The following is a 243,793-nucleotide window of genomic DNA, read 5'->3' on the forward strand; positions in this document are numbered from 1 at the left end:
GTTGGTTCTGTCTCACCCAGGCAATAAAAACCTTCGTGTTGAGGCTGGATCCTCTAAGGCTTCTGGCAGCTCCCTCCACCCCAAGCTGCAGAAATAAACCTGACTGCAAAAGCCCCCTTGTGGTTTTTGCTCCTCATGATTCCAGTCTGGGGGAGCTGGAAAAGAGAGGAAGCTTTTTTCATTTTTTTTAAGTATATGATTTTGCTTTAGGACCAGATAGATGTTTGTCCGAAGGCTCTGACGTAGCCTCCATACTAAAGCAGGGCATTCTTTCTTTTCAAGGCCTTACATTTACCCTGCATGAAGGAAAATCTCGAGGAGAGTCAATTTGCGTTGGGAGGTTGGGCTGGGGAAGGTTATGTGGGGGGCTGGGGCACAGCAAGGAGCACCTCTCCCAGGTCCCCAGCTAACACTGGCTGTATCAATTTTCCTCATCATGTGCAACCTGCGGAGGCTTCTTATAAGCAGTACAGCATAACAGGAGATGATGTTATTGTTTCCTTCTCTTTCTTTTTCTTCCCATTCCCCTCCCCAAATCAGGGAATTGTTCACGTCTGTCTCCCTGGGATTTCTGCGGATCTCTAAAGTAGTGAATTAGGTCTTGATGGAAATTAGAGACAGAAACAACATGTATTTATAGATCGTATAACCTATTTTCTAGAAAACAGAAAGTAATTTACATTTAAGTGATTTTTTCCAGTTCTTGGATGTAAAAGAAATACTGTAACCCTGGTAGGTATTAAGATGACCATTCTCAGATCAAAATGACTGATGTTGCAACACTTTCACAACTGTTATGTGTTTGCTGATGAATGAATGTGAACAGACAGGAAAATTAGAAATTTGACAATCTAACACCAGCACTGTTAATTTTCTACAGTTTTGTCATTTACTTGCAAGAAACTTAATATATTTCTTCTATAGCTTTATAACCCCTCTTCTATCAAAGCTCTATAGACTCTAATATTCTGCTCAGTGAACCGAAATATCTGTCGTTATAAAAGCATCTTCTCATAAAAGCATCGGGAACCATTATGGTATATTGTCGTGCACACCAATATTAGCTAAGGAAACATTTAAAGGTTTGAAGAATAGACATTTTTTATAAAGTGTGGAAAACAAAACGTCTAAATTAAAAATACACTTTTTCTTGATTTAAGTAAATAAGATATTTCATCCTCTAACAAAATGCATATGCATAAAGGGAAGAAATAATCCTCTAAGGAGAAACCAAGAGAATGCTTAGGTGCCTGGCCCCACCCGCTCTGAGCTGCCTCCCTCTCTGCAAGGCTGAAGCCCCCCTCCCTCCCTTTCCATGCTGCTTCCACTCCCTGGGCACCGCCCAGGGACCCCGCACCTCCCGGCCAGCCCCGCAGCCTCCCAGGGCACCGCCATACTGCTTCCCCCCCCCCCCGAAAAACAGGCTCGGGGGCTTGTTGCAGCAAACAAGGTCCTTCTTGTGCTCTTTGGAAACCTTCTCCTTTCATTACTTTGTGAAAATAAACATTATGTATTGGGAAAACGATTCCTGGGCTCCTGTCCCCAGGTCAAAGGGGAAGCAAGCTGGCCAACGTGCGGCAAAAGTATCGTCTTCCCAGCCCTAACCCTCACCCCAAACGTGGGGTGGGAGGAAAAGAAATTCAGGTTAAATGGAAAAACACAAGGAGTTGTCCTGTCATTTTTTTCCCAAGATCACGGTTTCTTGCTTGACCACTGGCGCCAAGCGTAACCCCCTCCCCCGTGCCACTTGCGCCGTAGGGGCTGTCTGTTTCTTACAAAGCGCGACCCAGAGACAGCTTCATCGCCGGGAAAGCTGTCAGGCAAAGAGCAGGCAGCGCCAGGAGACCCGCTCTGTGCGCGGCAAGCCTTACGAGCAGCTGTGCTGTGGCTGCCTTCGCTGCAACCTCACGGAAGGGGAAGCTTTGGGAAAAAGTTATGAATGATGTGGATAGAAAATGGAGTATGTTGGGGACAGGTTTGGTGGGAATCAGGGGCACGTTAACATTCCTTTCACTAGACAGCAGGTTACTGCTTGTGTTTAGATTCTCTTGCTTGTGATAACATAGTACACGCTGTTTCCATCCTCTCTTTGTTCCAGTTCACACATTTCCCAGTTTTTTGGGTCATTGAGTTCATTCATGAATTTAACAACAGACAGTACCGTGTGCACTGTAAATATTAGAACTTTACCGAGCAGATAGCTACGGCGTGAGGCTGCTGATATAATGCAAATATGCTTATTACTGTTAGAATTTCAGCCAGGGAAAAGTCCAGACATTATTATTTTGAGAAATGGGTTGGGTTGGTTTTTTCTTTTTCCATCTTATTTACAGTGCACGGTTCACTGGTAAAGATTGTTAGGGCTGCAATCGCTATAGGAACTCAACTTCAAATATGTTTGAAGGCGTTCTCTGAATGAGGCAGAGCACGCTCATGATAACGGCAATGATAAGTTCATTGCAAGGCATCTTCTGGAAAACTTGACAGTACTGCGGAAATGATGCGCAGAAGATGTCGGCGCTCACGCTCGCATCTGATTTAATGTCGGCAGTTTGCACTTTGGGTCTTATTTACACAAAGGACCGTAAATACAGGCATGTGTCTGTCTGTCCAGCTGGTTTTTCAGCAAGGGATCAGGGGAGAGCTGCTGGGGGAACCCACGGGTGTTGCACGGGGGGGCTCTGCCTTTGAGCGGGCAGGGGGTCCTGTGCCTGAGCCGGCTTCTGCACCTTGAGAATGTCAAAGCCAGGCGCTGCCGCTCTGGTCCTGGTCGCAGCCATCGCCATGCAATTGAACTGACCGTGCCTCAGTTTCTCCCTTCTGATAAACATAAAGAATTATATATTATATGTGCATGTTACAGCGACTCAGGTCAGTTACAGCTGCGCATTGAGAACCAAACTGTCTGGAAAGAGTTTTGATTGGGAAGCTCTGAACATGACGTCTTGTTTGTATGTGGAGTGACAACTATTATAAATGTATGATCGTTTTAAGGTAAACTTGAAAAAAAAAAACAAACCTTAATCCACGGGGAATTAATTTTATTTTATTACATATAATGCTGTAGATGTACTCGCAGCAACGCATTAACAGACCATTAAAGCACTTTAAGTGGACACAACTCTAAACGCTCAGGTTGATGGCCTGAAGTGCTTTCGTTTTTAACATGGTTTAAACCACTGAAGTATGCTTGAAACGAGGACATTTATTAGTCCTTTGCTTTCACAATAAGTTACTTAACATCAGCCATCTAATCATGGAAAGAGACAGAAATAGTCAATTAGAAACCAAAGGCAGCTGAAATAGGGTTTACAGACAAGCTATAGGCTACAAAACCACACGCAGAACCTAATGCAGCCCAGCGTCATTTTCTCCTGGTGGACTCCGAGCTCCTGGAAGGCCACTTACCTGATGCCAGGCATAGCTGGGGATTTAAATTCCTCACCTGCCGTCAGCACAGCCAGTGGGACGGAGCCTTCGGCCGCGCCGTTTGCGCGGCACAGCTGCCCTCGGCACCCGGAGCAGAAGCTCCAGCAGAAGCTGCCACATGCGGAGCGCCCGGGCGGGAGGTGGAGCGTTTTGCAGCGATGCTGGGTTTTGCAGATACCCGACACGTAAGAGCAAAGCTGGCCTAATAACTCACCATGTTTGCTCTTTCCAGCTTCCCCAGGGGCCCTGATAAATCCTTGCGCTGAGGATTAACTCTAATACGTAGAGGACGTGGAAGAGGAGGTAAGCAAGGCTGATGATTACTCACTTTTTTGCCAGGATTGCCACAGTCACACCTAATTCAACCTGTGTTTATTTCCCTGATATGACTGGCCTTCGGGAAAAAAAGGTAGGAAAATGCCAGGGAGATGAAGAGCTGCTACATATAAAAAGCTGTCTGAGTCGTCGGTGCATAGGAGGAAGCAGCAGTCCTTACAAAAACCTGTTGGTTTTTATTTTTTTGGACAGTGCTATCAGCTACCCTCTTCTTCACTTGAAATAAAGGCAATGACATAATCCAAAATGCAAGAAACTAAACACTCGGGTCTCATTTGCTCACACGCACCCATATGAAAAATGAGCCGATAGAGGACACCTGTCTCCAGGCGCGTTCTCCAGACCTTTGCTGGGCTCCCGTGCGCTTTGTGTGGGACTGCCTCGATACATGAAATTACGCTTATCATTCCCCAACTCTGAGCTGCAAACGTTAAACCCGCTGTCCCAGTACAGCACTTGCACCGGTGACAGAAGCGGACTGGCTCCTCCCTTTGTGGGAGAGGGTACCCCTGCCCAAAGCCCCCGGATTCTCCCAGCAAGGGCTGTGGCCCGACGATGTTCGCGAGCCCAGCCCGTGCCTCAGCACGACTGTGTATAGACTGCCTCGTGTGAAGTGATGTGCTTGCAAGAGTTTTTGCTGTTATCTCTCTGTTTCTATTGAATGCGTATTACTGAGGTTAATCAATGAAATGAATTTGCTAATGAACTTGTTAATACGCTTGTCATAGCTGGTGTTGGGGTGGTTTTCTGTTCCTTTTTTTTTTTGTTATTGTTGTCTCTATATATATAAATAAAAGCTGCTGCAGCTGTTTGGCAGCTTGTTTTTTTTGCTTTAGGCAAATGATGAGAATAAGTTCAATTACAATTGCTTTGAAGTAAAGAAAAGTTAATAGAAATTTTGGTAGCAATATCAGCTTAACGGCATTCGAGCTCATGACCTGTGCATTGTAATGAAACCACTTTATCTGCCAGGCTGGCAGTCTTTTGTTCCCAAATGGGGGGATATTCAGTTACTGGCACCGGGAGAACAGTTTTGCAAGAATTCAGAGAGGTTTGTTCCATCGTGTTTGCATGCAGTGCTGTGTGTCCATTAGGTATATAGAGAGAGCGTTAGGTAGTGCATGTCCTGAGCATTAGCCACAGTATCAAGGTGTGTACGTAGAAAGACGCAGGCTTAATACATGTAATTAATTATGAAATATTTGGGAAACAGACCTGGTTTAGGGCGGTCCCCTGTGTTTTGAAGTGAGCCCTATGCTTGGCAGCACCGGGGAGAGCTGGGCATCGCGGCAGAGTTTCCCTCCCCAGGATACTTCGGGCCAGCGCCATCGTTCGCTGCTCCTACCAAGCAGTAAGCCAAGACCACGGGCTGGTCCTTCCACAGCACGGGTGCGAGGTCCCGGTGTTAACATTCACACCTGGGTTTGCACGGTGCTTACCTTGCATGTGTGTGGCAAATATCAGCCAAAATGCCTGTAGTCGCTTGTGCGTGTTCACAGCCCCTCCCTGGGTGTGCTGTGGGTTGCTGAGCTTTCACGTGGAGCTTCCAACCGACCTGCTCCTCGAGCACCAGCCCTTGCTCAGGCCTGTCCCGCCTGTGGTTCAGCAGCACATTTCTGGTGCCACCAGTTAATTCCAGAGCACAAAAACCTTGCCTGAGGAACGCTGCTGCAGTCTGCTGGTGTGGTTTTGTTCCCCCCCCTCCAGGACTTCCCTGCCAAATAACAATGCAGTAGTGTGATGAGATTTCTTTGCAGCCTGTGTCACGGTGACAGTGGCAGCACTTCGCGGCCTTGACACCCTATCAATTTTTTATCGAAGCACTGGAAAACAGGAAGCTGGCTGCAAACCTACCGTGGTTTTAGTACAGCATCGCCAGCAACTCGCAGACGGAGGCAAGGCTGTCAAACACCTCTGTGTGCTAAAGCCCTGCTATCAGGGTGCTGCACAGGACAACATACTTTCCCTCGTTCTCAGTAAATATTATGAATCACCTTTTGCTTGGCAGAAACATGAAATTCCCTCATGAGAAGGAGAATTACTATACAGGATGTAGTAAATAGAGTTTTATACTCTCTTTATGTTCCAGGAGTACACACAAAGATTTCATTAGTGTTTTAACAATGAAGAAGGAGTTTTGGGCATGCTAGTAAAAATGGAAATGGACCGAGTATAGCTTACAAAACAGGTTGGGTGCCTGGAAGCAAAGGCTCTATGGAGGAAGCACATGTAGGGGCTGGGAAGGTGTGCTGGGCAGGGCTGAGGCTGGTGTGGAACTGCTGTCGACGGGTTTTTAACAAGGGGTTGGCACACCTCTGCCAGGAGCGGCACAGGAGGTGTTTGGTCCTGCTTTGGGGTGGAGTAGAGAATCCAAGGCGATCGGTCCCTGCCTTGCTCCCCCTCTCTGCGATCGGGCATTTAGCACCTGCAGACAGAACACTTTAGGTACGGTTGTAACGCAGCCGTGAGACGAACAAATTATTTGCTCTGATATTCATTTCATCGTTTGAGGTGAAAATGACCCGTTTAGGCCAGACACTCATCCCTGCCCTGCGCACCTCCTGGCCTGGTCAGGCGCCTCGCCCCGTCCCGGGGTCCCAGGGCTCCCTCACTTTCTGATGACACTTGCATTAACCTGAGGGTTAGATGTCCTGACAGTCGCCAGCACTGGTCTGCTCCTTTTCAGGAGGTTTCAGCTTCTCATCCCTTTCTAGAAGCGTATTATAACAGAGTCAGTGCAGGACAGGGCACAGCCCTCACATGAAGTGCTACGGGATCGCCTCGTGCCGTGGGCCGGCTGGGCACGGGAGCACAGGCTGCTGCAGAGACCTTTCCTCCTCCATTGCTGGAGCAAGGGCGAGAGCACGCTCCTGCCCGACCCACAAAAGCGCAGGTTGAAATTGTCTCCCCCTGAGATCAGAGCCGTGCACTAAACTGATTTTCACTTTTCCATGGGAAAAGCAACTTACGCTGTACCTTATCCTCACTGTGCTACGGGTGTTAAGTACTTCCTACTCCGTTATCGTTGTAATCAATACGTTTCACAAGAAAGGCTCGCTCTTTGGGATGAATATGGGTTTTCTTTGGAACCCTGCAAATCTGTTAAAGTATTTTATAATAAACTCATGGTTTATGGGTGAACTGAGCTGATTTCATTCCCATTCTGCCAGTGGATCAGTAATAGGCAATTTCTCGCCAACCCAAGCCAGCAATTTCCATTTACATGCTGACCCATAGGCTAGGGTTGGGTTTGGCTGAAAGCAGTGCCAAAGGTTGTAGAAAACAGCTTTTGGGGCCAAATCAGCCACGACAATTCCAGACAAACCACCGTGGTCGAAACACTTCCACCACCCCTGTTTCCAGGTCTGCACCATCTTCAGCGACGAGCTGGTTCCTGGCCACCAGCATGAGTATGTCTGGGTTAGGGCTCAAACGCAATATCAGTGGTTGCTTTGGAAATGCAGTGGGAGAGCCTGACACACTTCATGTTGTGTTTGTTCACCTTCAGCTGTCCCAAGAGGATTGCACGAATTGCTATGGCCTTTTCCATACGCACCAGACAGCTGTCCTTATTTATGACACCCTTTTTTTTTGACATTATGAGGCTTCAACCTCACACATCATAAAGCTCAAATTAAAACGTGTCCCTCCGAGCTTTCACGTGGTGTGTGCAAACGCCGTAAAGTGAAGTAGGAGATGAGCAATGGCAACACACTGCGTTCTGCATCACAGTTAATGGTAACCCAGAGTGTATCCTGACAGGTTTTATCTCCCACTGTACGTATAACATTTTGAAGAGCATCCTTTAATGTTCCTTTACGTGAGGTTAGTTTAGATTAGGATCTACAGAAGTGTTAAAAATGGTTGTTGTCTATAAGGTGTTGATGTCCCTGACACAACAGGAAAATACTTCCAACTCACGGTGGTAAAATCTGAGATAACTCACCTTCAATGAGACAGGCGGCTCCACATCTCAAACCCACGGCTCCCCTTCTCTCTCTTTCTCCTGCTTTCACTGCTGAGAAAGGCGCACAGACACAAAGGTGCTGAAGGTTTCTCTGGTTTGGGCTAATTTTGGGGTGAAGGAATACGTGCTGCGGGTTGTCGGATTGAAAACTGCAACGTCTTCATGGAGAAACTCTTGCTCAGCACCTCATTCGAGTTGGGTGGTCTTCACCGTGAGCGGCGGTGTTGGAGGTGGTAAAACAGGCGTCCCTGAAGAGAGGCAGTTTCTGATGCATGCAGAATATAAAGGTGAGAAAAGAATCCCGCCAGCATTCCCATGGGCAGGTGTTAGGTGGCCCTCCTAGAGGTGAAAAACCCTCAGCTTCCGAGCACAGCCCTGCAGGTGAGCACCGTGCACTCGGCTCTGCCTCTGCTCCGTGGTGCCATGCCAGTCGCGGTGAGCTGAGGAGGGCGAGGAAGAGGATGCCCCTGTGCATGCATTTTCCCACTGCGTTGAAAACCTCCCACGGAGCAGCTGCCGTTCCACGATGAATGTCCTGGGAGCGTGGTTTCTGGGGCCGTAGCCACGGCTGACCTCTGCCATGCAGCGAGGCTTTGGTGCTGATACCAGGCGGCAGTGCTGGGACACGAATAGCCATCTCGCGGGCAGCGCTCATACGTGTTACACTGCTCTGTTACTTTAAGTGAACATCTTTAGTTTATAAATACAGGAAAAATTGAGAGGTTTATGAAAGAAAGAAAAAAAAAACGGGAGCTGGGGGACAAAAGACTTTTCACCTTGCAAGAAAGGGATGAATATTGAAGGAGAAGAGGAGATGGATTGGGAGCTCATTTTTGAAGGTTAGGCTGGTTTTCCCTTTCCTTTTGTTTCTCCCCCATTCATTTCAATGAGAATTGCGCAGAATAATAATCGACTTGTTTTGTCTGTGTAATAATTGCATTGATAATTTAGTATGATTTAAATAATCAAATTCAGAGTGTTTTGTATGTCAGAGCCTGAGAAAGGGTTTTCTTTAATCTCCAAAGATGCATATTCATGATGCCATTATATATATAGCTAAAGAAATTACAGTACCATTGTCTGCTTCAAACCAGTCATCCATTGCCTGCTTTTTTTTTAAAAAAAGATGAAACGGTCAAAACACAAGATGATTGATTTGTACTTTGAAAGTTCACCTCCTCTCGCTTTGGCAACGGATTTCTTTATCTATCCACAGCCACCCTTGTCACTTCACGGCCGTCCAGCGCAACCTATACTCAGGTTTAAGTGCGGCGTCAGGCACGTTCATGCCTTGACGTTCTTCTGCCGCCTCCAACCCGTGCGTTGCGCTTGCCGCCGCGGCCGAAGAGGCTCTCGGTGTGCTAACCGCCTGTCTCGTGCCTTGCTGGTTGTGCTGCGAGCTGGCCTGGATCCTGGGCTCGGGATGCAGCCGGGGGCTGCTTCTGCCCCCGGGATGTGAGCCATGGGGCGGCCCAGCAGCCCCGCGCACGCCTTCGTTCCCCCTCCGTTTCTCATCACTGCTGGGCTTCAGCTGGCAAATGCAGGCGCTCCGCTTTGTGTGCCACTACTCATTTTCTAAGCATGGTATATCCCGATTTCCTAGATTATTGTATCTGTGGTTGGAGCTACGGACGTTATTAGAAGGGGAAGAATAATGGTTGTAAAAAAGAACTCAAGGACGTCCCCGCTGGAGGCTGTGGGAGTGTTGGTCAGGGTATGGGTACATGAACAGGTCGCGAGAGACCTCGTTGCAGTGCACAAGATAATGAACCAGCAATAAGAAGCGTCTCAGGTTTTTATGACAGTCTATTTTTGTATTGCATTAGAACATTTAGTGGATTGAGATTTGGCTAATTTATTGTACAAGATAACCAAAATACCCTAAGAAGCACCTTGATGGAAGAGTGTTTGCCTTTGAAGGATAAAAATAAAAAGCTATTCTAGAAATATGAATATTAATGTACCGCAGGTCAAATACCTGTAATTTTGTTGAGTTTAATATTTCATCTGTTATATATTACTATGCATTTATTCTAAAATGCATTTGTTAGGAGAGGTAGCCACAGGATAGCAATGGACATACATGGGTGAGAAAGCATTTAATAGCAGTAAAGCCTGACTTTTCCTGTGCTTTGTGACAGGAAAGTGGTATTGCCATTTTGAAACCCACAACATAAGGTGGGAAAAAATCAAGATACGTAGAAAAATAAAGTTATTTTCTATGAAAATTGGCTGATATATGAGTATGAAAATATTATATTGAAATGGGTTGAACAAGCCACAGGCTAAGGTGTTGTGTTTAAGAAGAGACAGAAGAATCCAGGTGAGAAAACCAGGTGTAAGAGACGGGTGACTCATCAAATCTCTTAGTTAGCTATTTTTTATTCTTTTGTTCACAAATGGTCTTAAAATAGCAGCTCATGCATTTTCTTAATGACATGTGCTTTAGTCACTGCGCCAGTTTTGTAGACAGCGTCTAGTATGGGCTCCGGGAGATGTTTGCTGTCTCGTGGATCCGGCATGCCGTTTAGTGGCTATTTTTCTTTCCATCCATTGGAAGGATGCAAAATCTAAGCTTTCTGCATGAACAGTTTTGCATACACTTTCAAAAATTATTCACCGTTACTGTTATTTTATGTTTGCATATAGCACTGCTCATAGGAACTGAATCAGAATTCAAATAAAAGAAACAGAATTAAAACATGTCTTCACAAGGATGGATAATTTATGCCTTGATGGAAATCTGTGCAGTGTAAGCGGCGAAACAGCAGGAAGGTGGTGGATAAATTATTTATTCTCCACATACATATCGATATTTTTTTATATCTGCTCTTGAGCTGAGCACGGCGAAGCTTTTGCCAGCCTCTTGCCTTTGTACGTAATTCCTTTTCAAATGAGAACCAGGGTTTTTCCAGTTTGGTTCGTTCGTAAGGGCAGGGACTGCTGAAACACGGGCAACCTCACTCGTGCCTTTCTTCCTGTCTGTTTTCCTTTCCTTCCTTTCTTTCTGGCAGGGTGTCAGTAGAAAAGGAGAACACAAAACTTATTGTGTGGAGCAAAGCCTCCCTTGCACCGCCGGCCAAGCAGCCTGTTGTCATTGTACTAGATTTATAGTTAAACTGATGTTTAATCCCTGGAGAATTTAGTCTGTTTGCTGCGAAGCCTGAGCTCATGCAGAGCAATCCCTAACCGTGCGATTTAGGGAGGGGCCTTTAACTTTGTTATTCTTTATGGAGAAATGGTTCTAAAAAATGTTGGTGGTTGAAATTAAGAGGATTAGATTTTTTTACTTCCAGTTTATCTGAGGCAATTAGTTACTTAATTACTGAACACAGCTTTCACCAGTGGCTGTGAGGAGGTGCAGTGTTTCCTCTTTTTCAGACTCAGCCATGAAAGACTTTTAGTTCGTGGTTTTAATGGGGAAATTACTCCAATGGGTAAATACCTTGAAGCGGTCAGATTAAATTATGGTGTCTATTTAAAAGTATTGACGGTATATTTAAATTAAAAAAAAAACCCCAAAATGAAAAACAAAATGTTTAAATGCACATTTAGTCAAGCTATGGCATGGACTAATATAATTAAAACAGTTTTTAAAAAATCACCCCAGTTTATTGTAACATGCCTTTGAAATAATATTGTATATTGGCTCCTGAGATCTGTCCTTTTGTCCACCAGCTCTGTCCTATGAGCTAAATTTTGCCTGGTTCAGGAGAAGCACAGGAGCAAATTAGGATTAATCCATTAATTTTTAACACATTACCTGTGTTTAAGAGCGTGAGACTACTGAGTGTGTGAGGGCAGCAAATCACCTGGATGGGAGGAGAAGCCTGCGTTTAATCCCTGCTTTGCAACAGGGCGAATAGTAGAAGCCGAGCTGGGGGAGCTGTGGGAGCGAGAAGCTTCTTGGGGAGACACAAAACCCCCTGGGACGATGCACCCAGGGCAGTCAGCGCCTTTGGAGGCACCTTGGAACAGCAGAAGTGCTTGTCTATGGGCTGGGAGGTTTTCTTCTTTGAATTGTAAATGCAAAGCTTGGTGGATAAAAGTCTGACTGCCCTAAGGAGGTACTGACTTCATCCTGGATGCGGAGCTGACCTCTAACTAGGAAGAATGCCTGAACCCTACAAAACACTAGAAATAACAGCAATAACAATTCATGAGCAATCTGTAGCTCATACATTGACGTTTAGTCTTAGAATTAAGCTGTTACTATTTCTTGCTTATATCCCCCAGGTTAATTTTTGGTACTTCCAGGGACATTTATAGAAAAGGAAAGAGGCATTTGCAGTTCAGGAACCCTCCACACAAGTACCAGCCCACGTGCGTTCAGGTTAGTGCGATGGTCCCAGTATTTACTGCCTACACCCTCCTCCTGACAACCCTTTCTGCACACTCTTCAGTTTGGTGCTTATTGCCCCTAAAGGTCCTGCACAACGTCCTCCTGAACTTCATCAAGATCTCTATTCCCATTTTTTTTTCCTTGTCATTTATCATGAAGTCTTTTAAATTTCATTTTAGATGCAAAAAAAAATACACACTGTCCCATGGGTCGTTGAGTACTGCCCTTGCCCTGGGGATTGGCTGCCTTTCGCTGCTGGCCAGGCTTCTGCTGGCTTGTGGTTTCCCAAGCACTGTAGCTTGGTTGGGAGCAACTCGTAATTCATCATTTTTTACATGTAAAAGTCAATAGCCCTCTTATCACAGCGGGGAGAGGAGAGCACAGGGGGGACTTGGCAACGAACTGGCTGATGCACGGAAAGACAGGGAAAATTCCTCCCCCAAGGCAGGCAGTGCCCCAAGAAAGGGAAATGGGAGTTTTTAGAGAAGGAAGCACCAGCATTAGCTTTGCCTGTGTATTTTATAGCCAGTCCTCATCATATACTATTATGCAAGCAGTAGTGCTTATGATCGAAAAGAGAAATATTCAATGAAAGCGGTGAACGCTTTTACTGCATTTTTAAATGTGTGGCATTGACAAGACTAGGATGCGAGTAACCAGCTCTAGTTTTATGAAACATTGAGGCTGCTCCGTTCCCACCTATTTTAAGTGTTTATCCCCGACACCCCAAAGCCACGGGAGCGGCACCGCTGTCTGCCTCGTGCCAGTCCCCATTTTCCCTCCACGCCAACGTGCGCGGTGCTGATGTGGGTCAGCACGAGCTCTGCTTTTCATGCATTGCTCCGAGCATGAACTGCTTCTCCACGAAGCTCTGCTTCCACACAGAATGATCCCTTGGGATAGGACTTCCAGGTTTAACAGAAACTCCCCACAACCCCAGCTAAAGGGACTGGATTCATTACTTGTTTATATTAACTCGTGAGGAGGCTGAAAAGCTTCACCTTGTGAAGCCTCTAACAATTTTTTCCCTGCACAGAAAAAGAGTAAAAAATCTAGTAAAACAAACTGGGAACAAACTGGGGCACATATTACTTGAGAAGCCCGCGGCCCCTTCCAGTGGGGAATGAGAAGCTGCAGAAAGTTTAGACACGGAGAGAGCATCACACCATACGTGGGGAGTAAAGTGAAAAGCTTTCTTCTAAGTAGAATTCCTTATCTAAAGAGCAAAATAAATAAATAAGAGCGTGCTGAATTGGCATTTTCATAGAACTGTTACTCTTCCGCAGGCTAACAGCTACCTACTGCTTGAGATACGGCGTTAGGGGGACGTTCCCAGCACGCACACATGCAACAGAGACAGGGATATGAACCGGAAGGTTTTATTTGGAAAAACACGTATTTTGAAGTTGTGCTCTAAGGCAGAAATCTGGGTCACGCCTGCCCAGCCCGCACAGGAGGGCACTCTGCCTCCGCCGTGCCGGGAGGGGTGGGAACAGGCTTTTGGGAGCGTTCCCCAGGGCACTCCAGCTCCTCGACCCTGCCGGGGCTGCTTTGGGGAAAACCCTGCTCGGTAAGGGCCGAACGCGGGCCAGACCTGTGCTAACGGCCTGTCAGGGCACTTGGCAGGTTTTTGGGGGTGTTTGTGGGCACATCCGAGGTGTGAAATTGCAGGAAAAGCCTCCCCAAATCCACTCGTTCCACTACAGACATAAACAAAAGAAAAGCTGGGCTGATCCTTGTCACTTTAGGGGAAAAGCAATTAATTTCCAGAAATTTCTTTTCGTATCATAGCCACTGAATCTTATTCTCTAACCGTGCTCAGTGAAGCTCAAACAGGCTGAGCTTCACTTTTTTCTTAAAAATGCTCAGGTAAAATAGGAGATTGTAAAGAAAAATCCTCATGGTGCCAGCAACTGGTGTAAATGGTTGATGTGCTGAAATCTGTCAATAACACCATAGATTTCTGCTTTTTTTCCCCTGCTGTCTTGATGTGAAAGTAAATATTAATTACCTTAATTAATTATGGATTCAGGGCTGAATGCTTTCGTACAAGAAATTAACATCGAGTTAGGATATTTTCTGGCATGGCACTGCTTTCTGAAGCTCCAAAGGCAGCTGCACAGCTGAGGGCACTGCGAGAGGGTGTCATTTCTCATCAGTTATATTTGCATCACCGAAGCCTCATTTACCTGCGCTCCTCCGGTGATTGATTGTGGTGGTGGCTGTCGATGAAGGAAATGGCTATAGCTGACACTGTCCATCATCAGATATTAAACTGCGCTGCCTGGAAATGTTGTGAGTCAGGACTTCAGTTCCTTAAGTACCAAAATTAATGATTCTTTTTCTTGGTTGATGAAAGCTCTGAGTCTAATTAATTTCCTGTCACAGCGAGCAGCACTTGCAGAGGAGGAAATAGTGGGGAAAAACAGAGGAAGCTCAGGTAAAAGATGCATTAATTAAAAGCTCAATTTGCTCTGGCCGTATTTCTCTCTTCTCTTCAGATTTAACGTTTACCCCATTTATAGCAGGTAAAGCCCAAGTCTGCCACGGTACTAACTTAGAATAGAAAACTGTGTAAAACCAGATTGCTATGAGAAAATACCTGTTTTCAGGGTAACACCAGGACAGTACACATCTTTAACCGATCATAATCGCAAACTGAACAGCTGAGACCAGTGCATTAGGCAACCAATTACCTGAAAGAGTCTTCAGAGTGATTACTGTTTTCCTGATAGTGCTGCAAGACTCTTCTATTTTTAAGACAGCGAGTGTGCTGGGCAGATATTGGAAATGAAAACACTTGATTAGGCATTGAAGCTTTCCCGCCCTTGCTCCAGCCCGGTTAGCTGTGCCGCAGCCCTCTTCCCCTGGGTGCGGGACGTGGGCTCTACCAGGCGCCGGGTCCTTCTGAAAGCATCTGGCCATCGCCTTGCGCAGGGCATTTGGCCTCGTGGCGTGCACGGCACGGAGCCGCACCACTGCCTTTCGTGGGAGCCGTGCGATTAGGGCTGACTCTCTGTTTCAAGCCCCGCTTCGTGGCTCCTGCCGCCCCCCAGTAACTCAGACAGAAATACTTGGGCGGTTGAGACAGCTGACACGCGTGGGTCACCCGGTGTGCATGTCTGAAAAGGGGGAAGGGAACAAGATTCATATTTTAGGAGGCACTTAGTGCATTCATACATTGTGAAAATGTCAAATGGTGGGTAAATTCCTCATTTTTGAGATGTTTGCTATTCCCTAGCAAAGCACCTTGCCCCAAATACCCTGGAAGGTTTAAAGCATGATACATCTTCTCAACATATTGCAGGAGAAAGTCTCTCCCTGGGAATATTAGTGACATTACAACTGGAGAAAATAAATTCTGCTTTCCCTAAGTAATGCCGCTTATAGTGTGAATCTAATTTTAGATTCCCTCTGTTGCCTCTAAATCTTTGCTCCATGTCTTTCCCAACTTGATAGAAGGGCATATTTAATTATCTAGAGTCACATTTGTATGGACAGATCTTTCATCAACAAAGCATATGTCTTTCGGTTTTGTAATTGTTGAAATCCCATTATTTCTCAGCTTTGAGTAACCGGACACATAAACTACACCTGCAGTACGCAGCTGAAGCTGGTGATCTAAAGCAGGCACAGGGATAGCTGCCTTTGCGAGGAGGAGGTGTGTATGGAGAGATATTCCCTCCAACTTCCATTTCCAGCTCCTCAAGTGTCAGGCAGGTTTGCCAAAACCTTGTTCTCATATGGCCTGGGAGTTACGAATCTCAGTGATATTTGTATGTTTTCCCCGAGGAAGCTGGTGGATCTGCTGCCCTGTCTGTCTCGGAGTGCTCGCTGGCGCGTGCGCCTCACCGGCTCGGTGCAAGGCCATGCTCTCTCTTCCAGAGGACACCCCTATTTTTGCATTTTAGAGGGCCTGAAGCACCGATACCGCTGTGCTCAAACTCTCGTCATCTTCACCAGGGCCGACACACGCCACGGACGTGGGGCGAAGCGGTCCCTGGTTGTGCAGCGCGTGCCTAGCCCACGCGCCGGCGCCGCGACTGCGCCCCTCGTGAGCACACATTGATGCAGTTTTCTGTTGGTTTCTTCTCTGAACTAAATCTGAATCAGTCTGTGCAAGAAAAATGAGATGCGAGTGAGAGCCTGTGCTTTGTCGGGTTTCTTCGGCGATCAGACTTCAGACGTGAGCCGCTCCCATTTTTTCCGTTTGTGATTTGTAGTAGAGGAAACGCTTTGGGAACCCACTTGTTCTTTTCAAGTACTAAAGATGAGAGACTTTCCAAAGAGCACAGCACAGCTTTTGCAGCAGCAGATTACACCTGCCTGATCTAGTGACCATTTCACACTGTGTAAAGAAATAGTGCATAAACAAGGCGCAAAGCGCTTGATGTAGCTATTTAGGGAGCCAAAAGCCTCCCACAAAACGTTGCTGGTAAGGAATTACACGGCACCGGGGCAAGAGTACTTTGATGCTCACCAAGGCAGAAAGCTGAGGGAGGAGCAAACGGCCGCCTGCCAGCACGGCGGGAGCTCGGCAGAGGGTGCCGGGATGTGAACCAGGCTCAGTTATTCAATGTGTCCTCAATTTTTTGGGGGAGGCATAAAAAGGAAGGTGGCCGAGCGTGCCTGTGGCAAGCTATTTCGGTTAGGTCGAGTGGGAAGCCTGAGGGAAGCTTCCAAAGGATCTAATAAAGGTAGGAGGGAGGGCAGCAGCGTGGCAGATGAGATGCTATGCTGACAAATGCAAAACAATGCACATTAGGAGGAAACTATGAACTACTGCTCACTGGTGAGTTCTAAATTAGCTTTAAAAGTCATGAAAAAGACTTGGGCATCATTGCGGAGAGTTAATAAAAATATCTGCTGAGTAGGCAGCAGCTTGCGAAAAAACACAAGCAAAATGTTGGGATGTTTAAAGACTTGGAACAGAAGATGCAAATGAAATGTGATGATGCCACCGTACACATCAGCGGTATCGCCTTGGTTCAAACACGGTGGTCCTGCCTTTGGGTATAAAGCAGTGGGAAGGGAAAAGCCTGTTAGAGCGGCCGAAGGCACAGAAAGAGCTGCTTGAACCTACACTGTGAAAAGCCTGAAGCCTCCCAGCGCGGCAGCCCCCGTGGTGAGCTCAGTCTTCAGTGCCCTCGCTTCTCCCTGCCCTGTGTCATCTCCAGAGCGGGAACGTCCTTGCCGTGGCAGAGGCCACGTTAAATTTGAAGTCGTTGCTACTGGCACAAAATCATCCAGTCATCATCTTTCTAGTGTTTACATGGAAAGTTTTTGCCCTTCAATTCTTATATGTTTCTACAGCGCAAGCTCATTTTGATAATTACTCAGATGACACGATGAAAATCAATAAAAAAGAGCCATAAAGTCACGGGTTGAATGGCACCGCTGGATATTGAGTCCACAGTCCTGCTCAGTGGAAGGCCCGTGTTAAGTCATGCTGCTCAGTGCCTTGTTCAGTCAAGTTTTGATTATCCTGCAAATGTTATGCGCCAAGAATTTCCACCTCAGATTCATTATCGTTCCATTAAAAAGCTGGTCTCCAGTCCATAAATTTATTTTATTCTGACTGGTACATGAAAAGTCATAAACCAATTTATGAGCTGAAAAATGCTCATCTTACTGCCACAGTAATTTGACATATGCCAACTTTAATTCTGGCTTTCCTAAAGCCTCTGTGCAGCTTTTTTGGGGAAGGCGAGCGGCGCTACAGCCTCAGCAGCTGTTCTGAGGAGCGAATCTTCACCGCAAATAACAGAGGATGTCTGATATATTCATTGAATTATAATATTACAGCCAAGTACTTAAAAGGCTCTTCTGTTCTCAGCACACATACTTAAGTAGTACCTGCTCAGAGAGAGGGCGAGAAGCTGGTGTGGGTGGTACAAAGGAGCTTTTAAGCACGCGTCCTTTCATCGCACCCGTAGCGGGGGGCTGTGCCTGCCGTGCAAAGCGACCCCTCAGCTTTGCATCCCCTCAGATTAGAGGAGCCGCAAAGCGTTTGATCTGCCGATGATCTTAGGGGAAATTATCAGAAGATCAAGAAGTAGCTGCCATCTGCTCACTGGGCCAGCTCGAAGTCGGCGTTTGGGTGATCTCCCTGTAGCAGTTCTGGCTTTCCTCCGAATGACGGCCACCTCGTTAGGACCCTGACGGCTCAGCGGTGCAGGCTCTGCTGGGCTGCCTCACACACCAGTTTAACATCTTCTTCAGCATCTAATCAAGCACCATGTGCTTCAGGAGGAGCAAAGAGCAAAGGAAGGGTTTGGATGTGAGGTCACCTGCTCTCAATTACGGTCTCCTTTTAATCTCTCTTACCTACTGAATGATTCGTGCTTGGAGTCAGGAGGGGCTTTACACCTTCTGCAAGGGCTTTGGCTGCTGTGCTGCTGAACCACTGATTTGCCTTCAACGCGGTCCGGTTCTGCTCCAATCTCAGCCTCTGCTGGGTTCAGTTCCTTCTCCCTGAAAACCTTTAGCGTTTTCCAGCTCCACGACTGAAACCTCCTTTGCCCCAGAGATCCCCTCCCAGACCCCCAGCCACCATGCCGTGCTGCTGTCTCTGTGCCGGCAGGATCTCCATCCCGTGCTGCTTCTCTTGATGCTTCACAGCCCTGCCAGCCAGCCTCATCTCTTTTCTTCCTTAAACAGCCTGCACCTAGCACTCAGCCTAATTTTACCCTTGTCCATTCCAGGGCTTTGCCCTCAGGTCGTTAAGATTTTATTCTGTTTCCGCTATTTCGGTCCTTCCCAGTCTCTCCGTGCATGAATTTTAAGAAAGCTCAGGCAGGGTCATCACCTTTGAGCGCTGTATGGTAATGCCGATAACCTGCTCGGCATTAACACAGAGGTCTGCACAGCCTGCAGCACTTCCCAGCACACCTGAAGTCCTCTTCTGCATAGCTCTGCTTCATTTCCATCGCGGTGCTAAATAAAATACAAAATGATAAACAAGGAAAAGAGAAGAAAACACACTTTGGGAGACCATTTATTGAAGGAAGAAGAAGCAGAGCTTCAAAAGCTGCCTGGCAAGTTGAAAAACCCCGTGGGTGCAGCTTAAGCATTTTGGTGGGAACTGCGTCTGTCCAGGGGCTGCTGCAGCGCCCTGCTCCTGGCCGCTGGTTTCTGGTCTCATGGGCTGAAAATCTGCAGAATTGTTTAAAAGGTCTTGATCTGTAGTCAAAGTTCGGTTAATCAGTACTCTCCATACCAGGCTGCATGTGGCTGCCACAACCCAAAGGGACTATTTTTACTTACTGCATCATCTCCTGTGAGAAATCTCAATACAGGGCTGAAGCAACTCCCTTCACTTTGATCTGAGCAAAGCAAGGTTCTGCGCTACTGGGATATAATTTTCATGTCATCGTTGCTGTAAAAAAAATGGGTAAAAACCAGGGGGAACCACCATACCGCATACTATAATTTTCTATCTGTGGTGTTCTATCATTTCTGTAGATGCTCATGGCATGTTCCTAATTTGTCTTTATTACCACCAGCAAAGCAAGGCTAATATTTAGACTTCTAGCAATGCATGCAAGCGATAAAAAATAAATGCATTTTTGTGACTCATAAATAAGCCTTTTTTGTAGACAGTGGAACAAAGGCGTCAGCGCGTTGGTAACACGCGTGTTGTAGACAGTTAATATTGCCAATCAATAACAGCGCTAGAGCATCGTGTCTTGAAAAACATGCTGAAAAAAAATTAAACAAACTAAATTACTTAATAGCCACGGTTAATGCTGCAGGGCACATGAGTATTCTTCTTTGTTTATGTCACATCCTACCTTAGGGAATAAATATGGGTTTTTTTAAGGTACTTCAGCACTTATTTCATTTGGAGTCGGGAGCCTTAATTCCTTAAGGGCTTAAGCCTTTAAGGAATTCTTATTATCTTTCTTATTATCTTATTCCTAAGAAAGGAATTCTTTCTTATTATCAAACATAATTGACTAATCTGTGAAAAGATTATAAAATTCTCACAATAAATGTTGAGATGTTTGGGGGGGGGCTTTCTTCTTCAGGGCAGAGCTGTGTTTTGCTGCATTTCGCTGTACAGTTTAGGCAGTGTGGGGAGCGCTTTGCAGCGTGCAATCGCGAGTCACGTATTTTACGCTGATCTTTCAACAAATTTCACTCTAAGAGCCCAAATTACCGCCAGGTTGTTTTGCTAGGTGGGTGGTTACAAACGCTTGGGCAACAGAACGTGGCCTCAGTCCCGGAGACGGTTCCTGCCTCGGTTCCCAGTTTACGGTGTACGGGAAGGAGAGGCATGGGCTTATAGGTTATCGCCTCAAATCAATAAACGTGTTTACGGTCATCGTGTCAGCGTGCGGGAGGAGCGCACACAATTTCTATGTCCCTTCTTGCGTAATTTGGGAAGCAACGCCAGAAGATGGGCGGCTTTGCCAGCCAAGGCGGGGGTGAGCGGTGCTTTGGCTTGTGGTGGGTCACCGCCCCGTGTCCCGGCGCGGCTGACGGCACCGCTCTCCCTGCCAGTCTCTCGGGCTGCACGTGCCCTCCTATCCACAGCCCTCCTTGCATTTTTAAGCCTGGGACCTGTGTAGAAGAAAGAGAAGCACGGCATACCATGCAGTTGCGTTACGTGATGGAAAAGACATGCCAACCACATGAACAGGTTGGAAGAAGGTCCTGAGGATGATGCCCCCGGGACACCTGCCAGCAGAAGGTTTGCAGCCCAGCACTGGAGATGGCAAAGTGACAGACAATATGGGCAATAAGCTGAGCTGAGGTATAGTCTCAAGCTGGGATTTGTCTCAGTTTCGTGAGAGAGTAGCGAACATCGTATGGGACATTTGATGGCGAACAGGTCATGTCTCTGAGAAGCTGCTGACCGAACGGATGGCGTTCCTCCCTCTGACCGCACCGAAGCGTGCCGCGCAGGCATGGGCGGTACGGGGTGAGGGAGCTCTTGGCTATCTCTTGCCACCGCATAACCTCATTATTTCTTTCCTTTTTAAAGCAACGAGGTCATTAGCTGATTTAAGCAACGCTGTAATGCTCAGAGAAGTGGTTTCTGGGTGCAGCTCTTGCTCCTGCCCCCTTTGAAATCAACGGACCGTCTTTGGATCTAGAATAAAAGCCTGTCCAGGGTGAGGATTATCGCAGACCTCAAATGTAGGCTTCCAGTTGTGTTTCATAAAACACGCGAGGATGGGACAGCCGCTGTCCCGCCTGCCCTTTTCTTACAGCGACAACCAGGAGAGCTGTCTGAATGTCCCATTTCAGCTGAAACGCACTTTTCTTGCCCATTGCACCAAATGCTTTTGTACTGGTGAGGCGTCTAAAAGGGAAATTGTCAATTTGCGCTATATTTAAAAATCTCTGAAATATACATTTTATGATTTTTGCCTTTTCTCTCTTTTTATCGTACCAGAAAGAAAGGAGATATCTGCTATACAGTTTCTTTATTTTCCTCACCTAAATAAACTTCAGTTAATACACAACTAATAAGACTTGGCAGTTTTACTAATATTAGAAGATGGGATCGAAGCAATGTAAAGCAGGAACAATTCGCGGAGATATTCTGTAGGTCTTGGAAATACATACTTGAAATACGTTCTGGGAAACACGACCGCAGTTTTAAAACTATGCCCATCATTTTCTTGATAATAGACATGAAGTTACCGCTTTCTTGTCAGCAATTAGTCAGCCACCTCAAATAACGCGCTATAAGAGGTACTGGAGAAGTGAATTCAGAGCATGCAGGTGACGCACAGAAGCTACAAAACATATGCAGTTCTGTAAAGTTCAGGAGTGAAACATTTATTATTGAAAAAGTGGTAACTGTGCCACTGGCAGGTGAAGCGCGGAAGATCGCGTAGCGATTCTGCAGGTCTGACACAGCACATCACCTGAGTTTGCCATTATTTAGACAGTCGCTGCTAGCAAGAGGCGCTGGGCTGTTCATCTACAGCAAAGAATCGGGGTTATTAAAAGCCAACGTGAAAATTCAGAAATGTACTTTCTTCATTATTTTGGCAATACAGTTTAAAGCGCTTCCTAACAAAGTCATAAATGTGCGGTGCTGTATTATATACAAATGGTGTTTTAGCACTCTGAAGTGTCTCGGCACTGCGTTCCCGAGAAGTTTTTTCCGGCAGGCGGGAAGACTGCCAACTCCTTCGCAGAGAGGCAAAGTGTGGGTTAGCGAAGTTGTGTTAGGCTCCATTTGCCGTAATTGCAGGGGTAATTGAGAATAAAGACTAAACAGATAGGTCAAATCTCCTTTTTCAAGTAATTATGCGTAATTCATATGGAGGATGTAACAGTACAGAGATATACGCGTATGTAAATTTTGGAAGTGATTTCCTAGAGAAAATTATTATAAGGTTAACAATAGCTTAGCATCCTAAAATTAGAAATTATTTTAAACTCAACTTATTTGGGGAATAATCTACCACATCGGAAAATATATCCGTCTCGTTAGCAGCAATTAGGAACCAGAAAGCCTTTCTGATTACTGTAAATGGCTCTAAAAGAAAAACATCTTATAGCTGATGTACGTGACAGCCGTGCACACATGGCTTAATGCGCAGCCCGGCTTGGCGGAGCAGCAGGACGGAGTCAGCACTTCCCACCGCTCACAGGAGGGGCCAGGCGCCGCTCCTGAATTAAAATATTTTTAACGAGCCAGCAAGTCGGGGGACCTTCAGGCCGTCCACCCACACTTCACCGTCTCAGCACCGAAGTCCCCTTTGCAAAGTGAGACTCCTGCCGCATGCTAAATGAGGAGTTTTTACCCTTAAGCCATCACAACTCTCCTGCTCATTGATATGCTCCTTGCGCGCCGCTGGACTAAAGAAAACCTTTGCCAGAATCACCCAGGACTATGTAGAAAATATTACCGGAGCACCTGATAGCTGTTGGTCGGTGTGTGAGACGGCCAAGGAAGCAGCTGCAGGGATTTTGAGCCACCTCCCTTTTCCACAGGGTGTAGCCAGACACCTCAGGGTAGCTGGTGCCCCCCCGGCTGCACCCCTCCCGGTTGCTCCCCAGGACTCACAGCCACGCAAACCGGGCAAATGGCAACCGCAGGCAGAGGTGGGCGAGAGCACGCGGCCCCGCGCCGTGTCCCGGCACGGAGGGCGGACAGGGTCGGGAGTACACCTAGAAGTACGGTCTAAAAGCGGACTCTGTGCCGTACAGCATGAGCTTTTCATAGCTGTAGCTGTAGGTGAAAATTGAGAAAGTTCAAGAAGACTTACAGAAGCTTTTAATTCCTCTAAAGCTGGCTGGATCAAGGGATGTTACTGAGATACTGCGTCTAGGTCTGTGAGTTGGAACGGCTAGAGAGAGTGAAAAAATGTTGACCATGAATCGTAAGGTTCATTTTGCCTTAAAGAAAGATCAACAAGAATGAAATAAAGCCCTCAAAGTATATTCCTTTGCTCCCATGAGCAGGTATATGTCTTGTTTCAAACCACAGTATCCTTTGAGCAATGTGTGCACTCAGACGCTGAGATTTGCCGTGAGCCGGAGAAGTGAGGAGTACAAAAGCTCCTCTCGGATTTCCAGTGTGCTTCCCCCCAGTCTCTGCAAGAAATTCTTCAGTGCTTTGTTAAGTCTGCTTCAAGGTGCTGCATCATCCCATCTGGTGGGGAGGCCACCGTCTATAGGGGAGCCCCTTACTTATGGGTGGCTGGCAGTAAGTTATGGTGTTGCGGGTGGTTTTGCAGAGGAAAGACAAGCAAAGTGACCATGAAGAAGGAGGCTCTGGTGCTCTTGGGTCGCAGGACATGGGTATGGAAAGCTCTGGCTGGAAAAGGAGAAGGAACAGCTCTTGTAGAGATCTCTATCTGATACCTGTGAGCTGCGCTCACTGTAGGACGGAATATAGAAACTGCCAGGCTTTTAAAAATAAATTCCAATTCTTTGGTCGTTTGAGGGAAGGCTCTGATGTTCGCTGTCGATATCAGATCAAATAAAACCTCTGCTCGGGCTTTGCCCATCAAGAGGCTCCTCGCTGCCAGCCCCACCTTCGAGGCCCCCGGGCCCTTCCGCGGATCTCACGATCCCAAGGGGGCGCGGGAGCGTGGGGAGAGGGTCTGAGGGAGGGCCGAGTGGGCCGAGATGAGAGGTCGTGCTGGTGCATGGGAGGCTAATACCTCACATGCCAAACCAGCCCCCGTCGGTCCTGCTGGTCAGACCTGACATCAACAGCCCGCGGGCAGCAGCGATGCAGGAAATGCAGAAACTCTCTGGGCTTTTTTTCTTTTATAAGCATGTCATTACGGGGTGGTTAGATTTCTTTTGACAGTAAGAAGAGTATTGTGCTCTGTACTCTGAAGAGAATTCCATTCTGTGCAATAACTCTGATTTATCATTCAGTTCTCTGACTGAACTTGAGTTTTAAAATCCAGTTTCTATTTCAAATACAGTTCATCGATCAAGGCACCACACAGGTCTTCCCTGGGCTTTATGTGGATGCAGCTTGATCGAAGGTCCTCCAGCATCTGCCCCACATGACAGCCATGTGGCCCTCCATACCTCCTGCTCAGTGATGGAGCATCTGGGGGCGGTTCAGGAAGAACATTTGGGAAGAGAAAGAGCCAGAAGTGCCTATTTCCCTTCCTCAAAAAATAAAAAGTTAATCTCTTTGTCTAGTAATCCTGGTCTGGGTGAGAGCGTTGAACCTGCCTGTAGTTGCAACTGCCTCTGCACTCCCACGGCCCTGGCTGGGTTTGCAGCACGCAGGCGATGCCGTCTTGGCTCCCTTCAAGCAAGGCATTCTTCTCAGTGTTTCGCCTTAACATCAGTGGGATTATTAATGTGATTCGTGTCAGTGTAATTCCAGTGCCCTGGGACCTCTGCTTACAGAAAACCCCAGTGCAAGCGCAAATTTTTAACTCCAAAAGGCTCTCAGTGTAATCTGGCCGAGTCAGGAGGGAACGGAAGAGCTCGCTGCCGGCAAGGGCGGACGCCACACATCCCGGCTGCTCCCCCAGCTCGCTCACCGTGGTTTGGCTGTCAGGGTCTTCACCACGTGCATGCTCCCGTTAGACCCCCCAAGGAAAGACAGGTGGGATCATAAAAACAACAGCCAGCGAAGCGTGAGCAGCGGCCGCACAGCCATGTCATTATCCTTCACTTTTCTGGCTTAAATAAAGTACACAGATGTTCTGCAGGCAGTGGCTTTGTTGCCTTTCTGTATTTTTCTAGGAGAGACGTTGTCCAAAATCTCCCTATCAGCGCGGCGGTAAGAACAAAAATTCTGTCTGAAATGGTGCAGCAAACGCGCTTTCTCAGGAAAGCAAAGCCTGGCCGTAACCCTCGGGCAGTTTTCAAGGGATTTGCTTTCCTTCGAGTCCCACCGCATCCACAGCAGCACCGGGCAGGCACAGAGCAAAGGTCAGGTTATATCTGCCCAGCCTAGATTTGGCTCGATCTGGTGCTAAAGAAACTTCCTAAACTCTTTAGATTTACTCACACTCTAGCAAGTAATGCCGTTGTGTTATTTCAATATTGATCAGATATGTTTTTGAATTTATAACACGTGAAAGAAAAATCATATTTCCATAAAATCACGCACACACAAAATTTCAGTCCGAGTGTGCTGTTAACGGTGTCCTGCCACAGGTGACTTCACCCTCTCCCATACAATCTGTCTCGGGCTACAAAATAAAAATATTCAAGAGATGCATTCGTGCTCCCTGGCTGAACCAGGATGAAGGGATGCTCGGAACAGGAGGAACGAGGCAGCAGTGGGGGAACGGTGCGGTGCATAGGGAAAGATGTACATTGCTCCGGATGGACTTCTCGTATCAAGTGATTATGTCAGACCTGCCAGAAGTGCCCCCAAGAGACTGAGGGTAGTACATTTTAGTGAGTAGCTTAAAACAGGCTGACAAAACATTTGCCTTTTGCAGATATTTAAGTATATATGTATAAAGAAGACAGCAAGGGGAGAGCTTTAGGACTAGCGTACAAAATGGGAGGGCTAATTACAAGCACCTTCCTCCCAATGAGAACCATCCTCAGCTTGAAATAGGAAAGAAAACCCACAAAATGAGATTTAAACCTCAGACCCTCACAAACCTGTGCTATCATTTTTGGAATAAACAAAGATTAATTCTACTACGTATTCCAAGCTGCGTGCGCTGTTATATGACATTTGAGCTGAAATTGGCTTTTCCTTCTTCCCCTGCTTCCGTTTTCTTCTTCCCTAACTGCAGAGACATTCAGACCCGTGCACGCCCAGCTGATGTGTGCACCTCTCCGGGGTGCCTGCCAGGGCATCAAACGTCAGCACGAGACCTTGCATGGTGCCCCTGCTGCGACGGCCATCTCACAGGCGCAGAACCAGGTCCAGTCATCAGGCTCCTTATTCTTTTCATATTATTTTAACCAGCCTATTTTTATCTCCATTTAAGGCATAAGTTGGTGGATTTTGGTGGAATAAAAATACTTCTGCTATGCTGAATGGGTTCGTCTATTAGAGTCAGATAAAATATTATTTATAGTTCAGATTTAAAACTCTAATCTCTCAGCGCCAGTGCTAAGAAAGCTCTTTGTGAGTTTTCTTCTGGAAGTTAATTTTTCCACCTGTATGTCTCAACAGTATTTGTAGAAGTTGTGGCCTGATCCTCACACCATGTGTCTGTGTGACGGGTATCACTCGATGAACACAGTTTTGCCTCTGAAACATCAAATATGTGCTTCCCTGTTCCCTAGGATGGTTTCAAATATATATTCAATCTTGGAGTCAAACCAGCAGGGACCAGCAGCTCGTGCTCGCCGAGGGTCCTGGGCTCCGTCTCGCCCAGAGACGGGGTGGGCTCAGGCTTTCCCCTCCCTCCTGACTCCTCACGGAGGTGTGAGGGGGTGTTGGCCCACCATCAGGTGCAGAAGAGGGTCCTCCAGGTGCTCTGTAAGGAACAGTAAGTAAATTTTAAAAGATAACCGACAGCTAAATTGGCCAATTCACTTTGCTCCTGTGTATTTTAGTAGCCTCATTTGTAAAATGGGAATAATGTGTGTGTCATCATTTCACATCAGTGGATTGAAATGGGTTTATGAGAGCTAAATATGAGGATGCTTACTCTCTCTTTAGAAAGAATGCTTTGGTTTGGGGTAGGTTAAATTTTTATTATTATTGAATTCTCCTGTTTCAGAACACTCAGCTTGGAGATTTTTTTTATTAAACTCATCTGTCAGAATAGAAATACTTTCTGGAGAAGACTGGATTGTAAAGGACATACTCGATGAATGTGTGCGTATTATGTCCATAAGTGTTTGTTAGAAAAATTATTCTGAACTGATATGACAAAGATATGAAAAATTAGATCACAAATCTCATCAACGATACAGACACTGAAAGAGAAATGAAGCCAATTAATGTTGATAGCACTTGTCAGAAGAATATCATGGGTCTCTTCTTAATGCCAGTCACATACCCTGAGCCAAACGACTCCACGACCGATGACTTTCCTCTCATCAGGAGCAAGCCTGGGTGGATAACGAAGGAAATTTCCAGTTTCCTTTGCATACCGAATTGCCTCAGTTTACCTGATAGATGTTATGAAAGGGAGGGGCGGCAGCAGGGACAGGGCTCACCGACCTCGCAGAGCCCCTCCGCTCTTATCTTCTGCGGGTACTTAAGTGGAATTAAGTATCAGGCTGCTCTGTTACCATGGCAACTTTGCTTTTCATGAAAAAAGTAGTATATGGTTTGTGATTTGAGCACTCTGTAAATGTGGCTATTAAGCATGATGCACTTTGTCACTGGGAAAAGCGAAAAAGCTAAACACGTACTTTTAAGCTTGGCTATAATAGGAACTTTTCCACCTGAGACCCAAAATAGAAGACAGGTGGAAATGGTTAAAATTATCAGACTTGAAATGTTATTTACATATGCAGCCACGTATGCGCCTGTATAAATGCCCACACACGCGATACATACACCAGCATACGGGTTCATAACTCAGTAGGATTACTCTCTAAGTTACGAGCACAACCCTTTGCCAGGTGAATTAAAGCTTGAACGGGACGTTCAAACCAGAGATATGAAAGGCGTTAGCTCATCTTTTAATTTTGACAAAAATCCTACCTCACACACGCATATATGCAAAATTACCCTGCTCGTAATGCTCCTGTATAAAGCAGCACTAAGGCAGCCTTGCGGCGAGAGGGGCTGGTGTCGGCGCGGCGATAAAACCGCCCGTGTCCGCGCTGACCCGACCCTTGCCTGCCCCACCACCCTGCGCCGCGGTGGGCGCCCGCAGCCGACCTGGGGCCAGCGCCTCTTTTAAACCACCTTTGGCACCGACTAGAAGACATGTCATTTTCCAGCACGACGAACCGCAGGGACTAATTATGCAGAGCTGAGGACACACGGGTGTCTCGGCTAAGCCCCTGCAGCTGTGGTTGCGGCGGACCCATCTCCCACGGCAGGCCCACCGACGGTGGCTGAAGGTGCCGTCCATCACGCGGCGGTGACGTCTGGGCCTTCCTCCCACGCCGAGAGGGGAACCGCGTGGGAAGAACGAGCAGCCTGACCTCAGCTGCGTCACCATGGGGTGAATTTTGTACTTCCAGAAGAAGAAAAAGCTGGGTTATTGTACAGCAAGGGCTTTCTGAAGAGGGCACGGCAGCTCCAGCTGGAGGGCGAGCACCTCAGGCACACGGCCAGCCGAGCTCTGCTGAGCAAACCTGGGGACATCTCGTGGACACCCAGTGAATGTAGGCAGCATCTGGAAGACTTGAGGGTTTTTTTCCCCCTCTCTGTATCTCAGTTTTGCTTTGGCTGCCTGAGCCTGTGCGGCTGCAGCGTTAGGAGCTGCAGTTTGCTGCCCGAAGCAGTGGGGACCTGGGCGGACCATGGGATGCTGGAGGCCAGGAGGTCTTGAGGAAAGGACCATGAGTGAAGCAGGTTCACAGCAGCACGTGGAGAAGAGCGTAAAGACCTCTGGGAAAGGGGACGTGAGCATTTCAGCCATTGCTGAGTTGCTGTCTGCTCACGGATGTTAAAAGCAAAGCAAGGGGCAGGGAGAATTTCCGATTCCGTGGTTTTGCCGTTAGCTATGCCAGGGAAAGGCACCATCAGGGCACCAAAATCAGTTTTGAAAGGGAATGTCAAAATCGTATGGTGAAATAAAGGTATTTAATGTTGCTATTTCAGACTCCTAGTCCCAAGGTAATTCTTGTTTAATGAAGTGAATTTTTGAACAACAAAACCAAGAAAGTTTTAAAAAGGGGGTGGGAGGCAAAGTGCAAGAGCAGGATGCGCCAGAAATGCTTCAGTGAGAGCGGGCAGGAGTCGACACCGACCACTCACGAGAGCGAGGGACGTGTACAAGAGCCAGGGAAGGGCCGAAAGGAGCACTTTTCCCTGGTATGTCATTAAATTGTTGACTTCTGTCTACAGGAAGCCAATGTACGCTAAAGCTTCATTTGTTTATAACACTGAAGTTATAACTTGGATCTTATCAACTGTAAGGTTGAAATCATGCTCGGTGATTTATTCACGTAATTTTAGAAGCTGTCTACAAAGAGGTCATTATTTTCTGAAGTTTCTTTATTATCCAATTTAACTTATCTCAGGCAGTCACATTGCAAGTGAGAACTGCACTGTTTTCGTTACTCGATACCAAGGGTAAATAAAGGGTTTTTTTTAATACTTGCTGCTCCTACATTCAATACCTGCTGAAACGGCCAAGTTAAACATTTCATTTCAGTAAATACTATCTCATATTATTCCAGTTTTCATCAAATTTCCTTTCCAGTAGCCTGATTTACTGGGACAGCTGAAAAGCTAACGTTTATACAAGCATATGAAGCCCAAGACATTGACGGATGTTGCCTACCAAGCCCGCGTGTGGCAGCGGCACTGAAGAAAGCCCCAACCCACTGAGGTTCTTTATTTGCTATGACACAGGGGTGACATGGAAATGCTAATGCACATATTTGTTATTTAATACAGATGCAGCATAACTGATTATTTTAAACAATAAAATCAAGCCTTCAATGCCTGCAAAAATTAATCTGGTCCTAGATAAGGTATTTTTCAAAAGTAGGATAAAATTTAGCATTTTTATATATATGTTAAAATAGAGGGGATTCTACAAACAGCTCTAAATATAATTCAAAATATGTGAGAATTAAGAAAGTTATATAAAGACTACAGTATGAATTTAATTATTTAAGACTGTGTCGTGGTGTTTCAAGCACCGGAACCAGAAGTCCCAAGGCCTGGGGGTGCCGCCGTGCGTGCCCGGCCTCGCCAGCGCTGGGCACTGCTTTGCCCTCTCTCGCCGTGGGAATTAAGTGACCTCCTGACGGTCCGAGAGCGCCGGCCCGTGCCGTACAGGATGAAGCTGCTGGCCTTCCTGTCCCGTGCCACGCCACCAGCGATGCACCACCGGCGTGGTGGGGAGAGGCTCCCCTGTGCTGGGGTGGCCCAGGGACGTCCAGCACCAGGAGTTCATCTTCAAAATACTGTTTTATGTGTGATTTTTGATTCTCTGCAGATGCATTTAAGCATTTATTTGCATGCATATATTTACAGTCGCTTCCAAGCTTGCATTTTTTTTTTTTAATAACATTGATTTGTTAAAAGCGTTTTTAAATTTTTGTCTCTTTACCATCATGAGAACTTACAACAAATTTCCAACAAACTGTTGACATACGATTAACCCATGCCTGCTGTACCAACTTACCTCCGCTCGGTTCCTGCATTCCCCAGGAAAGAAACAGGACATCTCACAGGATCTCTGGGCATTGAAACAGAAATAACGTCCAACTTAGTACCAAAATAGAGGTTAATGCAGGTGCTGTAGTTCAAATATTTTTATAATGTCTTTAAGCTGGTTGTTTTCCCTACTCATTTTACAAAAGCCTAGATGAAAATAGGGAAGGAAATGGCTGATAACCTCGTAGAGCAGCTGTGCAGCGGTGGGTTACCAGCTCAGGGACACCATTTGGTTTAGGTCCTTCATGTGGAATTAGGGTCGTTACTGTGATTTAGTAAGAAACATATGTGCAAGTGTACGCAGAAACTGCAGAAAATATAATTTTCAGAGCTTATTCAGCAGTGGGTTGCAGAATACAGATGTTGGATATAATATAGTTGCACTACATTGGATTGGGGTGAATAAAGGAGTTGATGTGAGATTCAGCAGTGGAGTCCTGCTCTGTGTTCAGTCGGAAATACACAGTCTTTTTGTTTCGCTTTTGCAACTTACCCAGTAAATATTTTGGCATGCCTGTCTGTTACGCTGCCTTAATCTTCTCTTCTACCAAACAGAAATTTGCATTTGTAATTTATTCACCAGGGGAAACAAAAAAGGCTCTGCACTGTTTGGAAATTTAATGCCTAGCAGATAACCGGCATGCTGAGTCAGCACAAAGCACATTTGAGAAATAAATTCTTTGCCTGCATATAATTTAATAGAAGATATGGCAAAGAGTAGGGGGGGGGAAGGTGCTTTTATCTGCATGGCATTTAAAAAAGAGTAAGACTTTAATGGACTTTCAGATACTCATTTCTACCCTAAACCCCAGGATTTTCTGAAGGCAGCAGCAGAAACGCGGGTATAAGTGGGAAATACTGTGGGTACCCGCTGGCTGCTGAGGGGTTTCCTGCTTACTGTTGTCTTAACTGAGGCAGGGTAGGGCTTGTTATGTGCTAGAATAATATTCAGACTGACAAAATTTGCTTTGCCACAGTTGCCTCTCTCGGTATCAATTCCCCCGGCTCTCGTGCAAATTTAGCCCTGGATTTCGTCCGGTTTTGCTCTCATTTTCTAACTGACCACATTACGAATATGTCCGTAGTGACTCAGGTGCCGCCCAGGCTGGTCTCAGGAGGTCTTCTGCTTCCCCTGACCCCCTTCGTCTGCATTCAAAGTTGGGATTTTAATTTAACCATCAAGACGGGTGCCTTGTGCCCCAAGCACAGCCAGCACCCACTGACCCTCCGGGCGTTAGCTGGGGGCTGAGCACAGGCGCCTTTCACGGGGTCAGACAAGCAGGAAAACTTTGGGTATTTTTTTTTTTTTACTCTTCCTGCGATAACTAAAGCATATTAGATAAAGAGATGATGTGCTTCTGACATTGCCAGTGCTCATCTGGACTGGAGCAACCCTCAGTGAGACGGCTGCAGAGCATCAGCGGCCCGCGAGCGACTCAACACCGACCCGTTTGCGATCGAAGCAGACGGGACACAATGCGAGCGGCAGGTCGCCACCGGGGTAAAAGCAAGCTTAGCTCTGGCACAGTGAGCGTGGTGGTAAATGGGCTGCAATTTCCCCAATCCTGTATGAGTTTTAACTATTTCATTCTGTTGTGTGAGCATCTCTACTAGGGCTGTTGCTTTGGAGGGGGAAGCTCATGCCCTGGCTGATACGGCTGTGCCACTGAATTCAACCCCCTTTTTTTTCATTAGAAAAAATAATAATAAGATGCCTATTCTGTTTTCTAAATGGCAGATAAATAAGTTTTTCAAACATTTATAATACTGAGAAACATAATGACGGTCTCTAATTAAATTAATTTTTCCCTAATCCAACCCCATGCAGGTTTTAACACATTACCGCTTAAAAAAAAAATCCCCAATCAAAATACCCACGCAACAGCTTTCGATGATTAAACAGCAGTTTCACTCGCTTGCTTCTTCATTTTTCACTCTTGGGAAGAGTTATACATCTTTTTATTAGCTTGAGACCTAAAGCTGCTTTACTGCTTCTTAAGCTTAAGCCTAAATTGCCCAAGACCGTCGATAAAGAGCGCGGGTTTGCGACACGACGTGCTGGGGTGCCCGGCCAGCACGGCCAGCAGTGACGGGCCAGACCCCGGGAGACCCCAGGGCGCCAGCTCCCCCCCGGCCGAGGGCTCCGGGCTCGGCGCCGCCTCTGACCGGCGAATACGATACAGCACTAGGGGAGAGCACCCGTCGTGCCTGGCATGGATTTTTATTTTCAAGGAAAGGTTGTGCCCGTTGGCCCCTGGGGAGCCTGGCCACTTTTGGGAATTGAGAATATTCATCATAAAAAAAAAAATCTCACTTTCTAAAAGATGAATTTTTGAAAATGGGTTGCTGTTTTGGGGATATTCGCACCCATTTCTGCTTTTTAGTCTCAATCATATTATTTTTCCTTATTGTGATGCAGCCCATAAGACGGCCTCAGCATGACAATTAAGGCCGTTCTGAGAAGCAGGCGCAACGACTGTGGTTTAGGAGTGGTTCGTGTGATCGATTTTTTTACTTTTAAACTGAGATAATGGGCACTTTGCATAGAGAATTTATAACCAGAAACGTCCTTCCATATTGGCACATGAAATGGGCATGACTTTTATTGCGGCAATATTTTATTGATTTTGCAATACAGAGTTCAGTCCTAGGAGCAGCAGGTCTAATTTTACCTTACCTGGAAGAAGTTTTCCCATGACTATATATTCATGATTTAACTTCCCAGAACCATTTTGCGGGCTTGATTGCGTGTGAGCAGTTTTATGCCCATCCGACTTTGTTAATGCAGCACAAAAAAATTACAAAATAAGTGCAGAACATGACAGTAAGGGCTTTAAATGTATATTTATCTGCATGCGGGGGGAAGGAAGCAGGAAGGATGCTCGGGGTTTGAAGCTATTCAGTGTTTCTTTTCAAAGGAAACGTGCAAGAAGGATTTGCTCGCTGCTGAGGAGGGTGCCACCGCTGCACTCCGGAGAGCTCCACCAGACTCCACTCTTGCAAGTGGAGAACTCAGAGTTGTGATCAACGGGGCAGAGTCTGGATGGAGACTGTCACTAGCGGTGTTCCCAGGGGGGGGCAGAGTCTGGATGGAGGCCCGTCACTAGCGGTGTTCCCAGGGGTCTGTGCTGGCTCCAGTCCTGTTCTACATATTCATCAGTGACCTGGATGACGGGCTAGAGCGCACCCTCAGCAAGTTCGCTGGTGACACCAAGCTGGGAGGAGCAGCTGATGCACCAGAGGCTGTGCTGCCACCCAGCAAGGGCTGGGCGGGCTGGAGAGCTGGGCCCAGGGGAACCTCAGGGGATTCAGCCAGAGCCAGTGCCAGGTCCTGCCCTTGGGGAGGAACAACCCCCCACACCAGCACAGGCTGGGGGGGACCTGCTGGAGAGCGGCTCTGCTGAGAGGCCCTGGGGGTGCTGGGGGGCAGCGAGGTGACCCTGAGCCAGCACCGGGCCCTTGGGGCCAAGGGGGCCAGCGGTGCCCTGGGGGGCATGGAAAGGAGTGGGGCCAGCAGGGCGAGGGAGGTTCTCCTCCCCCTCTGCTCTGCCCCAGTGAGGCCACATCTGGGGGGCTGCGTCCAGTTCTGGGCCCCCCAGTTCAAGAAGGGCAGGGAACTGCTGGAGCAAGGCCAGCGCAGAGCTGCCAAGGGGATCAGGGGCTGGAGCATCTCCCTGGTGAGGAAAGGCTGAGAGACCTGGGCTTGTTCAGCCTGGAGAAGAGAAGGGTGAGGGGGGATCTCATCAGTGCCTATAAATACCTGAAGGGCGGGTGTCAGGGGGATGGGGCCGGGCTCTTTTCAGCGGTGCCCAACGCCAGGCCAAGGGGCCACGGGCACAAGCTGGAACACGGGAAGTTCCCCCTGAACATGAGGACAAACCCCTTCCCTGTGCGGGTGCCAGAGCAGGGGCACAGGCTGCCCAGAGAGGCTGTGGGGTCCCTTCCCTGGAGACATTCACCCCCCGCCTGGACGCGGCCCTGTGCCCCTGCTCTGGGGGTGCCTGCTCACGCAGGGGTGGGACGGGGTGAGCTCCAGAGGTCCTTTCCAGCCCCCACCAGTCTGCGAGTCTGTGAAGTGCTCCTTTCCCCAACCCGCAGAGCTCCTGTGCAAATGTGATGTGACGTCTGGGCTGCAAAGCCGGAGCTGAGGCAGGGCAGGGCGTCAGCTGGCGTCCTGCACCAGGAAGGGTGCACATGTGGTCATGGTTACATGCTCTCTGCATCACCACTAATGTGGTACCTCTTGAGTTTTAGCTGTCAAGTCAGTAAAGAATAAACTGGTCTTTATTTAACAGGGATCAGCATATCCCTGCATTTGCAGCATGGGCACATACAAGCAAATATTTGGGCAAAAAGTGGGAAAAAAGTTCCAAAATATGCGACTATATTTCTGCATAAGAAAATTAAGGAAGGAAAAGCTACCATAGATGAACTGTCTGCTGGGGGCAGAGGAGTAGTTACTCTCTCCAGCATGAATTACTTCTTTTTTTCTTCCTTTTCAGTTGTTATAAACATAGCTTTATTTAAATGTACTTTTTCTTTCCAGTGTGACTGTAATAATTTCTTAGAGAACATATTTTAATAGCCTGACTATATGCTCAGGATTTCTGTTTGCTTCTATAATTGCTTCTTAATTATTTTCCAATTGCTGAAACAACAGTTTTCACAGTTTATTAAAACGGATTTTTGAAAGCATTACCCTAAGGCATTGTCAACATTTTATTACTATCACTAACAGCCAGCACAAATGAATAATCATCAGCGCCGGTAGCTTGTGTCAGACAGATGAAAACGGTTTGAGGCTTATGTAGACATTACGATAAGTTTAATGTCAGACTGGAGCTATTTTCACGCAGGAACGCACGCAACCAAATGTCTGGACCAGCTCCACCCCCCACAGCGCCGACCGGGATGCCTCGGAGAGGAAACCTGGGGGCTCCTGGGTCTGCGGTCAACCAAGAACCTCATGCGGGCAGTGGCCAGGCTGCCCGCAAAGGCTTCTCCTCTTTTGGTGTTAGCATGGATTTAAAGTCTCTGGCTCTAAAATCATCAGTTTTGCCCAGATCCTGCTCTTGCTGGGCTGCCCGGCTCCTTGCCATCGTCCAGCTACTACGGCAGCATTAAAAATCCCGTACGTGAAAACCCATGGTGTTGGGATGCTCAGCAATATATTCTGTAATTCCCCGCCCAACCAGAAGCCCATTGCCAAGGGCACAGGGACATGACCCATCCCACCAGAGCTGCCAGCCTACTGGTTAACACAGCAAAGCGCGAGCTTATCACAAGCAAACACTGCAACTTTATCACTTTTCGCATGTCCATCACCTTTCCTTCCCCTCCTCGTGCCAGGCAGCGATGTCAGCCCTGCTGATTTTCCTTTGCTGCTGCAGCACAGCTGAAAGGGCAGATACGAAGCAGATGATGCTCCTTGGTGAGGCGCGTTTCTGAGCGAAGGTGTTATGTCCATTCCCGAAGGGCTGTTTTGTGTCAGGCGGGAGCGTGGTGACTGACCTCCCATTCGTTCTGTTATTAAGGATTGTGTGTTAATGACACCTCAGAAAGGCTGTGAACATAGAATCGTAGAATCATTAGGGTTGAAAGACACCTCTTGGATCATCAAGTCCAACCATCAACCCAACACTACCATGTCTCCTAAACCATGCCCTGAAGTGCCACGTCTGCACGGTGTTTGAACCCCCCCAGGGACGGTGACTCCCCCACCTCTCTGGGCAGCCTGTGCCAGGGCCTGACCCCTCTGGCAGGGAAGGCATTTTCCCTCATCTCCAACCTAAACCTGCCCTGACGCAGCTTGAGGCCGTTCCCTCTCGTCCTGTCACTGGTGACTTGGGAGCAGAGACCGACCCCCTCCTCACTCCAGCCCCTCTCAGGCAGCTGCAGAGAGCGAGAAGGGCTCCCCTCAGCCCCCCCTTCTCCAGGCTAAACCCCCCCAGCTCCCCCAGCCGCCCCCCAGCACACTTGTGCTCCAGACCCTGCCCCAGCCCCGCTGCCCTTCTCTGGACACGCTCCAGCCCCTCCAGGCCCTCCTTGTCCCGAGGGGCCCAAACCTGAGCCCAGCACTCGAGGTGGGGCCTCCCCAGTGCCGAGCACAGGGGCCCCATCCCTGCCCGGCTCCTGCTGGCCACCCCAGTGCTGACACAAGCCCGGGGGCTGGTGGCCTCCTTGGCCACCCGGGCACTGCTGGCTCATGCCCAGCCGGCTGTCAGCCAGCACCCCCAGGGCCTTCTCCGCCGGGCACTTCCCAGCCCCTCTGCCCCGGGCCTGGGGCGCTGCCTGGGGTTGGTGTGACCCAAGGGCAGGACCCGGCACTGGGCCTTGTTAAACCTCACACAGTTGGCCTCGGCCCATCGATCCAGCCTGTGCAGGTCCCCCTGCAGAGCCTCCCTGCCCTCCAGCAGATCAGCGTTTCAGCAGAGAAAGCCATCGCCACCCATGAACGGTCCCAGCGCCGGAGGGGCCGCGCAGTGGGGCAGGGCATGGCGCTGCGCATGCCCACCCCTGCTGGGACAGCGTGGCACGCTCAGAGGGAGCGCTGCCTGCCCCATACGGCTGTAATCAGCCTGCGTGTGTGCACCCCAGGTGCTGCTTTTGCAAAATTATACTGCTCAGAAATGCTCTTTCGAACACCGCTTGTTTTCAAAGTAATTGTATTGTTGTGCACATTTGAAAAGGCAAAGTAATAATGCCTTACACTTGTTCTGCCCTTTCACCTGCACATCTTCCCACAGGAAAGATCAACACTGCATCGCTAATTTACAAACAAAAATGCCTGAGACCCAGGGAAGCATGCAGGATCTCCGGTACGTTCAGGGAGAGGGTGCCTAAGCGCCCACCCCGTCACCCAGCCACAAGTGCCTCCTAATACCCCCTCCCTTGGGCCACAAGGTAGCTTGATACACACCAAATTCCACTGCAGGGGAAAAAAATAAAAAGAATAGAGTACTGTCTCCTGGATATTATGCTTAGGATCTATTTTTTTAGTGGGGGAAGTGAGTTATGGTTTTTGCATAGAATTACCCTTAAACGAGTTAGTATTTCTATTCCCCATATAACATTACTAATGGAGATGACATCATTGTACTGGAAAGCAAAATTATATTTTCAAAACTAAAAATATTTAAGGCAACTATTTTAGCCATATTTTTTCCCCCTCTTATTTACTTACGGAAAAATCTGGCCTCATCCACTTAGCTATAACAAGCTGGAACACGCTTAAGCCTGTATCATTAAAACCCAAGAATATTTAGTGTATGGAAGGTATCAATTTAAACTATTTCTATACATAGTCTTAATTATACATCCCTTTAAAGTGGTACTTTAAAAGACATTAGCAGAGCTTGCATGACCTTATTCTTACCTGTATAACATTTCAAATCAAGCCCTGTATAATTAAGACTTCATAATGAGCACTTCAACAGCAGCCTTGTCGCCAAGCTATTTGCAGATGCATTTCCAGTAGGTGATGTTTGCAAAATATCGTGCCTATAGAAGTTGCTAAAAATGCTGAAGTACTGCTGGCCACATTTTCTGTCCTGTTGGTGCTTCATCCCCCTGGATCCCCTACGTGCAGCTGCTGGGGAGAGGCAATGGGGCAGGTCCTTCAGCCCCTGGGCTCACCGGCTCTGACCCATCACCTACGGCATCGTCTTTGCCCACGTTAGCCAACATGCAGCTGCCATCCCCTGAACCGACAGACACTTCCCCACATCTCCCAGGAAATTCCTGAGAGTGGAGTTCCCTGGGAATTAGAAAAAAAAGTCTCATTTCTCCCTGGTTTTGCTGCTGCTTCACAGGTACTTCACACCAGGCACTGGTCAGGGATTCGTGCCACGCTGAGCCACAGCTGCTGCACGTCAAGGTCGCTCCTTTGCCCATTGCAATATAGATCCTTCGGAAGGCAATAAATAAAGACGACGCCTCACGACTGCTCTTGGTTATGGTTAAACCTCCATGTGCAATTCCAGCAATGATTGATGCTAAACACTTGCTTTTTTAGCAGAAAGCAAACCGGCGCAGCGGTTCTCCCCAGCACTGCCCATGCCAGTGGCGTGCAGCAAGTTCCCCACACTCAAGTATGATAAACATTTAAATAGCTCCATCCTTGCCAGCAGGTCATTCGAACCAGCAAGAGTGACCTTCTGCAAAGCCCAGGAGAAAGGATTTCACCGGTTCTTCAGGAGTCTCCAAGGGATCAAGTCCCTTTTTTTACTGGTTACACCCTGCATGCAAGTGGAGCCCGTTATCTCTTCAAGTAAGCCATCACGCTGAGTGATGTTCTGATTTGCAGCTATGCAAACCAATACCATTCCCCATGCTACATATGGATTTCCAAACTACAGCTCACTTTAAACAATTTTAAAGAGAACAAAAATATTGTTTTTGTCCAGGCATCCCTGAACTTCCAGCCTACAAATAATTAATATGCTTTTTTCCATGTATTTCCTTGGAGGTTAAAAATCTAGACAACACTTTGGTTTTGACTTCTTCTAAAACCTCAATATTAAAAATTATTATCTACAAATTAGTTGGGAAGTTTGTGACAAATTATTCATGCTATACATGAGACCTGAAACTACAGGAAAAGGTCAGTTTTTCCAAACCTCCCAATGTAAAAAAAGAAAAAGTTGAAAATTTCAAAATCTGTTTCTAGCATATTTTTTTTTCAAAAAGGGTAAGGAAAATAAAGATCAAAATGAACAAAAAGGTTATGGTTTATCGATTTGTTAGTCTTTTCAAGGACATAATTTCTCACCCACTACTTAATACAGGTAATAGCCTACTTTTGAAAATGCTCACCACCCCCCAGCCACCCCCCAGGATGTTGCTGGGGAACATGCCCGGCCTTTACGAGACCTTTGTGCCACCCCGCGGCTCTCGCTGCTGCCCGTCCTCCGTGGCCCCACCAGCACCTGGGCGTTTCCGCCTATAGAGGCAAACGGCTGGAAGGGGAAAACATCAGCTGAGATGAACCGGGGGCTGAAGCAGCGTTAAGATGAAAGCCTCGGGTCCCTCTCCCTCCTCTCACACAACACTGACATTTTTAAAGTAAGATATATTAGGAGCAGCAATTGCATACTTGTACGGGTGGGAAATAAATGTTTTGCTTATATTCTCTTCCTACGCTCTTCTCATAAACTAAATCATATAAATGATTCCTGGTTTACCTTCATCAGCTCTGAGCAGTGTGCTGCCTGGGTAGAAAACTCTAGTTTTAATACTTTGATTATAAAATACTAAGAGAAGAATTGATGCCTTGAAGGCATTATTAGATTTAGCGAACCAGAACTTTTCCTCCTTAATGCGGAGGCAGGAGGGTATCCCCACCTCCAGAGCGGGACACAGAGCCTTTCATACGAGGCAGCAGGAAAATAAACCTGGGTCCGTGGCTGCCAGGAGCACGATGTGCCGAAACACGTGTACGAGGAAAACTGATTTGCTGCTTAGGTATGGCGCTTTAGGAAGCAAGCTGCGATAGCTTTCAATGTGAGAGGCATTCAGAAAGGGAAGTTTACAGTTTCGCTGATACTGTGAAGGCAGGTGGAACAAATGGAAAATAGGCTCATGAATTTACGGCGGCATGACGAAGATCATATATCATCTACTAACAAATACGTAAATTGGCTGTCCTGGAGATATGAGGAGGGATTTACCAATGGTTCACCTGAAGGTGATGCTTTGCTTCTTGCTCTGCACCTTCTTTATGCCAAGGTGGTAAGAAAGCATTCGAATGCTCCACTGTTGTACTAACCTTATTTAGCAATGGAGCAACCGATGATATAATGAGATTTTTGTTTGTTTCTATTGCAGAATTTTAAACAACTTGTCACTATTTAAAGCAATGAAACAAACAAACAAAAAAACCAAAATACAACGTTCTCCAGAAATGGCTGCAAATGAAAACTTGGCATGTGCCAAAGCCAAGTCCTGGCTATGATGAAACTCAGCCCTGGGTTGGCGAGGATGGGAGAGAGTCTTCCAGGCCCATTGTGTTAAATGAAAGCACAATTATTGATGGGAGACCATTTAAACACTTAAAACAGTTTCCAAAAAGTGGTAAAAAAAAAATATCTACTTTTCAGAGTTGTGTCTTAAAATTGTATATGAAAATTCTCATCAAGGCTACTGGACAGAGACATTTTTTATGTTTAGGTGAAGCACTCTTAAAAGGTCAACATTTTTCATCCAGGTCAGATTGAAATGTTTGGCACAATACCTGCTCTCTGTAAGGAAGAGATCTTCCTCTCTGTAGAATTTATCATTAAGCAGGCATGCAAGATACACAACTATATTATAAAGAATTGAATAATAATAATAGACATGGCATAATGTTATTTTCAGGTTCAGACACATTTTCCTGTTTGTGCACACAAAGCGCGTGGAATTTGTAGTTCAGAACTTCAGCCTAAGACACTTTTTATTCTGAACTCTTCTCTGCACAGCTGTAATTACCAACTAACAAGGAAGGTCTTGACAGCACCGTTTACGTGAACAGTCTCACCAAACGGCTCTGCAGAATTGTAATTTATTATTGATTTAAGTGAAGTATGTGGATAATTACAGCATTCGTTTCTGAGATCAGGTGATCTCAGGAACTATTCACTGAGGCCAGGATTTTCAAAACAGCCCAATATTTCTGAAAATTAAAAAATAACAAGAAAAAAGGGGAAAGATGGGGGAGGCGGAGGGCACCGCGCTACAGATCGTTTGCAATGCCCAAGGGCACAATTCCAAGTCACACCCATTAACGGCCTCACTGCGGTCCGGGGGTACAACACGGCACCGCTGGCCGAATAACAGTCTGATACCCCGTGGGGAATGCAGGGCTGGGAGTTTTCGCGTGGTGCCGTGCCAGCCAGTCAGTGCTTTTGTACCGAAATTTTCATGACTATATTGTTTGAGCCTGAACCATAATAATGAATATGCTGAAAGGTTTTCTTTTGGGACAGCAGAGAATGCCTGTGCCAGCGCTGGGCAACACTAACAGCAGTGTCATATGGGCCCAACAGGAAGAAATAAATGTGTTTTGGCTTGGCTTATTCAAAAAGGTGAGTAGAAGCTGTTGGAAACAGATGGACTTTACTTGAGAAACCCAAGCTATTTACAAAGACCAAAGGGAATGATGTTATTACTCGATATCACTTGCTATCAATTCCTCCTACAACAAAGGAATTTACAAGGTCATTTGAAGCGTGAGCTGTGATCCCGCTTTCAAGTCGCGCTTTAGGATCCAGGCTGCCTTTCCACCTTCTTGACAAACAGCAGATAAATCCAAAGACAGACGTTTAAGAACAGAGATGGGGATTTAAGAAGATGGGAAGTGTCAGAAGAAGAAAGGCTTAAGAACTCCTCCAAAGCCCAAAACGTTATCTCTGGCGGTGCAGAGGGAGATTGGCTTGGGAAAGGTGATGTGTGTGAAGCCTGCAAAAGAAACAAGTCTGAGAGAAACAAGTGATGGTGCAGGACCGGTACCAGGGAGGTCCTCTGTCATCACCGTCATTGACATCTGGCTCCTCGTAAAGCACCTCCTTGCTACAGAGCGAAAGCTGAATGCGAGCACGTTCATAGTAGGCTACACTTTGTGTGTTCACGGCTTCGTCGTTCCCTCGGCTGTAGCTTTACGTGCAAGGGTAGTGGTTTTCTTGCTTTTGCCGTTCTTTGTAATAGGATAACTACAGCCATTTCTTCTGCAGCCCCAGGAAACAGCTCTCTGCCTAGCTGAGTCGTTGACTTATTTATGTATCAGCTGTATCTGCAAACAATATTATAAGTGAAAGTATTCTCAATGTATCATGATCCTTGTCAAAACAACAAATGCCTTCTTTACCTAGGAAGCGCTCTATGAAAGAACAGGGATTTCACATAGGAATTCACTTCTGACATTGATGTTAGTTAAAGGTTATCACATGAAACATTGAATTATCTGCTAAGGCTGCAGGACTGCAGCAAGATAACAGAGAATTCTGAATAATAACTGATAACTCCATGCTGAAATCAATGCTATTAGACTATATTGATGTAGATATTTCTTTTAACTATAAAATACAATTAAAAATTAAATTAAAATTAAAAATTAAAATTAAAAATTAAAAACTGAGTGCAGATCCTAAATGTCGGTACCATTACCGTGTTCATGGTTGTCAACGCCTGGACTGAAAATCGTGAATACGCAGGCAAAAGTACCCCCTGCGAAAATGCTCAGGAACTCATTTGCAACGTCTATTTTCTATTAGTTAAAACAACACACGGTGTATTAGATCACACGCCTCTGCCTCCAAGAAGGCTTTTATCAAACTAAGGCATGTTCAGGATGGGCAGACTCGACCACGGGACATAGATGAAGGAGCGATGCCAGCTTCCTACAGTCCATTCAAGCAGAATGGGTTAGTCCTTGCTGGGTATCATATAATTTTCCAATAATTTCCCCTTTTCCGCAGCATCGTGAACCTCAGTCACTCTGTCTCTGTCAGAGAGACTAAATCAGAGCTGAGCAGGTGGATATTTGGGGCAGGAAGGAGCGTGGTGAAATGGCAAAGTTGTGCTGGTATCTATTTCAGTTCTCAGCAGGGAAGCTTTGGTGTTGCCTGATGCACAGGCTGTCCATCTCTTCCTTAAACTTGCCCACCCATCAGAACCGTATGACTATTTAAGAGTATTTTGAAATTACATTTCATAGCCCACTTCTGACACCAAATAGCAATATAAAACCTTACATTAGTCTAAAAGCAATATCTGCACATTAAAAAAGGAATCTTATATATAACAATAATGTGGTTTGGGAAGAGTTTCTTATTCTACACCAAAAATTGGTGAATCAAAGAGACTACGTATTTTCACCATGCTCCATCTATCACAGGAAGGGCCAGTGTATTTTCCAGTGCTCTTAAGAACACAATAGAAAATACTGTTCTAATGTTCACAAAGATGGTTTTTGTTAGAATATTTATCGATATTGTCAAAGCAATTTTTAGCAACAGCGATGGAGGTGCAAAACGATGTTTAAACATAAAACACATCTTGTTTTTCCTTATGGCCTCTCCTTTACAAAGTACGGTGAAGATCATTGGGTTTGGGACTGTTTTGTTACGACGTGCCATTGTCTTTAAAGATAACGCAAGCTTCCGCTTGTTATCTGGGAAGCCACGCTCCCGATTTTTGGGTATATTTCATGGTCTGCTCCGGATTTGCAGGGACTGACAGAGCTGAAGGTGGTGTGACAAAGAGGGAGGAGAGGAAACGCCATGGCAGCAGGGCTCGCCACCAGCCTTGGGAGCAGGAAGACGCTCGCAGCCTCCTCCAGCCAAACCAGTGCCCTACCTCCTCCTCACAGGTTCACAGTACCGTTGTGCATGTTCTTCTTGCTCGTACCTTAGAGTGACGAGGGCTCTTGAATGAGTCTGGTTACAGCGCTTGTTCTCAAAACGTTTAAGCACATGCCTCAAATCGCTCTGTAAACTCTCAGGCTATTCACAAAGTCATTATAACATTTAAGCCCAAGTACCTTGTTCAACTGCAGTTTAAGTTCTTCTGTCATTGGTAATAACTCATCTTTTAAACACAATAGAAGCTGTTTGATAAAAAGTAATTAAATTATTGACATGTGATCTCATTTTTTTAAAAAATATTGTTATGTTGAGGTTCTCATTGTTGCCTTACCAAGAGCAGAGAAGGGTGGCAGCCCTGGTGGTGAAGTCTTCGTGGAGAAAGAGTGGGCACCACTCAAAGAGCTCACTTCCATAAGGTATCCTTTGAACTCGAAATGAGGCAGAAGTGCTGCCCCTCTGCTAGAATGGGGAGACAAAGAAAAATGGTAAAAAATAAATATTTCCCTGAACCAAGTCAGGAAGGCGATTGCCATCAATTTAAATTACATCGCAGTTCTCACTTCTTAATTAATTACCTAGCTATTATTTCTTGCATTGAGAAGCACGCAAGTCTGCAAAATCTACGATATTATTTTATGGCAGGTCTGATGCTCAGAATACCTTATTTCAAGAAGAGTAGCAGACTCACAGGACACTGACGTGCCTATCTCAAGATGAGACACGATAACCTTTGACTGATGGCTGGAGACAGGACTTGGGAAACACCTACCCCCATGTCACCCAGCTGGGCCGGGCAAGCACCAGCTCACACCCACCAGACACGCTGGAGCAGCGTGTGCTATCGACAGGGGAAGCAAATGTTGCTTCCCAATTAGCAGATTCAGAGGCTGATGACCTTCCGTCCTTTCAAACTGCTGGAAGCGTCGGTGTTAACTAAGTAATGATGGAACAAACAACAGAGCCTGGTTGCCAAAACTGCAGAAGACAACTGCAGCTTTGATGAATTCGGAGTTTTCCTCGCCAGCAGATTAATGCATGGCTTTCTCCAAGCACTTCCCGAGGCTTAGAATTAATTTTTAAGTTTCAAACTGAAGACAATGAATCGACTTCAGACTCAAACACAAAATACAGCCGTCAGAAATGTAACTTCTGCTCAAATTCAGATCTAATGGAGACCAAGTACTGGTAACTTGAATGGATAATAGTTACTTAAAAGAGTATTATTTGGTCTGCCTAAAGGTGACAGAAAGGGAGGGTAATAGGACATGTTAATGTGCTATGAGCTCTATGATGGATTGTAACCCTACACTGTTTTTATTTGAACAAATGTTACAACAACCCCCAGTAATTTGATTGTATCTCTGTAGTTTTAGTGTGTTCTGCAACACGATATTACTTCCCATCATCCTAGAGATGGGCAATCGTTTATCGTACTGAATAAAATAATTTCCTATTACTCTATGTTATGAAAATACCATTTCTTTCAACTTGATGAAGTGACTACTGTTTAGCATCCTCACAAAGCAGAAAGGTTGATGTATTTTACTCTGTGCTTTCTTATTTTTTTCCATGCTTAGCTGGACCTATTAAATGTATACATACATATTTTTTCAGAATATTACTGCTCTGAGCATAGTGGCATACCATACTGAAATACACCAGCCAATTAATTCTCACAACAGTTCTGCAAAGGGATGGGAATGTATCTCCCTGCACAACTAGTTCTTTGAATGATTTATCTAAGAGAGTCTACACGTGGGTACGCAGCCATGCATATGGCTAAAATAAATTCTAAGGAAAAAATGTCTTTATTGTTCAGTGCTTTACAACAAATGCTAACTAGAACTCTGTGGAACAAAATTGCAGAGTTTTACAGAAGGGAAAGATCAGCTGCGCTTGAAAAATAATTACATTGTTTAAAAAGTTGGAAAGAAAGCAAACACGAAAATGTTAAAAGAGTGTGACAAAATGTCTTAAGAAAAGCCACGCAAACGCCTGGCATCGAGGACTTGGCAAGTCACATTATCAGCTTCCAAGCCTGAACTTCCCCATGGCAAAACTCCGCTTGCATTATCGCGTCCTGCCTGCCCCTCAGCTCGCCTGCATGAAGCCAGAAACATATCCCACAGCGTTTTAGCCTTCCCAGAGAGTTCTGGGAGCATTTATCAGGCCTGAGGGAAGGCTTTGGGGAAGGGTGATGGGGTTGGTGCACGCAGCGAGAGCAAGGAAGGACTGCACCAAACCGCTGCTGCAGGAGCTTACAGTGGAGTAGACGATAACCAGAGAAAACACAGATGCACGACATTATGTCTAGGAGCCATTTGCAGTATAGGCTGACTCATTAAAAGGGATAATTAAAGACAGCTGCCTACATAGTTAATTACTGTCAACAATTAAACCTAGGACTACATTGCAATAGATACCCAAAGAAAACTCAACTAAGAAACGGCCTCACCTGGGCAATGTTTCTTCTCTGGCACCATCAGAGACCAACGCGTTCTCCCCCGTGACCTTTAAAAGACCGCTTTTCTTTTCTAGGACATTATTTTCATCTTCTTATGTGGGAGAGTTGCTGGCTCTAAGCCCAGGAGGGCATTTTCTGCCAGCATGCTAGTCCACCTGCAGGCAAAGGGCCGGGCCAACCCTTTCACGGTGACCAGTGGGACGGGACCAGAGTCCTCGCTCGCCCCGCGGATCGGTCCCAAACCTCCCCTTCTGCGCAGGGGACTGCACTCGCCCGGACCCTGCCCCGTGGGGGGAAGAAACCCTACGACCGCAAAGAAGTCTTGGTACAGATGGTGACAAGACAGAAGATCACATAGCTGTGAGATGAAATACATCCGTCACATGAGCTAAAACTATTTCAGTTTACAATTTTTTTTTGTATGGGAGGAAAACAAGAAATGTGTTCTCTCACTCAGGAAGCAAAATAAGTATAGCAGTTTCAATATTAATTTTAATATTAATATTATTATTTATTGCCCATAACAGCTCGCAAAAGACAAAGAGACCTCAGTTGAGCTTAAGTGAACTGGTTTATGAGTCTGCAACCAGGGTATAGCTTATAAAAAAAATTTAAATTACAACACTAAAATTTTCTGATAAAAACCCCTTAAAGTCTCATCATAAACAATGGTTGAAAGGTCAGCCAGGAACATTTGTCATCTTTCAAATGTCTTAGATTGTATTTTTTCAAGTCACCTCACCATCCTTGAGAATCCCTTGAGAAAGGCAGAGCGGTGACAGCTTGCTCAGGAGAAGAGCTCCAGCTTCAATCCCCGTCCTAAATCAGTTCCCAGCTCAGCTTCTCAGTGATCCTTTCACCAGAACCAACACGCCAGAGCCCACCTGCCACCTGGAAAGAACATATTTAAATTGGCAGAGAATATCTGCAATTTGCCAGTTCGACATTAAAAATAATAACACCAAAAAAAACCCCCATCATCAGCACGTTTATTTGCAAACACCAGAATGAGGTAGAGCAGGGCCCACCTTTGCTTTGGTGAAATGCAGGCCCATCACCTGGCAGAGACGGGTGTCTCGGCGATCCCTCGCAGGTGCCACACAGCAGGAGGCATCAGGGCCACCCGCCATCCATCTAGCACCGATATTAATGCTTCTCCCTGCAGCAGCTGGTGATGCAGAGGCAAAGAAGAATTGCTTTTTCAGGACTTCCAGAAGAAGCTCAAGAAAATTATCGTTGTCACCTAGGATACAAAAAATACCTTTATATTATGGCTCTGGAATTTGCAGTACTTCTGGCGCTGTGTGTTGGCATCTACTGACGGCGCTTGACAACACGGGATAATAGATTTTGAATTTTTTCCAGAACTCCTAAAGTACATAAAAATTCCCACCTATTTGCTGCCACTGACTCCAAACGGTGCCTGTTTTCTGGCCGTTACTCATTGCTGAAGCTTTCCGTACGGAAGCCTTTTTTCCTTCCTCGTAAAATAAATCTGAGGGGTGCTCCGAGGCCGTGCAACGCCCCGTTGCGTGCTGTCCCCAGCCGGGTACCCCGTTCACGTTTGCCCCATGGCAGCACGCCTGGCCCGGAGGGGCAGCAGGAGGCACCGTCGATGATAATCTTTAACCTCTGAGAATATCGCCAGTACCACTTCTGCTCCGTTCCTTGTTCTGCGACGCAGATTCTGAGATCAGAGAGCTGCAAATGCTATGCCTCCCAAGAATAAAAATTTTTACTACCAGAAATCCTTAATTTCCCAGTAGAAAATGAAGGGTGTAAATGGGATTTTATTTAAAGGCATCTTAATAAGTTTATTATGATTTATTATTTTATATGCATGTTCTGATAATATTTTATGATCCCTGGACTGTTCCTACAGTCACATTCACCAGAACAGACCGTGTTGCTCGTGCAGAAAGCCACTGAGACCCCAAAAGGCCAACTGGATATATATGAGCACGTGCAGCCTGCACACCTGCTTCTGAACATGACTTTAAATCAGACTTTCCGCTTTGTGGAGGAGCTCCGCATCTTTTAATTTTGTATTTTTGTACATGTTTTCATTCTGGATTTTGAATTAATGAAATCAGACATGTATCACCACGAAATAAATAAAAAAAAAAGAGGAAAAACTAAAAAGGGGGACAAGAAGCAATAGCGAAAAGTTGCAGCAAAGTTAATTCCAGGTGCATGTAAGGAAAAAGCACTCTTGACAATCCCAGCAATTAAATACTGGCAGAGGTTACCCGGAAAGATTGTGCAAACTCAGCATTTTCAGAGACTTTAAAAGGGCCGTTGGACAGGGTCCTGAAAAGCTTTAGCTACCCTTGAGGTTAGCTTTCTGTCGAGCAGAGGGTTATTGCAGCTTATCTGCAGCTTCCTTCCAAAACTCTCCCCCCCACCCCCATTTTGTGGTCCTTTTTTAAAAAAAAAAAAAAGGAAAGGGGGGGGGCAGGGAGCAGAGGGAGGCAGGCTGGCCTGAAAAGACGGGGCTGGATAAGCCAGCAGAAAACAGGCAGGTTCCCTTCAGAGCCCTGGTTTATTTTAGGGGGAACGTGGCCAAAATGGAAGATTCTCCCCAAAGCACTTTGGTTTTGTCAGACTGTCAGGCTTTGATAAACCGCTGCTCCAGAACACTAGCTTTTTTCTTTTGCTGAACAGCTATAACTGTATTTTGCCAGCACGGTGGTGAGATGAGTTTCCAGGTTATTTAGGGACTTGGATATGGGAGTAAGAAAATTATTTTACTTGTTTAGAGATTGCACAAGACAGACTTATAGGAAGAGGTGATATATTGCTGTGCTGTCGAGAAACCCCACGGAGGAAGAATTTGCAGCTACTGGGGCCCCAAATCCCCCACCACTTCTCCTGCTTTGGCAACGTGACTTGGCCCGGCACGCCGCCCTCGCTAGCAGCCGGCCGAAGCCTTCATTTTTGAAATAGCAAAAAATGATACTAAACAATGACTTATCTAGATATTTTTTGTTCACCTCGTGGTGCGATGTCTAGACTTAGCACAGCAATTATCACTGCATTGGGTATATTAGGTATTATCTGACACTTGCAGGTCTTTAGTTTCTGGGACTTTCAATGGAAGTGTTTATCCCCAGTATAAAGTTTGAAGATTTCTTGTGCTGTCACATACCTTCAAGGAGTTTTTTATTCCCAACTCTTTCAGAGATTGATTTTGTACTGAGAGAGACATTGAAATATAAAACTTTCCCTATCAGTATCTTATCATTATCCTTAAAAAATAAAAACATAATGGCACTTTCAAACAAACAAAATTGGTCCAGATAAGTAACACTAATTCTTTCTTTTCATAAATTTTTTTCTTTTCTATTTCACAGTCTAGTTTCGAACCCTTTTGTATGTGCAGAGACATGCCATGATATACATTTGACACTGAATTGCTGTCTTTTAAGGCAACTCCAAAAGAAATTTGACAATCAAGCAAGAAACCTACCAAACCAACACCTTTAAAAACCAAATCTATTAAAATAACTTACCTTTAGAGACAAGCCTTGCAGCAACCTAAAAACTTCTGCTAAGCATTTCATAGCTGGGATTCTGTGGTGTTATTGTACTCCTCACAAGGAAAAGCCACAATAAAACAGGTATTTATTATCTCGGAGGACATCCTGCAGGAAAAAAAACCATGCATTTTGATGCCCCATTCAGCTTCTCCTTGAGTGAAAACTATCCTAATTCTGGCAGCCTAAAGCCTACCTATAGACCTATCGCACTCCTCCTTATAGCAATACCACCTTTCGAAAAGCTCCAGGTTTAAGAGAGGAAGCTATGGACACCTTAGGAAAGCACTGGAACCTTAGAGCCGCCTGCAATGCCTCTGCGGCCCTGTCCGGAGCACTCGGCATCTCCGGGAAGGGCATCCTTGGGGTCCGCCAGCAGCATCGCGCCGGCGCTACAGCCGGCTCGGGGAGGCCGGGCGCACAAATAGCCCAGACATGTAGCTACATGTACGCCTGGAATATCATCCCGGTGTTCTCTTTATGGAGATAAAGGTGGTAATAATAACTACATGCAGCCCAGGGTATGAAACTGAGTCTACTGAACCGATTAATCCACTGGTGAGGAGCAAATTCACTGGGGAGAAGAGGGACCGAAGTCCCCGAGCTGGGATTTGGCTGTCCCGCGAGGCGCTCCCACTGCCCGCCCCAGGAAACCTCTCCCGTCTTCATCTGACGAGGGGGGGTGCGCGGGCACCTTGCGAGGGTGACCACCCGATAGCCTCTTGGCATGATCTGTGCTACAAGTAAGATTAAGATTTAGAGGGTGGAAGCTGGAAATCAAATCAAATTGAGTTTGTTTGTGAGGTGATATGCAGGAAGGGAACACGTATACACACATATATGTAAATACATACATAATTTCTATGCTTCTATTCTCCACACTCTGTTTCTCCTGAAAAGCAAGCTAAATCTCTTTATCCAGATTAGAGACCACTTCTGTGCCTTAGGAAGCAGCCGCATCTCCCATGAGTACAACGCCGCAAGCCATGAGCCACGTGCAGCGAGATCTGCCAGAGAGCGGCAAACCCCCCCGTTGGCACAGGGCGGGAATTCACACCTGATCAGCGCCGGGACACAAAGCTTTTCTTTCCTGATTTTCTGAATGATTTCTGCAATGCAAAAGTAGTAGGAACTGCAGGACATAAAAGCCGCGGTCACCAAATGAGAGGAAGGACATGGTCAGTGAACAAAATTTGGCGGCAGGCTTTTACTTCTCCAAGTTTAAACATAAGACAGAAACCCCGTCACCACTCTCCGTTAAGGTCTGGCATCACTACTCTGTGAAGGAAATAAAACGACGCTATTTTATATAGCCAGCATGCTTAAACTGCTTATTAATTGTCTGGATAAAACCGAAATTTGGTCCTTCAGGTGGGCTGAATACAAACCTTTAGAACTAACAGCAGAAGCCGTAGCTGCAGCGGTGCTGGGAAGGCGCTCAGGACCACCGGGACCTCCTCGCCCGCCGCGTGCCCACCAGGCACCAGTCCTGCTCTCGCATCAGCACTACCCGACCCGGCGGCAGGGAGGGACGTAACAAGGGTTAGGTGGGGGAAGATGGCTCGGGATGCTCTCTGCCATCGCACCGCGAGGCAGCCGCGGGGCGGTGCTCAGTGCCGGGACTCAGAGCCACTTCTGGGAGGAAAAGATTAAAAAAATGCAGCTGTTCCCTGTTTGTGTTTCTTCTCGTGTCACTGGTGAAGCTGCAGTGGTGGGAAGTTTTAGAGGAAAAGCTGGAAGTGCATGAGAAATGGATGCTTACCTGCAACCCCCATTGTCTAGTCTTGGTTATTACCTGGTTATTACCTAGTTATTACTGAGGTTATAGAAGCTCCTGGTTTGTCTTTTCAACATACATTTTTGCTAGGATACTCTCTTAAAATATATATCTGTATATATACATACATATATAGGAGAAACCTTGCCCCACTTCATATTTACTCTGATGACTGACGCCAGGTTTTATTCCCTTTAACGCTTCAAGCGATGGACCAGGGAGGTACTTGTGTGCACACACAATATAAAAATCCCAGGCCAAAATATATTATCGTACTTATCACGTCTGTGATATCACTTTCCTTTATGCATTGCTTTATCTGCTCAAAAAAAAAAAAAAGCTTTAAACATATGACACTAATACCAAGTGGATTTTGGTTTATTTCAAACTGCATTATCAATAATTACTGGGTTTATATTCCAGCTTGATCTTTTCTGACCGAGGATGAATTTATTACGAAAGAAAACAGTAGCTATAACTTCCCATCGCGCTGTGCTGGCAGAAGAGCGCGCAAAACCGCCATCGTTTGGGCGGAATGTGTTTAGAATTACAACATAAAACAGTGAGTCATACCACCACAGTGGATGGAGTAGCTGCAGTTAAAATAAATTATCGAAGATGCAGATTGACAGATAAAAACATGAGCTAGGGCAAAGCGGCAGTTATAATGAATGAAAATGAAAATAATGTATTTCACCAAGGGGAGAACCGAATGGACAATGTGCAAGTACCGCAGTCTTTTACGTCCTGCCTGCAGGCATATCGGTTACACCTTCCAAAACTTAATTTCCCAACACTCTTTATATCAAAACAAGCAACATTATCACCACCTTCAGAAAACTCAGCACCGGAAACATCGCCGCTCTCCGCACCTGCAAGCTTGCCTGCCTTCTCCCACCAACGTGTGTTATTCCAACAGCGGCCGTACCTCCAGCACGTCTTCATGTCCTGAGACCACGGCAGCTCTAAATATCACTGCTAACATTACTAAGTGATATATACTCTGAAAAATGTAATTTACCCAAATCTTCCAAAATAGAGGTTAGTTGCAGGTTGTGAAGGATACCTTCCAAAACCACGGCACGGCATACGATGGGGAGAAAAGCATGCAAGACAGATCCAGAAAAACAACTTAATTACTGTCTCATAGTCAAGGTGATTAGGCTGACAATTAAAAGGCCGTGACAGCGGATGACTCTGCAAATACATCAGAGAGCACTGCAGAGAGGGAGGGGCCAACCCGCTCGCCGTGTCCCCAGCGGCTCACACCAGAAATAACGGCCCAAAACCGCAGCAAGAAAGATTGAGCTTGGTACTGGGAACACAAACACATTGCTTGGGGAGACTGCAGGGTTGCCGACCCTGGTGGTCTTCAGGAGTAGGCTAGATGGCAACAACTCATTTGCCCAGGCAGACCAACCACGTGCTCAGCTTGTGCTTCGCATCCCATGGCTTCATGATATTCTCCAGAAGCCTGAATTCCCACGGCTCTTGGTGAGAATCTAGTGCCTAAATAGAGGCTGGATGTATCCCCAAACTTCTGGACCTGGCCCCGAGGGCCAGGACACACTTCTGTAGCTTACATGGACAAAGGCTGATTAAACCCCCCGTGGGCTCATCAGGTGATGAGAGCAAAGCTAAGAGTGAGATGGCTAAAAAGGGCATTCGATTTTTTCCTTAATGGTGTATATCCAAGTGAGGTAACTCACCTGCAGTTTCAGAGCTCATACATCCCAGACCACAGTCTGATTTATAAACCCATTCTCTGTCACACAAAACACAGTTGCTAGAGAAGCAGGTTCAGACAAGCATGTGCAGGAGGTACCTAAGTCAGAGCAGGGTCTCCAGTCTGCCCGTCCCTTGTTCTCAGGGTGTGGTCTCTTCAATGTGTCTTGTTTACAGACCCCACAATGTCACTTGGCAACTAAAACTCAAAGACAAAGGTAGTGACAATGAGAAAGCTGTGAAGACTTAGAATCATAGAATAGTTTGGGTTGGAAGGCACATTTAAAGGTCAACTCCTCCAACGCCCCCCTGCCATGAGCAGGGACATCTTCAACCAGAGCAGGTCGCTCAGAGCCCCGTCCAGCCTGGCCTTGGATGTTTCCAGGGATGGGGCATTGACCACCTCTATGGGAAACCTGGGCCAGGGTTTCACAATCCTCATCATAAAACATTTGTTCCTTATATCTAGTTGAAATCTACCCTCTTCTAGTTTAAAACCATCACTCCTTGTCCCATTGCAACAGACCCTGCTAAAAAGTCTGTCCCCATCTTTCTTATAAGGCCCTTTAAGTACTGAAAGGACACAATAAGGTCTCCCCGCAGCCTCCCCTTCCCCAGGCTGCACAGCCCCAGCTCTCCCAGCCCGGCCTCGCAGCAGAGGGGCTCCAGTCCTCGCAGCATTTCTGTGCCCCCTCTGGCCCCGCTCCCACAGCCCCGTGTCTGTCCCGCGCTGAGGGGCCCCGAGCTGGAGGCGGCGCTGCAGGGGGGTCTCACAGAGCGGGGCAGAGGGGCAGGACCCCCTCCCTCGCCCGGCTGCCCGCGCTGCTGGGGATGCAGCCCAGGGCACGGTTGGCCAACGGGGCTGCGAGCGCACATTGTTGGCTCATGTCCAGCTTTTCATCCCCCAGCACCCCCAAGTCCTTCTCCGCAGGGCTGCTCCCCATCCCTCCATCCCCCAGCATGTGTGGATACTGGGGGTGGCCCCGACCCAGGCGCAGGACCTTGCACTTGGCCTTCTTGAACCTCATGAGGTTCAAGATCCTCAAACTTGTCCAGGTCCCTCTGGAGGACATCCCACCCCTCAGGCACGTCAGCTGCACCGCTCAGCCTGGTGTCATCGGCAAACCTGCTGAGGGGGCACTCGATCCCACTGCCTATGTCATTGATGAAGGTATTAAAGAGCCCTGGTCCCAGTACGGACCCCTGAGGGATGCCACTTGTCCCTCATCTCCAGGTGAGGCTGGCAGGTACGTAGTTCCCAGGGTCCTCCTTTCTACCTTTTTTAAAAATGGGTGCAATGTTTCCCTTTTTCCAGTCCCCAGGGACTTCGCTGGACTGCCATGACTTTTCAAATATCATGGAGAGTGGCTGGGCATCTCCATCAGCCAGTTCCCTCAGGACTCTGGGATGCATCTTGTCAGGTCCCATAGACTTGTGTATGGTCAGGTTCCTTGGGCAGTCATGAACCCGATCCTCTCTTACAGTGGGAGAGACTTGTTATATATTCGGAAAATATTGTCCAAGAGAAATGAAGAGATGTTTCGGCAGTGTAATAGAAACAGACATACTGAGGCTGAGAAGGTATATCACCATTGCATTCTGTTGTGTCCCTGAATATTAAACTCACTTTGATATTATACAGGTACTAGAAGTTATAATGACCAGGTAGGGGTTTTTGTGGATATATAAAAAATTTTGGGTGTACTGGGGACAACTAAGCAGGGAGCAGACCTTTCCACAGATACATATTGATGCCATGAGCCACCTGCCACAGCCCAGGCAGGCCCAGTCCTGAGAAATTACATGATCCCAGTATGCCCAGGGGCAGCAGCGCATACTGGAGGCAAGTCCAGTTTCACTAGTTTATTACTTTACAATGAGTTTAATCATGAAAACTGTATCATGATGTTTTGGGTTTTTCTTCTCCTGTTTAATTTAAAAAATTTCAGCTATGTTTGCCTTGAAAGCAGGTGCTGGGAAATTGAGCGTAGTGGCATGCAACAGCCACGCGGGTTACGCGGTGTATCAGTTAAGTGGTTTTTAAACTCTATTACAGCTTCTCCATCACCTGAAATGAACCACCTGCTTCAGGTTTTTGCTACTACTCTCTGGAGGACTTGAGAAAATACTCATCCAACCAGTTAAGAATTTTGTTTGAATCTTTATGGACTCCAAGTCAACCTGTGATCACAAGCCTGAAATAGCATTTCACTGGTCATCTCATGGGGTAACTACACCTCTCAAGTGCCTTTGCTTTCCTGGAGAGAAATGCAGGCTCCTCCGGGAACCCCAACACCCACAGACGCTTTCTCCTCCTGCACGCCCGGCCGTGCCCCTTCCAGGGGTGACTGTGCTGTCAGCCAGCGACCCTCTACAGCAGGGTCTGTGCAGACCCGAGCGGAGAAACACTTCTCCCAAAGGGCAACTGGGGAGCATTTTGGTTTTCTCCTCACCTACCTGGCAAACGTCCACTCCTTTTTAGGGTCCCCTGAAACTACAGGCTCCGCCACAGGTCACTAACCCAGTTCCTAAGTGCAACCTACTATTAGGGTGCTTCTGCTGGAGCAAGTCCAGTGCAGAGCTGCCAAGGGGATCAGGGGCTGGAGCATCTCCCTTGTGAGGAAAGGCTGAGAGACCTGGGTCTGTTCAGCCTGGAGAAGAGAAGGCTGAGGGGGGATCTCATCGGTGCCTATAAATACCTGAAGGGTGGGTGTCAGGGGGATGGGGCCGGGCTCTTTTCAGCGGTGCCCAACGCCAGGCCAAGGGGCCACGGGCACAAGCTGGAACACGGGAAGTTCCCCCTGAACATGAGGCCAAACCCCTTCCCTGTGCGGGTGCCAGAGCAGGGGCACAGGCTGCCCAGAGAGGCTGTGGGGTCCCTTCCCTGGAGACATTCACCCCCCGCCTGGACGCGGCCCTGTGCCCCCTGCTCTGGGGGTGCCTGCTGCAGCAGGGGTGGGACGGGGTGAGCTCCAGGGGTCCCTTCCAACCCCCACCAGTCTGAAAACAGCTCCCCAGCATTGTGCCACCGAGCCCAGAGGGAGAGCCGTGCCGAGGCAGGGGCTGAGCGGGCTGGGGCAGGCACCCTGCCCGGCTCCCATCGCAGGGCACGCTGTGCTCCGGCTGCCTGCGTTGGTGGCATCTCATTTTCTCCCTGGCCAACAAAATAGCTGAAAGTGGAAGTCATTGAAAGCAGTCATTTTACCTCGCTATGAGCAGTCTGTAGCTCCCCTTCTGTATCCAGAAATCTTGCAAAGAGGCAAGCAAGCCTGGCAGAGACTGCCCAAGGCACACGCGGGCATAACTGGATTACCACTGATTGCCATAATGCCAGTCACCTCTCCATGCTGTCAGTTGGTTTTTTTTTTTTAAATAGAAGTAAACAATACAGCTGAAGCTACTTCAGGAGCAATAATTTTTTCCTTAACTAATGTGCTCTGCCTTCAAAGCAAACATATTTTTTACAGCACCTCTAAATAGAAATGAATTTGTAATGTTTGCTACATGCCGAGCACAGCCAGAGACAAATAACTTATTTTTACCCTTTCCTTAGACATTTCCTCCCTCTGCTCCACCAAGCACACTGACAGCACGCTTCCTTGCCAAATATCGTACAAATCTACCCACAACAGTCCTTGGATAGAAACTCACCTTCTAAGCTCAAGCAGAACAACTGCTGGAACAAGCACTACTCACTTACTTACCTTCACTACACATAGTACCACATAAATCTCTCTTCATTATTTCCTAGTTCTTTTATAAAACGATGTTAATTAAAACACCATCTACACTTAAGGAGCCCCAGCCCTGCCTGATGCTCAGCCTTGGCCCTAGCAGCACCCAGGCAGTGTTTAGCCTATAGAAGACTGAAGGTTTACCTGATGGCAAAATGCTGATGCCATTCACAGAGTTAATTGGATGACGGGGCGGGGAGGGAGGAGGGTGCAAAACTCTTGCTCTTCTCCCTCCCCTCACACCCCCACCCACCCAACACAAACTCACAGCCAAAGGAAAACGACCCTTGAGCGACAGGGAACAGACCTAGGAGACAGGAGAGCGCAGCAGTGAGACGGGCGAACTTGCGTGGGGAGCTGCTGTTCCAGGCGCTGCGAATCCTGGCTGCAGCCCCGCTTGTAACTGACAGCCCCCCGCTCCGCTGCAGCAAAGCGCAGCCTGACAGTGACTGATGTGAGACGAATCAATAAGGATACTACATTTATCGTAAAAAAATGGGATTCATTAGGCTAAAAGGCATAATTCCTGCCAGGTAATTTATATTCCACAGGTAATTTAGGTAATTACCTAAACAACTAGGTAATTTATATTACACAGCAAGCTTACTAAACTCCTGCCCTTATGGAGTTACTATTGTTATCCTTTGTTAAATGACAGTGAACCTTCTCATAAAAACTGGTACAGAGCGTTTTATGTGTTCTATGAATTTTCACATGGAAAACAGCTCATGGGCAGAAATTGTAAGCAATGCACTGGTATTCTACTGGGTCATATCATTTTCTGGATAGGATTTATGGGACTGGTCGTAGCAGGTTAAAGCTACTGAGATAGAAAGCTATTCTAGGTTCACTGTAAGAAAAACCTACATTTTCTGCATTGCATGCAGCTTTCTGATTAGAGATCTCGTGTCCTTTCTCCTAAGGTTAACTGCTTAAAGGTTTGGAGCTTGGTCAAGGGTAACATCAGCCAGCGGCAGAGCCAGGGACAGGCACCTCCTCCCGTCCCCAAAAACCACTTCTCCTCCTGGATGACTCATTTTGACAAGATGCGATGATCAGATGACTCATGCTTCTCTCAAGACCAAACCTAATTGCACGTGGATAGGAAACCTTTGGGATGTGGTGGCTGAGAAATGGTGCCACGAAACCTACAGGCAATTAAATGCTAGTAAACAGTTAGAGACCTCCATCAGCAGTTAAAGGAAGAGGTAGTATTTCCTATGAATAATGCTTACATGCAGACTTTTTAAAATAAAAAGGGGTTTTGACTTTCAGGCTGTTCTCATCCCTTGGCTCTTTGAACAGCGTTTCTGTCTGCTGTTGGCTATTAGGAGTGAATAAGCCAGCCCACAGACTGCTGCTGTCCCTCAGCTCTGAAATTCATCCCACATCAGCAGAATCACATCAGCAGAGCCGCAGCACTTCACATACATCACTCACACGGTACCCGGCCGGCACCGATCACCGCCAACATTCAGAGATTTTACTGGTGTAGTAAATGTATAGTGCCATCGCTGTGAAGGTGTGGGGGTATAGTAGGTCATAAAAATCACCGTTACTTGGCTGACAACAACAAATGCAGATAGTTTTGGCACCCCAGCAAGACGCCCAAGGACCGCAAGGAGCCTGTGCCAGAGCCCGTCCCCCTCTGCAGGCTGCGGGTTAAGGGACAGAAGCACAGGCTCTCTGAACACCATGGCTGCTGAACGTGGTTAAGAATTAGCACCGATGAAATATTTATTAGCACCTATGAATTTTACCAGAAGTGATCTGTCTCAACAATATTCCCGTTAACGCTTCTGATTTTTGCCACAGCTGAAGTGTTTCTGTATCTATCAAACCATCCCTGAAAAAACAAAGCCAAAAAGTCCTCCCAAGCCTGGTTAGAGGGTTCAAAAGATCAGCAAAAGAGATGGGAAGAAGCTAAAGCCGAAATGTACATAGATTTCGGTCATTCTGAAGCAAGTCCTGCACAGCCACTGAGCGGGGTGCCACTGGGCTGGGTTTTGGCCAGTGTCCACGACGTGGCACTGGAAAGCCCCAGGGTGAGGGCACGGCGGCTGCCTTCGCCCCCACGGCCACGTCTCTTCGCTGAACCCCATGGATCAGGGCCAGCCCGGACCTCGAGCTGCCGTCGCTTCGGATGCGCCGTTCAGCGTAACTCCTGCCCTCAAGCCCCAACCCCGAAGGGAGTCGTGTCTGCGCACGGATCAAAGCTAAGGCGCGTGGCTGGACCCTTCGCACTTCGGTTGCATTTGTGCGATGGAGCCTGCGACTTTGCAACCAAAAAAATTAAGTTAAAAAGAAATCTGTACCTTCTGACAAGTTGCCAGCTTGTGTGTATGATGAACGCCAAAGAACGGTGCCATGCTCCCTGTCAGCTTCCAAATTAAACTTCGGGCTATTTAGGAGGTTGACAGTCAATAAATTCAAGTGTTTAAAAGGCCCAGGCTGTTTCTTCTGCCTGTTAGACAGGATATATGATTTGCACTGTGTGAATCTGGGAGCAACAACCCTTCTCTTCCACTGTTCTCTGGATCACATTTGCATGGCTATTAAGGGAGACTTTGTCTTTTAAAAAGAACCCAAATAATAATATTTAATTGGGCTGAAACAATTCTATTTTCTCGCCCCCACCCATTGACTAGAACTGCGCTTGAATTCACGAGCAAGCGACCCACTGACGTACACGTGAGCAACGCTACAAAGGCTCTGAAACACAACGAATTCGGAAATGCTTCAGCAGCCACAGTGAACGCCTCGTACAGCAGGATTAGCTTAATGCCTATGAGGAAAAATCACACTCGAAATTTTGAAGATAAGTGATTTATTTTTAACCTAACAGTCTATTGAAAAAATCTCTCCCTCCCCCAGATTTTACCTTATAAAAATTGCATTTTATCCTAAACCACCTAAACCACTAGTTTTCAACAGCTTTAAACAACGCACCTGAGTTTTCCCAGTCCAAGCCTCGGGAGAGGTGAGCTCCTCCTGTGAAACACCCTGTTGTTGAAGGCACCGTGTAACTGCCCCCAGGTGAAGCAGGGCAGCTCTCTCCGCAGCTTTTGCTAGCGGGGCTGCAGCTGGGGCACCGAGCCACGTACCTGCACACTCACCAGCTCCCATCTGGCCTCTCCAAAACACAAACTCCGCTTTGCATCTGCCTTTAAAAATCTGTGTTATGGCCTTGCTGCCTCGCATCGCTGTTGAACACCATGCTGGGAAACTACGCAGAGTTACGTGTAGCATCAGGTGAGCAAAAACCTAAATGGAGCTATGAAAATAACTGTAAACCAGACCCATCAACTTGTTTCTGAGAGCGAGTGGCTCTGGGACACCCTGGGAATATGGGAGATGCTCTAATTAGCCAAAACACAGACCGAAGGCTTTGGGCAATACTCCTGTGACTGAGCTCACCCCCCCTCCCCGCTCCGGGTGCACACGGGGAGCCTCCTTCCTCCTTGGGAATTTCCATGAAATTCAGCACATTTCCGGGGCAGAGTCTGAGTCTCAAAACATAACACTCTGGACCAAAAAAAAACCCGCCCCAAGCAACAACATATTTTGCACAGAAACCTTTCTGGACGGCTCTATTAAATATTGCAAGGCAGGAGCACAGAGCAGATGATATAGATGTGCAAGGCAGCTTCTGGGTTGGCGCACACTGGCACAGCCCCACGTTCATCTGCCTCATGCATATTTATGTGCAAGAGACGGCGTCCTAAAACTAAAACTGTCTCAGCAGATGCTAAACTCAAACAGGGAACTTGGCTTCTGCAGTTAGTAGGTGCGAACTGCCCCAAAATAAATCAAAGCGTCCCAAATGATCTTTGAAAATGAGATGTACATTCCTAAATCACCAGTGACTTAATCTGAAATGGATAGAGCCACAGAGGCTGAGATTTAGAGAAAACTTAGGCACATCAGAAAACTACTGCCCAGATGTCTTTGGGGATTTGGTTCTTAAGTGCTTTTGAAAATGTTATTTTTCATTTCCATACAATTTAAAAGCAAGGAATTATTTTTTAATTCTCCAGTGCGCTTGTATTTCATGTACAGAGGCGGGTTTATATCACACCGTGGCAGATCTAAACCCCCTCTACCCTCCTTGTGAGCCAGCATAAACCACTGAGCCTGAGATGCCCTGAAAGATGACGCACGCTGGCTCCTGTGCGGTATTAGCCCCGTAATACCACAAATTTTGCACTATTCGGAGAACAGGGAGAATCGGCGAAACATCCTGCATTCAAACTCAGCCTTCAGCCAATTATAAATTCATACATTTTGGATGAGGAGGGCTCTCCTTGTTAACAACTGGTCACCTGGTTCTTTCTCCAGGGGTCGACTGGCGTAGCTTTGGCTGAATTACCCACAGCAATGTTTTCCTAGACGTTTGTAGACAAACAGCTAATCTGCCTCACGGATGGAAATCCATGGCTGATATTTTTCATGATGGCTGAAAATCGTTATCCTCTATCCTATTAGGAGATACATATGATTTAGTGGATATACTCTATCTCAAGCCACGGTTCATTATCTGGAAAGGGAGATCGCTTCCACCAATGGTCTTTCACGACGTCCGAACAATTCTTACTCCAACAGATTAGTGAAGACATTATATAAAACAGTCTTGAGACAAATGACACAGAAAGGTCTGAAAATCAGACTAATAAAAAAAGGCTGAGCCGTAACAAGTACATTTGGGGATTATGTGTGCCAAATTCCTAGCTGTTTCCAAAAAGTCTTTTTATCAGCCACTTACATCTAAAGGTATCTAAAGCTTTTTCTCACACAAGTTAAGCTACTCTTCATTGGAAATGACCTGCAGTTACAATCTGAATAAGGCAATTTAATAAAGAAACTTTAGCACAGCCTCAATAAGGGATGGAGCAATAAATCCGAGATTTTTTTTTTTTTAAAATCCGTACAAAATGGCAACAGAGTGTGATATGAAGGACAACTCTGAGTTCCCATACGAAATAATAAATGTCTGGCAAAGAGCTCTAACACATTCTTGACAGTCCTGATGACATTACAGTTCCCCCGTTCCCAAAATAGCTATAACTGTGTATACATTCATACCTCAGTTCCACAACCTAGTTCTGAAACTCTGAAATAGAATAATGATAGCATATTTTTCTAGAAGTTAGGGGAAAAATCAAGCTATGATAAAATGATGTCATATTTGACATGGCCAGTTGGATTTTAAGGGATGAGCCTAACTAATACTGAAGTTAATGCTTTAGGAAACGTTAGAAAAGATTAAAAAAGTAACTTTAAAAAAAAAAATTCAGTGCTATTCGAAAAGTCTCACAGCAAACTGTGGTGCGTGGACCTGTTGTTTTACACCACGCGTGTACAAAACCTGTGGAATCCTATTTTCGGAAATGATTTACCTGTTTTCTTGCAGTCCCTTGTGCATCAGATTATTTTCTTACCGTAACGGTATGTCCAGAGACAAGGTGGAATGAGCTCCTTCAATCTCCTTCAATGGCAGATTAACAGACCTGGAGGAGAGGTGAAAAATATTTATTGCTTTATCCCTACATTCGTTTTATGGAATTGTCAGATCTTTTCCTAATCTCTCGAATCTTAGAGGTGAAGCCTCAGGCAGTGGCTTTTGCTCCGCGGCCAAGGCAGGCTGCAGGTGCCAGGCAGAAACCTCCACGCCTGGATTTGCTCCAGCGTTTCATGGGCACAGCTCGGGTGCTTTGTGCAGGAGTCACACCGCCTCTCCCTCCTTCTGTAGCAGGTTAAAGTGTCTTTAAAAGTCTTTAGTGAAAAGAGCACTGAATGTGCGGAGAAAAGCTTGGGGAAGAATTACTGAAAATATTGGCTGTCATCTCAGACACAAAAAGGGTTCGTGGTGGTGCCACGCCGCCTCCACAGACACCACGTCTGCTATTTAACAGATAGGCAGTAGTCCAAATAATAAGCAAGAATAATAACTGTTCTTCCTACAAACAATGACTTTTATATCGCAGTGTTTCTTCTTCCCCTCCATGCTTCGTTCTCTCAATTCTCACCCTGGTGGGTGGCCTTGTCTTATCACCCATGACGTGATCCAAAGCCTGTTGAACTCCTTGGGACATTCCCACGGACATCAGTGGATGAATTTTGAGGCGTACAAAAGCCGAGCTTGCCTTTACGGCTACTGTGTCGTATCTCCCTGATTACAGTACACCTGTCAGAAGTTTCTATACCACAGAAGATTGGCTTAATGGGTAGGGAAAAGAGCAAACACAAAGTCAGTGAATGGCCCTAGAAGTTCTTCTTCATCTACAGATAAATAGTACTTTTTAGAGACTTCAGGAAATGAAGCAGTCACCTGAGTTTCTCAATGCTTCAGCAACAGTGCCTTTTGCAAACAGAGCAGGTCTTTCAGAAAGCAAAATTTCTTTCTCTTTCAAGAACCTGACATCTACAGAAGGCACCACATCAAAAGAAAACCTAGAGAGCTGGGGATGAGGCATGAAAAACCACAGCTGAGTAGGAACAAAGTCATCAAGTAACAAGAAAAAAAGAAGGGAAGGTCTGGAAAAAGAAATTAGTTTATTAACATTTCATTCCAGGACTGGAGGCATGTAATATTTCATCCATTTCTTGTGATGCCAACTGATTTTTTCAGCTACCAAAATGCACGTCATATAAATAGGGATCTTTTTTTTTTTCCCCTTTTGCTGTGTTTAGACCTCCTTGTAGCTTTACAGTGTCACAATTTTTGCATAAAGGATTTCAAATAAACATGTGGACAAACCTTATTCTTCTTCATATACCAAGACTCTATCTGAGGTACCTTTTTTTCTTGCAGGGTGATAAAATTTGTTTCTAAGCTAGAGGGGAAAATGCTTTTCCCAATCTGATTTTGAAACCATGACTTATACTTAGATGAAATTAGTGCTAATAAGGAAATTACTTAATAGCTGAGAAATAGCAAGACTAGTTCTCGAAAAGTGGGGATCTTCCCCAGTAGCCTGTGGTTGCTTTGCAGCCAGCCCTGGGCTCAGCGTGAGGGCATCAGCTGCTGGAAACTCTCCCAAAGGTTAATCCTGCACTACAAAATACGTCTCTCCAGGCGCAGGTATTTCCTGTTCCGCCAGAGATACACCAGCAAAGCGGTGGCTTGCTTTCCTCATCACTGCATTATTTCTCCATCTTTAGTAAATAAAGCCTTTCGCTTTTGTATTCCAACACCGAAGCGAGTCTGCTGTGCCCTGCGTTTTTATTTCTGAAGATTAAAATGAGACTGTGTAGGGAGAGGGTTCATCTTTCTGCATTTCCAGATCCAGTTAGCGTTCATCTGCTGTGATCTGTGGCACCCTCCCGAGGAATATATTCATTATTATGCAAATCCTGTATATGGCAGTACAACTGTCAGGTGCAAGATATTCTTAGGAAAATATTAATGTACACAGCCGCAAGCCCGCACCCGACCACATATTTCAGTATGAAGTTCAGATAAAGTATAGTGAAAGGAAAACTGCACTCAAAATTGTAATGAAGAAATCATTTTAAATACAGTTTATTGAACTGATTTCCAAGTTGCAGTCAAGAAAAGTAACACGTGTTAAGTCTTGGTCGGTGCAACTGCTCTTTATAAGGCACCTGGCAAAGTCCTTTTGCTGCCCTGGGAACGACAACCCCCCTGCCCGTCCTGCTGCTGGCACGTGCCCGCGGGGGAGCACCGAAGGCAACGGAGAAGGGCCCTCTCCTCTCTGGATTTCCGCCAGGTAACAAAGGAAGGATTTACTCGAAGACCTACGAAAGCTTATATAAAACTCCCATTGATTTCAAAGGTTCTGGATGCCTTTAATCCTGACAAATGCTGAGCAGACAGTTGGAAAAAAATGTTTCCAGAACCCCAAGGAGTTCCTCGTCTCCTTAAGGACCTGTACGGGATCCCACTGGAGTACCAGCCGTCGGGGAAAAAAGGCCAAACTGTGAAACGTAACAGTCAGGATAGAAACATTAAGTTTAAAAACCACCTGAAGAGAGTTTGGCTCATTACAATTTAATCCCATGAGCAGAGGTGCCGTGTTTCCCGTGGGTTTGGCCTCGCAGGCTCTCCTGTAGCTGATCACCCGGGACCAGCGCGGGCGCAGGGTCTGCCTGCACCGAGACCATCATTTCTGCACGTCGTGCTCCTCAAAGCCCCCCGCTGTATGCTGGAGCACAGTTTCTGCTGGAGTCTCAGTTTAGTAGCGCTTTGGGAAGTGACCAAGGTTGTCATTTAGATGCTGAGCTCACCTAAATGGCTGTTACTGCCCTGCAAGCACGGAGAGCACCTCATACTCTGAGGAGCTGGAATCACCCACAGTCTGCTTCAATGAACCTGCATTGCCTTTAAATGAAGCCATCTGCAGACCTGGCATCGTGGCTCCTCACATAAGCCACCACATATTATAGATTTCAGTGTCACAGTGAACGGTGCCGTAAAAAATAAAGCTTTGACTCTTGCAGTGAGCGCTTCACTCCTTTCGCCGGTACTTCACCTCTACTGCTTGCCGTCACTATTGCTCTACACAGCTGTGACTGTTTTCTATAAAAAGAAGACTCACATTATGGTGTTACTCTACTACGAGGTTCTGTTCCTCCTCCAAAAACATCTGGGAAGGAATTACTAAGCTACGGGGACATGTTAAATGTAGGAACGGTGGGTTGCAAATGTGATGTCATGATAATGAATCTGTTAATTTTTGTCAGCTGAAGAACATAATGCTTCCTAATAATGTCTGGTATAATGCAAATTACATACAGAACTGTAGAGTGGTGGAAATGACATATAAAAATCAGCTTTCCAGTGAAACAGCTTTATTTCACCATCCAGCACAGGAGCAGGAATCACTGCTTACACCAGCACAGATGTCCCGCTATCAGCTAAGCATCTGGCACACCCCTCCTCCGAGTTCATCTTCTAAAGCAAGACTAAATCGAGTTTCTGCCCTGCTAAACAAATGGGTGCCGTGGTCTGCTCTTACGTTTCAGGCCAAGCCGCTGGTGGGACGTTGCTCCTCTGCTGCCGAGCCCTGCCTGCCCCTGCTGCCCGACACCTCCAGGCACTGAATGCCACAGGCAAGCATGCCTCCTCCTGAAATCCTCTGCTCGGAGGGGCTCAGGGGACAAACTCCAAGCAGACGGACCGAAGGACTGACCCAAGCTATGGGTCTGGCATCTCCCCCGCTGCCTCCCGCCCTGCTGGAGCAGATTCCCCCCCGGCCCCGGGGTCATGCACCACGGTGGCGCGGGAAGGCTGCGAGGCAGGGATGGAGTCAGCTGCCCTATGCCGCTCTGCCTGCGGGGGCTGGGCTTCAGGCTGTTTCTAGCTTATTTTTCCTAACCAAGACAGAAAAATAAGCAAGCTCTGAGCAAGAAAAGAGGAGCACAGCTCTATTCTTCAAGCCCTGCCTGCCAAGGAAGTCCACACATCACTGCTTGTGCGCCCAGGTGATGTTTTACACCAAACACATTTCTGCGCTCTCCCTCCTCCCCCTTTTTTGTTTTTTTAATAAGAGTTCTATATTCAAGACATTTGAATGAGCTTCAGAGAACACTGGAAGCTTTTATCTCTGCACACAGACACTATATTGTTTACCTTTATTAAACAAAACACAACTAGATGATTTAGAAACGGTAATAAAGTTCTGTTGGGAAAGGTTTAGTGTTATGGAGATCTCCATTAAAGGTGACTGTGGTTGTTTTCCTGCTGTTCCTTACTCTGCAGTTTGTTACACCACAACGTGCACCATACTGGATTTGCTGCAGTCACGTATGGGAAATAGCCCTTACAGAATTTGATTGCACCACACCTCCATTTTTACTTTCCCACGGAGACTTTGTAAAACAAAATGTCTTGGTCGTCTCACATCGACGGCAAGCTTTAACGGTTTGTTTTGGGCAGACTTTGGGCTCGCTCCTGCTTGCTCTAGCTCTCCTGGGCAGCATCCCTGGGGAGCCAGGCAGGGACCCCACGCCAGCGAGGCTGGGTCAGGGTCCCAGCTCATGGGGAGCAGCCAGGGCTCAGGCTGGGAACACCCCTCATGGTAGGAACAGGCAATCACTTCCTTGTAAGCAAAGCCACGAGGCTGCTCACCTTCTGTGAGACGTATCCATCAGCGTTTGAAGAGAATTCGGAGATCCTCAAATTCATAACACTGTACACTGTAAAACGGATTAATTACTACGAATGCAGTTTGCACTAACTCTAATCTCAAAAGCAGCATGTACAAAGCCAGTGTCTTTTTTAAATGCTACGTTTTGTATGCACTTTAGAAAGCCACCAGGACTGAGCCCTGATACACAGCAAAGCAGAGCTTGAGTGGGAAACAAATGGAGCAATGGGAGTAATTCCCACAAAGGGATAAGAATGCTGTTAACTGGAAGTCAGACAGTGTTATTTCAGGCTTGCAACAGGCAGCGTACACCTCGGTCTAGCCTCTGTTTGTTAAGGTAATCAACAAAAGAGTACATGAGAGCTGGAGGTTGCAAGGGATGCAATAGCACTGTCTGCACGTTAACTGAACGCACGAGTCTCGCACCATCACGTTAACGCTACCAAAACGGCCCGGCCCACGCAAACTGCTGTACAAAAAGAGCATTACACAAAGGCAGTGGGGGGGGGAAAACCAAACCCAACCATTTTGTGTCTTTTCAGCAGATTCAGAGATGACATGGCTTCTGGAGAACCGCATCCGCGAGCGGCCTCTTCCGCAGCAGCATCACTCTGTACAGTCTCCAGTACTATTTAGTTGTTCCAGGAAACCTGACGAGTCAGTGAATCATGTAACTGCATCTCCTTGTGGCTGTAAAACCCTGAATAGCGGCACGTTGACATTTCCTGAGCTCCCAGGTTATTTCAGCACCAGCACTCTTTGCTGATGCAGCGATCAGGAATTACCCTCCTTCATTTGGGAGACGGAGGAATCGCGGCACTACAATGTGGCAAAACAGATGTCACGCAGGAGCAGTCGCTCTGATTTCACCACCCTCCCATGTGATCTAGAAAAGTTACTTGCGTGCAAGAGAAAGGAGGATAAAACTTTTTATGAGTCCAGAAAGCACCTCCTGCCACGTCCAACTCTGAGCGCTCGTCTGCTCAGAGCGACCGAAAGCCTCAGCCGGCATTGAGCAAAACTAGGCTTATTTACAATTTCTCTCCAGCAGGAGACCTGTTATTTCCTCCGCCGGTACAAATGCGATGAGTAGCAAATACCCTTCCCACCTGCCTTTCCACGCACACCGCACCATGGGAAGCATCTGCAATATATTCAGTTATTAAAGCACAATTTAGCGGGGGTGGGTGGGTGGGTGGGTGGGGTGCTTTCTAAGCCTAACAAAACAGTATCAGAGAGCTTTGTATGATGAATATAAACATGAATTGAAAGTGCTCTTGTAAAGTTTGAATGGCGATCTCCTGAATAAAAGGGAAAAGGCAAATTGTCACCAGTTGCTTGGTAACCAGCCAGAGCTCATTTCTCTTCAAAGGAAACCAATTAGGCCTTTTAACCTATTTTAAGGTTGGGGGGGGGGGGTGATGATCTATAAAAATTACACTTCCTGGCTGTCTTTCTGGTCTTGAGGATACCCTTTTCTAGGGGAACCTGTACATTTCATTTCAGGTCCCTGCTCCAAAGAAGGTGTTCCCAGACTCTTCTCAAGTTGTTGAGACTCTTCTCCAAGGTCCACCCACCTTCCCCTTCAGAACACGAGACCACTCTCTTGAAATACTGCTCCATAAAATATTGTAATGCTACAGGCAGCCACTCTATGTGAAAAGCAACTATTATCAGGTACTGATACATTAGGAATCGAGTAAACCTTTGCAGCTAGGTCTCTGAAGTACCTGGGCGATAGAGCTGTGGATATCGGAAGATATGCAAGCACATTTTTAGGTTTTGGGGCTGTTTCTTTTAGTTTGTGGGCGTGGGTGTGCTTCTATGTGTCTGCCAGCTCCCAGTTTCCTGAAAAGAAAGATCAGTGTACGTTTGTGGGTTACATTTCTAAACTACACTTTTTAGGTCAGGCTTGCCATATCCAAGATGATATTAGACGATTTATTAGGTCCTGTCCTGCTCCAGCTCAATATAGTGACAAATTTGCAATTCATGTAATTCACCCCAAAGTAACTATGCAAAATGGAAGCAGGAGAGTCCTAATAGGTGAGAATTAGATTTTACCAGGCTGCCAGAAGCCAGTACCTAACCCTGTGAGGTTTCCCTGTTGCCTCAATCAAAACCAAATTCAACAGATCTGAGCTTGAGCAGTATATTTATACAGAACATTTATAGATTTTGATTTCTATCGATTTTCTTGGAGAACAGTGGCTCGTAATCGGAAGACTGGTTCTCAGGGTATTTTGTATGTGCTCGTGGTGCCCGCGGCCGCGAGGAGCTCCCAGCTCCAGGGGCCGACTGCAGCGCTATCGACAACCCTCGGCAGGGAGAACGGTGGAAACGCAAGTTCTTTGATACCAAATTACAGCACTGGGAACTCTCAGATGTGTTCCACACAGCGCTGAACTACCTTAAAACACAGATTGGAGGACTTCATTGGGAAAGGATTTCTGCTTATTAATCTCTAGAAATTGTGTAATTAAACCCATCGCTATTCATACAGGTGTCAAAGTTACAGAAGTACATTATTTCGTGCTCCGTTACTGGTCCTGCAGCAGAAGATAAGCGAGAAACTCTCTGCCGCCTGCCCTGGCGACGACATTAATCATCCGTGTTGGTGTACGCACACACCTCGCTAAGCCCTCCCCTGCGCAGGTAGCACCAGCAGCAGCGCGAGGAAAGGAAATGACGACTCCTGTAATTAATCGCGTTCACGAGCAGACTAATACCTGCCGCTCTCTTTGTTAGAAGACAAAGCCAGGGGCTTGCGATGATTAGTAGCTCTTATTATTCATCCCATTGTCACAGATCTGATCAGTATTGCTGAACAGCGGCCGCGATATGAATATTTATGTTTAACAATTTGGAAAATTCTTATTTTGGCTGCACTTTAAAATCAGCCTCAAGATGACAAGTTATAGCATAGCCAGCTAAACCCCACATGTAATGCAGGAATTATTTCAAATTACATCTTTAATGAACGCTGGCCATGCTTTTGAACTGAAATCCTGATCTTAGAAGCTTGTTCAAACACACAGAAGGTGCCCAGGAAGAACAGACGACACGGGTGGGCATGAAGAGGCATCTGGAAGAAAATCCTTCCCCGCGAGTTGCCAGATACAACCTCCAGAGTTCTGCCCCAGGGGCTACCTCACCCCCAGCAGAGCCAAATTAATGGAGAGGGTCAAAAACCACTGATCATTGTCAAAGGAAGCAGAAGAGTATTCTTCATGAACAAACCCTAAATCAAGAGTGAATAGTTTCCTTACAGATAACTAAAACCATGAATACTGAACGAATTAACCACAAATCATGAACACAATGCAAGAATACGGCACGACAGTCTGATGCTAGTTTTCTGTCAGAAGCCACCTTGGGGAACTGTGAGGACCCATTCTTACCTTAAATATCTATTAATAAACAGGACCTAGGCAAGAATTTTTCTAAATAATTTTTAATCCGGTCTCCCTCCTCTGCCATGTACAGAGTCCGTTTTCACATTCATCTCCAAATCCTTGCATTCTCTATACTGCTATTTTAAATCACTTTCACTCATCTGAATTTCATGCTACGCTCTGAACACATCCTATGACATTTATCTTGCAGTTCCTGGTCTGTATTGATGCTCTTTTTATTTATTCTATCTGATATGCTCAAATAGAGCAGCGGATCTTCAAAAGGATTCTTCAATCAAAGTGCAGTGCAAACTAAATCGTGGTTCTGGCCAGGTTAAACACGCGACTTGCCTTCTCTAATGGGAGGGTGATGGGATACTTCGCTATTGGCCTCTGAAGGAAATCCTGGTGACTGATAAATTTTCTATTTCACTCCTGTTTGCTCTCATCTTCTCAGACTAAAATGTAACATTCTTCTTTTTAATACAGCGTACTTTGATGTTGCTGGGAACTTTTTTGCTCAGCTAATTCTGAAAGATTTAATGTTTATTTTTCCTGTTATTATCATCGGCTTGGAGATACCTATTTCTTCAGTTCTGAAATAATTAGGTGCTAATTCTGTTCCAGGAAAGCAACAAGTATGGGGCATTTTGGAGGGCTGCAGGGAAATGGATAACAGTCCTTCTCTCTTCAAAAGGCACTGAGACAGGGCAATACGGCCATCTCTGGAATGCCTTTCTCATAAACCGTGGGTTAGCAGAGACAGAGCTTTGGGGGAATTTTAGGAAGACCAGTAGCCGCAGCCAGGAATCATTGCTGCACATTAAATTGTACATTGCGATAAGGAAAACCTCCAGTAAGGCTTTAACTCTGTTTCCTGGGACAGGAGCCAGTGGCTACGGTGCCTGGAGGGACCACGGAGCACGTTCACATGGGTTCGAAGCCCGGATCCGAGCCCACGCATGCCTCCCTGTGCGCGCGGCCAGCCAGCACGCGTGGGCTGCAGCTCTTTCAAAGCCTTGCAGTGGTGGTTTTCTTCAAATGCCAGTTATCTTCCACCACTAACTTCTTCCAAGAGTAACTCTGCAGGGGGAGCTGGACTCCCTCCATCGCCATACACCCGCCATCTCAGTTGGGGTGAACAGTTGAGCCAACCCCCATTGAAAAGTCTGGGTTCGGTAAAAATCACCGGGGCAGAGGCGGAAACGGGCAGGGGAGGCTCTGCTCTGTGGAGCGGGATTTAGCTGGAGTGACAGTGGCCTTTGCTTGGGACCGGCAGCTGCGAGACTCGGCTCACCATTCACCACGAGAACAACCTCTCCAGAAGCAAAACACCTTTTCTGGAGCACTTCAGTTTTAAAAGTTTAGACTCAAAAATGTATGAAATAAGTACATTTTTGGAGTCTGGAGAAACCATTTGATAAAGTAAACATATAAGCTAGAAGTAGGTATCAAATACTTTCAACCTGGAGATTTAAACCCTATGTGCTCCATGACTAAAGCGCAGGTTTTGGAGTACAACTGCTCCCATGACACAACTACCAGTGAAAGCACAGAGTCCCTGTGTGACCCCAGAGCGCTCCACGGGCCCAGGCGCCTTTCTTTGTTGCCATTCCCCAAACCCCAAATAATTATTTGTTCTCAGAGATCTCATTACCGAGAGAGGCGTAACCTGCCACCTCGCACTACTGAAGCATGTTTAACCTACCATCACTCATGATGTAGGAAAAAATCAAAGCTACCACTTTTCTTCACCCTGAGCGTTGCTCTGAGCTGGAAACCCACTCTGAGACAAATAGAGATGGGAGAAAAACATTCCATTCAGATTTTTCCAGCAGCGGACGTTAAAAAATGGATGCAGCAGTTGGGTAGGAGGTGGTGCTGAAAGGATCGCCGGGTGATGCGCAGCGTCTCCTACTTGAGAGGAGAAAGCCAAGGAGAGGAGCGTGGTGGAGACGATCGTCTCCATAGGATGTTCCTACCTGCATTTTTCCTTCTGGCTTTAGCATGGGTAAGAGTGGATCTGCCACTGCCACCTGTGAGATGAGCATTACCATTACTCTGCCATCCCAGGAGTGCTGATAAGATAATCCTGTTACATTTCTGAATTGCTAAAATATGAGTTTTCTAGTCAATGGTCATGAGTTTTCTAGTTAAAATAGCCACTGATAACAAGAAGAAAACCGGAATAAGCCAATATACCTGGTTTTGCTACATAGACCTTCACTGAACTGTCCATATTTCTATCTGCTAAATGTGATGAATTTATTTCCTGAGGTTTTAGGGCATTGAGGATTTTTATTGATTTTTTGAGTAATTTATATGGTATAGAGATAACCTAACAGAACTAAGTATAAGTGCAGTAATATCAGCCATTCCTCCCTGACACTCAAAAAGAGTCCAAAGACGTCTCGAGAGCAGATTTTTAAAGGATCACATCTGAAGACAGACAAATTACAGGGATGTCACCATGTCCTGGTCTCCCCGTGACAAGGGCTTGGGCAAGACCACCCCTGGGCATGCACAGACCGTTCCCAGGGAGAGCACCCCCACATTGCTTGGGTCCATCTCCAGCCCATATCGAGTCAGAGCCTCACTAATCAGTTCAGAAGGAAGGGATCTTCTTGTGTTTTTCTTGAAGGTCTCCTTTGAAGACCTGATCCAGCCAGGGTCCAACCTCCCTAAGTTATGCCAGTACAAACTTCCTTGACTTCAGTGAAGTCAGTTCACTCTTCCACTATTTATCAGAATTAATAAGGCTTTTTTAACTTAGCAGAGTCATTCAACATGACTAAAAACTCTTCAAAGGTTTGATGCCAATTATCTTTCCCTCCTCACTGCAATTATCATGTTTGGGTGGGTTCAGGTTACACATCCTCCTCTGCACACACAGCGCTCGCGGAGCTGTCGATCCTCCGTGCTTCCAATGCAGTCAATTGCAAAGGCAGGACAACTGCATCCAAACGAGGGAGCAATGCAAGGTGTTATGACACAGAGGAATCTGTGCTGGTTTAAGTCAGAAAAGGTTTTGAGTTCATTGCTGATTCGATGAAAGCTTGGATGTTGCCCCGAGAGACTCTAGAGCTGCAGCTGCTCCTTCTGCAGCATCACAGTGCAAAGGTAGACCGTGGGCCCCCCGGCAGCATCTCGGTGCGGAATGTGGGCCCTCCGTCAGCATCTCGGGGCAGAGCATGGGCCCCCCAGCAGCATCTCGGGGCAGAGCATGGGCCCCCCAGCAGCATCTTGGGGCAGAGCATGGTCCCCCCGGCAGCATCTCGGGGCAGAGCGTGGTCCCCCCGGCAGCATCTTGGGGCAGAGCGTGGTCCCCCTGGCAGCATCTCGGGGCAGAGCATGGTCCCCCCGGCAGCATCTCGGGGCAGAGCATGGGCCCCCCAGCAGCATCTCGGGGCAGAGCGTGGTCCCTCCAGCAGCATCTCGGGGCAGAGCGTGGTCCCTCCGGCAGCATCTCGGTGCAGAGGCAGAGCGTGGTCCCCCCCGGCAGCATCTCGGTGCAGAACGTGGTCCCTCCGGCAGCATCTCAGTGCAGAGGGTGGTCCCTCCGGCAGCATCTCGGGGCAGAGCGTGGTCCCTCCTGCAGCATCTCGGGGCAGAGCGTGGTCCCCCCGGCAGCATCTCGGTGCAGAGTGTGGTCCCCCCCGGCAGCATCTCGGTGCAGAGCGTGGTCCCTCCGGCAGCATCTCGGGGCAGAGCGTGGTCCCCCCCGGCAGCATCTCGGTGCAGAACGTGGTCCCCCCGGCAGCATCTCAGTGCAGAGGGTGGTCCCTCCGGCAGCATCTCGGGGCAGAGCGTGGGCCCCCCGGCACCATCTCGGGGCAGAGCATGGGCCCCCCAGCAGCATCTCGGGGCAGAGCGTGGTCCCCCCGGCAGCATCTCGGGGCAGAGCGTGGTCCCTCCGGCAGCATCTCGGTGCAGAGGCAGAGCGTGGTCCCCCCGGCAGCATCTCGGTGCAGAGCGTGGTCCCCCCGGCAGCATCTCGGTGCAGAGCATGGGCCCCCCAGCAGCATCTCGGTGCAGAGCGTGGTCCCTCCAGCAGCATCTCGGTGCAGAGCGTGGTCCCTCCAGCAGCATCTCGGTGCGGAGGCTGGTCCCTCCAGCAGCATCTCGGTGCAGAGCGTGGTCCCCCCAGCAGCATCTCGGTGCAGAGTGTGGTCCCTCCAGCAGCATCTTGGTGCAGAGCGTGGTCCCTCCAGCAGCATCTCGGTGCAGAGCGTGGTCCCTCCAGCAGCATCTCGGTGCGGAGGCTGGTCCCCCCAGCAGCATCTCAGTGCAGAGGCAGAGCGTGGCCCCTCCTGCTGTGCCCAGGGCACCCCAGGGCTAAGTCTGACCCTGGACAGATGCTAGGTGCTCTTACTGATGCTCCACAACTCTCCTCTCTCACTGAAAACTGTTTGCGAGGTATTTATAACTCAGATTGTTTGCAGAGATGCTGTGAGGCTGAAGGAAAGCCAACAGCTTGCATTCACATCCAGCTGCTTGTTCCGCCCCGCATCTCAGCACAGCTTTTGACTCTTCTTGTCCAAATTCCGACTTCATTAGGCAGGTTTTAGTCATTCGAAGGGTTTGGTGGAGCTACTGGTGTGCACAAACGCTTTAGTATTTTAAGTGCTCACATTAACACAGAAGACCTTTGCACTTGTCTGATTTTATAAATTCATTTCAAGTTATTTTGGCTATAGTATATTCCAAAGCACAGACTCTGAGAACTACCCCAAAATATTTCCATGAGCCTTTCTTCTCTGCCTGCTTTTATTGCTGTGTTTGCTGTTATAGATGGCGCTTCTTCTAGCATGTCTTAACTAATTCATCAGTGATTTGGAAAAACATAAAATGGAAGATACAGGTTAATAATAGATCTAAAAAAATGAACGAGAAAGGTTCAAGTGATGTTTAGTGTTTGCTTGGAAAGATCAAACCCATTATTCAGAAGAGAGACCGTTGCTCTAAAAGCAAGCTGAAAACACACAGCTTGCAGGACATAATGTTGCCATATCAAAAATGGTAAAAATACTGCTTTTTCCTGTTTATTTTTTAACAGAGCTTGCCTCCTTTCCACCTGTTTCATGTCCTTCTGCAAAGCAGGCTGCTCTCACGTTATGTTGAGAAAAGTCTCCTTTAAATACCGTATTTTTATGACTGATGATCTCAATACTTCAAAACACACCTCCACGTACATTTGCACAAAAATCATAAAAAAGTGAGGAATAATCGGGACGTTGTAAAAGAAGAATTGGAAACATTGTGGAAAAATTACTTAGGCAGAGCCTGTAAAGCCTCTCTGTACTTTACAGGTGAAGAAGCAAAATATTTTCTCTAGACTTTTGTCAGCCTGAGGAAAAGTCATTTCCTAGACAGCACACGCGAGGGAAAACCGCGAAAACGGAAAGCGTATTTCAGAGGGCAATCTGAAATTTTGGTGAAATTTTGTGAAATTTTAATTCCGACAATTAAAATAAAATAAATTCCTTAAGTAAGGAGATGTTTGCCTCTGGTTGGTATCCAGCGTAACTCCACCGATTTGCTGGAGTCCAGGCAAGACCCAGGGCTTGCTCCCAGTTTTGCAGACGACTGTTGCGTGTGGTGGGGTGAGTCACGAGCAGACCTCGCCTCCGAGCCCCGCTGCTGGGAAACAGCCTGCGTTTCAGCCGGGGAAATACCCGCATGCGAATAGCCACGAGGAAAGGGACAAAAGGGCTGGCAAATGCTTCTGCAGTGGATGACCATGTTGACTTCTCAGCATATTCCAAAAACATGCTGGGCTCTAGTCACGCGCCTTGGAAAATGCCTGCCAACGCTGCCAACTAAAAACCATATAAAAGTGTATCAGCTGCTTACACAGAATTAGGAATTATTCTCTACATTTTTTGAAAGTGTGCTGCTCTCCCCTCTTGCAGTATTTTTCTACAGCGTGTAGCTCACCTCCTTGTGGGGCTGTCAGCGAGATTACTACAGGATTTTTCTTTATTTATTTTATAAGTCATATAAATTGCTCCACTAGAAATTAGCCTGAGACCCATGTGCGTCTCACACATACACCTCATCACCTCTGCGCCTCTTACATTATCAGAACTGTTCTCATCATTAAGAACACAATCCTTTGGTTATTTCCATTACAAAAAAAATATTCAGTTATCTACATGGAGCACCCATTTCCCAGTAGAAAACGGGAAATTTTCTATTCAGCAGTAGATGGCTTTTACAACGGGTGGGCAATGGGCAGACGTCTGATCTATTGACGATGGGGGCAGCTTGCTCACCTCTGGCTGTTTACACCTTATTTTTCACCACAGGACATCATTGGGCTGCTTAGCAGGGATCCAGCTTTGATGAACCAGCCCTTCTATGTTTATGATTTCATGCTATTAACCTGCTCGGCTCAATACAGAAAGAATAAACTCTGTGCTACTTGATTGTGTCTCAGGGAGGATTTCTGCAAAGACAGATTGTCTTTGTATCCAGACATATGAAATACAAGTATTTCAACAATTAATAGAAGGATTTCTCAAAAATTTTCATCAAATAGACAGCTTCAGAGAGCTTTGAGGGGGAAAGATACAGTTTATATACCAGGTATATGTGGGAGAGCCCTTAATTAAGCGTTTGAAACCCAGCTGACGACTGTCAGAGGCAGCCTGAATACGCAAGGATATTTGCAGAGAACGATCACAAATTTTCCCTCAAACCACGTGAGATGAGATGATGACAGATGATGGGAGTTTCATGCATTACCCACAGAAAACAGAAGTATTTGCCTTCTGAATTTTAAAAAACCCAACAAAACAACAAAAAACACACCACACAAAATCTCGGGAAGCTATTTCTCCATAACCTTGTCTTCCAGCATCCACCCAGGGTAACTCACCAGCAAACACACGAGCCAATTAATTCTGGACACATTGCAAAAAAAGAGAAATATCAGCCAACAACCTTCTTCTGGTGACAGATTTCTGCCATTTCGGTGGTATATAAAAAGGACAGCAACGCATACTTTGCTTCTCCAAAGCAATAGAAGGGGCCAACTCATTATACATCTTCTCCATCTTCATCCAAAGAGCAGCTGCTTGCCCTGCCCGCTCTGCGCTCAGCACCGGCTGGCCCACGGGCTGCAGCCAACCTGGAGCAGACTCTGCTCTTCAGCGCCCAAAGGCACGCGTGGAACTTGGACTGCTCTTGCAACAAAAGCACCCATGGCAAGGGAAAGGACGGAAAGGAAAAAAGCAGCATTTATCACCTCTGTCTGTTTTACGGAGGGATTCTGAAAACTTATGAGCAACACGGATTATTCTTAGAAAACTTAAAGTTCAAGTCATTATTCATGTTCTTTTATACATTTTGTTGAGGCTCATACATATTTTGCAAAGCAGATGAATCTCTGCTCAAGGTTTACCCAGGGGCACAATGATCTCTGCCAGCCAGATACAGATGAGCACTCTGAGCATCAATAACACTTACCACGTCAGTTATGACTACAGAAGACAAAGTACTTATTCTAATACGGATCACAATAAAAAGCATAGATCATAAAACTTGGTCAAGAAATTTGATCACTGAATAAGGCAATAGCTTTGAAATATATCTGCTCCATACACAATCTTAAAATCACCCCCGAGAGAGTTCAGGTTGCAAAATTGAAAGTCTCTGGTGAGCCCATAAAGATTAACGTGGTAAGCTCTGCTAAATGCCATTACGTGCCACCGTGATTGAGTTAAGCAGCGCCGCTAAAATTTGGTTATGACTAGACCATGGTATAGATGTACGACAATTTTAATTTCAAATTTTGAAAAATAAATTTAAAGCAATTTGCTAAAGACCATTTAACGACACGGGAAATTAGTTTCCCAGAATGAACTTATCACTGAGTCCTTTTGTTTATGAATACAGGAACCCAACAAAGCACAAGAGCTCATTGCCTGAGATTTTTGCTACCTTTGTACAGTGAATTATAAAAGGTTGTGTATAAACTGCTCTGCAATGGCTGCTCTGTGGCGATCGAAACTGCCCAAAATAGTGGTATGGGGGTCTGTGGGTTGGGGCTTGCCCCCCCCGGGAGGCCCTCCCTGGTGCCAACCAGCGAGGGCAGGGCAAGGCCAGGGCTCACGGGGAGCAGGCAGGGCTCAGGCTGGGAATGAGCCCACGGGTAGGGTGCTGGTGGCAACCTCTTTGAAGGCAAAAACATGAGGTCGCTCGTCTTTTGTTCAGTATTTGCTTGAAAAGGTCAGCATTTCCAGCCTGGCTTTGCACACCTCCGGTCCTTCCACCAACCGCACCGCAGTCGGAGCAGCGTTTAGCATCCCGCACCAAGACGGTTTCCACCCTGCTAGAGCGCAAACTCTCTGAACGAGACTAAACTCAATGAGACGACTGAGAGCGTGCGTGAGGTACCTGACCCTGAAACCCACAGAGATCAGTGCAGAGCCCTCGTTTCAATTACAGGAGTGGTTTCAGTGAAGCCAGTAAGAGCCTGCATCGAAATGGGGCCCGGCACCACTCTGAAATGCCATTGCGGGAAGTGTCAGGGAGACCCCTCAGAAGTCAAGTGGTCTCTTGACGGGGCAGCGTAAGAGCCATCTTTCACTTACACGTTGGTAAAAACCTGAACGCAGCAACAGCAAGGCTGTAACATGGCAGAGAGGCGCTGAAATGGCAGCGGCAGCCCCCTCCGAGCACCTGCACACGGCGTGGCCCCAGCCTGAGCTACCCGCGAAGCCCCTTGCGGGCCAAGGCTGGGCCTGGCGAGAGATGCAGAAAGCAGGGGAGCAGAGGGAGAGGCAGGCAGGAGGGACCAGCTGAGCATCACCCATGCACAGAAGCAGGAAAATAAAAAGGCAGAAAAAGGGAGAGAGACAAGTGGTGCATGAAAAGGGGTTTGAACTATGAGCAAAGACACTCTGACCACTTGAGCCCGGCTACGTGAAGGGAACCGGCCCCTTGTGTAAAGAGACCTGCAACACAAAGTCTGACTCCATCTCCAGATTTCTCCTCCTCAGAAAACTAATTTCGGCTAAATGCTGGAGTGACAAGTGTAATAAAAATAATGCTATAAAATGCATGAAGAATTTCCTTTCCTAAATATCAGATTTTAAAAGCAAATAAACATTAATTCTCTGCTGTCCCGCCAGTGACACTGATGTGATTTATGGCTATTCAGCTGCACAAGGCTATGTTCTTTTCTTTGAGAAAAAGAATATAAATCTTCAGATGAGCTATCAAATGGCTTTATGATTAATTCTGCGTTATCCTTGAATTTAATGCCAATGGGTGGGAGGAAAAGAGGAATATCCCACAGAAGAGGAATGGAACATCAGACAAACTCGGAAACTCCCCAAGGTTAACCTGAAAAAGCTTCTTTCTCATCCCTCCCACCAAATGTGACACTTCGGGGCTGACGCTGACAGCTCCTCCCAAAGTCCCCCCGGGAACCGAGCCCCGCCGAGGAACCGCCACGGGCGCTGGAAATCACGCAAAGGCCGTGCAAGCTCGGGCTGTATCTGCCCGGTTCCCGAGAACACCTACAGGTGCCTCAGGAAAGGCTGAACGGTTCCCTCTTCCGCCGCCTGTGGGAACCAAGTAGGGTTTCCTAATTTTAGCTTCAACAGCGGTGGAAAATTGTTTTTATTTGAGATTAGTTTACAATTTAAAAAAAGAAATTAAGGCATGTTTATGTGTCTGATGTAAGCGTGGAATTTAACTGGAAGTGGTAAAAGATTTTATATCAACCCTTACTAGCACAGACCACAAATGAGCCACTGTCTGCTCCGGCCTCAGGAGGTTCACCTCGCTCCCATCACTAGGTTGTACCGTGTTAAAAAGCACCGTGTCAAGTAAATTGGATCAATAGCACTGACGATATGTGACTGCCTGGGAAAATACACCAATAATTTTATTTTTTAAAGTTCTTGTGAAAAGGCACTGACCAGTGTGAAATCCATGTTTAATAGGAACAAAGGGGCCAAGGGCAGCCCTGTCCCCAAGGGGCCCTGGGGCAGGGATGGCCCAGCCTCCAGCTGCGCATGGGAGATGTCTCTCCGCTGAGTGGGCTGCTGTGGCTACCAATTAACGTGAGGATGGGGATTTTGTTTTTCATGTTGTCACCTCTATGTTTGCAGCTGGATAGAGGCTGCCAAGCCCTCCACCGAGCCAAGAAGCTGTCGGATCATGTTAAGGAGTATTGAATGCTACTGACAGGTTGCGAATGAATATTCATGGCCATTATTCTGCAGTCTGCACCCTGTATAGGCATTATCTACAAAAAAAATAAAAAAAGAAAAAAAAACCCTGAACTGATTTCTCAAGCTCGAGTCACAAAATTTTGTCAAAATAAAACGTGGTTAACAATAACCGAGGTGGTAGACTGTGCTGTCCTCGGCACAGATTGCTGCTTCCTCGGGCATCTCTGGTCTCCAGCAGTGTAAATCACCCGAGTTCCCCCGGGACGAGCTACAGGTGGGCGTCGCAGGCGTAGCTGTTCCGCTAGAAGAAGCAGTTCCACATCTCCGGGTATGCAGAGAAGAGGAGTGCTCGAGGGCCCCTCTGCTCGGTTTCACAGCAGGAGGAGCAGCCACCCCCCCGGGGATACCGCCACAGCTCCCAGACCTACGACCCCAGCGAGCTCTTAAGAAACTTCTGGGAATTTGCTCAGAAAGTTCAGGCTTTTTATTTCTCATGACTCAGAAACTAACAGAAATCAAGGTCAAAGCATGAATGGCCAAGACTTTCTACGGTTTAAATTGGCATTTTTTTGCTGTCTGGGCTCTGGAGAAGAGACTGAGCAATACAATGGGGTAATCGCTGATGCCACAAATTACTTGGAATCAGTCAAAGATCAAAAAACCAAATAGATCGTGAGGGCCTTTAGCGAGTACCAAACAAGTCCAGGTCAATCGGCAGGATGACGGTGGAGGAATCCGCATCTTGCCAAAGACACGTTAGTGTAAATTTTGGAAGATTTCTTGCAGTCACGTAAGGATTAGACCTGGGAATCGTTTGTAAGGGTAAGCTCATTTGCTCACTGCGTGGTATTGCTCATTACAAGTAAAGTGCTCGGCAGCATGAAAACAGAGCAGAAATCAAACATGAAGGATACCTTAGTATCCTACCTGTTGTAGAATCTTTGTCCCAACCTAAATGTATATTTTTCTGAACTAGAGTGGTCTTGGAAAATGCACTCAGTATTTCCCACTACCTCAAAAGAGTTGGGCAGACATAGAAAGTTACCCATGCCAATAATCAGTTAACACATGAAAAATCAGAAAGATGGGATAGTTGAAATCAAGAGCAAATAAATAAGAAGGTATCCTGTAGAGATCGATGGAATTACAAAGAGAAGAGTAAGAGGCATTAAACATGACACTTGGTCTGTCTTGCTATATATAAAACACCAATAATTTCTAACACAAAATTAATTTTACTTTTGGCTTATTTTGTTTTGCTGAAGGAAGAGCCTTCCCTGGCGTAAACCACACCATCCTACAAAGACCGCGCTTGAGACATCCATGGAGAAGGACCTGGCGGAAGTCATCCCTGTGAGCCCGCAGGCGATGGTGCCAGGGCTCGTGCCGCCCGCCTCCAGCACACCTCCGGTTTCCTGGGTATGGACGTGGCCTGGTCCCATGGTCAGATGCTTTGGAGCAGGGAACTGCTGAGGGCATGGGCTCCACAGGATTGATTAATTAAATCATCACTCCTCCTAGCAATGATAACATCCAAACACGCTATGTTAGGTTAAAACAAATAAGGAAGACAGACCCCCACTGACCATGGTAAAATTCAATTATTAACTATTTGGGTTTGTAAGAACTAATCCTAACTAAGAGGTTTTTCTCCACAACACCTGAGCTGATGATCAGAAGAGACAGAATAACGTGCAAATACGGGCCATTGCCCAGAAGAGCAGTGTCCGCGCTCCAGGGGCGGCAGGAGCTGGAAACGCAGTGGGTTTGGCCCATCCACGCAGATCAAGCAATGGCTACATCTTCCCGTTGATCAACTGCCTACGGTATGAAATGGTAACGACATGGACACTTCTCCGCAAGTCGGAAACACGTCTTGTAAGGCTGGGGTCAATGGACTGGAGCATGACTGTGTTGTGTATGTGTATAAACAAGCGAGGAGAAGGTAGCTTTAATGCAGGCCAGAACCGAGCTGAAACAGTCAACGCAAATCTATGCAGCAGTCAAGAAAACTCGCAAGGTCTTTGAATGCAAAAGGGAGAACAAACACGAAAGCAAAACTCCTGTGTTTTCCAAAAAGAACTTGCCAAGGCTGCTGTCCAACCTAGAAGATTTGGAAACTCAATGTTTAGGAAAGTCCCAAGAGCATCAAAGGCAAAGAAGAATCACCAAAATGTTCCATTTTCATCAGTTTCCAGCTAGGAGGTGTCAGCAACACATCTGCCATACCTTCCCCACCCACTGGGAGGGGAGGAAGCCTCAGCTCCATAAAAGACCTGGCTCTTTAAATTCTATTTGTGCTTTCAAAAAATTTCCACCAAAGTTTAAATAAAAGAGAAGAGGAGAGAAGATGTGGCTGGTATACTGAGGGAGTGACACACAGGAAGAGCAGAGAGAGCCTTGCGTAAAAAATAGCTCAAATTTTCCACGGGGGTGGTCAAACAGCAATGGTATCAGCGACCGCCTGCTTTTCCTTGACATTGGACAGATCAAACACACCAGGAGGTGGAGGCTTACTGGAGAAGGCACGCACATGGACAGCGGTGGGAAGGGGCCACGCTGTCCTTCAGGGTTTCAGGCAAAATCCTGCCACACACTCTACCCATTCCTTTGAAAATTATACTCTTTTAGACAAAAGAAAGTGAAATAGAAATTAGTGACCGTGCTACAAACCGCTAGCACATGGATTAGAATTACTTAAAACATCATTCAGTTGTGCCGTAATGTTTATTCCATTTTGCTTATGATATAATTTTTCTACCTATTACAGTCACAGAAATAAATGATTTAATTTCTCCAGCCTGCACTCCAGATAAAGCATTGCACTTGGAAGCTATGGAATATATATGTTAATCAGCTCTGCTGCTGCCCATGCCGTTACCAGCCCTATTCATTTGTTTCCTGTTGTCATTCTTGATTACACATTTTTAGAACAGATTACTGTAATAACAGGGGGCGGGCGGGCAGTTCCCCTGCTACGAGTGTCCTTGGATCAGTCTTCTGATCACAGGTAAAATGTAGTTTGCTAATAAATTACCAGTCTGCTTTACGTTTTCTGTAGCTTTTCAGTTTTTGCAAAACAATTAATATGAGTGATTCCAAGGAGAGGTAGGTAGAGCTTTGAAAACAACATAAAGAAACACTACGGAACAGTAAATGAAATACAGCGCTGGTACTACCTGAAACCGCAAACCGAGGGATGGGGTGGGTTTTCTGGTTCCCCTAATTCAGCACCCTTGGAAAATAAAACTCCGCTCAGCCGCAGAGCCAGAGATCTCAAGCGATGTGCTTGTAATGCCAGCCTTTTCCTGCTGCTTTGGTCTGGGACTGTTTGTTTGGGTTGGTGATTTAGTTTGCTATTGATTTCTTCATGTTTTAAAACCACCCTGAGCAAATTATCCTCCTGAGCGAGTCTCTTAATACGGAGCTTCGCTGTCCTCTGCGTGTGCGGGTCTGCATGGACACACAGAGAGGCCAATGTTTTTGGTGAAATGGCTGTTCCTTTCTGGGCTCCTTTTCAGCAAAACTGAAAATGACACTGTATATTGCATGTAATACCAATGAATTACGAACACATGCTCATGTAGTATTCATAGCACAAGACAGGTAGCTGCCTTCTTTGAAACAGAGTAATTGGGGGCTTTTGATCATGTACAGCCTGTCAGAATACCACGATAGTCTGTACCTCGCAAGAAAAGTCAACCAGCAACCCTCCCCGTCTGCCATTTATGAGTGAGTAGGTACTCCTACAACTGTTAAATTTAATCAGAAAGCCACCGAATAATAATAACGACGAAGACCAACGCGCCGTTGCCCAAAAGACGTCGTTAATCCCGGATTTCCCTGTTCCTCTTGACCAGTCTTCGAAGACCACCTCTTGCCACTTCTGCTGCTGAGCAAATATGCAACTGCTCCCCACGTGAGCAAGGACTTTGGGACCCAAACTGCACATGAAGCCTCCCCAGAGCCGCGGGGAGCCGGGCTGCAGCCAGACACCCGTTTGCACAGAGCTCGCCTTGGCTTCAGCTGCCTCCCAGCCTTTTCAGCTGTTGCGGCTGGAGCAATGAGAGACTTAATAGACAGAGGAATGACCCGATGCTTTCCATCAGCTGAAACAAAATGGGATAGGAGCCAGTCACAGCTGATAATTAGAGTATAAACTCAGACTCAATAACAAAGAACAGCAAGCAGAAAACCCTGGACAGATAAAGCTGGAATAAGAGAATAGGTTGTTTCATCTTCTCGTTTCATTTATTCACATCGCAGAAAATTACTCTCTGTCTCAAAACACCCCCTCATACCCCTATTTTCAGAGGTGTGAGTCGTGGGGAGAACATCCTTACCTCCTTCTCAGGTCTACCAACCACTGGGTGAGGTTGAGACCTCCTGACCACAGGCCACCACACAGAGACGGGCGGCTGCTGCAGGTGGGACTGTGGTTGCCCACCTGCCGAGGGGCCGCGGCACCTCCCGGTGACCAGGGCACGGAGCAGCCTCGGCTCCCCTAATGCCCAGGGGTGTTCTCAGGCACCATCCGGACCTGCAAGGGCTGAGCCGGGGCAAACGCCGGGACTCTGCGTGCTCAAGTCGGAGCTTATCCCCCACTGAACAAGGCAGCCCGCTGGATTTGCAGTTAAGTGACCCTGAAGGCATGCTGCAGGGAGGTCTGGACTAATCATCAATCCAGTAAAGACCATGGTGGCAGATATGTACCATGTTTTTATGCAAAGTCCTCATCATCCAAAGCTTTCCAGTTCACCCAGCATTGCTGCAAGCTCAGCCGAGGAGCCCCCACGAAAGCCTGGCCAGCTCGGAGGAGCACTCCTGGACACAGCATCTCCCCTCTCCGTTCTACCTTTTGAGGCTACAGGGTATCTTAAAGGTCTCTCCAAGTGAGATTTGCAGTGACCTCTAAGGTAGAAAATATTTTCTACTCAAATACAAGCAATGCATCCCGATTTCAGCTGTGCATAGCAGAAGCAACCTGCTGGCAAAGCCCCACGCTGGCAGGAGGGCAGGGCTGGGTGCAGCGGTGGAGCAGGCATCCCATCGAGCTGCACCTCCTGCAGCTTCTCCTGCAGATCTGCACCAGCCCGTCTCCCTCAAGTCCGCACGCCCCGTGGGGTGAGGACTGCACCGTCCCCATGGCAGACTCTTTACAGTGACCTCACTTTGTAAACGCAGAGATTTCCCTCATTTCACACACAATGCAATAAACCCCCAAGTGTCTGCAAGAACAACCCAGTACCATATTCAATAAAGAGCTTTGCTTCAATTAATGACTCACTTTCAATAATTACTTCACTTGTTTTGAATTAGGAACTGTGAATCCACTGATAAATTGACTGATCTGAAAGATTTATTCCCACCGTAGCTTCTGCGATTTGGTTTTTGTGCAGCAATGCATCTCGGCGAATGACGCCCAGCACCCAGCAGCCCCTGCCGCCAGCGGGGAGGAGAAGCCCACTCCCCCGCTCCCCCAGCAACGCAGGGACGCAGCAGAGCAAGGCCTGCTCAAGGCACCAGCTGCCAGACCGCGGTGATGCTCGCCCGCTGCATCTCCGCTTGTGCCCCCGTCTCGTCTTCCTCGCCATCCCCACAGCCCGGCGCAGGGCAGGGACCGGCACCACGGCACGGGGCCCTGCGGGTGCCCAGCGTTGCATGGGGGTGAAACACAGTCACGCTCCAAAAATAGCATCTATGTGGCCAAGGTCATGGCCTCTCACATTTTCCAAAGACAAGGGTTAATTATTAATATCTAATTTAGATATTAATCTAAACCCTGGCCCAGGTTGCCCAGAGAGGTGGTCGATGCCCCGTGCCCAGAAACACTCACGGTCAGGGTGGACGGGGCTCTGAGTGACCTGATCAAGATGCCCCTGCTCATGGCAGGGAATGATGACCCTTAAAACTCCCAACCCAAACCATTTTAAGATTCTATGAATTTTTCAGCCCATATCACCCCTGTAAGATCATTCTGACGGATGACCCAGATTCACCTCATCCCGTGGCAGCTATGGGGATGGATGGGAGACACCTGCCAGTGCTTCCCATTGCAAGACTCCACGATCATTATCCAATTCCCTTTTCAAGTGCAATTATTAGAAACAAACTTTTCCGCAATCCATATTTGCCTCTGCTGCTTCGCTACCTTTCACTGTGGTTCGGGTATTTTTTAAAAAAATTCTTTTTGCTTGAAAACAGAAAGCCTTTTAGAGCAGTGTCAGAGCTGCAGTGTCCGCACTGGTGCAGGGGTGTGAAAGCAGCGTGGGGCATGGCCGTGCTGCCAGGGGCTCCGGGAGAGCGGGCGCCTCGCTGCGCCCCTGCTCAGCCCCAGCGGGATTCGGGGCGGCTGCGAGCAGCCTGGCTAGAGGGCACGGGGCTCAGCATCCTCTGCAATAGCTGCTGCTTGTAGGAGAACCACACATAAAAATAGTATGAGTGGTTAAACGCTCAATTTGTCAGTAAGAAGACCTATACTAACTAGATTTAGATTTACATCAATTTAATCATTTGAGATTAGCATGCATTATTAGTGAACGTGTGTTAAGTGCATGTCTATAAAGGCATATTTAATCACCTCACTGCAAACTGGAGATTTTTAAACAGCTCAGACTGCTTTCCACACGGTTCCAGGCAGTGTAAAGGCACACGGCTAATGGGTAGATGCCAGAAGTGCTGTAAAGCACCGCTGATGCATTCAAGGACGCCGCTACAGGTGTGGTTTACAGCGAACCCTCCTCTGATCGGCTGGGTACAATCCTGCTCCATCGGAACAACCTCATTTGAACTGCGCCGTGGTCCAAGTTTATAATGAAACTGAGGGTACGTTTCTCAGTTTATTTAATACCTTCTAAGCAGCACTTTCAGCTGGCCGCGAAGGTCTCTGCGGCTCCTGACAGCCGCATTGCAAGCAGTATTTCAGCTCCCCACGGCTTAGCAGGCTGCCTGGTTGCTATTGCACAGCCGGGGTAATCCCCTGCTCGGTGCCTTCGCCGGGGACGTGCTTTAACACCCCTCCAGGCTCAGCCGGTCCCTGCCGTGCCGTGTGTGTTGTCCGCCGGTGACTGGGAGCCTCCTTGCGTGGGGATTTCCCGCACCGTTCAAGATCAGCACCGCATCAGCGAGGCTGATCTCTAATGAAACAGCTTTGCCCCTAAAGGCATCAGTTGTTACATTAAAAACATGTTATTCCGTATAAGCGGCGTGCACGGCCACACATGTGCACACAAAAGAGCTTTTTAAAAATCTCTTTTTAAACTTTTCCAGTTCTTAAACCATCCCAACTCTTGTCTGATCTGCTTCTTTGCATTTTCCTTTTTGTCCCCGCCACCCCAGTATTTGCAGGCGATGGTATTATAAGCCAGCTTCCACGATAGGAGAAATTAAATCCTGACATAGAATATTTCCATGGAGCTTTTTTCAGGTTAAAAGTAAGCAGATTTGGTGTGGAGAAGCTAATCCTTTCAAGGCATATTTAACTGTCTCCCCAAGGAGCGGATCAAGTGGTGCATATTTCAGAGCTCACCAATCACATTAAAAAACATTTCCTTCCGCTGCAGACATCCCTAACGCCTCCCTGCATGAAATGGGAGCCTACGCGGGACTTTGGGGCACCTTCCCCCTCCTCAGCGGCGCCGCGGGTGAGCGAAGCCCGCGGGAGCGGCCGGACGGGGTGTGCGTGCGCTGCCCGAAACCCCGCTCCGCCCGCCCAGCGCTGGCAAAGAAAGGCACAATTCTGCATTGCCCGTTTAGACCGATCGTTGCTGCGATCAATTAACCAATCTGCTGGACTATCGAGGGGAAAGACCTTGCAGCCATTCATTTAGTACTCCAGGCTACGCCGGTTTATTGCCAAGCCGCTTGCCAACTCGTCAGAGAGACACAAAGGTTTATCGTCTCCGTTTGGGTATTTTCCGCTGGTTTTGCTGAAGGCAAGGGACGAGCCGCGAGCTTCGCACCCTCGCAGTGCTCTCCTTCGGGAAGGACCTGGCTTTGACCCCGCGGGAAGCAGCCCTCTGTCTCCTGGGCATCCTTCATCCCTCTACTGCCTTTTCATTGCGGGGGCACTTTGCCTTGTGCGGGGAGCTTTGTGCCTGGGGGGAAGGCTTGTGCTTTGATTTTCCATTTCCCACAGGGACTGGAAGGTGACTGAAGGCTTTGTCTTGAACGTTCACTTCTGCTGAACCGAAATGCCTGGTGCCACACTCAGACAGGCGGGCCTGTGCTTCTTAGCAGGGTCCCACTGCCGCGGGGTGTCAGGCACCGCTTCTGCTACGGGAGCTGGAAACCAGGCTGAAGGGGGAACCCGCTGGCACTGCTGGGGACCGAAACTGGCGTTTGTTCATAGCTAAGTGTCCTGAAAAAATGATGGGGCTCCGTGGGTGGTAAGGAGAAACAGGGCAGAGGAAGGAACCCATACGCATCTGTGCACTCACACCGTGCTCTAGAGGACTTTGCTGTCCGGTAAATGGAAAGGGCACCCAAATTACTCCCAAATACTCTCCAGTTTCTGATACAAAAAAAAAAAAAAAAAAAGCAGCAGCCTAGTCTTGTTCTCTTTTCTCATTGAACTACATTAAAAGATTAATAAGGAAGATGTGCTCTTCAGGAAGAGGGCATACGGGATTTCTGTTAAGTCCATAAGCTGAACCAGATCAGCAATGCCAGTGGTAATAAAATATCTTTCTGCGAGCCTCACAACTGAGATTAAAGCCTTCAAGCAGCCCAAAAGATTAAGGAAATTACTTCCATAAAGCATACTCTGTTACCCTTTCTGGACTTGGCTTAGCCACACAGTCAATCAGGGAAGAATATCTTCTACTAAGAAAAAAAATTTTTTACACTGACGGTTCTTTGCAAAAATGAGGATTTTTAGCGATAACAAAATCCAGTTTTCTTTGGCCTGGCTTCTGCAGGACAGCGACTGCAGGCTGGATGTTGTAAACCACTTCTCAAACCGCGCAAGCCCAGGGTTAGCTCAAACCCTGCCTCCCAGTTTCTGTGGCAGGGCGGAGGGCCACGTCCCTCTCCAGCATCTGGGAGCCGACGTTCTGCTCGTGCCGCGCTGGGCTGCCCGGCACCGCGCACGCGTTACGCCACGAACCCTACGCTTTCTAACCAGCTACAGAGAAGAGCTATTTTTTCTGGCATGAAACAAACCTCATTTAGATTTTGAGTGAAAGAGCTAATGCAAGAAATCTACCCAGAGATGTGCTTCGTCCCCGTCACGGCCGCGGCAGGCGAGATGCAGAAAGGTGTCGGGGGTGCTCGGGGATGGGGGGGGTTGGGGCTGCCACCGGTCAAAATTTAGATTTTGAATGTACCTTTCACCCACATCTGGAAATGGCTGACTTTAGGCTTGGATTTTGTGGGGCTCCAAAGCCTGCCACAAAATGTGGTGGCCCAGAGGGGGATTTGCAGTCAGAGGAGAGCAGAGCACCACAGCCCAGGTTTTGTTGAGCCGCTTTGCCTCACCCTTCCTGCGACCCCTCGTTTCAACCAGAACTGCATGGTTACAAACATGTCTGCTCTCAGTTTTTGATGGTTTTAAACTGTTGCAAAGTTGACCAAGAAAAAAGGGAGAGGTCGGGCAGGGCAGAGAAGCCTGAATGTGCAGAGCTGAGCAGGAAGGAGCGGCGGTGCTGCTGGCCCCATCCAGCACAGGGCATGCCTCTGTTTGAGACATCGCCAGTGTTAAAGGCAAATTAAAAGCACATTAGAGGAGGAATCGCAAGATTTTCGACAAAAGGTTATGGAGGAGTGACGCAGGGCAAATGGCTTCATTTAATATACACTTACAAGTATTGCAGAGGGATGTAAGCATCAATTTGACAAAATCATTGCAGGACTAAAAGGCTCCGGGGAGCCAGCTCGACTGGGGAGGAGCGCGTTTGAGAGCAGAAACTCCATTACCTCTGCATTGCTCCTAAGTGACAGAGCGTCAGTAAAAGAGGGCATTACAGGAGAGCGATGCAAATTTTAACAACTGGAGTGTTGGAAAACCCTTGGCTGGCCCATGGGGATGCTTCTCCCGCCTGGCACTGCGGGAGGTCGTGGTACCAACCTCCACGGGAAGATGGGCAAAGCCAAGAGATGAGCTTGTGCCAAAGAGGCTTTCCATTTATGCTAGGGCAGAAAAAAGAAAAAGCAATAGTTCAGGCAGATGAGAGAGGTTAATGGCTGTGTGCAGAAAGCAGGGCCTCGGCTCGCCCTTTCACTGTGGTGGGAACAAGGACACTAAAATTTCCAACTAGAAATCACCAAAATGAGAAGTAACATCTTAAAACCAGGGAGTTTTTCCCGGGAAGCTGGCACTTTCCACCCTGAGCAAGTGCAGAGAGGGGCACGGGGAGCAGCTGTGGGAAGCGTCACGTCTCCATCGCTCCTCACTTTACCTCCCTGGTTAATTGGTCATAACGGCGGCTATTTCTTGTCTGGAATAAATGAGGTGTCACGTTCCTGGGACAGTGCTGCGGAACCAGCGTGTGCTCACCCTCCCAGCACCAGCCAGAAGAATATAGCTCAGAAAGCACTATGGGAAAGGAGTCTAAAGGCAGAATTTAATTTGCCATATACGTCCAACCCCCTCTTCCAACAGCCGCAAACTTCTCCCCGAGCATCCTTCGGTTTGGCGTTTGTTTCCAAGCCAGGCAGCCCAAAATCCCACCAGAGTCAGTGACTGCAAACGTCCCAGAGGCGCTGGAGACGTGCTGCTGGGGAGGCGGCAGGGTTTTGTCGGTGAGCGGAGCTCCTCGGAGCACCCACATAAGAAAGGGCAGAGGGGGAAGCTTTGACGCCACGTTTAGTCCATGCCTTCTGAACAACCAGCTCTCTCTTGCTCGCCAGAGACACGAAAACTACACCAGTTTTGTTTGCAAACGTAATGAATCATTCTCAGCACAGCATTTCCAAGGCTTTTCAAGCATATGTTAACTACTGCGACGGGAGGGATGGGCTCAGGCAACAACACAGGAGACGGCGGATCCCTCCTCCACCCGGCAGATTGCAGTACCACAGCCCCAGCAGCGCGGCGAAGGGGATGCTGCCCTGCCGCAGCCCCCCCCGGCCTCCAGCACATCACCTGGGGGAAACGGGATGGGGCTGGGCGGCCAAAATCTTGGAAAGGCCCCACAACAGCACCCGGGAAACCCAGACTTCCCCAGTTAACACGGCGGTGAGCAGTTTTTTGGCTAGAGCTCTCTAAGAACAGAAGTAACTTAAACAGCAGGTCTAGAAAGACCTTGTGCATTAAATGGGTTTATTATTTCCTGAGCTCTAAAGCCTCTGTTTTCTAACCAAATCTTCCCTTTTTATCAGGAGATGAAAAGAACGAGGAGTTTTTGGAAATGGTTGATTATACGTATGTATAAGTACACTGGGCTGCTTAACGAAGCTGGAAGATGAGACATTTATATTTACCCTAAACCAATCAGCTGCTTTGTTATCCCCGGTTTCTGGGGACTTTTCACAGCTCCCTTTGCAAAAGGCCCGACGCATGAAACGCGCAGCCCGCGGCCGTCAGCTGCGCCCCAGCACGTGTGCGTCCACGCAGGGGACAGACAGCGGGACGGAGACAACCGCAGCGGCCACGAGCACGGGGAGCAGCGGGACGTCCTGCACTGATGCGGCCGGGAGGTCTCCTGTGGGCTCAAACACAAAGCAGGCAGAGACTTGCCGCAGCACTCGCAGCCCTGCCGCACGCCTCAACCCACGCGACAGGGAGCTCGCTTTGTCTCCAACAAGCCGATTGTAGCAAGTGTCACTGGGGATTGAATGAAAAAAAAATCCAAATACACCCATAGCGTTTAGAAGTAATGTGAGCTGACCCGTTCTTTCCCTCTTTTATTTGCTCTGAGAATATTTATGTGAATTCATCTATACAACTGTTTGCAAAAAGCTAACTCCAAAAGTTCCATGTGTGTAATAGCTGCTGGAAAAGAGGTTTTTAAGGTAATTTACAGCAGCACTCCCATCAAAAACATGTTCTCCTCCCCAAACAGCAGCAGCTCCACAACCCGTGACCACTACTCAACTCCCCCTACAAAGCAAGAGAGGGAAACCAAACCCGAAGTCTGCACGACTGCACCTTTGACAGCTGCTGAAGACTTTCTTGGGATGCTCATGAAACAACAGGTGAGCTCACGAGCCGAGCTGCAGCAGCGTGCGTGCAGAGGGGGCAACGCGGGCACGATGGGCACCCACCCAGCCAGGGCGAACCCCCCAGCACACAGGCACCCTGCCCCCAGCCTCCTCGAGCAGATCTTGCCTTGAACTAGTGAAGGGAAATATTTTTTTCCAGCTCATCATGGCAGACAACTGAATTAAAAGTGCATCTCACATCCGTGTGCCTTGCGCCGCATTTCTTTTCTAAACCAAGAAGGCCAACAGGGTGCTGGGCTGCATCAAACAGGGCATCGCCAGCAGAGAGAAAGGAGTCATCATCCCGCTCTACTCAGCGCTGGCCAGGCCACACCTGGAGCGCTGTGCACAGTTCTGGTCCCCGCTGTACAAAAAGGATGTGGACGGGCTGGAAGGGGTCCAGAGAAGGGCCACCAAGATGATCCAAGGACTGGGAAGCTGCCGTACGAGGACAGGCTGGGAGAGCTGGGTTTGTTCAGCCTTGAGAAAAGGAGGCTCAGAGGGGGTCTCATCACCATGTACCAGTACTTAAGGGGCAGCTACAAAGGAGATGGAGACTCCCTTTTTACATGGGGTCACCTGGAGAGGACAAGGGGGATGGACACAAACTGCTCTTGGGGAGATTCCGACGGGACACCAGAGGGACATTTTTCACAGTGAGGACAGTCACCGTTGGAATAATCTCCCCAGGGAAGGGGTTGGCTCGGCCACGTTGGGCACCTTCAGGAGTCGGCTGGACAGGGTGCTGGGCCATCTTGTCTAGGCTGGGCTCTTCCTAGAAAGGTTGGGCTAGATGATCCCTGAGGTCCCTTCCCACCTGGGATTCTTGTTGCTAAAAATATTTTGATTGCAAATGCAATCCACTGCCTATATTTTTGAATATCGTTAAGTAGGAAAGCCAAACCAGGCACACTGCGCTAGGGAATGATATCTGGGGTAGGGGGACAGGGAAGCGAGTGGGGAAAGCAGCTCCTTTGAGTTAGCAACAATAATTTGCTGCTGTCAGCAGAGCGCGGGAAGGGAGACAGCCCTGCAGGCTTGGGCATCCCTTTGCACCTCTGTCCCCATGGCGTGGCTTCTAAATCAAGTCCAGAGATAATTAAAAAAATGTTATTCCTTTTATAAGACAGGATGCCCCATATCTGGGCTGCAGATACCAACCCAGCCAAGGGATGGCTGCAGGATTTACCAGTGGTGGAGAGCTGGCTGGGCTAAATAGCTAGGCAGCTCTGAACCACGTATCCCCTTTTTTATCCCCCCAAGCATAAATTACCAGTTATTACCATAACTGCAGCAAGAGAGAGAGGGGAAAACAAAAGTCAAATGAGCTAAACTGTAAACAGAGACACTTTTTGAAAAAGATAAGTGTGAGGTAAGTGAAGCAAAACTGGCTTAAACACAGGGGAGAGCGGATAATCGAGTTCAGGAATTAAAGTGAAAAGTAGGAGATGGAGTTTAGAAGGATGCCTGGCGAGCAGCATACCAAAAGATCAGGAAAGTCAAGTCAAGGATAATCTGATCCCAGCAGGATTTGTGCAAAGTGCTGTTCTCTGACTACAAACGCTCTCCTCGGGCCTATTTAGGACTTTCACTGTTATTTTGGCTTATTGATAAATGCTGTCACGCTTTCCGGCGCGGTGACGGGTTTCAGACGAGCCGTGGAAGAACAGGAACTTGCGATGGATTACGGTGCCCTGACCACACGCTTCTGCATGCGGAGATGCTGCCCTGAGCGCACGCAGGTACCCGCCAGCTTCCAGCTTGTCCAAGACCCAGAAAAATTTCAGCTCCAGCCTTTCAACTGAATTCTACGTTTACTGGGGGCACTTTGGCTTTGCGGCGCTCAGGGCAGCGCGGGCAACGAGGACGGAAAGAGGGCCCCAGAAGGACGTAACCGCGGGCCCGGGGCGGCAGGACACGCGCTCTCGCTTCCCCCTGTTCTTCCTGCTATTTTTAAGGGGCTGTTGCAGCCAGCCTAGGACCATTCTGAGTGGAGAGGGAAGCAGAGGAGATGGTAGAGGTAATATCAATTTTTCTGTTAGTCTCCACAGAGCAGTATGATTCCCAGTCTGGTAGCGTTCATTGTCAAGTGTATTGCTTTGACAAGGCTGTACCCACACGACAACGCATTGCAGGTGGAGCTCGCGCTGGGTTGCAAAGTGGTTCTACACCGGCCTGAGCTCAGCAGGGGACTAGGCTACGAGCTAAGTGGTTTTTATATTTGCTGTTTTGGAGGACAGGAGCTTTGGCATCTGGTTGTACGTGTTTCGTCTCAACAGCCCCGCCGAGGGCTTTCTCCAACAGCAAGGGCTTGCAGCTCTGCTGCTGTTACGGGGAGATGAGCCAACTTTGGGTCCAAGGGGCCATGGCTGGAGCCCTGCCTGCCACAGCCCGGCCTGCCAGGCCTTCTAGCACCCCAGGTTCATATGGCGTATGCATTTCCATGGGTAGGGCTCAGCCAGCTCATCACCTGGGGCTGCGCTCTGCGTTACGGGGGATTTTGTTAATACTGCGACCCGCTGGCGTGCTGGTTCATGACGTAATTTGCTTCAAGGTAAAAAAAAAAAGTCAGCCCAGAGAAAAGCTTGGAAAATTCAGGCACGCCTGAGCAAAACATGGGTGCACAGCCCAATGGCCACACTGAAAAACAGGGGGGGGTCTCTGAGGGCTCAAAGGGCGGCACGTCCAGCCACCCCGGTCCCCGGCCCTCCCGCAAACTGAACCACAGCCCCGGCCTCCAGAGAGGGAAAAGCAATGGTGTGGGGAAACGGGTTTGTTCTTAAAGGCTTGGGAAAGGCATGTGTGCCTCCGGCCGCTGGCTTGGCAGAGATGGCTCAGGCGGTGCGCGACTGCTGCGTCGCGTTTCGCTGCGGGGGCGGCGGAGCCCGGACCAAGCACCCTCGCTCTGCTTGAGCGGCGTAAGCCCTGAGCTCATGGCTGGGGGGACCCACAGTCCTGCCCCGCAGCCGAGGGGAGCCACCCACGACCTGGGGTTTTCCTTGTTTCTCAAGGAAATGCAGAGCTGTGGAGGCTACACTGTCAGCCGTGCATCTGCCTGTCCTCCAGCTTAACACACGTTCAGGCGCTTGCTCTCCCTTCCAGTCCCGACCAGCTGATTTTCTGTGGCCAGAAGGAAGAGAAGAGCATCTTCTTTAATTAAAACCCGGGAACATTTCCCCGAATTGCTGGGAAGATGCAGGGATGCAGTGTGAAGGTATACTGTACATTTTCTTATTAAAAGCGTCATGTCAGAAGTACAAGAACTAGAGCTGTTGCATATTTCATATTAGACTACCCTTAGCAGCACGCAAGACAGCCATGAAGATTGCTTTAGAAATTATTCTAGCTGTGGAACATCAACTAAAGGTGGCTCAATTTATTATTTTTTTTAAAAAAAACTTTGGAGTGATGTCACTATATTAATATCTATATATATATGATGTATATATCGTATATTCATTTGCTGTAAAGTAGGTGTCAGACTAGCTATAAACCCAACACATGGGTTGGGTAATTACCGTTACTCACAGTAGCAGCTAAGACTATTTAATAAAGTATATATTTAGCATAGCAGTCAGAATAAATGTTTGTTTATAGAAATAGAAATAAAACCCATGTGCAAAACCATCTGCTTCTGTCATTACTGTCAGAAGGAACTGAGTTACTACCAGCCACCTACCATCAGCTTTGCCATGGGTTTGCATCGTTGTGATTGAAATTATCAAGGGCATCAGCCACAATAGGTTCTCCAGTTTGTTTTGCTTTGCTTGGCTCTTTTTCATTTCACGGGGAATCAGGCTGGAACTGGCTGGACTGAAAAACAACGTTTCTGATTTACTTGGACCAAACCCAGCTTTTTGCTGGGCTTCCTGTAGCGGGTCGCCCTTGGGGATGCTCGTACGGGGGCGGGGACCTCGGTGCCCGGTTCTCTGCCCACCCGCTCCAGGGCTGATCTTACAACATGCCACAGTAAAGGAATACATTGATTTTTTGCCTCTTCCTTAAGGTACAGGTCCCATCGCCGGGAGACAGTCTGCTAAATACACAAAGCGCCACTGCGGAAAATAAGTGAGGTTCGAAATATAATATATTGTCTTCCTGAGTATTAAAGACAGACTGGTGGGGTAAAACTTATCTTGCCTGCTGTTTCAAAATAAATATATTAAAGAAAGTATCAAAAAAACCCACCTCCTCGTTATTCTGTCCAACACTACCAAATTCCAGTTGGAAAACACAATGGTCTTATCACCATGAAGGTTTTTATCATGGAAAGATAATCACGACCTACTTATACAGTCCAACAAGCAGCTGACAACTCCACTGAAGGAAATAAAATTCTTTCTTCTCGTAGTTCAAGCCTAACAACCAAGATTAAAGACATCCAGAAACACGGCTAGAAATCTAGAAGCATGTTTTTCGTGCGGTAAGAACTCCTACCCAATGCCCCGAGGAACAGACGTGTGACCGGCTCGGGAGGAGCGGTGGGAGCCTGCCGCGACAGAACCACCTGGGCTTGTGATGAGCGGCGGCGGCAGCCACCGGCACTGGGATGAATAAATCAGCACTGGGCTGTAAACCCACGATTCCTTCTCCTGAATGCACTTCAGCTTACTTTTGGCATTCTGCATAATTTGTATTATAATTCCCAGCATATAAAGTAAACAATCTTACGGGGGTTTTGTTTTGTTTTTCCCTAGTCTCTCTCCTGTGGCAAAACTTTTCTTCTCACAGAGGACAAGTACAGAATACTTAAAGAGACCAGCAAAATGGAGAGGAAAAAATTGCCTTTTCCCAATCTTCACTTTGGAGAACAACGAACACAAAACCCCACACTCGGGGTGCAGGTGACCCCGTGATGAGCGCGGCGGGGCACCGCCGAGGCTGCAGACCCTGGCTGTAAAGAGCAGCCCCTTCTTTTAGTGGAAATATTCTGTACTGGATAGCCTTGGGGCAGCTCTGAAGGCTGTCCGAGCAACAGGTGTTCTGGAAAGAGCCGAGGCCGTGCTCCTGAATAGCACGGGTCCCCAGAGAGGTTGTTCTTTTACCGCATGGCTCTGGAGTCACGCTGCGAGACTCGTGAAGTCTACACGGTCAAGAGAGCGGCGCAGGTGCTCGCTTTTCCTTTTAACATCCCCCTACCCGCAACTAAACGCGTTGCTGTAAATCAGGTGTATGGATGACACCCAATGTCGGCACCGACTTTGAGATCCTCAGCAGTTAAAAACTTATTCTACCTCGACGCTGTGACACACGGCAGCTTCACGCCAGGCCAACGCATGCCCTTACCCGCACCGTGCACGTCGAGGCACGGGCGTGCGGATCACTCCTACATCACATCATAGGAGCAGCCCCACCACCTTTGCGCACGGGGAAATTAGTAGCTTGCATTTTATTTTAAATTAAAAAGCCAAAATAGATTTTTTTTTTTTTTTTTAAATTGCCTAAAGCAGATGCTTTAAGTATAAAGCAGTACATGTTCTTTTTCCAAAGCAACCGAGGGCAATAAAGATTTTGGTGTAACAATTTCGAAAGTTGACATGCTAGAAACTCTCTTCATTCATAGTAACTGCGGCGACTTTAGCAACATAAAGAGATGGCAGAGATTTGAAAGATTTAGTAATTTTTAATTAGCCAATATTGGTGCAAATTGGCACTGACGAAAGTATTACCCATTGAGTGCATCTGCCACCCATAACTCTTCCCTGTGAAAAGCCAAAGCCCCCGTCAGCGCTTCAGCTGTTCTTGTCTGCTCGAAACGTCAGAAGCACAGAGACGATCAGTTCTGCTTTACGGAGACCTTTCATTGCTCATCAACAACGGCAATTTATTACTCACTCAACGAATTCCCGCCTAAGTGATTCCAATACAAAGAAATTAACTTTACTTTCAGGTCACCGGCATTAAGTTGCTGCGGTGGATACGCGAGAGAAGCCCGGCGGCGGCTGCAGGCGGCAGCAGCCCGACCTCGGCTCGCCACGTGCAAGGGGCTCAGGATATAACCTCCCCTGCACGCAGGCTGCCGGGCGTTTCGCAGCTCGGAGCCGTGCTCCGCGTACGCAGATCCCGCTCCGAAGCCACAAGGGAGTCGGCGGAAAGGCTCAGCGGAGAATTCAGCCGCGCTGAGCACCCCCGCTGCCTTGCGAAGGGAAATGCAAGGCAGCCCTCTCCCACGCCGCCCTCAGCCCTGAGCCGCCACCGCCCCCGGGGCTCGTCGGGACAACTGCACGGGTGGGAAGTCACCCCGGGGGAAAAAGCTACAGCATCACTTACACGTGACTGCTCTGAGGCCAGAATCATCCACGGAGATTGCCACGGCTGAGAACAACGTCTGCTTAGAATAACAGAATCATTTAGGTTGGAAAAGACCTTTAAGATCATCAAGTCCAACCGTTAACCCAGCACTGCCAAGCCCACCACTAAACCACGTCCCCAAGCGCCACGTCTACACGTCTTTTAAATATCTCCAGGGATGGCGACTCAACCATTCCCTGGGCAGCCTGTTCCAGCGCTTGACAACACTTTCAGTGCAGAAATTGTCCCTAATACCCAATCTAAACCTCCGCCTTGAGAAGCAGCAGAGGGTGAGGGCTTGTGCTTTGTACCATTTTTGCAGACACCAGGTGTCCGTGACCCACGGAGGCACACGTGCCAGCCGCAGGCAGCTGTGTTGCCCAGATACCAGATAAAGCCTCGTGAGGCTCCTCTTGGGCTGTTCCCCAACTCAGCACGAAGCATACGGGATGCCTGGGGAGTAGGTTCTCCCAAAAAAATCTCCAGGACAAATGTGGACTGATTACAGCATCGTTGTTATCTGTGCTGCATTCAGCTGTGCATCTTTGGAGTTACCAGGTGATTATATATTAGGTCTTGAAGAATGAGGATGTTTCAGTGCTGAAAATTATTTCATCCCTCCTGTAAGGAGGCCAGATACTCATGAAACCTGAGGCTTTTCTGATAGGGAAAAGAGAGGAATTTATAACTTGCAAGAATTAAGCACCATAGGGATCTCTCATAAGGCAGGATCCCACCCCAAGAGACTGGTGCTGCAGATGACAAGCGACAACGGCCCCCACTACTCCAAGTTAATTAAACACAGAGCAAACCACATAGTGAATGTGCTTTTTCAGGATGTTTTTCCCCTCCTCTACTGCTTCTCAGAGGGGGAGGCAGGGATGGCCAGGTTCCAAAGATGCAGTGATACACTCAAATAGAAGAATAAGATCCAAGAGAAGGTGTTCGGGTAGCCGACCTACCTTTCAGCTTCTCACTGGTCCCAGGAGGACAGGAGGGACCTCCCAGAGCAGCTCGTCCTGCCCAGGAAAGCTGTTTGCTGGAGGCGGTGGGCAGGAGGGGTTTCCTCGGCTGCACACCCAGCCTGGACGGCCACCAGCGCTGACCGACCCTCCCTCCCCTAACGCAGTAACACCATTTTGGCGCTGCCGCCCTCCAGCAAAGAGTCACACGCAACTCCAGAACAGAGGTGCTTCCTCCCGGGTGTTGCCCATCATCACATCTTGCTGGTTTTAGCTGCGACGTGCATCAGCATCGTACGCCGTGCCGCTCCTCAGGGCTGAGCGGGACCGGGAATGAAATCAAAGAGTCCCTCTAGAAGGTATTAGATGAGGAAACGGAAGAGAAGAGAGCACTCTCCAGTGGTCTGTAAATAATACATTTTAATTAAGGCCTGAATTTCACCTTAGGCCACTTACAGAAACTTAGGAATGAATTAAACACCTTTAATCTCCTTTAGGATTATAAGTACTAAACGGCAACAGAGTGGAAAGAAGAACCATTGCACATTGTGCTGCCAAACCCAGCTCGTTAGCATTGCTCCAGCTCTCCTAAAGTGTCTGGTTTTGCTGTTTTACGGCCTTCCTAGGCAAAACATCCAAACGCGCTTCCCCTAACCACGGCCGAGCTCTGGCACAGCCCGCTCCCCCTCTTCGTGCCCGTCACCCCGCTCCAAGCACACTCTGCACCCTCAAAAGCACGATGAGGCGGTGCAGGGAAGAGGATCTCCCCCGCTTGGTAACGTTACAGCTGCTCTGAATATTCTTGACAAAACATGAGCGGCTTTTGTTTAAAAATAAAAACATACTGTTGCAATTTGTAAGGAGATCCATGCAGGTTACGCACCAACCTCCAGTTGGCTACGTTTGAATTATTAAATCAATATTTTATTCTTCGAGGAGGAAGAATATCCCACCTTATGGAAAATTATTTTTAATACAAACAAAAGACAGGCCTTGAAAGTCTCAGCCTACTGTGCTCAGAATCACAGCCTTTTCAGATGTAGAAGGTCTTTATTAAAAATGCTCTTTAAAGTTAAATATATTCTTGTTTTTCATGCAGTGCTTGTTCCAAGCTGAAACACTGCTTCCCTGTGATGCCAGGGAAAAGCTTTTCTCTTCAAAGTAGGAGAAGGAGAAATACATTAAAAAGACATTTTGCTTCATCAGGTAAAGCCTGATCTAGGAACACGGCAACGTAACGCTTGCAGCTTGCCTTCCAGACCGCTGCGCCCGGCACGGTGCTGGGCTGCCCGGGATTTCCGAACGCTCCTCCCTCCTTCGGCCTTCCTTGTCGAGTCGCTCCGCTGCTTTTTGGGCAGTGAAGGTGTGATTTAGTATCGGCAGCAGTTCACGCTGCTCACACAGTTGGGGGAAGGTGGTGAAGACCGTAACCTACAACAAGTGCTCCTTGGAGTTCTTTTATTTGGTTTTATATATTTGAGGAGGAGACGCTGCAGGAGAAGTTTGAGGAAGAGTCAGTGGAGGTTCTCACGTCGGGAAGGACAATATTGGAATTTAAATCTCACCACAATTGCGCTCTGCCATGAAAGCGACAACAGAGAGGATCTCACAGGAGAGCTGCTCTAGCCACATGCATAACAAAAATTACTAAGAAAGAAGACATTATGTAAAGAATAGGCTTGATAAACGCTGGGAATCGTGTCAAGGAGCCAGTTATATATAAGGGGAAAAAACCAAGCAATTTTGATTGGTTAATCCCGAAGTGGTTTGGTTCAAAGTCAACGACGGCTGAAGAAAAACAGATTCCAAGAGGTGAATGTGGAAAAATTAATTTAGAAAGATACAGACTAGTCCTTACAGCGCAGCAACTTGTATGTAGAGCAGAACTAGAGACTCTCTGATTCAATTGAAAAGACGCCTGAAATTTGCACCTCAAGCCAGAGTGAGAACTCACAAGGACAGGCTTTTTTCTCTCTAGATAAACAAGTTCACAAAGATGGGGGAGTGTTCAGAGCCTGCAAATAAATTAAAAAAAAAAAAAGCTGGATCAGCAAAGAAAGCTGTATCTTAGTTTTTTTTTAATCAGAAGCTAACTCAAAAAAAAAATCAACTACAGAAGACATTGCTATCTGTATCTTGAAAACCTTTTTCAGAATTAAATACTGGCAAATTATCCAGTTTTATAAACAGAGAGAATAAAAGGGGGATGGTGTTGTGATCTTCAGCGAAGACGAGAGGACAGGAGCAGCTGTCGAACTGTTGTTTAAAAAAAAATAATCCATCATTTTCCTCCCCAAAGACAAACGCTGCTGAACACCTGAGCACGGAAATACAACAGATCAGAGATGGGTTGTAAGCAAACCCGAACACTCCTTGCATGGTCACAGTCCAAACGTCTCTAGCGGGGAGAAACGACAGGCACAAGGCGGGTGGAAAGCGAGCCGAGCGGAGCAGCTCACGGCTCTCCGACCGAAGCGGGGCACAGCACTGATATTTTAGGCAATTTGTAGGCGAAGGCAGCCCACGTGATGCATCTGGGCTTCAGAAGAGCTTCTGAGCAGGACGCGGCAGCGGCCAGCGGAGACAGCGGTGTTGGGGGTTAGCGCAGGAGCGGGGGGAAGAGGAGGAAGATGTGCTGCAGGAGAAGCTCTGGGGCTACACGGCATCACCGCCGAGGCTTCGCATGACCTCCACCAGCTCACCGCTAACGAGCCCGACTCAGACTTAGGAGGCCGAAATGGCAGAGACTGGGAACTGGCAGTAGGATGAGCAGCAATGGGAAATATTTAATAATAAGGAACGTGAGCTCAGGCACCTGGGGACGAACTTGCGCTAAAACAAAGGCGATCATCAAGTCGAAAGACGAAATACTTAAATTTACCCTATAGCTGTACGGTTACTGCATCCAATTATCATGTTTTATTGTGAACACTGAAAAAAAAACCTCCATAGCCATGAAGTGCGGCAGGCACGAAGGAGAGCTGAGAGACAGCTGCAAAAATGAGTGTCTAACCTGAGAGGCTGGAAGAAATCTGCCTTACTCAGTGAGTGATGGCAGGGCAGGGGCACTTCCTACCGACATGCCAGGCAAACGACCGCTGGAGGAGGGAAAAGAACAATTGTTAGGTGTTTCCTATGGTTGAATTTGGACTGGAAATTAGATAAAAAATGATATTGTCAGCATGAAAGGATTAAAGTCGGGGGAGGCATCAGGTGTCTCTGCAGGGACGGAGGAGAACAGGAAAGAGCTGAGAAGTGAAGGCCAAAGTCCCTGCTTTCTTTGCTATTTTCCAAATCTCCAAATTTAAGCATTTATGACCCAAGAGGTGAAGCCTGACTCTGCTGATGCCGGCAGGAGCCTCAACAAAATCCTTTATCTAGGAATTAGTTTAAGGTTATCAGTTATTAGGAGATTTGGATGCTTCGAAAAATTTAAACCGACTGTTCTCAATGGCAGTACGTTCGGCCAAGCCAGCGACGGCAGCGGCCCATGTGCTGACCCTCACAAGCTGGGGTCCCAACGCATTTTCAAACATCCACCTATCTCATTTCCACAGCTACACATTTGACCTTGTATCTTGGAAAACCAGGTTAACGCACACCAAAACGCCAGATAGACATCTGCATGGTTTTGCATTAATACCTCCCTCCACCGCTCCCAGTGGAGGATGCTTGAGGAAAAAAAAAGTCCAATTTATAGCAATTTTGACAGACTAGGAAGCATTCAGTCAGGGGGGAGACTGGGTGTCCAGTTTAGCATCTCAAGGTACCTTTTCACAAACTCTTCGAAAGCGAAACGCCCTAAATCGGCGTCAGGTCCCTCTTGGCAGAAAGGGGCGAAACTCAGCCCCCCTTTCTGAGAGGAAACATGTTTTCTGCATTTCTAGCTGCTGCCCTGTTTTCCTTCCCAATGTGAAGACATTATTAACTACAACAACCTCAAGACAAGTAAATGGAAGAAAGCCATGAAAAACTGTCTGGGTACAAAACAGCTCCGACACAAGCAAACTTGCCAGAAGTGTGTTCATTATGAAAAGCATGCGGAGAGGCAACAATTCTGGGTGTCACAGCCACCGCTGAAGAAATACAATATATAGATATTTCATTGACGGTTGGAAGGATAAATCAAGTTAAATTGCTCACAGAAGCAAACCCAAAGCATCTTGCGGTGAATCTAGAAAAGTAAATTCCTAGTCTCTTGGGAGCATTGCCATCATTTGTTTTCATTTCTTTGACTTCTCTTCATTTATGCTAGAGATTAGCTCTCCCAACAATGATCACAGCAATATAAAAACTAGTTCCCAGAGGAATGGGATGAAAGTAATATTTACCAAAGTAAACCCAAGTGAAGAAATCAAAATAGGAAGAACTAAGTTTAAAAAAAAAAAAAAAGAGCCACAAACTACTTAGGAAAGGGAAACAAAATGACTTTAACTGTTGCTGAACTACTGAATGTCTACCCCAAAATCTGTAGCCTTGTTAGGAGGCCAAACAGCAGAGAAAATCACAAAGTCAAAACCCTAAAAACCTACCATCAACAGTCTTTTGTATATTTTCACTTTGCCCGCATTGTTCAGAATTTATTCACTAAGTATTCTTCATTTTTCCTAAAAAAAGAACAACACAAACCAAAAAAAAAACCCCAAACCCCCAACCCTGTAAGATTATCACCTTTGGTTTTTTCTACTATTTATCTCATTTTTTGCCAAATAGAATCCTGCTAAGGATGTAAACAAATTACTCTTGAAACAGCACTGTTCAGGCTAAGTCATCAGTATTTTATCAACATGTGAAGTTAACGTGCAACAAGCTCGAGCCTTTGGCAATCCATTTCACCTCACCTTGGTTTTAAACTACAACTTCTTCCTTAATTTTTAGCATTTCATTCACAGGGGAGGCAAAACCAGAGCCCCACCTGGATACGCACCCTGTGGTCGGCAAAAATTCATCCTTCTTCCTCGAGTGGTTTCCCAGTGACCCAACCAACTTATAAATGTATCTGCTGTACACGTCCTGTTCTGGCTATGGGGTTTTTTGAGGTTTCGGGCTGTTCTCGCTAGGCTGTTGGTCGAACTGAAAACCGTTACATGCTTTGTGATGTTTTGGGCTTTTTTTTTTTCCTCAACTTGAAAATCAAGAAAGGGCAGACAACCCAAAACCCCAAGGCACTTACCTGAGCAAAAGAACAGCAAGTCCAACACAGATACGAAATCGTGGAGCAACCGAAGGAAGGCAGAGGGCGGCTGGAGACTCCAACAAGAAGCAACACGACCAGTTTGCAGATGATCATCTCCCGGTGAACGACGGAGCGAGAGCAGCCCCGAGGCGCGATCTGGCTGCTTTCCTCCTCCCACGTCATTGCTGGGCATTGCGCAGAGAAGAGGCTCAAGTGTTTCAAGCGTATCAAGTTTCCAGGCAAAATAAAAAGTACGTACCTCGCTTTCCATGCCCACGCGGGTCAAGACACAGCAGACTTAAACTGCAGCAAGAGAAGTTCACGTGAGAGGGGGATAACCCTTCCTACCGGGAGCAGCGAGACCGGGGAATGAACCACCTGGGGACCTCCGAAATCTCTGCTTCTGCAGGTTTAGAGAACCAAAATAGCCAAACACCTGCCAGGAGGGATTATACACAGCTGAGGCTGCTGGGCACAGGGGCTGGGTTAGAGGAACAGGGTGTCGGGGGGGGGGGGGGGTGGGGGGTTTAACCCTCAAATATTTCAAGTTTAATTTCCCTAACTCTTTCAACAAAGCAGACCAGGATCTGATTTACTGAAATACAGCGACGTTGAACAAATACTACAGGATCAAAATCTTTTAGCTTTGATAAGAGATTTTTCTGATCCTAAGAAAGCCAATATACTGAAAATTTCACCAACAGTAGCAGCTTCTGAGGGTGCTTTAGCTCATTCTTGCTGCCCACGTTCCCAAACTCATTTTCAGGGCTGTCCCTTGCTGCTGCAGCAGGCTGGGGCTCTGCTGCTGTTTGCGTTTCATTTTCTTGGTGATTTCAAACATAGCAAAGGTTTTCTTCTTCGTATGACAAAGAAAGACTACACTTATTAAAAACCTCGTTGAAGATTCTGTTTGAGTTATTTTTCTTCCCCCCCCTCCTGTAGAAATAGCAAATTCACGGCTGTTACACGGTTTCATTGGCTCCTTTAGAACTGCTTAGGGTCATTCCACAATTTTTGTTTTCTAACCTAAATAAAAAAAAAAAAGGGAAAGCCTCTGAAACAATCCCCCTCCTTTTTCATTTTCAGAAACCCAGTACAGTTCCATCTTTTTCTCCTTTCAACAGCCAGACCGTCACTGCTCATCACAGGCTCGGAAGGAGCCCAGCACACCCCCACCACTAGCCCCAGCCCAGGTGGTTCCAAGCCGGGGCTGTGACCAGGGCAGGGCAGGTCGGACCCACCTGAGCCCAGCAGCTGAGAAAAAGCTGCAGGTAAGCCTAAGCCCTCACGGGATCAGGCTCGGTACTTACCTCCAGCCTAAGAGATGCGCATAGCTGTGGAAGGCTGGGCGTGCGGTTTGAGTGTTTCTTGTCAAAAACGCCGCCTGTGTGAGCTGGAGAGCCCTTGGCAGAGGGGTGATCATGTCGTCCTCAATAAACCAGGGTTAGAAAAACTGTGCTGGGTCAGGGGAAGGTGGGAGGGAGCATGGCCCCAGCAGCCTCCCACCCCTGCATCGGGGCTGGGACCTGGGATGAACGACTCCCCCTCAGGTGATCCTGGGGCTTAAAAGATGGATTTCACCTGTTTTAACGGGGCAGGTACTAGGAAACAAGGGATTCCTGGAGAGCTGAAGATGAACAAAATTTGTAGCACAATAATTTGAACAATCTAGTCACCATCCACCCTTGAAACCACCCTAGAAAAAAAATTCAGTGGGTTACTCAAATCAGGAATAATTCAATTTTCCTCTTGGTTACCCAGATAAAAGGAAGAGTGGCCTCATTTTAGAAGGTAAAAAGAGAGTCCTGGAAATTAACTAATTCAAGAAAATCAGTTTATTCTGATTTGTTCTCGTGGAGTTGTTCAGGTTTAGTAAACGCCATCTCTCACTATGCTTATCCCCTCCTAGCGTGCTCGTGCAGAATAACGATCTCCCTTTCTAGACTTAACTGCACTGGGCAGACAAGGTCTGAGGCTTCTAGGGTTTTTTCCCTAGTCTCCTCTCACGTTAGCATCTCCTCTTCTCCTTGGTGTCCTCTAGTGATGGGGCTGCCCCGGTCCGGCTGCCTCCCCAGCGCCTCGCACAGGTAAGCTCCGTTCAGAAGTACTTTCGATGATGGTGGGGAGGCCTGTTTGTCTGTCCTTGCTGTATCTTGGGTAAGGCGCTCGGAAGCGTGCATCCCAGCTTACGACAATTCAGTTACACTGCAGAAAAGAAATACCTAATTCTGGAAAAATTGTAATTCCTGAGAGAAACAACCAACTCTGACCATTTAGCGGAGCCTACCCCTTCTCAGAGTTTCTTGAAGAAGCTCAAAGCTCCGCGTGTGCTCCGTGAGCGAGCTGTGGATGACTCCGTAGGTGATCTCCCCTGGCCTTACGCAGCTGTAGCTTCCTGGCACGCACTATATGCCATTAATGTGCGACGGTGGCACGTTTGTGGCCATCACTCTTGCGCAATTTCCAAACTGCCGCCCCAGCGCGGAGGGCTCCTGCCCCTCCCTCGCAGGTGGTCCCTGGGGAAACCCAACCCAGCCAAGCACCAGGCCTCCTTTTCTCCAAGAGTTGCTGGATTTGGCGTCAGGAATAGCCTCATTTTTCAACGCCTGGAGGCCAGACCAACCTCACCTCTAACCTCGACAAAACCAGCCTTGCCCAACCATCCGCAGGACAAATGCATGGACCTGGAGCCGGCCCGTGTGCTGAGCTTTGCGGCACATCGAAGGCACTTGCAACCTTCGAGGCCTTCCTGACTGTAGGGCGGTTCCATTTTATTACGGTAGTATGATTTTAAACAATAATCATTAGAATGAGACTATTAATAGCTATTATGCGTTATATACTATCCCAACCCAAAGGATAACTTGGTAAACCAAAAAGCAGCTACATTCACCTCGGACCGGACTAAAAAAGTTGCGATAGAAGGGGGTTCTTTGACACATTAGACAAGAACACGAATTCATTTATATTCACAATGCTAATGCATGTACTTTGACAATTCCCATACGTGGTGAAAGTGGCGTGTGAATAAAGGGGATGTAATGGTTCCCCTCAACTCCTTTTGAGTTTTCTACATTATATACAGGATACGCAAAAGCGGTTTAATTTTCTAAGCCCTGCCTCCTCTCGGCAAAGCGCGGCCCCGTGAGCGCGGGGGGGTCTCGCTCGCGCCCGCCCCGGCACCGGCCGCGCTGGCGAGGCGGGGGAGGCATCAAATCCGGACGAGGAGCAGCACCTCCGCTACCAGCTATCCCCAAAAGGAATACATGTGGCATCCCTAACAAGGCGCTCTGCGATTGGAGTTAAAATCTGAAGTGGTTTTGTTGTTTCTTAATGTTACCCAGCTCTCTCTCTCAGCTCAGCAAAAGTATTTCTGTAGAAGAATAGGAGAGGGCAACGTGGAGGAAGGTTCTGCCTTCCTCAGAGGAGTTCTGATGAACGATGAAAAGCGGTCATTTTTCTTACGTATAAGTAACGAGAGGGGAACATTTTAATCTGAGGCACCTGAAGTGAGATTAGGATTTGTTAAGGGCATTGAGAAATGAATAGGCCATACAAATACTATCTGGGACGAGATCGCACGCTTCCGCAACCTTGACACGCTTCTCGGAATGTATTTTACCTTGACCACCATCGGTATTTTGCACTATAATGTGCCTTAATAGACACATTTCCTTCTGTTGTACCACGGGGCTAGCTGCATTTGTTTTAATATTCCTTGATTTTAAAGGTAAGAAAACTGAGCTGAACTTGGAAGCTTTCTAACAAATACGGACCACCACCGGCACTGATGGCCTCTTGCGTTTCACAGAATTTCAGAAGGAAATCCAACAGATTTATCCGTTCACTATTGTACTTACATCGTGGCGAGGATTTCTGGCATTGCCAGGAAATGCTAAAATCAAGGAGAAGCCCCAAAATATCAATACCCCATTTTATTCATACTTGAAATAAGGGATGGCAGTATAGGGACTAGATATGCACGTACATTTAGACCAACACAAGGGGTACAAGCCACTGAAAGAGAAGAGCTTTCAGTCATAAAAGCAAGGTCTCAATGTTCTTCTGCACCTTTCTTTTTTTCTTTTTTTTTTTTAACAGGAAAATTTGCAAACCCTTGTGAAAACCCCTACGAAGTCTGTCTTCAGATCTACTGAAAGACCTACATCTTTTTCCCGGGTCACCGCTGCCTCGTCCTACCACCCGTGCAAGTGAGCGGCCTTCGTCTCTACAGGGTTGACGCCGGGCTCCCGAGTCACACAGCGGTGGGAGCAAAGCAGGCTCTTCCAGCGACGTGAAAATAGTCAAGTAACGCTGTGAGTGAGCGGCTATCGCAAGCCTCGTCAGCCACGTAAAATCAGGTTGCACCTACCGGCCGGCACTGCAGCTCGCTCGGTGCCGAAGGCCCCCCCGCGCCTGCCGCGGGGCGAAAAGCCGGCAGCATCTGCTTCACCCGGTGACTCCGACAGGGCAACGCGTCTCCTCGCCCCCGCCAGCGGCAGCTTTGGCTCAGGTCTTGCTCTCATAGAAATAAATGACATTTTTTTTTGTCACGTGGAAGTTGGAAACTCTACCTTCTTTCTAAAACACACCGTGGTTTAGCTACTCTTCTTTGAATTACTCCGAGTTCATTTTCCCAGAGCGTTAGAAAATACTCTTTATTTCCTCGATTATAAAAAATATCCAGCACGCATCTAAAGAAAAACTGCTGTTAGTTGGGGAAGACATCAAAATCGCTCCTACCAAATAGGAATCTATAAATCTAATGAGTAATAACTTAAAAATTAAGTCAGCTGAGAAAATAACACCACAGACAGAGGGGGGGGTGCGTCCTTCCTTCAGCATAAAGGAAGGGATATAGCGATGCTCAGCGGAGCTGCGCTGATTTTCTCTAGCCACACCCTACCTTCGTAGCCAGAACCGCCGTTTTGCTCTCGATATGGCCAGAACCCCAGCTGATATCAGCAGCATCTGCGTACGAATCACGAGCCGCAGCAGCTCTCTCCGGTCTCCTACCTCTCAAGTAAAAACCACGACACCTGCGCTATCTTACCCAGCATTTCGGAACGTTTAGAAACTTAAACCCCCCCTGAAAATTGGCTTAAAATGTTTATTAATTAAAAAAGTTAAATATTTATTTATACAAATATGATGAGAAAAATCTCATGCAGACTTTTCACATACAGTAACATAACTGAAATCATACTGCGGTGGTTTTACAAAAGAACTTAGTTCTGGGAGCTCTGACGGAGAAGTGCTGCTGGCGCCCGTGTGCCCAGAAGCACCATTCACGGTAAGTAGAAAGCAAATTCTGGAACTTAAAGAGTTCTTCCTATGGAACGTATGCCAAGATTTTCACACTCTTCACCAAGATTAACGATTAATACCTTGTTACTACTACTCAGAGAACGGGACAGAGACGTATGAACACCGGGTAATGAATTCCCGCGCACCACCCCTACCTCTAACGCTTTATGTTAACGCATAAAGTTGCCGAAAGGTTGCTTTAGATAATTCCCCTAAATGATGAAAATATCTTGAGATTGTTACGGATGGCATCTGCTTCTGCTTAATTACAAATCTGCGTTGGATTCATAATTTGTGTATATTACAAGTAATTTGCATAATTAAAACAATTAAGGGATTGACATATCATGGCAATTAGAAATGCATCAAACTCTGGATGTTGTACAAAAAAGAGCTTCAATATGAAACATTAATTTTTTTGAGAACAAAATATCCTTCGGATTCCTGCAGAACAACCTTCACAAATTCAATACATGTTCAATAAACTCCGTTCAGAGAACGTTTTTTCGCAGGGATACGCGCCTCCTCGCCAGGCTGTTGCAAGTTTAACCCCGAACGCTTTAGCCTTCCTTTGGCCTTCTTGCTGCAGTCCCACCGTCAACTCGGGTACTTATTGCCAGTTTCAGGAGTTTTTATCTCATTTTCCGTAGCCTTATCCTGTTTTCTTTGTCCCTCTTTTTAAGAATAAGTATGAACTGATTGAAAAAATGCTCTTGGTCCTTCTTCTTCTGAACAAGGCGAAACCGCTGGTCTCTTCCATATTTCTCTGCAAATTCTTTAAACGTTGTTCTGCAGAAAAGAGAGACATTTTAAAGCCGCCACTTGGCCAACCCACACTCAGACTCTCTGACCCGGATCTCGCTTCGCTTTTCGCACAGACACTAAAAACGGGTGCTCTGGGGAAGGTTAGGCAGGCGCGGGACGAGGTGACCCCCGGGACGAGGGGGGCGAGACCACGCCAGAACTGCCCCCGCCTCGGGCTCGCGGAGCAGCCTGCAATCGCCAGCTTCCACTTTTTTGGTTTAGAAAAATCTGGGTGATGGCTGGGGGGGGAGGGGGAATTTTGAATCATGGACGCAGCATTTGCTGCGGCCCAGGTTACTGCGGCTGTAATCTCTGCCTGCCGGTACTTACGGGCAGTATTTCAATAACTAGCCTCTAACGGAGCAGAAAATCACACCCGTGCCTAATGGCAAACAACCGCGCTTTGGCCGTCGGCAGCACACGACGCCTGATGAAACGCCACGCTAGTTTGATCTTTTCTATAAACAGCAAAAAATTAATTGTAACTCTGAGTGACGGGCACGATGCAATTGAAATCTGCGGGCAGCTCTGCCCGGGGGTTTCACCGTCCGCTCCAGCACGTCCCAGAGCAGACAGGGCGTTGGGTGGCATACCGACACCGAGCCAGAGGCTGCTGCCGGTAGGTGGGTTTCTTTGATGCTGTGGTCTCGCAGGCAGCTCAACAGAAACGCTAAGCGGCAGGGTGTTCCCCGCCCTGCAGGCCAGCACAATTTTGCCCTCGCAGGCTGAAAAACATCATCGCTGGAACCAGCGTTTGGCTGCTGCGTTGGCCCAGATTATTCTCAGTTTTGTTGTAAAAAGCTTCTTACAGTTATGACTTCCAGAGCCTGACGTGTTGTTTGCGTCTGGGCAAACCTAGAGAGGTTGCCTAGAGAGGTAGTGCTGCGCAATGACCTGCGCACATCGGCAGGGAAAGCTGTAATGTCTTAGTTCCAACAGCTTAACCAGACTTCTATAAATCTCTTTATTTTCATATAATATACAAACGAGCCGGTGCTCTCCTCAGCCTGCGCTCGCCATTGTGCAGTTTTGGATCCATTACTTAAAAATCAATGTAGAAAAATAAACCACGGCATTGCACGCTTCATTTTAATTTAGTGATGTGGCGTTAATACTAACTTTGTTAAGTTATGTTTCTCTTCCATCAAAACCTAAACCTAAATACAGTTTTTCACTAGTTACACCTGCAGGGCCAATATAAATGAGATTTAACATTAAGGCACTGATTTCATATAGCTAATATATGCGCGTGCGTTCCATAATTATACCATATATATGCGTATAAAATAAATGTGTTATGCAAAACATTACACGTTCTTAATGGCAGAGGGAGGGAAAGGAACAGAGGGAGGAACGGTACGCTCCCTTTCCCAGTAATATAATAAAATATTGTAAAATACCAGGGAAGAGACTTCAACGCAGCACTGTAACAGCGGATGTACGAGCTTGCTGTAAGGAGTGGGTTCAGAGTTACGGCGTTCCGGGGCTGAGAGGCACAGGCTAAACGAGAAAGCTTATCTTAACAAATCTTCATAAGGCAATGCAATACCTTGGCGACAGCTTGGATTCTTCAAGGAGCTTTTTAAATTCTTCTTTGGCTAACAACAATTTATTTTTCTTTTCTTTGTACTCTTCTCTGATCCTCGTCTTGACAAACTGTTCAAATATCTTTCCGAGAAAGGGAAACAAGATACAGCATTTATTAACAAAGCCTTTATGGTATTTATGCTTGATCAAAGGGCTGTCAATCTCACAAGCTACAGTTCTTATCTGCCCTCAGTACAGGCTGACTCGCGTGCAGCTGAACCTGCGTCATGCGGCACCGATCACGCTCTCACAAAATAAGTAGCTGGGAAAAGGTATAATTTGGACAGATAACATCCTCGTTCACACATCAAGCGCAACGTAAATCAAAATTTCCTGACTTCAGTGTCTTGCTCGCATTTTCATGCCTGTAGCATTATTTTTGCACATCTCTGCAACTGACTGCACTGATTTGGTTTGGATCTCGCATCTTTCCCAGCTTGCTGGAATTCCGCAAAATGGCTAACGTGCTAAACATCAATATTCTGTAGGTTACCCCAAAAAAAGCCCGAAGACCTTTAAAGTCAGCTGTCAAAAAGCACGAGCTTACACGTGATCCTCTGCACGCAAACACCCAACAGCCTTCATGTGGTCGGAAGGGTCGACAACCTTCCTCTAACAGTGTTTGGCAGCTAAATATGCAGCAGGGCGCTCAGCATCAGGATTTTTGGTGTCTTGAAAAAGAGTTAACGAATTCACTATGTCTCGAAAGTCTGCCAACTGCTTTAATCACGTTTTTAATACCAAAGATCTGGCCCTGCTGGTTTCGCACTCTAAATGTGGCGCACTAAGTTGTTGAATAAAAGGAGCTGCTCTTCAAAATGCTGTGAGCTTTCCATAGTCACCATCCTTTCCACCACAAATTACATACATTAAATATGATTACTACGGTTACTACCACGGTTGCTTTCTCATCAGCCATGAGGAGGCACAGGTGCAAATCTACATGTCGTGAAAGCTAAAGTAACCAAATTACAACTGGTATTTAGTATGGTATGTTGAAAAGGGAAGAAATAGCACTGGAAAAGTAAACATCAAAAAATGGCCATGACAGAAGCGCTGCAAAAACCCTGACTGTATCATACTGTATGCAACTGTGTAAGTTGAGAGTAAGAGGAGACAGAAAAAATGGAACAAATAAAGGAGGCGACGCTGCTATTGCTTGCCTTTCTGGTATCAGCGAAGCTGTTATGAAGGTAATAAATCAAAATTAACAGATAGCTCATTAATACAGTTGCTCCTTTACCCTTCACTGTTACTTGCTTAAACACAGTAGCATCTTTCAACTGTTAATAACCCCCAGCAAATATCGGTACGGGCGCGGCGCAAACCGCAGATATTCAATAACGGATCGTTACGTTCCTCGGGCAGTGTAAGGACACCCACAGAGAGCAGAGCCTGCACTCCTGGAGGTCAAACCCACCTCAACGCAAGTTCAAGTCAAGAGGAGGTTCCCTCAGACGCCTGCAGATCGCAGCCAGCATGCTTCCCCTGCCCTCTCCGACGTCCCTGCCTGACCGTGGGGAGGAGAGAGCTGCGGTACCGCCAGCCCCGCTCCGGCACCCACGCCTCCCTCGCTCCTTCGCTCCCTCCTCCGTTCCTTCATTCCTCCCTTTCCTTGTGAGCCACTTTTCACCTCTAACCCCCTCCAACATAACTTCATCTGCATAATTACAAAAGTTCTCAGAGGCTCACTACTCAGGTCACGCAGTCAGCATCACCGCAGGTAAACGTTTCCATAAACCTAAATAACGTCTTCTCCTAATCTGAGCTGCACTTCAAGTAGTACTTTCATTAAACGGGCATCGCTCTTGCCTGAGCCCTTCTTCTTAAACCACTTCTTGGAGGAAAATGGGGTCTAATGAAATGGCACTACTCATAATGAACACCTCAAAATCTTAACTTCAAGCTCAGTAGCTAAAATAAACTACACACCCGGCATGTGCCCCCAAGCTCACTGGTTTTTTAACCCTGTTTTGCAGAAAAGCAGCCAACGATCGCCCTCCTCCACCTGAGATCTGAGCCTGAAGTACCCCCACTCTCCGAGCCAACCCCTGGCGACGGGTTTCGACCTACAGGGCTGCCAACGACTTGCTTTTCATAACCCTTCCCTTGAGTAACGCGGCCGCCCCCCCCAGCAGGGCTTCAAGCACATTATATTATGTGTATTCATGATGTATTTTTATTATCTCATCTCCAAGGCTGACAAAATGAAAGAAGTAATACATCTTGATTGACTCATCGAGGTCTGGGTTTTGTCCTTGCTGATTCCCTGAAATAAATACAAAACTCCCTGCTCAGCCTCTTGTCTAGCAGCGTTTTCCCTTCTAGCAGTTCCTCTTACATTTTCATTCCCATATTTCCTTAGTATTTTATTTCACTTTTCTTCTTAAGGAAGAAAATATTGGGAGTAAATGAAGACGTATGTGCCCAGTCCCTCAGTAAATACCTACAGGAAGCTCTCTGGAGAATCACAAGACAATGCGGGCCCCAGTGCAATGGAATAAGTACATTTTTCACCGTGTTTATTTAACAAATTCCATATTCAAAGTTCTTCCTTCTCCAGGATGACCAAAGATGGGTAAGGAAGAGAAACAGCTACACAATAGAAGTGTTCGCCTTCTCTGCAACATCCTTGCATCTTTCCTGTATTTTTTAGACTAACCTGCAGCCCTTGGGTCCTTTTAGATCCCTCATGATAATTAATACCCAAATAAACAAGGCAGCAAAAAGTCATTTCCCTTTGCAGCTTGCTTTAGAAAAACCAAACCCATTCAGTCCGACACCAGCACGGCCACGGCGCTCTCCCCATTAACGCCTAGCAACTTCAGTTGTTGCAAAACACGGCAGTAAATACTGCCAACCTCCCAGAGAATATCCTAAGTAATAAAAATGAAGCCTCTCTACACTATTTAAATAATTCAGAGCGGAAACTCTACCTTGCGGCCATTTCCCTTTCTACAGCCCAGTTTCCCAGACTCAGTAGTTGTTCCTACAACCCGAGAGAGCGCGGCTCATCTCTATGTGCAAACTCACGCGCTACCCCTTGCTTTTCCAAGGAGACAGAACCTTCTTAGGAGCAGAGCCTAAATTAGGAGCCTCACCGAAAAACTCAAAAAAGAAATTTTAATTTTATGCAATGCTTTTGATCCTATCAAGATGATAAATCTGTTAATACGGTCGAGAGGGGAGACGTTTGCTGCCAATCAGAAGCTACGCTGGAGGCAATGCTCACCTGTTTTCGTTCTTCCGAATTTAGCAGAAGGTAGCGTGGATCAAATACGATTTTGTGTAACTCTTTTTCCCACGTAGAAAATGCTGAAACCTGTGAGGTATACAAACACAGCTGCATTAAGGAATTTTAATAAGGATGTGAAAGAAGAAAATGTTCCAAGGTGAAGCAAAAGAGTAGTTCAGAAAGCTAATGAACCCTCTAAAGGATGCCTCAGAGCAGTTAGAAGTTGAATTTTAATCTGATCCTGGCAATGCGCTGAATGCCCCCACACCATTGGTACTGATTTGCTCTAGGACATCTCAGTGAGTATCTGGGAGACATTCGTTCCCACATTTTTGATGGAAAGAATCTGTAGCAGAAAGGAAAATGCCATTTTATTACCCCCTTTGTACAACAGAAGCATCAATTTCTGTTTAAGCAATTATCTCAGCTCTTACTCCCCTCCTCTCCAAAACTGAAGTCATAACCCGAACGAGGCTGTCAGCGCAAGCACGCGCTGAAGAGCTAATCGGGAACATCTTCGAAGCACTGTGTTTTCGTAGTAAACGTGCCGTTTCCCTCCAAGAGCAAGGACGTCACATCTCCTCCTTTCCGCGGCTTCCAGCCTTTCCCGCTGAATCCAGCCCTCCGGAGCGCGGCCCTGGGCGTCCCCCCAAGCCCCGTGCACCGCTCACGCTCCTACAGAGGCTCTTCCGTCTCCTCCGAAGCCTCCTTAGGGTGAGTGGGCCATGAGGGCCACCACGAACCCAAGCAGGTCCCTCACCTGCCCAGCCCGGAGCTTTCCCAGAGCAACCTTCTGGGAGCGCAGGACTGAAATCCCCAGCCTGATCTCAGTACCTCGAACAACATCACTGTTAATTGTTACAGAAAACTCTGGAGTAACATAAAATATTCTCATCACTCCACCTACTTACAAAGAAGAGTAAATCCACTTTAAAAAAATTAAGTATGTGAAGTATGATTAAAATCGAGTAATTAACACTCCAGCGGGAAAGCTCTGATGAAGCACAGTGGGTTTAAGGGGACGGGGTCCCCTCCTCGAGCGGTTAGCGCTGGAAGCTCGGCAGGGTCGCGGTTCAGGCTAACTTCCCGGCTGCGCAGTGACGCAGGGCTGCCCCCTCCGCGCGGCGCCGTCCCGCAGCCTCGGCTCGCCCTCCACGGCGGGCCACGCGGCTGCCGAAGCCCGCAGGTTTGGGGCTCTTCCCCCTTCAGAAGGACCAGCCGCAGGAATCCTTTTCTTTGGGATGTCTTTTATAGTCTCTCTCTTGGACATCAGCTTTGCTCCCAGTACAAAGGCCAGTTTGAACCCAAAGCTAGTTAAGCTCAGGTTAATTTATCACGTAATCATTCCTGTTTGTGATTCTCTGTTTAGCAATTACTCCATTTGACGTACTGCAGATATACACCTCAAATAAATGTTGGATACTGAAATTTATAATTTGATTCTAGTTACACATGTCATACACTGTTCAGGATACTTATTTTGGGGCTCTGCGAATGCATATAAAATATTAATATTCTGACTAACCCCCCCAACGTGTTTTGTATTGTGACCTCCTTCCCTGCTGAGGGACATTCAGCCAGGGAACACGTGCACCGGGGGTGGTGGGGGTGGCATCTCTTCCCAGAATAAATAATGACTTCCTCGGCCTAGCATCACTGCAGGCGAATGGAATGGAATGGAATGGAATGGAATCATTAAGGTTGGAAAAGTCCTCTAGGATCAACAAGTCCAACCGTCAGCCCAACACTACCACGTCTCCTAACCCGTGCCCTGAAGTGCCACGTCCGTATGTCTTTTAAATACCGCCGGGGATGGCGACTCCCTCACCTCTGAGCTTGTCGTGGGTTTCCAGTCTCAACCTCTGCTCTTAACCAGAGTGCAAACCGCAGTAAAAAAAACTCACAAAAATGCAACGTGTTGCGTTTGAGCGGTATGTTTAGAAGTGAAAGGACATCTATCTGAATAGCTGATTCAATTTTAATTCACTCTGGAAGCCCGGCAACAACGGTAGGTTGAGATTTTGGCTCTGATTAAAAGATTTCTAAGAACAGAAAGGTGAAGCGCCTGCTTTTTTCAGCAGATGCATTTATCTTCATCGGCCAAGAGCTCCCAGCTTTCAGGAGACGCCGCTCTGGCAGGGAACGACGTCCACCCCGGACACAAGCTACCGAAACACGCAAAAACCGGCACGAAGGATGGCGTGGCAAAGGGCTGAGAGGGGGCGCCGGGGGCGAGGACCACCCTGCGCCCGCGCTGGGATCCCCCTCCTCGTGTCGCCACCCGCTGCTGGCTCTGACACGCTCCCACCGTCCCAAACCCACCGACGACCCCCATTAAGAGATATTAAAAAGCGGGAGTCTGTGGCTTGACCTTCTAGAAAGGGGCTCTTTGGGTCTGTCTGAAAAACAGGCTGGGGGGGGGAAAAAAACCCCAAACCCCTGTTTATTTGGGGTTTTTTTGTTGTTGTTCTTTAGGATAATGCTGAGGCTGCAAGAATTGTTTTGAGATGGGAAGCTGGGGGTTAGGACCTCCCAAGCCCCCTTTTTCCCTCCCCAATATTAGGGAGGTAAAATCTTGAGAAAAAATACCATTTGGAATCCTTTAAAAAAGCCGTGTTTCCCTGACAGCATCCCAGCAAAGAGAAGACTTTCCTGGAAAGGCAGACTGTAGAACACGGATATTTTGATGCTGTGGCCGTAAGGGAGCCAGGAAGAGGCTTAAAATTTCCCCTTCTTCTCAGGATTTTGTGTTAACTTTTAACCTTCCAGGAGGATATCAGAGATTATATTTTTACACAGAAAAACTTGCCACAGACTTAAGAAGAGTGGCACTGCCTTGGAGCTACCCCAAAAATCCCACGTGATTTTAAAATGTTAAAATAAATATTATTCTGTTGACATAATTTAGGCAGGAAGATTCAGAACTACGCTGAAGGACCGCATCTAGCTCAAGCTGTTTGTAATGCCATCAAATAACTTCCTGAGAAATAATATTATGAGAAAATGGCAGGAGATGTTCATTAAATAACCAGTTTCAAATAACACTAATGGCCTCGCTGCGTTTCAAGCAATGCCAACCAGCTGGTGCTAACCAGCGGCTTGTCTGGACATTTAAAACATGCTCAGGGTGAAAGCAAAGTAACCTATTATCTATAGATTTTTAAATCATAGCAAAACCAAGCAGTAAATTTCCTGCGTTTCTTATTTTTATGAGCAAGTGGGACTCTTACACTGGAAACACTTGAGGAATCCTATTGCAGAACATCCCTAATACTTTCCAATTTTGACTTATTGCCCCCTGACTTAAAATATGCCAGCAGAAGTCTTCAAAGAGTATTCATATATGGCACTTCTGCATTTTTTAAGCATAAATAACAAAATGTGTTAATAAAGCAGGTCTGGCATGGAGATAATTCACTGTTGAGCTTCTGAAGCTCTAATTATCTACCTTTAGAGTCTGCTGATTACTGGTGATAAATTTTATAGGCCTAACAACAGACACCTGGGATTTTTTTTTTTCTTTACAGAAATTACAAGAACTTCTACAGAATACATATTTGCAGAGCGTTGGAAGGAGGCGTGAAATCTGCATACGCTGCTCCATTATACACCCATTTACATTTTCAGGATTAGGACCTAAACCTGGTATGCTTCTTAATTCCATTCACGCTCAGAATCGCCAGTTCTCTGGAAGAAGGGGCACCGCGAGATGAACTTTTGTGGAGGTGATTTTATATTTATAAATAACGGTACCCAAAATTCCTCACGTCGACGGTAATCTTCACGCTGCCAGTTCAGCAGGAGTTTCTAAGTGCTACCCCAGAGAACAGACGCCAGGCGCAAGCTCTGCCCAGAGTCAGCCGCCAGATGCTACTACGGGCTCTGTAACTCGTGTTTCACCACCGGTCACGAGGCTGACGGCGCCGACGGGCTCTATCTGCAGACTGAATTCATGCTCCATCTATCGACTCGTGATCTGGGTTAGGCCACGGTACGGTGGCTGCAGTAAGGCCGAGCCCTCCCGTAACCGGTGCCAGCTCCGCGCTGGCCTGGGTGGGAGGGACGGATGCTCCCGCCTGGCTGGCGCGGAGGGGCCGCCTCTTCTTGTCCCCTGAGCATCCCACCCTCCCGCACGTCAGCCTCAGCTGGAACCACCAGCTCTTCTCAAGGAATCCCGGGAGGTCCAGGGAAAAGGGCGGGTTTTCTTAACCCTCCTGAGACTCCAGTACGTCCTTTCCTAACAGACTGGGCAGATTTTGGATGGCCAGCAAGTGAATTTGATTTCCCACTGTGGGGATCATTGGAGTTTGCGGTGATGAAACCTCTCCCACGCCAAAAGAAAGCAAAAAAGCTGGCCAGGAACGTTCCTGAGCCCGGTGCTCTTTCAGGTGATACGTAGGACACGTCTCTCGTCCTTTGTGGGTCATGTCATGGCCGCTGCCGGGCTCCGTGCGGGACCCCGGGGTGGTGCCCACGCCCGGCCGAGCCGCCGGGCTGCGCTGGAGGAGCCACCGCCTCCGGTGACCTTTGGGTCTCTCTATAGGAATTCATTTGGAGCCGCACCTGCAAAGGGCTGCCAGCTCTGCGCGGCCAGAAGGAAAACCACAGTGAAGCACCACAAAGCCTACACCGAGAAACAACCCTCTGAGTAATTCTTCCTTTGACTGCTAAGTCATAGATACGAAACGATTCCTGCAGTCGTCCTAGGTGATGCCCTATTTTTATAAATGAGAGATGGCAAAGCAAGCAGGAGCATTTCTTACCCCTCTCTCCAGAAGCATGTCTCGGAAATGAGTGATGCGCTCTTCGAGGGGAGGCGTGATCTGAGGCACCGACGTTTCCTCACTTTTCTCCTCCGTTTCAGCCTTCCCCTCGTCAGCAGCTTGGGAATCTTCTGTTCTTTAACAAGGTAGATAGAAAATAGTTCAGTAATTGTCTTTTAACCCTCTCTAGAAAAGCCCCCGGGACGGCAGGACTTTGCGCGCACGGAGCACCCGGGAGCAGGCGCTGAAGTGACCCAAACCTGCAGCGCGTTACGAGACCGTGGGGCTGGAGGGCCCTGCCGAGGGACCTCCGCGGCTCCTCATGCAGAAGGATGCTCTGCTGGTGTGATCAAAGGGGAGCTCAGCAGCGAAACACTACGCTGTATTTCAAGCTACGGAGAAGCGACAGCTTTATATAAGATTTGCCAAGGAGCGGAGACTTTAAAGGAGTGACTGAAAAGACTCATGTTGGTGCCCCCAGACTTGAAAGCCAACACTAATCTTTATTTTATGTTCCCGTGCGCCCCCCGAGCCCCCTCCTAAGGCAAGTAACCCGGCAGCACATCGCACCCACAAACCTGCAGTAAAGCACCAGCGAAGAGCCTGCCCTTTGCCAGTGCCAGAAGGTCCATCGTTATCCTGGCAGCCTTTTTCCAAGACTGCATCTGATTAGAATAAATAGGTGTTTCTGAGAAAATACTGCGCATGGCCTGGGTCCCTTTGCCTGCAAGAGCCCCTGGATAAAGGCACATACGTAGCACCGCTGTGCTCAGCTCAGGAAAGGAGGACAGTTGACTGCAAGTTGCAGCCATAAGGGTGATGCTGTCCTCAGGTGCAATCCCACGTAGTCGCTGCCATCACCGGGGCCGAGCTGTCTCACACCAGATAAATCCCTACGTCATTCTATCAGCGTCACGGACCGTTAACGCTGCACTCCCGCAGCGCTGGAAGGAAACACCTATTTCCCCGCTGCTGGGAGGGCGGGAGCTCTGCCCCCGTGACCCCTCAGCATCTGCAGGGAGAGGTTAATCAGATGGGAAGCCAAAGCTAGGGAGGGGTCTGCTCCAGGGGGGCGATGCGATTTGAGACGGGGATACGAAACCCCTGACTTCAGTGAAGTTGGCCAAGTCAGACCTCGAGATCTGACTTCTGCTCTGGGTCCATCCTGCTGTTTCTTAATGCTTTGAGCAGTGAATGCCTTTAGCACAGTCTAAGGCTCTTTCTGGAAAGATCAGGAATCTTAAAATGATCACAAGGTCCACGTGAGGATAATGAAAGTAAGGCAATTTGATTTTTAGCCTCCTACTAGGCATGGCTGTATTTTCTACTGATGCAATTTTCACCACTACAGAATAATACTTAGTTCGAAATTTCAACAGGAAAACACTTTCTTGTTTCCAAGCAAATGAATTAGATCAGTGTGTAATGTCAGCTCTAGCGTATTATCTTCCTTCTACAACTAATTACATTACACTTACATTTATCCTAAAATGATGCCGTATTACTAGTGATTTGAGAGGTATCAGGTCGGTGTTCTTCACAGAATGACAGTGACTTTTCTATCATAATAGCGAATTTTATTCTGTGACATGATCCATGAAAGACCCAATCCAATTTCTAGCACACACAAAGAGCTTTTTCAAGCTGAAACCGAGAGAACTACAGCACACTACTCCACCAGCCAAGCACCAGGAGAGCCCCTCTTTCCTCCAGTCCTCCTTATGCAACTGAAAATGATGCTGCAAATCACACAGACTTTTTTCTCCTGCCAAAAATGACAACAAAGAATACAGTTTTCTTTAGCAAATAACACAATAATCTGCACAACACACTCCTACTCCGATGGACACATAGGGGCAGCCTACCAGCACGCCCTTGGAAGCCTGCAAATCTCAAAATGGGTAGGGCGGTGGGAGGCTTTTGTCCAACTGTGGTGCCCACTGGAAGGAGGAGAGGCACTGGGCACAGACTGGAACGCAGGGAAACCCATCCGAGCATAAGAAAAAGCCTTTTTACTGCGAGGGTGGTCGGACGCTGGGGCAGGCTGCCCGGGGAGGCGGCGGGGCTCCGTCCCTGGAGATGCTCAAACCCTCCCGGCCGCGTCCCTGAGCGACCGGCTGCGGGGCCCTGCCGGGAGCGGGCTGGGACAGAGACCCCCGAGCCCTTCTGCCGTTCTGTGAAGAAAACCCCAAACCCCTATGTTCCTCTGAAGACTGTTCTTCCTTCGTGGAGAGTACAATCAGAGCATCGCCCGAGTAAGAATCTGACTTCAGTATTTTTCAGCAGTTCCCTCATACCCCAGCGAAATGTAAATAAGTGCAACAGCAGCTTGTGGAGCCCAGAGCTCCTAAACCTGCAGATGCAGACTGTGACTCAAAACCCTGGACGGAGGTTGTGCAAACGTCCACGAGAGAAAGAAGGGAGTCCTGCTGCCCTGTGCAGCTGGCCTTGGGTCAGTCCTCCGCTAGCTCTGCCGGCAAAGCAAGCCGCAGGAGAAGAGAAATAGCAGCTCCGGTGTTACCAACGTGCACAGGTGACCCAGTGTGAACCTCTGGGTGCTGACCCTCTAGTTGAATTGTAAAGAATTGTGCTGGAATTTTGAGGCAATTAGATCTTATCACTAGCACAGAGCTTTCTGAACAGCAGGTGATTTGCTGTATGTCAAAGGAACAATATGATTTACTAAGTAACTTTACTTATATTAAATAAAATAGAATAGGGAACAGAGCATATTTAAAAACAAACCCTGCAAGCATGCAACACTTCCTCTTTTAGCTATACTTAATATTTTTTTTCTTGGTTGGTATTGCAGAAATAAGTGGGTAACGGCTGTGTGGGGTAAAAATGGGGTTCGAGCTCCCGTCCTGCTGCAATGCCAGGTGCAGGGCTGTGAGTGCCCAGCTACAACCTGCCCGTCGCTTGCAGAGCTCTGAGCACCGCCTGGTGCAGGAACCGCAGGGGACAGACGCTCAGAGCATCACGGGGCGGCGGGACGATAGTGCTCCCTGCCTCCCGGCAGCAGTCTCTGTTAAATGTTGGAAAACATTCCCTGTCTTCGGATGCAATTATTAATGTGGGTAAGGCAGAAATTTAAATAGTTTTTTTCTGTCCATCCAGCACCAAAATGAAAATTTGTTTAGTTTTCTGCAAAGACAAATCAGTTTTGACCTCTGGATTCGGTCTGGAGCGAGCAGCACTTTGTCCATTCCCAAGTAAAACAAGGCAGAGGAAACAAAGTCTGATCTGGACCTTGCCATGTGCCACTTGGAAGGTGAAAAGCTGGTGGTGCGTATCCTTTTATCAGAAACCTGGAGCTTAACCAGCACTTCAGCAGACCCTGCAACTTGAGAAGCCCCCTGTTGCTCTCTATGGCATGGAGTGACTCGGCTGCTCTTCTTACGAGGAATTACAGGCCACAGTTCTTCAATCAGTTCTGCTTTTGGCGAACTCAGCCACACGCAGATGTGGGCAACCGAGGCCCACGGCACTTGGAGACCACAACATCAGCTCCAAACAGCGACGGCAGCAGTGATTTTAACTGCTGTGCAAAGCCCCATTGCCAGGGCTCGGCTGCGGGGTGGGAGCCAGCTGGGACAGCCGCACAGTCTCCAGTCTCAGTAACGGAAATCTCAGCGTAGCAAGGAGTTTATACACGGTTTTCATCCCGAGGATGACTAATTCTAGGTTGACATTAAAATCCTACAATATTTTACTTTATTATGTCATGAACTGTTAGCTAACGTCTAATATTAATCCAGTTAAACAAGCACTTGCGCTGTGTTTCTTTAGTAAAAGGTCCATATCTTAAAGGTCCACCCATGAACCTCTGCATTCTGCCGTTGTTTCAGGGCACAAAGCAAAACGTCAGGAAATGGTCACGTGCAATAAAAGAGGATTTAAAATTCAAAACGGCTGTAGAAATCATGTCGCGGTTTGGGGACGCATGTTCTGCTGACAGAAAAATAAACACTTCACAGCTTTTTGGTGACAGGTCAAACTCCTGGGGAATTGGGATCATCGCAGTGAAGTCTGAGATAATGCTGTGTTGTCAAGGCAAATCTTGCTCGTTTCTTACGTGAGTGTTGCCCTCGACTTTCATAGGACTAATTGCCAAAATACAGCAATTACGAATTAGTTCCTACTAAGCTAAAGATTTACTTTTAAAGATAGAACTTACGATAGGGTTCTCGGAGCTTTAAATATCCTCTCAATGAATATCTTGCCACAGATCTCAAGTATGATAAAAGTTGTGTTATTTGTTATACCATACATAGATATAGCGTAACACAAAGACAAATGATGACGTAAACAGCAGGCGATACGCGCTTCCGATCACGTGCCATTTCGCTTTCGTGGCACGGAGTCACAGCTGGGAGTAGCTCGTGTTGCCTTTCCCCCACCCAGAGGATGCCCTCCCCTCCCCTCCCAGGCGAGATGCCTTTGCAGCACCGGCGGACCCGCAGCAGACACTGCCGGCGGTCGGAGGCGCTTGACACCATGCTGCGGGTTTCTGACGTGACTGCACGCGGAGCTAGATGGCTGCATGATTTATGCTCATATATAAATACCTATCCATGTACCTACAAACACGTACCACAGGAAAGATGCTACAATGCATTAAGGCAGGGGAGTCACGCAGCAACTCTGCGACGGGCTGAGATTGCCCAGTTTGAACTGTATTTACCTATTTATTTTGCGGAAAAAATATGTATTTGAAAACGTATTTCTGCGAATAAATAAAAATAGGACAAGATAAATTCTGCAAATATATAAAAAGATCGTCCATATTTGGGTGTCACAATTTTGACAAAGTCCTTCTGAGTGTAAAGAAAATACGAGTCCAAACCACCCAAAGGTAGCCCTCCAAGCGAACATGCCCTGGAAACCCAATGAAGATGAGACGATATTCCTCGTTCGCAAGTAGGCGGTGAAAGGGGCACTGCCTGACCTCCCGACACACGGCGCAGGGAGCCCAAGACTACTTCGATACAGTAACCTTTGAATAAGTGCGTTTTTCTGGAGTTCTAGGATTCTAGTTGTGTACGTTCATGGAAAGATGTTTTCACATTTTTCTCAGTCAATCACTGCAAGGAATCACCTTAATAGCCCGTTATTGCCAGACCCGCTGAGGTCAACAAAAGCATTCTTAAATACTTTTATACTAAATACAAACTTTTATCCTGTTAAAAAATGCTAAGTACTAAATACCACATATTTAGCATATTTAAAGTATAAACACAGTCTTTTATACCACGCATTAAACTCTTAAATAGTCTGAGTATTGAACTCAGAGCACCTGATTCTTCCTTCATAATAATACAAATCCACAGAAAGTCTTAACAAGGTCAAAAGAACCACCCAGTGTAGTAGGATTAAAAATGGCAAAATGAGAGATAATAGAATTATCTTCAATATATTCACTTGGAAAATACAGAAATTTGTTGTGCTTACTTGTCACAATGCCCTCAAAAATATAACACGCTGTCTGTGCAGATCTATTTTACGGATTTATTTTTTTAATGGTCCAAACCAGTATTTTAATCGTAGCCAGCCCGCACGAACAGCTAATGCTATATGAAATTACTGGCCAAAGGTTAATTGGAATGAAATGTCTTTAAGGTACTTCTTAAACCAGAAATGTTTACTTCATTTTCTTGCTCTTTTGGCAAAGGGTGAGGGAGCAGCTTATTTGGCACGTGGCTTTTTGCCTGTTACTTCACGAGAATTTGAAACACGCATGGTAATAAAGGTCAGATAAAAGCACGGGAACAGAAACACCTCCGGATATTTCTGAGCCGGTAGCCTGGAAACCCCGACACCGGTGCACAAACAATCTGCTTCCCATCAGCGAGGATAACGCTTTTATCCAGTGTCTCTGGAACAGCTACTTCTCCAGACAGCCTTTTTTTTAACCATTTCAAAGTACGTAAGAGTTACTTAGCCCAAAATGGATGCTGTTCACGGGGAGCAGGTATTTCAGAGAATCGTGGACTTTGAGGAAGACTAGGCATGACTCTCATCATTTACTGGTCTAGTTATCCATGCAGAAGAAGATAACTGTATCTCTCTCTGCCCTTATTCGTACCAGACGTTAGCTCCCCAACACCACATATAGGTAAGTAAACTTTAGAACTTACTTATTTCTCTTAGTTTTGATGCTAAGATCATCATTTTCATCCCCCGGACAAGAACTAACACATTTATCTGCTAAAAAGAAATAAATAGTTATTAGATTTGAACTAGATAAACAGGAACACAAATTCCTCAGATTAACCTTTCATTTCTTGTCTTTGGTCGCTGCTCAGGTATTTACTATTTCTTCACTCTCCGCAGTGTGTTTTAAAAATGACACATATTTCGTCAGATCCTCGGAAACACCTTCATCCGAACGAAAGAGTGAGTTAGCAATAAACCAGACCATTTTCATTAAGAAAAACTGCTCATTGTTCCAGTTGTGAACAAAATCGTTCGTTGTTCAGCTGCAACCTGATTTTGTGTAAATCTTGTTATTGCCTCACCTGACAGCCCCTCCTCCCTTCCCTTAAAATTACAACTACAAAGGTATTTCTGCAGAATTATTCCAGCCCTGGCAGCCTGAAGGATTCAACAGCGTTAACTCGCACCAGCACTCCCCTCCTCGGCCCGTTGGCCGCCGTACGCAAGCAAGCGTAACGCTGCTCTTGCAGAACCTCGGCCGCCAGGAGACACCAACAGCCCCCGCGCTCGCCGTGTGGCGGAGTAACTCCAAAGCAACGCTGCACTCCTGGTTTGGCCCCGACACTCGCCCTTGAAGGGCCCTGGGGTTGCACTGTCGGGCGTAACAAACGCGAAGCATATGGAAATTTGTTTCCGGAATCTAAATTTTTTTTCTTTTTTCTTTTTTTTTTTTCTTTTGCATGTATACAAACTGCAGCTCTCATCCACATTCAGACGGACAGACCACCGCAAGTCATGTCCACCCAACGCCTGGTTTGTGTTGGGGACTCTCCAGTAGTTCACCACGAATTAGTTGAGAAAGATAATAATTGAACTGGGAATGTCAGAAACACCAAACCTCACCATTTTTGCATTAGACTGGTAATGCGGACGTGCCTTGCTATTTAGGAAACTACGAAAAAATCAATTAAATATAAAATTCAACTTAGGTTATGGAGATAAGAGGTTTGAATAACTTGACATGGTGAGGTCTAATCTCACTGAAATCGGATGAAACTCCAAGACATCTGCTAGGAAATGACTGAACACAAACAGAGATCAGTGGGTGTTTTGAAATTTATAAACTAATCTCAAGTGCCTGTTACTCACCCAGATCCAATCTTCCTATCATTGAAGCTAACAGAAATTTGGCCATTTATTTTAAGTTTCAATTTAAGAATGTTGTTCTTGGCTCATTTTGTTTCCCTACTTGAGGGAAATCACACGTTTATTAGTGTGCTTTCAGTAAACGCTACCTTTTATTTACTTTAAGTGCATGAGCACAGCAGACACTAAATCACTGCAAAAGGAATGATAAAAAACAAACAGTAGCTGTAATGTCGTGGCGTGGGAAGACCAGGAGCAGGGACCACATGAGGAGGAAATACACAGCAGGCGCACATGGATGCTTTACTAACTGCAACTTAAAATGATAATAAGGAGAAATGAACGGCGTTCCAAAATAGGGTTTTTTCTCAACATTCCTGACAATATACGAGCAATACGAAGACATAAACTAATTTAATAATGCTTTAAATACACATAAACTCACTGGAACTATTACCCCTTCTTGCTAAATTCTTCTTTGGGGTACTCGATTAAAAATACAAAGTAATTGGAAAAACAACCTGTAAACTCAGAAGGTGGAATGTAATTCAACGGAGATATTTTAAAGCTATTAATCAGGAGTTGAACAACCTGCGGAGGCAGCGGTGGGCTTAACTTCAATGAATTCTGAAGGTAATAATATGAAATGGCCAAGTACTTGGTGGTGTTTTCAGAGAGGAGTTAAAGGTGTCTCGAGGCTCAGCGCTGGCGGGGCAAGCACCGTCCTGTCCCTACCAAACCTCACCACTATTAAAGAAAAGAGAAGAAAAGGCCGTGCGCGCGGGGCACCTCCCGCGTGTGTCACCCGCCCCGAGCCGGCCAAAGGGGGCACGCCGTGGCACGCTCACGCGTGCCGAATCCTGACGGGGTGTGCTTTCCTAAAGCAAGCGCGCGGCGAGGAGCCTGGCCCAGGCAGAGCGCCCTTCCCGAGGGAGCCAAGGGAAAACTCACCGGTGATGACCAACGGCGACGCGAAGCTCGCCAGCTACTTGACGCCGAACTCAAAATTTGAAGTTACCTTATGACAAGATCTTTCACAGATCTCTGAAAAGGATATATAATTTTTCAATTTTGTTGTGAAAAATACATGCACTGGGCATTTCTAAAACTGAATGTTAGTTACCGTAAGTGTAGAGTAGCTCGTAGAGTTCACTGCCTACAACTGCCTGAGAGGGGCTGTAGCGGGGCGGGGGTTGGTCTCTTCTCCCAAGCTACAAGCGATAGGACGAGAGGGAACGGCCTCAAGCTGCGTCAGGAGAGGTTTAGGTTGGAGATTAGGAACAATGCCTTCCCTGCCAGAGCGGTCAGGCCCTGGCACAGGCTGCCCAGGGAGGTGGGGGAGTCACCGTCCCTGGGGGGGTTCAAACACCGTGCAGCCGTGGCCCTTGGGGCCATGGTTTAGGAGACACGGTTGTGTTGGGCTGATGGTTGGACTTGATGGATCCAAGAGGTCTTCTCCAACCTTAATGATTCCATGGTTCTATAGCTTTCAGGTAAAAGAAACGTGACACCCTACAGCCTGATTTCATTGTTTGCTTCCATCCATGGGCTCCTGCACACCTCGGGTTCTCCCCGAGAGCAGCGACAGCCTCCCCGCGGGCGGGACACCACATCCTTCTCGCCCTGCCTGCATGAGTGACTGCTACGGGTACGCTGTCTTGGACAAATGGGACAAGATTAGAGTCAGCATCAGCACTTAAAACTTCAGTGCAATGGAAAACTCAGTAGAACATGACAAATGGTGCCTACACTCGCACTCAGGACCTTCCTGAGTCACATCGCACCGCCGGACCTCTGGTAAGATTATACACTGACTTTGAAAGGGAAGAAAGGCAGCTGAGCACAAAATCTAATAACTGATTTAAAGCTTTGAGGAAGAATATTACTTGATAGTAATCTTTTCATGAAGTCATGAAGCGGAGCACTGCCCCAGCCTGATGGTCTATCAGGCTTAGCGCTGATTAATTAGATCATTCAGCTAATCTCAGCCACGTCACGAATTCTGGTTCATTTTCCGGGTCAAAGAGGAAACACCAGCATTTGCCAGGCGAGTTAAAGCGCTGCCAATCCCTTGGCCACACGCAAAGATCCGATTTGCAATTTTGTAAAGAGACCTGGCACCCATGTATTGCACGTAAACCTGGGAGCTCCCCTATGCTATTTCTAGGGACCGTGCTTCGTATTTTTGTCTGAATGCTAAAGGATCCCAAGTATTTGTGGGAGCAGAGGAAACTAAATCATAACGGGTTTTGCCTAGGGATCACAGCAGCTCTCAATCAACGTGCCATTTTCTGTCATCAGAATGTCAGTTTTCTTTTAATTAGCTGAAAAAATAACGCCCTCAGCCTAAACATCCAGAGAAAACGTTTGAGCAGGTGGAGGAATAGGAATAGATAAAAATGTTCTTTTCCACTGCAGTAAGACAAACGTTTTAAGGAGTCTTTGAGGGAAAACAGGGGTGTCGTGGTCAGCCTGTGACCGTACTGAGGCAGGAGCACCGGCAGTCGGGGACCAGAGGAGAGCGCTGCCGCCAGCAGACGCGGCTCGGCCGGGCGGCTCCGACTTGGGAACGTGGCAGAGCACGGGCCACAAGCCCTGGAAGGGGCCGTGCATCTGGCGGGCGGCGGGTCCCCCCACGCCGCCGCGGCCCGTTGGAGGGGCTGGGGCGGCCTGGCCGGAGGCTGCGCGGGAGCGGAGCCCCCGCAGCCGCTCGCGGGAGGAGCTGCGCCTCCCCCCGCTTCCGCGGGATGGCCTGATGGGAGCCCATTAGTAAAGAGCCATGACACCTTCATAAATCTCCCTGAGAACTAATACACTTTGTGGAGGCGGAGTAATTGATAAATGAGTAATTTTTCATTTATGCCTGAATTATAAATGCACTTGATCTTTCAGCAGAGCGATGCGCAGCTAACCTATGGCACCCCATGAATAACTACACTTGCCAACTCTTTTTTGTGCCTTTGATTTAAAAATTCTAATTAAAACTCGGCAGCAGCCACTAAGCTAAATAAATCTGGCAACCATTGTTGCAAACGCGCAGCTCCTTTATGTTATTTATTTACTCCAGATTAGAAGCTAAGAGAAATGGTAACAAATAATTCCTTTCACCTCAGCAGCTAATATATACTAATTATAACCTGGCTGTCTCAAATACCGAGCAATAAGTCCCAGTTATACCACAGAAGATGAAAGCTATTAGCAACAATGAAAACCATGGTCATAAAGAAACTTGTGCGTGAATCAAATCTTGGTGGTACATATAGATAATAAATAAAAAGGATGGAACACAGCAAAAAAAAAAAAAAGATCTCTGAAGTGGCACGCATCAACAGTGACTTTAGACTCTTCTCATTAATTAATTATAGACCATGAACAATGACCCTCAGTTTTGTCTTTGGCCACCATTCCCCTGTCAGTAATTAATCGATCTTTCAATATATCCTGTAATAAAAACCATATGCAATATTTTTCTCCTGACAATGAACTTCAGCAGATACACTTTGGAATTATTAGACATACAGCTAAAGTTATTCAAGCCATACACAAAAAATGACATATATACAACATCTGACGATTGAAATTTATATTGAAAAATGATGACATTAGATGTTGATAAGGGCTACACTAATAGAAAACCACTCTCTGTAGCTTTTCTTCAGTAAACTTCTGCTAATAGCGATAACACAAATCCTGATCATCACCCACTTTTGTCCACCTGCAGACCGTCTCAAGCCCACAGGCGGACGCTCACAGCCCCTTTTGCGGTGGTTAACGGGGAGCCCTGCCTGCGGATCAAAGCGCACATTCCAGCCCCCCCACGGCCTGAGCGTAAAAGGCCGGTCACTTCACGAGACTGGCAGTGCTACCTTATTTTCAGTTACAAAATACTACACTTCAAAAGAATGACAAAACCCTCATTTTTCCACCCCCCCTCTATTTTTCTAGACCTCACCGCTATGGAACGGGCACCAGCCGAGGGAGGCTCTCCAGTGCAACTGCAGAATGAAAGCAGAATATTCAAGAACTACGAGCAAATAATCAAAAACAAGCAGCATTTCAAGCGACTGCCATGCACCTCGACGCCCTCCCAGTAACGGCGGGCCTTACTGGCCCAGCTCCCACGTGAAAGCCAATGTGAAGCATCAGGAAATAAAAGGAGCAGCGCAGCTCCCAGTAACGGAGCAAAGGGAGTCAACATCAACTAGTGAAACCAAATCTCGGGAGAGGAGTGTGGTGGAACAAACCGTGGAGCCACGGCTGCACCGGCAAGCACTGGCTGGCATGCTGGGCTGCGCCTGGACTGGGCACCGGCAAAACCGGGACTGATCAACCGCGGCGCGGGCAGCAGAGCAAGAAGATGGCGTGGAGAGGAGCATGGGATGGGAAAGCCAGGCGGGGAGGGCCAGGCAGCGAACGCCTTGGGCCGCCGGCAAGCCGAGGGGTGCCTGTTCAACCCTACTTTGAACCACTTGACTTGTGTTACCGCGGATCAGCAGTTCTTCCTTAGCCATGACTGTCCCCTTCGGGAATCCACAGCGGTTAGGAGGTGATTCGCGGAGTCACGTTTCCATGACCCACGTTTCCACCGAACCTTTCGGCACTCATTAGAGATTTACTGCTGGGATTTTTGCTGCCCTCTACAACTTGGTTGGATAATCGTTAGCTACGGAGCATCTGCTTTTGTGTAGCAGCTGAATAATGCGTCGGTAATGCATTCCTAATGTACATCTTGGAAATAAGCGTAATAAAACATAAAGATGGCATCTTCCAAGATGTATTTTATACATCAAAGATTCATCCAATAAGAAGCCACCTGTTTCTTCCAATAAAGAGAATGCTCTATCCCCCAACTCGGCATTTCAGCAAAAATAAGGATTTTGCAGTAAACATCTATTTTAACACAATACTTTATATGAAATTGCAAAAGGAAAACCCTTCTAATTACGGTTATCAAACTTTCACTGAACGTATTTAGCGACCAAGTTCCATTCGACATTTGAGTTTAAATAGAGGCAAATAATCACAGGGCTTTAGTTACTTGCTGCAGCTTCCAGCTTGCGCTTGTGAGGAGGATCCTCGATGATCCGGTTTATGTCGCCGCGGTGCTTCAGGTCCACCGGCTTCTCCCAGACTGACAGCTGCATTGTAGGGTTGAAGAAGAAGACCCGGTCATCTCCAGTCCAGACTACACACCTATTCCAAGCGATAAACTATGCTTAGATAATGTCAAATACACCCACAAACAAGAAATTAACCCGCAGCTGGCTTATTGCATCTCCGTTTGCAGTGCCCGGCTGAGACTCCTCCCTGACTGACAGCCTGCCCCGGGCCCCGCCAGCCCACGCCCGTCACCTCGGGTAGGGAAACTCTCTCCACACCACTAAAATGTCATAGAAACGGTCTAAACACCCCAAAACTGCAGTAGGTGAAATATTCCACCACAGAAGGGAAGAAGCACCAGGCGAGGAGGAACCCCGCGGTGCTCACAGCAAGAGAAGCCGTGGGAAAATACGTTTCACGTTCTAAAGCCGTGGCTGAGAGCAGCAGGCGGCAGAAGCCTCGGCAGCGGGGCCTCGATGCCCACGGGACCTCTACCCGGCTGCCCCCGCGGGAGGAGGCGTAACCGCGGCAGCCCCGCCAGCTCCCACCCTGCCCTGCGATGGACGCGTACAACCACCACCGAAGTCTTCCACAAAGGTTCAGGTTGATTTTTGTGGGCTCTGTTTCAGATTTGAAAAAATGTGACCAAGCTGCACAAACCACAGCTTCTTGACTGGGTCAGTTAAAATATGCATGAGAGCAGTTCGACTTTTTGTCCTGACATTCATTTAATATCAGCTAAAATAATACGAAAATAAGCATCGCGCCATCCTTAATAAATATTCACAAACCTCAAGTTGTACTTTACTAAATTTATATGTAAATAAACAAACACAACATCAATCTCAAGCCCGCATTTTATGAACTGTAATGAAAACTAACATCATATACACACGCTGACTTACAGACGCACACACACACTAATAAAGGGAAAAAGTTGGTCTCTGAAGCATAAATACCTGGAAGGAACAAATCTTATCATTAAAAGCTCTGCTGCTTAATGTTATTAAAAGCAAGGAACAAAACTGGTTTAAAAAAAAGCCTGGTCTGGGTAAAAGACTGCAAATATGGAAAATGCTCCATCACCGCAGAGTACCGTAATAAGACAGTCCAACATACTCTGCGTACCGCTGCTAAGACATCACCATTGATCTTGCCCAAACATGTAATGAAAAACACACGACCTCTGCCAGAACGCGCGGCGGGAGCGGCGGGAGCCGTTCAGCCTAAGCGTGTTACCGAGCTACCGAGCCCAGACGTCGCACCGATTATGTTCAGCAGAGTTAAACGTGCTCCCGACGAACAGGAGCACAAAATTGGTTGTACAAAGCCGGCTGTTGACTTCAGTCACACTTAGAGCCCGTGGAAGTTCTGGCGTCCTGAATTCAGTCACACGGACACGACAGGTATTTTAATAATTTTCTGTTTGTTTTAATGCGCGAATGTTCTGGATCGCAAAGCAGCCTCACAAGAGGGATGCTCTAATCCTCTGTTAGGCAACGATTAGGTAGAGCTATGACTTCTCTGCTCTGTACCTTGGAGCTACGGAACCTCTGCCCTCCCAGAAACCCTGACCCACCAGCCCCCGAGCCGCTTCTGCCGAACGCACCCGAGAATGAAGCCGAACCAAGGCTCCCGCAAATCCCACAGCTGTCCCAGAGGAAGGGAGAAAAAATCCTGGCATTTAGGCAAAGAGGACGGACTTAGCCGATTAATATAAACGGGTTATTGTTATCCTCCCATTAAATATCTGAATTACGGCCAGGACGCGGGCCCAAGCCTGCCCAGGTGTGAATACCTGCTTTGAAGCGCCCCTTGCTGTGATTTCTTTCTTTGGCAAGTAGGCACGCTGCAGAATTTGAACCGCTTGGGGAATTACCTGCAAATGACACCGGACTTGAAACCAGTGTCTTGTTTGCGATCTGCAACGTTACCGCATGGACACGGGACCGTCAAAGCCGTTACGGGGCAGAGACTGTAACCAGTGGGTCTGGAAAAGTGTTTTCCCTGTGCTGGCACGCTGCCGCGCTCGCTGCTGCTCTGGCCACGCACGCGGAGGTTGATGGGGCTCGTTAATCACCCAGCACCACCAGGCCCCACGTGCCATCGCCCCGGGTTAGAAACGCTGGGGTCCCTCGCGACACCGCTTCACTTTTCCAGGACTAATAGGATTTGACATTTAATTTAAAATTAATGTCCCTTTCCCTGTGTAACACGTCACCTGTTCCTCTTTGGTATAATAACAGTTTCAATTATCCACAGGGGACCCATGGTATTCTGTTTCAGTCACGGAGCATAAACTGGAAACGCAGATATTGTTATGTTCATGCTTCCCTTTAGAAAATTGTAATTTAAGTATGAGTAAGGGCACGAGATGATGATATTAGTAATTTATTTCATTTCGTAAGGCAGGTAAGGTTTGGTAACGTTCCTGAAAGTTTTCCTGCCATTAAAATTATGGTCTAGCTACTTCTAACAGGTGCTTGGCGATGTCACATCAACCACGGGTCCTGCAGGGGCAGGGAGCCAACCTACGGGCGGGGAGCGCTTGAAGGAAAGTCGGGACTTGTTGAATTTGTGTCGCACACCTAGTCTCAACCGATCAGAAATATCTGTAAATCGTGACTGAAGCACCCTACAGGCATGTTCCGTCAGGAGCCATGGGGCAGGTGAGACACTGTCACCTCAGAACACGGGACAACCGTCGGCGTGAGGACTGTGCCCCATCCCTCCGCTCCCAACGACCGGACTTGGTTGACTTCTTGCACACAGAGTACTCACCGGGTCACTAAACAGTGCTCTGGGAACCCAGGAGCGTGAGGTTTCTTCTTAGAGGTTAAAACACCACCAGTTTAGAACTTCTCTTGCTGGAGAAGAGGGGTGCTGTTGGTCCCCCCCGCGGGCACCACTGAGCTCCGCGACCTATCTTGTGCGCTACAAGAGCTGTGGCTCTTCTCTGTAAGAATGGATGAAACCACAACCTACCTACGACCCTGCTGGCCTCAAACGGTTCCTCTGCACTACACCGTAAAGCAGCAACTGCCAAGAGGAGAAACGACTGATGTACGCCACATATTTATGACGTGAAGATTAAGTGGGACATCGGCCTGTGCTTACCGGTTTGCAAAATGGCACAGTGTAGTAACAAATAGTAACAAATACTGGCTGATACCCATGCGGAGTGCCTTAGCCAAAGACCCCACAGATGTCAGCCACTGAGTATAACCTGATTATTTCATCCAGCATAAGAATGGATATGGGTAAAGGAGGTAAAAAGTCCTTCCAGTCAGCCGTTCAGGACAGAAAGTGAAGAAAGGTTTTATCTTTTTAAAAATGACAGGAGAGCTTTAGTTACCCAACGTGCAGTTACCTGAATGGGAACGCGGTTGGGAAACCCGGGCCATGAGACACAACCTATTCTCACAGACACAACCTGAAACCCACACTGATCTTGCCAGACAGTAAGAGTCATCCACGGCCAATGACATAGCTGGGAGAGGAAGAGGATCTGGCCTTAAAAAGGAAAACACTTCTCACGGATCTCACATTTGCCCTTTGATCCGTCCGAGCGCCGCCCAAGCCGGACCCTCGACACGTGAGATGCGGTACGGCAGAGCCCAAGGAGCGCGGCCGGGCACGGCCCCGCTCGCAGCCAAAGCGGAGCGAGAAGCTGCGGTTTCCTTCTGCCAGAGCCGGCCCCTGGCTGAGCTGCGGCCCCGCAGCACTCTGCCCTCGCCTCGCACGCCCTCCTTAAGCGCGTGATTAACGAGGAAAAGCTCCAGCAGAAGCTGGGACAGGAACCCAGCATTGCTACTTAACGGCCGGGGTAGGTATCTTCCCCACGTAGCAGAGCACTAACGCGTGTCTGGCGCGGGCAACGGCACTGATGAACGACTTCTAGCAGGTCTGATGACATTTGCTTACCATGGTGATCCTGGCACTGGGGTGGATGCCACGGGCTTGTTGCCGTTTGATGTGCTGTCATCCTCATTTACTAGTTTAAAAGGGGGATCCTTGAATGAAAGACAGAGATTAGTCAACAAACAAAGCCGATGCAGAAGACTGTCACTGTTACACAAATCACTCCCTTTAACTTGAAGCAGATCACCCTTATTGCCATTATCCCACGAGCAGCTTTATGAACAACCAGCTACCGTGAGAACAGCCCAGATGAGCAAGAAATAAAAATATCGCCCCACTTACAGCAATACAAATGAAAAACCAGCAGATACGCTTTTGTCCCAGCCAAGAGCCCCCTTGGGACAGCAGGTACAAGCCTGTGTATTGCAATAACGAGGAGTAACGAAGCACGGGGAGCGACGCCCGCCCTAACGAGGGCAGGGTCAGGCAGGAGGGTGCCCTCGCCGCCAGCACTGGCTGCTCCCTTCCCAGCGGTTTTCCTGGGACCTTCCCAAAGACGGAACAACACAACCCTGGCAAGAGCGGCTCTCCCCGGCTTCAGCCAGCACTAACCCCCCGAGATGGAGGAGACCCAGGCGCCCCCCTGTCCCCATCGAACCCCCCTGCGACAGGGCTGGGCTGCTCTGCGTAAGGCTGCCCGTAGGGATGGAGCAACAGACAACGCGGCAGGGTTGTATGGTACGGCTGACGAGTCCAGGCAGCGTTTTACCACCTGAAGAACAGCTATTTACTGTAGTAGCTTATGGAAATGAACTGCAAGGGGGAGGTGTGGGAGGAAGGCAGTGATCTAGCTCAGTGCCGTATCGGAACTCAAGAAGCATGTACTTAATTAAAAAAATAATAAAGCATACGTCCAGAGGTCTTCATCTTGAAAGTATTTTGCAACTTAACGCGCTAAGGAACGTGCCCAAGTACCAGCCCAGCTGCAAATGTGGGGAACACCTGCAGCGCCCGGTAGGCGGGGAAGGATTGCGTCCACCGAGCCCGAAGATGGCAGCGTGATAGGACTGTGACAAATGAAAATAAACCGAGAGGAGCTCAGTCCGCACGTCCTCCTCCTGCAGAGCAGAGCTCCTGCTGCAAAAAGCACGTGTGCAGGGAGCAGAAATGCGGGCGAACAGACCACGCCTGCTCCAAGGCGGCTTCGAGCATCTTCTCCACTGCTGCTTTCCCAGCCTGAGATGCTCTTCCACACCCCAACCCTCGGATAAAGGTTCCCCTCTTTTAGCTTTAGCCATTTGCATGAAGTCTGCATGAGTGTGCAGACAGCAAATATTTCCATTTATTTCATAGAAGCTGGGAGCATGATTGAGGTTCTTTTCTTTAACACAATAATCTAGGCTTTTTTATGAAAAGCTAATGAAGTTATACATATATAGTATCACCATGTGTAAGCTGCACATACTATTTGCTCTCTGTTTACATTCACCTGTCAGTTTTGTTTAAAGACCTTGCAATTACGTGTAAAGGAGGGCAACACCAGTGCACAGCACAGCTAAATCAAATCAATAACACCAAAAGGTGGAGGCCATGAAAACATTCTTCCTTGCACGTGGGGCTGCCGCTGCGATAAGCAGCACGGCGCCCAGCGAGGGGACGCTGCTCTGAGCCCGGCCGACCCAGCCCGCAGGGCCCTGCCACCGCAGCGAGCCCGAGAAAGCCACAGACACGCTGCTTCTGCACTTCAGCTTCCCAGTGCACACACTGTGTCCCGGGCTGTGGCACCCCTCCACGTTTGCCCCCACCCCCGACACGCTTCTCCTCCGGCACGGGGAGAAAACCAGCCGCGAGCATCCCTCCTCTGACACCCTGACACTACAGGGCCAGAGCTCCTAGAAAGCACCAAGATAAATTAAACAGATTGCTCTGCAAAACCAACTGGAGGAAACAACCCCCGATGGCAGCACAGCCCCAGCCACAGGACAGTCCTTTATACTGACTCTGATTTGTGCAGCTCAATAGTTTAATGAGGTTTTTTAAAAGCAGGAACTCCATCGCTAACCTTATCACCATCGCTCTCCACAGGGGTGCTCTTCCTCTCCGTATGTAAAATCAAGGTCGGTGGGCAGGTGGATCTACTGGATTCTTTGCCATTATCTGTGAGGGGAAAGGATTTCTTTTTAATGTGCAATAAATACATTCCCAACAAGCCAAAACCAGCGAAGAAAAACCAAACCACTCCCTGTGGCTCCGAGCCTCCTCCTCCTCGCTCAGTCCTTGGTTTACAGGCATGCGTGCGTGCCGAGGACCGTATCACCTTGCTAAGTATCATGTTGTATTTTAATGGGACACATTCATGTACTTTAGAGTGAGGCTTTTATTGCAGTGAGCTTTTTGTCCTGCTTTGCCCAGACGTTTTCCAGCAGCAGCCTCCCCGCGAGGGGCCGGCGGTACCCCCTCTCCTCCCAGCCAGGAGGTACCAGTGTGCTCTGGGTTAACCTCCGGAGGAACCACCGATGAGCGGCTGCCTTTCCACTGGAAGTGGTTGTAAGAACACGTTCGTCTCCTTTACAAACAGCTGTCTCCATCCTGAAATGCTACTTACAAAAAAGTGATCCTCCTGGCTACATAATGCGTGTGTCTCAGTAACGGGGGCCATAATGGGCAGTAAGGAAAGGCAAAAAGGCAGCAGGTACGAGACACAGACCTAACACCCAGAAAAGAAGTCGTTTTCACGATAAGAAGTACTAAGACAGATATTATTTTATTATTTCTTTTGTCTCCTTGTCCTTCCATTATTCTTAAAACACATGTCTGGGGGATTGAGCAAAGCTGCTCTTTAGTCACCTGGCCCACCCCGCCGGCGGCAGGGAGGACGAGGAACACGAGGTCCGTATATTCTTTGTAAGTTAAGCAGTCCCAGGGGCAGCGTGCGCAGCCCCCTCCCACGCGTCCCTCCCAACGCCTTCGCTCAGGCGGAGCAGAGCGGTGACAGCGGCGGCTGCGGTGGGGAGCACGAACGGGGGGCGACACGCGGCCCCCCGGCTATGTGACCCTGTGCCTTCCTCCTACAATAAAGTCGACAAACCCTGGCCACGGCCCCGTGCGCGGCACTGGATTTCTTCCTGAAAATTCTACCTGGATTTCCACCCGAGAGCCTGCAAAATTTTAGGCAGAGCTAAACAAAAACCGATGATGTTTCAACTCATTTATGACACAAATTCCACGAGCAGTATATAATCGTAACCAAGCACTCCCGTGCAAATGTGCCCGACGCGTTCCAGCACAGCGGTTCAGTTGCCAAAGGGGGCTCAAACCGCCTGGGAACGACGACGATCCATCCCTGCCAGCGCGGCTGCGCGCACGGTCGGCACCCACGGCCCCCTGCCCTGGCTCCGCAGGGAGACACCCACCCTGCACCCCGCCACGGGCTCCCTGGGGAGCTCCAGCGCCGCGACACGCTGCAAATACCGGGTAATATTACCGGCATTAAGAGTGCTGTAACAAGGACAAGCCACGACAAACCTCACCCCTTACCCATCTCGGGAGTGACGCGGCACCTTCTGTCTGCCAAACAGACTAAAACCGCGGTATGGCAGCTTCAAGAAAGGATTTGCAAGCACTGCTCTTCTAGGGCTGCATATCAGATAGCAGATTCACGTGTCAAAATACCATTTAATTAATTTCAAAATTAGTCAGACTACAGAACAGGCATACATGTAACAGGAACTACACTGAGGAAAAGGCTGGAGTCTCAGCCATTTGAGTCTGCTTCACCGTGGAATATATCACAATAACAAAAATATATGATGTTTTTCTCAGAAGATGACTTCATTTTTATGGGTAGTGAAAAAGAAGATTTACAAACCATATCAATTCCTTTCCATATTAAAGGAGCTAGGAGTAGGGAGCACCTAGTACGTGTCAAAAGGGTCTCTAAATTTATCCTTCTTCACAAGACATCTGTTGACAGGGAATCAAAGCGTCGCCGGCCACGTTCGTCTTTGAGTGCCACAAGTCACACCTGCTTTCAGCCCGCCCGCGAGCGCCCACCGCTGCCTGACGCCGCTGGGCTCCTGCGAAGGCGAAGGGAATCCCGGCAGAGCACCCAGGGAGGCCGGGGCATCGGGGGGCCGGGGCATCGGGGGGCCGGGGCGGGGACCCCGCTGGCACCAGCCACGTTAAAGTCGCGCGTGAGGCACACAGACGTGGCGAAAGCACACCCGAGGAGCGGGGACGCTTCTCGCGGTCACCGCTCTCAGATGCGGAGGCACAATTAGAGCACCTCGCTTAACTTTAACTCTGCTAATGTATTCTCCAGCTCTAAAACATGGCAGGAGGAGGACAACGTGCAGTTTCTTAACTGTTTCACGGAGGTATTTCATTATCTTGCCCTGCGTTTTTCCCATCACTCCAACTCTCCCACCGCCTTCCCCCCGGGACAGCCTTGGTTCTCCGCTCTCGCGGGCGCTGCTCTGCGTGGCACGGCAGGCGCAACGCGTCCTGCACAGCCTCCCTCCGCCCTGACACGGTCTTCCAACCAAAATATTCGCATGCCTTCTGGAAATACGTTTGTAGAGGATGAAAGGAACCTTGAGGCATCCCCTTCTGCAGCAATCGGTGCTTTGCAAGTCATTGATTTAGCAGCAATTTAAAAGCAGCCGAAACAGCCCAGGTTTGGAACAGCTTCTGCCGGCACAAACCCGGCGCCGGCCGCGTTTTGCAGCTGCACAGCCGGCGCTGGGCTCCGGGCACCACGGCCGACCACGTGCCGGGAGCCTCTGAGGGCAACGGTGCTGAGCGGCGCGGCACCTCTCGGCATTTCCACCTCTCCACCCTTCTGCTCTTGCCATGAAATAGTCCCTGAAGCGACACCTCCGGAAGGCCAGCTAGCTGCTGACGGAACGGCTACAATAAACTGCTGCTCGGATTCTGTCACTCGAACGCGGAGCAGCTGGACACGGAGCAGCTCGCTTAGGAAATGATGCTTAACGGACCTGGGATTTATTTTTCCTTTTGCTAGGGAAATCACATCAACCCAGCTCTGCTTCGTTCTCCTTTTAACTATTTCTCTAATCCTAGAAAAAAAGTTTGTTTTTATTAGAATTATTAGAATTATTAGAATTTTGATTCTTTTATAGTCTTTGTTATCACGTTGGTTTAAGAAGTAGCCAAGACCTTTCGCTCGTGTATGCATATGCACACACGCACGAGGACCAAGAAAACACATTTACCTGGCAGATGTCAACATTTAATTAATCACTACAGGCATTAACACAAATACACACATGTCAATTGGCAGATTTAAACAAACCATTGCACAAGTGAAATTCAGCAGAGGAATTTCCCACAGCTGATGCTGAAGAAACGAAGTAGGAGAGCGAGCCTGAAGCACCCTCGCGCAGCTCCGGCAGCTCCGCTTTGAGGCAGTGGAAGGTACGACACAGGGGGTAGCTGCTTTTGTCACGGCTGCTCTTACCCTGACCTCTAAGACCTGAGGATTGGCTTGAAGTAGGGAGCACGGACGCACTGGTGCGGACCACGCCAGGCGGCTCTTGCGCGCGGGCGGCCGCCCTCGGTCCTGTTGGAGCCTCGCACGCCGTCGGCACGGAGCCACTCTGCGCCTCCAACGCCCGAGGCAACCTCCCTTTTCTTCCTCCTTTGACGAGCTCCCTCACAGCATCTGAACGGGAAAGCTCAAGCCCCAGGGAGGGACTTGGGTGCTGCAGCTTTTGCTCGAAATAGAGCATCACCGGCGCAGCACACGCAGGAGAACTACCGCAGCTCACGGCTCATGAGGCAGTCACACATGAAATACACTTCCAACAAATTTTGGTCAATCAACACATGTAAAATAAGATGTATATTAGAAAATTAAAATAAAATAACAGACGAGAGTCCTGAAAGTCACTGTGCACATCAGGAGTAATTAACTTTTATATCTATAGTTGAACATTGCGAGCGTTTTCCCCAAGTATAACGACAAGAGGAAAACAACCCAAGGTCAGGGGGCCGCGGCGGAGCTGGGGGCAGGGACGCTCCCCGGGCTCAGGCCGCTGTGCTCGGAGGGATGCCGAGCTCCCGAAAAGCGAGGTGCCGGAGCTGCAACAGTGCAGGACGGCGGCGGGGGCCGTGCCATGGCCCGCTCTGCTTTCCAAGGAGGCTACCGAGCAGACCACTGTTAGGACTTCTTAGACCATTAAAGATGGGAAAGGACAGCCAGGAAGACGCGTGCTTACCCTCCACTGGCACCTGGTGCACGTCTTCGCTCAGGGTTGCTCTTTTCTCGCTAATTAACCTTCCCCCCCGCCTCCTTTAACTTAAGTGCATAAAATAAACGGCAGCCTGACAATTAAGCTACCACAACGTATCTCCAACATAATCACGCACCTTTTTCTGCCCCTAAACTTAGCAGCGTAATTACCAACGATGTGCTGCCGCGCTTGCTGTAACGCTGCCGAAGGATGCGCTGGAGACGGGAAGATAAAGATATCTGATTAAAGAGACTTCTCTAAGGCTCCTTGGCAGGTAGAGAGGCATGAATAATTCACAGTGCGAAAAGTAAAGGTGAGCTAGGAAAACTATCTTGGGTATATCACAGGGGATGTAGGTGTATGATCATAAACATCTTATTAAAAGCAGAATTAGAGAGGGAGAGGAAGGGAAAGAGGGAAGATTGATTCACTCCAGAAGCAGCTATGGAGAAGCAACAATAAAAATTTGTTTTGCAAAGATATTTAGAGGCCAAGCCACCATTAATCTCAAAGGAAGTTTAAAATTTTGACTCTAAATGTTTCAGAGCACTGGATTTACTTCAAGTGCACCCACCCAAACACTCAGCTTTTCCTATCCCACCACTACCTCTGCAGATCAGTTCTGTCTCTCCTCACAACCTTGTTGCTTTTGTTTTTTTGAGATTAGTCTAAAAACCGTATCTGACTGACTCACAATTCCTCCTCTGTTGCTTCGGGCTCGAGCCAAGCGTGGGATTTCAGTGCCGGCTACGCCAGCCGGTTCCGTGCCCCGCTCCCGCAGGCGGGGATCCCACCTTCAGCCCACCGTCTCTGCTTCAGGGCAAGAGACCCTGCCCCTGCTCCGACTCGCACACCGTATTTCACCCTTTCGTTCGGGTCTGCTGTCTGCTTTGACCAGTTTCGCTGTGCCCTGCCAAACGCTCTGTCCCCCCTCTTAGAACAAGTCCTCTTGAGCCGTGCTTTTCTCCTTCTGTAGCAATCCCTTCCCACTCCCCCCTTTATTCTTCTGGAGGTTTATAACGGGAACAGCAGAATAACAAGGACGAATTCTTTGTCTACCATTCCACACCGTGGGCTATATGCCGGGCGCAGAGTTCAAGGACAAACTCGTTCCTTTGCTGGACTTCTCAGGCACGCAGCCAACCCTGCCCAAAAGATGCTGTTTGCCACCAACAAACAGTTTCTTTGCTAAAGAAGGAAAAGGTGAAAACCCCCCTCCTGGCCCGTTCCCTCGGACACTGTGCAGGGTGGGCAGCTCCATCCCCACCTCCCAGACCGGCTCAGGGCATTGGTTTCCCATATGGCCGCACTGGCGTGGCGACGGGCGTCGCGGCCCGCAGAGCAGCCCCAGCCGCCGCCGGCGCCGGGCACCGCACGGGGCCCCCGTTCGTTCACCCCCTCGGTCACCACATGCTCATCGGCAGGGCATTTCTAGCTGGCTTTGCATTTCCCCCTCGTTTAAGCCTCTGCACCGTTCCTCTCCAGCTGTTCCTGCACCTCTGCAAGCTGGTCCGGGCTAAGCCGGGCTCTGAGTCAAAGACCTTTCCTGATTCTTGCCAACCTTCCTCCCTCTGCTCTTTACATGTGATTCTTCCTAAATATCAAGTTCACGATCTCGGCTCTGATCTTCAAGGCACTTAACGGTCTGAGCTCTGCGTATCTTTGAAATGATGCAGAGCTCTGTAAGGCTGGTAGTCACAGCTCCACGTCTCTTGAACCTACTGTAACACAAAAAGGTTGGATTTGTAGCTGAGACTGGACTTTTCCAGCTCCTGGTACGAAAATAAATGCTTACTATAAGCCAGGACCACTGCAAAATTTACCCCTCCTGCTCCAGAAATACTGAAAATTTTATTCATTTTGCCTTCAAAGATGGATGGATTTTGCGTCGTCATGAGCAAAATCCAACTGTACCAAGCCCTGCTGAACATCCAATTTTCTCTTTAGAAACAAAGTCAAAGAAAGGCTTACATCTATACTGCAAAATGAAAGCATGCCTGCCACGCCACATAAAGTCTGTACATCGGCTTAACGCTGCTGCTGCAAGTACTGGCAGCAAAACGTGCTGGCACAGGCCTCTACACGTACGTTAAAGCGCCCTACGTCCTAGACGTATGATCATGGTTAAACGCGTGGGTATTCCAGCTGTCTGTCCTAGTCCCCTCTTCGAAACAACTGCTCCTGGGCTGGAGACACTCAATGAATACGTTTTTTTTCAAGGTCCAGAGCTTTTAAATGAAAACAAAATTAAAAAAAAACCAAACTTGGAGGATGGTATCTTCTCCTAACATCTCCCCGCCCCAACTGCCCTCCTGGTTAACGCTGGCGACGCAGAGCGGGCTGGCGCGCTTGACTTTACCACCCTGGCACTGGGAGGTGCCCTGGCCCCCACCCCCCGCTGACTCTGGGTCCTGGTCACCCACGGGGCTTTGTCGGGTCTCAGCGTCCCCTAACAGCTTCCTAAAGTGCACGTTTGCTTTTCTGGAGCACTTGGAGGCTGATGTGCAAAAACACCTTTATTACTGTCATTTGCTCTTCATTATGATTCCTACTTTGATTGTTTTTCCACTGGACACAGTGACAATTTGTGGCAACCTGTAGAAAAGAGCATGATAGCCTCAAAAACATTAAAGAAAAATCCATACTCTACTTGAGTGAAATTACCATTTTTCTCTTAAACGTAGCTGGCAGCAAATCAAAGGAGCAAACAGAGGAAGATGAAGGTGTTTTGTATTTTCAAGAGAAAGCTGGGAACAAAAAGATAACGTTCATCTTCTTTACATTACTTGTACGCGTATGAAAACTTAATGATCGCTCTCCCAAAGCGATGGCCACCCAACAGTACAGCCACTTGGTTCAGGCAACCTATCGACTAAACGTCACGCTGGCTTTGTCGTCAGAAGCCATCTAGCCATCAAAAAGCTTCATGCAGCTGAATCCTCGTTCAGCATGATGGATAAAATCAGCAGTTTGTGTTTGAGTCAGCCACTAGGAAGATTATGAAATAGATTTGATATGAAATATATTAGAAACCACGATTTCGGTTTTCAGCGAGCAGAGGCGGCACATCAGCATGACCCTTGCACAAACCTTCATTGTTCTGTCCCTGCATTCTCTGAACAGTTCTAGTATTTCCCCCGTCTCATTTGCTTCGGACAAGAAAGCAAGTCAATACAACCCTTGGTGACTTTAAGGAGGAGTAGGCAGGTCTTCAAGCACCATAACTGCACAGATGATAAAAGCAGCAGGTGTTTACCAAAAGCAAACGAAACCAGGCAAGAAACTCATCTGGTTTGAAAACTGAAGGATGTCAGAAGAGACGTATGAACTTTCCTTCAGTTTTAAGGCATCTGTGTCATAAAATTTTCAGCAATTCCCAGACAGAGCCGGAATACTGAGCAACACAAACTCAACTGGAGGATCGTATTCAAGACAGGCAGGGCAGCCGGCAGACCTGCTTCAAAGGGAGCCCCCAGCTCCGCTTACAGAATTGCCTCGCACAGCTGACCACAAAGCAGTTTATGAAACTTTTATCTTAGCCGTGGGTAGAGCCGGAGGTACCCGCGAAGGAAGCGGCTTCGCTGGGCAGCGAGAGCTTCTGTACCAAGAACCTGCGCATGAACACACACCGTACAAGAACATTCGTTCCTGGGACGCGACCCTTCAACTCCTCCACGACCGTACTAAGCCCCAGGTGTGAAGGATCAGATAAATCACACCTGAACTGATACCTAGTAATTCCTGATAAATGCCAGTTTTTGCCAGGGACCGTGGCTGGGGGAGGCGCGCCCAGGGCGCCGTGGTGCCGCACGGCCGGCGGCCACCCCCCTCCGAGGCTGTGAGCACCCAGGTCAGGCAGAGGAGCAACCTGTCCAGCCCCACCACGGCACCCCCACCTCCGTTAACAGAGCCCCTGATGTCATGACAACAGCATTGTAAGAGGAATTCCACATCATTAGGAAAGACGTTCCCAATTTCCCACCAAAATCTGATCAGTTTTTGATCGTGATTTGCAACGCCTATATATGAATCGAAAGAAAGCCACAAGAACCCCTCCAGCCTCTGGGAACAGCATTGCCCTGCCTCTCACGACAACGTACAGACATTTACACGGCAGTGAATAATCCAGTTTTATCACACGGTACAGCATAAAGCATCCTTCAGCCAACGAGGCTTCACGGAGCAACTACCCCAAAGATAACCACATTATCACGGTGATGCTTGTGAATACCACTGGCATGGGAAACGAAAAGCCCAAGGGCGTTTCAGAAACTTGCCTTTTGTATCATCAAATGCAAAGCTACTGCCAACTGCCAGGCCGAGTAAACAGGATCTGAAACACTCGGAATGCACTCGTAATTAGCTAAAGCAAACGTCATAAAATCTGAGGCGATTTTGTAAGGGTCCCCCATTTCTCTGCAGCATGGGAAGCGCGGCTTGCTCGGAGGTGTGCAAACACACAACATATGCTTCAGTAATACAACCAGTATATAGAAACATAAACAGACCTGTTAACGTCTGATCCACCAAATTGGTTGCCATGAACGTCACCGCCGGAGCAGCCACGGCAGTTACGCGGGTGACTTGCGTCGGCATCAGAGGGCCCACGTGAGCATCCATTCTGGAGGCAGAACCTGCGTTCAAACCAGGAAGAAACCATTTTTTTTTTTCACAGTAAACAAAAATGCCTTTAAAAAAAACTCACTTTTTTTTTTTTCCCCCCAGCCTTATTTCCCAGAATGCTCTTTTAACCTCTTGCTAAACATTTGTCTCCATACCCATTTGCACAGTTAAAACAATAGGTTTTGTCTTTAGTTGAACGCCTGGTCTGGTCTGGCCACGGCGCCTGTTGATTCCCAGCAAACAAGCATCGGTGGAAATTTTAAATTAATAAAAACGTGGCCCTCAGAATAAGAACTTGCAAAGATATATTAATGCTCGCAGAACAGATTACAGCAGGATCAGTTTTCTTATTTAAGACTAAATAACGCACCTCCAGTTTCTACTGTTACTCATCACAGACTCTGTGTCCCACTCTATCCACGGGAAATTATTTTGCCAATAATTTAAAGCAGCAGCTTTATCCAAGGGAATCGCGTTCTGCTCAGACAATTCACAAATCGGAAAAATTACTAAATCGCTCATTTACATTAGTCACGATGAAGTAGTAATCCAGGTCTGCTGCTAAAACTGTGCTACTTAAACCAGGCTGCTTCGTCCTTGAGAATCCGTGGCTGCTGCCGAATTTGAGGTCAAACCTTGGACATCAGTTTCCCGTTAGCCGTGCGCCAAATCTTCCTTCAGAAAGCGGAACGCCCATACCACACCGTCTCGCGTCAGACCTGCACCCCGGCGCCCCCTCAGCAGCCCCCGCACCCTGTTCACAAGCCACCCCTTCAAACCGAACCGGCCCGAGGGACACGTCCCTGGCTTGAGGCAGGCGCCGGCAGCAGCCCCGCGTTTCCCAAGCACGAGCCCAGCTGCAGCACTCGCTGCCCTTCCGTGTCACTCACTGCTCTTGTGCTGTCAAGCACTTCTCGCCCCCGCTTCTCGGCGCTTCGCGGTGACGCGGGTCATTTCTGGAACCTTCGCTCTGTTCCGAAAAACTCACTCGCACGCTATGAACCTCTTCACTGATTTTTGTTCCTCCGACTCCAGGCGCCGAGGCAGACTGATAAACGTAACCCTCACCGAGACGGGGACGCTCGCTTTTTTGCATCCAACTCTAACAACATTTTATCGTTAAAAAGGTCACTTTTTCTTCCTGAAAAAATAGTCTTGGGTATCACCTGGGGTAGCGATAGCACGAGAGGGTATTTCCTCCTTGCTCTGCGATGCGGTACCTTCCCCTGCTGCAGCCGGAGCTGTACGAAGCTCCCCGGCCACAGGCGCTTGAAAAGGCACAACGCCTTCAAAAGCGGGGGGTATTTTAGCGACAATAATAACGATGGTGCTAATTATGCTAACGAAGCACGCATTTTGCTGTTAGGCAGACGTATATGCTGTTGAATATAATCTGAATTACCTGTATGAGTAAAATAACAAACGCATCATGAAATTCATCACGATTTTCCCTCTTCTCTCCTCCACCCCCTTGTCTCCCACCCGAACGACCACGAGACAGCAGCGGAAGCCAGAAACTCTTCCAGAAAAGATAGATTTTAGGATTTTGTAGTAGCCTGAAGAAAGCCGAAATTGGGACTAGAGAAAGCCTAAGGAAAACCCCACGTACGCCATTCAGAGACCGCCCGGCAGCCTGGCCACGGACCTGCCACCTGTGTCTGACTTCACCCCGAATCCCTGCACCCAGAGCTTTCTGTAGCCTAAAAAGGTCTCTCCTGAAAACAGAAGACAACGCTGCTATTCTAAAGGCTTTCCTGTCGGTCCGAGCCGTGGTATATGCGTGCTGTTGCCCAGCTGGGCGTACAAAGTCCACAATTACTGCTGAACCAGGGAAAGCCCACGTCTTCTGCCCGGACCGGGTGACGTTCTCCACGGAGACATAATTCCAGCAACTGCGGGGCTATTTTCTTCCCTAGCCAGCATGTTTCCAAAGCTGCCGTTTTAATGCACTTTCTCGTATTATCAGCCACATGTTCCTGAGGGCAGGCTGGAATTCAGGCTGCCAGTGGGCTTTGTGGGATTCACCCCCCTTAACAGGTGAAAGAGAGTTTAAAGCATAGCACATAATATTAATAAAATTCATTTTTTAAAAGAATCTTTTACAAGAATGGAAATTGACATAAAATAATAAATCTTAGGAAAAAAATTCATTTTATAAAATGAAAGCCATATTGCTATAAAGAGTTAACATGGCTAAAGAACAGGGGCAAGTAAAGCTTGGCCACAAAATAACCTTAGGAAAAAGCAGGAGGTTCACGAAGCTTGAGGCGTTGGGGCCAGAAGGCCAAATTCACTGAATGTTCAACAACGCATTTGCATGACACCAACTTGCTGTTAGCCAGAGCAGCCTCCGGGCGTTACCTGGCGAAGGATGATTTATCAATTCCGAATGCAAACGAAACACCTCAGGAAACCACGACCCCCAGCCAGCACGGAGAAAAAACTACACCAACTTCCGAACGTGGCAGGAACAACCAGGAGGACAATTGCCATTTTTCCGTACGAACACATTGGTCCCCAGCAGCTGGGGGGTCCCCCCATTAACCTCCTCCTCCTCCCCTCTGAGGACCTCCAAACCCCCACGACTCAGAGCCACGTATGAACACAGCGTCACCCCTCTTCAGGAGCTGGCAGCGTTACGCACAGCAACCCCTGAACTCTGGGCTTCGTGGGCGCGGGATCAGGCCTCGAACCCACCGAAAAGTCGCCTTAGGTGAGCATTTTGCAGACAGACACCATTTGCACCATATACCCAGGCACATTTTCACGTACACGTGTACCTGCATGCACTGCAAGAACCCCAGCCCCGCCGCTACTGCACGTCCGCGGATCACACCCCGACGGTTTTAGCTTGGTGCCCTCCTCCTAAGAAGTTAAGAAGCACGTTTAACATTTTTACAGGCTTCCTCCCACCTTTCAGCCTTCACCCGCACCTGCAGTGCAGCCCTCCTAGGACCAGGATTCATTAGCAAGGCACCGCTGTGCCAGCCAGCTAGCGGGAGGGAAAGAAAAGAGGGAACCAGAGGACAGTGCCAACACTATTTTAACCTCCCAGGGCCAGCGGAGGTTCGTACAGGAGAGACAACGGAGAGGACTACGTGTCTCAAGGCACACGTAAAAATAGATACACAAAGCACGGGTCTTCTAACGCAATAACTCAGGTGTACGCGTACAGGCGTGGTGCCCTGCCCGAACCCGTGAGAGCCCTCCGTGGACTTGTGGCGGCCTAGAACAAAGCAAAACGGGTACCGAGGGATGCTCCGAGATTGTTAACATCAACGGAGCGGGGGGAGGAGAGGGGAGACAGCGACAAGGCCTCTGTGATCCACTAACTGTCCCGACAAAGCACTCCGTGCCGCTCTCCCTGCCGGGGCAGCGGCGCGGGGTCCCTGGGGTGCATGGGGGAGATTAATTGCAAGCAGCTGAAGGAAAAACCCCAGAAAAGGAAACATTTTAGTCTGTCTTTCTTTTTCTTTTTGGTTTGTTTGGGGGGTTTTTTGTGCTTTTTTTTGTTGGGGTTTTTTGCCATTAAGTCAGGATAAGAGAAATTTCTGCAAGACACGATCAGTAGCATGATAAAGAAATTACCCTGCAAGGCACTGGGATAAATTTAATCCATATTTGCTTTGAAGAAAGACTGATGAATAAAGCATTCACAGGAGAGGAACAGGTCAGCGTGAGGTTTGTTGTGCTACCTACGGCACAATAACGTCACTGGAGGCACTTGTAACGTGGCCATCTCTAACACGACAGTGAACCATTTTCCAGCTCAAGATGACGTTTGGACCTGAGGCAACAACAGCTTCTTTTTTCCACTTCTGTCAAAGCCCCTGGCAAAACTATTAACTTTGATGAACTCTCTGGATATAAAGAAACGCTGAGGAGGCTCCAGTTCCAACACCGAAGTCTAAGGCGCTTCTCATTGTACGTAGCAATCCACGCAACAGCAGACTCGCAGGGGCTTCTCCAGTTTTACAGAGATGCCCAGCAGAGCACACGCATGAACGGACTGAAATTCTGCCTTCCGTATCCTTGGACGCCACTTCCTAAGGCAGGACTTCCAGCTGTAACCGAGATGTACCTTACTACACGATTAATTCCATGAGTAATATTTTATAGAGCAAGAGTTGTTTGGTTTTCTCTGGCTTTTCAAATTAATTTTAACAGCAACAAAAAGGACACGTTCGTCCTATCGCTTCCAAAGACATCAGGGACAGATTAAAATGGTATTTTATCATCTGGTCTCTCCAATTCTGGTGAGGTATGTGCACATGAACGCCTCGCTGTCCACAACAAGGTACTGGGAAAAGGCTACGTGGCTGTTCTGAATTTATCCAAAATGACTATCTTTTAAAAGAACAACTCAAAAAATACTGGAGATGAGCATGGCCGGGAATCTCTGGCTTGTCCTTTTCCACCTTTAAATTTGCAAAGGGGGAAAGCTTCACGCCTACAGATGTGAACCCACGCTGCCGAACGGGCTCAGCCCAGGTCCCCTCCTGCTGCTGAAGATCTCCCCGGGGGAACAGGCTTGTCTCCAGCAGCCCCACACCTTTTGGCCAAGCTCCTTGAGAAACGCTTTGCTGATCCAAAACCTGCCCCCGAGCACGGCCGGGCATCACGGCTCGCACCACCGCCGCTTACTGGGGGCAGGGCGGGGAGAAAAATCACTCCCCGCTCCAGAAACGCCACGGGCCCCATCCCACCGCCGCTCGCGGGAGCCTGCCGCGCCGGGACGCCGGCCACACGCTGGAAGGGCCACCCCCGAATCCTGAGGCTTAAAGGGACACCAGGCAGACGGAAGCATCCGCTAAGGTATGCACGTGAATATCAGCACACAAGCAATTCTCTACACCCAAAATGGGAATAACGTTCATATTTGCTTAACTATCTCCCCTTAGTCAGACATACACCACTGGAGATGTGCGTTTTGTTACCACAGTGTATGCTGCATGTTGAAACGTGACTTTCCATTACATAACTTCGACTGCTTCTTTATGTTGATTTATTACCGCATCCAGGAATAATAAAATTATCAGTGCATTTTTTGATGCGATGGAAGCTATTAGGCTCACAGCTTCCGTCCATATTGGAGTCAAGCACAGACATATATACACACATACATTTATCTATACCATTTCATACATGCAGATCGAGTTCAACTGCTTAGTTTAATTATATCTGATGCTCACCAAATAAGCTTGAATGATTTAAGGCAATCATAACCTTTAAGGAATAAATATTTATGCTTTCTAGTTCTTTGCGCTCACAAAAAGCAGTCTTTGCAATAGATGGATTTCGAATACAAATAAACTCTTGTGGATTGATTTTAACGTCACAACGCAATATAAGCTTTCAGTAGGAACCGAACATAACCTGGGCTGGAATAAGACCTAAACATGAACCGCAGAGAACTTAACACCTACCCACCCTCCCTCTGTGCATTTCGTGATTAATTTTAGGCAAATTTTGCTACAAAACAATAGTGAGGAGGGGGAGGATGAAAGTGATCTTTTCTATGAAGTTTCTCATTATTGTTGGAGCCAAGGAACCCTGACTAGCAAGTCGTGCGTTTTGAGAACATCTGTCCGTTTTTAAGATTATTTCAGTGCAGATGCATTTTACTGTCGCTCACAAACACAAGCAACCTACGCCTCAATTTAACCGCAGCGAGGACGTTGCAAGGACAGCGGAGGACAACGGCAGATGAGCGGAAGGTTCAGAGATCTGAGGATCCCCTGCAAGTGCCACCCCGCCCTGATCTGCATCCCCGATGAGCAGATGCTGATTTGCATCCCTGATGATGGAACCCAGAGCGGAGCGCTGGGGTGCCTGAGGCTCCGCTGCCGGGGCTGGGGCTCCCCTGCCCCTGTGCATGGGGGTCTGGGGGCTCCGCGTACCCGCCTCCAGCTTGCTGGTCCCCACAGCAGGAATGGATGCACGCCTCCGGGAGCAGAGCAGAAGGACCGCACCGTGCACAGCTCCCACACTGGAGTCGCTCAGAAAACCCTCCTGCAGCAAAATCCTTCCCACGGTGGGCAGAGGGCGCAGCCGGCGCACAGCCCGGAGCCAGGGCTCAGCTCCCCGCTGCCCCAGCTTCGGGGCAAGACCAGCTTCAACCCCCGGGAACGATTTCTCTCTTCTTTGCCCCAGGCAAGGGCAGCTCAGGGAGGCCAAGTCCCACAGCTGCTCTGGTCAAACTGGGACCGGTCACAGCTGCACTGGCTGAACCGGGAATGGACAACACCGTCACCGGGCATGTTCGAATTGGCATTTTTTCGCGGTTGCTTAAGCACCTGGAGAAGAGACCAGGAAATTCCCCATCACATAACTGACCGACCGTGCCTCACCAGCAGAGCCCACCGTCCCCAGTCATGCACCAGGAGTCAAATCAAATTAGTTAGCAGATTTTTCCCAGAACAGACAACTAACTTTTCCACCTTCGTTATTTCTAGCAAACAGCACTTCAAGGCTATTTCTTTTTTTACCCTGTACCACACAGATGGATCACTGTTGCCAGCTCCTTCCTCTCCTTGCTTGTGGCCAAAACAGACCTCAGGAGAGGGAGCATACACATTACTGGTGCTCGTGACCTGGTTGAAAGGGACAGATTTTCAGGGCAAAACCGTTCTTTATAAATGTTTACTCTGTGCCTGAGCACCCCCATCGGCTCTCATCGCTCCATTACGCAGCACGTGGATGTTTACGACCCGCATTAACGGGAGTCACGCTGCCCACAGCAAAACACCGTGACCGGTCCTGGACCGCTCCGCAGCTGGCTACAGCCATGGAGGTCTCCTGCTCCTGCTGTTAGGTTGTAATTCTTACCTTTTCTAATTAAACCATGGCACTTCCAACATTATCTTAAGCTAAGTTAGCAGTTCAGCGAGGGTTTAAGCCTAATTTTCCTCACTGTGATTCAAGACGCCTTTAACAGCACTGCACCCAAATGAACAGAGGCATAATTTATTTTAATGTATTCATATTGAAAATATCCATATAATGAGCCCAGTCTTACCCCCCATGAAGTCAGCACAAGTCTCTCTCTCGATCTTTATGGGCACTGACTCATGCTCCCGAAACCAAAGCTTTTCTTCCTGCAACACATTTGCGTCTTGCAAAGCTCCTCTTTACGCCATGGGAAGAGAGATCTTAATGCATTATTGAACAGCACAGTTTGTCATTCGTATTTATTTTAGCTAAATATATCTCAGAACTTGTTTTTATTAATGGCTTTGTTAGACTGCCTCACGAACGGCATCGACCACAAGAGCACAACGTGCCTGGGTGACGGCAGCGGCACATGGCACGCGGAGCCAATGCAGCCAGGCGCTCGGCCCGCCCGGGCATCCCTCAGGATAACGCCCGTAAGATCTAAAATTCAACTACACGATCGAAATATTTGTTTGGTGAGAAACCCGCAAGGAAAGAAGCAGCGCGGGGCAGCACTGCCCACCGGGTATCGCTCTGCCGGTGCCCGGGGAGCTCGTGAAGGTCTCCGGCTGCTCTGAAGCGCCCAGGCGATGCGATGCCGGGCACCCACACGGTTACTCCTGCGCTCGCCTACAGGGAAGCTGTGCGGCCGCAGCGAAGCAGCACCTCGGCGGCAGAGCTCCCCCTGACCCGCTCCTACGTACGGCCGCGGCGAGGCTTCCCCTTCAGAACAAACGAGCACGGAAAAGCTGGCCGCAAGGGTGGGGCCGGGGCGGGGGGCTCCCCGCCTGCGAACAACCACGGTGGTCCCCTCCCCAGCCACGTTGGGCCGCGGCCGCCTCTGCTCCACAGGGACGCCAGCACCGCACGCGGTGCGGAACAGGACGCGCCAGCACCCAGCGACGGCCCGGCCGGCGCCGCCATCCCGTTCGGCGGCAAAAAGTTATCATTTCAAAAATTCAGTGTTTCTCATATACCCAAAAACACCCCTGTACCATTCACCTCTTTCATCTTTTCTCACTTTTTATGACACACTTAATATTTGCCGGTAGTTACGCATTCGTTTCAAAAATATTAAAAGCACTCTTTCTGTACCATTGGGGTTAGATGGTTAGAGGAGTATAAACTGGAGGTATTTTTGAGAATATTAATCCTGTTTTGCCTGAAATAATCCAGCCAGGAATAATTTTCACAGACTCACGAACTCAGACGTTGCCTATCCACCTACTGGTCTGCGCCTGGTGGGTTACAAGAAATAACGTATAAAAGCGAACCATCACCCTTCTCCAGAGGCACGGTCCCTCCGACGCCCTCGCTCAGAACATCCCCCGGCTCAGCCCCAACGAAGGGCTCCGAGGGCGGGCGAGCCGGGCGGCCGGCACCACGCTCTCACCGTGCAAAGACAGGGGACACTTGCACAAACACTACATACAAAACCAGCTGGGTCATATTTGCTCAAGAAACCTACCGAGCACTAGGAATTACGTCATCTAAGTGACTTCAATACCGAGTAACTTCCATTCCAGCGGAGCAACCCCAGCAGGTTCCCACAGACCAGGGTGCTGTTCAGGCACACCAAATCCCCCCACAGGCCTTTTTCCCTTAGCTGGCATGCCGCTAGAAGATTGTTTCACAGCAAAAAACTACAAAAGATAATTATTCCTCCTGTTATTATTTGCTAATTACCATCTCCCTGTATTGCTTCTCAGATTCTGACCTACCATTAAGAGAAAAGAAAGAAAATAAAGGATGCTTATTTTAACAAGGACGAAATGAGAGCAAACGTGTCCTCAGTAAATCACACCTAATAAGAGAAATACAAAATAATTATACAAAGCGGGAAGGGTTGGCCTGGGAGAAGGAGGAGCTGCGTTAACCTGGCGCCGCAGCCCCCTCCCAGGTAGAAGCAAGCGGGCAGAAGTTGCTGCTGCAGGGATCCGTCTCCATCCATCCCACCTACTGCAAGCACTGGGGACAACTCCAGAGAAAAAGCACTGCACCAAAACGGCACCTTCTGGACTGCCACCGCAACGGGGAGAGAAAACGCCTCTCCAGCAGCGGACCCCAACGCCCGCCGCTGTGTAGGAAGAGAAACGGGGAGGAGGTGGCAAAAGGACGACCGATGCCCTCCCGTCAGGAGGGGGCTGCTGCTGCTGGTACCCGCTCCCCGCGCGCAGGAGCCGGGCGCCGCCGGCCGCCCCGTGGCCCACGCAGGGAGCAGAGAGCGGGCAAAGCAGCTGAACGGTCAGGTCTGCAGGCTCGGCCTCTGCGGGGGCAGCTGGGAGCCCCCCTGCCCCGCGGCTGGAGCCCCCGGTGCCTCGCAGGTACCCGACGCCTTGGCTGTGGGCGCAGCGTGCCGGTACCCGCGCGCGGGGAAGCGCGGCAGCGCCGCCGTGCCCGTAGCCCACGGATGGCATGGACCAGCCAGAGCTGCTCTTCAAATGCCTCGGTGACCGTGACTGTAACTTCCTGAAACAGCGAAGCACGTTTCTTCAAAACAACGCTTTGGGCGTACGTTAGCTCTGTAAACCAACGCTCTGCAATGAGCCCTCTTATCCCGCATTCTGCCCATTTCAGATGGCTCGCCACCCCCATTTTGAAAGCCACGCAATGCCCACACTGGGTGAGTTAGGCTCTTTTCTTGCCCGTGGGAGCCCAGCCCAGCCCTGCTCCCACCCGGGCGGGCACGGCAGCTTTGCCGCTGCTGCCTGCGCTCATCCTCACCCTGCCAGCCTGGGCGGCTGGACAAACCCAGCCTGCTCAAACACAGCCGCTTTTCATGGCCAGTCTAAAACATTGCCAAGGCCAAACGGAGGACTTGCAAGAGCCATTTTTTACTTGAAATACAAACCTCTGCGAGACCTTCAGCTACAAACCCAGATGGGCTCAGGTAAGGAGATGCCACAGGCTGGGACCCAGCGCTGGCCCCGGTGTCACCGATGCACCCCTGCGCTGCACCGAGCCGTCCCTGCGGCCGCGGGGGGACGGGGATGCTGTGGCAGCTCTGGGAATCTCCCAGGCCACCGGCACTGCTCCCCCGGCCCCGTTACCAACCCCGCAGCTGAACTTCAGGAACGAGGAAACTCCCGGGCGCAGCATTTTCCAGGGAGCAGCACCGGGCTGGCGCAGAAGGCGAGCGAGCAGTCCTGCCCTGGGAGGTCTCGCAGCAGGAATCCACAGCAAAGCAGGGCTGTGCAACGCCCCTTGGTCTATCGTAAACCAGTTTTTAAACACAAAAGCTTCATTGCCTGGCTGCGTTTCTAGTTAATTCTATGATATTTTAATAAAATCAAGACGCACCATTAATGTATGTTATTTAAAAAGCATCTTTAAATCAGATAAGTTATCCTTCTGCTGGAGACTACCGTCCAAACGGCAGCCATCACAAAGCTCACTGACTTAAAGATAAAACAAGAAGAAACCGCTGTGTCTTTGCTGCTGAGAGATGGAGATCAGAGGGAGGTGTTACTCATTACTGAAAAGCTCTCGTCAGAGCCCACTGGAGTCAACGGAAAGACGCCAAGAACCTTGAAAAGTGGACAGGAATAGTTAACGCTTATTCACACCTTAAATAGCTCAGAAACAAGACAACAAACGGAGAACACATTTTAGCACCCTTCACATACTTAATGAGAGCGTGCACGGCACACAGGCACGTGAGCCTGCAGGCACTGGCCGTGCCGCCACCCGGACGCATACGCGGCGGTGACAGGGCACTGGCCGTGCCCAGCACGAGCACCAGGGAATCTCAGAATCACTAAGGTTGGAAAAGACCTCTAAGACCATCAAGCCCAACCACGGTTAGAAGATTCACCGTGAAGGGACCCAGACAACTTCGATCTCTTCTGCCACTTAACGTTCAACCCACCTGAGCCAGTAACAGCCCTGGTGGAAAGCAAAAATATTTCAAAATGAAAAGACTCATGAAGAGATCACTTTGCCATTTAGACCTTTCCTCCCTTCACAGCAAGCCAAAGGTCCTACTGACACAAACCGACGGTGAGGCAGAGGAGGAAAGGCGGTTTCCTGGGCCAGGCAGGCGCTAAACCACTTAGGGCTTTGCAAGTTGCAGGCAGCACACGGTACTCCACCATTTGCTGCATTACGCATTTCAGCCATGAATATAACGATAAATCACATGCAGTCTTCAGCAATCAAGGCATCGTCCCAGTAGGAACCGTGCATCAGAAGCAGTACGAGCCATGGCGTCCTTCCTCCTTACTTCCCCTCGGGTTCTAAGGGCCGCGGAAGTCACCTGAGCCAGTTTCAGGAAAAGAAACAAGATTCTGTCCACAAGCCACCTCTCCTCCTACGCCTCCCGAGCCAGCAGCGGGCCCGTTCGGACGTCGGAGTTATCCCATTTAGCCTGCGGGGCTCGGGAGGTCAGCGCTTTCCCCGTCCAAGAAAGCTCCGGGGGCTCCGCTCCTGCTGTTTCCCAGCTTAATCTTTTGACTGAGGCTAAGGCCAGGAAGGCTGACCCTGTTTAACCGGCTAAAGCGCAGCGCTGCTGGGCTGGCCGCGCCGCAGGGGCCGAAATCCCCACAGACACGAGCTTCCTCAGCCACGGCACCTTGCTGCCAGTCAGCTGGTCTCAGGCATGGGGAAAAGGGGAAATTTGCTTCCTTTCCTATCATATTTTAACTTATTCTAGCGCCTTGTTTTGCTCCTGGAACACCGGCATTTTCATTCCTCTGCTTTGTCAGAAGTTTTATTCTCGCTTGTTTGTATGTATATTCATTACATTCTGCTGCGTACAGACAGGATCGCCTTTGGTTTCTAAAGACAGCGGAATTTTTCAGTGGTATAAAGCCCAAGAATGTAATTTTCAAAAGTGTGCCCGTGACCAAAGAGCAGAAAACCTATTACAGTATAATTTTGTTGACTTTCAAGTCACTGATACAACACCGAAAATCCCACACTCAACATGAAGCCCGGCAGGTACTCCGAGATATGCTTATTTGTAAGTCAAATGTGAGCCACAATGATTCTCTTTTACATCCAAATTGAAATGTAATGAGAATGTATTAACAAAGAGTATTAAATATTCAGTGGCCTGGCTCTGCTGGGGAAAGGCTTTACTTTAACACTTCCAGAGGGACCCGCAGAACAATGCCGATGCGAGGCAGGCTTTGGGCTTTGCCCTTTTGATATTATTTAGAAGAATTCCACTTCTGCATGGGGGGAAAAAAATCAAACAAAACCAACCAACCAAAGCCAGAAAAGCCTAAAGCAGGAGACAAGCTATAAATATCAAATAAAAGGCTAATATTGAATCTAAACACTCGGAAGAGCTTTCCTCGCAGCAGCAGATACAGCTGCTGTTCCGCTTTGCGGTGGGTGCCCACAGAAAGCGACAGTTTTGGGAGCAGAGCACAATTCTTGCAAACTTGCCATCGGTTCCTTATTCGTTATTGATAATAACCCTGAACGCGCACAAACTCACGGAGGGGATGAACGTGGTGCTGGAAAGCCCGTTTCAGAGACGAGAGGAGGATTTCTGGCACTGAGCTCATCAAACCCTCCCTTGTCTTCCAACAGTCAGAACTTCCATCAATATTTTCCTGGGTTCTATGGACTTTTTCAGACTAAAACCTGTGCTCAGCAAAGGATGGAGCACCTATTAATAAGCTAATGGGACAGAACATCCAATTAAGAGAAAATATAACAAACCAAAGAAACAACCCTTGCATATACCCAAAAAATAGCCACAAGTGCACCAGGTGTGCCGCAAACAGATAGCTCCTGCCGGCTGCAGGGAGACCCTCGTTTGAAAGGTGGTCTTAATTCACAAACATGAAAAAAATGTGTTACAGCACCGCATCGATAAGAACACTAAGTGTATGAGGGACACGCTGCATCGGAGCAGAGGTCCTTCCCGACCAGCACCCTGCTCCCAGCCACAGCAAATTGTGGTGACAGACAGGGAAAAGGGGTAAGAAAAAACCACAGAGAGAGCATGCTATTTCAGTAGGATACTCCTCCAACCCTTCGAATACCCGTGGCTCAAAGAACCGAATAGACCTTAATGGGCTTTTTTTTGTCCACAAACGTCTCCAGCAACTCTTTTGCACCCATCAGGATAAAACCACACAGAGGCTTTTGCATTGACAAGACTCGTCAGGAAGGAGTTCCAAATATTCTACGTCTTGTTTAACATCTGCTACCTCTGTGTCTTTGTGAGGGGGCTGACACTTGCGCGCGCTCCCCGCGTCTCCCACGGGCCTGCGGCTCTGTCACGTCCTCTCCCACCCTGCCCTTCGTCCCTGCTCCAGCCGAAGGGCACAAGGTTCCTTCTGTGTTCTTGTGGCACTGCCCTGAGCACTGTGCAGCCACAGGGCCATCAACAAACAGGAATCAGGACCTATATTTAGATAGATAGACAGATAGACCGATAGACCGACCGACCAACCGACAGACCGACCGACAGATAGACGGACCGACCGATAGACCGACCGACCGACCGATAGACCGACCGACCGATAGACCGACCGACCGACAGACCGACTTGATGGACTCGATGATCTTAAGGGTCTTTTCCAACCCTAACAATTCTATGATTCTATGATTAAACTGTGAAGGAATCTTACCCAAATTCCTGGAAACTGCTGGAAGGAAGAGAAAATTGAGGAGCAGGTGAGCGAAGCCACGCAGCAGCGAACTCCTCAGCAGCAGCTAACGAGCACGGCTGGTCTCCGTCGCCGGGCAGGCCCACGCCGGCTTCATCCCGTCCGCGGAAGATGCTGCCCTCCCGTGCAGACGCAGGCATCGCACCGCGGACGCCGTGCCAGGCCAGGGGGAAAGGCGTCCGCGCCCAACGCGGCGTCGGCACCGCCGTGTCGCTGCGGCGGCTGACCAACCTTACAAAATACTCCTCTCTCTGCCTGAGGCACTGACTTGCGGCAGTAAGTCTGCGAGGGATTTGATCCCGGGCACTACGCACGGCCCTTGTCTGGTTTGAGAAACGCTGCTGCCGGGGGTCGCTCGGTAGTTTGGAGCTAACTACTGGGAAAGAAAACCCAGTGCGCGATGCTGCGGAGAAGCTACAGCTTGCTTATAAAAATCATTGACAACGTTTCACATTTAACTTAGTTCTCTGGTCTCGCTAATGTCTCCTGCGGGATTTGGACTTGAATTAAGAGAAACAGGGGTAAAGTTCAAAAATCTTGAAAGAGAAGATAATAACCTAAAGAACTGTGTAACGAGGACTGAGCAGGTCGGGCAAGAAGCATCCAAAGGAACCCACTACCCGAGATAAACCAAACCCAGCAGCAAAGCGCAGCCTTTCTGCTGGCGAGGAAGGTCACAGGCAGAAGAGCCCATCGCAGCGCAGCTCGGGAACAAGGAAACAGAATAAATCCCTATCTGGTCCAGTTCTTTGTCACCCTGCTTCCCCCACGAGGACCCGGCTTTGCTCACCTGGGTCCAGCCCAACTGCTGCCAGCAACAGGCAGGATTAGTTTGTAAGAGCTCCTGAAACACAAACACGCAGTTCACCATTGAAAAGAGGAGAGCGATGAAAGCACTAATTTCAATTGCTCTGTCGAATAGCCAGTAACAGTCAGAAACACACCAATTTACTTTTGTTATCGCTATTATCGTTTTATGACCCCAGGAGTTAGCGAGGATCAGGGCCCAGGGACTCACTTCCTTCAGAAGCAACATCCAACATGGGCAGGTAATTCGGGGTAATACTGCTTATTTGCAAAAAGACACAGCAAAGTCTCTCTGCTTGAACAAAGCAGGAATTGAACAGTGTCAAAAAAAACCCAAAAAGGTCAATTTTACAAACCATGCAGACTCCTCCAGCCACAGGCAGCCCCTCAGCTCTGCTTCCGCCCTCTCCTCAAGGTCACACCACGTTTTTCCTCAAGGCCATTTTCAGCTGGCTAAAGCCGAGGCTGCCCAGAAGCCACCTTTGCTGAATTCGCCTTCCTTACTGTTTCTTTGAAAGGCCCGGGTACGTTCATTAAAAATATTCAGCGCTTTCTGAATCTGATTATCTTCTTCCCTCTGCTTCAGACTGCGAAACGTGTTTCGTATTTTGAGCAGAGGCTACCCTCACCGGGCTGTAAAGGTGCTGCTGGGTGAACCCGTGCGAGAAACATCCTCAGCACAGCTGGCACCGACGCTGCCCAGCTGCTGACAGGTTTAGCAAAGCCTGCCCTGGTCCTCCCTCCCACCCCGAACTGAAACCAGCAGAAAGCCGGAGCCCGGCAGAGCAAACCCAGCCTGCCTCCCCTCCTTTCCCACCCTGGGAAACCGCGCTGGGCTACCGGGGGAAATCTCCAGCACACGGCAGCGCGCTGGGACGCGGCACAGGAAGGCGCAGTGACGACGGCCACCTCAAAAACAACAAGAGCAGGGGGTGGGGAATGGCAAGCACTGTTTATAATTCTCCCTGGCATCTACCGTGGAAGTAGTTCCACGGGGTAATGATGATTTATGGCGCGTACCTGGGCACGCTGCTGAGCGCTCCCTCACCTGGAACGCGCTGATGGCCCCTTGACTTCTCGGCTGGAAAGCAGAGAGAAACTGAAGCAAATTTAACAACGAGATGCAAAGAGGATCTGTTTGCTTGTTTATCGAGAAGGACAGGCCATGTACGAACCAGCATTTACCCCAGGAGTTTAAAAGCACATTTTCCACAGACCCCACGTAAGCCGCGCCAGACTTGCCGGGTGAAACGGCGCAGGATTTGCCCTCGGTTTTCCCTTCCTCCTCATGCGATACAAGCGTAAGGGGGTTCCATCTGCAAGCAGTTTTTGCTTGTTCTAGTGAATGGCACTGAACGTAAAACCAAAGCCAAGCCTAACATCTACTGGTTCAGTAGACTCAAGCTTGCTGCTGGAGTCCCGGCAGCCGGCATTCCCCCTTCTTCAGGGGGATCGGGGTAACACCAGCCATGCTTATGGTCCTTTACGTGGATGCCTCAGCGAGTCTTTACGTAAAAAATAACATCCCGAAGCACCAGCAGGCTTTCCAGGCTGTTCCATCCGCGGGGAGGAAGGTGAAGGAGCACCTCTCCAGCGCCGCCCGTGCCCCACCTGACCCACAGCCCCGGCGGAGGCCGGCGAGCTGCGCAGCCCACGGACCGCTTGTGCGGGCAGGGAGGAAAAAAACCAGAAAGATTTTATAAAACAAGACTTTTATATTTCCTATCCAAATGGAAACAAACACTCAAAATTTTGGCAGCGCCATTGCTTTTGGCAGAGTTACCCTGATTGCTTTGCAGTTCTTCGTCCAGGTTTCCCGTGGTTTTATTTTTGTTTGAGTTTTCCTATTTTTAAATTTAAAAAAAAAAAAAAAAGGAGGGAGAATTGCTATTGAAGATCTATTTTGCTACTTTACTGGAAAGTAGCAAAAAGAATACGTTCAGTGACCTAGGATGGAAAACAAAAGAATGGCAATGGGATGGATGGGTGAAGGGTGCTACTCAAGTGAATATATGCGTCTAGAAAGGAAGAGCTCTCAGCAGGTTATGGTACCGCCTGGCACAGACACGAGGGCATCACAGCAAACTAGAAAAAGCATTAGCTGGCTTATGAATTTTGACAGAATTCTTTTTTTTTTTTTTTTTAAGTTACAAATGGATAGTGAAGAAGCTTAGTCACCTCATTGCTATTCCATCAGATTAATAAATTGCCCTATAAGGAGATCGGAAAATTAGGATATCACTTTCATTCTTCAGCTAAATGAACAACAGTAGCATGACACACAACTACAGATAGATAGATTAGATAGATGGATATACACATACACACATGCACATATCCATAACTCTACAGCAGAAAGACAATACGCAGAACTACCACCGGTCTCTTCTAAAGGATACACCCATTTTTCCACCTTTACACCGGAATTCAGATACTATGGTATCAAGAATAATCATTTAATTATTATAAAAAGAAACATTTCCAACTTGTTAACGACAACTGCGTGCCCGGAGCGGCTTTAGGAGGTAACGTGGCAGCCGGCTCCTCCCCAGCGAAGCCCCAGCAGCGCCGCTCCGCTCGCGGCACCCCTCGCACCCGTCCCCGCTGAGCCGCAGGACGGGACTCCGATGGCAGCGCGCTGCTGAGCGCCTTCAGCCGGCTGTCCCGCGCCGGTGGCTTCTACAGCCCTCCTCAAGCCCGGCTTACAGCGTACTCAGCTGCTTTATAGACAGGTATATATAGCTTTGAACAGAAACCCAGACCAAAGACACCTTTTAACGAGCAGGCACAGGAGAAATGCGACAGCCGCGCTGAGGACTCGGCTGCCGGCAGCGTCAGCCCAAAGCCCTTCATCCCTCACTCATCACTGAACCATTGGAAGGTTGGTAATGAGCTGTTTAGGGACGAGCTTTCATCCCCCGGAGCTGCCCCAGCACGGCTCCGGGCTCCTTAACCTGGCTGCTACAGGAGCAAAGTTCTTTCATCATACCTTCTTTTTTAGGGGATCTTTGCCCAAAGACCCCTGTGTTCCTCCACAAGTACATCTGAAACCACTAGTAGCTCTTGCACAGATCCAAAAAGAAAGGTCGCTGTTTCAAAGACTGACCGAACACCTCCGTACTGGCGACCAGCAGGGCAGGGAGGAGGAGAGATGCTCGGACTGAAAGAAGGCGACAGGCAAAACCTCATCTTTTCTTAAATGCCTGAGCATCCACGAGAAGGGAGCGTGCTCTGAATGTCAAAAAAGCTTCAAGTGAAGTTTGCATTTATTTAAATACCAGGAGGCATAAATCCGTAGGAAACGAGCCCTCATTAGGCCAGAGAATTACTTAAGGAGGTAATTGCCCATCTCCTTGCCCGCTTACTGGCCGACAGACACGGCTGTCTCAGCAATCAAGTGCAAGTCATCTCTGGCTGCCACTGAATTACCTTGCCTTCGGAAAGCCTTGCTTTATCGTCCTTTACCACTAAGGAATTAAGGGCTGGCTTGGTTTCAGCTGCGAGGACTCTACCCGGATCGAATGCCCGGGGTCTCGCTGCAGCGAGCGATGCTCCCCTCGGCCGGTCCCGCCGCCGCGCAGAGCCCCCCCGAGCTCAGGGGGCAGCCCGCGAGCCACCGAGCCAGCAGCTGGAAGAGCACGCCGGGGTACGGCTCTCAGAGAGCAGCAGGCTCCGACAGAAAAGGCCTGTGCTTGGAAAATATTTACATTTCATTACAATGATCCTCTGTTACATTTGTGAGTGCCAGGCTGGCAAGTGAATTCCGCATAAAAAACAGATTATTGGAAAATATTTTCCTCTCTGTTGTTAGTAGTCTTGCATGTAATGAGACGATTTCAGGGATCGCGTACACGGCAGCTGCGCCCCTGAGCAGCGGGAGAGCAGCGGCACAGGCAGCGCGGTCCGGCTCCTTCTGCTTAGTGCTCACGTGGGGATATTTCATGATTATCTACATAGGAAACGGCTGTGATGCCTGAAAAAGGTGCTTGAGAAGAGAGATTCAGCTCTCAAAGTACAGTTAAAGTAGAGACAATAAATATCTGATTGTTTTGAACGAGAATATCCTTGCTTAGGATGAGCACAAATGTGCCTATTTACTACGGCGGCTCACAAAAGCAATGTTTGGTTTTGTTTAGTCGTTACAACTCAGTCCTCTGACTGCGGCAGCATTTCAGCTCAGCGTCTGTCCAAGTCCTCCGCCGCTTTCCAATGACCAGACGGCAACTCTGACGCACACTAGGTTGCCTCCCTGCATCCCCCAAGAAGTTTCCATAATATTTTTCATATTTGGGTTTTCAAGTGGTTTAGGGGTCTCCGAGTGGCAAGTCCCAGAAGTCACCCAATGGAGACCCGGGTACCTCTACAGTAGATCCATAGAGACCCTGAAAGGTCACCACCCTCTCAGAGTAAGTCTTCAGGCTTCCCACGACCAGAAAATAACCTCATACCAGCTACTGACTCAGTATTTCTATAGAGATTAAGTACTTCAGCGCGACTAAAAAGCAGCCCACCCTCGTCTTACCTCACCAAACAACCGACAGATCCGTGGCACCACGGTGGTTAAACTCAAGACCCACCCTCCAACTCTTAGATCCTCCTGCGTATTAATTCAGATTTCCTTGAAAAACTTCATTCCCCGTGGGATTTTGTGACGGGACTGTTGTCTCACATTTTGTCTCACTTGTGAAGAAGCTCCTAACGATACAGCCTCCCTTAGACATGACTCTACTACGTGGCATCGAGCTTTAGGGTCCCGTAGCATTTTCAGACATGGAGCAACAAAGCAAAGGCTTCCACCTTCCTATTCCTCCATCCCTCTCGTTTGGGAAAGGGATGTTTAAAACAAAAAAAAAAAAAAAAAAAAAGAGAAAACGTTGGCTCGTAATAAGGCTCGGCAGAGGTCTCTGAGCTAGAGACGGTGGGTTTTGCTGCCGGGGAGTGGGGCTGGAGCCCGCGGGGCTGTGCGAGCAGCGCCGTGTGCCCTCGCCACGGGGCCCCGACGACGGCTGCGGCCACCGCCTCGAGCAGCGCTAGCGGTGCGTAACCCGACGCACAAAGACGCTGCTCTTGGGCAACTCAGACGTCATCCGGAGCGGTCGCTGGTGTCTGAGGTGTATGAGGTTGGGGCAGACAAAATTAATCCGTTTCATGTGTTTAGTCACCCAGTACAAGCAACTAGCTTGCGCTATTTGTTAAGTGCCTAATATCCCAGTAATGTTAAAAAGCTTTTCTTTTCCTACAAACAATTTGAGCTTGAAGCACCTCTTCCAATGCAAGACAGCGAGCACAGAGAGTGCTGGATGTCTAGCAATAAGGTGTTTCCAGGGGTGGAGGACACCACCTACAGCTCCGTCAGCGAGAGATGCTCTGTGTGTAGTCCATGCTCACAACCGGTGTATAAAGCCGAGGGGCTTAATTCCAGTTATGACCTCCCATGTATAAATTTCTCACAAACTTTAATGGAATCAACGCTTAGATGCAAAATAAAACCTGAGACGCAGAACCCCCCCAGCTCACTCCCACCGTACATAGGCTTACGCAGACCCTCCCCGATGTCTACGTGAGCGAGCGCTCAGGGAACACCTAGCGGGTCCAACAGCAGCGTCACGGGGGCACTGCACGGGCACGGCTCCGGGGACGCTGTGGGTCCTCTTGCCGCTCTCCTGGCGAGCCGCAGGAGCCGGCAGGCGGGGCAGCTGCGCCGAGGGCGCCTGGCAGCTCGCCTATCTGCTCGCCCGATTCCCACAGTGGGAATGCTCACCGAATTGCTTTGACCTCGGCTGCGGCGTGCTCTTCACCTGTTGCCCTCCGTTTGCCGTATTTGGAAATATTAGAAATATTCTCTTTCTTTGGAATAGATCGATTAATGGGCAACACCTAAGGAAACGTGCTGGCTTCCTCACCAGCGCGCAGCAGCCGCCCTCCTCAGACTGAAGTCATCACTTCTTATGTATCTGTTTGAAGACACGAATCAGCAACAGAAAACAAATGCAACAGGGCACCTTCTAAGGCGCCAAAAAGGATAACAAAAAGGGATCCTTCCCGAGCCAAACCAATCCATAGCAATGCAAACCGACTGGGGTGTTACGCTTCCGATTTTCTGCCAGCTACGCAAACAATAGCTGTTCTGGGCTAGAAACACTTTTTATCATGAAATTTTAATGGAACCAGAACATCGCACCCAATCCAGCTCAGCAGGGAGGTACAGGCAACAGCTACAGTTGTCTTCTGCAAAAATGCATTTTAAAAATATGCAAAACGTGTGCTTAAAATGATGCAGGATATAATAGTTCATTAAAGAGAAACTAGGGATCCTAAGAGAACAAATTTGCTTGGCACCTTTTCTTCCTCGCCAGCCTCCTTTGTTTTCAGCAACTCTCAGGTCTGGCTAGGCACAGAAATCAGAACGGGGGCTAGTTACAACTGCAAAGAGAAATTAAAACTCTGCGTATTTCACCTGAAGCAAAATTGAAGTAACATATAAGATCACTGTTGTGAATATCCTCTCCCAAAAGCAGGGAGCTTTGGAGTGCTGAAAAACTCCCCTTCCCCTACTGGAAGCGCACAGCTCGGGGTTCTCACTCATGCCATTTTCCCACGGCACAATTTCACTGCATAAGGTGTCTTCTCTCGGGAGATCTTCCACAGTGACCGTCGGGCTGGTCTCCAGAAGAGCACAGGCTCAATAGCTCTGGCCTGGTAACAGGGCGTCAGCGCACAGCCCGACCAGCTCGGATTTACAGACAGATTTGGGAATTTGAATATTGAATCGCCGCTAACTCCAGAACTTTAAGGACAAAAGCAGAAGCAACACTGGTTTTCTGGGAGCTCTTTTTTCAAAACCAGAGGGAGAAACGAAATGCAAACACATCCTAATGGCGAGGGCGGGACCAGTCATTCAGCAGTGCTCCATGCACCAGAAATGAACAGAACTGACATGATTATTTTTTTTTCGGGTGCGGAATTGCACATTGCGCTTGCACAACTGACATTGCCCACAAACACAAAGAGCTACGAGCGCGGGCTATGACAGCTAAATCGTGAGGCAGATTGCTCCTTAGATCTCCGGGAGCCGAGCCAGCAGGCACAGAGCGCAGCGCGCCCCTGCAGCCTGGACTCTCTTCTCCCATCCTGCTGACACCCAGCGACTCACCGCTGCCGCCGCCTCCATCGCCTCCACCCTCCGCTCCTCCAGCCCGCTCTACTCGCCGGCTTGCAAATCCCACCTTGAATCCAGCCTTCTCCACCCACATGCAAAGCTGAACGGAGGAAACCGCTCCTTTAGATCGAGAGTCTGGCCCAGGCGCTGGGGAACAAACCCCGCTGGGAGCGAGGCTGGCAGGGTCGGCCCTCGCAGCCAGCGGCGCCGTTCTCCCGCCGCTGAGCCGTCCGCGTCCGCGTCGGGCACTCGCTGGTGCCTCGGGAAGCAGCTCGGCGCTTCTCCTCCTGTAGCTGTCTGTAGGAAAATCCTGGGAGCGCTTCAGCATTTTCTAGCTATATTTTCCTCGCCCAGGAAGCACCGGGTTACATCTAATCCGAAACAGTGTTGGTTTTCTTCAGGAAAGAAATACACAAAATTTACTAGAAAAACAATATGAGGAGGTGCTAAGAGAAACTGATAACATTTAAAAAAACAACTGATGAGTTTTGTATTTTTATGTGCAACGATCCCTCGTTCCCTCAAAGATAAAATCAAAAATAAATTATCATGTCAAATAATTGGCAAGCTGTGTGCCACTATTAGTTTCAGATAATTAAGTGAGATATATTTTGGAGCAGAGCCAAATCCTGATAATATGGCAATTACTTCTATAGAGCCCAGTCAAGATTATATAGCGCTCTCCTCCTGCATCTTCATTACTGTCTTGTTTTAAACTTGGGTCTTAAATTATCTGAAGAGCTTTTGGAAAAACAAACCCACTGCTTCCCGTCGCTGCTAAGTAACGGCAGGCTCGGCGGCATCCTTCCGAAGCCGGAATTTGCGTGGCATTTCTGGATGACTCCTTTGAGCGCGAGACGCCAGCAGGGACCGGTGTGCCTCAGCCCGCGGAGGCGGACGGACCGACGGCCCTTCCCGGGCAGGGGACACGGGAGACAAAGGTTTCCACCTCGGGATGCTCTTAAGCCCCACGCACTGATGCACAGACGGGTTTGGTACCACTTACTGCTCCTACACCTCCTCTTTTTAAAATGTTTGCTAGCTCTGCAGGCACCACATGGGGCTTCACAAGACTAGAAGTTCAAGAATCTCAGCTTGGGCTCCCATTCCCAACGGTCTGGCTTTGCATTTCTTCCCGCAGTCCAACAGCGGGCTCTCCACTACCAGCGTTGTACGAACCGTTATTCCACAGAGCCGCTGGACCGCGCTCCGAGTAGCGGAAAGCTCACGGTTTGTCTCTGAAGATGGATCCTGGCTCTGGCCTGTGCTGGGGAGACGAGCTCCGGGTCCCTGCTCGCCCGGCTGGCGACGTGCCGTGCTGGGAGCGCGTCCCCCAGACCCACCGTGGTACAAAGCTGTGCCCACGTGCCCTTAACTACACCCTTCGTCCCTCGTCCCGTATACAGGAAGGAGGGAGATGCCTGTCTTCACATCCACGAACAGACTGGAAAAGTGGTCAGGCTGCCCTGCGTGATGGCAGATTACGGTACTGCTCTGCACTGTATAATTTTCATTCACTATGATTTTAACAGGACAATTGATTTTTAAGGACGAAGAGAAAACATGATTTCATCTCATCTCATGCAAGCAGATACTTACGAGATACAAATCATAAAGACAACATGGCTACAAATATTAGATTACACTCTGTGCCAGACTGGCATGGTTTTAAATTACTTCTCTTCTAAAGCTTACACCAGAAATTTTTTCCTTCAAAATTATCTGTATCAATATCAAGTACACACTGCAGACACACACACACACAAGTAAGTAAATCCGAGGGAAGGAGAGCAAAGTCAGCCGCCCGACTTTCGTGATGAGACGTATTTAGCGAATTGGAGGTGTTCTGCAGCCTGAACTGCCCGTCACCATGAGCCTTACGGGGCGGCCGCACATTGCGCGGAGACGGTGACAGCATTTAAGGTAAGCGGGCACTCATCCGGCGCGGACGCAGGCACCCTCCGTAACGTGCTGCCGTGACTTTCCTTAAAAAAAAAAAAAGGGAACAAAATTCTTTCAACATAAAACCTATGAAAACATTATTGACGGAGTTTCCACAAATGCCACCCCAAACTAAGGGGGACATAAAGAGCTGCTTAACCAGAGATAAAACATCTCACTTTTATTAAAAAGAAGCTGGGCACACGGGTCCATGGCTGCAGGACGGGGGTGGGGAGGTGGGAGGCAGGAGTGCCCCCGGGACCGCAGAGGGCAGAGCTCCCTCCCCCCACGCCAGGACCCCGGGACCACCACGGCTCGGCAGCTCCCCCAGCTCCCCCCAGCAGAGGGGCTGCGCAGCGCAAGGGCTCTGCTGGACCCCTCGGACAGCCTTCAGGCCTGGCCGAGCGTCTCCCGGGGCTCCACGCGCGGCCGCTCGGCGCCGCGCCGGCTCCGTGGGCAATCCTCGGCTTTCCCGCGACGGACGCCAAGCCTCCCCCCGTCACCGCAAACTGTACCGAACTGTGCTTAGAGCACCGACAAAGCCTCCAGCTCAGATGAGGCCAGCGCAGGGAACAACGAGCAGCGCAAATACACCTGATGTTGGCTTTAAAATCCTGAAGAAGAGGAAGGACTACACGTGCTCGAGCAGGCGCATCGGTCCGGGACCCGTGCGTGATCCACACGCTCGCAGCCAGCTCCGAACTCCTCACCAGGGCTCACCGCCACATCGTCGCCCTCGTCCTTCGCAGCTAATGCCGCAGCAGCATCCACGAACCCGAGCGATGCTAATTCGGTCAAACGTCAATATTCCCACAGAAATCCCAGAGCAGTTACTGGCCATCTCAAGGCAGAATCTGGCTTTTCAGGGAAGCTGAATCAGGAAGTTTTCTGAACTTTCCAACGACACCTTTATGTCAATTTATGCAACTAAAATGAATTTGCCAGAAAGCCTGGGGGGGGACAGAAGGTTCAGAAATTCCACAGCCATCTAAGCGGCGCACCAAGCAGCAGAGCTGGACGCCCAGGGCACCCTTCCTCCAGCCAGGTTTTAATTTCCATTACTTTGCCCCTAGTAGAAAACAGGAGCTGGGTAAAGACCAGTATCAGCGAGGAAACTGAGACATATTTTGTTTCTTCTTCTCAAAATTATTTTGGCAAACAGAAGCTGTGATCTGAGGCAAGGCATGAAATTCTCCTCGGCAGGACAGCTGGGGTGGCAGGAGCCACAGACGGACAGACATGGTGGCACAGCAGCCTGGCAGAAGAGCTGCTCTAGAGAACAAGGTGAGGATGTGACTTCACGAGGCGTAGGACTGCCGAAAATCAAAAGCTGGCTGTGCCATGCTCTTGGGAAAAATGCAAGCGCATGCGCTAACTGGATAGCTGGAGAAAACCGCCCAGGAGTGAAGATGGCAGAAGGCATCAGGAATGTCTGGGGGCGTGCCACGGGCAGCTGACCCTGCCCAGTACGTGAAAAGAATTAAACGGAGCCCCAAAGACTTCTGCAAAACCCTGAAAGTAAGTTTGCACATCTTTGGGTCACGAGGGGAACCTACAGCTCAATCTCATTTGTAGCTTGGAAGAAAGGTGGGTTTCAGCCCCTGCCCTCACAGCTCCCCATGATGTTGCTCCTCAAATGTTTTCCTCAAGTGAAATGGTTTCCTTCTGTCCTCCGCCACCGCCTGCTGCGATCCGGTCCTGTCCCACCGCCTCCCGCGCCTCTTGCGCGTGCCCCCCTGCCGGTTCAGCAGTCCTCCTCCCGACTCACAGCCCGTACAGCAAGTCTTTCTCAAAATCCTCCTTCTTCCCTTCCCCCGAGCTCCAACATCCTCACTCCACAGCTGCTCCTACCACAAAAAGCCCTGAGGCTTTGCCCCCGCTCTCCACCGAAGGCGGGGGACGCCGAAGCCATCGCACACCTCCAGCAGCGAATGCGAGATCCCTGCTGGCGCGGGGCCGAGCGCACCCGCGCCCTCCCCAGCACAAGCGGTTTCTGCAGCATAATTTTAAGCTTTCATTTCAGTATGCATTGGCATAACCACTTCAGGAACAAGTAAATGATGAAGCAAATTGCTCGCTGGAGTGGGAACTGAAGATGTGCAGAGAGAAAGTCAGCAAGTATTTCTGTAAGTGTGCAGAGTAAGTACTAAGCGTCAACGAGCGCCTTCTGCCAACGAGCTGAGCCGGGGCAAGATTTTTCTATTCACTTTCTCCTAACAAAACGGTTTTTTGCAAATTTCCAATGGATGAGCAGAGAAACAGGTAAAGTCAAAGCGGCTTCAAAACCAAAGTGAAGTCAAAACCCCTTAAAAGCTAACAGCTGAACTGCCACGTTTAGCCTTTCGAGAAGATCATGTACTGTGTTAGCGATGCTTGAAAATACCATCAGTTAAAAAACAACGCAGGAAACTCTCCCCAACGTGAGGGAGAAAAGCGACGACAGCAGAACCAGCCGCCCTCTCCATCTCGGCGGGGAGGGGGATGCGCCCGGGGGGAGCAGCCCCAGCACCCACTCCCGCGCCGCCAGGCTGCTTTTAGCAGGCACAAAATTGCCCCCCCGAACGAAAAACCTCGCACAACCCTCCCCGCTCCCCTCTCCACTACGGCTTTGCCATTCAACAGGCGCGAACTGCAGGCAGTTACAACTCCGATTGCTTTTCCCAAGTCTTGTTGCCACATTTGGGAAAGCTGAAGCTTCTCGATTTAAAAGATTCCTCAGGGGAATTATTTTTAGATGGGTTTTTAGCATCCTCATTTCTTCCGTTTTGGGAAGAAACAGTTCTTCAAGCCCGGGTGCCCTCCGCGAGACATACCTTGCCAGCCCCGGCTGCGCTCCAGCCCTCCTCGGGCACTGCCTTTGCACACCCGTGATCTCAGGCAGGAATTGATCTCCTCTGTGCACGACGCCAGCTCTCTCCTGTCGCTGGCGCTTAATTGAAGCAGCCCACATTTAAACGAAAGCTCTGTGACCAGCAAAAGCGAACGCAAACCGTTTCACAACTTCTAATGAGATTTCTGATCACAATAGCCATAAAAGCAAAAATCATAGTGGTATTAAAAATGACATATTTAATAGCAGAAATAACAAGACTATTAAACACCACTTTAAGCCCCGTAGTTCGAACAGCAAATGATGCAGATCCCCAAAGCCTCGGCCCGTGTTCCCCGTAACTCCTCCGCTGCCTGGACACCTGTTAACCCAGTGCTCCAGGCGCTTTGCTTGGGGTCAGATCCCACACCTTGAGAAGACTGAAAATATAAATCCTGCCTGCAAGTTTTTTCCTCACCCTTTTTATTTTTAAAGATGAACAGCACAACCCAGAAGATACCCAGCTTCTGAGCCACCAAACTCTGGTTCCCTACCTGAAGTCATAAAGGTGGAATTCCCCATCTCTAATAATCCAGGTTTTCCTGCAGTTTCACAGGTCAGACAGCCACAGAAGGGAACCAAGAGACGCCCCTAAAATTTCAGCCCTGGGAAAAAAATCTTGATGCATGCAGTAACAGAGATCCTCAGCACCATTTACAGCGAGCTGCCTAACAGCTGCATACATCAAGTGTGAAATTAGATTCCCTGCTTTTGCTCTCATTAATTAACTCCCGGAATCCATCTCAGTAATCACAGACTGCTCGACACCCAGGGCTGGAGCTCCAGCTCTCCCCCTTCCCAGGGGCTTCCTCCTCCTCCTCCCGGCGAGGAAGATGTCCTTACCGACACACCCCTCCAAACCCCCGACCACTGCCTGGGGCTGCCCTGGTGCCAACTTACCCCGTTTTTTCTGTATTAAACCAAAGATGTGTTCCAGTAGCAATAAAAGCAAGTATACTTTTTCACCTAATTCTGCCTGCTTTGAAAAGAGAGGAAGGATATTCCATAGCAGGGGGAAGGTCAAGTATAGGACTAGAGAACTCATGTATTTTATGCCAGTCACCTCAGTGGACTTCTCTTCCAAAAGGCACCCCTTGAGCCTTTAAATTTCAGCACCACCATTTTCAGACTAGACTGAGCCTCGCAACACTGATGCTCAGGAGGAGGCAGCCCAGCGAAATTCCTCCCACCAGCCTGTTTGTGAAAATTAACGTGAAAAAACACCACAGCTCATAGATTAACTATTGAAAAAGAAAACAAATATTTGTCGCAATTCTAATCAACGAAGAAAATTAGCCCCAAGTTTTCGCTCTCTGCCTCGCCCCGTGCAGTTCCCGCTCCCAGCAGCAGCCGCCGGCCAGGGCGGCCGGGAAAGGCGCCGGTGCCGGAGTGAGCTGCCACGCACCGTCCCCAGCGGCACCCCACACCCAGCCCAGCCGTGCACACTTATACAGCCACACGTATACAGACACTGCCAAGACAATGATGCACAATACAAAAAAAGAATCACCTTTCTCACTTTTTCGCCTTTTTTTCCCTGCACGAATATTGCTTAAACTGAACCGTGAGGCCCTGCCCTACCCTGGGTACCCAGGGAAAACCAGGGTGCCCCCGGGGACTGCTCGTCCTCTAGCTGGCTTTGTGGGAAGGGGGACAGAATAGCAACAGACACTAAAAAATACACTGGAAACCACAAACAAACAATTCCATAAGGCACAATTCTCGGGATTATTCTGAATTATGACAAGTTCCTGTGCGTTACTGAATTGTTTTGGCATCGCGGGAAACAGCACTAGTTCAGCGGCACAGCTGGAACGTACCATGTAGCGCAGTTCCCAGGATAAACTCATGCCATTTACCGTCCCAGAGCCTGTATCTCACATCTGCTGCTCTTCTTACCTTTCTGGTTGAATATTCTCCTGATTTTCAAAATACTACACTGAGAAAAAACGTATCAAGGCGGTATTGCAAACTAAAAAGCCATCTTGCCAGATGGGTCCCAGAAAATGAGGCACCTCAGAGCTGGATCCCATTACCAGATGATAACTACGGCGACGTTTGAGGCAGCATGATTCAGCATGAGAACAACAAAAGTCCTGACAACTTTTCTTGGCTGTGAGGGAGGAGAGGGAAAAGGCAGAAGAAAAGACAGAAGGGAAGGGGGAAAATAATAAAGAGGGAAAAGCTCCACCCAGCAGGGACAAACCTCCCCAGCAGGACAGAGCCCAGCGTGCGCCTGGTTGGACCCGAGCACAAACCCGAGGCACCGCCAGAGACCAGGAGGAATCACAGAATCATGGAATCTGAGGCATCTCATGAGAAACACGAGCCTGGACGTCTCAGCACTACGACCTGCGGACGAGGACCAAGCAGGATCAGACAACCCTCACTGCGTGGCAGGACTGACATTCCTTCCCATTGCCATGAACGGTACGAGCTCACCCCCACGTAATAATTACATTAATTCCCGTAGCAGAGCGCGGGGGTGCACGGCCAGAGCTGTATGCTTGCAGAGAAAATGTACACAACGGTACGAAGCCCTCCTGCAGCGAGCAACGAAAGGACAGTTATCTTTATCCCTTCCAAAGCGACTACAGCCTTCTAAACCCAAGCAGCCCGGTGAATATGAGCCTCTGGAAAGCAAACAATATGCTAATTCAGAAAAAAAAAAAAATTTAAACACTACCATTCCCCCAGCAAAACAGTCTTTGCCTACAGTAAACAGACCGCACCTGCCAGGCATACCAAAAGCCAGAGCTGGGTTTGTGCAACGCTGCACTGAAAGTCAGACTGCTCGTTTGTTAAAAGCTTAGTTTGTGTGATTTACAAAGCCCATAGAACTAAATCATTCTCTAGATTTACCATCAAAACAAGCAACGTGTGAAGTGAAACCAAGCTCTTCTGCTCACTTAAAAAAAAGCATTGTTTATCCTTTTATTTTAAGTGACTGTTTCTCTTCTGTGCTTCATTTTCATAGCTAGTAAAACCACTGCCACCCAACAAAAGATGACACCACGGAGATCGTCACTCCTGGAGTGAGTGAACGTGCGGACAAGCCGCCGCCTGCCCCCTCCGCAGCCGGGAGTCCCTCGCAAGCCGGCGGCTGCCTGCGGGGCTCTGCCTCCCGCTCGCAGCCCTCCTTCCCAGGCGGGCAGGCAACGGATCTGGGGAGGGCCCCGCGCCTTCCTGGCTGCTGGATACCGGGCAAAAGATCCCTGACCTCCGGGCACGATGCTAGAGGAACCGATAGGGATTGCAAACCTCTCCCGCGTGGGCTGGGAGGGGACGGCGCCCTGTCCTCCGTACGGGTCCCCGCACGAGGACCACCTGTAAAAAGGCACCTCACTAAACTCTTCTTGTTCTGCCATTGCATCTAACCGATTCAGAACTAAACCAGCGTGTTCTCAGCATCTGAATTATTTATATTTTAAATAATGCAATTATTAATATTCATATTGAAGAACCAATCATTTACGTTTTTCCAGATTCTCATTTTAAAGATTACTTCCTCTTCATTCCCTTTATAAAGAGCACAGCATTACTATTTTACTCTTCAGTAAAACACAAATGAGATGTAACTGATGGCTCAGAGGAGCAGCATTTGAGCCGTCGTGTTTTTCTAGCAGTGGTTCGTATGCGTTTCTGGGACACACGTCAAACTCCACCAAGACCGCTTTAGGCACCGCTGGCTCCTGTTGCGTTACAGAGCGTAATGCAAACCCCTCAGACAGAAAGAAGAGGTAATAGTAGATTTTCAGCAGGTTTCTCAGTGCAGTAGCACCTACCCGGGTGACCTCCCCACGCAGGGGGACCTCCCGAACCCAGGAGCGTGACAGCCGGTATCAGATGGAAGGCGCCGTTTTAATTATTCATGCGATCCATCATGTAAAATTGGAAAATAAGCACGTAGGTCCCCAAACTCACAAGCTGTGATTTATGCCGAGTGCCACTCAAGCACATTTCACAGGTAACTGAGCCTCCAAGGCAGCGGTTCCCCAAGCAGAGGGTGCGCTGCGATGCCCCAGCAGACGCGGAGGGCGGCTGCGGCAATGCCCATCCCGCGCCCCTCCTGCGCCCGTGGGGGCCACGGGGGCACCCGCCCCCGCTGGGGACGGGAAGGGGACGGTGACGATCGCCCCACACCTTTCATCTCCCGTAACGCTTCTCGCTGCTCCTCAACATGGTCCCACTTGCAAAACTTTTATGATTTATTTCCAGCCTTATCAAAACTAACTCCAGCATAAAATTTCAATCTCTTCCTTTAATAGGATGTAATTCCGAAAGAATACACTAAATTATGCAGTATCAAACTTTCAGAACTTCCACTTTCTCTCCGTCGTATCTGAGTAATTATTTCTGCATGAACTAATCCTTTGTACTTCGAGTAAAATCTTCAAATACTTATTTCTAGGAGGATTTGAGCTATAAATGAGGTTTGAAATTTTAAAACCAGTAAAGTAGAAACCAGAAATGGGATTTTCTCTTTTTTTTTTTAATTCTTGCACAATTTTTATGATGGTATCTGAGCTGGGATTCAAAGAAGTAACTGTTTCTTGAAATTATGGTGGGAAGTCGACACAATACAGAGCTGGCAGGTGGGTTTTCCTTTCCTGGAACTGTAGGGGTCTGGTCAGACTTTCCTCTGCAGCATTATCCATTCTCCAAAACAAACCCAAGACAGACGGACTCTGCTTTGGGCTCTTTGTTGCCAGCTCCTCAAGCCAAACAGCACGGCTCCGTCAGTAAACCTTTAGCTGAATAGCTCTCACCCCTGCATCCTACTCCAGATTTTCATGATGTAACATCAGCTGCCTTCACCTTACATAGAATCCTAGAACAGTTTGGGTTGGAAGGGACCCTAAGATCATCTAGTCCAACCCCCCCTGCCCTGGGCAGGGACACCTTCCACTAGGCCAGGCTGCTCAAAGCCCCGTCCAACCTGGCCTTGAGCACTGCCAGGGATGGGGCAGCCACAGCTTCTCTGGGCAGCCTGTGCCGGCGCCTCAGAGCGAAGAATGGCTTCCTTAGATCTAGTCTAAAGCTGCCCTCTTTCAGTCTAAAGCCATCCCCCCTGTCCTGTCACTGAATGCCCTTGTAAGAAGTCCCTCTCCAGCTCCCTTGTGGCCCCCGTCAGGTACTGGGAGGCTGCTGTGAGGTCTCCCCGCAGCCTCCCCTTCCCCAGGCTGAACAGCCCCAACTCTCTCAGCCCAACCTCATAGGAGAGGTGCCCCAGCCCTCGGATCATCCTGGACTCACTCCAACAGCTCCACGTCCTTCTGACGCTGGGGGCCCCCGAGCTGGAGGCGGCGCTGCAGGGGGGCCTCCCCAGAGCGGGGCAGAGGGGCAGAACCCCCTCCCTCGCCCTGCTGCCCACGCCGCGGGGGATGCAGCCCCGGGCACGGCTGGCCAACGGGGCTGCGAGCACGTGTTGCCGGGTCATGTTGAGCTTCTCAACCAACACCCCCAAGTCATCCTCCTCAGGGCTGCCCTCAATCCATCCTCCGCCCAGCCCGTATTTGTGCTTGGGATCGCCCCGACCCACGTGCAGCACCTTGCACAGGACCACCGCAGCCTTGCACACACCACCGCTGCGAGGCCAGTGTCCAGAAGAGCTTCAGGCGCGGCGCCAGGCAGAGCCTCCTCCACACCAGCGTTTGGGTTTGCCGGTCGGAGAAAGTCCTTTCCCCAGAGCCCCCGTGTTTGCCCCCTGCAGAGGGCGAGGGTCAGCGCGGTGCCAGCCCCTCCCCACGGGCTGCCAGACACCTCCTGCCTCGTTTGCAGACACACCATCACTGTGCTTTGCGTGCAGTAAACACAGCTAACTTTGCAATAAAATCAACGAAATTCTATTTAGCTACTCTAGGGAAGCAACTGTGGCACGCTTAAAATGGTAGAATTTAATTAGTTTTCCTTATTTATATTCTGGCCAACGAACTAAGATTCATTTTTTCTCGTTAAATTTATTTACGCTTATACAGTGGGGCCTGACCAAGAAACACATGAAGTCAACCAGAAAACGTCCACTGACTCCTAACGGTAACTGGTTAAAAATACCATGAAAATGACTATAAATTTGTTTCCTGGCGTCTAAGAGGTTGAATGGGCATAGCTGTTTTACTGGATAAACGAAAATAATCATAATAATAGTAATAACACTACAAACCCTCGCACCCTGTGCCCTCCCTCGGGGTGTGCCCACGCGTCCCCGGCGCTGGAGGACCAAAGCCACCAGCAGAAGGGCCGGCAGGTCCTTGCCCAGGAACCACCCGAGCTCTCAGCCTTGCAGACCTCCCCATCTGCTCCGAGCTGCCCGTGGCAGCAGCACATAACTGCTATGGCTCCCTGAAATTTATATTTACATTTGGGTTTCTTTAGAATAAACTTCCAAGCAGGTATTTCTATTTTAATTTCCAAGATTAAATGCAATGGCGTTCTGAAATCATCTGAAGGTCGCTTTCGTGGCACGGAGTTTACTCAGTTCACAATTGCATTAGACAAATCGTGTAGGAGAAAATTAACATACTATTAGCCTTTCGAGAACCCACTCTCTTTCAGGGAATGCTGTGAAATTATTTCCTTACCCAACACATGATTCTGACCATTTTCTACCAGAAGGTAGAAGATTCCGCAGCCACAAATTCTACAAGGAGAGGTGGATCCCTCGAGACCACAGAATTTCTTCCTCCACCAGACGCTGGGTTTACAGTGAGTTCACACAACACACAGAGCTGATTCAGTACTGCCAATTCGGGTCAAACATTAAAAACATGTTGGTTGAAACCCATACTACAGCTTCATTTTACAATATGAAAATAAGCTCCCCTCCCACCAAATCTGAAAAATAAAGTTGGCCGAACACATTATGAAAAATAATTTTTAAAAAAGCACGCCTTTCTCTTCCCACTGATAACATACTTCAAATTTTCTCTAGTGCAAGAGAAATGCACACAAAGTAACGCCGCTCCTGTTGCATCGTCCCACCTCTTCCGTGGGCGTTAGCAACATTTGCTCCTTCGTACCACTCTCAATCGCCACAATATTTCTGGTGGGTACCAATAAGCAGTTCAGAAAACATGGCTTTGCGTCCTCGTACCTTGAATTATTTTGCATGGCAGCGACATCACATCGTAACTATATTAAGCCTTGGCAATGCAGGCAAAGTTCCTAATGGCTTAATTGCATGAATAAATTTAAGGAAACAACAACAGCAGCCACCAAAGCAACGTGTTCCTTCAGCTCTGATTTAAAACTCGCGATCGCAAACAGTTCATCTTCTCCTGGAGAGGGGCAATCTAATGACTCTCTTCTTGAAACTATTACGTTACCCTTGCAAGACCTATTTCTTCGTTTCAGTCAATTTGGTGTTTTCTTCTAAGACTTCTGCTCCACTTACAATATATCAAGTTTAGCTAAGACTCTGCTTTAAGCTACAGAAATCTGAACTAAATTTGAGTCGGCAACAGAAAAAACACGGAGCACGAGAATCCCCTATTGAAACGTTTTCCAGGGAGGGAAGTGGTGTCTTCTGTAGCTCACGAGGAGGAGCTGACGGACTTGAAACGCCATGTCTGAGCGAGGCGTGAAACACCCACAGCGACACACAAAACTGCCCCCAGCCTAGGGATCACGCTTCAGGAACGCTGGTTAGCAGCTCAGGAGCTGTTTGGCAAAGGAGACCTTTCCCCTGTGGACCCCAGTGGTCCCGTTTGCCACAGGTGGGAGGAATTTAGCCCCTAAAACAGCGAGCAAGACTCGCGGAGATCCCACCAGTCCTGCCCCCAACACAACCCCTCGTCTTAGGCATTAGATCAAGAGAGTTAGGGCATCCACATCCCACCAAGGCAGGATTTCAAAGCTCTTGAGACAGAGATTAAAATATCATGAGGCTGGCCAAATAATTGCAAACCATAAAAGAGGAAGAAAAGTGACGTATAGCGTGTTTTAGCTGACTCTGTGTGCCACGGCAAGGGGGGCTGGCAGCACCGTGGCCCACCACAGCCCGAGAGGCCCGTCCTGCTGGGGATGGAGCGAAACGTGACCAATTCGGACAAGGTTCCTCAAAGTGCCTTTGCTTTCCACAGGGAAAATTGCCAACTGCTACGTTAGTATTAATCTCCCAAGTATCAGCAGCAATAGCTGCCTGGGTGTGCACAACCTGCTTGTCTCTTGGATGGGGAAAAACCACTCCACAGGTATTTTAAGAGCGTAAATGCTATTACTAACACGTGAAATCTGATTTAAACTCTCTCTACGGCAATGCACTGGCATTTTTCAAAGAAAAACACCCTACTACTAGCTTTAACAAGCAGTTAAACATATAGTAAATTAAGTCTGACTTTCATGACATTTACCAAGCAAACAGTTGGGCATGTATGAAAGGATTTGGGTTGTTTGTCTTTTCTAACTACTACGTGAAATATTTAATTAAGTTTTTGCTATTGCCAATATCTTGGTATTACATTCAAGACACTGAACCAGTTTCTTCTGGTTCACACTAGAGAAAGCAGCTGTTTACCCAAGAACACGGCGTAAATGAAACAGGACTAATTTGTGACCGATACCAGCTTGGCCGTAGGGCTCTTGCAAGAGGTAGGATGAAGTGCCACAGCAGTACAAGTATATTGTACCTCTACAAGTATATTTTCATCCCGCCAGAATATTTTCCCCTCCAATTCTAGTTAGTCATGCCAATGATATTCCAGGAAAAGGGGATTAGAGGTTTCTTTTCGTATAGATACACAAGATAGGCTCAGACAGGCATCATCTTAGTGCCTTGGAAGTCGCTGTGTATTTGTATAGACTAACTGCTTCATGACCCATAAAGCCCGTTTAGTCCATCCACATATTTGCATCAATAAATGCTCCACGGTTGACTTCATTTTTCAATGGGGATGGTGTAAAAAATTTGCAATATCAGAAAGTACTGCCTGGTATCACCTTGCCTCGCCTTCTCATGCAGTATGTTTGCCTTGGTAACCTAAAGAAATGGCTGAATTTTCACACAAACAATAAGAACCACCTCAGGAATGGTCATCCTGTTTCTTAGAGCGTCTTAACTGGGCAGCTGAGCACTTGCAGTTTCCAGCAGAGATTTACTGTCCAACAGGAGGAGAAAACTGATCCTTATTTAAATGTGATCTCTGGCATTACTTTAGCTCAGAAACCCCTGCACATGCCTGCCTTCCCTTGCATGTGCCAACACAGATATGAAACAGAAACATAATTTTATGCTGAATATTAGCTCGAGTAGGAAGTTATCACTTTGATAACTATAAACATTCATTTGCCTGCTTCATTACACAGCATTAAAGCTGGGCAGATCATTTACAACAAGCTTGTTAGAACTACTCAGTATTCAAAGGCAAGCCTGCTTTGCTGTGAGACACACAGAACACCCAGGAAGGGGAAAGAAAAGCTTCCTGAGTAGATGAACATCACATCTCTGCTTGGAATAGTTGGAATTTTTCATTTGATTTTCCAAACCTGTTATTTCTTGCTCACCTAACCTCTAGGAGTTCCAGTATACATAGTGGCTAGACTATCTGAAATAACAAATGCACAGGGAAAATTACCACTGAGTGAATTGTCTTAAAGATGGGAACGAGCACCTGGAGCAGCAGAGCCCTGCGGAGCACACCCAGACCGGCAGAAACGATCCGAATGCCCAGAACTGTGATCAATGGATCACATTTTTTTAATTAATCTTGTCAAGAAAAGAAAGAAAAGCGTTTGTAGTTTCCGCAGAGACAAATTTCTTCAGCCCAGCTCTCCTCAGCCCTGCAGCTTGCTGGGCCGGCCCAACGCCATCAGCTGGGTGCTGGGAGGAGATGAGCAGAACAAACCTCCAGGTAAGTGGAAGGCACTAGAGATGTCCAACCTTTCTCCTTAATTTCTTAAATTCCGTTCCCCAGAAAAAAAAGTATTTCTTCCATCAGATTTTACCTTGCCCCACTCATTCAATCTCACCTACGATGGCAGTAAAACTGGGGAGGGAAGATGTTAGGCTGAGCTTAAGGGTTTCACAGGAGTAACTCCGCTGTCACGCCACCTTCCCCCCAACGTGCGTTGAACCCTTCCTAAGCGCTGTGAGCACTTTGAAATAGCCATCACTCCTGTTTGCTGTGGAAGAGAAGCTGGTTCTTTCAGAAAAACCCATAAAAATAATTGAGTAATTGCTGTTGTGAAAATGCGGTTTATATCAGCAGCATTTGCTAATGAAGCAAGCTGACAGACACATGAAAGAGCATGTAGAAAAATGCTGGCGTTATGAGCTGGTTTTAACATATAATGTTGCTTGGCCGTTAAGGTACTGATAGGAAAAATACTTAGTCACTTCCCAGCTGTTCTGTGGCAGGCTAAAACATTAAATTTAAACCATTAAATAATTCTGAAAGCAAGGGAACAGGTGGCAAATGGTTCATATGGCAGATGGTGCCTTTTTTAATATTTGTACTCACTGCTAATTTACAGAGTCCATAACCACATACTCATATCTTACCTTTTTCACTCAAATAATTAAGAAATCGTATGTGAGGGTAAGAAAATAAATACCCCAATTCTTCGTACAGTAGCCATAAAAGTGGTATTAGAGACTACTAGATCTCCCATACCTCAATTACTTCACATAACTGTTTACATTCAAAGTTTATTGCTTTTTGGTTTTTTTTCAGATACAGGCCTCTTCAAACACTTGGCTTGATAGCACTGGAAAATTAAAGTTTTCTCTTTAGCAGCAGAGCAAATAAGCATGAAGATGCAGCCCAAATCACTGAGTATCTGCATCTCCACAAGCTCCTATTCAGTCTTTATGTTAAATGTGGCACAAAAACTAAGTTAACAGCAAGGCTGACGTTAAATATTTAAGGGAGCATTTTGCCTGGTACATGCACAAACAGAACCACCAGTAGCTGAAGAAAAGAAGGAAAAAAAGGAGCGAATAACCCAAAATGGAGCTCCAGGAGCATTGCTGGAACCTTCCCCATTTCAACCCACTGACGTGAAAACAGTTGACCCCGTGCTCAACAGACAGCGCAGAATTACTGTGCTACGACCTTTCTCGCCGCACGGTGTTTCTGCACGGCCCCATCCCCAGGTAACTCGAGCTTCGTTCTAGTGAGCGTTCCCACGCACCACCCCCAGGGCAAGGCTGGCCCCAGCACGGACCACCGGAACAAACCCCATTTCAAGGGAGAGCCGAACAGCCAGTGACGCCTCCCCAGGCTGGGGGAGGGACGGGGGCGATGCTCCGTGCGTGACCACGCTCCAGACCCATCCCTGCATCGCCAGTGACCTCCAGGCTCCGCTCTGAACCTCTTCCTACTGCTGTTGCTTATGAGCTTTTACACCCGCTCTTAATCCCAACAGATGGGGACTAGAGGTATTCAAAGAAAGACAAATTTTTTCAAAGAAGCATTGATTCTAACACACTTGCTGCTTGCAAACAATTTAACTGAAATCAAGAGGTTCTCTAGAAAAGGGATGAGCAAAATGATCGTTTAACAACAGGCCTAGAAAAGGTCCAACACCTTTTGGGATGCAAAACGTTCAGAAAGCAGAAGACGCATCCCGAAGGTCACGGTGCCGTGCACCGAGTCTGCCGCGTATCGATGCCAGAGTCACCCAGCTGGCTTCCCTCTGCGTGAGGATGATTCCCCCCCTTCCCCCCCAGGCATAAGGGTATTTGCTAGTATTGAAAATTTGGTATTTTTTCCTACCAGACACGAAGGACTGGAGCCCCTCAGAGAGCGTGTTCGCATGGCTACCTTAGATGCACGGGGATGTTTCACTGAACAGCTTAGGGATGACTCAGCTGCCAACGTTTTCACATTTCGTTTAGCCGACAGATTGATATTGTATCTCCAGCTTCGTTTAGGCTTGCCTCAAGTCACCGTAGATAAAATGTAAGGTAAAATAACTACATCTTATCCTCCAGAAGCTGCCAGATGGTAATTGCGGCATAAAGCACTTCAGCTCACACACCTCGGACATCCCTCCCTCCGAGAGCAGATGCCGGCTGACCACAACACAGGCCTCCCTCAAAACTGACCGCGGGAGGCTCAGCTGTGCTGAAAAGCAAGTGAAAGTGGTGCCAAAGAATTCATTTTATCGCTGCAGGAGCCCCTAACAATTACAGCTTTAACCACTTTCAGAAGGAAGTCTAGTCAGAACATTCATCGTTAGAAGATGGCTAAATCAGCACTCGATCCAGCATTGCTCTACATATTGTATGGAAATCACCGCACAGATCTTATTTCCTACCAGCTTAAAGCTAGGAGAAGTGCTCCAGCCAAGTCCTCCGAGGGGCTGCCGCCGCCGCCCCACGCTTTAGCGCGTTAGAAGCTGAGCTCACCATAAGGGAATGATACCAGACACCGTGTTACGCCCGGTGAAACCTCAGTAAAACAAAACAAGCACATCGAAGACCCTGTCAACAAAGACTTGAAACCCTTAACTTTGTTTAAAAAAATATCGGGGGGGGGGGGGGAGGAAGGGACTTCCGTAAATAAAAATGGCATCAAAGCAGCATGCTCAGAGTTTCTTGGAAAGTGCTGAAACAAATTAAGACAGAATCCTGTATTCTGGCAGAGAGAAAACAGAATAATGTACCTGGCAACTGTCCAAATGCCTCGCAACTGCGTGACAGGACCGCTCGCCACGGGACTTGCCTTGAATGCTTTGAGATGGGAATGGCTGAAGAGGAGAGAATCTGGAAATCAAGTCTAAATGGGCATCGATTTTCATCTGCAAAAACTTCAAGTATCACGTTTCTCCAGAAACGAATCAAGCCACTCTCTGGAACAGAATTCTGGGATTTTTCCACACCATTTGCCTTTTTTTTTAAAAACCAAGCAAGAGATGGCTAACCAAACCAAACCAGCCTAGAAAAGCGAGAGCAGAAGGCCAGCACTTTCTTCCAGTTGTTGGAAACAGAAGCCCAGACCCCGAGACCTCCCACGACACCTCCCTGGGGCACAGCTCCCGGAGCCAGCACCAGCGGCTGCCATAGCTCAAATAGACTTTTGGCTTTACATTCTGTTTTCATTTTTATTTCATTTTTAGTTTCTATTTAGTTTTTTTTTTTTATTTCAGCTTCTTCCTGTAACACCCCGGAGCCTCACTGTCTCCAGGCACCTGTAACATCCCCGAGCCTCACTGTCTCCAGGCACCGCATCACATTTGGTCTGCTTTTAGCTTTATCCTCCTGCAACACTGCGAACAAGGATTTCAAGGTTTTTCAGTCTTACCAAACACCTACCCCCTATTTGTAGGTGTGACCCTACGGCCATCAGCAAAGCCCCCGCAGACTTTACGGAGCTGGAGTCAGGACACCAGGAGCTTGGTGGCCTCCTCACACCCCAGTCCACGAGGAACCTGACCACTGATGTGGTTTCTGAAGGGAAGGGAGGAATAACGTGCCCTTCAGGTGGCTAAGGAAAACAGATTTGCTCTAATATTACCAAATAAAAAAAATAAACCAAACTCAATACACATGTTCTCCATTCAGATTCATTAAGGTCAGGTTTTTTAGGGTGCAGGTCGGACCGGAGAAGGAGACACCACGCTGCTCCCTCCTTTTCTCAGTACAACATTGCTCCGACCCCTCACTTCCAGAAAGCTACTTCAGCAGCGACTTAACCCCGACACAACGCGTTTACACGGCTCCGAATCAGGGCAACGGCAGAAACCGCCTTTTATAGATCAGCAACGACCATCATCCACCGCACGAGCGGTAAACGAAGCCAAGCACAACGCGAGAACGACGCTGGTATGCAATTTCAACCCCCGTAGCGCCAAGACAAGGCTTTGTAATACCAATTTATTCAAATGACCGCATCATACTGAAATTCAGTTTGGTTTCTGATTTTAATGGATATTAACAGTTTAAGTGTCAAGTGCAGGAGCATTAAGAGCAGCAAATTCAAGTCCTGTACTAGGAGGGACTGGGCTACAGGGGGCTCTTGGGCCAAAGGAAACATCCTATGGCTAGAAAACAGACACATTTCCAGCCCCCTGACCCCAGGACGGGTGATTCTGGTAACGTCTGGCCCCGGGCAGGGACGCTGCGTGCTGAGCTGGCAGTTAGCCTCAGGACAGAGGCGCCGAGCCCTTGACCCAAAACCGGGGGGATGTGCAAGCACTTGAGTATGAAATTCCGAGGGTGAGAAAAAGCTGTGCCTCTCTGGGTTTGGGGGTTTTTTTGACTGTTTGCTGGTGCTCAGAGCCTTGCCTGTATTTTCATTTTGCAGTATGTCGAACGTGCAACTATAGCTCCCCAGAAGACCACAGACCACTTCACGCAGAGACCAATGGTTTCCTCAACCTTAAACACAGGGTATTTTATGTTTCTTCTTTTCCCTAAATTCATTTCATCGTTAGAAGTTTCCAAGATCAACATGGTGCCAAACTACTATCCAACAGCAAAAGTGATCACAGAAGCTTCTCCCACCACAGAGCCGAGGGGCCAGCGCATCCCACCCTCGTCCGCTTCTGCCCAGGGCCAAAGACCCAGCAGGATCCTTCACAGCATCCCATACTGGGGAAGGCTACAAAAGGTTTGAATTCCCCAAATATCGGGTACTCTATTGTAGATCTACTTCTGATTTGCTTTTACAAAATGTAAAATAAACTGCATTAATATCAACTTGTGAAAATTACCACCGTATTCTGCTTACTTCGAGTCCTCCCCAGTTCATGGGACCTGGCAATTTGCTTCAAGGAAGCTCCAAGAAATTTCTCTGGGAGGCTGGAGCCTGGGTCCCGTCCCGCTGCCACACCTCACCCATGGCCTGCCTTGTGTCACTGACCTGCTCCTGCCCGCTAACTCAGCAAGGTGACTAATTCGGCTGGCAGAAAGTAACCCAGCCAAACTGCAAGGCTGCAAAACTAATCATCTTAAAAGGCCTCCTTAAAAGTAAATATACAGTTATAAGATTATTGATGGAACAAGCTGCTGTGATTAGAAATACAGCACTGCACAAAGTCGTATTATCATACCGATCTCCAGTATAATCAATTAACAGCGTATAACTAAGCATACAATGTTCAGTCTTTAGGTGCCAATACACATGCGGATTTAAGATGGAAATGATGTCATCTTTTGTTTCCCGAGTTCACTCCTGTTACATGAACATTGCCCGCATAAACTTTAGACAAGGAGAACACGGGAAGTGCATTAATTACGTTACTTTATAAATCACACATGGATCAAGAAAAACGCAGCTGCCCCCAGAGTCCACAAGTGACGCTCTCTAAGATGCACCTCTCTGAGAGCAATAAGTCATCTTTAATAAACACCAACGCACGGATGTTTTTAACCGAGAGGCCGACAGGGCGATAAAGCATGCTCACGCTCGGGATTACCTGTACATTAGATTACGGCTTCTTGATGCTTTCCCAGCCATTAACTTATATGGCAACAGAGACATTTATTTTTGACAGCCGAGAGCTGCCTTTGGCCAACCGACCATTTTTTTCCTGTAAGCGAAGGCAGCTTCAGCGCCTCGCCGGCTGCGTTTCGGCAGGGCAGAGCCGGGGCAGCCCCAGCACGTGCGGAGAACACGCCGGGTGTAAAGCTTTGCACGTGCTCCTCTCCCCCTTCCACTCACGCCCATCAAAAGCCTGGCTCCTTCGTCAGCGCTCACGGAAACCCTCACCCCGGCCCCAAGGGCACGCCAGCGCTCCTTCCCACCCTCCCAGCCCAGCACCAGCTGGGGAAGCTGTTCATCAAGCTGGTGTTGACAGAGATGATCTAAACCCAACACGTTCCGAGTCCTCGGCTCCGCCAGCACAATAAAACCGAATTTCATAAAAATGTTTTATGTAAGCCCTTGCAAAGGCACTCGCCTTCCCTCCAGAGGTGGTGATTAATAGAGGAAGACGGTTAGCTGAATCTCGAGTTTACTGTACACGGACCTGGCATTTTCGAGCTTTCTGTTCTAAAAAGCTACTATATATTCTGTAGGAGAAAACACCCAGAAGCGTGTGGTTTACTGCGAATGACTGATAATAGGATGATTGCTCGGGCACTCAAAGCGTGATATTTGATAGCCTATCATACACTCATTCGAAAGGAAAGCAACAATTATCGCGGCCTGACATGTTTATCATTGCAGAGCTGAGCCAGTTATCGAAGTGGTAGAGCTTCCCGGCATTGTAATATTCAATCACGTCTAACACAGCACGCAGAGCTCACCTCCACGGCTGTAAATCAAAAGTCCTGCGCCGGGCTCCTTCCCCGATCGCCCGAGCATCTCAATTCAGGGACGAGCACATCTGGCACGTAATTCTGGTTTGCAGCGCAGATAGAGAATGCATTTTTTTTCCCCCCTTTTGGATTCTCCTCGCAGATGCTCGCTTACAGAAGGGAAGAATGGGTTCTGTGGGTCAAACACTACTCCGTGGGAAGCAGCACCTGCTCCCTGCCCTGGAGCGGCAATTAGCTCTGCTTTCTGTCCTTATTTCAGTACCGTCCTTTCCCAGCAGAGCCTGAAAGCCTTGCACCTTTATTCCTGTGGGTCAGTTTGCTCTTCAGGCTCCCTAAACACAAAAACGCTGCCGTACGCCTGGCAGGCGTTTCGCTGGGCGATTCTAATGACTGCTCAACAGGAACAGTAATTACTGAGATACGTTTCTCATAAAAAGGTTTCACCTCAACACCGAAAATCGTAACCGCATACCTTCTGCAAAATTCAATCTCGCTGCGTCGTGCCGTGTTCCACTCCAAGTACCAAAAAGATGGAAAATGCGCCCTAATTTAAATCTTTAACTTAATTGGTACATAACATTTCTAAAATATAGCCTTAAGCGTTCGAAGGACAGCTTCAAAAATGATCCTGAAGACTTTAGATCAGACTCCCACAGCAAGCCGGGGATGCCACAGTACTGCCCCAGCTGCCACGGTCAGAAAGTTGTAACACAGCCGTGCTACAAAAACAGCGGTTTTTTCCAGCAAGCAACCACATCTAAACCTCTTAGAAAAAAAATAAATGCACGGCTACATTCTTCCAGCATATTTTATAACCATAAACACCCAAACAACCTACTGAAGTTTTAATCAGCTATTACCATCTGTGGAGCAGACACCTTTCAAGCGCCAACACGGCAACCTGAGGACCTGCTGCAAGGACTTGCTGCCACGACGACCACGTTCTCCTACAGCAGCCACTCAGGTGACAGAGGATGCGGCTCATCCGTCCGCTGCCTGCAAACGTCACGGCACACACGAACGCCGCAAACGCAGGCGGAGTTCTGAACTCAATTTTAACACACAATTCCAGAGAAAGCTCTGAAAAAACCAACTTTAATTCTGGATTACAGGAATGCCACCTATAGCCCCTGGATATCCGATTTCCAAAGCACACCAACAGCAAAACTCACGCTCGGAAGCCCCTCTCTGCTGCGAAGTAAATGTAAAAAGCTGCTCGTTGGTGCTACCAGGAGTGAACTTACCTGGGAAAGGCGAAGCCAAGACGGGAATTTTGATAGGGGAGAAGGTCAGCACGTGGCAGGGCTGGACGCTGGGCGCCGAAGGGCCCTGGGGGGCTTCAGGCTCCACCGAGACCATGGCGGCGGTGGCCGCGGCGGCCAGCGCCAGGGTCTGATTGCCGCCCACCGGCTTCAGGCTGCTCTGGCAACCTCCTGCGGAAGAGCGAGATACAACAGATTTCAACTGGAAAGCAGTGGATTGGCCTAAGGTTACACATTTTCAGCATTCTGAATGTCAACAACAAGATGGAACAAAAGCCTGCAGCGTTTCCCACCCGGCCTCCGCTGTTTGCACGCCCCTCTCAGTGAGACACTAGGTTTGGAATATATTATATGTTTTTCTAAGGACTCTCAAGGCCCCTTTCCTAATCGTTAAAGTCCCAGCTTGCAGTTGGTGCATTTTTAGGTATTAAACCCCCATATGTGCGAACATACCATTATAACCTAGAGGGACAAGAGAGTGGTGAGTCATAGATAAACTGTGCAGAGCTGTTAAATTTAAATGAAAAAAAAAAAACCTCAATAAAAGTGAAATATTTGAACACATTGGTCAGCGTTTTCTTCAGCTCCTACAGCTTCACAGCGATGCATGACCACCCTTACTCTGACTTTTCCTAATTTCAGGTCTGAATGTTTTTGCCACTTGCGCTATTAACATCCAACGTTAATTATCCGCCTGTCTGTTCTGTAACAGGCACGCAGATACCCGATGTTTGTAAGCTTTACATGTTCGTATCCTTCACCTTCAAAACACGCCACGCAGGAAACTTCCAATGGTTTCACACAGGAGCTCAGAAGTCATCCACCAAGTTTAGGCTCAAATGCACTTTAGACCATGTAACATTTACCTTTACGCCTAACAAGCTTGGCATGGAGACCTTCAGAGCTCAGTCTTGCCTAAATATGTTAAATAAACAGGAAAATGAGTAGTAAAGATCTTAAGGAGAAAACCTAATTTGACAAACACCAGCTGTTACCCCTTCTACACTGAGATATGTATTCAAAAATTAAGCAATCATTAGCTTATTATGTCATTTAGCAAATGTTTTCAGTTCATGTGGAAATCCTTCAGGCTATAAGAGCCAACCGTGGCTCTGCAAAAAAAAAATAATATCACTATTTGAACGCCTGAAGTGAGGAGCCTGATGTGTGAGCTTGTCGGATTCCTGTTTCTCTGCAAGCAACGCAGGCAATCAGGCCGCGGCCGCGGGACGCGTGCCCGCCGGGGCAGCGGGGTGGGTGGCGCAGCCCCTCTGCGGCTCCGGGCAAGACAACTGCAGCTGAGCCAGCCCGGAGAAGGTCCTGCTCCCGGGCAGGGAACTCTCCCCCACGCGGCTACGTGGCCCAGGCGCCTCAGCCCGGCTTCTCCATCCTGCTCTGGCTTCAGACACCTACAAAACTTTGGCTTTCAGACGCCAAACGCTGTTTTGCTCTTTGCTGGCGTTGGGGAAAGAGCGGGTCAGTGGCTTTTGGAGAGGAACCTGCTTTGGCTGCAGCTAATTGGGGCTCCTGAGGCTGTCTATGATACTAAACTTTGGCAGCTTTGCTCCTAACTCTTTATAAACAATTATTTGCCAACAAAATAAGCTCTGCATTAGCAAAACAGAAGTCAAATATTCTCAGTTAGCAGCACAAAAAAAGCCCCTATTATTTCTACTGTATTTGTCAGTGCCAAGAAGAATTCACTTAAAACACCTGCACACGCACTACTGAACAGGCACACGGGCCAAAAAAAACCCCTGAAATACTAAAGTTCTGACCATTCAACCACAGACAGATGAAAAAACAGATTATTCTGCCAGAGTCACAATGGAAATTTTAAAAAGTGTCCAACTAATCCAACTATTTAATGTAAGTTTACTGTCTATTCACCTGAGGACTAGACCCGACCTAATGTTGGGTTAAACACCTGGCCTCCAAGAGCCTGCACTCACCCTTAATTCCAGCTGTTGGCAGTTGGGAAAAAAAATCCACAAAACATCTTTTGTAACTCTTACGAAAACTAACATTGTCTAGAAAAATTACTTTTCAGCTGGTTTCCTACAGGCTACAGGAGCAGAAAGGTTGTTTACTTCTCATTTGATTCGTTTATTTTGGAGAAGAAAATGCAGTTTCCCCAAAGAGCCCAGGAAAGCAGCAAATAACGTGAGCCTTAGTTGCTTGGATAGCCGAAGTCTTCCACCAGCACAGACGAGTAACGCTCCTGAAGCAGGGCTTCCTTATTAAAGTTTCATCAATCCCCTTATTAAAGTTTCATCAGTCAGTTGAAAGAGAAGTTTGGGTGATTTCCCCGCCTTTGATGAAGTTCTCTCTCCCTCTCTCCTGCTAAATAATTCCATGAAGAAAGGACTAACTATAATTGTTAATGCTGGAGAGGAGAGCACGGGCAGGGTGTGGGGGAGTCATCAAGCCCAGTCTCTTGCTTCGCACTCAACCGAACAACCATCTCGGCAATTTATCAACCTCTAACATAACATATGATTTGCCAAAGCAACGGGAAGCTGGACCAGGGTATGACTTGTAGAGAGCTAGGGACTTTCATCTGCCCTCAGCGTAGCTGGGAAAAGGAGGGTCTCGGAAACAAACCAGATTTTACTCTATGTTTTTCTGAAAAATTCTTGAAAGGGCTTTTTTGAGAACCATCATTGATCACCCCAGTTTACACGAATTTCAAGAGTCAAATGCCTTGAAAATAGTAGTAAAATACTATCATCAATATGCCCTTGAGGAAAAAACACTTGCACATTTTTTCCTAGCGATGGTGGTTTCCCCAAATATGTTTTTTGCCAAGTCACGCTACGTCCTGGGTATTAAGGACGCTGAAAAAACAAACCCCGTTTCAATGTCCTTCCCCAGCCTGGCAGCTCTGCTCTTCTCAGGCAAACAGATTAGGGGGAAACACCCGAGATGGGCAGCACGTTCCGATGTGAAGCGACTGAAGAAGCAACGAAGAGATTATTCAGAGAATTCACCGACAGTGGTGAACTACGGTGAAGGCACCGGAACGGGTTGGCAAAGCCATCACAAGGGCTGAAGCACGATCTCCAAATATCTGCCTGCTAACATCCATGCGGAAAAGGGTGTGGAAGCGGAGCCGTTTCTGTTGTGCCTCCTCTTCTAGCACAGCACCATCTGCTAAAGTCTGTGAATTGTCCCCAGTTAGTAGACGAGAAGACCCGTTTTCACGCGGCAGCCCGGTACCTGCCGGCCACGTCGCTGAGCTGGTGTAGGAGAAACCAGCCTGGGCCACGCCGCCGCGGCTGGACGGAACAGCACAACCTCCACTGCCCAAAGCCAGCAGTTCCTTCCCAGGGTTTTCAGGGCACCGAGAGCAGGCTGCGAGCCTTCCCCGCACAGGTACGCAAACCCGACAGACAGACGGACGGACACGGTGGTCCTGTGGCACACGCTAAATCACACAGCACGACGTGCTGCCCCCGGGTAGTCTCCATCGCCTGCCAGGGAGGAAGGAGAGCCTCAGCGATACACAGGCCGAGCCTGCCGAGATCCACAGCCGTATCACGTCCGGCACGGAGCATGGTCAGCGTCCTCTCCAAAACCCACCGTGCTCCTCCGCCTCCCTCTCCACACTCACATAGGGCCCCTGCAACCAGGCAGCGCCCACCAAAACTGCCTTTTGGCTACTGACATCATCTCACGCGTTAAAAATTGAGACCATGAGATTTTCCTCCTTGAAGAAAAAAATGCACAGAAGAACACAAATTACTCTATTTGACAAGACAGAAGTAAAGACTAACGCTTGCGAGGTACGAATGATCCACTCTTACCCAAAAAGGGTAATTCAAGACCTTCCCTTTCAGATAAGGACGTTATCGGTACCGTGAAAACTTACTGTACAGACAATGTAATGAGTATTAAATTGTTCTTTATTATTATAGTCTCTCAGTCTTTGCCTTCAGGTTTGCCTACAGGAAAACATCTTTACCGAAGGGTTACGAATCTCTTTCCCAAAAGAGCCACATTAAAAAAAAAAAAAAACAAGAGAGGAAAAAAGTGTCGAGCAGGTCAAAGACCTTTTGAACTTTTCATCTGTCTTGGAGAAAAAGGTATTAATACACACGAGTACAATGTTCCTTGTAACTTTTTTTAATGATCCAACGAACGGCTGGGTTTTGCTCATCCTTCCAGCCCAGGAGCGACTGCAAGGGCCCAAAGGCGCTGTAAGAGCTCCTCTGCACCAGGAGGTCCTCCGTCGGGAGAGGACCAACGGGACCCCCGACACACACCGGCCTGGCCGCCTCTGCTTTTTTTTTTTTTGCACAGAATAGCCCAAAGACAATTACAACACAAATGGATTTCACTGCAACGTGCTGATCTGTCCCTAGTGAGGTAAACGCACACCAAGCACATGGAACCACGCGGCACTCGATTTCCATCAACGCCTTCCGACCACCAAACCTGCTTCAGTGCTCTTTCCCACGGCAACCTGCGGTACTGTAGCTTGGGAAAAGGGCACCACAACTCAATGATTCTAGGAAAAAAAAAATAATCACACCAAGTATGGAGTAGCCTCCTAAGGAATCAGAAACGTTTTCCATGTATATTTAAAATAAAAAAAATATTTCAAAGGGTTTCCATTTAAGTGTGTATGCTATGGAAGTCATAAAATTAAACACCAAATCAATTCAAAAGAAGTTAAATACTTTGACCCCAGAGTTAAAGTTAGTAGCGCTGAGGTCCTAAACCTCACCCATAGCAGGACGTATACCACTCTCACTGCTTTTTCAAGCAACGTGCAAGCTCCTTATTTTTGTCCCTAACCCGACCGGTCGCTAACAGCCTGACTGCCTGGATCCCTGCTCCTCTGGGCTTCCCCGCTGCCCACCCGGCCTCGGGCAGAGCCCTGCTCTTCAGGCCCCCACAGCCCCTCCGCGTTCGCTGCAGCCACGCGCCGCACAGCCCCAGCTGCTGCTTAAACAAAACAAAACACCAAACAAACAAACATAAAAGTCCACCATTTGCGATTCCAAAGCCATTGCAGAATGGCACCGCGGCCAGCTTGGCTCTAAGGCAACAGCCGTCCTCAGGTACTTAACCCTGCTTCCTAAGATGTATGAAAAAACAGCTCAAAAAAAAAAAAAAAAAAGACATGTGAATTATTGTTTATTAGCCCTTATTCCCTTTCCCTTCACCTGTAGAGTCTGTAAACTAAACTCTTTTAGACATCAGTTCTTTAGGAGACTGCTACCAGAATTAAAACTGACAAAAACCGCCTTTTGATGGAGAAGGAAAAAAAGAGAGGGTAGTTGAAACAAGCTAAAGTGACTGTCCTGCTTGATCCTTCCTCCTCGAAGACGAACCATTGACAGGGGGAACACAGTGACAAAAGCTGCGTGGAGCGGGTGGTTTCACCCTCCCAGCCCCGCCGCCGTGGGGAGACCCCGCACCGCGGCCCGCAGCCCCCGGCCTCCGCAGCCCCCGGCCTCCGCAGCCCCCGGCCTCCGCAGCCCCCGGCCTCCGCAGCCCCCGGCCTCCGCAGCCCCCGGCCTCCGCAGCGGGAGGCCCCGCTCCCACCGCCGTCCCTTCACCAGCCGCGCCGACAGAGAAGCCGTCTCGGCCGCTCATCACAGGGCAAAATGTGATGATTTACAGATGAAAACAAGCTTTTTCTGCTTGTTTTCGCCGCTCCTCCCAGCCGGAGGGGCAGGGACCTGGGCAGAGCCCCGGGTACGGCACCACGCCGAGGGAAAACATATTCCCCAAAGTATTTTGGCCATCAGTTACCAATTGGGCATTTCTGAGAGCCCCAGACATCGGACCATTGGCAGAGCTGATAGACACGATAGCTGAGATTAAAAGGCTACTGATTATATAAATGTTAAGTTTGAAGACGTGAGTTTTTTAATAATATAGATATTTATACTACATATAGATACACGCAAATATTCTGGCTTCAGCATATCCAAGGAGATGCTGGTTTGCTTCGGACTTTCCTCTCTCAGGGCTCAGAAGAGGGGCAGCCGCCGGCTCCCTCTGAGCAGAGGAGTAGGGGCAGACGTTCCCTCAACTTAAAGGTCGAATCCTCAACTTTCTCAATAAATTGTCACTAACGCTCATAGATCAGATGCAAGATGCCAAGTGAAAAGAGGTTTTAAAAAAAAAAAGACAAAAAATAAAACCACAAAACAGGGGCGGTCTAAGTTTAGTGAGTCAGAAATAAACTTCAAATATTCACAAAATTCCTACAGGTATGGATTTATTTAAATTTTTTTAGATAATTTCCCATAAACTGATAGCAACTGGGAAGATAAATCACTTATGATTGCTTTATTCATCAATAGGATTAGAAAGCTGTTTACTACAAGTTCTTGGGATCAAGGACCAGCTATTCTTGAGTGCTCCACTCGGCGCTCTACCGTTTAAAAGATATTCCTGGTACTGTGAAGTCAACAGGACCAATGCACTTCAGCAGACTGGGATCTGTACCCCAGTCGGGTACTTCCCATCGAGTAACAGTACCTCTTACAGGAGGAGGAAATGGAAAGTGTTATTTAAACGAGCCCACCCTCCGTACCTAAGGCAGGGCATCGCTGATGGCAGGCGTTCGGGAAGGCTCCCTGGGCCGGCACCGGCCAGGGTCAGGGCGCCTCTCCAAGCCACACCAAAAATACCACTTTCTCCCTCAAAGCGCATCCTTGAAACGACAGGCTTGAGCTTTGAAGACAGAGAGACGGTTCCTTCTTGGTTAATCCCCTCCTGTTGTTTCTTACACAGCCCAAACTTCACTGAACAGCAATGTATAAACCCCGCGGCCCACCCGCTCGCCAGGGCGAGCCCGCTCCCGCGGTTCGGGTGCTCCTCCTCCAGTGCCCGAGAGACACCTGGAATTTCACTCCTGTTCCTGCCTGCATGCAACACCTCCCCCCGCCACGCAAAGCCCCCGCACACGTCAGGGCTTGGCGCCAGCCATGATTTTAACGGGAGCTTCCGATGCCTCTTGCAAGGAGCTTTGTCTCTTTAACAAGCACAAATACTTGGAAGACCTACAGCACATAAATGTATAGCACCAGTATTGATACTGGCAAAAGGCAGATGACGGAGAACCTGCTGGCCCTGCTACCTAAGCCGTACGTGGCCTGAAACGTCAGCTGGAGCAGCGTTTATCAATCAATACAATGAAGGAACTGATTGACTTAAATAGCATATTTATCCCAATGCAAAGGAAAACATATTGATACCCCTATCTTCTGTAGCCCAAAGGGAGGGAAAAAGCTTAATGCCTTTCCCATTTATAAACTCCGGCTATTGCACAAGTCTGCCAGTAACAGCGACACTAACAGCTCACTTTTTTGCTCATATGCAATAAATAAATGCCCGGCCCCTCGCAAACAAGAGCCTCCGCAAATCACTGAATGATTTGTCTATAGTGAGGTCGTGGGGCCAGACAGGAACGTGTTATGAAAGGGTCAGAACTACAAGCCTTTCCTATAAATACGTTACGTGTAGTTTTATTTCTATTTAAGTGAAAAAAAAAATCCTACCTTGATTAAAGTTTGCATTTGGTTTGGATAGATAACAGAAAAAGCACCAGAAAAAGCACAAATATAATGAACAAAACAAAAACTTTGTAAAGGCTGTGATTCAAGTCAAGCATTCCCAGAGACTTAATGAAGCGTTCGTCTCTGCAGTGCTTGAACGCTCCACAAATAAAGAGAGTTTTCATGGCATTTCAGGGATATTCAGGTTCCTGCAGTGCTATTCTTGTTTCACAAACAGGGAGCCCTAGCACATACACACTAAGTATAAGAGAAACCAATTGGAGAGGCCCAAAACCTAATTCTATATATGCAGGTGCTTTGAGTATAAAGCTTGTGTTCAGGAAACAGAAGGTCGGAGATCCCGTGTCATGTATTTCAAAATTGTTAAAAAAACATAAGAAAACGGAACCCAAATTTAACACAAAGCAACCACGTTTCTGCATAGATTTGTAATGTCTGATATTTCAACTGAAATTACTTAGAAAACTTCATCTGTACATTATCTGTGTATATGCACATAAATTCTGATACTTGCTATGGCAAATACTGGCTCAGCTCTGTAAAGGTTAGTGGGATTAAAAGAAAGAAGAGGACACTAACACAATCAAAATTTTAATCCACATAGGATCAGTCATGCCAAAGCAAGTTGGTGAGAGAATATACATAAACTCTTCATTCTGGCACTTCTGATTTCAACAGCAATGGATGAAAGAGCAAAAAGATTGCTGTGGAGCAAAGAGACACCGTGGAAACGTAGAGGCAGCAATGAAGCTTGGACTTAGCAGAAACTATTTTCTATTGAAAAATCATTTCACAAAAAAAGTCTGATTTAAGGAGAGTATTTTCCTTCAAGGAAACCAACACTGGAAGTCTTCATTCCAGGTTAGATTGCCTCTGTTAGAAATGATAAAAATACCCTGAGCATTTTGTTAAAGGCAAACTGTTAAAAGGCTTTCACCTCTCCAGCGTCTCCTCCCAGCACTCACGGCTCCGACGAGGCTCCCTGACGGAGACCTCCGAGAACGCGACGTGTTTGCCATAACGCGCTCCCCTGCGTGCGCCTTAGCGACTGTTACTGAAGACATCCATAGTAGCAGGGCCAGCACAACACTCATGATCAGGCAGGAAATACAATTTATGTTGAAACGTGCATTACAAAAAAAATTAAAAATCCATTTGAGGCCTGTCAAACGGTTTAAAATGGAAACAGATGTTCACGGGTTAGATCTCCCGTGCCCTGAGCAGAGGCGCAGAAGGCAGCACCCAGGCTCCGCTCACCCAACGACCCAGCCGAAGCCCCCGTACCGCAAACACTGTTTGCAAGCTTACGCAAGCTCTAAATGGGTGCTGAGCAAGTGCCCGCAGCTGTAACCCCCAGAAACTCCTGAGGCTATTTATTCAAGAAGCCACTGGCAAGATTTACATGAGCAACCTTCGCCTCTATGTGCTTGCAGCACGGGCTGCGGCCAGGGCTTGGGTCGGCTGTGGATGGGAAGCCAGTCCTCAGGGCAGGCTGAGGGAGGAGTTCTCTAGGGAGCCTAGAGAACTCCCGACTCTACCTGTAGATGATCTGCTCAAGGCACGATACCCTGAAACGAGCTGCAGAGTAGGTCTTGAGTAAATAGCCCACTAACAACCATTATGTTACCGGTTCTACTGGAGCGCCCACATACTGTTGGGTTTAGCATCGCCCTGGCGTCTCCTGGCGAGCCAGCACGCTTTGAGTCCCTGCAAACGCCGCCGCCTGCGCGATACAGGACCGTGCACGCAATTACAGGAGACACTGACTCGCTAACCTCGCATTTCATAGTCACCCTTCAGCAAGCAGAAGGCAAACACGGATTTCAAGGGCTACAAGCTGAAAGCCGCCATCGCAACGTAACAGAATCACTGCATTTCTTGTGACCTCAGCCAGCACGCTCCCCTCGCTTCTTGAAGAGACAACAACACGCTTCCACGTGTATCTGCCGATCCCTCCCTCGCAGGAGGCTGGATGAAAGGCTTGTTCTTTCCTGGGAAAGCCTTCTCGAACACCCCAGTAAGAACACATGCCTTGCAAGGAACCACAGCCAGTGATGCTCGAGAGCCAGGAATGCCAAACTGCAAGAACCTACCTCGAAACATCCAAAACCGCTTTAATAGCGTCGATAATAGTAAAAGCACTGAACATCATGTACCAAAGGGCTACAGCTTTCATCTAACGGGTGCCACCAAGGGGTCTGGCCGGTGCGCCCTCACCCCACGTCCAGCGGCCACCGGCCGTGCGACACACACGATGCCGTACAGGCACTCCTGACTCGGGGCCAAACCAGCCCCGGCATCATCCGCGCGGCAGAGAGCACAACGCAGGAGACAAAAATATTAATCCTTTCTCTGCAAAAACATCTAGGTGCTGCCTTCCTCACAAAAAACGCAGTATCCAGTAGACATAAAACAAGCTATCGTTCCTAGGTGGGAAAACAAAACGTCACTATCTACTCTGGATACACAAAACAGCGAGTACATAAATTCATGTTTTGCAATATGCGCGAGAATAGCAGCTGCTTCCTTTTCTTACAGAAAATAACACCTTCTAGTAGCTGGAGCTCGCAGCCGTTAAATTACGTGCATTACCATTTGCCCAACTCCAGCACCTCATTCCTTTATCTTTGTAACATTGCTGATATATTGAGAAAACAATTATATCATTACCGATAACTGCGGAAGGCAAACCTGCCGTAAGACAGGCCTTCAGGACGAGTACAGCCGCACAGCCTGCAAAAAGCTTATTAAGTTCCCAGTTTAAACTACTTAACTAAGCAATTTGCTCTCAGTATTTTTATTACTCTTCATATTAAGTGTAAAGATTATATAGGAAATGCTTCAAGTACTACCATAGAAGCGGCTTCTGATGACGGCTGCAGGGCACCGACATTGCCTCCTGCAGCAACGCCAGCGCCGCGCACGCTGCTCTGCAGTTTGCACGTGGCCGGGGATGTTGTTGGATTAGCACTGATTGCATCGGTCAGAAATAAGATTTAACGAGGGATGAGAAGATTTAGACAGACGGTTGGGGGTCTTCGTGCTCCTCCCTGCACCTCTGGCACCCGAAGGGGAGCTCGGGGGGTTTCTGAAGAGGCGGCAGCCAGCACCGAGAACGCTGCCAGAGGAAGAGTCGGATCCACCTGAAGGTCTCCTGTGAGAACAGGCCTGTGTGGGCATATATTGTCCAGGGGGAAGAAAATCTTCCTTCTGCGCTACGTATAGATCACAGAGGTGGCACCAGGCCAGAAACGCCCCTGTTCTGCCAGAGACGCTCCCCGAGCCCGCTGCCAGGTACGCTTGCCCTCTGTGCCTGACACTCTGTGATGAAAGAGGTTTAAAGTATTTAAATATTTTAAACAGACATGAACAAACAATGAGCCGTCACTCCGCTGCACAGAACACCTCCCTCACCACCAGGCCTGTCCTTAAAAACACGCTTTGAACAGCGGGTCCTGCCTGGGAGCACAGCTCGCCTATTCCCCACGGCACCCGAGCAGGAATGCATCAATATAATGGGGTTTTGCCCGTGGCAGCCTCATTTCCGAGCGCTGCCGAGCAGCGCTCCAGTTCAGCATCGGGCGTCTCTGGCAGGAGGAGAAGGCAGCTTACCGCAACGGACTGCTAAAACATCAAAATAGGGAACCGACTCGAGTGGTTCAGCATGTTTCAGTAGAGAACGATATTCACTGCTAATGAATCAGTCTGGCAAACGGACCCAAACAGCAAGGATCGCTTCCAGCAGGCTCGCGCCGAATCTCTGCCTTGCTGGCAAAACACAAGGAAACTTCCTGGGTGCTACCGAGTTGCAAAAGCAGTGCTTTGCGGGGCAAAGACCAGGGCAGGAGGGGCTCTGCCGTCAACCGAACAGACATTACCCTCCATCTAAGCAAGAAAGAAACAACTGACAGCAAGCCATTAAGAATATCTTAACTCTGAATTCAAGAATATATGTTAGGTGTTAAACACCAGCAGCATTTTACTTCTTAGCCTTTTCTGTGAAACAACTGCTATTTTACATTATTGCTGTAGCACCAAAACAAACAGATTCAGCTTTACTGCAATGTATTTTCTGCTCTTCTCTGAGTACAAAGCTCAGCTCTTCTGATAACAGCTGTGACACACCTGAGTTACGCAGATCAACGGAATTTACTCACAAATATCTTTGTGCATAACTGAGTCTTAATGAGATGACGGGTCAATTGCCCTCCTCTGTGGACAGCTGCCTACACAGACCCCACCAAATTCTTAAAATTAGCAGCCAACAGGAAAATTATACATGAACCATGTCAGCAATTTCTTGTTTGAAAGCAATCCCAGTATGTGGGCCTGGCTGGCCCCTTCATCCCAGCAGTCGACACCCCGTTACGGAACAATCTTCTAGAATTGCCCACCGTCTTTTCTTTCTTTGAAAGTAATTTAGAGGATGAAACGCACTTCGCCATCAAGGTTCAGATCAAGCGAGAGATTTTCAGCTGAATGAAAAGCAACCCTTACTTTACAGAATGGCTTATGCATCTCTGGGAGATGGATTTTAAAATTAAAAGAAAAAAAAAAGGTAAGTACTTAATTATTGATGTCCCACTGACCTGGTATCAGCTGAGGCGCCAGCACCACCGTGGGAAGAGGCCTGGAGGCAGCAGCTGGCCTGGCTATGGCCATAGCTACTTGATTTGCCATTAACAGAGGTTTCTCATTTCCCTGGAAGAGTCTCGATTCCTCAGGATGTACCCACGCCGAATCCAGAGCAAATGCATTGTTCAAGTATATCTGGCCAACGTAAATAAGCAAAAAGAATATTGAGACAGGAAACTCAGAAATAAAGAAGTGAGAATGAAGTATCTTTAACCCAATATTACAACACGGATAGTATCTCAAGTCAGGGACAAACTCGCAAAAATAGATTGATTTCTGCTCCGTAAGTGTTGCAGGCTGAGTTTAGCTGACCATCTAAATATTAACTGGCTTTTAACATGACTAATCAGCTGAGGCAGCATCGCAAAAAGAAAACAGCTGAAGGCAACCATGCCCTGGGCTCGGTTACTCTGGAGCAAGCCCACCCGCAGTCCAGAGGCTTCACCGGGGAGATGGGGCGAGGGAGGGAAACGGGATAAAGTCACAAAGCCTGGCTTTAATTGCTCAGCTGGGTAGGCGCGCAGACGGGGGTGACCGTGGGGCGAGGGACCACGAGCACTGCCCTGGTGCCGGGGACCTGCATCGCTCGCGGGGACGCCAGCGCCGCGGCACCCCTTCGGGGAAAACCAGGGGAGGCGCCACAAAGACGGGGAGAACTGAAAGCTCTCATAATCACATCCTGTAGTAAAACCAGAACATTCTACTCAGTGTATTAAATATAAATATTTAAGGCAGTATAGTCTTTTTATAACTCAGGAAAGCGAAGGTGTCTAACGGCTGAAGGAGCCTCCTCCGTTAGCCGTCCCTTACAACGTCGCTCCCCCACGGGGCTCTGCCTGACAAACCACCGACCTTTCGCACGCCTTTGCATTTCACAAACCCCGCAAGGTCCTTCAGCTCACACGCTTTATCCTTAAAAACACTTCGACGCGCCAAGACCAGACTTACTTTGCAATTCGGCAGCCTTTTATCAATCCAGCTTTTCCCAGCGTGAGGCGGAACCGTAGATGCGTACACAGGTGGAAAAAGAGGAACAAATTCCACGCTCGAAGGTGAAAATCCTATGACTGGAGAATGAGCTCCGAATATCCACTTTGGGGGGGGGGGGGGGGGGGGGGGAAAATCAGGGGAAAAAAGTTAAAAAAAGGATTTTACCCTGAGTAAGCCGATGCTTCTCCTGATTTCCTAAATATCTGAAAGATGGGTATGGAAAATTTCAAACCTGTCTCTTCAACACCCATTTGTGGCTTTTCAGGCGTCACCCGGTGCGTGACACGCGGCACTGACAGTATAAACGGCTTTAGAAAGCCACAGATCAGCAGCCGGCAGTAAGGCAGCCCTTGGCTGATGGCTGCTACTTGCCAGCAAAGCTCCTTTTTTTCCCTGCTCAATCAGGGCCTCACATACAAAACAAAAACATCGCTAGAAAGTGTTTTTAAAATTCATCTCGAGGCAAATGAGAACCAAAGAAATGTCGGAAACGTATTCTCTCTCAACTTAAATTCGTTTGGCAAATGGGTTCCCACAGTCAAACCACCTCTGCAGTTTATTTAAGTGGTCTCACACTGGGGAATAATTGATGTTACTGTTTCATTAGACCCAGCACTACCTATTTTCTCCCTCCCACTCACTCTGCTCCGAAACCACAAGAGACGCTCGTGCTCGAAAAGGCTGGAAATCTTCACATGAAATCGAGCGGCTGCTACAGCACTCACATCTCTGCTTGATTTTTACTTCTTTCTTGTAAAAAAAAAAATATATATATATATAAAGGCAAGGCAAAACTACAAGCAGGGCTTCCGATAGCGCCGCTGTAACAGGGCAAACACCCCAGATGAAACGCTTTACTGTTTCAAGGGGCCTCACGACAGCAAAAATATTCACCGGGGAAAGCAGCGATGAGACAGCCTGGTTCAGCTGACGTGGCTCAAAACTTTCGTCTTTATGAATATTCAAAACAAACCCACCCCAAGCCCTGGACACGCCGCGGGGCTGTAGGAGCGCTGCTGCTGCGTTCCTTCCTTCCCGGTCTCCCTTTGCATCCTGCAACCGCCGTTTGCCGGGTGATGGAGCCCAGCCTCGCTGGGAGAGCCCGGCATCCCGCTCCCAGCCCTCCTCCTCCTCCTCCCCCCCCCGGGGGAGGCAGCACTGCGGGTTTCCGAGCCGGGCGGTGGAAGCGCGGCTCCCCGCGCCCCGCCGCGCTCCGGCGGGCAGAGCCCGGGGGGCGCAGCCCGCGGCACCGCCCGCGCCTCCGCGGCCACCCGGCTGCGGGGGTCCCCCCGCCACGGGCGGGCGGCGGCTCCGGCCCCGCGGCTGGCGACGGGCTCCGGACAGCGGCGACGGGAAACTTCTGCCCCCGAGCCGAGCCCCCCGGGCCGCTCCGAGCCCCCAGCCCCGCTCCGAGCCGAGCCCCCCGGGCCGCTCCGAGCTCCCCACACCGAGCCGAGCCAAGCCGAGCCCCCCGCCTCAAGCCCCCCCACCCGCTCCAGGCCAAGTCGAGCCCCCACGGCCGGCTCCGAACCCCCCCCAAGCCCCCCGCCCGCCCCGAGCCGAGGTGAGCCGAGGCCCCCCCGAGCCCCCCGCCCGCCCCGAGCTGAGGTGAGCCGAGGCCCCCCGAGCCCCCCGCGCCCGCCCCGAGCCGAGGTGAGCCGAGGCCCCCCGAGCCCCCCGCCCGCCCCGAGCCGAGGTGAGCCGAGGCCCCCCGAGCCCCCCGCCCGCCCCGAGCCGAGGCCCCCCCGAGCCGAGGTGAGCCGAGGCCCCCCGAGCCCCTCGCCCGCCCCGAGCCGAGGTGAGCCGAGGCCCCCCCGAGCCCCCCCCGCCCGCCCGCCCCGAGCCGAGGTGAGCCGAGGCCCCCCCGAGCCCCCCGGCCGCCCCGAGCCGAGGTGAGCCGAGGCCCCCCGAGCCCCCCGCGCCCGCCCCGAGCCGAGGTGAGCCGAGGCCCCCCGAGCCCCCCGCCCGCCCCGAGCCGAGGCCCCCCCGAGCCGAGGTGAGCCGAGGCCCCCCGAGCCCCTCGCCCGCCCCGAGCCGAGGTGAGCCGAGGCCCCCCCGAGCCCCCCCCGCCCGCCCGCCCCGAGCCGAGGTGAGCCGAGGCCCCCCCGAGCCCCCCGGCCGCCCCGAGCCGAGGTGAGCCGAGGCCCCCCCGAGCCCCCCGCCCGCCCCGAGCCGAGGTGAGCCGAGGCCCCCCGAGCCCCCCGCCCGCCCCGAGCCGAGGTGAGCCGAGGCCCCCGAGCCCCCCCCGCCCGGCCGGCCTCACCTGCCCGTGGAGCAGCGCGGCGCCGTGCGGGTCGGCGGCGGCCAGCAGCGGCAGGAGCGGCTCGCAGGGGACGCGCCAGCCCGGGGCAGCCCCCAGCAGGGCGGCGGGGGCCGGGGGCGGCGGCGCCGGGAGCAGCAGCGGGGCCGGGGGAGGGGGGGCAGCCCCGCCGCCGCCGCCGAGCCGGACCAGCCCCGCGGCGGCCGGGACCACCCAGGCCCAGGGGGGCGCCGGGGGGTCGGCGGCGGGGGGCGGCCAGAGCAGGGCGGGCGGCGGCCGCTTGGCTGCGGGAGGCGGCAGCATCCTACATGGCCCGGGGCGCGGCGGAGCCGGGCCGCCCCACGCTCCCCGCCGCCGCCGCCGAGTGAAACTCCACTTCGCGGCGGGGCGCCGCCGGCTGGCTCCGCCCGGCGTGGGGCGGGACGGGGGGGCGTGGGGCGGGGGCCGCGCCGGGGCCGCCCCGGGATGGGGGGGGGGCATGCGGGGGGCAGCCGGTACCGGGCCCGGCCCGCCGCCGGGGCCAGCCCCCCCGTCCCCGTCCCCCCCCGAGCAGACAACCGCTGCTGGTGCTGCCGTCCCCACGGGGGGGTGCGAGAAAGGCTTTCCAGCATCACATCGCAGTAAGGTTTTGCAGCAGCGACCGGCAGCCCGCGTCTTTCTCTGCGGCGGGGAAACACCCCTGCTGCCCCCGGGTGAATTCGGGGGGTGGTCGGGCGCCGACCCCCCGCCGTCCCCCGGCCCCAGGAAGCTTCTCTGTGATGGGGGGGGGAGGATCGGCAGCAGCCCCAGACACCCCATGGACACCCCTGCAAATGGGGCCCTTCTCCTGTCTTGAACAGAAATAAGACCCTCGTAACACAGATTTGCTCCCCGACCCGGGGAGCCCCGTACCCTTCCTGCTACCCGAGTTTTGGGGAGCAGGTGCCCACCACGGCGCCGACCTCCGCGGGTGCTGCTGCTGAGAGGGTGGGGAAGGGTCCGGCTGCCCGGGGCACCGCCACCACCGCCCAGGCGTCCCCTCTGCCTGCGCCAGGCCGTGGAAGGATGGCCATTGGGGGCTCCTCATTAAAAATTAAGCCTTTGGCCCTGGACCACAGGTACCCACAGTTGGGAGCGTGTCGTCATGCTTCGTGTGATGATCTGGGGAAAAACCGACCTCTGCAGATGCCTGAGAGCAGCTCCCTTCTCTGGCCCAGTTCGGGCGGTCCCCAGGGTGAGCAACTTGTTTGCTTGCAACATGTGGGCTTGTTTCTCTTGCCTTCTCCTCCCTGCCTTCCATGGCTCCGAGGAAAGGAGCCGAGCAGCCTCTTCCAGCTGCCAATGGCATCGCAGCTTCCAGCCTCTCCAGCAAAAATTAAAGGAATGAATAACAGTAAAACGGGCTGGGCCTGAGTTTGCAGAACACATGAACGCTTCAACTTTAAGGTTTAAAATCATTGCTTACATTTCCCTGCCAAACCAGCAGCGCTGCTCCGGCTCTCCATCACAGCAGCACGGCGAGAAGAGGCAAATATCCAGCTGCACCAGTCCCCATTTGTATATCACACCGGCCCCAGCGTGTCGGCACGCCGTGGAAAACTGACTGCAGCGGGATCACGTAACGGCATGTAGGTAAACCAGGGGCTTCTTACAACTCCACGGAAGAAAGTCAAAGGTCTCAGGAATGAGTCTTTTCTCCTCAGCCTCCCTAATTTTGTTTGGTCTGCAAAGGAACTGGATCTCCTGAGGCAGTGAATAACCTTAGTAAAGGTAATTGCCAGGAAATTTTGAAATGAAATTATTACGATCTGTGAATAAACACGGGATCAGGGAGATGCGTTGCTTACAGTTCTCAGAGAGATACTGGGAAATACAGATTTGCGTAAGCTACAGAGTGACAGAAATCAGATAAGGAGAAGATCACTTTTAAATGTTTTAGTGCTTGTCTATTTGTAGAACTCAAAAATCACTTCCTGATATTGTAAGTGAACAGAGAAACTAAAACACGATGAGAACAACAAGAGAAAAAAAAAAGGTTGTTTCCCATGAAATGGAAATGATCCTTAAGTAGCCTGTTTTAAATGCAATAGTTCATCTATAAAATACTGAAAATAACAGCAGAATAGAACATTTTATCAGTGGCTGAAGATTTATATTGGGGAGGAAAAAGGTTGAAAGAGAATTCAAAGAAGTTCAGCAACTTCCCTAGCTCAGGATGATGCTTTTAGTCATATAGTTTAGTTTTAGGTAGTCCTGCGAGGAGCAGGGAGTTGGACTCGATGACCTTTCTGGGTCCCTTCCAACTTGAGACATTCTATGAATATTCGATGGGAAGGTCTGTGTATGTGATGTGGCTCAGAAAGTCCCGGCTCCCTCGGGTCGGCGGATGTCGGAGGAGAGCTCCTCATCCGACAGAGACGTTGTCGCCAGGCTGGAGGATGCACACACAGGCATCAAATGCTTTTTTGCTTAGGCTTCCTTTTCCTACACCTTAAAAAATAATAACAAAATTATTGTTGCCTTCCTCCCTGGAGCTGGGGAAGCGTCTGGGTGTTTCCCGGGCTATTTGTGCAGCAGGTTGATGACAAGCCCGTAGGCAAGAGGCTCAGCGTGGTCCAAGCTCGGTGCTCCCACGCTGCAGCCCGGCAGGGGAGGGGTGACAGCGGGAGCGAGGGGTGACGGCGGGGGCGAGGGGCTGCATCACCCACAGAAAGAGGCGACGTACGCTGCCAGGCTCTGCTTTTCCCAGCCAGCCCAGAGAGTGGCAGTGATGCCGAGTCCAGCGTCAGCGCGCGGATGAAGCCGAGCCTGCAGCGAGCGTTCCGGCAGCGGTTGCCATCACTGGGAACCAGCCCCCAGCTGCGGTCCCTGGAGGCAGAGGACAGCCTCCTCTCGCCCCTGCAGAGCGCTGGGTGACGGCTGGGCACTCGCTGGCTCTGAAGCCACGCTTTACAAAGTGAAAAGGTTTGAACATTTGAATAAAGTTTTCACGTTCTGGACTCACTTCGCATGCTCGTATGTGCAGGATCTGCATCACGTTCATCCTCAGAGCATGGCTGGCCTCCCCTAAAGAATGCAGCAGCATCCCTAATGCTGTTTACCACCAACTGCTTCCTCACTCTCCAAAACATACACAGCATGTTGCTTCATTCTGGTTGGGGGCTGCCCTGACACCCGTCTTCCTCCTGCACAGCCCTTGCCACCTTTTCTGTAATGGAAAGGCTGGAGGGATGCCCTCGCGTTCAAGTGAGAAGTAACACGGGTCTGGGTAGTTCCCCAGTTCCTCATGGTGCTTATTCCCAGTACCCATGGCAATGGTATTGTTCCTCTGCTGATGGGCTCCTTACACGTTCCTGTGAACCAAGGGGGCATTTACGGTCATGTTAGAACCTCGTGTGCTTGAAGTCACACCAACCCCAGGCAGCGCCCCAGGCCTGGGGCAGAGGGGCTGGGAAGTGCCCGGCGGAGAAGGCCCTGGGGGTGCTGGCTGACAGCCGGCTGGGCATGAGCCAGCAGTGCCCGGGTGGCCAAGGAGGCCACCAGCCCCCGGGCTTGTGTCAGCACTGGTGTGGCCAGCAGCAGACGGGCAGGGATGGGGCCCCTGTGCTCGGCCCTGGGGAGGCCCCACCTCGAGTGCTGGGCTCAGGTTTGGGCCCCTCGGGACAAGAAGGGCCTGGAGGGGCTGGAGCGTGTCCAGAGAAGGGCAGCGGGGCTGGGGCAGGGTCTGGAGCACAAGTGTGCTGGGGGGCGGCTGGGGGGGCTGGGGGGGTTTAGCCTGGAGAAGGGGGGGCTGAGGGGAGCCCTTCTCGCTCTCTGCAGCTGCCTGAGAGGGGCTGGAGTGAGGGGGGGGCTGGTCTCTGCTCTCAAGTCACCAGGGACAGGACGAGAGGAAACGGCCTCAGGCTGTGTCAGGGCAGGTTTAGGTTGGAGATGAGGGAAAATGCCTTCCCTGCCACAGCGGCCAGGCCCTGGCACAGGCTGCCCAGAGAGGTGGGGGAGTCACCGTCCCTGGGGGGGTGCAAAAAATGTGTAGACGTGGCACTTTGGGACGTGGTTTAGGAGGCCTGGGGGGGTTGGGTTGGCAGTTGGACTTGATGATAGAGGTCTTTTCCAACCTTAATGATTCCACGATTCCAAGTGGTGTACATCACCAAGAGGACGGTACAGGAACCTGCCTGTCATTTCAGCAACGGTCCCTTCCAGCCACCCCAGGTACAGCATTAACTGACTCAAGGAGTCTCCCCCAGTGCTCAGCGCTGGGTGAAATCCGTGACAGTGGTGCTGGTGGGCTGGAGATGCTGGTCGTCCGCTGGGGCTAAAGAATGGAAAGGACAGCCGGGAGCAGAGACGTGGTAATAACCTGTAAATACACACAGGGGCTGCTGACGAGAAGAAGGGATTAATCTGTTTTTCATACTCCTGCTGGATAGAACACAAAGCAGCAATCCTAAATTCCAGGAAGGAAAATCTAGTTTAGGCCTTGGAAAAGTTTTCTAAGGGTGAGAAGGGGACACAGAATGGCGGAGGTTCCTCCTCCAGCACAGGTCGGGCAGTGGGCGAGGGAGCGACCCAGGCACGGCTCCCTGCCGCAGCGCATCCCGTACCAGCCTGGGCGTATAACCAAACTGGAAAAACCTCACGGCAGCAAAAGGGGTTTGTTTTTCACCTTTCATGACTAAAGGGAGAGTAATAGAAAGGCCATGGTGAAAGAAAAGAGAAGTGGTTGGGGCATAACTTTTTTCAGCTGTGGCAACTTCAAATTGGAAGGGCTTGGGGGAAAAAAGGCTCCTAAGACCATTAATCAGTCTCACATCTGGTGTACACGTTAGCCCTCAAACGCCACAAAGTGTCCTTTAGCTAGCCAAAAAGTCAATTTTGCCCTGGAATAAAAGGTTTAGACCCATCATCTTCATTTTTAAGTCTGAAAAAGGCGTCTAAACAATCAAAAAGGGATCCCTTTCATTAATATCTAAATTACAGACTTTTCTCACTGAGGACATTATTAACCACTCTTCTTCGTGCCAAGGTTGTCTTGTGACACAATATCAGGTAATGACCAAACTATTTTACAGAGTAGGTGATGTATTGGAGGCAGCTCTCCATTGTAGCACAGTAGCCATCCGTAGGGATAAATTTAATTTGGTATGACACACGTGAACAGAAGAGTATCCCATGCCACGATCCAGAAGGCATTATGCAGAGCCCCCTATAGACAGATACATCTGTAGCCGTGTACATTTGAATGTGCTGAAGTTGCCTGTAAATGATAGCACTGACCAGAATCTTTGCAGAATTACATGCTTCAGAAAAATCCTAATAAATAAACTCCTCCTGCTTCCACGTGCTATCGAAGCTCAGAGTCCCGGGGAATGAGGTTTGCAGCTATCTTTGCCAGCATCTGCCTCTCAGGTTAAACCACTCATTTCATACAGTGCGGAGGGGCTGGAGGAGAAGAGGGAATCTCCCCTGCCACCTTTGGGCATCCTGTGCTGTGTGAGGAAACCAGCGTGCACGCAAGCGGCTTTCTCTTTTGAGGTACTAGCCGCCCGCCTTCCCTCCACAGCAGCGCAGCAATCAGGAACCTCATCGGAGGAGCTCTTATTTCTTCCTAAGCAGAGCTGTCAAAATATTCGGCCAAACAAATGACCTGGCTGGGTGATTATTCTGTTGAGTTTTCTCATAACAACATAGACTAATAGTCTGTCCCTTGGGTTAATCCTTATCTGCTGCATTAGTCATTTGCTTCCAACAGCAGTAAATAGCAGAAATTTCAGAAATGTATCAAACAAACCCACTATGCACCTAATTGTGCAATACCATACTACGAAGGGAAATGAGCTTAAGTCCAGCTAGCGATCCGCTTATAGTCTGTAGCACAAGGACTGATTGCTCCTGCGTCTTTTATTCTAGCTAGCAGAACCACCAATGCTATTTTTATTCTCCTATGCAGCTCGTCTGAAGCTTTGACAAATCCCCCTTTTTTTGGAAACGGAGGCTGCCAAGCAGTAGTCCCTCCATACCTGGATCGAGGGATTAAGCACCGATGCCTAAACCAGCCAGGTTCCCGAGTGGTTCAGCTGCCAGTGCCTGTGCCGAGGAGGAGCTATGCAGTACGCGTGAGCACAAGCCAATCCTCCACTGAACAGAGTCCCCAGGGCAAACACATCGAATGAAAAATCCTGAAATAAAATGACCTTTTGTTTCTATAATGCGAAATACCCGATCTCCGATCTGATTTTTGCTAAATTCTGTTGATTTCCATGAGCCCCATTTCAACCCCATTAAGAGAAATCACAGAAATGGGAGACAAATGAATACTAGCCTCAGTGCAATAAAAGTCACTGCAGGAAAACATGTATAATTCATAACTTCAGCCTTCCTAGGAGCCCTTTGCCGTCTCTGGGGACGACGAGAATTGCCTTGAGACACCTGGCTCCCCGGGAGGCCTCCCCAGCCCTCGGGCAGGAGGTGATCCAGGGCAAACCTGGTCGGGCAGCGAGACCAGCGCTGCTGAGTACCCAGAGCGCACACACGCCCTGCACTGCAACGGGCGACAGACAGGAGAATTAGAAAGGCAAACAGCAGGGAAGAGTGGTTAAACAAGGGGAGACACTTCAGGAAACTGAAAACAGATCATCTAAGTGAGGGCATCTCCCTGCTTAACAAGTCCCGGATAAGAGGTTACAGCTGTTGAAGCGGGCCGGTGTGAGGAGGAGCGGCAGAGGAGCATGCAGCAGGATTTGGCCCTGGCCTGGAGATCTGGCAGAGCAGCTGAGGCTTTGCGGATGCTCCCATCCCCTGCAGGTCAGCACAGCCCTCCGCCAGCCTGGGCACGGGGCTGGCTTACAGCTTACAGCAAGGGGAGCGCCAAAAATCATCTCTGGCTGGGGCAATGGGGGGAGAAGCATTCCTCCACCCCCAGCAGACACCTTACACCTTCTGCTGGTGCCAGCGAACCGTGCCCTCGTACTGCTGCCGGTGATTTCTGAGGCTGCTCTGCCATTGACGCTTTTCTGAGTTAGCCATTTGTGCCTTTTTCACTCAGACTTGCCAGCCTTCAGGTTTCTTGGTGGTCCCACCAGGAGACTATGGCTAATCTTCCCCCTGCTGTGTGCTAGATTAACCCAACGGAGCTTGAGCAGCTGGCAGAGAAGGATGTGATTGCACAAAGATGATTAATGGGCAAGTTAAGATGTAAAATATAAATTTCCTTTCCATCATAGTCCAATCAATTTGTTTTCTGATTTCTTACACAACATTCTTAAGGTTTTTTCATACAAAGATGGATTTATTGATACCAAACTTTCAAACTCTGGTTATTTAGGAAGGGAAAAGAAATGAGAGACCACTGCCCTTCAGTTGCATGGTCAACTGAAACCAGGAGCGTGGAGGGGACAGGCAAACATCTCCTGCCAGGACTCTAGGACAGCTAAACCCATTCACTAAAATCCTAAATTTATCCTAATCATGTTGGACGCAGTAGTCAAACTGCCTCTTTTTCTTTAAAAACAGGACGACTAATGCATAGTCCAGAGTAAAGCTCTGCAGGGTTTTGCATATAGGCAGATCAATTCAGGCAGCTAAGAAAAGAAACAGAAAGGCGTTCAAACCAAGAGAAATATAAAAAAAAAAAAAAAAAAAAAAAAGGCATATTTTGCATGATCACACAAGAGACTAAGTTGCTGGAAACATTTCCCTTTCTAATTGAAGAGTAAAGAGCACAGCCATTTGAGGCAAGACTTGCCGTTTAGCCAGTCAGACGGAACACATCTCTGCTCTAATTTTAGCCCTCTTTGGTAGCCATTCCCAGTTCCACCCCACAGTGGCAGAAGGATAAAAAAAACCCCTAGAATAAAGATCTCTACCTCGGGCCACCCTTTGTCCCAGAGCCCTCTTGAGAACACAAACAACTCACTTCGACCTGGGCCTTCCTTTAAAAGACTCCAAGAAGTTTCCACGCTAGTTTGGGACCAAGCAATCCATGGATGCATCAGCCCATCTCCCCTCTACATCCAGACAGATCAGGTGAGGATGGCTAAAACCCATGAGAGAGAGGTCCTCGATATGCACCTGGAATTGTGTGATGCTGCCCTCAGGCACCGCGCGCCGGTTTGGGAAATGTAGAAGCGCAGTGGCTGCTTTGGGCAAAGCCCTATACGAAGGGAAGGGAGCCTCTCCCTGTCCCTCCCAGCCACGCGTGGTCGCCGCCCCCGAAGTACAAGCGTTGCTGAGGCAAGTGCGTTGACCCGATGCTGGTCCACAGGCTTAAGAAGGGCCCTGGGGGCTTTCCATCGGAGATACTCCAGGTAGGCATGGTTGACCACAGGCAGAGAGAGACAAATTTCCTCCTTCTCTCCTGTCTTTCAGAGCCTACAGATTGTCTGGAAGGAATTGGTGGATCTCAGAGGAGACATATTGCAGAAAGGTAGCCTTCTCAGAATGAGATCTGCATCCCCTTAGTCCTCCAAAATACTGGGGTACACGCTTAGCATTGAGGGTTTGAAGAGGTGATGTTGGATTGCGCTAGTACATCCCAGAAGGGAATCAGTAGGGTGTTTTATTTTTAACTTAACTTAAAGAGGGATGTTTTCCTGATTTACATTCTTCAGCCATCACTGAAAGCCTGGAGATCTGGCCCTCTGCATCACCACGTGTCTCACATGCATTTCAGGTACCTTAGGTAGCTAGGAAGAAATTTTGAGCACCCCAGATTCTCAGTGAAGTCAGATCAATGAATTCACTCACAATAACTTGCTTAGAAATTAACTGTTTCATGAATTTCAGCAAAATACGTATGTGATAAGCTCAAAACTTCTAGCTAGTCAAAAAGCTGTGGATTCCAAAACAACAAACAACAGATGGTGCCATCTCACATCTACCTACTACTCCAAAGAGATACTTGATGGATAGTCAGATGGACTCCCTTGTAGGAAGACTAACAGTAGGGTCTGTAGTATAAAGAATCAAATTTTTTGGGGGGGGCCACTAGTAGCTAGTTTATCAATAAAAGGTGAAGAGCAGTAACCGAATCTGCACACCCTGTAGCACTACCAGGGCAGGCAGAAGATACCACAGTCCAGCAAAACAGTCTGTCACATACTCAGCAACTTGTCTATTTACTCTCAAAAGCAAGTTGCATTTCATCCCAGAGGGATAAAAAATTGTCCTTTTCTTAATGCTGTAGACCACTCAGCATTTTAACACCGTGGCTGCATGGAAGTTGGATGAAGAGGAGTCTTCAGATCGGTTCTTATAGGCCTAAACAAACATTTGTTACTGCTTAATCTCCAGTTTAGGAAAGATCAGTTTTCCAGAAAAGACGTGGGACCAATGTTGTATTAACTGATAAGACATTGGACAGCAGAACAGCCCCACAGATTATCAGATGGTCGCAAGGCCCGTCCTGAAACCTGCTTTATTCAAACTCAGTGGCGAACGTTAGAAATAACAATAACAGGAACATCTCTGAAATGCAGCTAATACTGAGACCAACAAAAAGCACGGTCAGCTTTGCGGTGGGGCTGGGAACAGTCATTATCACATCGTGTCACGTAGGAAGTCCTCAAAACTGCCCACATGAGACGATTTTCTGTCTTGGAGCTGCTGCCCCCAGCACGCACAGTGACCGCTGGTCCCCAGCGGACGGCCCTGTCACCCTCCGGGCGCGGCGGCTGGCTGCAGAGGCGATGCCCCTCAGCGCTGTTCGGGATGCAAAGCGGGAGCATTTGAAAGGTGCTGCACCCACCCACCTCGCTACTGTTGTACACAGCACGCACCAAGTCGGCTGGTGAGGAGACAGGAACGTTTCACGCCAAGGACAGACTTTTCCTGAGGCACCTAATTACCATCAGCCCACACGCTATTTGCACCAATTGCTTAGAAGGGCTTATTGCAAAGGCAGCGTTACCAGACAGTTGGTTACACTGAGCTCAGGTTATTTAAAATACATGAGGGGAGGGAGGGTGAGTCGTGGGCACTTTGGTCTCTGCAGAAGGTGGAAAATCATTACTACCTCTGCGTTTTATGCATTATTCCAAGGTACAAATACATGTTTTTAGCTTCTTAATCAGGGGTTTTACCTCCCCAGGTTAACACGGTTATGTCAAAGCTCATTGTGAGTTTAAAACGGTGCTTTATCAGCCGAGCAATTTCATTTTTATGAGCTTTATCCTCTTGTAGTAACTTTAACACACTTTCCTTACCTAATTGTTTCTCTTCCCGGGTTATTGCTCTTAAATAACATCACTATTATCCTGGATTCAGTGGTGGAGGGAGCATACCAGACCACGTACTTCTCTCCAAAACCATTTTGGGAACCAAATGTGGACATATCCGTGTCAAGTTACAAAAAAGTGTACCAAGAACTAATTATTCCATCTGGAAACCTTCAGCTTTAATTTCTCCAGCGTTAAATCCCTCCGAGTCGTTCTTCACTCACTCAGCTGTAATGGGTTCTGCTCCGCTCCCAGAAGAGCATTTCGCAGCGCTTTCAGGACAGAGCTCTCCCAGCCTCTCCTTATTGCAGCTGCTTTTGCTCCCCGCCTAATTACCCATTTCAGGCATGGTTTTACTTTGCAGTCGGCTGGTAGCTTAGGCCATTTATTCCACCCCCAGTCCCTTCTCCTGCGAGTCGGAACAGTGACCGGCGGAGCCTACGAGCAGGGCTGGGTGCTGCGTTTTACCTCCCCTCCCCTCCCCGTGCCGTGAGCTTTCCCTGCCTTTGCAAACGGGCTCACGAGCAAGGCAGGGATCGCCTCGCAGGGGCAGAGCCACCTTCTCTGTAAGCAGCTTAGAGCTGGGTAAAAGACGTCTGGTTTTCATACATCTGAAAGTGCTTTGCCACTCACTTCGGAATTGGGTAGAACACAAAACCATTCTAAAAACAAAAATGCTTGCATTAAAATCCCTGCCCCTGAGCTGGGCACGGGGGGCACTCGAGCCCGAGAGGAGAAGCAGGTCTGTGCTCCACCAGAAGCCTCCAGTGCCTGGAAGTCCTCAGGCCAAGAAGAAACCCAGTCCAAGCTCCTCCAGTAAGTGCTAAGCTCCCAGCTATTGCATGGTAAGCAGACACCAGTTCTCTCACAGTTTGGGTGTGGGAGTAGGGCTCTGCCCTGCTGCCTTGGGTTGCTGCCACTCCAGAGGAGCAGCTGTGCTGATGAGGGGATCAGAGCATCCCCCGAGTACTTGGGGCGGGCAGCTGAGAGCAACAACGCAATATACAGCAGCACCTGCCTGCAGCTTCCCCAGCCTCCAGCGTGGAGCCCCAGGGGAGCGGGAGGAGGAGGAGATGCTGGGGAAGGTCCAGCTCCTCTCCTGGATCCACTTCCCAGCCCTGGTGTGGGAATGGGTGAGGCAGGCGAGGGTGGATGGCACCAAACACACCAAGAGCGAAGGACGACTTCCAGCCCCCTCCCTCCGCCCCACGAGGGCGGGCGCCGCGGGCCCCTCGCACCGGCCCCCGTCCTGCACCCATCCATGCAGGGCTCTCATCCACAGGCGCAGCAGCAGGGCTTGGTCCGCCGGCCGTGGGGCTCGGGAGCTGCAACGCCTCCCTCCCTTGCACGGGGGGCCCGAGGCTCTGCCTGCCGGCGCAGGACGCCGCGTCAGGATACGGTCCAGCCAAACCAAGTGACCGCCGATAAGGCCAAGCACTTGGTCAGGCTAGCGATGGATGCAGAGGAGCTGCTCCTTAGGACCCTCCAGCAGCTTCTTACATTTTTCAGGGGAGAGGGAGAATTATTGATCACCCCGTTTCACACCGGTTGTGAATAACATTGAGCTGTGGCTTTCAGCCTTTAAATTGGTGCAGAAAACACTATAAAAGGCTATTTTCTTATTTCATTAGAAGTTGTTGCTCAGAAGGAACTTATGCTAAAACCTGCACAAATCGTTAAACCAGACCTGAATTTCCAGCTTGGAGATGCCGTGATGTTGCCGCCAGCTTGCAGAGAGCCGCGTGCAGGTGGGCATGGCTTTACGGCCCCCGACTGAGCGAGAGAAGTTGCTCAACGCAGTCCAACAGGAAAGGCTGAGGAAAGTGATGGAATAGTTCTACTGTTTCTTTTTCACTTTTTCTTTTGATAAGCAAATCAGAAAAAAATTCATTTCGTGTACACTTTTGCTTGCAGTTTCTAGAAGTGCTTTGTCCCAGTACGTGGCACCGACTTGAGCAGCAAACACAAAACAGTTCCCGCCGCTCAGGGCCAGCCTGCGGAAGCCCATCCCGTAGCCCAGCATTGCCGTATTTCTCTGGGCACCTGCCAGGCAGACCCCCCCCCTCTTTCCCTGCCTCAGAGGTTTGCTCAGGCTGGTTTAACTTTGGTTTTCAGGTCTGTTTTTCCTCCTCTGAGAAGGTTAGGCTGATTCCACTGATTTCAAAATCTTAAAATACATTTTTTGGTTGTTTTGTTGCTGTTGGTTTTTTTTCAGCTGGCCTTTGAAGTTCATCTTCCCTCTTTATCTCCCTGACACTTTGGTCAATAAAAACACACAAAAAATACAAAACCAAAAAAACCCACAAATCTTCAAGGGCTGATTTTATCTCTGTCCACAGTAGGTAAATGCATGCTCTCGTCTCTCCAGAGAGCTCTCTAAGCTCTGCCTTTCTGTCTTGGGTTGAGCATTACCAGCATCATAACTTATTTATGTTCTGCTTGGCTGAAGAGGACAACGCCTCCAGCGTTAAAAGGAAATACCGGAGGGCAGAGGCGAGCATTATTTTCTCCTTTCCCTCCTTCCCTTCATTACAGCCGGAGACTCCCTCTGATCGCCGCTTTCTTCTCTCCGTGCAGTGCTTTGGGGAAGGAGGGCTCCACAAAGAGCATACGCTCCCGCAGTGGGGGTGGATGCGCTTGCTGTTTTAAGGCAATGCTCCCGACTGATGCTTCTTCACAGTATGTCATTCATGTCACGGGCCCGATTTGTATTTTGTTTGCTGCTTGAAGAAATCATTTTGTTGAATAATAATCTTCCTTGTGTGAGAACTCCTATTTTCAAAACGGGCCGTGAAGCGGCTCATCTCTTAATGAGTTTTCCTACGGGCTATGAGCTGACATCAAGAACCTTCTCCACTTGGCCTCTTTTGCAGAAGGATTCATCGCAGATGCCAAAGTCAGCTGTCAGGTGCAGAAAAGCAAAACCGTTCCAGAGCCGTAGCGCTGCAAGATGAACTGCACGCCAGCGTGTTTCTGAGATCGCCCACAAAGACACCTCCGGAGCGAAGAGCGGCTCCAGGTTTGGAAGATCTCACATCATGACAGTCTAACACAGCTTCTGCCGCTCGCTCCGTGCGCTCGCAGTGGCTCAAGTTCAGCCGTGCGAAAGCACAGAGCTCACACACCATTTAACCTGACGTTGCAAGACTGAACAGGAGCAAGCGGCGTGGTGCTTTGGGCCGGTGGCTGTCACCAGAAGAACTGGGATCCTTATCACACACCCTTGGAGTCCCATAAATACCCGCTGTGTTTACTGTACGGGCCAGTGGAAACTCCTGCAATGGTTGCCTGCTTGATTTCTCTTACTCTCTGTTCAATTATCTTTAGCTGTCTTAATATGTCAAGGGAAAAGACCCATTACGTTGCTCTAAAAACACCGCCATAGGTTCTCATCTCAACACCGTACACCAACAAGGACGTTGCACTAGTTATGGTTACAAGTGGACATTTTTTCTTGGTTTATTCATACAATTAGGCAAGCTACCTGGCTGTTTCATCTTTCATAAACTCGTCTACACGTCTTTCCCCTCTGTTTAATAGACCCGATCAGAGTTCTTAAACCAACCCCCCCAAAACAGGCCTTGCTGCAACATCCTTTCTCCTTCCCTTGGGGCACTTCTGCTTTTGTTTCTAAAGCCTTGGTAGCGATATCAGTCTATTATTTTGCTTCCAAACACTTACTTCTGCTGTGCGATATATGCTTTGTAAATCATAAATATGCATCCAGCTTACCTAAAAAAGTTTGTTAGCCCAAAGTATTTCTAGCTAATCATTAAACTAATCATTACTGCATTCAAATCAGTTCCTTTCATTCAAGTGATAATGTTCTTTGTTATTTCATCCATCCATAATAACACTTTCCTAATTTTATTTTTGTAAGATTAGCTCTTAGAAAACATTCAAGTATGTTTTAAAGAAATACATACTAAAAAAGTTACTGAGACAGAATCCCAAATTATTATTTTCTTCTCCCTTAGGAAAAAGAATGGTTATTTTTAATGTGCAAATGGATATTATCTTACATTTTCATGGGAAGATGGGAAAATGGAAAGAGGAGACTCTCTAAGCAGCTTTTAAAATATCAGTTAACCCAGGTCTTTGGTAGGAACACACATTCGGCCATCTTGATATTGCTCATTAAAAATTATAGAACAGAATCACCATTACCACTCAGTAAAGACTTGTGACTGACCTTGTAAAACAATTTAAGTCCCCAGGCGCCTTGAGGATTGCGAATTTCAGACAAGAGCAAGAAGCCTTACGTTATAAACCACAAGAGCAGCCCTGTGCCTGGCACGACTGCAGAGCGGTCCGCGCTCCCCAGCTGCAACCCCCACTTCTTGTGCAGAGGTCTCCAGGGCCGACAGAGGGTTGCGGTTTTCTGGTTTTCCTCCTTTTCAGCAGGGACAAGCCTTCCCCCGAGTATGTCCGGACGGAGAAGGTGCCCAGGAGCAAGGGAGAAGAACTATACGCGTTCCCATGGCAGACTTGTGCCTTTCCTCTCCTAAAGGACAGCTAGAGGTGGGGAAAACTGCCTGCTTCAGGCTTGGGCTTTAAGGGAGACTAATAAAGACTGAAATCCTCTCTTCTTATTAGAAAATTCCTCCGCTCTGTTTAATTTAAAAATAGCCTTGGCAACTCCTGGTAGGGCTATTCTACTAGGGAGGGGAAAAAAAAACAACCCTAAGTTTCTCTTTAAGATATTTTTGAGCAGACAAAAATTGAAAGAAAGCAAAGCTGAGCTGACAAGCAAACTCCTAAAGGGAAAAGGCAATTCGTTCAGGAAGGTCCTGGTGCTAAATGGCAATTACACCTTCCATGGCATTGCTTCTCGGTAACCGAGTTCTGTGTCTCTTGTTGTGACCCCACGTAGAAGTGGTCCCTGAGCTCCTCAAGGTCTTTTGTGTGTTGGTTTGGGGTTTGATTGTTGGGGTTTTTTTGGTTTTTAAGACCTTCCTGAGTTCTTCATGGGGTCTTTCAGAGAAAGCTATATATAAAAACTATAAATATACTAACAGCCCTGGTAGACCATGCTGGGGCAGTGGTGGACTTGGTGGAAGGAGCTGAACTGGATTCTCCAGTATCTTTCTAAAGAGAAAAAGCCCCAATACAAGTATTTCTAAGTGATATGGCCCACCTTTTAAATAATGCAGTTAGCAGACCGTGAGAGTTTAATGCCATTCCTAAAAAGTTATTTACTCACTTAAATAAAGACATGATTAACTCTATGGCCTGCCCTCTTCTAAGCTCCCCCATTAAAAATCCTTCTGTATTTATGGGAGCGAGCCAGCAGAACTCATCAGGTGGGGAAAGTGCCACGTTTCCCGTAAAGGCTGCCACGTGCCATAGGTGAAGGCTTTCCCCGAGCTAAATGAAGCCGCTCTTTTGCCAACAAATTACAAATAAAAGTACCCCCTTCCCCACCCAGCCCGTAGCTGAGCCACGAGCATCACCCCTCAAGCTGCACCAAACGCCAGCCAGCACCGCCTGGGAGCCACAGTTCTGGCAGCCGAGGGCTTGAGCAGAGACCTGCCGCTGCCCTGGCCGACGTGCACGACCTTGGCTTCTGGAAGCCTCGCCGAGGCCCCAGCGGAGAGACACGTGGTGGTACCTGCCGCCGTCCGTGGGGGAGGCAGCGCAGGCACGTCCGTCCTGCGTCACCAAGTGGCGCAGCCTTCATCCCTAACCGCCTCCCGTGTGTCCGAGCAGCCTGAACGGAGCGATATTTAACATCGCAGTGCATCAACGAGCATTTTAGTTACCCGCATCTTTTAAAAATTCCTCAAAATGTCAGTGCTATTTTTACACTCCTCTGCAATCCCTTCGAATTTTGCTATTACTCTCTTACGTCGCTTTCTTATTTTACTTTAAGTCTGTCAATTATTCTTCCTTTGGTATGAGCCGGAAAGATGTCCCTGTCTGTGATCCTGTAGGAGGAGAGTCTCAAAGTGGTATCGCTTATCTCGACTTTCAGCAGCCCAGTCCAGACCACGGCCCACCTCACAGCACACCCCTGAGGCCTTATTTTATTTCCACCTCCCCTTCCTCCACATTATACACCTTCGAAAAGATAGAAAATCTTGTAGTTACGAGTTTGGGCAAATAAGCGATCAAAGTCTTTTAACTGGCTCTTTTTCATCCTCTAGGAGTTTTACAGACCCCCAAACGTTAAACCGCAACTGAGTTTGGTTTCTTGAATCTCGCCGAGTTTCCACCAGTGACGGGTGGTTTCTTCAGCTCCCCAGTCCATAGCAAAGCCCAGGCTCCCCCGAGCAGGACCAGGTCAGCTGGTGGGGCTGCACTGCTGGGGGCACGCAGGCGAGAGCTGAGCACGATCGTGCAGAAACGGGAGAGAAAACCCCCAGCAGGCCAAACGACGAGAAAAAGATCCCCACCGATCCCGTGGCAGGGAAACGTGGCATTTCACACAGCTCCGACTGAAACTGGTAACATTAACGCATTATCAAACTCCAGTTTGTTCAGTTTCTGTATTAAAAAGTGCCAGAAGTGCAGAACATTTCATGCTTTCATCTTCCAGAAATAAGTTGACAGTACTTGATGATTTGATCGCTCTGATTACATTATTATTGTTTGTTGAATACCAATAATAGCAGGCTTAAAAAAAAATAATTCCTCTCATCACTACTTGCTCTGTAGCGGCGAGATGTGCTGCGACGGGCCATCGCGGGGGGGATGCGGCATTTCCCACCGCTTCCCAAAGCGGGTGCTGGCGCGTTCACATCCACGGGATGGAGGCGAGCGGGAGGCTTTCCCCCGAGCCCCCCGCGCTCTGCTGCCGACCCCGGTGGGCGCCGACACGGGGCCAGAGTGCGGCCCAGCCGCGGAGCAAGGGCTGACGGCTCCCGGGATGGGCCGGCCCGCGGCGTCACACCGGTGGGCTCTGCTCCTCCAAACTTGCCTCCTCACACTTCACAACGCCGAGCAAATCTGCCAAGTTTTGGGTCTGGTTTTTTTTCATCTACTAGAAGGTCTTCCGAGCCAATTTTAGTTTTAAAGAAATTGGCTGTTTCCTACAGAAAAAGTGATGTGCCTGATTAATCTCTAGATCCCTCATATCAGGGCTTTGTCATTAGGCAGCTTTCTTTCGTACGCACCACTTACTCCAGTAATCAGATAAAATTGCCAAGCCGTGGCGTTACGGCGGAGCGCTGTTCTGCGGCTGCAGAGACAACGTCCAAATGAAGGGTGCTGATGAGCGTAATAGCGCTTGCAGTATTAGCAGCAATATTTACGTAGCCTCGCGAACGCGCTCTTTCGTCTGAGGGCTCTGCATACGGGGCTGGGAAATCGTCTTGGCCTTCTCGCTTTCCAGCAGCGAGGCTTTTTACCTAGGTTTCTCCAATGGCAAGCTGGGCTGCTGCCAAGCCCAGGCCTCGGCACGCATCAGAGGGTTCGAAGGGAAAGGAGGAGTTTGTGACTTGATCCAGCCCGGCAGCAAGCGAGAGAGCACGTGTGCTCCTTCTGTGAGAACATGTAATTTCTCAGGAGCTGGATGTTCCTCCTAATTACAGACGAGCTACTGCCTTTGGATGAACACCTGCCCTCCCTCTCCCCAAACTCTCTACCCATCATCTGTGTTGTAACTTCACTGGTAGGGCTGTCTATATCGCCCTGCCGGCTTTGGGTGAGGCTTTCAGCTCTCAGCTCACAGACATAATCTGAAATAAAGCAGATCACCTGATGCAATCAGAGATCAAGTTTTCAGTCGGTCCGTGTAACCGCTGCAGCCCCCCAGACTGACCCAGCATGCCTGAGCCCCGTTTGGAGCCTCTCTGCAAGCACCGAGGGGCGATTCACGGAGACAAGCCCGCGTCCCTCCGGCCAGGGCTGCACGACAAGACAACCCGCAGCAACCCGAGGGCACCCAGCACACGGGGACACAAACACCCCCGCTGTGCCCGAGCCCTGGCGTTCATTCTCCCCTGCACCCTGCGGCGGCGCAGCCTCACGCGTCCCCAGAGCCAGCCATTTCCCAGCAGCGTCTTAGTTCCCATGGCAAACGTTTGTGCTTCCTAAATGTAACAGAAAGTAGAGCCGAGTATTTTAAACGGGGCAGGACGTATCTGGTTGGTGTAACTGTGACCTGTCTTTGGACAGGGCTTATACATGGTGATTTGGTGATGGGTCTCTAGAAGAACAGTCTCTATATGAGTATCAGCATGGCACGCAAGTGAGAGTCAGCGTAGTGGTTTTTCGCTACCAAATGAGTAGTAAGAAAACCATCTGTTCTTTAATTTGGGTAGGATCCAAACTAAGTTAGTTTTAGAGCGTGATCTTTAGATGAACGAAGGCTTCTTGGGGACCAGCAGTCGTTGTTTTGCTCCCCGCCAGACAGGTCTGGCGCTGCTCCATCTCCTTTTCTTGGTCAAGAACATGCCAGTTTGTGCTTGCCCCAGCTTCGGTACCAGGCACGGCAGGTCCCAGGTCTGCCTCTGGTGTCACAGGTACGGCCACACGCATGGAAACGGGCCTCGGAGGGTTTTCTGCCCAGTTAGTGATGCACATCTGGATGCCTCGGATCTCCCAGGGACTGACCAGAGGAGCTCACCCCCAGCAGACCACCCTCCCGGTACAAGTCCACATCCCCACCAGTGGAAGTCAGACACGAGCAGGGTATTTGCCAGACTGACCCAGGCTGCAGACGAGACGAGGGGAGCTCCCCCCGTCCCCCCCCGCACCCCGGATAGCCCTGGGGAGGAGCAGGGTGCACCCATACCCCACGGCCGGCAGGCTCTGCAGCGGGGCTGCAGTGCCGGGGCGGGGTTTAGGAACAACGAAAAGGAAAAGGCAAGATTTTAAAATCAGGAAGTTTTAAGTCACACAATTCACTGGCTCAATGAGGTCAGTAATTAATCTCTGGAAAACAAAACCCTGACTTCAGAGACTACCCTGCTCCAGAAGCAGCTTTCCAAACACGGATCACGACGTTTGCTCAGGTCTCTAATGGGTCTTTTCAGGCTGACACGTTTAGTTTTGAAGTGAAAGAGTTATTAGCAATAGGTTTTTACACGTGGTTTCTCTCTCAGACCCTGCCTCGCTGCTGTAAGCAGATTACACTCTACCAGAATGATGATAACAATTAAAAAAAAAAAGTTACTCTCATGTCTAACTAGTCACCCTAAACAGCACAGACTTGAGTTGGGATCTTCCCAGAAAGAATTGCCAAATCATCAGATCCGATCAAACTGCTAGTCATAACAGATGACAACAAGCCTGAGTTGGAAGCTGCTGCCGGGGCTGAGCTGGCTGTTAATCCCGGGGAAGCAGCACGAGCCTCCAGCAAAAGCCCAGCTCTGCGGCAGGCAGCGAGTTCCCCCGGCCGCAGACTGCTCCTTCAGAGGCACGGCGCGCACGGGCGGGAGCATCCCTCCGCAGGGAAGAGTTCTGAATTAACCTGGCATTTTCATGGTACGGCTGCACTGCCGAAGTGTTTGCTCTACACATTAAACCAGTTTGAATACAAACACAACAACTGTTTCAAACTGAATTCTCCGTTAGAGAGGTGAGTTTTCTATTAGCCTCAAGGAGCCCGCCGCTCCCGTGCAGGGCCCTCCGCCACGTCCGCTGGGCTCATCTCACCGCATCACCCCTGAGACACCCCACAGCACTAACGCACGGCGACGGGGGGCGGACACCGCAGCCTGCGCAGGAGAGGCTGCTCTGCTCCCCAGCGAGGGGCACCGACGTGCTGCCATGGCAAACGACACTCTGTGAAAGTTTAAGAAAGGTTTAATAAACGCTTCCTTTTCCCTACTGATACGTGGCGTTCAACAGAAGTCAGAAACGCCCGTTTTAGGCAGCCCCGCACGCTGACAGACAGATTTTCCTTGAGCGATGCCTCTGGAGCCGGACGAGCAAGGCGTAGGATCAGTCTCCTTGTTACCTTCCTTGTAGCATTAATTTTCCTCCTTAATCCAACACAGCTTTCTGCGGTTATTAAAGTGGTTTTAATCCAATAAAACATAAGCAGTGTGGATCAAAGAATATCCCAGAGGCACAATACACAGAAAACTGCTCATGTAAAGTTCAGCAACATAAAATGCAAAGCCTGTTTACTGCATACGCAGACAACCCAAGGTAGGAGAGATCCGTAAGATGTGTCTGTCGCTTTATTCCCCGTGCCATAACGCCGTCTATCCAATTAGCGTCTTTGACTAATCACTAGTTAACATATTTCAATTAATTTAATTAACATGTAATAATGTCACATCACACAAAGATAACACTGTAACTTGTTTTCAGATTAAATTCTATATTACTGCAGAACGTGCCTGTTCCTAAATGAAATGCAAGCTGCTCTTCTCCCTCCCCAGCACCTTTTAAGAATGGGCAAAGACATAAATTCTGCAAATCTGAACTCGTTAAGCGAATGTGCGAGTTTCATGAAATCCGTAGGTGTCAATTCACCCAAGCCTATCTACTCACTTCTTGAATTCTAGAGGGCAGATGGCAGCAACCAGGATCTGACACGAGAATACTCCCCCCGGCCAGTTACGGCGCTGCCCAGCTCGTCCCTCCCTGGCTCATACCCCGTGGATGATCGGACCCGATTCGAGCCTGGTGCTTCACCAGCTCTCAAAGGGCAACCAAAGCAGCAGCAGTCGGCTGGCATGTCTCGCCCTGCTCCTGGAATTTCAGTTCTCGTTCGGACCCAAAGAGCTTATCGGGAGCCCAGCACCCAGCCCCCCAGTTCTCGAAGGAAACCGGGAGCCAGGTGAGGCCACTTCCCAGGTCTCAGCAGAGCCCAAGGGACCCCGCTGCCAGACCTTCCCTTGCATTTCACACCGGCCTCTTCAAAATTCCGCGTTGGTCTACTGGAAAGCATTAAAAAAATAATAAAAAAAAAGAAATAAAGATCACTTTCAAAACAGCAATCTTGATAAAAGCGTAAGTAATAGCCCATAGTGCTCTGAAAGGTGTTTGCTTGTCAGCATTGTTTTCCGTGTGCACACAATGATAGGAAATTGGCTACAGCACAAGTCAGGTCCAGCAGAAAGAGCCGGGGAAAATCAAGTCACGAAATGCAGGGATGGGAGAGGGGAGAAGAGCGACGGAGGGAGGCAGCATGGCAGCGGGAGGAGGTTGGGATAACGTTGCTTTCTGTAACTCCACTGGAGTTTGCCCAGTTTTCTCTATCCTTCGCTCTGTGTCTCTGCCCAGGTCGCAGCGAGGCTGCTTCTGACCCAGACCACCCTCGAGGCAGCCGGAGGCGAGCTCTCTGCTCCCCCAAACTGCCGCCTGACCGTGGCTGCTTGTACGCTGCCACAGGCACCGACGGCCACGCTTTCTGCTGGGAGAGCTTTCATCTCTCAAAGCACCTCCAGATATCCAGATATCAGCTGAGCTGCCCTACTCAGAAACCGTTCCCCACCACCCGCTGGTCGCGTGCAAGGCTTTGCGCTCCCCGTAGCAACGGCAAAAGTTACGCTTAAAGCCTCTTCTAACCCACGAGCAAGTGCCTTTGGTGCACTGAGGAGGCTCTCCGGCGAGCCTCTAGAGCAAACACTGCGTTGGCAGGTCACCAACACAGCAGAGGGGTCAAGACGATCGCCTGCAACGGCACAGCCAGCTCGGAGCGTTGTGCTCCCGGGCAGAGTTTCTCACCTATCTCGGCAGAAATTTCGACCACCACCAAATACCCCACGTGAGCAACTCCTGCAGCGACTGGAGAACGTGCCTCTCCTTCGCTGTCACGCAGTTGCGTTGAAGGATGAAACCTGTAGAAGCGCCAGAGCGTGATGTACCTCTTTGAAAACAGCGAAACATGGTTTAATACTATCTTTATGAATAAAAAGGAAAGTATACATTACCCATCCTCAATAGATCCTATGCTTTCTAAATTTAAAAAGGTAATTTTAAACAGAAATTCCAACTCAGTCGAATGAAGCCTACTTCCCTTTGAATTCCCCTTCTGGTGTCTATGGTAATATTTCTGCTAAAGGTGGCCTAATCAGAGGTTGCGCTGCACCAACTGGAAAGTAATCCCCATAAAAATCATGTCAGAATTTCTCTTTGGAATCCAGTTAATGAAAGGACAAACAAAATACCAGCAATATTTCCAACCTTTGAAAGCTTCCCTCCTGAAGAGTTCTTTTAAGTGCTAATTAATCAAATCAGTGATATTTTGCTAGGGTCAGTGATTCATTACTGCTGCAGTAGCTGAAACTGAAGAAGTCTGAAATATGAAACAAAATAGATCATATTTCTTCCATAGATGATCAAGCCGCATTTACAGGAAGGATAGACATTAACTTGAGTCAAATACGTTCTGAATCACTTTTTTTCATCTCTCTCTCTCCTTTTGACAGCAGCACGGTATGAGTGAGATGAGATTACCAGAAAGCTTCCCTTTGACATCCCCCCAGCTCTTGACCGGTGCAGACGAGCATCGCCACGGTCACCGTTCCCCCTTGTGACTAACCCAACACGAGCCCGGTTGGGCGGAAGGTCTTCACATCCCCAGCAAGGTTAATATATGAATTTAGTCATATTCTTCATGCAGGACCAAAATCTGGCTTTGACTGCAAGGATGTGGAAGGCGTTTCTGAATTCAAGGCTAGTAACAGAAGTCAGCTTTCTCCTCACTACCTCCCTCCCCCTTGGCACCCCTCGCATCAGGGCTTTTTAAAAAGTGCATCCAGAAAGTAATGCTAAGAAAATAACGTCAAAAGGAAATGCAAAGAAAGTATTGTTAAGAAAAAGCAGAGAGCGCAGACTGGTGAGAGGCCAGCAAGAAGAAGGGTAAGAAACGGAAAGAGGACGAGTAGAACCAGGGGGAGAGAAAGACTGATACTTAAAAATAAGTGCGAACAGTAAGACGAAGGAGGAAAGAAAATAATGAGAAGAAAGAGAACAAAGAAGCTCAGTTAAAAGAGAAACAAGTTTTAAAGCATCTTACAAATGACTGTTTCTTATGTGGTGAAACCAAAGTTAGGCAGAACCTGATCCTTACCACACGCTTCAGCCGAGCATTAGAAGTCAGCTGAGTTTCTGCACAGAAGAGGGGAAAGCAAAGGTGGCCCTGGAGAAGCTCAGGATCCCACAGCTGAAGCTGGGGAAAGACCAGACGCACCGGCAGGAACACACGCGGTGTGAACCGTTACGTATAGAGTAACTTCATAGGCAGGTAACTTCTACGGATCATCCCGAAACCTTGCGCCGATCGACTGCGCACCCGTAGGCCAAACGCCAACCGATTTAATTTATCATCATATTCCTCAGGAAACACGCTCAGACATTAACCTAATGCAACTGAACGTGTGAAGGATTTGTCTTCATCAGCGAAATAAGGTACACGCGGGTCCTTCAGCGCCTCGGTTGGAAGAAAACATTTATGTAATCTCAGTGCCAATCTCAATGCCACAGAAACACAATTTAGGGTTTGACATTATGAGTTATTACAGGCTATTAGATTTTTTATTTGTTTCTTTCCTTTTTAACTAATGCTTGTCTTCAAAATAAAAATTACCTGCAGGAACTTCTACCCGCAATTACATGAACATAGTATAAAGATTGTCACGAAAGAAAAAAGTTGGCCGCTTTTTTGGGGCAGCAAATGCTGCTCCAGATCTCCAGTTTGAACAATCTTTGTGACATTGAAGGTTTGCCAGAGGCTTCAGAACAACACAGGTAACATTACAGGTAATAATCACTGTCCTAACCAGTAATTTGTTGGAGATTATAGGGAAGAATTATTATTATTTGATGCTGCTTTCAGTGTATTTGTTCAAAGCTACAAAAATACTCATAATGCTTTGGGTATGTCTCCACTTCAGGGCATCATTAAGTGCTGGATTTTTCTTCTGACACCGAAAGGTCCAAAATCAATGCGTTTATTGGTACCAACACTCCTGTTCACCCCTTTTTTCCCCCAGAAAGGGGTTGAATACCTTTGGCTAAGTATGTCCCCTTTCCCATCTCATTCACATGCTGCTTTGCACAATGAGCTGTTGAAAAGTGTCAGCCTAAAATAACCAGGTGGCCCCCGAGCACAGAGCTTGTGGGGAGAAGCAGCATTTAAGTTGTTCAGTCCTTGGAGTTATCGAATAAGAAGAAACCTCAAGTGTTTGCATGCTATTTTTTAAGGAAATATTATGTCTCAAAGTCTAGGAGACGATTTATTTGCCCACCAAACGGAGCGGGAGCTGTGCATCAAGAGTGGGATGAAGACTGAGGTTCCTCTGACAAGCTGAATAAATCCAGATTGAGAGAGAGGTTTGTAGAGCTCTGGGTCTGGCTTAAGCCTAGTGCTCCTGTAGGCTTTGCATTCCGACCTTCCCATCTCAGCTAAGCCTGCAGCAGGACACCGGTGGACGTTGACAGAGCGTTGCTCCCCTGCTGAAGCCAGACGATGCCCTGGCGCGGGTGGCTGCTGCGCGGCGTGGGGCAGCACAGACCTACCTGCCCACGCGCGGGAACGAGCCCTCGCAAGGACTAACCGAGGCAACGGCACGGCTGAAGGTACCGACTGGGCAGCCGCACATGCGAGTTGGTTTGGGTGGGTTTTTTTCATTTTATATTAAAAGATATAAATGAGGACGATGGACCAGATACTGCATTTGTTGCTCAGGAAACCCCTAATGGAGCTTAGCAGGTCCAAGCTGCTGAAGAACATCACAGTCTGCCCCGGGTGATGCTATACGGGCAGCTTCCAAGGGAGCTATTAATTATTAAGGGTTTGGGGTTTTTTTTTTTTTACTTTTTCCAGTGACAGCTGAAGAATTTAACACAGCTTGCGTACGGACGAGGTGTTTTCTGTTCTTAAACAGAACATCTTTAAAATGTATATGAGAAACCAGACTAGCCAAGTGAAAACAGGAAGGGCTTTTTTCAAGAAGGAAACACATGAAAGGATGCTTTTAGTGGAGAAAAAGAAAATATTGGCAATGCTAAAGGCCCTCTGAAACCCTCTGCGGTAGCCAGATTTGGCGAGACTGAAAATTAAAAACCTAATGTATATATCCCCACTGCTGTTGTAACGTGGATTCAAACCCATGGCATTGTTCCTTCTGATTTTATTTCTCCCAGAGACTGTTTCAAGCAGGTTTGACTCTAGGCACCTAGCTGGAAGTATTCCCCACAGCCTCCCATGCAGATAGTATTAATATTTTTCTCCAAAGGCATGTATCTCCACAAGGCTTTGCTACACTCATGACAAGTAATTAAAAGATTCAGAAAACCTTCAGGACTACACCCACACACATGAGAACCACATGGCAACCTGCTGCTGCTGAGCCACTGATAATAGCCTAATTAATTTTCTATAAAAGAACAAAGTTGAATAATCACCTCTACAAACCAGCTCCCGTTCATTCCTTCGCAACCTCCCCGGCCACGTGCACGCGGCCACGCTCGGCGGGGAGGGACGTGCGCTCCCGGTACAGCAAGAACAGACCGAGCTTTGCTGGAAGCATTTATTTCGTGTAGGTTTTATTGGAGCTGCAACCATTTATTAAATACCTCTCCTAAGCACACGACTTTGCCAGTAAAGCGTGGCTGGTCTACTTGCAAGCACAAGCGGGTGCGTGCCTTCCCCTTGTAGGTCCTTGCGCAAATTAAACGAGCACCCGAAGCTACAGAGGCAGCACAGAGGAAATAAGCTGCCAACGCCTGCAGAGAACAGAGCTATTAATCACGGGATTGAAAACAGAGAAGGCAACACCTACAAGGCTGCGGTTGCCCGAAGTCGCACCCGCGGGGGCCGTTCAGCACATCACCGCCTACGTGGCGGGAGCGGAGCATCCTCAGCGCCATCGGCCCCGAGGGCCAAGGGCCACCACGCGCCTTTAAAACGGGACGATACCGGTGAAGGCCTGCGTTATTTTATGGAGGACTGACGCGGAGAGGAACTGTCATCCGAATCAAGATGGAAACAGGGCTATTGGGTGACACGAGGAAGCACCCCAGAGCACAGACCAGAGCCCAGGGCTCTGCGCAGCCGGCAGGAGTCGGCGAGAGACGAGCGCCGAGCTGAGAGACGGGCTAGGGAGAGTGAAGGAAAAAGGTCAGGCCCAAATTATCCCCAATTGGAAAACGAGAAACAAATTGAAATGTTAGAATAATTTATAAAAACCGTTTTGTTTAATTTACAAATGGCCCTGTTATCTACTTTGCAATCTCTGTAGCAATGGCAGAGAAAGGATAAGAGCGTCAGATGAGAATTATAGGGTAATGTTATTCATAAGCAACCCTTATCTGTCTCTGTACAGCTTGCATATTTTTATAAATAGCTAAATTCTTTAACCATTTGAAGTTTGGAAGCAGAGATTCACGTCTCACCTCATTTCTCAGGGGAAATGGATTTATGTCTGCCATACGGCTGACTTCTAATTAGTCAGAGGTTTTCAGCTCGGTGGTTTTGATGAACTCTCCGCAATACTGAACCACCGGCTGTGCGAACACCAGAGTCCAGCCACCGACACTGTGGAAATCACAGGTAGCATTTTAAAGAGGAAGAGGTAACTTGCTCAAAGCACCATTTCTGATCTGTGCTCACTCAGGGAGAACCCTCGCCCGTCACTGGATTAGACGAGGCAAGCACGACCCCGTTCGTTCTCTTCCCTATTCGCTTCTTCACGTGTCAATTATATTCTTCAACAAAATAAATGGGTGAATTTCAGCAATTATGAAGATATTCCTATAATCAGACATAACAACAGCTTTAAAAGCTTTAAATACAAAGAGTCTACTCTCTTAATATGCTTTAAATTGCAGATTAAAGTAGGCCACTGTCATTATGACTTTATTGTCTACTTTAAAATTTTACATGGTGTAAAGTAGTAATTTATTTTTTTACTGAGAGCTTCCAAAAAGTCAAGCTGAGAGTGGTTTCTAGGGAATAAATCATCTAACTGCTATAAACATTTTCTTTAAAATTGCTTTTTCCACAGTTTACTAGACCCTTTATTTTGAAGGAAGCAATTTAGGGGAATTTTTCACTGCAGTTTTAGTGATTAATAATTAAGCTCACACGGTTTGACTATTTTGGGATTTCTAAAGGCAAATCTTCACATCTCCCGTCTGATGCTGATCTACAGAAATGAGTAACATGCATTTGAAAATAAAAGAACAATGGGAAAACAACGTGTTAAGATAATATTGATTTGTTTAAAATTAGGCAATTACTTTGAAAGCATCGGTGGACTGATTTCTTCCCCTGCTTTGGGTGTATGCTGCTGTCTCACCAAGGCAGAGACGGGGAGTGCCTGAAGAGGCTACGGAGCCGGAGCCGTGTCAGGGCGCCTCGCAGAGACCTTCAGCCGCTCACAGCGCTCAAGGCGAAGGGCATAAACGCCCTGTCCGAGAAGGGCTGCTGCAGGATGGGGCCATTACTGTGGGAGGAACCCTGCGCTCTTTGCTCTGCCAACCTCTCCCTGAATCCCTCTGGGAATTCCCATTCACCCCCAGGTGCAGGCACATGAGCCAGCGAAGCCAACGTTTGCTCAACCACCCTTGTGTGCCGAGGTTTATACACTAGTAGCTGTGAAAAACACATATTTCTTGAGAATACCTCTTGGCACCCTACTGGCTGCTGCCTTCACATGACACTCGCCACCACAATACTCAGATGAAGCTTCCTGAAGGCAGAGACCTCACAGAAATCAGTGACTAACTAATATATGGTTAAGTAATGACGGACCATGCGAGTTTGGGGGCCTCCTCCCACCCCCTGCCACTTTTTTTGGGCCCTGAGGCTTCGCAGAAATAACAGTTAATGGCACCCAACAAGAGCAGAGCAGGAACGCAGGTCTGAGAGAAAGGGGCACTGCAACAAGCTCATAATCTGAGGACACAGCTGAGAAAGATAAGTAAAAAATAAAACAACAGCTAAGCTGAATTGGGTTAGGCCTTGCAAATTTTGTTATTAAAAACCAGGTAACAGAACTTCGTACCCTGAGCTAAGCAGCACACTCGCACAGGAAGGTGCCCAAGTATTCTCATCAAGAAAAGATTTTTGTTTTTTTTAAACAGAATAGGGAATATTATCCTTGTTTTATAATATGGGGAGTTGAGGCAGGCTGAAAGTCTTGCCCTGGGTAAGGTAGGTAGTTTAAGACTGAGGCATTAGTCTTATGACTTATCAGTCAAATTAACTGAGGCATCTTTAGCCCCCATTTTATCAAGCTACTTCATCATCTCCTGCCTTCTGTTCGTCACATTTCAGCCTTTTTCATGCGTAGCAATGGGCCATAACCATTGTAATCCAACATAGATCCATCTCACATTTCAATAGAGACAATAAAAAGATAGATAAGGAACAAAAGTTAGAAACTCTTTGTAACATCTTCATAAAGGAAGGAATAAAAGTATGCGAGACAAAACTCTGAAACAACATCCAATAATTGGCAATATTTACAAGAGATACATCACTAATGGTTCATTTAACTTTGCAATACCTTAAATTCGCTCATTTTGTGAAACTGGAATTATTCATAAGATAGTTTATTACAAGTAGATTAATATTCATTGGACAGTTGGCAGAAGATGTATGCTTAAAGTTTCTGAATTGTTTTGCAAAAGAAAAGCCATAATTTTATGAATTTTGGACAGAGAACTGATTGCAATCAGTATTATCCAGAAGTTCATTAGACGCTGAAATACTCTGTGTAGAAAGGCATCATTTAAGTTAATCACTACCTGGTTGTCAGGCAGAGAACAGCTTGCAGAGTTCAATGTTTTATAGTCTTGGATTGCACATTACACCTCTCTGAAAAGCAAGGATTTAGAAATGTGTTCGTACTGCTAGTAAGATATGGCTTATTAGAGGTAATATTTTTTGTTTACATAAACTTCGATATAGCCAATTCCTGGGGTATTTGAGAAACAATAGTTTCCAAATGTAGAGCAACAACAGCTCAGATCTACAATCTCCCAGGCTCGGGGAAACACCTCTCCTCGCCTGCCTTCAGTGAGGACTAGAATACCTACGTTATTTACCAGCCAGGGATCGGTTTCAACAGGATTCCTACACACCCAGCCCCTGCCTCCGCTCTGTTCCTCCATCCGCTTAAATCACTGGCACGTCAATACAGCAAATACAGCGGGAAGCTTCCACCGCTGGGATGCCCAGCTCTGCCGAAGGACGGGGCCCAGGACCACGACAGGCACCAGTGAAGGGTTCGGTAATTTACCTTGCACCAAGACACCCGAGCAAAAATTAGCAGAAAAGATGTATGCACGTAACGCCGGGGGGGAGCGCGCTGGCATGCCCTTATGCAAAACACAAACAAGGGAACACACAGAAATAAGTGATTTGTTTCCTGTGGGTTTATAAGTGTTAATTGGAGGGCCAGAGCGCTGCCCTCCGGCAGCCGACGCGCTTCCCTGGGCGCCTGGACGCCCAGCCACAGCGAGCGCACGCCGCCGGCATGAAGGCTCCTTCCCAATCCCGAACCGCGGATCATTGGCGCGAAGGCTCCTTCCCAATCCCGAACCGCGGGTTATTGGCACGAAGGCTCCTTCCCAATCCCGAACCGCGGATCATTGGCACGAAGGCTCCTTCCCAATCCCGAACCGCGGATCATTGGCACGAAGGCTCCTTCCCAATCCCGAACCGCGGATCATTGGCACGAAGGCTCCTTCCCAATCCCGAACCGCGGATCATTGGCGCGAAGGCTCCTTCCCAATCCCGAACCGTGGATCATTGGCACGAAGGCTCCTTCCCAATCCCAAACTGCGGATCATTGGCACGAAGGCTCCTTCCCAATCCCAAACCGCGGATTATTTTTCTGGTGCAGAGCAGCAGACTGGCAGTTTTTAAAAATGCATCTCAGCATTAATCCATCCATCCATGTTATTTATTTGTCTACTACCATAGATAAGCAATGCATACTACTAAGTAGTATTTCTACCTATGCTGGCTCCAGCTGGTCACGGTGATCACACGGAAGGTGCCAAAGCAACCGTCTCATTGCCCGTCCCCCTCACTTGACAGGCGCATCTCTATTGTACCCGTGTTAGCCGACAGGACGGGGAATGCAGGAAGAGCAGATATAAAACTGTCAAATACAAAAAGAAACTGCAGTAATGCTCTCATCGTGAGACAGCAGAGAATAAGGAAAACACATCTTGGATCAATAAAAAAAAAGCACTTGCGCTTCTAGAACTTGTCTAATTCAGAAACCTCCAAAATTACAAATGTTACCTCATGCCTGCCAGTGACTCCTGCTACCTCCTGTTATTAATGGTTTTTTCTTCCTCAAGTCTTCCACTTAGTCACGCGCTTTCTCTCAGCTCGACAGCACCGTGACACTCCTAAATGAGCATTTTCTTTTATTTGTTTTTGCCCCACGACGAAGACAGAACATTACCTAGCAAACAAAGCAAGCGCACAGCGTGTACGCCTTCATTACAACCTGCAAAAGGAGATTTCACCATGGAATCCACCGTTCTTCTCTGATTCTCAGTAAAGCTCACCTTTAGGTCTCTTCTCAGTAATGCATTTAATGCAGTGTTTCACAGCTGGCTGCGTAAATCACACTGTGTAAAATTACCTGATAACATGCAATTAATGATGACAGCTGCAAATGAATGCATTTTGAATCAGCAAGTAAGGCTTCACTTAGGAAAAATAAAATTTGATTGTCGCTTCATTAGGAAAAAATAATGTTTTTAATACACCCGCCATGGCTGTGCTCCGTCAGTAGCGCACCCCTAGCGAGAGTAGTGGAAAGACGATTCTCAGGCATTTTGAACTCCTTTTTTACTTTAAGCTTGAAAATGCCCCCTGAGAAAGGGCACTCGTCCCCCTCTCCCCCTCTTCTAAATATAGAGGGGTTTGAAGAATTGGGAGAAGGGTACAGCACAACAGAAGGTCTGGCCAAAATAAAATGAAAAACCCAATACATAGTCAAATTAGTATCTAATTTTTTACAATGCTAACAACATAGAAGAAATATAACCCATGAACTTTGGGGCTTTTTTCCCCACCACTGTCACTTGTGACCCACATAGTCCTACCACATGCATAATGTTATGCCATGGGAATCCTTGAAACCAGATAATTTAATACATGTATATGCAAAATCAACGCACATTTGAATTTCCTAATGAGAACAGAGCTTTTGTAATAAGCCTACTTGTGGTCTAGGTATTCATAACTATCCCATACTAAACTGAAAAGAGGTAACCATTTATCAGTTCATTCAGTATTTGCAGGAAACGTGGGGCTGGAGATAACGAGTTCATCATATCATTGTACCTAAAAAACTCTTTTCCCAGGGTAGGGAAAAGCAAACAGTGGTTACTCGGTGGCGAAAACTCACGCACATGCACTTATACATTTGAGGAATGGTTATCCTCACCATTTTCTCCTAAAATCCCGCTTGCACACTGATGCCACTATCGGCACTGGAGAGCCTCCCCCCCCGCCCCGCCCCGAGCTTGGGTTTCCCATCACCAAGCGGAGACGCAGCGGCACTCGTGAGCGGGCCCCGTGGTTAAGGCACTCTTTAGCAGCTCGGAAGGGTTACAAATTAAGTGTTACATGTTCGGAAGGCAAATTTAACAGCACACTCAGGCTAAGCGTTGACATGGTTCACCGCAGCGCGGGGTCGGGCGAGGCAGCGCCACTGTACGTGGCCCTGCAGCCTAGAACCCCCCCGAGCAGCAGGGACGGGGAGCTCGCCGAGTCCTTGCCCAGCACAGAGCCCTACAGCGTTAGATTATCTGCCAGCGGATAAATCACATTGCAGACATCCCCTTAGCCATAATTTGTGCAAGATTATTTCAGAGAGGAATGACAGATGCAGGCAAACCACATATATCATTGGGGGAAAAAAGAAAAAAAGGACTTTTCTTTACCAGTCATGCAGAAGGTCTGAGACCGCACTTAAACCAGGTTATTTTTAGTCACCTCCCTATTTCAGCCGGCACATGAAACAGCGGCAAGGAGCGGAGGCTGCAGGAGGAGGCAGACTGTGGCAGGATGATGATGCCCTCCCATAACCCACAGAGCAGTGAAAGGGGCAACGAGAACCAACCGCAGCCGCGCACCATCGCACCCACCCGCGCCCTCAGAGCCACTCACCGGGACAGACGGACAGACCTTGTACCTACTGCCTTGCGAACAGCCCCTGCCCTCCCCAGCCCTTTTATCCCCTCTGGCTGCGGCTTTTTTTTCCAGGTGTGGGATGGCCACCAGGTGTGGGCAGTGAAGGCGAGACCCACCCTGCCCTTACCCTCCTGCCTTTCCATGGGGGAGAACTCACCCTACCTACTTGAACCTGAGGCTGCTTTAGCCCCAAAGCCTTTAACTCTTTCCTATCTTGTGTCAGGCGAACGACTGGTGACAGCAGAGCTGCAAAAGCAGTGCCCAGGTCTCCCCTGGTCCGAGCTGCTGACCCCCATCTCCCACCTCCCAGGCTAAGACGTGGCTAGGCAAGTGGCAGCACCTCGCCTGTGTTTGCTCTGCACATCGCGCGTTCTCACCCTCCCGGGGTGAAGCTGGTGGGAAAAGGTGTTTTTCTAGTACATTTAAAGCTGTTTGGGAGAGACACTGAGATTATACGCGTGACCTTAATATTTCCCACTTTAGGAGCAACATCATTTTCTGCGCTCCCAGGCTGTGCTGGCAACATGATGAGAATGAAAGGTGCCAATTTGCTGGGGAGCACCAACATTTGTCTTTAGAAAGCAGAGAAAGGCAAGGCGAAAAATCAGATCTTTGCACTTGCTGGCTGCGGCGGTGGTCTGCACAGGAGCGGTGGGGCTGGGCACAGAAGCTGTTACTCTTGCCTAAGTTCAAGAAAACTGAATTTACCTGTCTGGGTGTTTTGCACCCCCAAAACCTGCCATAATCCTGGTGTGTTGGGGGAAGGTGAGAAAATAAAGAACCTGAAAAACCCCAGCCTGGCTGTGAAAGCCAGCCAAAAGGCTTTCAGAGGAAGCCTTCAAAATAACTGCGTTCCCACCTCTTTATGTACAGGCAGACTTTGCTTCACATAAGTCACATGTATGGCTTGTGCACGGCTTTGAAGCAGAACTAACTCTACGTGTCCTCTCCCATTACAATATGTTTTTACTATTTGGCATTTCATCTATTTTGCTTTGATTTTGATTTTATCTGTTTGTTTTAGCGCTGCAATGAGAATTGAATTTCTCTCCCCTCAGCCCCAATCAGCTGAGTTGTTTGCTTTCCCATTTCATATCTCCCTTCTTCCTCTTTTCCCACCCTTACAATCCTGCTAACTTTAAATCTAGAAAACTCCCTGAAATTGCCCTGCATAAAAATTGGCTTAGGTTTCCGCAGGAGCACAGTGAGCTTAACTACATATCCGTTATTAACTTTAATAGATGACATGTCTCAATCCCTTAAACTTTCTGCTTCGTCTTAATTATCCGGAGACACTGTTAGCACCAAGAAGCCGAGCTCAGCGTTGAGGTTTATTGTGCTAAACGCTGCACATAAACATGTTCCAACGCCTGCAGGAGGTGCGGGTGTCCTTCCTCCGCAGTGGCTGGGGGGACCGCGGGGAGCCGGGGCTGTCCTCCACCTCCTCTCCTCTCCATCCCAGGGAGTGGACGGCACCGGCCAGGACTGGAGGTGCAGGGGTGAAGCCCAGCCTCAGACCGGCACAGAAACCCCTCGCTGCTCCATGGGTGCAGCACTCAGCAACGACATGGTCTTTGCTTTGTCTATCGGGGCACCTGGGCTTTCCTCTTCAACTCAAAAGGAGGTGTCACGAGTATAAAGCCAAGTAGGGAATTAGGTCAGACTTTTCTACCAGGGAAGTTCCCATGCCCCGGGGCAAAAGCGGTCTCTGCTGTGGCTGAAAATACCCATCCCTTTGCCGCTAAAGGCCCTGCATTTGGCTAGCTGTGCATACAAATATGGGAGCGTTGTGCTGACAGCTGGATCAAAATGCAGTAAAGTGATCTGGAGGAAAACCCGAAATCCTGCAAATGTGACCTTCCCCGAAGTGTTCTTCTCTTGGTATTTCAGTGCTGGGGAGAGCTGGCTGGAAACGGCAGGGGCACGTTCCTCTGACAGAGCAGAGAACCAGCATCCAGGGCAGAGGGAGGCTCCGGCCCAAAGGGTCTAACACGGGTTATTTGCTAACATGCGAGGACTGATTCCCCTCTGTCCTGCTGCTGCTCGTGGGTTCGGCGCGCGAGGAAGCTGCCCGGGCTCCAGCCCCTGCTGGGACGGGGTCGTGGAGGAGAGCCCAGCCAGCCCGTGCGAGGTGCTGCTGGAGACGGCTCTGCTCCATGGCAGGGCATTGCTCCGCGACTCCGGCGCGTAACACGCGGCAAAAACGAGAAACGAGAACGCTGTTCGGGTGTGACCTATTTGGGTGTCACCACGGTTGGCCTGTGGCAGTGAAAGGTGGAGAAGGGTTTTGCTTATGGAAATTAATTTCTGCCTTACTGACAGCTCAGCTCCTGGAGCAGGGAAAGGATCTTAATTGCTTAAGCTCAGGAATTGACAGACCAAAAAACCCTGAAACCCAACCCATTTTCTGTTTAGAACAGATTTTTTAAGTGGCAAAGTGATTGTTCCTTTAATTTGTTTTCCTTTCATACAGTCTGACAGCTGTCAGCATCCAGGAGGGTGTGAAACGCTGCAGGGACCGGGGTGCAAGTCTGGCTTGTAGCGACACTGGTCACCGTGGCTGTAGGGCACAGCGTGACACAAATCTGATCCTACGCGCTGGATTTGGTCCTTTTTATAACTTTAAATTGAAAGGTTACTTGGATGGTTCTTGTGATTTTACAAACTACACGTTTCTCTAAAACTGGTACAAGACCAGCTTTAAGTTTCCCAGGAGTAGGCTGATACCCTCACGACTGCCTGACCTCAAAACAGTCATTCTACATGACTGAGCGAAGACATTTAAGACGTTTACCCTGTCGCAGTGTAACCCCCTGGAGATGCCCAGCTCTCCCCTAAGCCTGTGCCAGTGCACCGAACCTCCTGCGTGCTCCCCTTCCTCCCACCTCCTCCCTTCCTCATCCCCCTCACCTGCATACAGGGATTTTCTCCTTCGCCCTGGGCTGCTGCTCAAATGTCCCATGCTTTAAAGCCTAACAAAGGCAGGGATTAACAGCAGCAAAAAGAGCAAGAGAGCAGCTGAGAGCCTGGTAGAGCTGAAAGCGTCCAGAGAGAGGAGATGGCTGAGAGCAACATTTGGAATTAGATGTTTGCAGAAACCCGCCTCTCTGGTCAGATGTTTTACCAATGAGACTGGTGCCACCTAGAAGGAGGGTTTCCTTTTGAGAAAGATGAATTTAGGTGAGAAGAGAGCAAGTTTGGGAGGGCTGGCTGGGAAACCGATGAGGCTTCCCAGGGAAAGAGAGGTTACCTCTGTAATGGGCACCCACGCGGATGTGCTTATTGCACGTGAGAGCCGAACCCTGAGATGTACCGCTCCGGTGGCATTCACGCGCCCGCCTTCACCTCCGTCTTCCGCCCACGTGAACCGCGTGCCCGAAGTCCCAGAAGATGGGGCATCACGAAGTCCGAGATGCTGCAGAGCCCATCGACACCGCCGCAGGGGGAGAGAAATAATTAGGCAATCTCCAGCTCCCCAGGCGTGCGCTGGGCTCGCGGGCAAAGTACTGCTGAAACCCGCCTCAGCGGCGTGGGAGGGCGTTTTTTCCTTTCCGATACATTCTCCCTCACAGCATCTGCCCAGCTATGCAGGCTCCGTGCCACAGGGCTTGCTCTGGGAGAGGCAGGCGGCGGCCGGGCAGGCCCGCCCGAGGCAGGCGAGGGCTCTGCTGCCGCGCCACAACGCGCCGACGGTGCCACGTTTGCAGCAGAAGTATTTTATTGACCCTAACGCCGGGCACCGGCGGGATAGTGGCTGCCTGCGACAGCCAGCTTCAGCTGCGTTCTGGGAAGGGCAGCTCCGGAGGCAGCGGAGGAGCTCAGTTTCCATGAGCATCGAGTCC

The 243,793-nt window shown here is 48.6% G+C and overlaps 1 protein-coding gene and 1 long non-coding RNA gene across 2 annotated transcripts; both read right to left on the bottom strand.

The window, feature by feature from the left end:
• Positions 1-110,638: 110,638 nt before the first annotated feature.
• Positions 110,639-208,073, bottom strand: TCERG1L (transcription elongation regulator 1 like). Its single transcript, XM_064464404.1, has 13 exons — positions 207,690-208,073; positions 205,385-205,528; positions 204,391-204,571; positions 192,246-192,434; positions 148,348-148,473; positions 139,648-139,742; positions 137,649-137,737; positions 133,663-133,817; positions 127,460-127,529; positions 121,323-121,458; positions 116,557-116,646; positions 113,287-113,405; positions 110,639-111,722 (listed from the first exon to the last, which is right to left on the bottom strand). Exons 1-13 carry the CDS (start codon positions 207,987-207,989, stop codon positions 111,566-111,568), a joined length of 1,851 nt encoding a protein of 616 aa, XP_064320474.1. The 5' UTR covers positions 207,990-208,073; the 3' UTR covers positions 110,639-111,565.
• Positions 208,074-209,585: 1,512 nt separating this feature from the next.
• Positions 209,586-243,342, bottom strand: LOC135315528 (uncharacterized). The gene is made up of 2 exons (XR_010375022.1): positions 243,265-243,342; positions 209,586-210,155 (listed from the first exon to the last, which is right to left on the bottom strand). It is a non-coding gene; the product is annotated as an uncharacterized LOC135315528 (long non-coding RNA).
• Between the last annotated feature and the right edge of the window lie 451 nt (positions 243,343-243,793).

The sequence above is a fragment of the Phalacrocorax carbo genome, chromosome 12 (genome assembly GCF_963921805.1).
Source record: "Phalacrocorax carbo chromosome 12, bPhaCar2.1, whole genome shotgun sequence".
Classification (NCBI taxonomy): domain Eukaryota; kingdom Metazoa; phylum Chordata; class Aves; order Suliformes; family Phalacrocoracidae; genus Phalacrocorax; species Phalacrocorax carbo.

Bases quoted from the DNA above. Each gene is read 5' to 3' on its own strand.
- TCERG1L (XM_064464404.1), bottom strand. From the start codon at position 207,989: ATGCTGCCGCCTCCCGCAGCCAAGCGGCCGCCGCCCGCCCTGCTCTGG. The intron at 137,738-139,647 runs GTTAGCGATGGA...CTTTCATTCAAG, and splicing joins TGGAGAGCGATGGTGATAAG to GATCCCCCTTTTAAACTAGT. The intron at 127,530-133,662 runs GTAACTAAAGCC...ATTTCTTTTTAG, and splicing joins CAAGCTGGAAGCTGCAGCAA to CAGATAAATGTGTTAGTTCT.